General features: G+C 44.1%; 2 protein-coding genes, 1 long non-coding RNA gene and 1 pseudogene across 3 annotated transcripts; 3 read left to right on the top strand and 1 right to left on the bottom strand.

Annotated features, from left to right (window-relative positions):
- Nucleotides 1–23,540: 23,540 nt before the first annotated feature.
- Nucleotides 23,541–46,474, top strand: Dhrs9 (dehydrogenase/reductase 9). The gene is made up of 5 exons (XM_021635573.2): nt 23,541–23,728; nt 35,747–36,131; nt 37,282–37,540; nt 40,346–40,509; nt 43,877–46,474. Exons 2-5 carry the CDS (start codon nt 35,819–35,821, stop codon nt 44,098–44,100), a joined length of 960 nt encoding a protein of 319 aa, XP_021491248.1. The 5' UTR covers nt 23,541–23,728; nt 35,747–35,818; the 3' UTR covers nt 44,101–46,474.
- A 16,342-nt stretch (nt 46,475–62,816) lies between these two features.
- Nucleotides 62,817–218,578, bottom strand: Lrp2 (LDL receptor related protein 2). The gene is made up of 79 exons (XM_021635601.2): nt 218,274–218,578; nt 187,759–187,866; nt 186,076–186,198; nt 184,221–184,337; nt 175,494–175,604; nt 175,057–175,173; nt 173,844–173,960; nt 172,758–172,907; nt 171,438–171,557; nt 167,019–167,147; nt 164,807–164,976; nt 163,632–163,855; nt 162,863–163,069; nt 160,010–160,212; nt 158,025–158,165; nt 156,407–156,610; nt 154,239–154,431; nt 152,709–152,834; nt 151,891–152,021; nt 148,900–149,037; nt 148,298–148,579; nt 147,049–147,291; nt 145,861–145,980; nt 145,659–145,775; nt 144,218–144,595; nt 142,857–143,105; nt 141,387–141,598; nt 140,402–140,586; nt 139,537–139,765; nt 138,793–138,970; nt 137,354–137,482; nt 134,485–134,651; nt 133,852–133,995; nt 130,887–130,996; nt 130,257–130,434; nt 128,154–128,367; nt 126,274–126,513; nt 124,395–124,583; nt 121,687–122,607; nt 121,391–121,556; nt 120,921–121,079; nt 119,790–120,079; nt 119,082–119,285; nt 118,229–118,471; nt 117,678–117,803; nt 116,090–116,212; nt 114,472–114,603; nt 111,845–112,046; nt 108,786–109,081; nt 106,133–106,649; nt 105,625–105,777; nt 104,836–105,006; nt 103,877–104,100; nt 102,510–102,687; nt 100,532–100,728; nt 99,682–99,927; nt 98,744–98,872; nt 97,546–97,665; nt 96,012–96,128; nt 95,280–95,396; nt 93,805–93,942; nt 90,790–90,912; nt 87,714–87,842; nt 82,360–82,491; nt 81,475–81,606; nt 79,690–79,833; nt 78,176–78,341; nt 75,926–76,054; nt 74,886–75,106; nt 74,062–74,238; nt 72,865–72,984; nt 70,938–71,028; nt 70,079–70,146; nt 69,815–69,932; nt 69,130–69,259; nt 68,294–68,395; nt 66,607–66,735; nt 64,491–64,562; nt 62,817–64,335 (listed from the first exon to the last, which is right to left on the bottom strand). The coding sequence occupies exons 1-79, from the start codon at nt 218,353–218,355 to the stop codon at nt 64,177–64,179; spliced, it is 13,986 nt and encodes a 4,661-aa protein (XP_021491276.1). The 5' UTR covers nt 218,356–218,578; the 3' UTR covers nt 62,817–64,176.
- On the top strand, nt 204,576–207,137 carry LOC132656074 (uncharacterized). The gene is made up of 4 exons (XR_009594021.1): nt 204,576–204,674; nt 205,246–205,298; nt 205,962–206,091; nt 207,028–207,137. It is a non-coding gene; the product is annotated as an uncharacterized LOC132656074 (long non-coding RNA).
- Nucleotides 218,579–244,132: 25,554 nt separating the features above from the next.
- LOC110547797 (cofilin-1-like) lies at nt 244,133–244,624 on the top strand (annotated as a pseudogene).
- Nucleotides 244,625–268,668: the final 24,044 nt, after the last annotated feature.

The raw sequence follows: 268,668 nt of genomic DNA, 5'->3' as shown, positions 1-268,668 counted from the left end.
TCTGAGCACACGGATGACCCTTGAATCCTGGTCTGATCGGTCAATGACCTGAAGTTCTGCCCGACGGCTGCGGCGCTGTGTAAGTAGAAACGCGTGACTTTTCAAAATTAAGTGTTTTCATTTATTCACCTTACACATCGATCATAGCCCCCTCCCTGCTGCACCCTTCTGCCCTCATCCTTCTTCCCCTCAGAAAAGGGGACCCCCCCCACACACAAAGCCATCCCAGCCCATCAATTTGAATCAGGACTTAGTACCCCCTCTCCTGTTAAGGCCAGGAAAGGCAATGCAGCTAGGGGAGAGTGATCCAAATGCAGGCAACCGAGTCCATGTCAGATATGACCCATGCTCCCCTTGTTGCTAGGGGACTCGCATGAGGACCAAGCTGCCCATCAGTTACATATGTGTGTGGGCCTAGGCCCAGTCTATGCATGAATGCATGACTTTTAAAACACAGTCCCATAAAAAAAAAAAAAAAAAAAAAAAAAAAAAAAACCTGAAGGCAAATAAGTGCTTAGAGCTGTCCGAGCTTTCTCTTCTGCCTTCTTAGCGTTAATCTCTACTTCTTTTTTAAGTGATATTTTAAACCATTTTCCTCATTAATTTGGATTACATTGTTTTATAAAAAGTAATATAGCCATATGATTCAACATGCTAGTTTCGAATTTCGTTTTCGTGTTTGGCCCTCCAAAGGGGTGGTAGGATTACTGAAATGGGGTCTGTAAGGTGATCTAATGAGTTGTTAGAGCTGAGACAAGTTCTCGCTCAAGCTGTTCTTAAAAGCTTGCCCATCACATCAGCAGACGGCTATTGAGCAAAAAGCCTGGATGTTGCAATACAGCATCATGCGTGCTTACCTAAGGAGACAGCCAAGAATGGCTTTCCGAGGAAGGAAGAGGAGCTGCAGGCAGCCTGAGGCCGGAGTGTCAGCCGAGTGGCCCAGAATAAAGGAAAAAGCTTTGGGGGGAGTCTTGCACCGACTCTAAACTCTGCTGCTTGGTTTTTAGCCCCCCGCAGATCAATATGAATTGTGAAAACTCAGCACCAGCCATACTTCAGTAGCGGTGGGAGTCACGGAAAATTAACCGGAGTTTCCTTTGCTTTTCAAGCAAGTCATGGAAGGCTGTAGTTTCTGTGGCTTCGTTCATGAAGGGGGGAAGCAAGAAGAGCTGGCTTCCTATTTAGGTCCTACCATTTACTCCTCTGAAGTTGATATGGAGGAAAGTTCTCCATATCCATCCAGGACCTGGGATGACGAGCCTACCATACCAAAGACGCGGCTCTCAAGGGCTTCTTGGATATTGACATCTAACTACCACACCAGGATAAGATATGGAGTATCTTACCTGAACAGGTTCCATGGGCCAAACCTGGGGGTGGCATTCATTTATGTTCCCATTCCACTCACAGGGACTCTGCCATATGGCTACCCCTTGCTGAAAGAGAAGCTAGGAGGTAAGGCTGAAATATGTGCCCAGAAAGTCTGGCTGTCCTCTAGCCAACCTCAAGAAATGAGGTTTGAAATCATGAAGGTTTTAGTTTATGTTACACTGCTTGTGTGACGGTTACTCCCAACACTACCAAAGTACAACCAACCACGTTGTGGTAGATGATTGGTGCCGAGTTTTTACAATTCGTATTGATCCGTAGGGCAATAATAACCAAGCAAAAGGAGTTTACAGTTGGTACAAGACTTCCTCCCTGAAGATAATCTCAAAAAGTGTCAATTTCTCCATCTGTAAAAAGGAAGTGGGAACACCAGATTTCTGCTGGGACCTCACTGTGCTGTGCCTTCTGGGTAGAGATTCTGCAGCTGTGAAGTGTGTGACTGTGGAGGCAGAGCCGGCTCTCTCTAAGCATGGATGCTAAAAACCAGTTGGCCTGCCTCCCTGCCTCCCAGGGAGCATGCTCCAAGGTTAGCAAGGGGGTGGGGGTTGAGTCAGAGATTCACGAAGAAACAGGAGGGCAACTCAGTAGAAAGAACCCCCCCCAGCTCCCCGGAAAGGGGGCTATGGCAGAAATGTCAGCCAGGTGGCCAGACCGAGAAGATGCCGTAGACCTACCCACGGCTCTACAAGGCTTCAAGTCCAGTGGCAGTGAATGAAGAGGAATTCCCCTCTGTCGTTCTCTGTGACTCATGGATCTATGGCGAGGAGCTGTTTGCGAGAGGTCTTACTGCTTAAAACTAAGATGGTCTGAGAGGCTGGTAACGGGTTATAACACGGAGACCAGCTATAACTCCAAGGTAAGAGGTAGCCGAGGGAGGCAACCAAGATGGGGAGGTGAAGGCTGGGCATCTCCATGCTAAAAGTGAAGGCAGCAGGAGGCTCAGTACAGGCAGTGAAATGTGCAAAAAACAATAGCCCCACCCTTGGTGGCTCAGAATGAAAGATAACAATAATTGAGAGTAAACCTGGAGCTTGTTAGGCCTGACTCTAGGAGAGTGGGTAGTTTGCCCTGTGCTTTGTGGTTCACTGCTGTACAGACTGAGAAATCTGACCTCCGCAGCCTCTGCCTCCCAGCAGGTGGATTCAAGCTTAGAGGGTTTTGAAAGCGTGGAGACAAGATTTGTTTACAGAGTTCTCAGGGCTGCGTTTGTTTCTCCCTTCTCTTTACATGTGGAGACGCACCCAGCTAGAACAGTGGCCACCGAGCAGTTGTAGGAAAGTGAGAGAATCCGCCTTTAAAGGTAAGATGAGACCCCCAAAAAGCCAAACCAAGCTGTTGAAAGCTTCGTGAAGCTCCCGGGGCCTCATCAAAGGAGCTTCTTTGCACACTGCATGGTGGTTAGCACAGAAACTTGGGCCTGTTCAAAGCGCAGACAATAAGACTGTGGAGTGCTTAGCCACAAATGGGACATCTCCCCGAAGGCTTAGGGACCACGTTGGGAGAAGGGATGGGAGAATTGTAAGAGCCAGAGGTTGGGAAGGACCAGAGAGAAGCAGTGTTTTCTGGGAATGCAGAACCACATCAGCTGTGGTTGGCTGCATAGGGCTTGTACAAGGCCAACCAATCAACTTTCTCACCTGAAGGAAGAGCTCCCACACGTAACTGAGGAGCCACCGTCAGCTGATGGCCTCTGGGAAAGTCAGGGTTTCTTTCTAAGGGTTGACCCTGGCAGGTCAACCCTACTCCACTGGCTGGCGTTGATAGCCATGAGCATTTAAACAGCACAAATTGGATGCGGAGGCTTATGTTTTCTTTTTTAAATACAAGGACATGAATTTGGACGTGGGGGGAGATGGGAGTTCAAGAGGTTGAGTGGCAAGTGAATATGATCAAAACACATTGTATGAAAGTCAAGAAGAATTAATAGACTTTATTTATTTATTTATTTTAGTTTTCAAGAAAGGGCTTCTCTGTGTAGCCTTGGCTGTCCTGGATTTACTTTGTAGACCAGGCTGGCCTCGAACTCACAGAGATCCATCTGCCTTTGTCTCCCAGAGTGCAGGGAATACAGGTGTGGGCCACCATGCCTGGCAGAAGCATTTTTTTTTTGCTGTTTTGTTTTTATTTTTAATTTTTTTTTAATTTTTACTTTTTTTTTAAACTAAAAACAAAATTCATACAGAAGCACAAAGGACCCTGAATAGCCAAAGTCATACTAAAGACTAAGAACCATGTTAGAGGTAACTTGATTTTAAGTTACAGTATAAGTTATAGTAACAAGACCATCATGATACTGGCACAAAAACAGGCCCTAGCAATGGACTAGAATAGAGGACTCACACAACTGTAACCACTTAATTCTTGACCAAAAATGAGAAAAACACATTCTTTTCAGAGAAAAGACAGTTTCTTCAGTGAATAGTGCTGGAAAGGCAAGTCTTCACCTGTAAGAGAGTGAAGCCAGAACTATATTTCTTGTCCTGAACAAAGATCAACTTAAACTATATTGGCGAACTTAATGTGACCAGAATCTCTAATACAGTTGAAAGGAAATGGGGAAAACACTTTACTATGTAACAAAAGCTAGGACTTTCTGAAAAAGACCCCAGTAGCATGAGGAATACTCCCAAGAAGTGACAGGTGAGATTGCCTGAAATTAAAGAGCAATGCAGTAAAGGAAACAGCAGTGTGAAGAGACAGGCTACAGAAAATCTTTGCTGGCATCCATGAAAAACTCCAGATTTTAAACAGGAAAAAAAAAAAAAAAAAAAAAAAAAGACCAATCATCAAGTCAATAAATGTGTAAATGCATAAAACAGACAGTTCTCAAAGAAGAAAGACAAGTGGACAAAATGTGTTTGGAAAGTTACTCAACATCCTTGGCCATTGAGGAACTGTAAGATAAAACCGCATGGAGAATCTATCTCACTCCAGTCAGGATGTCTCCTGACAAAAAAAAAAAAAAAAGCAAAAGAAGTTGTCCAAGAGGTGGAGAATTGAGGGACCCTTATATGCTGCCGGTGACAATAGGGACTGCAGCCACCATAGCACTCAATATGGAGGTTTTCCATAAAGCTAAAAACGGAACAACTCTGAGATACACTTGGAAGAATCTAATCGACACGTCACTGAGTTACCTGCCTGCGTGTTCCTGTTTATTGCCGAGCTGTTCACAGTGGTCATGTGAACAGCTATCATCATATCAAATAAAACCAGATATCATCATATCAAATAAAACATGCCAGACTCAGAATACACACACACACACACACACACGTCTTATATGGAAATAAAAAGGTGGTTATTAGGGAAGAGAAGGAGTGGAAAGAGAGAGAAGTAGGGAGAGGGAAAGTATCACATATTTTTCTCACTTGTGGTATCTAGGTTTACTTGTATGGGAATATACATACATATTTGTAAAATGGAATAAAAAGAGGGCTATTTGGGAGGATGAAGAAGACCATCCTTATGTGGCAAAAGTGAGGAAAGTACAGAGATATGTAGGTACGAAAATGTCATAATAAAACCAATAACTTTGGAACCATTACTTAAAAAAAAAAATAAGTGAGCATACATGTGATACTGAAGGAAAACACCCATACATAGAAAACACTAAAATCAGAGTTCAAACTTTTAAAAATAAATTAAAAATTAATGAAACGAAAAAGTAGATGAGACGCAATCTACTTGTCGCCTTTAGAATGCAGCTCTTAGACAGAACTTCCATTTTCATTTCCCTCTCTAGTAAAGAAAAAAAAAAAGGCACAAGAATGTAGACTTGATTCATGAGCAGGTCTTTTCTCCTGGACGAATGAGGCGACCTGCCGCTGTGATTCCAGCACTAAAAAGTGGGAAATAGTAAGAGCTGGAGAGGACAGGGTCTCCACAAGGAGAGCAACAGAACAAGAAAATTTGAACACAGGGAACTTCCCAGAGACTCATACTCCAACCAAGGACTATTCATGGAGATAACCTAGAACCCTGACAATGCAGCCACTTCTGATGAGAACTGATAGACTAAGATCAGAAAGAAGGAGAGGAGGACCTCCCCTATCAGTGGACTTGGGGAGGGGCATGCAAGCAGAAAGGGGGGTGAGGATGGGACCAGGAGGGGAGAAGGGAGGGGCTTATGGGGGGATATAAAATGAATAAAGTGTAATTAATAAAAGTTAAATAAAAAAATTAAAAAAAAGAAGGCTGGGGCAGAAATTTATTATAAGTTTGAGGCTAGCCTAAACTACATAGTAAGACCCTGTCAGACAAACAACAGACAAAAATACTTGACTATAATAGGTCATGTTTTTACTTTTTCTCTTGTCATGAAGTGCCATCATTGAGATTTCAAGGTAACATCAGACATTTTACAAGAGCGAGGAATAAGTAAAATAAACGAGAAAATCGGGGGGAGTCTTCCTTAGGATAAGATAAGTCATCGGTAAGTTGAATCATTACCCCTGTCACAGGGATTCTTTTGTCCTTGGAGGGGGACCCAGCCTGCCTGATGCCCTGGCTGATGGGGTTTTCGTGTCTTCTCTAGAACACTTCCCTCTTAAAGTGATGCCTCCGTCCTGGAAATGATCCTTTGCTGGTGCTTGTTCACAGGGAAGCACAGGCCGCAGGGATCTGTGCAAAGCAGTTATAAATTTGGCATGGGCGGTGTCTGCTAACCATTAGCTTGGAGCAAGATGGGTCACACAATGCAGACGGTGTCACAGAGAACAGTTTCACCAAACACGTCCTTGAAAAGCAACCCAATAAACTCCTGAGCTCCATAGCTAGCTTTCTTTAAACTTACGTAGACATTGGTAAAAAAACAAACAAACAAACAAACAAAAAAAACACTTTAGCTCTTGAAAATGAAAATAAGACTGACACATTTTTGTTGTTGTTATTCACCCAAACGGCTGTCCAGTGCCTCTCAACCCCTTCTTTTAGTAATGCTCGGTGACACCTTAGAAACCAGGAACCTTGGCCTGGGAAGCAGTGCCCACCAGCACACATACCAGCCAGGGTTCTCTTGAGGAACTGAACTGATAGCATAGATACACATAATAAAAGAAGGAATTTATTAGACTGGCATAAGAATGGGGTCCAGGTAGTCCAACAAGGTCTGGCCCGTAAGGGAAAGGCCAAGAACCTGGGAGCTGTTGAGTCCACGAGGCTGGATGTCTTTGCAGTCCTAACGCTCAACCAGCCCTGGAACGTCGCTGGCCCCCTGCTGCCTAGTCTGTATTTCCTCCAACCGAAAGCAGCGTTAAATTCCTTCAGAAATTAGTGCCACGTAGAGAACTTGGAAGACGGGGTTCCGTCTGTACCTCCCTTTAGCTTTCCCGATTGGCCTGTGGAGAATGACAGTTAACCATCACAAACTTAATCAAAGAGTGACTCCAGCTGCAGCGGCTGTACCAGACCCGGTGTCCTTTCTTGAGCAGATTAACACATCTCCTGTCACATGAAATGCAAGCTATTGATCTAGCTAATGCCTTTTTCTTAGTGCCTGTCCATAAGGACCACCGGAAGTCATTTGTTTTCAGCCGGCAGGGCCAGCAGTACACGTTTACACTTCTACCTTCAGGATATATTAACTCTCTGGCTCTTGTTTATGGCTTAGTTTGAAGGGACTCTCGATCTCTGTATCTTTTACAAAATATCACACTGGCTCACTATATTATTGATGGCATCATGCTGATTGAGCTAAAAGAGCAGGAGGTGGCAAATGCTTTGGACATGTTGATAACACATAGGCACACCAGAGGACTGGAAATAAACATGATCAAAATTCGAGAGCCTTCTACCTTAGTGAAATATCTAGGAGTCCGGTAACGTGGGACAGGCAGAGATAGTCCTTCTAAGATGAAGGATGTGCCTGCCTCCTCCTACCAGAAGAAAAAAGTACATTTTGTAGGCCTGTTTGGATTCTGGAGGCAGTACATTCCTCACTTGGGTGTGTTATTTTGGCCCGTAAACCAAGCAATTCGGTAAAGCCCTAGCTTTGAGTGGGGCCCGGGACAGAAGGAGGCTTTTCAACAGGTCCAGGCTGCTGTGCAGAATGCTGGGCCACCTGGACCACGTGGCCCAGCAGACCTGATGGTGCTTACAGTGCCAGCAGTAGAGTAGAGAGGGCTGCCAGTTGGAGCTTTCAGCAGGCTCCTGCCGTAGTCTGCTTCCTATTGCTGTGATGAAGACCATGGCCACAGGAAACTTGGGAAAAAGAAGGGGGAAAGGAGCTATTTTACTGTATAACTCTCAGGTCACAGTTTGTCACTGAGGGAAGCCAGGGCAAGAACTTGGAGGCAGGAGCTGAGGCAGAGACCATGGAAGGGTGCTGCTTACTGGCTGGCTCCTCGTGACTTGCTCCACCTGCTTTCCACTGCTCACAGTGAGCAATGTCTTTCTGCAACAGTCATTAAACAAGAAAATGCCCTACGGGCTTGCCTGCGATCCAAGGTGATGGAGGCAATTCCCTAACTGAGATTCCTTTGTCCCAGATATCTCTTAGGTTTTCATCAAGTTGAAGACAAAACAGAACAAAAAACCAGACAACGAGCAGCGAGCCACTCAGACCCAATTTACCCATTCACTACTTCCCCTGACCCTTTATAGCCACATATTTGAGGAGTTCTAGTCGAAATAGTCACTGGAAGTCATTAGCCAGCAGCTGTAATGGTTTACTTCTATGATCTCAGCATTCCGGAAGCGAAAACATGAGGACCTTCAAGATCCTGTCCTGAAACAAAACAAAACAAAAAGCCAACAACAATAAAAACAAACAAACAAACAAAAAACGAGCTGTCTATGGAGATCCTGTCTTAAACATCAGTCCTCAAACTAAGACAGAAAAAATAAAATAAAAGATCTGAAGCCAAACCCAACTCTGAGAGAACTGGTGAGATGACTTCTGTAGCCTCAAGATGCCCTCTCTGAAGTTTCCTCAGACCCCACATGAGAGTCACATTTCCTCACAGGATTCCTGATGGGCTATGGAGGAACTGCTTTCCACACTTTCAGGAATTCACTTCAGTTTCGTCCATGTTTACTTCCTTAAGTAGCTTGTGCTAAAGACAGTCACCCACTACTGTCCCTTCCCCCCTTCCTTTCCTCCCCTCCTACTCTCCTTCTTTCTCTCACCTTCCCCATTCTTCATAACTATTGTATGTGATATAGAAATAAATATATATGTCAATCAGAAGCAAAACTCGTAATGCTTTCTATTCCATCACCCCCTCTCAACACAGATCTCAAGGAATTGTATTTTCTGATTCTGTGGCAAAGAACACTTAACACACAATATCCACCAGTGATAGGATCTATAAACTAACCTCAGAGACAACTCATGCATTCCAGGCTCTAAGCTAGTGCTATATTCATGTCACTTTATCTAAATTCTCCAAGCTAATGACTCACCTTTCCAATTCACGAGAAAACTAAGACTCATAGGGGTCAAATCACTGGCTTGTCCAAAGATAGCCACGTGGATGTTTGATTTAAGTCCGAGTCTATTGTATATGAAATTCACACCCTGTCCACAAAGCCAAACTGCTCCTTTGAGACCTTTACTGTTATTTTAATTCACCTTTTCTGAAAGCCAATATTTGATTATTAATATCTTTCTACTAAAAATCTTCCAAGTTTATGTAATTCTAAGGCAAACACATTCAGGGAAAGTTGGCTGCTCCAGGACAAGCCCCAGTTCCAGCTAAACCAGAAAGGATCATTACATCCCTCTTCTGCTTTTGATGGGATAGAGTCAGGCATGTGATCCAATTTTGTGCAGTGCAAAAGATGTTTACTGGTATCACTAAGAGTTATAGCTCTGGGGGAAAGGCTTCCCCAGTGGAAGTGTCACAGCTCTGAGGGAAGAGACCTCCCCAGTGGAGTTATTACAGCTCTGAGGAAAGGTATCCCAGCAGTCAGGAGCCAAGGAATACCACAAGGTCACACCACACAACAAACCTCACACAAGAGCCTTATTGGGAAAGGCACACAGGGTGGCTGCCTCTGCTCAGGCAAGAAGGAGCAAGAAGAAGGGCAGGGGGCAGCCTTTATATAGGATTTCTTGGGGGACAGAGTTTTCAAAGATGGCTATTTCCAGGGCAGGGATTGGTGGGTTTGGTAGGTGTTCAAACCCAGAATTGGGCCACAGACCTTTTACCCTACAATATTCCTTAAGAGTGTTTACAGGAGAAATTATCCGATACTTATGTTTTGTTGTTGTTGTTTTGTTTTGTCTTGTTTCCTGTTTTCCACGTGTATCAAGGGCTGCCATGGTAGCCATGGTGTGACACACTAATGATGAAGATCCGCATGCCGAGGATGGCGGGGGTGGAGGCGTAGAAACGCCCAGATCTTGATGATAGGATTAAATCACCAAACCAACCCTGAACCCCAATATGTTCAGGTTTCATGTCATGTGAAACAGTCACCTTTGTTACTTAAGCCATTATCATTAGGATGTACCTTCCTTGACGACTGGTATCGTCAAGCGTGTATGCTGACTGACAATGCTTACATTCCCAGAGGGCTTCAGAAGGCATGTTCGGTACTTTGTAGAGGTACAGGCACAGGCATATTCGTAAACATCCACCCCTCACATGTTGATTTTTCTCAGAGATAAAATATTCTCTGAAGGGAGGTTTATGAAGGCACAAGACATTATTAAGAAAGTTAAAACGTTTCATCCCACAGGGAATCTTGCTAATCTCAGGAAGCAAATAACTCAAAAGCCTCGGAAAGTCCCTGAAACTGACTAGATTCACCAGGCCCTTCCCTCCCCGAGCTTATATAAGTAGGGGGAAAAAGAAAGTGCAGCTTCCTGAGAGAGGCAGAGACCAGCCGAACTTCCTGGAAATGACAGTACAACCTGTTGAACTGCCTGCAAGTTATGCGTTGAGCTCCGGATTTCCAATGTTTGTGTCTCCAGCTTTTAGAATGTAGGATAGGCTTTTGATGATATAGCCATCCTTGAGTCATTTTTGCACCTATAGTTTCACTCATACTCCTGTAAGGAACCCCAATGAAACTCATTGATCCTCTAGGCTGATCTTCAGTTATACCCTTACTTTGGTCTGTAGTTAGCCTAATGTCTGATATGAGTAGACATTTTTTCGTGTCTGTTCAAGAATAGTGTTATACACCATACACACACACACACACACACACACACACACACACACTCGAGCGCGTGCACATTTATATATTTTGTAGAGATTTTATCACAGGGAATTTAGAAAATGGCACAAGAAAACAAAACAAGAACAGAAGGGCAAAGCAGTCCACCTAAGAGACTCCTCAATGATACATCTCAAATCCCTCTTCCAATGACTCATTACTTTATTGACCTTTGACTTCCTTCTTCTCCCTCATGTGAGTTCCTGGTGTGTCACTGTTCACAAGCACTGTCAGAGCAGCTTTTCTGTCCTGCTCATTCCTGCTTCCTGAATGTCTTTCTCATTTTCTATTTCAGTTACGCCGGCTCAGCCAGCCATTCAGGGGTGTTCATCATGCTGAAGACATGGTACGGCTTACTCAGCTTCACTGTGATGGTGAGCTTACATTTTGGCTAAAAGTAGTAGCTAACAATTAGGATCCCTGCAATTTCCTCAAGCCCAGAAAAAAACATCACGGCCCACCCAGGGGCTCCAAACAGTTGACAATGAGCGAAGCTCTTCTGAATGCTAGAGTGTAGGGATGTTTTTTGTTGTTTTTTCTCTGTAGGATCATGCCATCTTGAAGACTAATCTTTAACACTGATAGTTCATTATTTGTTGAAGCATGTGTGATCAGACTGTTACTGACATAAAATAAGATCATGTGGGGGGGAATGCTTATATCATGTTTATAGATGGTAAGTTTGCACAACTACCATATCATTTCCAATGTTGTTTCTCGGTTCTTACCTTTAAGTCTTTAAACCCCTAAACTCCTTATAACCTCTGCCTCTGAGGAAATACAGCCCCTTTTCTTGACACTCTTACTGAATTCACTTTTAAAAACTTTCCTCCTTTCGAACAAATACAGAGACCCACAACCAAATATGCAAAGAGAGAGAGAGAGAGACAGACAGACAGACAGACAGACAGATAGACAGACATTGGAACACTGAGCTCTAAGTGGGATCATCAATTTCCTCTTCTCAAAGCTCAGGAAACCCCACAGACAAGACAGCAGAGTGTAGTAGCCAGAGGGACACAAGGAAAACACGGCCCTCTGCATCAACTGAGCAGAGCTCGTAAGAACTCACAGAGACTGGACCTGCAAGCGCAGAGCCAACTCGGGCCAGCATCACGTCTTCTGCATATATATTATGGCTTCAAGTTTAGTGTTTTTATGGGATTCCTGCATATGTGAATGAGTGGGTCTCTAATTCTGGTGCCTTATCTTGGACTCTTTTCCTTCTGTTAGTTAGCCTTGACCTACTTTGAGGTGACTATTTTATTTTATTTTATTTTGTTATGTTTTGTGTGAGAGAGTGTGTATACATGCTCTCATGCTCTCTCTCTCTCTCTCTCTCTCTCTCTCTCTGCCCTCTGCTTTTCTGTCTCTCTCTCTCTGTGGTGACTTCACTGCTCCCCCCATGAGGTCAGTGAACCCACCTAAGAGCTTCCTGCAATAAGCCTGCATTTATGTACTCTAATTTGAATTGACTCATTTCATTGGTGATGATAACCTATAACAATGTACTGGCCATGTTTAGTCTACCGCTCTCTCTCCCAGCCCTGGACTCCCTGTCCAGATGCCTCTGGCTACATTCTCTCTCTGATATCTACAATTAAATCCTTCTCCTCAGCCACATCTTGGAGCAGCCATGTCCTCATTTTCATTCAGGCAGAAGGCTGATCATGCAGACTTGTGAACATGATTTTGATTCATATGAATGAATGAATGAATGGAAGGAGAAAGAAATAAAAAGGGAAAGGAAAGGACATGACTGCTCCTAGGTATGATGGGGAAGAACATTTATTATAGATGTGGTGGAGAGTATAGGCAGAGGAAGGCAGAGTGCTCATGACCACCCTAAGCCATGTGAGGACAGGAGGAGGGGAAGGAAGAGGGGAAAGAGGAGAACCAGGTGCAGCAGCCAAGAAGGCAAAAGTGGCAGGAAGGGCAGCCCCAACTCCTGGACTGGAGAGTTAAGGGGAGGGGTATTCCAGCCAGAAGGGTCCTACAACAGGTAGGGACTGAAGGATTACAGGGAGAACCCGGTGGCCAGTGTCCACTTCGATATGGACACCCCTGCCATTTGTCCCAGGTTTGAAAACCTAACAGCAAAGAGCATGTTGTCTGACTTGAACTGTCTCTGCTTGCAGGTTAGCTTGGGTTGAGCAAGCTAAAAGCAGAGAAATAGGCAGGTCATTTGAGAGATCCAAGTAAATGTGGTCTGGCAGCTTGTCTTGTTTGCCTGGTAGTAGACCTGGCAAGAAATGGACACTTGAAAGAAGCAACTGTTGGATTATCATTTATTGGCTTCTGAAGGCAATGGGACCACACCTTTCTCTGCCGGTCTCACACTGCACTTCAAATCCTGTTACCACACAGAAGTGCCATTTCTCCAAAATGTCCTCTTCCCATGGGAGACTTTCTCTGCTGAATCTGACCCTGCTGATGATTCTCCTTTTCATGGCTTCATCCCAATGTCTCCTCAGCCTTGTTCCTCTGCTCCTCTAACTGGCTCCTCTTTCCAGCCCCTGCAGCTTGGCTCCTCACACAGCAGGAGAAGAAAGGGCACTTCCCCTCTTCCTCTCAGACCCTCACTCCCTCTTCCTGGCCTCAGTGCCCTGGGGCCTTGAAGAAGGACCAGCTAGCTGAGGAGCAACTGCAACTTTTCTCTGCAGGCTATAACAGGCTACCTGCCTGATGGGTGTGAAGTTCCTTCCCTGCCCGGTTCCTAGCTTTGATAAGACACAGATCCAGCTTCAGAGGTTACACTCAGGCTCTCTTTTTCTGTCCCCTCTGGCCCAACTCTGATGCCCTTAAACTGGTGGTAGCTCCTTGCTCCCCTAAAGGCAAGGAGGTTCCCTTCAGCTTCTCTATAGAATATCCATGTTTCTCTCTTCTCCCATTCCATTTCCCCAAGCCTGGTGCTGACCAGTCATTTCCCATCTTCCTCTGAGTGTGCTTTCTACGGGCTTAGAAGAAAGACAGAAAAATGATAACGTACTTCTACAGCATCTCCATGGATACACAGCACCAGCCACAGTTTCTTGCTGTAGAGACATGCCATCGTATCTCAATCTTCAATTTCCCTTCCTAGGCACTGTTCTTTTTCAATATATATTTTTGAGATTATAATATTATACCATTTCCTTCTGCCCTTTCTTCCCCCACTCTCCTCTCACATGTGTTGTCTATACATGTGTGTTATATATGTGTATGTATTATAAATATATAAAGGTAGCCTGTTCACTGTTTTCCTAGATATAACTTGCACACTGTGTGTACTCATAAATATATAAATATGACCCAGTCCATAGAATGTTGCTTGTATGTATGTTTTCAAGGCCTGTTTGGCACTGGAAAAAAATTGTTGCTGTCATCCCCAGGGAAGATAATGTTTCCCGTTCGCGGCATTCCTTAGTCGCCTGTAGTTCTTTGTCGAGAGTTCAAGCCTGGGAGCCTTTGCCCTTCCATGTCGTCATGTCTGCTGGTGGTGCCCTTGTTCAGCTCATGTCTAGGCAGCCATGTTGGTGAGACTTTATGGGTGTGGCTTCTCTTGTGTTTCTAGGAGACACAGTCCTACATCCAATTTCCCGTTCCTCTGGCTCTTGCAATATTTCTGCCTCCTCTTCAGCAATGATACCTGAGCCTTAGGTGTAAGGGTTGTGTTGTAGGTGAGTCAGTTGGGACTGTACTCCACAATTCGGCTTTTTGATCACTCTCAGTTTTCTGTAATGATTCTCTTCTCGCTGAATAGCGTAAGTCCAATTAGAGAGCTAGCGTTTACCTCCACGGTACAGATGTCACTACTGTACTCTTAGGGGTAGCCTGCCATTCCGGCCATTGCCTAAGCATCACAGATTGGTAGAACTATTGGTTGCTTCCCTCCTTTGGAAGCCTGTGTGATACCGTCTAGCACCATGAAGGTCATCAAGAAGGAAAATTTCAAGTCAGATCCAACTCAAGTATTCTGAGTCCTGTGTGCAAAGTACACAGTGCCTTCAGCTACAGAGGCAAAACTTACTTCTTTGGGGGTGGCGCTGGGTCAACAAAGTGCAACAGCAATTGTCTCTAATGTTTTGGAAGTGTCTTGGACAACCCTGACCAACAATTTAAAAGAGGGCTTTTCTTCTTCCCAGAGACTCATACTCCAACCAAGTACCATGCATGGAGATAACCTAGAACCCCTGCACAGATGTAGCCCATGGCAGTTGAGTGTCCAAGTGGGTTCCATAGTAATGGGAAAGGGACTGTCTCTGACATGATCTGATTGTCCTGCTCTTTGATCACCTCCCCCTGAGGGGGGAGCAGCCTTACCAGGCCACAGAAGATGACAATGCAGCCATTCCTGATGAGATCTGATAGACTAAGATCAGAAAGAAGGAGAGGAGGACCTCCCCTATCAGTGGATTTGGGGAGGGGCATGAGTGAAGAAAGGGGTGGGAGGGTAGGATTGGGAGGGGAGGAGGGAGGGGCTTATGGGGGGGATACTAAGTGACTAAAGTGTAATTAATAAAAAAAGAAAAAAAAGGGTTTTTCATGCCTGTATATATATCTACATATATATAGATATATCTACATATATATCTATATATAGATATAGATATAGATATATACCTACATATATATGTAAATATATAAGTATATATGTATGTTTTATAGCTCTTGGGGTAGCATTGTCAGCCCAGATGAGAAAATTTTCATTTAAACTATACATAGATAAGCAGGTATAGATTTACATGTATTATAGGTAATTTTAGGTACTTAATAGCATGACTCATTGTGACATTTTTAGGCGTCCTTACTGTTACTTTACCTTCCTCTCCTTCTTCTGCATTTACCTCCCTCTCCCTGCTTAATTAAAGCCCCCCCCTCGAGTTTTCCCACTTCCCTTTTCAGATCACTTGTACCAGAATAGTCCCCTTTCTATTGCTCCCTACAATGTTCCTCTTTTGTTCTCCTGGTTTCTGACATTATTCCAGATTACATACTCTCATCAAAAATTTAGAGCTATCAACCTCAAATGAGAGTTAAGATTCAACATTTGCCTTTCTGGACCTGGGAAGCCTCACTCAGTATGATCTTTTCTACTTCCATCCATTTACCTGCAGATTTTACTAGACAATAGAAAGGCAGCCCATGCTTCTGAATTGGTAAACATAATATTACAAAAATGAGCATCCTACCAAAAGCCATTTGCAGATTCTGTGTAATCCCAGTCAAAATCCTCATCTCATTCTTCACAGAAAACAAAACAAAACAAAGCAAAGCAAAACAAAACAAGACATTGTCCTAACATTCATATGGAACCACAAAAGTTCTCAGATAGCCAAAACATTTAGGGAAATACCTATATTTTAAATCCAAGTTCTTCATGCCAAAAAAGGTAACTTTTTAGTATGAAGAAAAAAATGTAGCCCGCTCTATATATAGCGACTGTGCCCAAGCAATCAGATTACTATGTTTCTATTAATGCTAAAAATGTTAAGACACAAAACAATTAAACACTGTAACTCCCTTTGTTTAATAAACAAAGTAACTTTAACTCTCTGTACTGGAGCTGGAGATGCTCAAGGATTAGTGTTAATTCTTCCTAACCAAATTATACAATAGACATTAATCTTTAATAACAGCATTCATGGTGTTTCATACCTTGAGTGCTGTTTTTCTTGAATAAATGAGTATTGAGCTTTCCCTATAATGCAATTTTCAGTATTAAAGAACAGTTAATTAAACAATATTTGTATTCTGCTAATAAAAAAAGAAATGGACAATACTACAGTGACTCCTTCCAGAGTCCATTTCCATTTCTAACCATTAAAATAAAGAATGACATTTTTTTTTGAGACAAGGTTGTTATTTGTAGTCCTGGCTAGACTTGAATTCACTGTGTAGACCAGGCTGGCTTCAAACTCACAGAGATCCTTCTATCTCAGCCTCCTGAGTGTTAGGATTAAAGGTATACACTGCACTAGGCTTCCAAACTAAATCTTGGACAATATCAGCATAATAAAAAAGATCAAGTCAGTAACCCCAGGTAAGAATCATGAAAATTTAGATATTAAATACCAATTGTTCTTAAAATTTGGAGCTAGCTGCTCCACATGCTTAGAGCTATGGGATCAAGCTAGACAAAAGAGAAAAATTTAAAGATAAGAGATTTGCCATAGATAAGATCATTCACAAAATACAAAACAACTGCAAATACAAGTAGAAACATAGTCAACATAACTTTTTATTTCATTGTGTATAATTTGGTAGCTTGAAACCTGTGTTTTCTTGATCTGCTGCCTTCACCTCATTAGGCTGATGTTCTTGATTATTTCAATTTTTTTGAATATTGCTCTTAATGTATGTCAAATACAGAGGATTAAATACTAAAAAAATTTTGATCAAGATCATAAAGGCTGATAGATTTTAATGGCGGGATCCAGGAAGCTGTCCTTTAATGGCTTCACCAGCTATTCCTGTCTTCTGAAGATTATTCTCCTGCCTACTAAGCAGGATCCTCGAAGCATTTCCTAGCAATGTGAGATGTTAGTAACATTTAGTATATAATATGTGGCCCTTGGCCACACAGACTGTGCTGACAATTGGCCAAAAACAGGAAGTATGGACTAGAGCTCCTGGGGAAAAAAATGCTTCCGCTAAGCCTTCTGCAAGGCTGATTAACTGATAAGATTGTAGGGGCTGTGGAGTTTCTAATGTTGCAGGTGAAGAGAATAGAACCACTTATCTCGGACTGCATCTATCCCCCTTAATGGCCATTCATTGCCCACCTTTACATTTGATCTGTGACTCACAAGCTAAACTTTTTAAATTGCATTGACTTAACAGACCACTGGCTTCCATCAACTAAGAGTGTCGGCAGGTACCACCTGAGGCCTGTAGCGGTGATTTTCATCTTTAACACACTTGCCTAAAGTTTCCACCAATGTTTTTGAAAAGTGTCATAACTTCTTTTTTGGTTTGTAACAACAAAAACCTCATCAAACTATTACCACACTGGAACGAGGAATTTGAAGTAACTTAAATCAGTGTTGTGGTATAAAGACCCAAAGAGCACTCAGCACGACCAAAGTTTGTATAGAGAGTCTGCACTGAGCCAGACTGCCTGGAGAGAAATATTTCTCAAGAGCAGCTTTGAATGCATATTGCAGACAAGGAATACAGAAGAGCTACATCCTTGTTGGCAGCTGTAGGGGGAAGAAAGCAAGCTGTTTAACAAGAGCCAAGAATAGGCGGTTAGCTGGGGCATTTCGACCAAGTTTCTACAACAGTGCTGGGTGCTTTCCCATGGGACCTTTCAGGAAAGCGGGTGAACACCAAAATGGCTTCAGCTGAGACAAAATGGAGAAACCTTTGCCCTGTTGCAACTGTGTTCCTAGAGTGTGCTCACTGGTATTTGGTTCACGAGAAAACCATCTCTTAATCCTTTAGAGGCGAGAGCTGCATTTTCACATTGACAGTTTAGATCAATCAGTTTAGACAGCACCCAGGTGAAAAGCCAACACTAAGTACAACCCTGTAAGGCCAGCACTGAGGAGGCCGACACAGGAGGCTTCCTGGGGCTTGCTGGTCAGCCGGTGTCGTTGAATTTATAAACCTCACATTCAGTGCGAGAGCCAGACTCAAAAATAAGGGGCAGAATGATTAAAGAAGACAATTTCAACTTCCTTCCACAAGGATATGTATCTGGACACACACGCAGGCCCACACAGCACCAAAAGAAAGCAACTGATTGCCTGCAAGATTAACAGCTGGTTTCTCAGAAGATGTCGTGGAAGCCAGAATACACAGAGATGGCATTAAAAAAAAAAAAAAAGGGAAAAAAACCCAAAAGAAAAAGGTTGAGAAACAATAGGACCTATAAAAGGAGAATGCACGTACATAATGAAAATTGTGTCTGGCATGTATCTGGAGCCTCTGGGCACAAAACCATTGACTACTCACTTCTGGGCTGTTCCTGCAGCCTGAGGTCACGGGTATAGGTGCTCAAGCTGACATTCCAGTCTGCAGCTTCAGTCAGACCTAGGTCCTAATTCTGAAATGACTTTCTGATTCTAGTGTGAAGTTTTCCAAAACCGATTTCCCTTCTGCTTCCCTTTAATTTTTCACAAATGCATAAAACGCTGAGCAGAAAGTATTCCTAAGACAAATCTGCAAGCTTATCTAATCCACAAAGGTTCTTTCAAAACTTCCTACTTCAATTGGTGTGCAGATGAGGAAAATTACCCTCCACGGTTTGACCCACAAGGTGCTCAAGAGTGAGAAAGTACTCCCTGTGCAATCAAGGACTCTCCATAGTGACCATGTAAGAAATTAAACGTCTGCTCTCCGTGCTTGGGTCACCTGGCTCTCTATAGAACTACAACTCCAAAACTTGGTATCCTAATAGTACTGATGAGTTTGCTGATATATGGGAGAAAAGATGGCATTTTTTTCCCCTCTCACCTATCACAGGATGCCTGGCTAAAACCCTTACAGCAAAAGACAGATTATCTCAAGCAAAACACAGGACATAGGAAGCTTCAGAAACGAAGAACCAAGGACCTGGGGGAACTATCTTTATGGACTGTTATATGGAGGTATGAATGGAGAATAAAAAGGCATGAACTAAGGGATTGTTTGTTCAGATTCTTCTTGGCCTTTGGGCATATGACAGGAAATCCTCTGGAATGAGGATCTTGAGACCTAGAAAGCAGCTCAAAGAAATCTTTTTCCGGTCAGCTCCAGGGGGAGGTGGGGAGGGGAAACAGGCAGGAGAGGATCAGGCTGAGACCGTCTTACACCTGTGATATCCTAAGTTTCCTTCAGATTAAAACACTCATCCAGATTAAAACACCCTGTGTTGGCTCATACTGCATTCTGAGCCCTGCCATGGGACAATTCTGTGAGTTGGAACTGAGTTAGTTTCCATGGGACTGTCCGTGGCATGACACAGGTGGCTGTGGTTGTAGGGCATCCACCCGGAGGCTGGATGGTCTGAAATGCTCGATGCTATTGTGGGGCTGGCTCCTGGCTTTGCCACAGGTCACCAGCAACCCAACCGGGAGTGTGCTGACAGCATTCTCAGCAGGAAGACAGATGTGCTCTTTTCTAGGGCTGTGCTCGCTAAAGCCTCATTGTCCAGGGTGAACCCCACAGCCAAACCCACAGACTGTGTGGGAGGAGTCTGTGGGAAGACTCCATCCAAGAGTGTGGGCATATCCAGGCTTGTACAGTTCTCAGCAACGTAGCACATACTTCAGCCATGTCAACATGCTTAAGAAAATTCCCTTAGAAATTGTTATAAAGGAATAACTGGGTGTGTATAAGAACCTTCACTCAAGGGTGTTCTTCAAAGTATTATTCATAGTAAAGAAAAATCAGAAAGTATCCAAGGATTCAATTATGGGGTTTAGCAAAGCAAGCCTGTGTGATAATATAATACAACCATTTGTTGTTGCTGTTATTGTTTGGGGGGGTTGTGTCTGTGTGTGTGTGATAGGCCTTATGACATAGCCCAGGCTTGCCTTGAATCAGCTTCTACCAGGCCAGATCTCCTTCACAGAAGCTTTTTTTCCCCTTATCTGCAACCCACCAACAATGTTGCCTGTTTCTTGGTTTCACTAACAACATTAGTATTCCAAGAATTAATGATCGTAGCTAGGATTGTGTTTGATACTGTTGGCGTGCAGGCGATTCTGCTGGCCTGCCCTCAGGGACCTAGATATTGCTTATGTCATCACCAGCCACCACCTGGTACACCAGGTGTGTGCCTAAGGGAAGGACCTGCCGTCACCACAGCTCTCTCTGCTCCTGCATTTCCTCTCTCTGTCCTAGGTGGCCCCTTTCTCTCCTCTACCCTCCTCTCTCTCTGCCCTCATGACTAACTTATTGCCTCTACCTCTTCTCCAGGCTCTCCTCTCCCATCCCCCAGTAAACCTCCCTTATTCCAGATCCGTTAGATGGCATAATTTCTCAGGGGCACACCGGGCCTGGACCCACCATGAGAACCCCATCATAACAGATGTTCCTACTTTTAAAAATAGGTTAACAAGGTTAATGTAAGTTTTATATGACATAGAAACCTTCAGAAGTGTAGACGGCCAAGAAGGCAGGGGACCTTGTGAATTTTTATGCTGGGTTGGGTGAGAAGTGGTTGCCTCGCAGGACTGTGATAGGACAAAGACACGCTCTAGGGGCAATAAAGCAAGGGGAACTCAGGAAGGGCTGGTATGTCCCCGTGTTCTCTAAAATGAAGCCCTTCCTTCCCTCCAGGATAGGATGGACTCCTCTTGGGATCCTCTCAGGTCACTGGGTCTTTGGACACTTTCCAGGACACCTTCTTACTGCGGTGGTCATACTGAAAGGAGGGGCCTGGTCCTTCCCTCCTAGGAGTCACGGTTTTTCTTATTATGTGGCTTTTTACTCACATGTCTCCCTATCACCAGGAAGCCCTGCTCTTCCTGGTCAGCCGTTACTTCCGATCTCATACCTTCTTTTCCCTGAACAATGTTTGCCCCACTTGTTCAAGCCAGGACCTCTTGTGTGTAGCTAAAAGGATATGTGCTCCTTAAATATAAAGAAAACAAAAATCTTTCTTCAAAAATATTCACCAAATGTCGCAAGGACTCAGTCCCTTTCTGTTAGTATGACTGTCTTACTCTACAGGTGAACGAAGGATTAGCCCTGCTTTATCTTACAACTGGGAGAGTCGAAGAAAAAAACAAAACAAAGGTACAAGAAAGGTCCTAGTTTGGGTCCAGCTTTGGTACTCAGGTTTCTCATAAACAAAGGTAGTGTTGGTGGGGAGGAGGCAGGCTTCCTTTGTAGAGAAGCCGTCTGTTGACAAAGGGAGGAGGAAGAATAAAATGGAAGGTCTGCTCTTACATACTGGAAATCATAAAGCCACTCAGAGCCATTCAGAGGTCAGAGAGTGGCTGGGGCCAGTACTCCCCGATCCCACCAGGAAGGAGAAGGACGACAGGCACGTCACCAACCGGTGTCCCCTGCTGGCAGACCTTAGGTGAACACCAGACATACTCAAAATCGGACCATCACAGCCTGCTGTGGGGGTAAGTGCGTTTCTCTGCAGGCCTTCCTTCTCCAGCAGGTCAGCACGTACAAGAAGTCTGACAGATGCCTGCTGGGAGAGCTGGAGACCACCTTCCCTTTTGGGAAGAGGAGAGATAGGGAAGACACTCCTGGACAGCTATGTGGAGGACGTGCAGATTTAGAAGAAAAGGGAGAGTTGGGTGTTGAGTGTGCTGTCTACACGGGGACCTAAGCTCACTCCTATGTGGCTACAACCCAACCGGCATCATAAATTTAAATCTGAATAAATCCCACACTGTAGCCTTTTAAAAAGAAGAAATAGAACTAAAATCAGATGTCACTTTGGTGGGATACATGTAGGTCATCTTTGATGAGCAGAAGTCTGATATAGGAAGAATTCCATACAACGTGATATTCTCAAAGGTTACATTCTTCCAGTTGTGAAAGGGATGGGGCAGCGTCCTTCTTTCTATCTTTAGTGTGTGTGTGTGTGTGTGTGTCTGTCCAAATGCACACACATGACAATGCACATACAGTCCTGACTTTCAGGAGTCGGTTCTCCTTCCGTCTGGAGTTCCTGGAGAGCCAACTCAAGCTGTCACTACGTTTGACTTCATCTTTTACCCTCCCAGCCATCTCACTGGTCCTCACAACTTACGTTCTAAAAGGACAGAGTGCAAGCAAGGTAGAACTCAGCATGTGACTTCTAATGTGGCTGAGATTCCAGCCTGGAGACAGTGCTGCTAACAAATGATTCCGTTAAGGGACACCTTTGTAGACAGCCAGCTGACAAGGTGGGGCCGGGGGTGGTTTTAGCTCCTCCCCACCCCCACCCCACTCCACATGCCAGGGCACTGACACTGAACTTTTCAGTTTAATCCATCAGTACCAAGACCCACGCCAAGTAGATGGCAAGAATTCCCAACCACGGGACGCAAACCGATCTTGACATTTAATTTTGTTTTTAAGTCTATTTGGGGAGTTTTTAAAAACAGAGCTGCACTGAGGAGGATTATTGAGGAAAACTTACTAAGGTGTAACCTTTTGTTTGCCCTTTCTCTCCGGTCCTCCAGGACCACTCAGATGCTTAAGGGCCTCTCCACCTTTCGGATATAATAGCCTGCTTGTAAGGATTAATTATCTTAGCTTTCCTCGGATGGATTTCAGTCCTTGGTGTTTTCCTCTGAAGCTGGATGTGTGTGCCTTTACTCTGTCTTGTGCGTTATTAGAGGGGAAGAAGTTTATTGACATATTTGGACGCCCCAAATATTCATCTGGATAAATTTGTCTTTTGTCGTTTTGGAGGGAATATGAACCCTGCCCATTTAATTCAAAAGGCAAAAGCCTTATCTAGACTCCGTAAGAGGGTCTTTCATTCACTCACTCCAAGTGAACAGTAACTACTTTTCAAGAAGGAACAGAGCAGAGGAAGTCGGAGGAATACAGCATGAAATTAAAAGTAAAACTTCAGTGCCCTCTTGCCTGTCTGTACGACAGAGTGCAGGGAGGTTTGGCAAGCTGGAGGGAAGGTGGGCAGCATCTCATCCCCCACCCTTCGCAGCTTGGAGTGCCAGGTCTACTGGGAGCAGCTCTGGAAAAGGCCAGCTAGAGGGGGAAGGGGCGACCCTTTCCCGCTTTCACTGCCAGAGACCCTGTCAAAATGTTTTATTGTACCCTTAAGCCACAAATTAGGAACGCACAAATTATTGCCAAACCTTTCTAGCCTAACAGTTCCTCTGTTGATCTTCAAAAGTGAAATGAGGCATTCCACGCACCGGCCAGTTTACAAGATGTTCTCAAGTTGCCTGATTTGGTCAAGAAAGTGTGAGTTATTTCCCTAGCTAGCTGCATTTAGTTTATAAAAGACACCGCCGATTCCTGTGGAAACCTATGACCTACAATCTCCCCCGCCCTCCATCCACTGAGGAGAGACTTAGTCACCATTTGGTGTTGCAATGGGTGTGACTCACAGAGCGAGCAGAGAAGTCTCTGCACATGCAGGTCTCCGAGCTCCGCAGAAGCCCAGGCACCTTGAGAGGATCAGCTTGATCAGAGCGGCACTTCCTCCTCCTGGGCGCAGCACCAGGGTGACAATCAGCACAGCAAGTCACCTCCGGCTTCTGCATTGCCAGTCATCTTCAGAGAGGTAACTGATGGCTGCCTGGTCCTCTTTCCCTTCACTTACAGGCTCAGCCTAAACTGTCTTTGGTTTTCCATGCACTTCCAGAATGAATCAAGTTGTCTTTCAGCTGTAGTCAACTGTTTTTCTTTGATGTAGTATGAGAATGATGCCAGCAGAGTCCATCTCTTACAGAAATGACTTTGGTGTGACCCAAGAACCTGAATGAAACTCTCCCAGGACAAGACTTTGTAGCACCCTGTAGTCACAACTAAATACTCTCTCTGTCCTTCTCCCTTCCTTCCTTCGTCTTTCCATCCCTATTTGAAACCTTCTGTGACTCTTGGGACTTAGAAATATTCTTTCTTGGGGCTGGAAAGATGGCTTGGTGGTTAAGAACAATGGCTGCTCTTCCAGAACACCCAAGTTCAATTCCCAGCACCTACATGGCAGCAGCTCACAGCTGTCTCTAACTCCTGTTACACAGTCTTTGGAATGAGAAATTGGTGAGCACAGACATTTAAAAGTTGTGGGCATCTTAAGAGTGTCTCAGGAGTAGAACAATCAACTGCCAATGGCTGCCTGGGCTGTTTCTCTATCTGCTTTACCCAATATTGTCAGTTTCCACATGTACACGAACGCTAACTGGAAAAGAAAATAATGTCGGCAATGAAGAAAGGACACTTCCCTGTTTAAAAATTATTTGTTTTTATTTTATGTACATTTATGTTTTGCCTACATGTTCGAGGCAGTCAGATCTTCTGGAACAGGAGTTACAGACAGCTGTGAGCTGTCATGGGGTACTGGGAGTTGAACTTGGGTCCTCTGAAAGAGCAGCCATTGCTCTTAACCACTGAGCCACCTCTCCAACCTCCAAAAAAGTTATTTCTAAGGTGCACACTAGTTCCTTCAGTTCTGAGTTGTCAAAAAGAGAAAAGAAAGAAAGAAAAAAAAAAACCCTGCTCAGATAGTCACTCCACATTTTATGATAAGTGACTTGGTGTTTCATATACCAAGCCCATATACACTTGATTTTTTAGCAGATAGGGGCAATAGCTCTGCAAAGCCTCATGACACTCCCAGCCCAAAGCTAGGGACTGGGTTTTAGTTACCTTAGTGTCACTTGGCACATATTGGATGGTCTGAAATATCCTTGGCTAGAAGAGGCATGATGTGAGAATGAAAAGCTCTTAGGTCATTGTACTGTGTGTTTCCAATTTGAAAATGGTGCCCAACTTTTAGAATAAATCTCAATGTTTAAACCCATAGAAAATGTGTTGCTTCATGCATTTCAAGAGGCAAGACCCTTACAACAAATGTCATGTCCTCAGGGGACAGAAAACGCCACCGCTTTCTTCTGGAGTAAAGCTAACTGTGGTAGAAAGAAGTTTCCTGAGGATTTGAGTGTGCTCGCCGAATTGATGCACAGAAATACTCAATTCTGAACTTCCTTTGACGTTTTGTGACCCTAAGTTTTAATAACATACAACACACAGTTTCTCCACCTAACGGTTACTACCTGTGGCCACAATTAAAGAAACCGTGGTCTCAACAGTGATTCCTAATGTGCTATTACTGTCAGTAGCCACACAGGCAAAACAATAAACCTAAGAGGATTTGAGGTGATTGATATTCATTAGCGAAGATGCTCTGGTAAGTTCCTTTAAGTAAGTGTTTTCCTTAGACACGAGCGGGTTTGTACGTCTGGCGAGGCAGGGTGGCCACTGGCCTGACGCCGCAGAGGAAGACACACATGCACTTTTCCTGGCACATGCTGGGTGCGGAGCTGCGCCCACCTGCAGGGATTCTGGAAAATGTAACTAAGGAGGATTTGCTTCTTCTGCTTAGGAGAAAGAACTCGCCATTCCAGGATGCCAAATACCATCTCATCTCGGCTACGTCCTCATCAGGGTCACTCTGGTTTTCACCACGTTCTCAATGGAACAATTGCTGTTCACTGCAAGCATATTTTGTGTAGGGATCCTTGGCTCCATTTTTTTTTTTTAAGTTCATCTCAGGTTTTTCAAGTGCCCAACTTTACTCTTCCTCTTCAATCGAGGCTACTTCCTTAGCAGTCTGAACTCATTTGTATCATCAGGCTCTACTGTTCTGTTCTGCAGACCTCTGAAAGACCACCTAGATTTTTTTTGAAATTTATTTCAGTAAAAAGTAAAATAAATAAATAAATAAATAAATAATCTCTGAGTAATGACCCATATATGCAATATCTAGGTATAAGAAGCACACGTGTTCCAGGGTGGCCATTCTTAAGGACACTTGCATCCAATAAGAAACCTCAGGAAATAGCTCAGACAGCCATCATTAAATGCTTCCTATGTGATTCATCTTGGTAACAACAACGCAGTTGTTGAGCCAGGGGCCCCAACAAACTGAAGGTAAATAACAGTTTAATAAACTCCCAGTGCTTCCCGAAAGAAAAAGCTTCCGTGGAGTTACGTGAACACAAAACGAGCTGATCCGGAACCACTTAGAAAGAGCTTCACAGTCTAACAAGGACTTTGAACGTTAGTGTCCGTTTTTGCCCTGCCAACCGTTTTCTGTCAGTAGAGGAAGGCAGAAGATAGAGGCAAAATCAGAGGAGTTTATTTTTAAGTTTCTTGCTAAGAAACCTGGGGAGAGAACTCAGAAAGCAGAAGTGGGGGCTGCTGCGGGGCACAGCATTTTCTCACAGCTGCTGACAGGTGGTTCCTATTCTAACACTCTGCTTGTCAAACGCAGGCATTAATCAGCGTCCTTTCACGCTTCCTTCTGAATCTCTGTTGTACTTCCGATAAAAATGTTTTCATTTCTCCTGGTGACTGACAGCGTGTTCTTCTCCCCACAGCTCTGCTCTCTCCTCTTACACAGTTTAAGGTTCCAAGGGGAAAGGTCAGTTCTAAACGTCATTTTAACAAATGTCCTGATTTGTGGTATTCCACCCAACTCCCCAAATATCGGGATGATTAAGTGAGACACACATTATGAGATCTGTGAGTCGGGACCCTGAACTTATTCGTTATCTAAATTGGAAGTAGGAGCATTGCACTAGGGTCCTTGTCATTGTCGTCCTTTGTCCTAGAGTTCAGAGATCAGCCCAAGTACCCTCAGAATTGATGTGGTGACATAGTGGAAGTCAGCACCCCTCTCTTCCCTCTGTTCTGCCTAAGATCCAGCATCACACTCAGCCCTGAGGTGGCAGAGAAGTAGGCACGCAGCCTAGGGGCCAGCACCCAGTAGGAATGCAGACAGCCTGGGTGGGATCAGAAGGGTCTGTCCCAGAATCACAGCTTGCACCTTGAACCAATTAGCCTGTATTTCTGAATTCCCTTCTTCTATATAGAGGTTTATTTATTTATTTGAGATAAGATCTCACTATGTTGCCCAGGCTGACCTCTCCCTCCTAGCTTCACCCTCTGAGTACTGAGATTATAGACAAGAGTTACCACACCCAGCACAAAAGGAAATCATTTTGTCATGAAGTTTAAGATAAGTATTTATGGGTCCAGACAATTGCCTTAAACTTTTGGTCCCTTTGCACCCAAAAAGACAGATTTATATAGTCCCAAATATATAGATCTATAAAATGGGTATACAAAGCAAGTATTTACTGACAAATCAGGAAGAAGTTTATTTTGGAAACAATTCTCTTGGGTACATATAATTTTACCAATTATTGAAGGTGAAAGCAAATTTATATATTAATAAAATGTGCTGGGTTATTTAAATAAAAGAACTAAATATTAGGCAAATATTTGATACTGCAGGTCATGGCATCTTCAACATGTTTCAAAGTAGACTGGCATTAAGATTTTTGATTGTTAGTACTGGAAGTGTCATTTGGAATAAATATGTAGTGCAAAATTGCAAAAACTTGCTTAAGGCAATTTCGGAATTGTTGAAAATTTTGTCCTAATCCAAAGTCCAGATTCATTTAATGATTTTTTTTTTTTTAATGAAACTCAAGTCAACAACTCAAATGGTAATTTTTTTAAAAGGTTTGCTTATTTTGTTTTAACATCTTCGAGTGTTTTCCCTGAGTACATACACGAACACCCTCGGAAGCCAGAAGGTGCCAGATAATGAGGGAGTGGAGTGCCACTGTGTGGGTGCTGGGGACCAAAGCTATGTCCCCTACAAGAGCAGCAAGTGCTCTTAACTACTGAGCCGTCTCTCTGTCCCTTCAAACAGTAACTTTTATAATCAAGTGCTCTATCACAATATAATCCAAAGACTTACCGATGTGATACTCACCCGAGGAAGAAATGATCGTAAGAAAATACTAAGCCTTTGCCTTCTGCGATTAAACTGTTGCAGTCTAAAGAGCAGGAAAGCCTCCTCCAATGACTGAAAACGCTGCAAATCTTCACATTCGGCAGTCTCGAATCCCAGCCAAGGCGTTTTAGGAAGCGTTGGCGGGCACGGCATGCACAAGGCAACATGTGTGCTGTGTGCTCAGAACTGTGGCTGCAGTGAAGTCACTCTGCAAGAACAAGGCCCGCCGAGCCAAGCCATTATGTTTAGTTTTGAAATAATTTTTAGTCATTGCCCTTTCAAAAACCTCGTACGGGTGCTCTTTTTTCCTTTCTTTCTTTTTAAATCCCACATTCAGCTACATGACCATTCAAAATGCTGTGGCATTCAGTCAACCACAGCACGTATATTATTCACGTTTGTACCTGACCTTTTTTAAACCAGAAATCTGAAGACCGTGGATTCCCTAGGCACATTTGCCGAATTCAAGAGGGTCAGTTTGCAATCAAGTACAGGCTGTCATAGCCCCAACTCAAAAGACTCAGCCTGGATCAAAGCCTTACAAATGCTGTGAGTGCTAATGTGGTCATTTCTAAATCTACAGATGGTATTATTTATAGCCTGGTCTATTGGATACCTTCTAGCCTCATAATAGAAAAAAAAAAAAAAAAGCAGATATTTTTTTAAATTGAAAAAGTTAGTGCTTGCCAAAATAGCATATGAGCAATCTTATAAGCAACAAAGCCTCTCTGTCAAAGCCACAAAAAATATAAATGCTCATCAAGGAAAGATCACTAAGATGGTAATGACTGGGTTTCCAGATAGTGGTCCTGGGTACAGTGACACTCTGGACCCTCAAAAGAGGAGTCTCCGTACCAGAAGTTCTCAAGGTCAAGCAATTTTGTCTCCTAAGGGACATTTAGCAATGTCTGGAGGCGTCTTCATCAGAAGTGTTACTGACCATCTACTGAATAGAGGCCAAGGATGCTGCTAAGCATGCTGTAATACACTAGCCAGACGTCACAGTATCAGTGATGAAGCCCGAAGCATCAAAAGGACGGCAACTGGAAAGGCCATGCTTTCATCCAAGCAGCAGACAGAGCAGCCCTTGCAGGCAGGGACGGTGTAACAGGCACTAAGCCACGTTAGTTCACCAGGTTCTCTCTGACAAAAATATTCCAGCACCGTTCTACCAGGGGGAAAGGTTCAGAGAAGAGTAAATTGCTCCGAGTTCTCTGAGGTCTGAACTCCCGAACACTGCTCTAATGCCTGGAGCCAAGAGATCTGCACTCTTATTAAACAGTTTGTTGTGAGATAAATTGGAAGATAGCCGACAAACAACTAAAGCAACTGAGGCCAGTGCCCTCCTGCTAACTCGCTGGCATCAGGGAACTGCGGCTAAGCGACCAGAGTTCATGGAAGAATGGTTGAGGCCATCCCGTTAGTGGTGGTTATTCATTTATTTCTCAGGTGAGCTGACTGACTGACTGTCAAGTCCTTTCTGTATTCAGGTCATGGTCCATGAAATCCCTGACCTAGGACTGTTGTTCACAGATGTTTCTTGGCTAAAGTACTACTAGAGGTCAAAGGTACATGTTGGTTTGTATCTGACCTAGTCCAATGACCTAGACAAATGCAAAATGCAGAGACTAAAGAACTAACGTTTATAGACAATAACAAGGACAGGATTCACAAATCAGTGATCCTCAAGGACAGGGTTAGAAGGATTCAAGCAACTGGCTGGGACACCAACCTCTGTGATGACCATCAGTCAGAAGGGTGCATATACAATACACTGCACAATACAATACAATACACAATACAATACAATACAATACACAATACAATACAATACAATACACAATACAATACAATACAATACACAATACAATACAATACAATACAATACACAATACAATACAATACACAATACAATACACTACAATACACAATACAATACAATACAATACACAATACAATACAATACACAATACAATACAATACAATACACAATACAATACAATACACAATACAATACACTGCATTCTTAATGACTACACAGTTCCTCCCTGTGTCTTCACCAGAGAAAACCGTGTTTGTTTAGGGAGGAGGCTATGTAAGAAGTGGAAAAGATGAGGCAGAGAGAGAGCTGCTTAGGTTGAGTTTTTGTTTCCTCCAGAGGTTGTAAAGATAGACTTTGCAGATGACAGAAGTGGGGGAAACCCAGGATCCCAGGAGACTCCCAAATCCAGGCATTACGTTTTATACATAGAACCCAAAGCAGTTCAAAGAAATCTGTAGGGGGAGAGGGAGGAGCTTCATTTTTTTCACTCCCAGATTTTTATTTTGTTGTTCCTCAGTGTAGTCATTCATCAGTCATTCTTATGGGGAGCCTGACTCTGGGGCCTTCTCGCACATGGGCCTCCGAATCTGTGGGTTCTCAGTGTGCCTGCATAGGACCCGTGCGCCTTTGTGTAGTCATCAAATCACCTCCAGATCATTTGAAATACCTAATGTGAACACTGTGTAAATAGTTAAACTGTTGTTCAGGGGAGAAGATCAACAGAAACATCTGTGTGTGCTCAGAGGAGATTCAGTTTGTGAAACCACTCAGACCTGCAGTTGGTTGAATCTGTGGGTAGAATTTCACACAGAAAAGTTAAAAGAATGATACAATCTAGAGTCTCCAAACATTAGCATTTTTACTGTATTTTTATTCACATTCTTTTTATATAGACATATGAGTTTTTGTTTATTTATATATATATATTATTTTCTAAACTTTCTTTTTGTTTTGTGTTGGATTTTTGTTTGTTTTGTTTTGTTCTTGAGACCAGGTCTTACTCTGTAGCTCTAGATGGCCTAGAATTTACTATGTAAACAAGGCTGGCTTTAACCTCACAGAGATCTGCCTTTATCTGCCTCCTGAGCACTGGGATTAAAGACCTGTGCCCCCACACCCTGCCTGAACAATTTGAAAGCAGGTTGAAGACATCATGCACCTTAACCTTTGAATACTTCAATATAAATTATTAAAAAATTAAATAAAATATAATTTAAAATTATAAAATAAAATAAAATAAAAATTTAAAATATAATTTTTAAAGTAAAATTCATCAAATGTACAGACTTTTTTACTTTCAAATTTCACGAGGTGATGTAAAATGTTATTTCTGAGAAAAGGAAACATGTTTACCAGCTTTCATTTATTTGTCTTGTCTCTTTATCATCTTTGGTTTTTTTGTTGTTGTTGTTGTTGTTTGTTCATGACTGGTGTTTTTGAACAGCATGGGGCACACATTCTGTAGAACTGGAAGCTGTTTCTCCGTGCATGATTTGCTAGGATTTGATTAGCTAGGATTTGAGCAGAGGGTGCTGCTCTGTCCTTTCCGGTGTGTCTACTAAGAGGCACATGATGCTGGCTTGCTTCCTGACTAAGAATACCAACTTAGATCACTTTGTTAAAGTGACCTCTCAGATGTCTCACTGTGAAATCACTATTGTTTGCTTTTTAGTTAATAATCATTTGGGGGGACATCCTTTGAGAATCCATAGTGTCCTAGCATCTGTTGATAATTCTTGCCTGAAACAAGACTGCCATGACTTCCTTTTCCCTGTATAGTTGCTCATTGACGTTCAAAATGACTATGTTCATATCAGAGTCAATGACTTAAGGATCCATTATGATCATTACTTGCTTTTATGTTCAAATTGTGTCATACTGGGTGAGCGAAGACCCTTCCAATTGACTCTCACGTGTTTTTGATGGGTGCCCAACATTCTTTGAGACCCTTCTTTCTTTGTAGCATTGGATGCTCCAGGATTCTTTATATTTCCCCAGACTAATTTAATCCTCCATTTAGCTTCTCCAAAGGTTATAATACTGAGAAAATGGGCTCTGGGGCCTTGGTCTGTTCATTGTTCTTAGGTTTATACTTTATCGGGTAGATCTAAGTAGATAGCTGTTTATTTATTGACATATCTACTTACACATCTTCAAAACCATCAGTTGATGCTGTATCTTCTCTCTCATCCAGCTCCTCAGGGCCCATGCCCGCATCCCTTCCCTTTTGCAGCTCTTCTCTTTGACACTGTAAAACCTGACATCTGTCAGCCATATGTAGTTAACTCATTTCCTCAGTCAGGTAATTTAAGGTTTGAGGATTGTCTGTTGTCTAACTATGGTGAGGACATGTATTTTCGAGTAATTTTACTTGTTGCTGAAATATGTGTATTTGGGGAAAAACTATTCTAGGAAATTTGATTTATATGACTGTCATAACCATGGTCTATAAGAGTAAGTACTTTTCAATGCGTGAATTAAAATACGTAGACCTTTAAAGGAAGCCTGCCGTGATGAGATTCACCAAAGGTATTTAAAGCGTTGTCTTTCATCAACACATTAATAGTGCCATGGTAGCAAGAATGATAATCATGTCTTTAATTCTCCTCATTAGGGAGGCAAAGGTGGGCCTTTGTGAGTTCAAGGCCAGCCTGGCCTGTGTAGCAAGTTTCAGCATCCAGAGCTATATCATGGGACCCTGTAACTGCAAAAAGAGAGGAAGGGGAAACACACCATATTTTATAATAAATAACACGAACAATATAACATAAAAACACTGTGGCTGTAATTGATAACAAAGTCTCATATACTACAAATAGTGCTGAAGTGTGTTGCTAGTTTCATAACTGAAAGACGTGTTAAGTTTCAGTAACAGATTAGAAAAGATTCTCTAGATATCTAGATTCTCTTCCCTGTCTTAATGGATCTTTCCTTGACCATCTCCAAGCTCTATAGAAAGCTGGAAGGCCTTACACTGACATCCACCCTAATTCAAGCCTCTTGTGTCTGGTAACTCACATCATCACAGGAATAGCACCTCTTTTCTCATGTCCCTCCAACCTCCCAGTTCCCCTAGGGACCTACCAGTCTTTTATTTGAACAGAGGAGAGCATGAGGGAAGATGATGAAAGGAATAACTGCGTTGGATGTCAGAGGTTGTTTTGGTCCAAAAACTTCTAGCCTCACCTCTTAGCAGCCTTGGCAAAGTACCTGTGTTGACACTAATAGCTCAGCCTGGACACTGCTCAGCCCAGCCACCAGAGAGTTCAGGGTTTCCAGTTCTCGCACGAAGGCATAGTGCCCTAGGATGCAACGACCTTGGCAAAGCACCTTATATCTTTGAATCTGTTTCATTTTTCTAAAAGCTTTCCACAAGGCTAGAGAGAAAACCAAATGGGACTATGTGAAAATCTCCAGTGGAGAAGCCTTTGCCAAGGTAGGCAACAGTCTCACAATTTGCTCCTCTCAATTCTGCCCCTGGCAAAGCTGAAGACAGGAGAAGTTGCGTCCTCTGTTGTGGAGACATTAAAATCCACAGTTTTCCTTTCTTCAGATAATTTCTTTAGAAATTTTATTTATGATGAAATTAGACATTTCAGTATTAAATAACTATCAATGGCAGACTTAAACAAAGCGCTGTAACTAATTGGATTTACAAATATGAAATGTCATTAAAAGTTCTAAATATGTAATTTCATGAGTGCTTTTCTGCTTGTCCCCATAGTTACACGTTTTAAATTATTATGTATTTGAGAAGTAAAAGCCCTGCTACATGGACATTTATACGCCACAAATCAATTTCTACACAAAAAAAGGTTTGGGGAAGCTAAACCAAATTACTAAGTAATTTAGAAACCTGTTTTCAAATATACCTATAACTGTACCATAAGTCAGCTGCATCCTCATGCTTCCTGCATTTTCATATTTTCACTGGTTTAATATCTATTATTGGATTTTTTATTTATTTTTATAAGTCTTTTAGGAAAAAAAGAGATAAAAACAGGACTCATTTTTCCTTAAAAAATAAAGATACATTGAATTATTTTTATCTTAAGTATACTGTTGCTTTCACTGTTGCAGAAATTAAGTATGTGGACGTATTTGAAATACTATCCATGCCTTTGTTTATAGACATATCTATTTAACAAAACACTGGGTCAAATTTAATAAACATTACTTTAAGAGGGGGGTTAAAGACAAAAAAGAAAAGAAAAAAATGTCTTAGTATCCATGAATTGGCATGATTCTGGGACCATCCACATGTCTGCACCTCAGTCGCTGCCCATTGGCTTTCTTCTGTGAAGTGTTCCAGGCCTGTGGGATTCTACAAGAGAATGCCTCGAGGACAAAGATTCTGGAGGCTGGAGAGATGGCTCAGCTGTTAAGAGCATGTATTGCTCTTGCAGAGGACCTGAGTTCTGTTTCCAGCACCCACATTAGGCTGCTGGCAACCGCCTATAACTGCAGCTTCAGAGGATCCTATGATCGCTCCTGGCCTCTGAAGGCACCTTCACTCCAGCACTCCTGCATGCGTGCACACACACCTACATACACACCTATACATAACTTTTAAAAATAAAAAAAAAAAATCTTTAAAAAAGAAAAGGAACTGTACTGTGTGGATATGGCAGGGAACACTCTAGGCTTCAAGGCTGTGGGAAAGAAAGAGGGCTCTTTGCAAAGGTGATGCTCTCTCTGGCCCCCCTTTCCTCCACTGACTCATGAGCACATGCACTGTTCCTGTGTGGAGAGGGAGCTGACTTCTTCTCCACCTGCTTCCCCTCGCCAGAAGTTGGAAGGGCTGAGCCTCCCTGACCTAAGGCAGCCTAAGGACAGCAGCCTGCCCTCTGACTCTTGTTGACTTCCTCCGACTGGGTGGAGTGCCATTTACAGATGCCAATGCCCACAGCAAGCGTGGCATGCTGAGAGGACACAGGGGCAGGTCCCTGAGGACGAGTACAGGAAGCCCTCCTCCTGCTTATGTGAGGTCCCGGCCTATCCCCTACTCCCAGAAAAATTAATATTCCAGTTGTGTCTCCCTTGTAGGTGGTGTGGTCAAAGCCTCAACTTCAGTACAAATTTACTTCATTTTATCCTGTTTATATGTGACTTTTTTTTTTTTCTCGCAAGAGATTAGTGTTGAAGACAGAATTTAAAGATTTGAGATATTGGACGTTTATCTCCCCTCCTCCTAAACTTCCTGGGACATTTCACTTCATTCATGCCTGAAGAGAGCAGCAAGGGTAGCTCTAACTCATTTACAATAAGAAAATAGAAACCATATTGGGAATGTTTTCTTAGTGACGACAGCACTAATGCTCTCCTCTCCTGGATTCTGAAAATAACCAGGAGTCTGGCAGGGCCAGGAGACTGATCTCCTCTAGGACAGTGGCTTCCAGCTTGTGGGCTGTGACCCCTTTGGGATTGAATGACTCTATCACAGGGGTTGCCTGAGACCATCAGAAATCACGGATATTTATAATACAGCTTATGACGGTAGCAAAATTACAGATCTGAAGTAGCAACAAAAGGAAATGTTTGACTGGGGGGAGGGGTCGCCACAACCTGAGGAACTGCGTTAAAGGGGCGCAGCACTAGGGGGCTTGAGAACCACCGCTCTAGATTTTTGATGCTGTTTTGCTCTCAAATGTCACTGATAGGATGTAACATTTTACCGTGAGACTCTGTCTCTCGGAAGGATCACGTTGATGTCACTACGTGACTCTGGTGGCTCCTTTCACCCGGTGGCCTCCACTCTGCTCCTTTCCACGTGTATTTTTCTGAATTCTGCTTGGTCAGTTTGGGCATTGCCTTCAAGAAGCAGTGTGTGATTTCAATGACTTGTCGTTCCGACAAGCAATTCATTTTAAGAGCTGTTTGTCTACTGGAATTCCTTTAACTAGCTCACACCCCTCAACATGCGATTTTTCTGATTCTACTTTTCTTTCTAGTTTTGAGCATCCGGGACATCATCTTGTTCTCTGCACGAAGGAAGTGTCCCTGCGGCGTGCAGGAAGAAGAAGATGTTGTTGTGGGTGCTGGCCCTCCTACTCCTCTGTGCTTTTCTGTGGAAGTACAAAGGGCAACTGAAAATAGCAGACATCGCCGACAAGTACATTTTCATCACTGGCTGTGACACAGGCTTTGGAAACTTAGCAGCCAGAACTTTTGATAAGAAAGGCTTCCGCGTCATCGCTGCCTGCCTGACTGAGGCAGGAGCAACTGCTCTGAAGGCGAAAACCTCGGAGAGGCTTCACACGGTGCTGCTGGATGTCACCGACCCAGAGAATGTCAAGAAGACTGCCCAGTGGGTGAAGATCCATGTGGGAGAAAAAGGTAAGAGATGAGAGATGTGGGGGTAGGGAGGTTGGGAGACCGGGAATTGACTAAAGCAGTATAACACGTGTTCACATGTGTTCACATCTTAAATGGCTTCTCAAGAAAATGTCTTCTAAGTCCCGGCAGCACGTTTATTGCTCTGCAGAGCTTCTGAGTAATTCCAGTGTATGTGAGCTGTACCCCAGATAGACTGCCTCGAGTCCCAGCAGGCAAATCTAGAACAGACGCGAAGGTCCTAACTTTCTCTGACCTTCTTCAACATCACAGCAAAGAGAGTTGAGGTTCAAGTTTATCAAAGAACATGGAAACAGCCTCCGGATCACCACCTCATTACCTGGGACCTGCATCTCACCAGCTGGGTTCCAGAGTTCATACAACTTTAGTGGTCTACAGAGCAGGCCTTAGGGATGTGTGCATAAGGGTCCTTCAGGAGTACAAGTTGTCTATTGAGTATCACACGTTCCCTCTGCTGCGGATTGTGTTAGATAGGTGCACGCTGGACTGGGAATGTTTTGCTTTGAATATTGAAATACGCTGATAGAAGAAGTCAGGGTCCATAAAGAAAGCAAACGCCTGTGCTTCAATAACGCCGTTAGCACTAAGATTCTGAACCTCAAACGCCCTGAGTTAGTAAAGCCTCCAGACAAACTTTGGTACCTGAATTCTAACGCCTTTAGCAACATTATGTATTTCCAGTCAAGAAACAGCCAAGCGGATGACTTATTTTTCTAGAAAAATTCAGTATAAAGTAAATGCATATCACTTCTCTACCCGTTCAGAATACTTTATAAATATACTCTGGCTGCACCATCTTGCAAGGCAGGAAAGTGAACCAATTTGTTCTATATCTGAGTTGAGAAACCAGAAAGTCTGCCTCAAAAAACATAAAAAAAAAAAAAATACGATACTTGGAACCAGGAATAGACTAACAGTGAGACTGAATTCCAGCAACTAAACACCAACAATTTCAACTTAGCCTCCCACTCTGTGGGCTATCACTTCCCCAAAATGCAAAAACATTTCAAAGCAGGAATAACTACAAAGAGGAAATGGCCCCACTGTATAAAGAAAGAACTGCATTTCCATCAGAGGTGCCCATAGGAACAGCATTTTCTGCCATGCCTCCTTCTCTCCCTCTCTGCTCCAGGTCTCTGGGGTCTGATCAATAATGCTGGTGTCCTTGGGGTGCTGGCTCCCACCGACTGGCTGACTGTGGATGACTACAGAGAACCCATTGAAGTGAACCTGTTTGGACTCATCAACGTGACACTGAATATGCTTCCACTGCTCAAAAAAGCTCGAGGGCGTGTTATTAACGTCTCCAGCGTTGGAGGCCGGCTTGCTTTCGGTGGAGGGGGCTATACGCCATCCAAATACGCAGTGGAAGGTTTCAATGACAGCTTAAGGTAAGCTGAAGTAACTGACTTAGAGGATAATGGCTGCTAACACAGATACTTAGTATGTAGGAGGTACGCTTTTTAGCACTTTTAAATATTCCCGCTTGCCCAGGGTTACACCGCTGATAAGGGGTAGAGCTGAGATTTGAACCCAAGTCTATGTTGACTCTAACTCTATTTTGCTTTTGTGTTGGCATATGATACCTACCGCAGGGTGAATTTACAGTCGCCAGGTCAATGTGATGAATAGACTCATCAGATAGGGTTGGCTCTCTATGGTTATTCCCAGCAGTTGCTAACAGAACAGTGCCGATTAATTTAAGCCTCCAGCAGAAAAGCATCAGGTCTCAATGGCTGCCCCACACACGCCAGCTGGGTTTGGCAGTTGTAGCCATTAAGGGAGGCAGTGAGGGAATGGTTGATTCATCTCATCTGGAACCAGAATTTGTGACTCAAAGCCCATAAGTGCTTTTTCAGTCAAGGTTCTGAAAAGAAATGGCAAAACATTAAAATTGTATTAAGAGACTAGAGTTTACTTCAAGGGCCATTTTCTAATATGTGGGAGGTATGGAGAGAAATCCCAAAGGATGAGAACAAGGACTACCAGCAAAGGGCATTGCTATCCAAGCACCAAGGGATGAAGAGGCAGGGAAGTTTCTAGACCCCGGAGACGCAGAGGCCGACAGCTCCAACTAGAGCATGGAAGAACCAGTGTTGACACCACATGAGGAATGTCTAGTCCCACTTCCTGTACTCCTGCTCCTGATTCTAATAGACTGTGCCCGCCAGATACTGGGATACACTTAATGCAGGAGAGCCTTCTGGGATAGAGTGCAAGCAGAAAAGACTGCAGGAGTAAAAGGAAGTTATGAAGGTAGAGTCATGCCGAGACAAGCAAGAGAAAAAAACACGGTTGACATTGGCTTGCCTTTAATCCGCCCACTTATTTATTCAGTTACTATTTACTAAAGGCCTATGTTGGAGTTGACATCCGTACCACAGACCTAGAAGCAGCCTACCAATAAAAAGGACAGATGATCACACTAAGGTTAATAAAGGCTGATAGATAACTCCATTCTACCATGTGATCTAATTGCCAAGTTGTAGTCTCCTAAGAAATAAGCACAACAGAATCCTTCCAAAATGTTAAGGTGATGTTGAATAGCGGGTTGGACTTGATGAAGATGCATATTTGAATGGGCGTGGCTGTAGGATGTGACCCGAGAGCCTGCTTTTCTACAGAGTGAGCAGATGCTGCCAAAGGCTCGGGGATCATCACACTTGCAGTAGCGCTGTCCTGACATCTCCCTCAGCGTCAGCTGACCTTCCCTTCCATTTTCCAAGCAGCGGTATCACAATGAAATGCTAGTAGTTGAAAAGATATTTCGACCGGAGTTTTGCAGAATCCACTGGGCAGCTGTCTGAAAGGAATTCACAGAAAGTGTTTGTGTCTTTCTGGACAGCAGAACTTGTATTTGACATGGAATTATGCATTCAACCTAGCCCAGTGGCTTTTGCAAAATGTCTATGTATAGAGAAAAGGAATGAGGGACAGCAGTCCAACAGAGAAAGGATTGGGGCTCTAAAGCTGTATTAGCTCAGCACGTGTATTGGTTTTATGCTTCCCTCATAATCTTAGCTGCCTCCTGTCTCCTGTCCCTATGCCATTTTTGCTAGCACATAAGGAAAGAGGTCTTCTCAGATACCTCCTTGAAACTGCTCTCTCTCACACCCAACAGACATCAGTTAACAGATGAATAAAATACAATTAGGTTGAAAAATAACATTTAAGATTTTGATGTAATATTCCTTTCAAAATCTCTCAGGGTCAAGCTAATTTAGATTGTCACTAAAATATATTTCAAATTGTGTAATAGTGTTGTTGCTAGAAAGCAAAATCTAAAAATAATCGAACTACATTTTAAGATTACAACTAGAGCTTATTTTAAAAATACCATTTAGTGAGGACCAGGGTGTAGCTTAGTGGCAGAGTTCTCACCCAGCACTCCAACGTTCTGGCTTCAAGCCTCAGTATGGTTAAGATAGAATGAGAAATTTCCTCTTAATACATTCCGAGTAGAACTCTACCTTAAATTTAGGAAACGATTATTCGTGAGCTGCTGTGCAATACCTTGTTTGGTTGGTTGGCAGAAAGGAAGCACCAACATCTCAGACCTGCGGCTCAGTAAATATGTGGACTTGAGGTTGTCTGTAGTGATGTGAAGGGAAACTTGCTCAACACCTCAGGGGTCAGGGTGACCCACCAGGGATCGTGATGCTAGGCCCTTTAGCATCCCCAGTCATGCTACCATTCCACATTCCAACACTCAAGGTGGACTTGGTCACCCAGCCAGTCACCATCCACTTCACCGCCGGGTTCTCTGAACATGGAGAAGAAATGGCCGTAACCCAAATGCTCATTACTTTAACAAGAAGAATGTGGCTTAAGGAGACAAACACTGAATGAGTGCGGGGCTATTCAAAGGGTTGGTCCTCCTGCAGCCATTTCCTGTTCTACCATTCAGCCTCACTCGACCACCTTGAACTCCAGTTTCTTCATCTTCAAAGCAGCAGAGTAGAGCAACGTGTTTGTTGCCAGTGTGGCCACTCTGTGATTCTCTGAAAAGATTTATGAGAAACTAGTTAAAGAGTAGTAAATAAATTTGAGTGAAACAAAAATAGTAATAGAAATGTGAAAGACTGAGGAGGAGACTTCAGAATGCTTGTCTAGCACAAACGAAGCCCTAGACTGGACCCACAGCTCAATGAAAGCGTGATTTTTAATATAAAAGTATCCTCCAATTGTTCTCACAGGAGGGACATGAAAGCTTTTGGCGTGCACGTCTCATGCATTGAACCAGGGCTGTTCAAGACAGAACTGGCAGATCCAATAAAGACAACTGAAAAAAAGCGTGCTATTTGGAAACATCTGTCTCCAGACATCAAAGAACAATACGGAGAAGGCTACATTGAAAAAAGTGAGTTGGGTGCGGGGGGGGGGGGGGGGGGGAGGATGCAGTGTGTTCTGGGATTCACTGGCCTGGTCGGCATGAAGGGAATCTTTTATATAGGGACTAAATCCATAGCCACCTCTGGTTTCTCCGAGTGATTGTGAGCGCTTACTAAGAAACTAACACACACCAAGTTTGATGCCAAGCATTTCTGAATTGTGTCATTTGTACCTCAAAAGATTGTAAACAGAGCAGTGAACAGAGGCCTTGCAGGGTAAAATGCCCTTTCCAGGGTGGCCAGCATGGTCATGCCAGGGTCTGAAGCCACCAGCTGGAGGCTCTATATTCACTTCACCTTATTAGTAAACACAAGTCATGCATTCAGCATTGCTCAAGGATCAGTGGAGGCGACAAATGATGGGGACAACTCAGACCGTGACCCTTGTACTTTACTATAGCTGACAACGAAAGAGTAACCACGTAAGACTGTGAAACAATGAGACTATTCAGCATCAAGCAAACAGATCTTTAGGGCAGCCGGGAGAGCCCCGAAGTGATGTCGTGCGTCTCTGATTGCCTGGGGAACACAGAGCAGGCAAGGGGCCCAGCCCATACAGGTTTGATAAGGCTTTAAAATGCAGGAAAGGATTGTTTGGGTGGAGAAAACTACCAGGGGCAGGAACGCATGGAAAGGGAAGTGGAAGAAGAGGTAAAATGAGTCAGAAGACTGAGTCAAGGGGAGAGAATAACACTAAAGATTACGCAGAGATGACTAATTCCGAGAACATGTACAGCGTGCCTTTCGTTGTTCTGGGTGCCTCACACACCCGCTGTCATGTACAGTCCCCAAGCTCTAGGGAGCAGCTGCTATTATCTCCAACATTTTACAGAAACAGAGACATGAAACCGTACAGACAGCCGTGAACCCAGCACAGCCGTGACGTGCATTCTTGGGCACTCTGAAGAAGCAATGCCGTCAACACTTGGGTCAAAGTTCCTGTCAAGGGACTTCCCTCCCACCTACAGCTTTTCGAACCTGCAATGTTTACTTGATGTTACTCAAACACCCAGCCCTTGCCTTCAGAGGTGAACTATGATAAGGTCCAAGATCAGCAGTTAGGATTGAGACCCAAGACTCATATCAGAAACACTTGTGGAGGTTTTCAAAATGATAGAGATTCTCAACCACCACCACCACCTCAATACGAAGCATGCACAAGCGAAGGGCTCCTGAGGATTTTAACTAAAATGCCTGATGGACAAACTTTCCAATGAGTGTCTCGCTGTAAGCATAGAGTCATCACCATTAGAAGCTTATTTCTGACCCTAAAGGTTTTGTGTAGGTCAAGGGTAAAAGACTGACCTTAACCCTGTTAGACTTATTACTTCAGTGACAAAAGTCCTTCATGTAAAAGAGATTTCCATATTAGATAATGAAGTTGATGGTGATAGCACCTATGACTATATTACAAAATTCCATCCAAATTTTTTTTTCTGTTTTGGCACGTAACAATTGTGCATATTTATGACACATAGCGTGATGTGAACACTGACTGTAGCAAACAAATCAAAGCGGCTGGCATATTGATTGCTTCAAACACTCACCATTTCTTTGTGATGAGGACATTCAAAATTTTCATGAGCACTGATTCCAGTTTCATAGTGACTTATCATATTAAATATTAAATAAACATTTCCAAGTCAGAATTTAGGGATGAGCCAGACTTACAGTCCCAAAGCAGGCCATAAATTTAAGGTCGCCTTTCTTCATTTTCCAGGCTGAACAATAACTTAATCTAGTCATTAGCACTTACTACGTTCTTTGGACAGCCTGTGGCTACGTAACAAATACCACTATTGCTTATTAGGTTCCTTAAACAATTAGGAGCCTGAGATCTAACATGGCAGATTTTTGCCTGAGAAGACGCGGCTCAGGCATGTTTGAAAGCACTATCAGATGGTAGTTCTACTTTGCATTTTTCAAGGAAGCCTCATACCATTTTCTATAGTTGCCGTTTTGGTTTATGTTTTCGGCAACTGCCTGCACACGGTCTCTTTCCTCAGCATCCCAGTCAACACTTCTTATCCTTTGTCTCATCACTACTCTAATGGTCCAGTGTTATATTGTGCAGTGGTTAAATTAGAGCACTGTTTATTCACTATGACTAACACACCCACATACACACTCACTGGCCCTGTTCATGGCCCCTTGAGAAAAATCTGTCTGGGTCCTCTCTGTGTCTTAGAAATCAGATTGTTCATTCTTCTATCAAGTTGTTGATGCTCCCTTTATATTTCTTTGTGGATATTAACCCCTTACCAACGTATGGAAGGCAAATAATTTTTTCTGCTCTATAGGTTGTCTCTTTGCTCTTTTAACTGCTTCCTTTGATGTGCAGGAGATTGTTAGTCTGATGCAGTCCTATCCATCTATTCTGGCTTTTGTGGTCTATGCTGTATGGATCATCTTCAAAATTTATTGCTTGGTCCAATTTCATAAAGCTTTTACACTGTGTTTTATAGTGTTAGGTTCAGGCTGGAGAGACGGCTCAGCCATTAAAGGCTAGGCTCACAACCAGGAATATAGTGTCAGGTTCTACTTTCAAGTCTTTGATCTGTTCTGAGTTGACTTTTATATTCAGGATGAGATAAGGTTCCAATTTCATTCTCCTGCCTGTGGATGGCTAGTTTTTCCAACATTTTTTTATTATTATTATTAAAGAATCCAGGGCTTCACATTCTTTCTAATCCCATGTGAAATTTGCCTCTCTGATGGGATCTTAGGTTGTGACTCAAACACTTCACTTACCCAACAACTGGGAGATATTTAACTTCTGATTCAGGACAAAATCATAGAGATGTGAGGCATGCATGCACACTTCCACACGAGAAAACATACATAGTCATATTTCCTATAATGCAGTACTCTCCAGGGTAGATTAGGAACCAAACTCATGACTTCCTGGAAGCAAGGCACTCATGGGCTCTATACAATATCCTTTCCCTACTGCCTTTAAAGAAACAGTCCTCAAAATCCTCAGACCAGTGGCATCACTTGAAAACTTGTGATAAATAAAAATGCTAAGACTTCACATCATACCTACAGGCTCAGGAATTCTGTACATAGAACCCAGAAGTCTTTTAGTAGGTGCTGTGGGAGATTCTGATACCCACCCAAGTTTGAGATGAGGCCAACTGGCCTCATCAATGGCCTAAAGAAGGCATTGCAGCATCATTTTCTGGAGAATGGAAAACCTTTCCGGTGAGCCTCAATGATAATGGCAAATTCAAAATAAAGTGCTTGTCATGTGTCCTCCTGTTTACACCTTAGTCTCCCATTCTGCTTCTCCTTTTCTGCCCAAAGAGTAATGCGTAATTTTGTCTCTTTTTATAGGTCTACATAAACTGAAACACAGTACATCCTTTGTGAACTTGGACCTCTCTCTGGTGGTAGAGTGCATGGACCATGCCCTAACAAGTGTCTTCCCCAAAACTCGATATACTGCTGGAAAGGATGCCAAGACATTTTGGATACCTCTGTCTCACATGCCAGCAGCTCTACAAGACTTCCTGTTGCTGAAACAGAAAGTAGAGCTGGCAAATCCCAAAGCCGTGTGACTCAACTGACCGAAAATCCCTGCCCCAACCTTGAGGTTGGCTGATTTCAGAGACTTTATCATCTCAATCTTGTTCTTTACCAGAACCAACTTGGACTCAGTTAAACAGTGTTTCTGTTTCCAAAAGAGGGAACAGAGAAGGCCTATTACGTAAGCCAGTCTTGCCTGATACTGAAGCCTTGCCTGATTGGTAAGGTAAAAGAGAAAAGATGTGTGCTGCTACCTACCCCTGGCTGGATCAGGAATTCAGAACATTAGGCATTGTCTCTTATCAAAACATTAAGTGATAAGAAGGTCTTTCATAAGTGGCTCTGATGGCTCTGTTACCTCACTGAGAAGACTCAGGAGCTCACTAGGTTCCGATAAGCTTTGGTAGGAACAAGAAAGTGATAAAAACTTGCTGTTCCGCAGAGCACTGGCATGAACTGAGAGGCAGCAAGGAGTGAGGAATGCAAACAGGAGGGCAGAAAAAGACCAGGAATGAAAGGCAGGGAGACCCCCAACACAAGCCTCACACTCCAGAGGGACACAGAAGACACACTACCGTCGCTACTGTAAAGTCACCGCATCTGGTCCTAGCCCCAGAGGAATGTCACCTCTGGCTTCATCTAGTGCCACACCACAGCAGAAGCACACCAGTTCTGTTGGCTACAGCTGCTCCTCATTTCGAGGGCCAGGTTCTTGGCTCCGTTTCATGGCTCCAGACCCTGTGGCTTGCTACCCTTTGAGTCCCAAGGCTGCTCAGGTGTGCAGAATCCGAAGGCAATGTCTTCATTTGTCTTCCCACCAGCTGCACTTCTGTTAAGCTTTTGAGTACTTCCTTCTCAGCTCTATTCCTGCCATCAGCCTAACCTAAGAAATGGCTCGGTGGACCACAGCAGTTCCTCATCACCTGCTGGTCCAGAGATCCTGTGAAGGAGCTGCTGCCATAACAAGCCAGGGGTCACCAGACAAACCGAGTGTCAAGGACTAATTTCTGTGGCTGAAAGTGGGGCCTGTGTAAACCGTTCAGGCTCAACGTAAAATATCTCCCAAAACCCTAAGACATCTATGGGCTAGCTCAGCCTAGTATATAATGGGAAACATTCCCAGGAAGCTTCTAAGAAAAAAAAATGTTTGATAGTTCTCAGGGGTCATAAGACATCACAGACTCATTTACTGATATCAAGGAAATAGCTAAACATTCTCAAAAAGGAAAACTCTGCTATCTAAGTAATTTATATAAATTTTCATCCAAGTGACTGTCTCCTGAATTCTTGCATGGCAAACAAGACAATTCTTAAAGCTATACTTTTCCTTAACTCTGTGGTTCCTTCCTCCTTCTTTTTGTAACTGGGCTCAACTCCACAATCTCATGCATGACTCCATCATACTGTACCACTGAGCTACACCACACTGCAGTCTGGGATTTATTTATTAAAGGGAAAATGTTTATAGTTTCCATCTTAATTCACTAAGCATTGCACAAGGCAGAGCACTGCTACGATCTGTAGTTTGACAATGTTCAAGCTCTTCTGTCTGGGATACCTACCTGAGAAAGGTCCAGATCCTACTCGGTGCCTGGAAATATGCTCTAGCCTGCACTAGCTCAATCAAGGACAACACAACCTTCTGTCATTTTCTGCTCTACCCAATTCCTCTGCTAGAGAAGTTGGACACAGAAAGGATCCCACTATGGATATACAGCCAAAATGATGGACAACAGCTATCTAGTCAAACATGGCAAGAAGTTTACTCTCAGTCTTCAGCTTGGTTTTCCTCCTCTGTGTCAGCCATCACTTGAGTATATGTGAACCAAAATGGTGGGACCTGGCCTATGAGGCAGACAATGCAAAAGAGAGCTTTCCCACTGGGGTAATAGGGAAGGCCCAGCTGGTGGCTTAGTGGATGCTCTATGCATGTCGGGTCTGAGAACAGTTGCTGTGTGTTACATGAACAGTTTCATCCAACCCTCACCACATCTCAGCTGTGCTTTTTAGACATGGGAAAATGAAATCACAGCCAAGCGGGTAATTTTCTGTCATTTAGAGTACTAGTGATCTTGGGCCAGGATTCACCCAGGCAGCCTCATTCCAGAGCCCATGCTCAGAACACTGCTATATGATAACGAATCCAAGGCTTGCAGAATCTTCCTAAACACTGATTCTGGTTGTACAAAAGCAAAATAATCTTTAAGTCAGACATCAGTCTTGCCTACTCAGTAATGGTCGTAAGTACGAGTGATGAGTAATTTTGAAAAACGTGTAAAGATATTGTCATTTTTATTTCTGTAAATTCTACTTTTATTTCTACTCACTTATGATAAAATAATACCAGCATTTTTACACAATGTTTCAGATCTTGGAAGATATAAACTACGTTTCTGAATTTCCTTTCCCATTTTCTCTTTTCTTCTTTGTTGTTGTCGATTTTGTTTACTTATTGTTACTAGCTTGAGGAATTTGTTTGTGATTACTTTTTGCTAATTGCCTCTCCTCACTGAAGGCCAAGAGTTAAAATATTTTAGCTTTTAAGATCAAACATGGATGGATCTGGAAAAGAAAATCCTGAGTGAGGTAATCTAGACCCCAGAAAGACACATATAATATATACCCACTTATAAGTAGATATTAGCCATACAGTACAGGATGAACATACTATAATCCACAGACCTAAAAAAGCTAAGTAACAAGGAGGATCCTGGGAGGATGCTTAATTCTCATTCAGAAGGGCAAACAGGATAGACACTGGAAGCAGTTGAAAAGAGGGAACAGGACAGGAAACTTCCATAGATGTCCTCTGAAATGCTCTACCCAGCAAGGGATCAAAGTAGCTGCTGATACACACAGCCAAACTTTGGGCTAGGGAATTCATGGAAGAGTGAAGGGATAGGAGGATGTGGAGAGGATAGGTGCTCCACAAGAAGACCAACAGAGCCAACAAATCTGGGTCCAGGGTGGGGGAAGGGGAGGGCTGCAGAGACTGATGCACCAATCAATGACCATGTATGGAGAGGACCTATACCCCCTGCTCAGAAGTAGCTGATAGGCAGCCCAGGCTCCATGTGGGTCACCTAATAAGGGGACTAGGGGCTGTCTCTGACATGAACTCTTCTGCCTGCTCTTCAATCACTTCCCCCAGGAAGGGTGGACTTGCCACAGAGGAAGAGGATGCAGGCAGTCCTGAAGAGACCTGATAGTCTGGGGTCAGTTGGCAAGGGAGGAGGGCTCCCCCTTTCTGAGGAAGACAGGGATGGGGGGGAAGAGAAAGGAAGGGTGGGACAGGGAGGAGATGAGGAAGGGGGCTATGATCTGGATGTAAAATGAATAAATTATTATACATATATATATATATATTGAGCACTAAAATTAAAAAAAGAAAAAGATCAAACAAAAACATCAAAGAAAGATTAGGGTGATACAAATGCCAAGTCTCTTATTGTTGTTTTGTTTTGCTTTGATTTTGATTTTTGTTTTGAGTAATAAAACTTAGCAGGATGTTCTGGTCCCTTTGGCTAGGGCTAACCTAAAAACTCTAAGAACAGAAATATGCGGGATGAGTTCAGGGCCTCCAGCACTACAGCACTGTCATCTAAGAGACCTGCAGGAAGTTGCTGAACCTTATAATTTGTCAGGAAGAGATCAAATAACCCACAGTCTGTCTCAGGGACATTTCACAGAGAACAGCCATGATATCATGCGATTCTACTGAGGAATGGAAGGTCACTATTGATTTGCCTTGCCAAGTAGCTGCAGTTAGGGGGAGATTTTTTATTATTTTTGAGTCAAGTCTTTTGGGGGAGGGGGAAAAAAGGGCACCCACTCCTGCTTCCACCATCACCATGAGAGTCTCACTCATTGAACTTTCCAAACTTAGCCACCCTCCCTCCCCTCCACCCCCAGAGTGTCATCCATGCATTTGCTATGAAGCCTTCATGGCCTTTACACAGAATACACATTTACTGTTCTCTTTTACAAATAAAAAAAAATTAAAACCCCAATATCCAAATTCTTCCATCTGCTATAATCTGAGATTCCTAAATTCCCTATCCTTGAAGTCTAAGGAAAAAGGACGAAAAGGGGGGGGAGAGGAGAGAGAAGAGCTGCATACACACAATAAAGTTTAAGCACACAGGTGCTTCCTTTGAACTCTTTCTAGCGCACAGGAGTCAGCGTAGATTAGCAATTTGCAAACTCTGAGTACTGAAAATAATAGAAGACAAGATTCTTGGCTAGTGATTCCAAACACAGTTCCAGAGTCATTCCCTGGAACTCTTCTTTTTTTTTTTCACACTTAGAGTGTGTGTGTGTGTGTGTGTGTGTGTGTGTGTGTGTGTGTGTAGAGGGTTGAGTATACCACTGCATACATGTGGAGATCAGAAGACAACTTGTGGGAGTCAGTTTTCTCCTTCCACTATGTGAGTTCAAAAGTTCTATGTACTGTGTGGAAATCAGGTCCTGAAGCTTAGCAGGAGTTGCCGTTAGCCGCTGGGCCATCCGGCAGGCCCCGTGCCCTGGATCTCTAAGGGGATGGTAGAGAAAGGTAAGCAAGTGCTTCTCCCATTTCCTGATCTCCATCCCCTACTGCAAGAATCTGTCGGAGAAACTCTGCTTCTCTCTTCATGAGCATCAGTCCAAACTGGTCTTTTCATGGCTCACAAATTGCTTTCAGAACAAAATAACTAAAAGTTTTCTGGCTAGATCCTTGTCCTGCAAGCCCTCCACTCTTCTTCAGACCTTGCCTCTCCTCCCTTCAGGCTACTCCTTCATCTTCAAACTGGAAAGGGATAGGGTCTGAGGCAAACATTCCATCCATTGGTCCCATTAGAGACACAGAGATGGTATGTTGACACAGCAGGGGATATGAGGTGAGATCACCCAGGTGAAAATACTTCTGTATGGGGGCTGCAGAGATGGCTCAGAGGTTAAGATCTTTGGCTGCTCTTCCAAAGGTCCTGAGTTCAATTCCCAGAAACCACATGGTGGCTCACAACCATCTATGATGAGATCTGGTACCCTCTTCTGGCCTGCAGATACACATACAGGCAGAATGCTGTATAAATAATAACTAAATAAATCTTAAAAAAAAAATACTTCCATAAGTCCAAACCATGGGCTAACACAGTAAAGAAGCAGGGCTTGTTTGTGTCAGAGGCCCGTTGCAGACGGGCGTTTTGAGCAAGAGGCAGTTCAAAATGAGTCAATAGAGTGATGTAACAGTGTGGTGTAACCATCCCTCTACCGCCATAAAGAAACACACACACACACACACACACACTAACGAAAAATGCCCTGACCTTGGCCTTTGCTTACCATTCCATCTTGTATATTCATCCTATGTGGTACTATTTATATAAAGACAATTTCATGAAAGTATGTAGTGTGCACTGAGCATGCTCCCTCACACACTCTTTCTCATCCTCCCTGACTCCTGTTGTTCCCCTCTGTTCCCAGAGATAGTTTCAAGCCCCCTCTTGGGTCATTTATACAGATATACTTTTATGTAATTGTGCAAAATCCAGGACTCAAATGAAAAATAAAACAGATATTTGTCTTTTTTGAAACTGGCCTAATCAGATAAGTATAATTATCTCTAGTTACATTCACTTTCCTGAAAATCGTGTTCTTTTTTCTCCTTCACGGCTGAGAAGCAATTCCCTTGTTTACATATGCCATATATCCTTTATCTGTTTATCTTTGTTTGCTGGACACGTGGGTTGGTTCCATGACTGAGTTACTGTGTCCAGTGCCACGAGAGACAGTATCCCTGTGTATCTCTGTGACATGTTGACTTGAAGTCCTTTGGGGAAAAAAAATACCCACAAGGGATATCGTAAGGTCACATGGCAGATCCATTTTCAGTTTTTTTTGTTTTTTTTTTTTAAATAAAATGGACTAGTTTATAGCACCAGCATAGAAGATAAGAATTCGCTTGGTCCACATTTTCACCACATTTTCTCTTAACGTCTGCCTGGCCTAAACTAAATGAACAGCATACAGAAGGTTAATGAAGACTACATCCACTCTCATTTCTCATTGGATCAGAGTTATCGGGAGCCCTGCTCATAAATAACTGTATGCATTCTATGCAAGACAGCAAGGTTAGTTGAAGAAGAGCCGAAGAATCTGGGGTGGTTGCCTTGGGAGGAAAAGAGAGGGGAGGCAGAATAGCCCACTGGAAGGAGGATGGACAATAGAACAAGGGCTATGGGTGTAATTTCCACGTTGTTCGGGTTCAACCTTGTATATGGGGAAATTCTGTACCAGTGGGTTGACAGAGGTCAGCTACTGTGGGTGGGCATAGACTGGAAGGCTACCCTGTGGCACAAGGAAGCTGAAGAACATGCTCAAGAAATCTGGGTGGAGCTTTCCGTGTCTGTTGAAATTTGCAGATTCTTAACCCTCAGATTCTACCATCTCAGGAGGGGCTTTTCTCAGACATGGCACACGCCTAAAAAATTTAGAATTTCTAGATGCTACAGCCTAAGGGGACAACGATCCAGATATCTCTTCTTCCTGTTGTTACAAGATGTGAAATTTTATTTCCTCAAGCCTTGGCCTCCAATAGAAGAAAAGCATGTAGTGCTAAAAGGGGAGGGAACCAAAATCTACCAAAGGTTAAGCTAACTTGTGACCTACTCTAGGGGAAGCCCCAAGGTTAGCACAGGAAAAGAAAACTGGAAGTATGCTTGGAGCAGCTCACAGCCTGAGGGGCATGTTAGTTCAGTTGTGTGCATAATTTGATAAGGCAGCTCCTTTTTCTACCCATGGGACCTTCAACAAGGGAGCCAGCCACTCACAGGTTGACAAGAACTTTTGGAAAATGCATCTGTATTGTGTATGTACAGGATCTTTCTTGTTATTAATAGTGGAATCATCTATGCATTAGCAAATGGTATTCAGGGTAAGATGTACCTTGGTTTGAATCCAGTTAATTATTTTAGGCATCCATTTAGAAAATGCCACATTGCCCTGAAGGGCTGTCTAGTTTCTGAAGACTGATATACTGGGAAGCAGGTCCATGACAGAGGCAGTCATGGCTTCAAAATGTTAGATCCTGGAGCTAGTGAGGTGGCTCACCAGGAACTCACCTATTTGCCACCAAGCCTGGTGGCATGAGTTCGATCACCAGAATCCACGTGGTGGAAGGAGAGAAGTGACCCCTGAAAGTTGCCCTCTGACCTCGGACACTGAAACCCCTCTTGTAGTTTTCTCTTCTTAAGCCCATCCTTTCTGTTTTCTATGCAAATATGCAGAGGTCAGCTCATTTGACTCTGAGCTCAAAGCACCACCAAACAAAGCTGGTCTGCTATATGTTATCTGATTCTAAAAGCTCAACGTTTTAGCCAGTTGTTGAGATGCACCCTTTTAGTCTCAGAACTCAGGAGGTAGAGGCAGGTTGGTTTCTGAGTTCAGGGCCAGCCTGGTCTACAGAGCGAGTTGCAGGGCAAAACAGCCACGGCCTCACAAAGAAACCCTGTCTCAAAAAATCAGCAAAAAAAAAAAAAAAAAAAAAAAAAAAAAAAGTTCAGCTCATTTTTCAACAGTACTCTATTAACAAATCATTTCCCTACTGTGATGAAATGGAGCCATCATGCTGATTATTACCTGGAAATGACAGGTGGAAGCTGTATGGGTTGAAATATGTACCCACTAAACAATATGCTAGAGTTCTAAAACCCTAGTAGTTCAGAATCTGACCTTACCTGAATACAAGTCCTTGAAGGAATAATCAAGTTAAAATGAAGTCTTAGAGCTGGTCATGGTGACGCACACCTTTGATCCCAGCACCAGGGAGGCAAAGGCAGGCAGAGCTCTGTGAATTCCAGGCCAGACTGGTCTACATAGTGAGTAGGGGCAGACAAGGCTATGTAGACAGACTCTGTCCCAAACAAACAAAACCTAAAAATGAAGTCTTAGAGTAGGCTTTAATCCAATAGGACAGTGTGCTCCTAGGAAAGCGATATTTAGACATAAAGCATAAAGATTGGCATACTTAGAGGGAGGAAGAGACTATAAATTAACAGACACCAAGCAAGTGGTTATCTACCAGACACGGGGAAAGACCTGAACAAACATTTTCACACAGCCTCTTAGGAAACTATCCTGCCGCCATCTTGACTTTACATGCATGAATTCATGAGTCATGAGAAACTTGATTATAGGCTGGATGTCAGTTGGTAAGGGCTTATTGCTCACTTTGCTATGAATGTTAATGTGATTTTGTTTAAAACAGAAACTATCTATGTCCTTTGGAGGCACCTAATGAAGATGTAAATGAGGTGATGGATGGAATAAGTAAGGAGGAAGAAAAAAAAACATTAAGAAGAAAATAAAACATTAGGATTTATTTTGCTTCAAAAAAAATTCTTCAGAAGCATGACAATAAATTTCTTGTGTTTAACACACTAGTGAAATAAAGTATTCTTATCTTCTTGACTCCAAGGATCTCTCTCAACAGTTTCCTTAAAAATCCCTCAGAGGGTCTGGATAGATGGCACAGTGGTTAAGAGCACGCACTGCTCTTGGAAAGGACCTGAGTTCAGTTCCCGCATACATTGAGTGGCTCAAAACCACCTAGAACTCCGGTAACAGGGGATTAAATGCTCTTTCCTGGCCTCCATGGGTGCTTACACACCCACACACATACATGTAACTTCAAAATGTGGGTGCCCTAGCAATGGGAGTAGGGGCTGGCTCTGGCTCTGTTGCCTGCCTTTGGATCCCTTTCGCCTAGCTGGGCTGCCTCAGTGGGAGAGAGGAGGGGGGATATGTTTAGTCCCGCTTCAACTCGAGATGCCTGGGTAGGGTGAGCTGGTAGCCCGGGGTGGGGTGGGGGGGCTCTCCTTCTCTGAGAGGAAGGGTGGGAATGGGGCATGAGGGTGGGACTGGGAGGAGAGGAGGGAGGGGGCTTTGGGGATCAGGCTGTAAAGTGACTAAATAAATAAATAAATAAATAGTGGAAAAACAAAAAAATAATAAAAAATAATTCTTTATTTTTAAAAATTGAGGCCTCTGTGGGAGCACTTCACACGGGTCACGGTCGTAGGTGAAATACCCTTAGTGAGAGACCAGCTCTGCCTTCACACTGACTTGAACCTTGGCTGGAAAATGGGAACAAGAAAAGCAACTACCTCAGTCTTAAAAATTGAACAGTGACGTTTGCCAACTCTTAGCATACCGGTAAGGAATGTCAGGTGTTCTTTGTACTATTAAACTTAGGCTCATGTCAGAACTCATCTGTTGAATAGACTGGCCAAAGACAGTACAACAAGAGATGTATTTCTATGTTTGTCCCTCTCAATTTTGCAAGTGTGACACAACGGGCCAACAGAATGATGAAAAAAAGGGTCAAGATGTGTCAGCTAAAACATGGACATTTTCTCGGGTCTTCTCTGCAGAGAGCTACCTGTGAGACTGTGATGATAGGGAAGTAGAGTCAGAGGCTGGAAGACTGGCCTCAGAGGATGCTGTTGCAGAACTGTGAGGCCTTTGAATCCCTCACTCACCTCATGATTTCAAAGAAATTTGTACCAGGTAATTTCAAAGAAAAGGGAAGAGTGTACCGGAAAGGTAGGGAGACTAGAAACATATTCTTTGCTAGATTCAGGGCAGAGTCCGATTTGGGCAGGAAGAGATGGGTTTCTTCTGTCTGTGGAAAGACAGGAGGGTTCTATTGCATAGTAAGAAAACTGACCTCAGAGAGTGACCAGAACAGAGAAGTACGCCCAGCACCTCCTCCCCAAACACTTGTACAAACAAGATGATGATGGTACTGATAATGATGATGGCTGATACCCAATTTTGTTGAGCAACTGTTATGTAACAAGATTCTGGGTAGGATAATTGGTAATAATTAATTAAATTGTGTTAATTGCATGCATGGTTATCTCATTTCATCTTTGTACAACAACAATGGAGAAAAGCAGAGCCTGGATGGGTTTCACAATTTGCCCTACAGCTTAGGCCCGCAGTAGCGGGTTGGAACTATCAGTCTCTGCGTTCAACATTCTCCTAGAAGGAGCTCTAGTCTTTCCCACAGGGTGAGAAGTTTTGTCTTTTAACTTTGAGGTCAATTCAAAGAGGGTTTGAATTCTAAATAGCATCACTATCAAAAGTTAATAGCCATAACCATCTTGTTGAAGGAATGGGTTTTCATACAAAGTCTCCAGTGGCTTTTGGTCTCCCGTTGCTTGGCGCTGTAGTACTGTGAATCGTACTGCTTTCTTTCAGGTAATGATTCAGCAAAATTGTCCCCTTGCACTTTTCTAGCTTAGTGTAATGAAAGTGAAAACCACAAGAAATGGTGTGGGCAGAGTGGTGGGTTGGGGTTTGTTTGTGTACTTTTTCTTTTCTTTCTTTTTTTTTTTTTTTTTTTTTTAGACAAAGTCTTATGATGTAGCCCAGGCCAGCCTCAAACCCCAAACAAGATTTCTTCCATCTTAGTCTCCTGATTGCTGAGGTTATAAGTGTACCCCACCATATCCAGTTTAGGGCCAGCTCCTGAACTTAAGTTTTCACTCTCAACCTGAACATTGTGACAAAGGTACCATGATGAAGAAGAAGAAGAAGAAGAAGAAGAAGAAGAAGAAGAAGAAGAAGAAGAAGAAGAAGAAGAAGAAGAAGAAGAGAAAAAAAAAAAAAAGAAACAAACTGGGAAGAGCCTGTTAAGTAACAAAGTAGCCCAGTGACAAGAGAACCTTTATGAAAATGACTTCAAGTCAGATCTGGTAGCACACTCTTGTAATCTCAATTTTTGGGAAGTTGAGGCAGGAGGATAGCTGTAAGATCAAGGCTGTACAGTGAGTTCCAGAGCAACGTGGGCTACAAAATAGGGAGGAGAGATAGAGAGGTGGCTCAGTGGTTAAGAGTTTTTGTTGCCCTTAAGGAGAGCATGAATCCGTTCCCATCTCCCGCATCGGGCAGCTCAGAGCCTCCTATAACTCCAGCTCCAAGGGGATGTGATGCCTCTACCCGCCACCACGGACACTGGCACACACGTGCACATGCCCCCCTACACACATGTAACTTAAAATAAATCTTTTAAAAAGTTAGAGGGAAAGAAGGGAAAGAAAAACAAAACTGGCTGCAGAATCTGACTCAGGACATTTTGTTACGGCCACACCTTCACAGAAACCGGGACGAGAAGCAAGCAGAGATGGCTCCCTGCAGAACATAATGGTCTCTGCAGCACATCCCCATATGGTTAAAGGCACAGCTGCATTTCTGCTTCAGCAGGAAGTGAAGTAAGATCACCCGGGCTTCTGAAAAATGTCAAGGAAGCTTACACAAGCTGCCGTATGAACCCAAAATAAGTCAGAAAGGGTGAGCGGATAATAGAGAAAAGAGATCATCACTACACACATTTTATGTGGATATGTGTTACAAACATTACCTGACAGATTTTCTCAACAATTTTATGAATTAAGTGACACCTTGAAGCCTCATTTTACATGTAAGAAAGCTAGATTAGGAGAAGACTGAGCATTGTGCTCAAAGACACGCACACACACACACACACACACACTAATTAATAAAAATTGTTTAACCTTCAAAGTGTGGTGGTCCATTCCTGTAATCCTAGTTAGCACTTGGAAGACAGGAGGATAATAAGTTCAAGACCAGCCTGGGCTACACACCGAGATGCTGTCCCAGAAAACAAAACCAAAAATCAATCAAAACAGGAAACAACTGAAAAACTCTTTTACTAAATTTAGTGAATATAAAAATAGCCTATTCATAAATATAATCCACAGAAGGTGTTTCAAATTTAGATGAGGAAATCTAAGAGGGACGGGTGATTGGAACTGGCAAAGTGGTGCTTCACACGTCTCTCATTCTCCCTGGATGCTCCCAAGGACCCTGAAACACACTTATTCCGGTCACCATTTTGAACATTGCCCTCAGATTAAATGCTTCAAGGGCACGCTTCTGCCTGGTAGACATGGTGAGTGCTGAACTCTAGTCTCTGGCTCTCAAATCTAACTTCAATTGCTGGTGAGCCTGGTCTCCTAATGCCCCACAAGGAAATCCTGTCACCAACTTCGTTCCAAGGCATTGTGATTTGAGTGCAAGGCTGCAGTTTCCAAGATGGAAGCAACCTCGCTCTTAAGCCAGCCCATCACGCAGGAGCCCAGAGTCTGACTGGAAATCAAGTGACCCTACTCCCACATCTTGGTCCACCTCTTATATAGTACTATCAAGTGGATACTAGGAGGTGGCTGCCACTCATTTAAAAAAGAAAAAAGATTTCCTCAGCAAGAGCCCTTCATCTTCTGCCTCAGCTGAAACTCTGGGAAGCACCTGTTCCTTCTTCTGCCCCTAAGATTCACCCAGAAATGGAGTACAGATTCACCCGGAAATGGAGTAAAGCCAACGTAGCAGGCGCCCTGTTGAGTGCTGTGAGAACACAGCCAGTCAACAGCCCCCATGGTCTCAAGAAAAATCAGGGGCCAGAGCAGCTCTTGCCAGCCCTTGTGATAATCCAGAACAGTCCAGAAGACACACAATCAATGATAAATGTAATGTTTTAAGGAATCAGAAGGTATTAAAGAATGTCATCTCTGCCTGCCGAGGCCTGCCCACCTTGGGGTCCCCACAGCTTGAGGGAGCCAGGTGGCTACACGGAGAAGCTGTTGCTCCATGTGCAACATGAAATGTGGGCACAGTGGGGGTTTTTCTCGCTTTGCAAAGCTGCTGCATGTGGCCTGTCAAAGCTGAGCGCTTGGCAACAACCTTCAAAATAACTAGACGGGAGTTAGTCATATAGGCTTTGCATTAACAATCAAATAAGAATGCCTGAGTCCCCACCACTACACACAGACTTCATGCTTTGGGGTCTTCTTTTAAATCTAGTCATTAATCTTGAATGTTAAAGAGAAAGAAAAAAATGGAGGGACCTTTGCTTAGTTTTTCTCATTAACCCTCTATTCTAGAGCCAAGGCACTTTTGAGTGAAACCAGAGAGAGAGGGAGAGAGAGAAGGCTGAAACTCTTAAAGCTAAAGACATTTCACCTACTCGCTCATACAAAAACCTCGCCTTGCCTAAATAGCCACTCCTCCACTCTGTCAATCAAATGAAATAGCTCTATTTTCACTGCCGCCACCATGTATAAAAAGCTAAAGTTTGTTACAAAGACCCCCGCCATGTATTCAGGGAAATCACAGGGAGGCTGAACCCTGTCACGTCTGCAAACCTGCTAGTCTGCTAACTGTGAGAATCAACTCCTCACAGTGGCTCCCTCCTGCCTCTCAGGCCTGAATAATCTTGGGCTTCCATACCCCTGAATCCGTGGAGAGAGACCTTGTGGGGAGGGACCTCAGAGACAAGCACATCGTTATAAAACATGTGACAAAACGTTTGAGAAATTTGTTAACTGAACATAAGAATTTTGCATCATCAGCTGGGCCTCTCTGAGACAGGAGCATGAATGGAAGGCATTCTCGTTCCTGTAACTGTGAGGGCAAGGGAAAGAGCACCGAGCAGTTACTGACTGACCAGCCCAAAGGCAAATTCAACCTGCCTGAATTTCTTTCCTATGCTTCTTTCTTCAGCTTTCTTCCTCAGAAAGACAGTGGGTAGAAACAGCACTTTTAGGGTACTGCTTTAGAACATGACACTGAACTCGGCTAACTTGTGGATCTGTGCACACTCTCCTCAAGGTGCTCTCCTGCTGGGACACTGTCCGGAATGTTACAGAGAAAAGATATATTTGGCCTCCATTTTTCTCTCTCTGATATGTTGAAAAATTTTCAGCACCTACCCCAGACACGCCTAGAGGTATCCTTCCCTCTCCCTCAGGGGCCAGGAGGCTCTTGTTATGAAAACAGCACTCTCAAGATGCCATCTCCAGAAAGTGAAGTCTGACCTGATTTGTCTACGGATCACAGAACGGGCTTACTATGACACCTCCACCATTAATCACTGTTTCAAATTGGGAAAGGATTTCTAACGGTGCGTGTACTGGTGATTCAGGTCCAGCTCCAGCCAACAAGAACACACTGACTCCATACAGTGGCTAATCCCATCCATAACATCCATGTGGCATGGTTCTCCTTTGGCATTAGACGGTCCCATGATCAGGAGAATGCAGTAGAAGGAAAGAGAAATGGTCCTTCTCTTCCTGTCTGAGGCTAGTCCTGGGAAAGTTCCTGAAACAAACCAAGCCCTTTGCATGGGTCTTTGACTCCCTGCCAGCTCCCTCCCCCACCTGCCACACCCTCTCCCTCAACCCCAATGAACCCCTTCACCCTTCACCAGCACCCATCAGCCTCTAGGACTCTTGCCCTGTGAAGCCTCACAGGCTTCCCACTAATCAATCCCGGCCCACCCCCTCTGCAGTCTGCCGGAGCCACTAAGTCACTTCCTGAGCTGCCCAGAGCTTCGCAAAAGGGCTCCAGACAGGGCATCAGCTGAGGCAAGGCGTAAGGACACCACCATGGCCTAATCATACCAGAGGCCTGGCACTGAGACCCGGAGCCTGGCTGTGCTCCTCCCCTTGCTAAGTGTGTAGTTAAGTTATTTATTCGATAGTTATCTGGGTATCAAAAACAGTGGTGTAGTCAGCAGGGTTCCCACAGGAGCAAATGTCCCTGCCTTCTCAGTGCTTAATTCTGACCCACTAACTCATAATAACCCAGGCAGCTGCTGCTGTCATATCCCTGCTTCTCTCAGTAAATATCTCAGATACTTGCCCAGCACCAGCTAAATCATGAGATTGGGTCTCCGAACTGGGTTTTCAGTAGCTTAGGCAAAGGCCTCATCTTCTGAGGACCCCTGTGTCTTTCTTTTTTTTCTTTCTTTCCTGCTTTGTTTTAGTGTTTTCAAGATAGGGTTTCTCTGTGTAACCCTGGCTGTCCTGGAATAGCTTAGTAGACCAGGCTGGCCTCAAACTCAAAGAGATCTACTTGCTTCTGCCTCTGCTTCTGCCTCTGCCTCCCAAGTTCTGAGACTGAAGATATGTGACACCATGCCCAACTGGGAGCAGTGTTTCTTACCTCCCAGGCCCCACCCCAAATGGGGTCAAACTCATGGGCTCACTGGGCCCACGTTGTTCCTGGCTTTCTCAACTTCTTCTTTCCCTTGTTTTCTGGGTCTATGGATACTCCAGGAATGTTCCACACTCCATAAGATAGAAAGCAAGAAGACACAGACCAAGTATAAACCGGGGGGTGGGGAGTGCCTCTGTGACCAGCCCTGTAAATCTAAGTAAAGACTTGCATGACCTATACCAAAGCCTCAAGAAAGGGTTTTACAAAGAAGGGAGTCACTATACAGACAATGCTACGGTAAAATAAAAACGCTCAGAACAATACGCTTCTTCATTGGTTTTTACTTGTAGTCTAAGTGGCAGGCTTATTTTATATCCACAAAAGGCAATGCTCACAGGTCAATGCACTAAAGAAGCAAGTGATGCCCTTGCAAAAGAGGCCAAGCTCCCCAGAAGATCTGAAAAGCAAGCTCAGTAAAAAAAAAATTAAAAAAAAAAATGCAAAACAGGGACCGGAGAGATGGCCCAGGACTCTGGATGCTGCTCTTACAGAGGACCTTGGTTCAAATCCCAGAACCCACATGGTGGCTCACAAGCAACTCTGGGGACCTAACGATCTCTTCTGATTTCCACAGGCACCAGGCATGAAAGCAGAAAGATGTGAACAAGGTTTCCAGGGCTAGGTTGTAGCTCAGTTGGTAGAATGCATGCTTAATATGCATGAAGCCATGAGCTTGATCTTTAGCACTACATGAACTTGGACATGGTAATACACACCCATAATTCCAAGTAGAGGCAGAAAGAGCAGAAGTTTAAGACCATCCTCAGCTATATAATAGGTTCAAGTCCAATCTGGGCTACCTGAGACCCTTCCTGACTTTGAAGAGAAAAAAAAAAGAATTACTTTTTTCTAAGCATCATCTCAAAACTGACAATAATATCAGAGTCCGGTTAGCCCTACGCTGCATCGTCTTTCGTAATTTTCTCAGTGCCTGTCTCTTGGTGCTTCCAAGCTTACCTCCAGTGTAGTATGTCAAAGGAATGTGAGAGGTGATGAGGGATGGACCAAAAAGCTCGCTGGGATGACAGTAAAGAGGAGGCTGCAACATTTAATCCCGAAAATGACCAGTGGCGCTGGTCAGAACAGAGCTGGTGAGAACTGTGAAGAGGACCCCACTCTGGCATTTGAGATCAGGCTAGCCAGGAACCCAGAGATGGGCTGGGGGCATTTCTCAATGCTGTTGACATCTCTCTAAAACTCACCCAATGCTACGCCGCCTCCACACAAGGCTCACATTTACAATGAGGAACAACCCTGGGCAGGAACTAACAGCAGACTTTTCCCTAGGATGACACTGGACCAGGCACGTTACACTGCAATCTGAGGTCAACAGAGCCCCTCTCCGTGTCTCCTGGCTGTAGCATCATGAGGATAATACTTCCTTTGTTAAGTTTCCTTCCATTTAAATGGGACGCTTTACATGGAGTTCAGCAAGCTGCCTGCTGCTGTTTGATAAGTTTATTCAGCAAACGCCATCCTCCCTAGGGTGTGCTGTGTTTGTCTGTTTTGCTTATTTGTGTTTGTTTTGGATAAGGATGGTGCCATTGGTGCCAGGATCTTTATATATATATATCGACATATATATATGTCGATTAACTGAAAATAAGAAAGACTCAATAGCTTAACCAAAGTCAGGCAACAAGAGTTATTGCCCCCATTTCTCACCTCACCAATCCTGGGTGTGGCGGCCACGGCTTCAGTCACTGACATAAGTGGATCATACTCTGAACGCCATAACCATGGCCCACACAGGACACTGAAATTCTGCTGCACGAGGCTAGAGCTAACTTCCCGCTGTCCCTTCATGGGCCCTAATGCAGTCAGAATCTTAGAATACCACACCTGGGTGACTTTGCAAGCCTTTACAAGCAACCTTCCAAAAGCATCTTGAACAACAAATAAAAATAGATATGGATAAAGATTCAGTCTTAGCTTGGCAGTCTTACCAGAATCATGAGTTTGCAGCTAGCCTGGGCTGTGTGGCAGAGACTCAAAAATAAAAACAAAAAAACAGCATTGGAGAGATAGCTCAGCACCACATTTGCTGTGCAAACCAGACACCCTGAGTTCTATCACTGCATCTATGGTGGAAGGAGAGAACAGACCCCAACATTGTTCTCTGGTCCCATACGCACGCCATGGCACATGCCACACACACACACACACTTAAAAGTATAAAATTTCTTATCATGAATTTACCGTGACTAAAAGTAAAAAACAAAAATTAAGTTTAACTTCTAAAGAACGAAGCCTGTTTTCGTTTCTGTGACCTTTAATCTAAAACCCATTTAACAACTTGTCAACCCTCCAGAAGTCATTAGAATGCCACTGGCTCTGCCAGCCTTGCTTCCTGTTAGGGCTTTCTCTGCACCCTAGAAACCCCCATGTGGGAGGCCCACATTGCCTCCTGGGCTTTGGCTCTCTTAAGACATTTGCAGATTTGCAGACTCTTGCAAAGAGTGGCCAAATACTTAAAAAAAAAATCCCTGAAGCACAGCATATTGACAGCTCTTCCAGAGAGAGGCAACATTTGAAGATAAAGTCAACATAAATATCTTTCTTTGAAGTTCCTATAACAAACTTGGGACTAACTGCAACAGCCTCAGTGAATCTGAATGAACTAAGTTCCAGATGAAGATTAAAGATGAATTACTAAACCACTGCGCTCGAAAAACCTTCTGGACAGCACAGCCAACCCTTCCATCTGCTTGTGAAGTGGCAGATCTGTAGGGAGGTGAGACTTCAGTTAGCCAGAATTCACTGGCTACAGGAAGAATACTGCTTGCCCAGGACTGGAGCCTGTCTTCACCACTGAACAAGAACAGTCATGGATTTCCTTGTCCAAGCCTAGCAACTATCACCATAATCTACACAGCTACATGTATGCGGTTATAGTGGTGTGTGTTATTAAATTTTTATTTTTATATTAATTAGTTTACTCACTTTGTATCCCAGCTGTAGTCCCCTTCTTCTTCCCCTCCCAATCTCACCCTCCCTCCCTTATCTCCTCCTATGCCCCTCCCTAAGTCCACTGATGGGGGGGGTCCTCCTCTCCTTCCATCTGACCCTAGCTTATCCAGTCTCATCAGAACTGGCTGCATTGTCCTCCTCTGTGGCCTGGCAAGGCTGCTCCTCCCTCAGGGGGAGGTGATCAAAGAGCCAGCCACTGAGTTCATGTCAGAGACAGTCCCTGTTCCCCTTACTAGGGAACCCACTTGGATACTGAGCTGCCATGGGCTACATCAGTGCAGGAGTCCTAGCTTATATCCATGAATGGTCCTTGGTTGGAGCATCAGTCTCAGAAAAGACCCCTGTGCCCAGATATTTTGGTTCTGTTACTATCCAGAGGACAGGAGCTCCACAAGGATAGCAACAGAACCAAGAATGTTCTTAGAAGCATCTGAAAAAAATGTTTCATCCATGGTTCTGTTCTCCATGCTGTGACATTTCGAACACAAAGGACAATAAAACACAACCCTTTTCTCATGCCATTTCAGCTTCAGATGAGGTATGCACATCCTTCCAAGGGTCTGGCTAAAATCTGAAATCTGGATCATCTCCATAACAGTCACCATTCAAAAAGTGCACTGAGTGGTGGGAGAAGAAGCAAGAAAGTGACAGAGCAACCATGCACAGCTCAAGTGAATTCTCACCAAGGCCCAAGGAAGACACAGAGGCACGGAAGACGTCTGATAAAATACACATTTATTAGAAATTTTCAGCAGCATAATTTCCAGTTGCTTTTTTTTCTAATCAAAGTAATTATAAACAGTACTCAAAATATGAGCAACGAAATATTTTGAGAACTCGAGCATAAAATAATCAGTAGTACATTTCATTCATTCATTCTCCCACCCTTCCATTCACTCCTGTGCAATATTAGCACAGAGAACCAGGGCTGCTACTCACTATAGAAAATGGATATTCATGCCATGGTTCCTGTCATAGAGAATACACCAACCGCTCAGAAGAGCTGGGATGTACAGTACCTCCGGACGCAAAATGTACAGATTTAGGCAAAGACCTGAAAAAGGCTCAGTAAGAATGTTTTCCCTTTCTATTTGTTGTCAACTGAGGAAATAAATAGGCAATATAATAATATTTTGCACACAGGGGCAAAAAAAAAAATAAAATAAAACTCAGCTGAGGCTTCACTTAACTTGTATCTGTTTGGCACCCTGCTTTTTGGAGACATGGGTTTGGTGTTAGTAAGTCAGCTCCAGAATTCCAGCCACTAAGATAGGTGACACCTGAGATGCCAGCCAAGGGCGTAAGTTGATTTAAGGTCCGTCAAGCAAAAGAGCTCATTCAAATAAGATACAAACTCATTGTGGGACGGGACATGGCAGTACAACTGTTGACTTGGCAACTAGGGGCACAGAACATTCAGAACGCAGCTGGGGTCAGAAGACAGGCATGCAGAAGGGCCCCACTGAATTGTTTTGCTGTACCTTCCGTGTCGTCTGACGAATCTACAGTCTACAAAGCCAACGCTAGCCCCAATCAGTACACTTACTCATCAAGTCGACATGTAATGTTGAACAGTGATTACTAATTAGGTGCTGAGGAGTGAAAATGAGCCCACAAATAAAGCTAGGATGCCTGTCCTAGATTGTTTGAAAGAAAATCTGAGTGGTATCTCTCCTTTAGATGTCTCCACGGCCTTACTTAATAAGCCAACTCCTTTCCTCACCAGATCATTTATTCTTCAGCTCACCAACCCATCCAACAGGCACTTTCATCAGCAAATGCAGAGATGTGATAATCCTTCCCAAATTTACAGAAGTACAGTATATTCACAGCATCACCTCCAGACAACATCAGTGCAAGATATACACAGTACCTCGTGATAATTGTGTAAAAATATGAAATGGCATGAGTAAAAAAAAAAGAAAAGAAAAGACACACAACACACTTTCGACTATAGGCAAACAGAGAAAAATATATTTTTTATAAAGTATTGAATGTTAACTCTTTTTTTCATTTGTCTGTAAAAAATACATGTGCAAAAGTGAGTGTCAAAATCATTCCCTAGAGAGCTGGCCTGGCTATACATCAGAATCTTCTTTAACAAGATTTGCAGTGTCTTTAAAGGTATCTTCTGTGGCCGTGTAGCCTGGAGTCGTATTTCTTTTTGAAGTTTTAGCAGGGAGGGAAGGAGACGGAGGGGGGGCTGCGGCCACACCTTCCTTTTGCTCATTGTCCATCTACAACCACAACAAGACATGAGTCAGAAATGCTTCCCAGCATGACCAGAAACAGTTCTCTATGAGGAGTAACCTTTGTCAGCGTGCCCAGGGTAATCTCAGTGTGTGCCCAGTCTAGCCAAACAGTGAGTGTCTGAACAGGGATTAAAAGTTACCTCGGCATAGATTGGATTTTCAAAGTTCGTGGTCTGTTTGGGTTTTCGTTTGAAGATGCTCCATTTTGAACCCTAAATAAAAAGGGGAGATGGAAGGCTTTCAGTAATCAAATTTTCTGTTTTGTTTCCTCTGTAGGTGTCTTTTCCTAGGTTTTTAAATTCTTATGGAAAACAAATTAACTTGGGATGTGGCTTAAGTAGTATATTGTTCAATTCCTCTTTTGGTTCCTGAACAGTAACTAACCCTCTCTAAGGTGTCTTTATGTAACAATTTCAAAATTCTTCCTCAACGCGAATTGTACACCTCGAGAATCTGGACCCAGGTCATCGAGAAGATTTCCCAGGCAGCTAGTCAAGTACAGAGTACGTAAGACACTGAAACACACAGAGGTTTCTGGAGTAGACTAGAAGCTCAAGAAAAAACCAAATTGCATCTCTTATTTCCAAAACTATGCAGCCACTCTCACTTCATCACCATCATCACCACCACCAACTGACATTTCCTGAGTGCTGGCTGCGTATCAGGAATTGCTTTAAGAGTTTTTAGGAGGTTTACATCTCAGCAATCCTTTGAGGCAGGTTTTTCTGTTTCCCCTGTTTGACACATACTGAGTCACAGCAGGACAAATAAGCTAAGCAGTGGTAGACAAGCAGAGAGGCCTACGGTCCTAAAGAACCCAGAGAAACCCCAGTCACACACAACACTAGGTTGGCCCGGGCCTGCTGAGAAGATGGTTGTGGTACTGGCCACCTCTTAGACAGGCTCTCCCCACCTCCACAGGCAGCTCAAGCAACGCACGTGTTTTACAGGCAGAACCAATAGCATAGGGCCGTTCACTCAACCCACACATCCGCTCTGTGTGTCTTTAAACAAGGGAGGATGTGACAGTCAGAGCCCAGAAATGTGGGCCTGAGTGGAGAAAGCTAATATTCCGAACAGTCACTTGGGAGATCTCATGTGCGTCCATGCAACTTGTAGGAAATGAGGGGATTCCGCAATGGGGTCTGATTCTGAGCCTTTTCAGCATCTTTGCTAAGAGAGCGGAACCTGTGAGACCCCTTGGTGTGTCACATCCTCTGTGAACTAAGCAAGCGCCTGTTGAGCGTCCAGAGGTCAGAACTCCGGGATCTCTGGACAGATGGTAGTAAACTGAGCTTAGAGGGCCTCAGCGTGCACTGTCTTTACAAGGCAAGTGCAAGTGGGCTGCGCGGATGGTGATGTGGGGCCGTGCTGCCATTGGCAAAGGTTGGCGCTCATTCCCTGTAATCGCCCCAGATCCGTTCTGTTTCTGGGGCCTGGGGTGCAGGAGAAGGCACAGCTTCTTGCCACGTTACCTCCACTTACAGGCCGAACTAATCCTGACTAAAAAAGATCGCTGGGACTTGGAATGGGCTGGAAAGGAAATGTTAAGAATCAAAAAATAAACCCAGCCCTGCCTTGGAGTACAGCCAGGCCTAGGGACTGAACCTCTGACATTCAAGTATTCTGGTGGCTGTGGAAAACAAATCTTCAATGTCCACTTTTAAACGTAGCTTAAAGAGAAAAAAAGTTCCTTGGGAGGGGCACCGCTAAGGACTACAGTTCTGAGCTAAAAATGAGTGTCTAGAATCAAGCACGCTGATCTGGGGTAGCGGCATGCGTGTGCATTAAAGTTAGTAGCACACCATCCATTTAATACACTCCAACTATCTGATGAAATGCAAAAGAATAACATATACGGGGAAAATAAAGCACCACGCAGTGTTTTTGCCTCCTGCACTAGATAGTTTGCCCGGCACACCAAAGGCAGTAACGCTTGTGGCGTGATTGGGGTGGACAATCAGGCCCCGCTAGACGCAAAGAACGAGGTAAAGTAGTGCCCCCTGGTGGCCGATATTGGTAATAGTAGTAACGCCCTAAGAGCAGCTTGGAAACAATGCCTTCTCCAAGGGAAGGATCTTTCACGCATTCATCACTATGCATGCGGTGTCCAATCTAACGTCCCTTTTCTGAAAACAAACTAGAGCCAGAATTCTGTGTTCCGCTCTTTGTATACAGGGTCTTCTGTAGACTAATATCAGCCTAGAAATTTCTAAGCTCTTTGCAAATTGCTTTTCTGGGGTACACTATCATTACCTGACTTTCATCAGCTCTGGGGGAGGCTGGCTTTGGCTCTGGAGCTATCTCAGAAGGATCCACGGGACTTCCATAGTTCTGGTTTTCCACATTTTCTGATACAGTCACCTGTGAACATACTGACAGGCCCTGTGCAGTTTTGAAAGTTTTATTAATAAGTAAACAGATATTGGATTCTGCTCCCCACCTCATTTTCCACAGACTTGGCCAGGTACTTTTTTTTTTTTTTTTTAATCAGATAAGTGACACTGGCAGCTATAAACTAAATACCACTCCCCCTTCCCTCAAATAAGAGCAGCAAGCACTAAGTCACCTGAAATGTCAACCCCGGCAGGCCAAGTACGTCCCTCACTGCCGTGTTCTCATTTAACATAATTCCTGCTGCGCTGCTTAGAATCCCCATTCCCACTGTTGACTGTGACTTAGGAGAAAAGGTGTCCCGGTCGCTTACTGGCAACCAAGCATTAAGTAACAGCATTAACAGTCACACAAACACAGTGAACGGATTCCTCTTTGAATATTGAGAATAAAATGAGGATGGCCAGCTGTGGTAGGGTAAGCCATCAATCCCAGCAGAAGCAGGCAAATCTCTGCGGGTCTGAGGCCAGCCAGGGCTCCAGGGAGAGACTGTGTCTCAAAAGATAAATAGAAAATAAATAAAAGAATAAAATGGGTAAACTGGGGACTGCCTTAAAGAAGATGAATTTTTTTAAAACAATAAGCAAATGGGGTTAATAATACATTTCTATTTTTGTAAAATCTGCATAATTCCAGGACTATTCCCGTAAACCCCTATCACGCTAACTATATATATATCACAGGGAAGACAATTTGCTCCTTTTCTTATATTTTACAGTCACCATTTTGTTTCCTTTTAAACCTAGATTGTATTTGTATACACAGCCTCATTTTATTTCATGTGAAAACACCAGACGAGATGTCATCTCTATTCCATAATGCATCATCAAGGAGCAGGCAAAATCCTTTCAAGAGTCAAATATTTTTGCTCCTAAGAAAGCTATTTTTGAAAGAAACATTTCTAACACCTCATATTAAAATACACCATATGCTGAATCCAAGAGGAATCTGGTCCCTAGCAAACACTGTAGCTGCATAGATCAGGAAGGTACAGGTCAAAGGCTGACGGGTCTGGAGGTGGCACTGGGCCATTAGCCCAGACTAATGGGAAGCACTTTCCCAGACTAACGGGAAGCACTGTGTCTAAACACCTGTCTCTCCTCCCAGCTTCTCTTAAAGGTACAGAGTAATAAGCCTTCTATGCAAACCTTAATTTCAGATTTCTGTCCTTTTCAGAACAGTCACCCCTCTCCTTAGCCCCCAGTGACCCTTATCTCCCACTTACCCATTTCTGACACAACCCCCTATTTCTGTCATAGGGCCCGTATTCCCTGGATCTCTAATACACTCATACCCTTTGCTCTGGCTCAGAATGACTGAGAACAGTGAGTGTCCCCAGCATGGCCACTAAGCCTCACATCTCTACCACGACCCAGGGCTCTGGCTATTTGCTGGGCTGTATCCTGGGCAGGTTTGTGACTGTGGATGGCGGAGCTGAGATGCAGGCCACTTGTGCTTCCTCCCCTAGGAGGGCAGGCTAGCAGCCTCGTGGGACATTCTGCAACACAGAAAGTTCAACCACTGAAAGCCTTATCATGTGGCATCTCACCTGAGCTGCCGGGGTCACTTTAGAAGTACTGTCCTTGGCTGCGTACATGGGGTTTTCAAAGATCACAGGCTGCTTGCCCACCTCCATGACGAAGTGCTCGTTCTGGGTGGAGAGGAGAGAGAGAGAGAGAGAGAGAGAAAGAGAGAGGTCACGCCCACTGATTGGCTTCAGACAGAAAGGTGTCTCCCTCATACCTAGATGTACACCAGACACTTTCATAGTGCCACCCAAAACAGGAAGTCTTAGAGAAGGTAGGGGACAGAAAATGCTTCTAAGTGACAGATCATTATTTCAACTAATGAAAATGAACTCAGCCACCTGTTGCAGAAAGCACAAATGCTCCTCCTAAAGCTGGATTTTTTAAGGCACTTGGCTCACTTGGACTGTGACATTGGGTTAGAAGGTGGGTAGCAGAAGGAAATCAAGGAAAAGAAGGTGACATGAAGAACACTCTTCTTTCAGGAGGAGGAGGGGGTAGGAGGCCGGAGGTGGAGCCTAAACCCTGGAAGTGGGTGTCCAATGACAGAAAGCCCCCCCCCGGGCCAAGGCTGTGCTAGACTCATCTCGGGAGTGTGCTGCCTGGTTCTCACACAAGGCGGGCACAACTCTATTCTACACATGGGGCCAGAAAGAGTGAGAAAAGATTAGCTCCCTGCCTATCAGCGAATACTTAGAAGACGGTAGAGAGCCAGTTTCCATCAACTCCGTGGCCTACAGAGCACAGACGTGTTCGTTTAGTATCCCTCAAGATTAGTTTTATTCTTCATACGATGAGTTTCTCCCATCAATCGGTGTAAATGAAAACCTTCAAATAATCCCACGGAAGCCCCACTCACCATTGCCATGGATCTGTCAATAACTGTCTCGGGGCCAAAAGGAGACACACCAATGTCCATGTTAACATCAGCCCCCGATCTGAAAGTCACCCCATTTCCATTTTCAGAGGGTTTGGCCAGGCTGCTTAAGCTGGAATGAAGCAAAGCAATGTGTTGTGTTGTGGTTATTATTATTATTTTTTTAATTTTGTAATGACCACTTTCCTTCCATCTTACTGAATCTCCAGCGTACTATTCTCCCCCCAGTGCACATGTCAAATACAATAGCAAGGTCCCTCATCTAACTGAACACAGGAAAGCACCTTCCCAAACAGAAGACGGAACAAGAAATAGTAGTCACTAGCAGAAAGCCAAGCCAACACACAGCCAGCTCTGCTCTAGCCTGCCCTACATGATAAAATACAGTCTGTTACACGAGCTTCAGGAGGAAACGCCATGAAGAAGTTGTGATTGACAGCAACTGCTTTCAGTCCTCACAACTGGGGGACATGGTGGCTCATCCTTGTGGTCCTATAGCAAGGTGGAGGCCAACCTGAGCTTCACGGAAAGAAAAATTCTGCCTCATAAAACAAACAGATACTACCTGAGTTCACAGAAATAAGTGAACTATTGTTCTTTTAAAATATTAATTGAACACGTGGTCATGTTCAAACAAGTTTGTTACAAGCCTCCCAGTGGCACTGACCTTGGCAGCTTAGGCAGGGTGGGTAAAAGGGAGCCAGTTTTCCTGTAGTGGAAAAATCCAACGAGGACCAGAGCTCCAATGATGATGACCATCAGGAAAGTCAAGAGCACAGCCATTGCTGCACAGAGAGAAGAAGAAAGAGGGTCAGCATCAGGACCATGGCAAGGAAGGGCTGAAGGGTCTAGAGCCGCTGGCTCTTCTAAGACTGGGTTAAAAGGAAGATGGAGGGCTGGGGCTGCTGCAGGTCATAATCCCGTTACTTACTCGTCCCCGGAGGGATGCCTCTCGAGAGCCCAACCTCACAGTATTCTCCGTTGTAGCCACTAGAACACCTGGAAGCAAAAGAAGACTCAGTCGCCTTCTGAGGCTAGATACTGCGGGCACCGAGGCAGGGAGAGTTCTGGTCCAGCGAGGATGTAAGCAGTGCAGCCTACACCACAGCTGCTTACTCTGCCAGGCTAAGAGCACACTGATGCCAGAAGTTCACTAGTGGTGGAGGAGCACCCTAGCGGTCTCATGAGTTTTCTCTGCGTTTCTTCTTTAGAGAGGGCGTACAGACACTATGAGTTCCACACTCCAACAGCTTTCAAGAAAGACACAGTTGATCTTGCCCCGCAATCTAAGTTTCCAGCAGGCTTCTTCACTCCAGACTATGGCTAGTCTGCTTGTTATAACCCTTGTATTAAAGCATCTCCTCTGTAAGTTACTCTCCCATATCTGGAAGCCATCTTGCCAGGTGAGATGGGAGGTGGTGTGGGGAGACATTCTGTGGTCTACACAGCACAGACCATGTTCTTTTAGTATCCCTCAAGAGCCCTTCTCTCGCTCCTCGCTCTTCTTCACCGAGCCCGTGGCATTCCCAAGAGTCGTTAGAAAGGCAGTGTCCCCGGGAATGCACCTAGGCACCTGAGCCAGATCTTCAGGCGAGGCTTAGGCCAGTTATGGTTTGGGAGGTCCCACCTCACCTCCAGCAGCAGACCACCCCCCAGAAACGAAAAGCTGGTGAGGTGTGAAAATGGTAAATTGGGCACACTTCTTGGACTTGTCTTCCCAGCTATATTAGGAGCTCAGCTTCCCTACACGAGTCAAGGCCTGGAGCTGGGACCTCCAGAGTCAGACTTACTTGCATTTGGGGAGGTCATTCTCATCAAAATAGCAAGTTCCTCCGTGCATGCACCTGCATGGGGGGGGCATGGTGATGGGAAGTTCGCTGGCTGCAGAAAGGAAAAGCCATGCATGCGTTAGTCAGCCACGAGGCAGCAGAGCACAGCATCATGCAAAACCTTCCCGGGACTGAGGTGGGGGATGGGGAGGGTCAGGCCAGCTGACAAGTCTCCCTGCCAGGCTATCTAACCTGTCCCCTAAGGGCGAGTGAACTTCCTAAACAGTGCTAGGATCTTGGGGAATGATATACAGTTGTAGCACTTTCACCCTGTAAACAGGAGGAGATGCTAAATCCAGAGCATATACTATGTCACCTGAAATCCCCTGAGTTCTCTTCTGGGAACCATGAAAACCAAGAGTTTAATCTAGACACAGCTTTGAAACTGCAACACAAGACTCCGGAGCATCAGCATACGATAAGGCAAGAGTCAGACACACAGACACAGACAGACAGACAGACACACATGCGCCCGAGGGACAGCTAATGAGATGGGACTCCACCTCTGGCTACTGCTCCTGGCTCAGCCATAGTGTGCTCCCTGGATAAGCCTTTATCATGTGTGCATTTTGTTTGAGGAGTCTGTCTACTCTCTGGGCCCTGTAGGTCTCTAGTCAGTGTTCTCTTCATCAGTCAGAGAGAGTGGCCAAGCCAACCAGGCCGGCCCTGTGCCTCTCACCACCCTATTCCACTTTTCCCCATTATACTTTAGCCACCTGCTCTGTTGTTAGTTTTCATAGGTTCCTTGGTTTCTTGGCCTACTAGCAAGTAAGCTCAATGCAAGAAGAGATTCGTCTGCTTAACTCTCATCTAGTATCACTTTCAATCATACCTAATACAAGGGTGGACATTTAACAAAGACCACTGAACTAACTGATAAGTTAATTAACAATATCCACATCAAAGCCCTGTATACCGCATACTGTCATCTTTAATGAGCTTACTTCGGATACAGTTCTTTTAAGTGAGAATCCTACAAGGTGCTTGTGTTTGCCTGCATGTCTGTCTGTGTGCCACGTGGATGTAGGATCCTCCGAAGCCAGAAGTTGTCGGATCCCCTGGAACTGGAGTCACTGTGTGGGACCTGAGAACAAGCAGCCAGTTCCCTGAACCACTAAGCCAGCTCTCCAGCCTCAAAAGGTCAGAATTTTGTCAACCATTCCTCCAGAAGCTCTGGGATGAGTACATGGGGTAGAAGAAGGGAGGAAAAGAAGAGCAGAGCAGTATTTCCACCCTGGGCACTCTCTCCCCATGAGGTGAATCCTTGCTTGGTTGCTTCCCCAGTATTCAGAAACTGTCGGGGTAAACTACTGGGTGACTTTCTTATTGTTTACTAAACAGGATGTTAGTTAGGGACAGTAGTTATACCCATGCCTTAGAAGCTATTTAGGAGAATTACTGGAGAAAAGAAAAAAAAAAAAAGGTCTTTCAGAGAAGAGGTTGATCATAGCACTGCGAGAGAACCAAATCACCTCACCCTTATTCTGGACTTCAATTTTCAGCAACATGGCCAGCTTTCAAAATACAGCCCTTTGACAGTTAAAATTCTAAAATGGGCAGGTGAGAAGAAAAAAAAAAAAAAAACCCAGGAGGGTCCTCAAGCCCCTTCCTGCTCTATGCAAGCTCCTCCCTCGTCAGGAAATGGTTCTCCACCTTGAGTGAATTCTGGGTAAGGGGAAGGTAGGGAGGAGGAAGAGCCTTAGAGAAAACCCATTCTTCAAAATGTCTTGATAACATAAATGGCAATATGACTGGCCCCCCGAATCTCACCCGGCTCTTCTCATGTTTCCCTCATCCCTTTTTCTAGCTACTCCCAACAAAGGTCACAATATATAGGATCTTGAGAGTTACTGAAGGATGCGAGGCTTCCCGGACTTAGCCTCCTCACCTGCATCACACTGAACGGTGCTGCCAGTTAAGAAGCTGGAGCCCTGGGGGCAGGCACAGCTGTATCCTCCTGGCCTCAGCAGGCAGAGGTGGCTGCAGACCTGCTTGCAAGGGTTGGGCACTGAGAAATGGAGGAGAACAGAGTTAGGGCCTGACAGGAGACCGAGCACCCGAATCAAAGTGTGCCTACTTGCTGGTGTGGCTCTGCCCGGCATTGGCAAAGCCCAGGCAGCATCCAGTACCTCCAGGCCACATGCTCTCTGGAAACCCACATCCATCCACACTATCGTCTGTGCAACCCCACCAAAGTGTCCCAGCCATCTGATTCCGGTACTCTTCAGTCTCTGTTACCGCCACTATTCTCTGCCCTTGGAATGTGCGAATCTGCTTGGTTCACACGTAAGCTTTGTTGGCATTCAGGCATTTCTAGTAGTAGAGACCCAGCAACTGCTTCGGTCATGATCTGCAGCTGTCAGGACCTGAGCCACCTGTCACCCCAGCTCTCTCCCCCTCTCTGAATTTGCCACCTCTCTGCCCACCCACCCTCCAGCCCTCCTGGTTTTCTCGAAGCCTCTGTTCTTTCTCCATATCTCCACTCCTCTCCCCTCCCCCAATAAACCTCTTTTACGACAGATCTGTAGCATCTCAAGGGCCACCCCTTGCCTTGGGCTGCCAAAGGCAGTTCCCCCTTGCTGCACTATATTTCATAACAATCTTATCATCAGTTGGTGCTAAGCAATTTTAAATAGCTCAAAAGACCAATGGATCCCAAGTCTGGTCATTGCCCAAATCTGGGTAGGTCATTACATGCCGAGACAGGATCTAGAACACAGGTAACCTAGGAAGCAGGAATGAATGACATGGAAATAACATTTTACCCAGGGTTCACAAGATTAAGTATCTGTTTTTGCCATTTTAAGAATGGACACAATTACTGACATTCATGTCAACTTAGATTCTGTGGCCTAAAAGACTATCTCCCTAATGCCAAACAAAGACTGAAACATTTTTTTTTCTCTTCATGATTTATATAATTTCATTCGGCCTACAATGTTCTTATTCTACATTCAAGGTGTTCAAAGCGCCCACCCATATCCACTCCCCCATCATGGCCACTGTCATCCACTAACACTACCGCCATCGTTTCAAAGAGGGTGTCAGGTTCACAGGAGCATCTCACCCCGAGGTGGCTTCTTACCTGACTTATTGTATCTCAGTTGATGAAAGATGCGAACTTGAGTGAGCCATGGGTTCACCACCAGCACTTTCTCCTTGTTCTCTTTCCCAAACTTATTTTGTCTCCACACTTCTCCCTTTTCCTTAGCCACCCAGTAGAGCTGGTCTTCAAAGATGTCCAGACTGAACGGCTTCATTGCTGCGAGGCAACAGTGGAGAAACAAAACAGTGGTGATGAGACCCAACACGCACCACTACCGTGTCTGTTGTTGTTTGGCTCAAAGTAATAGCTGGCCTGTTTGGGTAGACCTTCTAAAAGTGCTATCCTGGATCAGTTTAAATGGTCTGACTTTAAAGTTGCTGACTTCGTTCCACGTTTTAAAACAATGTGCTGAAATAAGACCCTCCCTATCTCCCTCTTTGAATGTAAGACCGGACCAGATGGTTAGGATAAATGTGGTATACGCTGGATTGTTAGAGTTCTGTTTTAGATTTCTGGATAATGAAACAAAATACTCCCTTCCTTCTACGTGTTTGTGGTTGAACATAAGAACAGGCTGGCACACGGAAAATGGAAGTCTACAAGCAGTTAGATGTATCAGTAAGAACATGCATGACTTAACAAATGGAAGATACAGTCTCAGAGGGGCCGAACAGAAATCTCAGCTCTTTCATTGTCTGAATCTTAAAATACAAAAAGGATTATTGTTGTGAATTAGTCTGAATTTAATATAGCAGCTGGGCATTGATGGGAACAAATCTGAGGAATTACATAAACCATATCAGAAGGCACACTGAAAATACATTAGACAATTATTAATATATAAATTCTAACTCATTCCTAACCTTCATTTATGATGAGCCTCCTGTCAGTCCCATCATATTTTATGGTTTCAATAACATCTTCTTTGGAGTCACTCCAATAGATCCGGTCATCATTCAGATAATCTATGGAAAGACCGTTTGGCCAGCCAAGGTCCTCAGAAACCAGAACACTGCGATGTTCCCCGGTCATCCAGGCAGACTCGATTTTAGGCTGCCTTCCCTGGTCAGTCCAGAACATAAGCCTGTAACAGGAAATTTCCTGGTTGAAGCATCTCATCCAGTGGTGCTTCCCTGGTACTGTGGCACAGGAAACATCACCAATGGTGCAAACAACAATTCGCCTGAGTGTGAGAAGTACTCTTTCTATAAGGACGCCTCTTTACTTCCAACGTATGTTAAACAGAAGAAGCATAGTTTGATGCTAAGATCAAGTACACATTAGGAATCAGATCTTCACAGGGAATCATATTTTAAGCATCACTGCTGAGTGTCTAAGGGCCATGATTTCACATATGTAAGAGAGCAGAATGAAAGAATGGCAACTCATAGTGTTTCAAAAACAAACACTGACCAAGTAGAAAAAGCACTTGGGTCTACTCAAGATAAGGATGAATTTAGAAATCACTACACAAAAGCTAAATACCCCTACCTCAATGTCAAAATCAAGAGGAAAAGACCACATTAGTTCTCACAGTGGGGTCAACTACCAATTGCAGTATAAATATAAATGAGCAATGTATATGTATGAACATGCCTTTTATGTATTTTTCATACTTTGGAGATAATTTTTTAAAGATTTATTTATTTATTATGTATATAATATTCTGCCTGCATGTAATGCCTACAGGTCAGAAGAGGGCATCAGATCCCATTATAGATGATTGTGAGCCACCATGTGGTTGATGAGAATTGAACTCAGGACCTCTCTCTGGAAGAGCAACCATTGAGCCATCTCTCCAGCCCTGGATTCATGTAAACATATGGATTCTCATGTATATCCCAAAGTGGAATTTCTCCATTAGAGACTACATTTTGACTAGAGCACCCTTTCAAATACCTACCCTAGCTTAGGATTCACAACAATGGCAGCTGGCTGATCCAGCTCGGTGGTAATGAGCCACTTTCGGTACCTTCCATCAAGTGTCGCCAACTCAATCCGTTGGTTCTTGGCATCTGACCAGTAAATATGCCTGAATGTAGAGGGACATAGTTAAACAATAGAAAAGGCTGGAGCAATCATTTAAAAAGAAATGTGATTATAAGAAAATTTAGTTTGTAAGTTCTGGCCAGAGCACCAAAAACTCAGATGTCTCTAAAATACACAAATGCTCTATCTACACTTGCAATGAATACAGCAGGGGGAACGGCCTCATACCTCAAGTTTTTTTTGAGTCACATGTTTCCCCAGGCATATTAAGGCAGGTGGTATAGAGGAATGTTAATTCAGAACATGGCTGTTCTAGCAAGAGCGTACATCTAAGAGATCACCTTCTAGGTATGTGTGATCCAGCTGGAATACAAACATGCCTTAAATCCAGGAGTCAGAGACAAGCAGATCTCAGTTCAAGGCCAGCCTACTATAGAGCAGGTTTCAGGTCCAGGCTTAGGTCCAGGAGTGGTGGTACATGCCCTTAACCCCAAACACTGAAGATAAAGATAGTTTGAGAAGGAAACATCCATGTTTGAAAGTGATGTCTAACTGAGTGGGAGAAACAGTGACAGAAACAGTCAGAGAAAGACTTGACAGAATAGAATATGCTCAACAGTCATGAGAAGAGAGAGGAAAGGGAAGCTTCTTGAGGGGCAATGAAAGAAAGAGAGGAGGCACTGAGACAGTAATAGAGAGACGAATTGCAGAGAGAGAGAGAACTTAGGTGAAGACTGAATGAGCCAGAATGAGGAAGAACCAGATTAGAGCAGATTGCTGGATTTAGTTTGAGGCCAAACATAGCAATTCAGGAGCTAAGAGAAAAGCAAGACTGAATACGTGAGCTGGGAAAGGAGTTTGAGCCAGAACAAGCTGAGTTGAACCAGTCAGCCCAGAGCTCAGTAAGAACAAGAAAAGATGAGCTTATTCATCAGTAAATCTCAGAGGCTAAAAACATTCTAGGCCTAGGTTAGATTATATGGAGGTTAGAAGCTTCTAGGACTAGGCCTAGGCTAGCAGAAAGAGGCAGTTAGCTTCCAGAGTGACAACTGAAAAGTTTCTTTCACAATGTGGCTTTCCCCTTGAGTCTCTTCCTCCTTGGCAAAGAACCCAGCAGCAATCAAGAAGAAATGGGCATTAGCCCCAAAGGTAAGAGGAAATAGTAATTCAAAATAAAAACTCAGGGAGGCGAGGCTTTCCCTCTTTCCATGTCTAAGGCCGCAAACTCATGCTCTACCAAGCAGAAAGAACTCCTGCAGTTTCTTAGTTCCTTCATCCGTTAAGGTTCAGAAAGAGGTAAAGCTTCAGAAGAAGGGAAAGCTACCAACGCCTTGCAGAGGTGAGTTAACATCTAGGTTTCTGTAGTGATTCTCTAAGGCCCTGCTTCTCCACACAACATGCTGAGGTTGAGTCTCCTGTGGGCCTGCAAGTACACTGGGGACCCAGCTAACTTCTTCAGAGAAGCGCGAGTCTTCCATGACAGAACTGTTAGAGTCAAAAGACTCTCCGTTCTCCAGGTGGGTAGGAAGCCACTGAGGTCTCCCACTCTTACTTCATTTTCAAGGTCAAGACACTCTCTCACCAATGTCTAGCCAGTGAGTAACACTTGCATACCAGGCTGCATATCAGGCATATGTGTGAGCAAGATTCTACAGAGGGTTCTAAGCTAGAGCCAGGACACTATAGACAGTCTAACAGAAGAAAACAGGGATAAAAAGTTGGATAGACTTTCCAGTTGGTACCAACTAGCTTGGATACAAAAACAAACAAACAAACAAAAAACAACAACCAAAAAACTGTAAGTTGTTCTTTTTCCCAAGTAAATACCAGAGAGAGAGATGTTTAATCTCAAGTGATACAATTAGAGAACAACATTGACATACTTAGGCCTACTTAGTCTTGGGACACAGAACTCTTCTATCTAGCATGGAATCTTGACCTGGGTGCTTTCCCAAACCCTTTTGTGGCACACACTGAATACAGAAAGGGACAATGTTTATTTTGCACACAAAGGCAAGCAAGGGTGATTGCTTTGGCCAGAGCAGGCCTGGGCATGGTTGAACGGTGCTAGCAGCTGAGTTCACCAATATAATGCACGCAGCGTGGTGAAGCAGCACTCCTTCATGAAAATGAAATTGGCAAAAGAGGTGACTGACTCATTTACCTTCCAACCCAGTCCACTGCTAATCCATCCGGCTGCATTATGTATTTCAGGCCCAGGTCAACTTCACGTATGGGATTATTGCTACCAGATTCAAAGTCGGGAATGTAGGCACGCTTGATAGCACCAAATTCAGAGCCCTGTCCCAGCACAGTGTAATACACAACACCTACAGAGGAATGCACAGTAAGAATGGGTCTTGGGTTTAATAGAATCATTACTCATCTTACATCAAACCTCAATACACAGAATACTTGAACTAGAAAGGCTCAACTTAGTGATATTTTCTTAATCATCTCTACCAGAGGATAATTATTTAAGACAGCTTAGCTAAGAGTCTAGTTTCCAAAATAGAATATATAGAGAAATTAAAATCATACTCATTGTGGTCATTAAAAAGGTCACATGGGTGAAAAGTCCTCGTCTCTGATATATAAAAGTTATTCTGCACCTGACCTTAACCAAAAGGCTGAGAAGTTGTTCAGTGGGTACTTATCTAACATACAAAGATTGTGGCTCTTCTCCCCTCCAAGACTGGGTCCTGCTAGGTAGTAGTTCGGAGGCTTTTAACTTGTAATTCTCTTGCCCACACACACTGAGCACTGAGACTAAACTGATCACACAAATATTAAGACTGAACTTTAGACATATTGGGCACACATCTGTTTCCTAATCAGATATCATCCTTGAAATAAACTTATACCTGAGAAAAAATATTGCATAGTATAAATGTGAAAATACTGTAATAAATTACATATTAGCATCATTGTTAGTAGGTCATAAACATTTCACACATGTGTTGACACATTCACCCTTCAGAAAACCTCTCAGGTAGATAAAAACAAGATGATTACTAACACTTTACAGTTGGAAAATAAGATCTAAAGAATTTTAACAATTGCTTGACATCATAAATCTAGAAAATGGGGAAAAAGGATAGAAGATGAATGTGTAGGCACAGAAGACCATGCTCAATGATAGGCATTGTTCACTTTTTCCATCACTCAACTAAGATCCTTTAGTGTCCACCACATGTACTGTCTGTGGTGGACCTCAGGTCAGGAGCTGGGAACATGGAGATGAATTAGGTTCAACTCCAAGGGCACACAATTAGAAGGCAGAAAAAAAGTCATGTGAATGACTGGCTGTAAAAGGTAATGCAGCACGTTTCTAGAAGCACGTATAAAATGCTATTGCCTCATGGTGGGCATCTGTGGGACTCTGCCAGGGTGTCACAGAGGCGACACTGGTGCTTAGAAATTTGCCACAATTCTATGGTAGAAAGGAAGGGTAGCTGTGTGGGCAGATACAAGGAGATGTGAGGAGAAGTTTCAGTGGGAAGTCAGGAAAAGCCAGCAGGGACCCAAGTCTACAAGGAAAACCCAGGGACCTGCTGGATGGGAGAATCCACCCAGGCAACAAAAATCTGCTCAGCACAAAAAGGAAAGTTCCAAAACTTCACCATCCAAAACTCAAGAAAAGCCACGCAACGAGCACTGTGCGAGTTTTATACTCACTGAGGCCCAGGCCCTCGGGATCCCAGTCATAGTCAATAGTCTGGATATGCTCCTCCTCTTCCAGATACTCTGAGAACTTCTCAGAGGAGACATTGTACTTCCGGATTCGGACATTCTCAGGCAGGAGCAACAGCGGAGGGCTTCCTGTAAGCAAATAAAAGGCTGCTCTGTCTGTCCAGATTCCACTTGAATGTATAAGAGGTAAAGAAGGTACTAAATGAACTGCAGGAATTTCCCTTTGGGGCACAGAAGAGAGAAACAGAGAGAGACAGAGACAAAGAAGGAGGGAGGAGTTTGTTTTAGCATTTTCTGACCATCAAAGCTGAATACCCTGCAAGTCAAATCCATGGCTGTGAACATTGGTTCTGGTTTTTTTTAATTAATTAATTCATATATTTACTTATTTATTTGTCCTTAGTGGCAGTTTAGACAAGATTGAGATCACTACAAAGAGGGCCTATTTTTTTTCCTCATCCACTGACAAGAATGTAGACATCAAGTCTCACAGAAGAAACACACATTTTTACAGCCTTCGCTGAAAGCCTCCTAAGGAGCTATCAGCCCTCACTCTTGACTGACAGGTTTTGTGATTGCCTTAACAGATAATCACCTCCACAGCCCAATTTAACTGCTAGCTAATGAAAAGCAAGCCAGCTTGTTCTTGAATTTTTAGGGTTTTTTTTTAACCTAAAGTAGATCTTTTGATGGTGACTCATCCCAAAACACTTCCCTAGAATTTTAAAATTTTGATTTACTCACAAAATGTCAATCAAATGTAATTTAAGTGACTTTTAAAAGTTCATTTTCTTATTTCATCAGCCTTGACATTATGTTTTATATGAATATTCTAATTTATTTCAGCTACCCCCTTAGTTGAAAGATTTAAACGTTCTTAAATTTCCTGCTTAACTGCAGGACCAGCTGCTCAGATGCCTTCACTCTAGTTTCTACTCACTCTCAAACTGTTTGGAGGATAAAATACTTAGGTATGCTAGTCAAGCATGGACCTTAAACACTCGACCTATACTATGCATTGGACAGACCTTTTTGCACTCTGACATACTGTTCTCTCAGTAAGTTTCTTAAACCGATTTCAAATCCTAATTAAAGCCATATACCCCTTTACTAGGAAATGTTGGTTTACAGCAGATCTGAGATTTGCAACATTGTGCTTCTAATTTAAATTCTCTCTCTTTCTCTCTCTCTCTCTCATTTCCATCTAGTATCTACACTGCTTTTTATTTAGCTGGATTCTTAGATCTAGGCATTAGCCTAAAATGCAAAGCTAATGATTGATGTCCTGAAGGTACCAGCTTTTCCATCTCTGAAATTATGAAATTATTTCCATCTCTGAACCAGCAGTTCATAACAATTACATAGAAGTACTTCTGGATTTGCCCCAGTTATATGCATTTTGGCTCACCTTGCATTACATGGGTTCAAGCCTTGGGTCCCACTGGGCTGGGAGCTAAGGCCTCATCAATTTTTTATATCCTGCTATAAGCTATGTATGTCTGCTTATGTTTCCTAACATCTATCCCCTTTCAGAAGTCTTATCCAGGTACAGAAGGAGCTAAATTTGGATAATAACTAATATCTGGCTTTTAATTTTACACATTTGCTAGGTGGTTATAGCTACAGTTTTAAGCTGGCAGAGGAAAAGAAGAGTAGGCATTAAAGAAGTAGCTGAGGCTACAAAAAGTGGAAGATCATTTCCTGGTATATCATACTCTTCAGTATTTATGTCCCCAGAGGTGACTTATTCCAAATATGAACCCAACGTACCATCAGCTGCACAGCGTTCTCCGTAATGGGAACTCATAGACTTGAAGCCATCAGCACAGAAACATTCATAACTTCCTTTGCTGTTTCGACATCTCTGGGGGCAGATGCCAAACTGCTCACATTCATTGATGTCTGCAGGCAAAATAAAAACCAAGCGTGGAACACATAGTTTCACCCGTTTGGAATTAGAATTCACAAGCAGTGCGGACTAAGCAGAGCGCACATGAACACATTAGCAATGAGACCTAAATATGCTGAAGAGGTGTTCTGCAATAAAAAGAAAACGTTAGTGGACAATTACTGAACCTAAAAGCCCCCGTGCTGGTCAACAATGGACAGAGGGTTGCTAAAAACATCTGGTTGATTTTTGGCATTACTTCCCAGATAGGACGGAACAACCGATTTGCTGTAGTAACTGAAAGGATTCTTTAAACCATCTCTGAGGGGCTGGGGCTATAGCTTTGTGGTAGATTGTCCCTAGGTTCAGGCCTGAGTACTGCCAAAATATTTAGTAGAGCATGGCATATAAATTAGACAGTAATAAACATGATAAAAGGTACCTAAAATCACAGTCATCTCTGGTGGCCTTGACAAGCTACATCCTGAGCCCAAGCCACAGGACTCAGTTATGCCTTGCCTAATAAATATGTGGGTTTTGGCATTGTGGTTTCCGGTGGTTTTATTTCACAGACTGGTATAATAAGCAACCATTACCACCAAGACCTTCATTATTTGACCTTGTGTACCTGAGCGACAGCACCAGGAGGTCAACCCATCAAGGAAATGACACAGCGGTTTAATAAAAAGGCAATAGGTGGAGAACCTTAAAAAAAAAAAAAAAAAGGAATGTTCTCTAAATAACAACGGAAGGAAAAAATATTCTACCTTGACAGGAATTTTTATCCAAAGTACTAGGTTTGAACCCAGGTCTGCAAGAGCAGATAAATCCTCCATCGCTTAACTGGGTACAGTTCTGTTCACATAGGTTCTCAGCGCATGTTCTGTTCTCTCCCAGATCTGAAAACAAAATCTCAGCGTTATACATGAAGGGAACAAGCCACAAACACACAGACACATAACCAACACCGCACCCTCAGGTGCCCTTTTTCCAGAAGCCCTAAAATTATCTGGATGATATGTACACAAACGTCCTTGTGCAACGGTCCTTGAGGCCATTTCCCAACACAGATAGCAGCACCAGGCTCAAACTCAGAGTGTCCAACTCCAGACTCAGACTATGAACCTGGGGATCCACAGTTCCCACTGTATGTTCTTCCTCATTATCTTACATTAGTAGGTAGATAGATGGTAGGTGGATCACTCACACACACATACACACATACACTTGCGCACACGCACAGGCAAACACTGATACAGGTTAGAACAAAATTACAGTTATAAGACTCTATTCTCCCCAAGTATTAACCAGTTAATTGAAAGGGTGTTCATCAAGACATAGTAAGGCGCTCAGTCTTATTACACACTTTATACACACAAAATGCGTATAATAAAGACTGAATCTGAGCTTTCAACAACTACACATTTCTGAATACGTTGGTTCAGGTTTCTTTTTCTATTTTTTTTTTTTTTGCGACAGTGTTTGTGTCTGTCTAGGAATGTGTCTAGTTCATATATAGAGCTTTAGAATAGTATACATAATAGACATTTGTATGTATCTTAAACTACTTTAACAATATCCCTGCTTGGCTGCCATTGTAGCTTAGTGATAGAGAATGTTCCTAGTGTGCACAAGGCCCTGGGCTCCATTACCAGCAACACAGAAAATAATCAATAAAGATAACATCTTCATATCTTTTTACTCAGTTACTCTGTTAATGAATTTCCCCTGGGAAGGGATAAAAATATGCACTAAGATTTGTGTTTAAGGATTATAACACCGATAGGTTAAAACTTTTGAATATAATTATATATATTATATTTTCAGCAATAAGGAAGATATACTGTATTGTCTTAAATCTCTAGGTTGCCACTGACACACCATTAATGATATAGAAAATAATAACCTGTACTATGACATGTTATAATTTCTAAGATGCACTTCATTTTGAGACACATTAAAATACAAAGAGGAGCATATATCTCAGAAGTGATGAGTTTTGATTATTTACATTATGGGTTGTTATTAATATTCAAGGCTTTAGATGATACTTTGCTATGGGAAGTATCTAAAAATAAGTGGAGGAGAGATTGTAACATTGTTTAAAATATTTTATTAAATGTAGATATTAATGTACAAAAAAGAGTAAGCCTTTCTTGGTTATGAGATTCAGATAATTTCTTTTCTTCTGATGTTGGGGAGTGAACCTTGAGCCTTTGCACTTGCAAAACATGATTGCAACTCTACAACAAAAACACTGAGCTATAGCCCAGCCTCTACTTACTAATAAATCCCTAGATTTTATAGCTTTGAAATAAAGCAAAAGATGGCCAATTGTTTGTGTTGTGTCCAGCTAAATGGCTATTCTGTTTTCCTAATTTTCTAGGGTCTAGATTCTCCAGGATAGATCCACAACTTGGATTTTGTCCAACTACTTCTTTGTTCATCCTTGCCTGGCAATCTTGTCCCTGTCAATCTCTGAAAGCCACCTGGCTTTCATTCTCATCATTCTTCTCAGCTTGCTTCTTTCATCTACTCCCAGACTTGGGTCTTGAAGAGAAACTGAAAAGCTGAGGCTAGAAGAGGGAGTGCTGAGTGGTGTTTGTCTCGGGAGTCAAGCCTCATTTACCTTTCCAATGAAATGTGTTTTAGCCACCACAGGCTTCTAAGTATTTCAGCTAAAGAAACTGTGGAATCTCCTGGTTCAAATCAAAGTAGACTTCTTAGAAGACAGTCATGCTAGACTCCTGTCTGCAAGCATAGCAGATTGTCATTAAGAGTGTCGAGGGTTGGTTCGCTCCCATGGGGTGGGGTCTCAAGTTGGGCCAGGCATTGCTTGGACATTCCTTCAATCTCGGCTTCATCTTCATCCCTACACTTCTTGTAGACAAGACAAATTTGGGGTCGAAGGTTTTATGGGTGGGTTAGTGTCCCTGTCCCTTCACGGGGAGTCCCCCTGGCTACAGGAGGCGGTGACTTCAGGCTAGGAGTCTCAGCTAGGGTCATCCCCAGAGGTTCCCAGGAGCCTCATCCAGCAGCTGATGGAAACAGACGCAAAGACCCACAACCATGCACGAGCTATGTAGAAGAATGGAAGGGAACGATTGATGGAACCAGAGGGTCAGGGACACTACAGGAAAACCTAAAGAGTGAACTAGCCTGGGCCCATGGGGGCTCACAGAGACTGAACGACCAGCTAAAGAGCATGCATGGGCTGAACCTAGGCCCCCTACACATGTGTAACAGATGTGTAGTTTGGTCACCGTATGGGTCCCCTAACAATGGGAGTAGAGGCTCTCTGTTGCCTCACTTTGGACCTCTTTCCCCTCGCTGGGCTGCCTTGTCTGGCCTCAGTGAGAGCGGATGTGCTTAGCCCTGCTGTGACTTGGTGTGCCCAAGTGTGATGGTGCCCATGAGGGGCTTCCCCTTCTCTGAAAAGAGGGGAAGGAGGGAAGGAAGGAGGGGACGTGAGGGTGGGACTGGGAGGACAGGAGGGTGGGAGGGAAATTCGATCAGGCTGTAAAGTGATTACATAAATAAGTAAACAGGGGCAGAGGGAAGTAGTCTATTTTTTTCCTCCCTAACCACATCACAGGATCTCTTTTGGCATAATGAAGGTATTCATTTACATATTTAGGATAGACTAACACCATTGTGTTTTAAGAATAGAAGAATCAATAACTATATATTCCTAAATAAACCTTTCCAGGTTTTCTAGTTCTTGTTGAGATTGTTTCAGGGTTTCAGTATGCCCAGGAATGGGCATGCTCATAGTAATTCTCTCATCTCTCTAATGCCAGTCTCTCTACAAGGAACTGTCCTCATAACTGTGTCACTGGACTTGGTGATCCTCTCTCAGTCCATCTGTAATTAAGAGGTCCAGAATGCAGAAAGATCTCCCTTTATTGCATCATGTTCCTCAAAGTAAGCGACCTCAACAGGAGCAGAACTGTCACAGCATTTGGAATGGAAGGTGTTCATATAACATCTAGCCATCACCTTGATCCATGGAACAGTGGTACTGGGGCTGGGCCTTCAGCTGAGTGCCAGAGCAGTTGCCTAGCAACGAGCTTCTACAAACATAAGCATATGGATCTCTGTTTACAGTCTCTCTAGTTTCCAGTTTATAAAAATATCACAGAAATAGCAAGTCACTACATTTACAATCACAGAAATTTTATCTGCTGCGTGACATCGGCTTATTTCCTTTGTAATTGAATGAGGTTAGGGAAATGTCCAAGGCTTCCCCTGTCTACATTTTGGTTTTGGGTGCTCTGAATACACCCACACTCGGGTGACATGTGTGCTAAGCCATGACTCTGTGTTTCAAAGCGTCATGATATGCACATCCTAAGTTTTTAAAAATCGTACCTTGACTAAAACAATTCTACGGAATGTGAAGGAGGGAAGCGATGAGGAAATAGTGAGGGAACAATAGGAAAGAAGACAAAAGAGAAGATAAAACTAAAAGGTAATAGACCTGAAGGACCCGAGAACTGCCATTATAAATAATTCTGTACCTAGTGGCACATGCCTTTAATCCCAGCACTTAGGGAGTGGCACAGTAGGTTCAAAGACACTCTGGTCTACATAGGGCACCCAGGGCTACATAGTGAGGCCCTATTTTAGAATAAAGCCCAAAGAAGGAAGGAAGGAAGGAAGGAAGGAAGGAAGGAAGGAAGGAAGGAAGGAAGGAAGGAAGGAAGGAAGGAAGGAAGGAAGGGAGAGAGAGAGAAAAAGAAAGAAAGAAAGAAAGAAAGAAAGAAAGAAAGAAAGAAAGAAAGAAAGAAAGAAAGGAAGGAAGGAAGGAAGGAAGGAAGGAAGGAAGGAAGGAAGGAGAAAGAAAGAAGAAAAGAAAGGAAGGAAGGAAGGAGAAAGAAAGAAGAAAAGGAAGGAAGGAAGGAAGGAAGGAAGGAAGGAAGGAAGGAAGGAAGGAAGAGAAAGAAGGGAGGGAGGGAGAGAGAGAAAGAGAAAGAAAGAAAGAAAGAAAGAAAGAAAGAAAGAAAGAAAGAAAGAAAGAAAGAGAAAGAAAGACAGAAAAGGGGGGGTGGAAAGAACCCTATATCAGTGTCAAATGAATATCCATATTTGAATTCTGTATTACATCTACTCATCTAAAAAAGAAGTTGTTAAAAAAAAAAAGTACTGTCCTAAACACAGGCACAGGCAACGAGAGGAAGCCACGGCTAGCCCAAGTCAAACTTGGAAATTTGCTAGCTCCTGAAGCTGTTTACATATTAGTGTCAAGCCCAAATCTGCCACCTGGCTTCTCAAATTCTAGAACAATTTACTCAAGTCACTTCATTTCTGTCAAGCATTCCGAATCCCTCTGAAAGGGTATGTGAGGTAAATGGCAAGCCAACTCAGTGTAGCCAGCTAGTAATTATCAAAAAGCCTTCTGTATGCCTCGGGGAGGGGAAAACATCATGTTTTTCCTGTATGCCCAGGAAACTGAAAACACACGGCCCTACTAACATGCCGAGTCTCAGGCTCTCGGTGCTTACAGAGAGCTTCCTCAGAGGCTGCTGGCATGACCCAGAGGGCAAAGTGAAAGCCTAGTGGCCTGGAATCTGTGGAAAGGTGAAGGAAGTGAACCATACCACATAATTGCACTCTGACCTACACTTGACACACACACATACACACACACAATGGCTAGCTGACTGACAATTAATTAATTAGTTAATTAGGTAAGTAAAGACACCAAGGCTTAAAGAGTTCAGACTGTGTCAAAGTCTCACAGCAGGTGTCCGAGGGGACCAGAGGCCTCTCTCCTTGCCTGGCGTTTCATGGATGCTTAATTTCTGCTTCTGTTACTCTGTTTGCTCCTCAGCAAACGACTTAAACGTCTTGAGCATCAGTATGGAGGCAGACAGTGACCGCTGCCGAGTGAAGCAGTAACGAGCGTGTGTGTGTGTGTGTGTGTGTGTGTGTGTGTGTGTGTGTGTGTGAGCAAGAAAGGATGCTGACAGTATGAACTACTTATGGCCTCTCAACCATTCCAAACGGGCCACATCCACCCCTTGATTCCCTGACTACACAGTGTGTCTGATGCCCATCTAAGCCATTTGACAGTCTGTCTGGCTATTTTACTATAATGAAATACAAAATAGTTACTTACTGCATCCAGTTTCGTCAGAAAGGTCACCACAGTCATTAACATTGTCACACACATAGTGCTGCGAAATGCAGTTTCCGTTGCTACACTTATATTCAGTGTCCGTGCAGGGTTTATGGGTTGGTTTTATGCCTGCAATTTAAGAACAGGTTAAAGTCAAAACTTTATTTCATTGAAACAGAATGCTTCCCTGGCCCACCCACGTTTCCCTACTTTTCCCAGGCTCCCTTGCGGCTGGATTGAAACCAAAAGACTGGTTCTAGTCCATGGGCTGTGAACTGGAAGCAACATCTGTCGCCCTTGGACTAAAGCAGTTCCAAGCCCGTATGCCTTCACACTGTCCATGCTGGGGCTCTAACCTCAGCAGTCAAGTATGCCAAGCGGCTAGCTCCAAGATGGACGCTGTGCAAGCCGCACTGTCCTTTACACAAATGAGAAAGAAATCTTTGTTGTGTGGAGGCTCGGGGCTTTTGTTGGTTGCAGCAATATCAATTACTCTGAGTAATACAGAGTAATGAGTGAAGTGGAATCTTTCCCACCAAACCTGAAAATATTTGGTATCAGCTAAACAGTCAAGAGGTCCAGGTTATACAATGGTAAAGCAATTGGTGAAGCAAATGTAAAGCAGATCGTGTGCTTATGGGAGTTGATATTCTATTAAAAGAGGTTAGAGGAAAAGAAAAGTGTGTTAGTGTGCCCAGCCTGTCCTTACAGGTGTCTAAGAAAGAGAGAAGATCAGGTATATAAATATAAACACAAGAAAAAAAAGGCAAAAAAAATTTTTTTTTGCACTGTGGGAAAAGCTGACTGCATCTAAGCCTGAAATAGGAAGAATTTGTAGGTTAAAAGGCTCTAAGTTGCAAAGGCCAAGTGAAAGCCTGGTTGGACAAATGTCCTTTTTTCCTAATGGTGTAAGTGGCAGAGAGCTGTGTGAGAGAACAAGAAATAAGGCAGATAAAAGAGCTTTCTCAGAAGGAACATTCGATGAGGTGATTTACTTTAGAACTGGAAAGAAGCAAACAGTTCAAATGCCTGCCAGGGTCCTGAGAGAAATGAGTGGCCGAATATGCCAAAACACAGAAACTATGCATTTCATCATGGATTTTAAGTGTGATTCAGGAAGATTATAACCTATGTATGATTTTCTCTGTGTATTTTTATAGTGAGAAGAATAGATCCAGAACAACGTCATCAAATAGACCAGGAAAGAAATTCTAGAACTGACATCTTAACAATAATAATGATGTTTAGAGATAATCAGGTTGGTGAATGAAGGAAGCTAATTCATAATGCTTCAAAAAGAGGCTATCTTTATCAGTTCATCAATGTATAGCTAGGAATGTAAACATCTTTCCAAAGCACACTCATAAAAGTGGATATATTCTACCTGTAGAATTCCTTTAGCCCATTATAACTTTAGTATCAGCATAATACTAAAAAACTAGATTCATAAGCACAGTTCTCTTTAACGTAACGATCTCCATGCATTCGTGGTTCACAGCCGTTAAGATGTAATACATCACATCTTACTATGCATCACTAATCAAAAATCTTTTCTTTCTTGAAAAAAGTCTTGGGCTCCAACCGACTGCAAATGAGAGACATCAGACAGCTACACATCCCCTAAGGAGAGCACGGGCCACACACAGCACGTCTTAGGAAAAGGAAAACAGACAAGGAAACAACTGCCAAAGAGGAGGGCCAGATACTGGAAAGGAAACGAGGCACCGATGCACCTCTCAGAAAGGTATCTGGACCTAAGCAAAGCCCTTCTGATCCACATGGGACCTTCCCTACAGCTGCATGGCCTGAACATCCTGTTTATCATCTGGCATCTCCACGCCTTAGGGAGTGACGAGGTATGCTGTTAAGTACTGATTCCAGCAAAAATCAGGATTTTCTTATGTCAGCATATGTCATCCTAGCCCAGCAGTATTTCAGAGCTGTTACTGGTGATTGCAAACAGTGCAATTCATTCATTCCAAGTAGAATTAGATAAAATCTTTACTTCTATCATGCTTTTATTGAGAATGGGAAACAAATATAACTAGGCACTCGTTTTCGTTTTCAATTTTCTCAGTGGTTTCTTTTGAAGCAAACTAAATTTCCCAGGAAACTGATCAACTCTCTCTCAATAGATAGATTTTTTTTTTCAATGCAGTTTATTCAGGAACATTGAACAATCCTCGGACCCCGGGGAAAGCCAGCCCACAGCTTAAATAGCCTTTTTTTAAAAAAAAAAAAAAAAACAAAAGTACAACCACTTGCAATACAAAGTTTTGTATTTGTATAAAATATAAAATTCGCCCACTGTTATGTTTATCTTTAAACTAATCTGATGGGGATGAAGAGATTGCTCTCCTTGAGAACCTGGATTTGATTCTCAGCACCCATCAACTCAGCTCCCAACGATCTATAATGCCAGTACTAAGTGATCTCACAACAACATCTTCTGGCCTTCTTGAGTTAGGGACCAAGCGCACACAAGGTGCACACATACCTGCAGCCATGACACCCAAACACATAAAATAGTAAAACAGTACACTTTTAAAAGACAATCCATCAATTTTCGCCTCCGGAAAATGGATTTCCATATTCAGGAAAAATACTAGGTTTGCCTAGTGGTGCCTTATTTAACATGATCTTTTCAGCTGAGCGTGAGGAGGAATGCATATTCACATTCTAGATTAGCAAACTAACAACCATAGGCTGTGGAGTCCTCATCCTTGACAACAAATAATCTATTAACTTGTGGAGTGTGACTCGACCAGTATTTGGTCTTTTCTCTCATTTTCTTACCAAAAAAAAAAAAAACAAAAAAAAAACAAAACAAAAAAACAATGTGAAATCAGCTTATTTAAATGCTTAAACAAAGACTGGAGCTCAAGGGTCCTGTTCAGATGAGATAGGAAGGAGGTGGCAGGTTGGTTATCTGAGCCAAGTGAGCGTTTGTATTGTCTGCAGTATACCACCATGGGTACAAAGCAAGCCCCTACAGCCCAACTGAAGACCCCAGAGGGACGCCTTACAAACAGCTAAGAACCCGGTTTCTGCTTCCTCGTTTCCCCAGCTTGCTTACAGTGTTCTTCCTTCTCATCCGTCCCATCTCCGCAGTCATCCACACCATTGCACAGCTGGTGGCCATAAACACAGCGACTGTTGTCACACCGGAAACGGTGCGGTGATTCACACGGAATGTTGACTGGAGGGTGAAAAACGAGACTGCCAGTTAAAAGTAGAAGTGGCCGTGCCTAAAACCTCGGGCTATCCAGTGGCAGGCTCACGCCATTCATTCGCCAGCCATTCATTCATTCGCTTGCTCGTTTGGTTAATTAATCAACAAGCACATCTTGAGTCTCAGGCACATGCCACAACACTCCTGCAAGGTGCTGGATATGCCCTAGATATGAAAAGGGGCAAGAAAGACACAGTCTTTATTCTCCTGGAACTTGATTCTAACAAGAACAGACTTTATATACACAAGGAGCCCCTCATATAATTTATATATGCATATAATCTATATATAAATGATAGATAGATAGATAGATAGATAGATAGATAGATAGATAGATCATAGGGAGGCAGGCTAAAAAAGGATTACAAGAGGAATAGATGAACCAGGAAAGAACACGTATGTTTGAAACCTCTAGAAAGATCTCTGCAGCTAGGCATGGAACAAGGAGAACATGTGTCATAAAGCTGGAGAAGCCATCAGGATCATAGGTGGGTCCTTATACTAGCATTCAGGAGCTCACGCTTCTGATGATTGTGGTCACTGACTCTCTACAGCATTAAGTCCTGTGGTGCGTATTTCCTTGCTGGAACCCCCAGCCTCTTACATTTAAAGTTGATATCTCAAACTGTGAGACATCTAGCAGCTACTTATGTACCTGGGAGAACAGAAGGGTCACACACGGGCCCAGAAAAGCCACCTCTCCATGTGCAGGTGAACTCCATCGTGATGGTCAGTGTTAATGTATCAGCTAGACAGCAGATAAATCACTTGGGAGATGGGCCTCTAAGCATGACTGTAGAGGGTTATCTCGATTAGAATAATGGATATGGCGTGACCCATGACTGCAGGAAGAACCCTCGTGCAGGCAGGAAGGGTATGGCTTAAAAGTGCTATGCTGTACACGTGAGCCTGCCTTGTATGAAAGTGGCAAAGTGAGCCAGGCACTGACACGCACACATTCGTTGCTTTCTTCTTACGGCTCCCGGTGTAATGCAAGCAACTGCTTCAAGCTCTTGCTGCTGTGACCCCCTGCCACGACGGACTGGAACCTGAGACTTTCTCCTTAAGTTGCTTTTCATTCACAGCAACAAATAAAAAGGAACTAAGACACCCATACACATCACTCAGGGAACGCCATGTATATCTATCTGGATCGCTCTTCCAAGCGGAAGCCTTGCTCTATTCAATCTACTCTGACTTCACGCCGCAGATAGAGATCGAAGGATGACACCTGGAATGAGGCTCCTTTAGGGGAAGGGAGGAGTCAAACCCCAGGGCCCACTCTTGAAAGTAGTTAGTGGAACTACTACTTGAATTATCCGCCGTGAATGGCCTGAATGGCCAGCACAGACATTAGGAAAAGAATGTTGAAAGTTTGTATGAGCATGGGGAATGATGTGTATATGAGGAATGGCGTGTGTGTGTGTGTGTGTGTGTGTGTGTGTGTGTGTGTGTCCTCGCCTCTCCAAAAGGTAATTTTATTAGCTAGGACTATTTCGTCTTACAGAAAGAAACAACTTCCTAAGGGCTTCTCTGAAATTTCAAGTTAAAAACAAATAAGAAGCAGAACTAATTGCTAACAGCTAAGGTGATGCCAGTCAGTGCTGGGAAGGCCATTGTGAAAACACAACAATCCTTGAAGGAAATGCTTGGCTATCATTCCCAGCAACCAAATCTCTGCACTGAAAATGAGGAGGAAGGTGAACAAAAGAGAATGAGAGATGATGTAACTTTGGAGGCATTATTGACTTATAGCTATATTATTTCCTTCCTGTAAAGGAGCCTCATTACAATCAGAAGGTTTAGGGCAGCAATATTTCTGAAACTCGCCTCTGACTCACTTGGAAAATTTCTTCCTGACTAGATTCCTGGGCCTCCTGAACCTTGCAAAGCCCGTGACTGTGTGTTTCCCGGAGTGATACCACCATTCCCAGCCTTAGGGAGACGCTGTGAGGATTAATACACTAGCTTCTCACCACCAACCTGAAACAACTGTAATTGCATTCACTTTATGAAAATCAATAGTTCTCAACCAGGGACCAATCCAAAAAGCTCTGGGGCTTTTAAAAAGTAGTGGTGGTGACTGGAGAGGCGGCTCAGAGATTAAGAGCTCTGGCTGCTCTTCCAGAGGACTCAGGTTCCAATCCCAGCACCTATATGGAAGCTCACAACCATCTGTAACTCCACTTCCGGTTCTCCTGCCCTCTTCTGGCCTCAGTCAGCACTAGGGGGTGTGTTACACAGACATACTTGCAGACAAAACACACATACACACATTTTTTAAAAAAAAAATCTTTTAAAGTGGCCTGATCTTTACAGATCCGCCTCAGTAGGCTTAAACCAAGCCAGAACATATAGCGTAATTCTGGCCTGTCCACACACAAATGAATCCTCTCATTAAAAAAAAAAAAAAAAAAAGTACATATATGATGGCATTGAATTATTATATAAAGGAAAGTGGTTTCAAGGAGTGGGTCTTCAGGTTTTCTACAAATGCTCCAAGAGGACAAGGGGAAAGAGGTACTTCAAAGATGGAGCAGGTGAGCTACAATTTACCCTTCCTCCTCAGGCTCCAACCTCAAGGGACCTGTCCTGTACGTGTGTGTTTCCATCCGTATTCGCTATACCCTAAGTCTTTAAAATCTTGGATGTCAACCTACCTTCCTCAAGCTCTAGCTGGGGAACGGAAGCAAGAAGACCAAGTGAAATCCCCAGTAGTGACTGTGTACCCGTGTGGCCTAAGAATTACACAACTGCCCTCCAAGCCCACACACAAGCCACACACTGCCCACTCTAAGGAGCCCTGAGATGTTTCCAGACAGAGACAACGTCTGCTCAGCCCATCCCGGCCCCTCTTACAGCACAGGTGAATCTCCTCATCAGAACCGTCGACACAGTCATTTTCCCCATCACAGATCCAAAACGACTGGATACACACATGGTTTTTACACTCGAACAGGGCAGCTGGGCAGTAGGTACCATTGGGAAAGCGAGTAGCTGTTGATAAGAAGTGGACACAAACCAAAAAAAAAAAAAAATTATGAGATAAACATACCCTTCCCGGTAGGTCGCCCTCAACTCTTGCTGTTGTGTCTCTTTATTCTTTTTTTTTCTAACTCAATTTTTTTTATTATTATTAATTACACTTTATTCATTTTGTATCCCCCCATAAGCCCCTCCCTCCTCCCCTCCTGATCTCACCCTTCCTCCCCTTTCTGCATGCATGCCCCTCCCCAAGTCCACTGATAGGGGCATTCCTCTCCTTCTTTCTGATCTAAGACAATCAGTTCTCATCAGAAGTGGCTGCATTGTCATTTTCTGTGGCCTGGTAAGGCTGCTCCCCCCTCAGGGGGAGGTGATCAAAGAGCAGGCCAATCAGATTATGTCAGAGGCAGTCCCTCTTCCCATTACTATGTAACCCACTTGGACACTGAATTGCCATGGGCTATTACCCTGTTGCTGTGTCTTATCTAGAGATTAAATAAGGGATATGTCTTTGGCCAGGTGTGGTGGCACACACCTTTAATCCCAGCACTAGGAAGGCAGAGGTGGGCAGATCTCTGTGAGCTGAAGGCCAGTCTGGTCTAAGAGTTCCAGGACAGCCAGGGTTACAAAGAAAAACCCTGTCTTGAAACGAAACAAAAAAAGGCGGAGGAGGGGCTACGTCTTGAGGACAGTTTTCCGAGCCCAGTTTTCAGTGATGCAACTCATTTCAGAGGGAATACCATGCCCAGCCACTTCCCACCTGTCTTTCCCCATCACTTTTTAGTATCTTTTTGAACTTTAGGAAGTGGCAATTGTATCAGCAGTCTATTGTAAACAACTATTGACAGTTAAATATTTAAGTGATACAAAAGTCTAAAATGGGAGGGGTTTTATTTGTTTCACATTTCTGATGAGTCTTATACAACATCATGCAACTCAGAACAGTTTAATGCTGCAGAACAGTTTAATGCTGCAGACTTCCAATCCACGTTCTTTCTATGTGTTCGCTCATGGCTTGAGCTTTCGTCACCTGAAGCCCTTTTGTCCAATCAGTGACTTTCGTCACCTGAAGCCCTTTTGTCCAATCAGTGACTTGTATAATAGTGACTAACACATAGTTTGTTAGCACACTCTCTACTTAAAATATTGCTAAATAATTTGCATTTGAATGGCCACTGCAAACAACTAGGGATCCTGAGTCCATTGGGAAATAATGACTCAGGCAGACCAAAAAGTATCAGAAGGCCAAACAGAATATGCTTATGCTTTTAGACTAACAAGTGGCTCGTGCCTAAATGGACATTCCCGTTTACTCGGGCACACAGACCGGCCGGTGGGCAGACACTTACGACAAGTGGATTCATCCGAAGCATCCAGACAGTCTGCTCGGCCATCACACGCCAGTGCCTTGGGCACACAGTGTCCACTCGTACACTGAAAATGTTCAGGACTGCAGGTCTTCATCTCTGAAGAGAAAAGATCATGATTCCCAGAGGACCTCATGGTATTAGGAGCATGGAGGACGCAGAGGCTATCATTCTCTCTCTACCCACACCCTGTGCCTGACTCCTAGCAAACCCACACTACCATCAATAAAGCAGACAAACTCAGAATTGAGTTTCTCCATTCAGCATATAAAGATGAACACTCCTATCGGCCTGTTAGCTAATCTCAGCTCTGAATTTCTTCCTCACATACAAACAATAGTTCTTGAATTTTCAAAGCTACATGACCTCCCCCACACCTAGCCTTTAATCAATACTTAGAGTGTCTATTCCAATGCTCTGTCCTCTACCCCAGGGTCACCTTCTGTGGAAAACTAGGGAGACTAATGTATTGATCTGGAAGCACATGAAAATGAGAGTCTGCTTCAAGGTAACGTCCAGATTAAAATGAGATTTAAAGACATCACTCCTTGCTTATCCTGTCACTGTGATCAGAGCATCATAAGTTAAACATGGAGAACAGAAAACGCAGAAGATATCATGTTAGGTGGAACTTTAATACTATAAAATTTGCCTATGTCATCACACACTAAGGACCTTATAGACAATGTAAGATTCTGCATGCCCGATAGTTACCGCAATCCCGTTCGTCCGAGTTGTCTCCACAGTCATTTTCTTGGTCACAGACCCACCGAGAGGGGATACATTGATGATTGACACATCGAAACTCGCTCTCGGTGCACTCCCGAGGCACTGAAAGGGAAGGCACCTGGCCATCAATGTGCACTGAGAATCCCACTCAGGAGGCAGGCTAGGGAGCTGGCCTGGCTGGGATCCAGTCACCTTCTAAAACAAAATCCAATGCCTGGCTGATCGTGGTGACATAGCCTTTATTCCCAGAGGCCAGCCTGGTCTACATACTGAGGTCTAGGACAGCCAGAGCTATATAGTGAGACCTTGTCTCAAAAAAGAAAGAAGAAAGAGAGAGAGAGAGAAAGAGAGAGAAAAAGGAAGAAAAGAAAGAAAGAGAGAGAAAAGAAAAGAAAGAAAAAGAAAGAGAGAAAGAAGGAAAGAAAGAAAGAAAGAAAGAAAGAAAGAAAGAAAGAAAGAAAGAAAGAAAGAAAGAAAGAAAGAAAAACAAAAATAGAGCAAAGAAACCATCCTCTGCCTCAGTTTCAAGTCTATCAAGAATGGCCTTAAAGAGGCTCATTTAAATGTGCTTTAATTGTAAAACTCTAGCTAACCAATTACACTATTCAGCAGAAACTTTCCTTATTACCTTTTTGTTCATGTAAGAGTAGTAGAATCTAGGGCATCATCCATGAAGGACAAGTGTTTTGCCACTGAGCTACATATTATATATATGGTCTCACCAAGTTGCCCAGGCTGGCCTTGAACTAACTCCACAGTATCACCCAAGCAGATTTTGCACTTGTGGCCTTGTTCCTTCTGACTCCCACGGGCTGGGCAGGACCACCTGGACCACCATTTTGTATACTAAATCTTTGCCGGTGTAATCAATACCCTAATTCTCCCAGTTGCCTCTGGCCAAGGCTAAGGACTTCTTCTAAAAGGTAACTAAATCTGAAAAAGATATAATTGAACAATAACTTGAAATTAAAGCTATATCTTGAGCCAATGATAAACGCCCAGGTGGGGCTTATTCCCCAAACACAGCATCATTCAAAACTGAGTTTGGCATGTTCTGGGCTGATAGCTTCCTTCCTCAGGCTCAGGTCACGTGGCTAACAGTCATTACACCTTCCACTGAAAGAACCACCTACTCCAGGAAGGATAACCACGCAAAGGCAGAAATACTCCTTCTGCTATCGGACCATGTTGAAGAAAAAGCTTTCGATGCAGGTCCTTTGCATCAGCACCTTTCCTTACTTTATTTCTTTTGGCTTTATTCATCTTCTCTTAGTCATCCTTTGTCAGAAATCATCTCATTTGTTTTAGAAAATGAAAGAAAAAGGAAAACAAGTTGAGAAAATAAACACAACAGACCAAAAGTAGACTTGATCAAATACGCCTTCACAGATGCTTTCTCCCAAAGCTTGACTTACTAGCATTTCAGAAGGAAAATATATACTTCCATAGCCCCCAGGAAACGGCTCAAGGAACTGACATCCCAGTCCTGGCGGCTCTCGGGGTCATCCTAAACACTCACCACAGTTTTCCTCATCTGAGTTATCTCCACAGTCGTTATAGCCATCACACTTCCAGCGGAGAGGGATGCACTGGTGATTTCTACACCGGAAGTCCCCTGTAGGTTCACACGGCACGGCTTCTACAAAGCACAATCATTTTCAAGACTTTGTTAGCCAAGGTCCCGGCTTCCTTGTGACACAGTCTGAGAATTATGTTGCTGCGTTCTTGAAGCGGCCAGACACAGGGATGCCCTCTGTTAGCTAACTCTATCCCTATCTTGAAAATAAATCTATTACCTTTGGGAGGAGGGTTGACACAGGGTATCTCTGTGTAGCCTTGGCTGCCTCATTACCTTTTGTAGAAACTATTTTAAAAGTAAAAGATGCCATCAAGTTTGTAATTGGGAACAAGAGGCTAAAACGTTGTTTGTTAGAGGCTTAAAACAGAGCCAATAGAACATTCTATTACATTGTCCTTAGTGTTTTAGACCCAGCATTATTAAAATAACCCATTATAGCCATGGTGGTGCACACCTTTAATCCCATCCCTTGGGAGGAAGTGACAGGCAGATCGCTGTGAGCTAGAGGCCAGCATGGTCTACAGAGAGCTCCAGGACAGCCACGGCTCTTATACAGAGAAACCTTGTCTTGAAAAACCAAAAAGGAATGTGTGTGTGTGTGTGTGTGTGTGTCTGTGTGTGTGTGTATTCTCATTATCTTTTTTTCTTTTCTAAACATTCAGATACTTTGGTTTCAACAGACAGTATATACCTATTTCAACAATTTCAATTAACTTGTCTGGCCTTTTGTCCATAATTTTTTTTCATGTTGCCAAAGTGACTATTGCTGCCCAATAAATGATTGCAAAAGTCACAACGATGGACGTGAAATAATACATCCAGCTTTGAAAACATCTCTTGAGGCATATTGCGCCTTCTGCCATCTGTGAGGTCAGACAAGCTATTTAGACCTGCCGTGTGAACAAGGGTTGTACATCTGGGAGAAATGAAACATGTGCCTAAGATCAGAATGATATCTTCTTTAACAAATCACATGCTTTGGGACCAGATGTCACTTGAGGTAACATGAATTAAGCTCCCCCAATGACTCTAGACGCCTTTTTTAAGAGGTAAAAGACACGGGACACCCATCCGGATGAGAGCGGGGCCTGACGTGGACATTCTCTTGGCCTCCCCCTGCCTCCGGTGCCCTTCCTACCACAGCCTTGCTCATCACTGTTGTCCCTGCAGTCATCAAAGCCGTCGCACACCGCCCACTGTGGGATGCAGCGGTAGTTGGTCTTGCAGCTGAATTCCGTGTGGTTGTCGCAGTTGTAGGCAGCAGTCACTGGAGACGAAGACAGCAAGACGTGAGGACGGAAGTGCCAGTCTTGCCGGAAAAGGCGATCGACAATTACAGACCCTGGCAGTGGGCATCTTTGGTAGGTGTGATCTGTCCATTAGTGTTGCAGTGCAGCTTGGAGTGCGAGGGGTGTGTGGTGGTTTGAACAACAGTGCCTCCCTTAGGCCCATAAAGAGTGGCACTATAAGGAGGTGTGACCCTGTGGAAGTTGGCGTGGCCTTGTTGGAGGAAGTGTGTCATGGAGATGGGCTTTGAGGTGTCAGATGCTCAAGCCAGGCCCAGCATCACTCTCCCTGCTGCCTGAAGATCCAGATGTAAAACTCAAGCACCTGCATGCTACCATCTTCATGCCATGGTGATGATGGACTAAACCTCTGAGCTGTAGGTCAGCCCCTTCCCCCATTAAATGTTTTCCTTTATAAAAGTGGCTGTGGTCATAAACTCCTAACTAAGTCAGGGCATGCACCTGGTTTGAAGTAAGATCCCTGTGGCAATAGGACCATTCATTTAATGTGAGTCTCACTTTATTTACCTATAAAATGCCTCACCTGCCTAATCTCAGTGCTTCTCACACATGGCATGGCTGGACAACTCGATGCCACGCAGGGGAGGTACGGCTAGGGTCTGGTTTCAAATATCAGCCACTCAACTACGCTCATCTGGCATAAAGTCATGGAGTTCACAGGGCAAGCCAAGAAAGGGTATTCCCTTCTCTTGGGATGAAGCAGAGGGACGTGTCCCCGCCTGCCCGTCCACTTGCCTCGGTTTTGCACGGCCCGCCCCAGGGAACTCACTGCATTCATGGATGGGCTCATCCGAGTAATCTCCGCAGTCATTGTCTACGTCACACTTCCAGCTCTGCGGGATACAGCGACCGTTGTCACACCGGAACTGGCCGGGCTTGCAGGTCCTGCTGGCACAGTGGGAGCTGTCTTCATCCGAGCTGTCCAAGCAGTCGTCCACTGAGTCGCACTGCCAGGCCTCCGAGATGCACCGCTTGTTCGCACACTGCCATTCGTTGGCTTCACACCGGTGATGCTCTGCAAACAGGGCCACTTGGTTACCAGGCAAGAAGCTGCCAGGAATGGGAGCGGAGCACCCAAAGCGAGAGAATTCCAGCGCAACTTCCTCTCACCGGGTTTATATGCTAGCGTATTTCTTGCTAACAATGGTGACTACGTGGAGGGTTGTTCTCATTAGAATAACTAATGGGCTCTTATTAGACTCTGAGTTCTTACACATCTTTTTCTTCACACAGAATGGGGGAGCAGATGCTAAACACACCTTCCCCTGACTCTGCTCTTCTATCATTTACTGCTCTTCAAAGTTTCTGATTATTGCTCCTCTTGATGCTCTATTTTTGGTTTGTAGTTGGGGGACCTTTTTAATAAAAAGAAAAAGGCTATCCTCATTTAAAATGGCGAGAAGGATTCCTTATTTCTTTACAAACGTCTGCTCAAGGAGGATTCTGCACATGGTGGAAAACTGTCTAGACAACTTGCTATTGACCTTAGAAGTTCACATTCTAAACCTCTATTAGAGGGCCCTAACTTTTCTCCAAAATTTTCGAACCTGATTTGGGGTTGATTCTGTAGAATCCATTTACAGAAATGGGCAAAGATCACAGAAAGGAATCCAACGTACCACAGAGAGCCTGTTCTTCATCGGACCCATCGGCGCAATCCTGGCGAGCATTGCACAAAGTCTGGGGGCTTGTGCAGTTTCCATCCCGGCACTGGAACTGTCCCAGGCGGCAGAAGCGGTGTGGGCACAGGTCTGGTTCATCAGAACCATCAGCGCAGTCTTTCTGCCCATCACATTTCCACCATATGGGGATACACCTGCATGGAGAAAGTAAGGCCTGTAGAGACGCACTGAGTCTGTAGGCTGTCGTTTTGATAACAGTGTCCTTAGCTTTACAGAACTTTTCAGTTTCACGAGGTCCCATTTGTCAATTGTTGATCTTAGAGCCTGAGCTGTTGGTGTTCTGTTCAGGAAACTATCTCCTGTGCCTATGTGTTCACTGGTGATGTAGCCTTGCCAGGCCACAGAGGAAGAGGATCCAGGCAGTCCTGATGAGATCTAACAAGCTATGGGCAGATGGCAATAGTGGAGAATTCCTTCTTTCTATGGACTAGGGGAAGGAGATAGAGGAAAGAGGAAGGGAGGGTGGGACTGGGGGGTTGGAGGTGAGGGAGAGAGCTTCAATTGGGATACATTATGAACAAATTGTGAAGAAAAAAATAAAAACTTAAAAATAAAAGAAACACATCAAGAGCCATTGACTGAGCAATGAATTAGATACTGAACCCTAAGTGATGGTGAGGAGGGGAGGAATAGAATTTTGAGCTGTGCTTTCAGAAGCAAATGATTGTCTACCTAAATGAAGGGTGACATTTGAGTATTTCTTGGAAAGTTGGTAGGCTCTAAGGATTATTGGGTGCTTATGTCATGACAGATAAATGTTAAAGTCACATAGAGCCTTCTCCAAAATTTTTTACATTATGGACCACAAACCAAGCTTTAACAAATAGAAAAAAAATGGGACAATTTCTTCTTTAGACAGTCCACAGAATGAGAAAAGTCTGTATCCGCTTCACTTCGGATGTTGGTCTAATATCCACAATTTACAACAAACTGCAACACCCAAAGAGCAAAAATGACAATCAACAAGTGGGCTAAAAAAAGAAAAAATGAACAGACATTTCATATGGCTAATAAGCAACATCCCTTGGATTTGCTTGGGGGAATGCAAATTAAAACTACCTTGAGATACCATAAAACCCCAGTCAGAATGGCTAGCATTAAGAAACCAGTCAACAATACTGGCAAGGATGGAGATGAGAAGAGCGCCAATTCACTGCTGCTGGCCCAAGATGGTAGTTTCTAAAATTAAAAATAGAATTCATCTAGACCACTCCTCTCCTATACCCAGAAGCCTCCATATCCTGCCACAGAGATACTTGAACATCTATTTATTGCTGCTCTGTCTACAAAGGCAAGACAGTGAAACCAGTTATTGAGAACTAAAGATGGCACACGTAAACAGGGTTTATTCAGATCTAAAGAAAAATAAAATTTGTAGGAAGCAGATAGATCTAAAAGCATTAATACTACTTCCCACCCAACTCTGGATTGAATTCCCCCCGAGGCTGACACAACAGATGGACCCCTTGGCAATGGTAACTAAGGAGCAAAATGTTTAGAGGCACTCTGAGCCTAATCCTCAGGAAATTCATTAGAAATCAGAAATAGCTTTCGTCTTAGTAAGCACTGTCTCGTTTGTTATAGGCATTATCTCTTTGGTTAACACGGTCCTTTTTACTCAAAGATCTTATCTAGACAGAAAGTTTGGTGACACCACCAATGAGCCTAACAACTCCGTCAAAAGCTCAGTTGATGGAAACCTACACCCCCAGCACTCAGAAAGCTGAAAGGGAAGGACCCAGTGTGGGCCACATAATGAGTTCTAGGCCAGTATGAACTACGCAGCAAGAATCCATCTCAAAAATCAGAAAAGAACCACCCCCCAATCCTTCCCTGCTCTCTGGAGTCTCCAAGGTCAATGTGTGCCCACGGGGGGTGGGGCGAGGAGAGGCGAAATAGGGAACAGGTGCCTCACTTTTCATTGTTGCCACACAGGAACTGTGTGCTGGAGCACATTGGCATACAGAGCGTCCTGTCTCTCAGATGCACAGTCTGGAAGTCATCCGGGCATGCGCAGGTGAATCCTCCCCCTCCTGCTTTGATGAGGCACAGGTGAGAACACCCACCATTGTTGGTACCACAGGGATTGCTCACTACAGAAGGGAAAAAGAAACGTGGGCTCGTGGTCAGGTGCTTTGAGTGTCAAATACCAATTAGCTCCACACAGAGCTGGACATGGGATTTGCCAGCTCTTAACTAAAAGAAAGCTACAAGTTTTATCATTTTCCATATGCGTTTAAATAACATAGAGAGTGGTTTTGATGTTCCTCAAAGTCCTGGAAAAGTAAGCAAGAACACAGCTTGCATGCATGTGCCAAATTTCAACTATGAGTTGTAATTCCCAGCAGACACTGTCATATCCATTCTTCCTCATCTTAATGACTTAGGCAACTAAAGTCTGGATGCCAGGACTATGTGTGAAGAGCCCGTGTGGTGTCTTAAGTTTCTCAGTCTCCACTTAGAGGCAAAGATAAACTTAACTTCCAGTAAGACCATATAAAAAATATTAACATTCAGAGAGAAATATTGAATACCATTATGGTGATAATTCTCATTTTTCCTTACTTCTAAGTTTGAAAGGTGTTTTTAGCAAGACAACACAACAAAGAAGACCCAGAAAAGCCAATTTTCCCTCCCCAAAAAGTATACTCCAACTCTCTTCCACATTATTTCTAAAGGAGTAATTAACTTTACTTGCATGAAGCGGAATAAAAGTTCACAAAGAAAAAAAGAAGTGTGCTCTTCCAGCACCATTATTTTTTAGAAGATTAGAATAATAATGTTTTGTGACTCAAAAAAAAGCTGTCATATGCAGACATTTAATAAATATTTCATAATGACTACAGTCTTCTTCTAAATTTTATTTTGTTATTAAGGGGTAACTGTTAAAAGTGGCTACAATTGCATACTGGCAGAGATACAGAATGTCCTTATTTTTCAAATTATTTAGGGATGAAATTGGTTGCTGTTTAACTAGGGAAACACCTGCCATTGGCCTAGGATGCAGGGTCAGGTGAATTGCCAGTTTAAGGCCAGCCTGAGCTTGCAGTCCGAAAGCTACGAGCTTAAAATGTTAGCTCACGGTGGAGTGCTCATCTATCCTGTGCAAGGCCCTGGCTTCTATCCCAACACTGCAAAACGTAAATTTGATTCGTAAGCAGGGAAATGAACTCTTCATTATTAAAAAGGGGTTTCAAAGAAAACACGAGCAAGTATCGGTGAGATCCCCGAAAATCCTGTTCCCCAAAGCAATCGCACCCGAGTCCATCATCGCCTACTCACCCATCGGCTGCCTGTACGGATGGTACACGTGGATGTCAAAAGGCCTGTGCGTTGTGTTCGCCAACACTACCCTGTCTGACCCATCATACTTGTGTCCCTTCTCAACCGTCCTGGTATTCCAGTCTGTCCAAAACACAGTGTCCTCAAAAATGGTCATAGCGTAAGGGTGAGGCAGCGTTCCGTCATACACCGTGTGCCGGTGGCGACCCTCCAAATCAGAGAATCTGGGGGCAGGAAGAAGAGCGCGTAAGTAAGCCCTCTCCTCCAGTGTCCTCCAGCATCTGTGAGTGAACCCGTCAGCTAAGAACATTCTACCCCTCGGAGTCTCTAGTGAAAGAAACACCTAAACTTCAATGACAAGTGACATAAAAGCTTAAAGGCTGTACTTGAAAACTGGACTAGCCACAGATACTGACTGACTCACCACTTCCACCAGCTGTGGTATGGGTATTATGGGTTAATAGTGTGTGTGTGTGTGTGTGTGTGTGTGTGTGTGCGCACGCGCATGCACACAGATGTCTTCAGAGGCCAGAGGCATCCGATCCCTTGGAGATAGAGTTACAGGGTATTGTGAGCCATTCCACTTGGGCACTAGAAAGAAACAAACTGGGGTCCTCTACAGAAGAGAACACCCTCTTAATTGCTGAGTCAATTCACTAGCCTCCTGTTATCCTGTCTTCCCCATCTAGACAGACAATAGCCATAAACTCTCATCAGCCTCTTTTCTGCTCGTTTCTGTACAGCTCCATGCACTCATCTGTAGGTAATGTGAGTTCAGACTGAGGATTTAGTCATCCTTGGTGGCACAGAAAGCTTGAGGCTGATCTGGTATATGTGAAACCCCATCTTACAAAAGAGAAGAGATCTCAGAAGAGATCTCTGAGTGCTTGGACAAGTTGGACACAGCCCTGCTGCTTTATAATTAGTAACTTAGTTCAATTTTGTTTTGAGGTACATACTCAATGTAGCCCAGGTGAGCATCCGCCCAGTACAAGAGATCATTGGTGTAGTCGATGGTGATGGCATTCGGCCATTCGATCTTGGTGGAGATAATCACAGACTTATTGGTTCCATCCATGCCAACCCTCCCAATGAATGCTTGATAACCCCAATCTGCCCAGTAGACATGCCTGTGGGAGCAAACACAGAGGGTTCAGGCCCTGATGCCAAAAGATACAGCTGTCCTCCACTTAAAGAATGAAGAGCTCTCTCAGAAAGGAAAGGGAACTGGCAAAAAAAAAATAATAATAATAATAATTTTATATATATATATATATATCCAAAACAGTAAGGCTGGTGTACAAGTGGTCTTTAAAATGAACCATTGTGAATTTTAGTGGCTTTGCTATAGAGTCCGCTAAAGAAATCACAATCTTTCACGATGCATACAACTCAAACTATGACTCAAAAGGTGAATAGTCTGAACTGATAGACTAAGATCAGAAAGGAGAGGAGAACCTTCCCTATCAGTGGTCTTGGGAGTGGCATGCATGCAGAAAGGGGAGGAGGGAGGGCCTTATGGGGGGATACAAAATGAACAAAGTGTAATTAATAAAAAAATAAAAAATAAAAAGGTGAATAGTCAAAGTATCATTTGAATGAACTGTGCTACTCATTGCACTAACCCAAACTATTCATCACGCAGGAAAACAGAAGACACATTCCAGCAAGATATTGGTCCATAAATAACTACTGAATGGCTGGAAAAGGTGCACAGTTATGGGGGGAGAGGCAGCGGGGGGCCATACCCATTTTTAGGATGAAGGACAATCCCCCGGGGATTTGAAAAGCAAAAGGTATTGTTGGCATCCACACAGTGCTGAGCCAGCATTCTGCGGTGTCGGCCTTCAAGGTCAGAGACAAACAGGCAATCCAGGAAGGCATCCAACCAATAGAGTTTTCTGCAATGGAAAGACGGGGGTGGAGGTAGTGTTACCACTTCGTTTATACACCCAGTTTCCTGTCTGAGCCTCCCTGAGAGGCACACATACAGCTGTCACATGACACTTTCATCAAATAAAAGAGGGCACAGGGAAACAGAAAAGGCTGTTAAAATCTTTCCACATACCCAAGTTGGAAGGGCCAATTCCCTATTTCCATGAAAAAGAAAATCGGAATTTTTAACGTTTTCAGAAATCGCGTGGTTGGAGAGACATCTCGAGGCCAGACAGCCCGGCACGTGGTGGCCAACAACAAAGCAACCTTTCCCAAAACAGAACAGCAGGCAAGCACCTGAGCCTGAGGTGGTGCTCTTACCTGCTGACCCAGTCCACGGCCAGACTTTCCGCACCGTTCAGCCTGTGGTTTATGATCGTCTCCCGGTTTGTCTTATTCAGAAACATCCTCTCAATGATTTTCTTCTGTGCATCGATCCAGTACAGCCTCTTCTCCACTCTGTCAAAGTCCAGGGCCACGACATTCCCCAGTCCTTGCAAAATCAGGGAGTAGGACGCGCCGTCTGTAGTCAGGTTCCTTAGGTAGTACCGGTTGCCGAAGATGAGGTAGGGCTCGATGTTGCTGTTCTGCCGGCAGGACTTCCCATCCGGCTCTCGGATGTAGCCGGGGGCACACTTGCAAATGTAGGAGCCCACGGTGTTCTCGCACCTCTGGCTACAGAGCTGCGGTGACTCCTTGCATTCGTCCAGATCTACGCAGGTCCGTTTGTCAGACATGAGCTTGTACCCGGGGAGACAGGAACAGTAGAAGCTGGTGATGGTGTCTGTGCAGTTGTGGTCGCAGTGACTGATGGAGGGATCCTGGCACTCATTAATGCCTGCAGGCAAAAAGACAGTCACTGGAGAACCTAAACGGCACCCGTAGGCCCACAATTATACTCAAGGTCAATAGACTACTAGATAGTGCCAATCCTTAGCAAACCATAACAAAAGAACACAGGCTACTGGGATTTTCAAAGAGACCAAGTGACTTGTTCAAAGGTCAGTAACTTTTCAATGTCTTCCCCGGCTTAGTAATTTTTCTCCTCTTATTTAGAGAACGCCTTATTAGGTTTCTATAATCAAACCCCCTTAAAGAAGACATCAACATTTAAAACTGTATAAACATATTTCAAACTGGAGGAAAACTAAGTTTAAAGTTTCTCATCTCATAAGGCTGTGAATTTCTGTGCAACAGAGTAAATGCTCTTTTCAAAGTTTACAGCACAACTGACATTTTTAGGTATTCAAGTTGTGTATACACGTCTGTATATGTGAGTATTCACGGTGTGCTATGCATTAATGGCGACCACTCCGCGTTATTCAGTCATCTGCACAAAATTATACAGATATGCGAGCACTCTCTATGCAGCTTTGCCCTTCACCGCAGATTTTAATAATTAATACGTTAGTACTTTCCAGCTGACAGAGTTTTGAACCCTAAGCTAAAGTTCTCATCTTGCATTAGTCCCCCAAGTAGCTGAGACACTGGTCACACACCACTGTGCCCGTTTCTCAGGAAGCATGAAAACATAATGGCCAGAGAAGAACAGAAGACAAGAGAGGGCCCTGTGTGCTCACTTGTAACATCTTCCGTCTCAGGGGTGTGATACTCGTACCCTGCCGAATCTCAAGCTACCGGTGTGATATATACCTTTGCCTTATGGGGTGGGATGAGCTCACGGTTAGGTACATCATGGCACTGATACTGTAACAGGTGGCCAAGCCCACCCTGAAACCAGAAGGACACATACTTATTCACGAATGACAGATGCAAAACCCATGATCAGTCAAGCCTACTCCTATCACAAGTCAAGTTTACCACATAGCCAGAAAAATTTCGTTTTCTAGCCAGATGCTAGTTTTATTGTGTGCAAAAGGAATAATGGATACTCCGGAAGCCTGCTGGCTATGAGCCTGGATGTGTAGGAGGCTTGTAAGAGATAATTCCCTTTTCAAACTGAGCGCTACAATTGAGATATGCACCACAGAAGATTTGGTCCCTACAAAGCACCAGGCATGGCACTGTGAGCCTGTAATCCCAGCATTTCACAGCCTGAGGGAAGAGCATTACCTGAGCCACACAGTAAGATCCAGCCTCAGGAAAAACCAGCGCATGCTGATGTCTGTCCTAAATCCCAGCACTTGGGGCAGAGCATTCTCTGTGAATGCTAGGAGAGCCTGGTCTACATAGTGAGTTCTACGCCAGCCAGAGCTACAAAGTGAGGCCCAGTCTCAACATAACAAAATAAAACAAACAAATGAGATTAAAAAAAAAAAAAACAAAACAATATAATGCATGAAACTCAATGGAACTTTATCTCTGTTGAAATTAAATATTAGAAACTCATAATACTATATGCACGTGTGTTATCTAAGTAAAACATGCCATATTTAAATTTAATATATTTAAAATATTGACAACTTAAGAAAATTTTTGTATACTTCAGCAAATACCTATTATAAATGAATATTATAATTCCCCAAGTATTCATGGCATTTTCATTCTGGATCTCTCTGGGCATGCACACACATACACCCATTTGCTTTGAGTCAAGTTGGCAAATGTATTTAATGAGAATGGTCAATGAGCGATGGAGAAAGAAAAACAAAATCACACATTCTCTGCTTTTAAACCATTTAAATGTTTGCCACTGGAATGCCACCATGCAGAAAAGGACAACCAAGAATAAACACCACAAAAAGAGTATGAACCATGGGGAGTATGAAGCGCAAACACTCAAAATTCATTTAGCTGGCTTCCTTATATTTGGTTGTCCGCGTGAAAGGGATGAAAACGAAGAGAAAGCAAGAACTCACTCTGGGAACCGCCATGGTCTTTTCCTTCCGTATGCCTTACTGAGGAATCCTCTTAAAGGACAGCCTGAACGTTGTTCAACATCAGATACCAGGAGTCCTTAGAGACCTTAAAGGCATGAGAGGCGACACAGTCCCCCTCTCCTGCCTGCACTCACCACAGCCTTTCTCGTCGCTGTTGTCCGAGCAGTCATCCACGTGGTTACAGACTTTCCCCAGGTCGATGCAGTGCCCGTTGTCACACCGGAACTGGTGAGGGGGGCACGTGGGCTCCGGGGTGTTGCACAGATGCTCCTGCTCATCTGACCCGTCTCCGCAGTCATTGTCCTCATCGCAGACGAACAGCCTGGAGATGCATCGCCCGTTCTGACAGGTAAACTGATCCGCACGGCAGGGTGGGTACGAGCAGCCCCTCTCGTCGCTGTAGTCCCCACAGTCATTGCGCCGGTCACACCTGCGTTAGGACGAGAGGGACCACGCTGACCACCTTAACAATGCCTCTGCCCTCTATCATCAAAGCATCCACCAACCCCACCAATCTCCAACACCGGAACAATCCATGACTTAGCAGTCTACACCGCTTCCCCTGGTGCTGGTGGCTACATAACAAATGTGGCTACAGATTTGTTCAACCACTCTTCCATAGGGCAAATGGACAAGATTCATATATTTGTAACCCTGGGATAACTATACAGACACTGGAACCATCCCAGATGGACACATTGTATCAGAAGTCCTTAGCATGAGTTCTGGGTCCTATAGAATTGTTGCTGGATGTGTCTTTTCAGAACACCTGTCTTCCCACTGGGGTAATGTTTACGTTGGCAGACCCCTTCATAGAATTCCACTGGTGACTTTCATGTTGTGTGAGTTAGTTGTGGTACTGGGAAGGAGATTAAAAGTGGTAGATTAGCAAGACATATTGGCAAAGGAAGTGTGCATTCTGTAGTCCTAGTTCCAGTACCTAACATTCCCAGCTTGCTAAGGATGACACAGTTACCTGAGCTACTACGGGTCACACCAGCGTGTATTCTCTAGATAGTCTAAGATCCCATAAAAGGCCACACTTACGCAACAGGGTCATGGTAACAGTTCATCATATGTATAACGGGATTTAGGATATAGACATTGCTAATATTTGATAATTCATTAAACAGTAGAAGGAGAGCCAGGAGCTAGGGGCAGAGTGTCATGAGATATTAAGGCACCGAAGACGAACTCAGTCGATTTTACAACTGTGCACTGACCACGTCTGTGAACTAGAGCTGCCATCCACACGCCCAGGGTAGCGACAATACACTTTGAACCTAAAACATATGCCTACATGTATGAAGAAAGCCTTGGTCAAAGCAAAATGGCTTAGCCCACTTGACTCTCCAGAAATTCGGTTAATTCTCAAATGATCACTAATGTTTTCCCTTATCTAGCTTACTTCGTACTCAGGAGGGACATGGAACAGAGGCAAATCCAGGCACATTTGCATTATTCCAGCAAGTATTCCTGCCACAACTCAGTCTCACTGAGCACCACTGCAATGTACCAAGAAGAAAACTATCCCATGTTCCACAGTGCCAGATGGGGACCACACACTCTGCCAAGCAAGGGGATGCACGCTCGCTTCTGATGTCATGTAGATAGACAGGATTTGGGCTCTATATCCCAGGTTTCCAGAGAACAGTCATTTATTTTGTTTTCGCCTTATCTTCTTATCTGGCCATAGTACTGCCAAAACTAATTCAGAAAGAAAAATAAATAAATCCTAGAGAGAAAGGAATAAGAAAATGCAAGGATAACAGGGGGGGAAAGGGAGGAAAGAAAAGAAAAAGAGGAAAGATGATCAACGTCAGTGAGAAACCTGGACAGCCAGGGGTACAGGGACAGTGAGATGCTAGAAAGGGAGGCAGAGGCAACCCAGGGTGTAGTCAGAACAAAGTCTTCAGAGCGTATTCTCACCTAAGAGTGGCAGTATGGACCCCTTCCTGAATACTAGAACAGAATTCTTAACCGGACAAGGAGATGCCTCACTTTCACTGCCCAATGACCCACAGATACCTGTTCTTCATGACTGTCACTCACTGGTCAGTACGCTAAGACCCCACTGGTAATTTTTTCAACCTTCGTAGCATATGAGTTAATCATTTTTTTCCTCTTCAAGATACCATCATATATAAATCTTGGCCACCCTGTATTCCAGACATTTCACAGGATCTATTAACAGGCATCTGCCACTGACACAAATAGCCCCAGGCCTCTGCTACTCTGACCTTCCAATCTCCTTCCTAGCCATGGTAGTCTGATGGTTCCTGGTATTCTCAGTGGCCCCTTGTGCTTTTTAATCCTTGACTGGGTCCAATATCTCTGTTTCTGTTTCACGTATCCAAATGCCTAATACCAACATTCATCCAGGAAAGTTCTACAACATCACATACCTTCCCCCATCAGCAAACACTTTTCAAGGATGCTTTATTTTGACTGAGGCTTCTATTGGTCTCTTTATCCCTCTATAGCCAAAGACTTACTACATAGGGTAGTAAGAGGCTGGGCACTATAAGAACAAAAGTCATTTCTAAGAGACCCATTTAGAGAAAGTGTTAAGAAACCACATCACTGGAAATTACAGAATTCTCCAAAGCAGCGAACTGTGGGCTGAATCTATTTGAGACACACAGTATTTAGAATTTTAAATGTCCTACATGAGAATCTGTATTTCCAGCTTAACAAAGAAAACAAAAGGTTCCCAGAAGCTTTGGCTTTCCCACCTGACATCCAACAACATTCGCTGCCTTGACCTCCAGCACACTTGCTGGAGCTGTTGTTTTTCTTACAGCAAAGAGCAAAGAGAGAAGCAGTTCTCATGGCCATGCCTGCCCCCGAGTGGAAAAGGAGGTGGTGCACCAACTAATGTCAAGTTACCTCCATTCATTTCTCTGTCCCTCCATGGAATGCAACATGTGGCTTTCATGAATTCTAGGTCCAATATTTTTGGACCGTGACATCCATAAAAACATAAATAACCACATCGATAAAAGACGTGCATTAATATGTTACATATTAAAACAGCTTTCTGACCTGGGTTTCAAAGGAATCCGAACATTTCCTTGGATAGCCAAGAGCATCGTGGGTGCTAGGTCCTGTGACTACTGTGCTAATGTGTAAGTCAGCCCTGCCCCCCATGAATATTCAGGGTGCAGACGGACGTGTCTGAATCACAATTCACCTGAAGGACTGCATGATACACCGTCCGTTTGCACAGCTGAATTCTCCTGCAGCGCAGGTCCTCGTGGGGCAGTTCTGCAGCTCGTCCAGGGCATCTTCACAGTCCGCGTCGCCATCACAGATCCAGCTTTGTGGAATACACCTCCTGCTCGGAGGTCTGTTATTTACACAGGTAAACTGAGAGCTGGAGCAGTTCTTGAGCTCTGAAAGCAAAGCAGACAAGACTCTCTGAGGGCTCGGAAATGCTCTTGTTTTATGATCTTGAGCACTCTGACAAATCATATGGGCAAGGCAATGTTATAAATACCTCCTAAAAGTTCTATCTAAATTGTTTTAGTCTGGGTTTTTCAAAAGCAAAAACATAAACATTAAAAAAAAAAAAACACCACTTAATTTTACCATAAGATTTACATAAAAACATATTTTTCCATAAGGCTACGGAAAAAGACTTCCAGTTTAAAAATGTGAACAAATATATATTTTTTAAATTTATTCTCTCATGTATCATATTCCGGCCACAGTTTCCCCTCCCTCCTCTCTTCCCAGTCTTCCTTTTCCTCTCCTCTCCTCCCTCCCCTCTCCCCCCTCTCAGTCTGCTCCACCTCCGTTTCCCTTCAGAAAAGGGCAGGCCTCCCAGGAACATCAACCAAACATGGCATGTCAAGTGGCAGTAAAACTAGGCACCTTCCTCATATTAAGTCTGGACAAGGCAACCCACTGGGAGAAAAAGAATCTCAAAAGCAGGTAAAAGAGTCAGAAACAGCCTCTGCTTCCACCGTTAGGAATCCCACAAGAACAAGCTACACAGCTGTAACAAATGAGCAGAGGGCCTAGGTTAGAACCACGCAGGCTCCTTGGTTGTCAGTTCATTCTCAATGAGCCTATGGGTACAGGTTTGTTGGTTCTGCGGGCTTTCTGGTGGCGTCCTTGACCCTTCTTGCTTCCCCAGTCCTTCCTTCCCCTCCTTCAGCAGGATTCACCTGAGTTGAATATCTTATATTTTTAACCACATGCTTCATTTTCCATGTGTACCCATGCAAGCACAAAAGGAGATTTCTCTTTTGGTGCCAGTCTGATGGTGTGAGAAAACTGAAGTTCAAAATGGTCAATCAGGCATCTGAAAGTCAGACAGCCAGAGGGATGAAGAGAACCCTTTCTGCTCTCAAGTTGAGGCTTTTGAATACGTATAAGCCAGCGCTCTCCCCCAAAACAAAGAGGAGAGTTAAGAAAGGTCAGAGTTGTCAGAAAGTATGGCACTGAGAGAAAGAGGTGAGACGCTGATTCAGAATCATTTAAGTCTCATTCAATCCCATCACAAGTTTATGTTTTCTCTTTCTCACAAACAAAATGACAAGAAACAAAATTATAAAGAGTCAAAAAATAGACAAAAGACCAAGACCAAAAAAAAAAAAATTTCCAACAAAGCAAAAATGAAACAAAAGCCCGCAAAGATTCCACTGAGTTTATTTGTGTTGGCCAACTATTCCTGGCCATGTAGCCTGCCAGGAGGAGTGTGGATATACCCACTCACAAACCAGTAGAGCATTGGTGGCAGGTAGCATCTTGGTTAAGGGGGGGTAGGAATGGGAAAAATCTGGGAGGGGCTGGAGGGGAAAGGATATGAATCTGTATACCTGAAACTGTCTATGAAGCCAAGAACCTAAGACTAGATAAGTCATGGGCCCTGGAGAAAAAAACCACAATTAATATTCTGCTGAATAAATAAATAAATAGAGCAATAGAAGACTCCTAATGGCATACTGCTACACCCTTGGATCATCACAGTCTTCAACCCCTAAACCTTATAAAGAAGCTTCTTCTTGCAGAATTAACAGAGACCTGTCACTGAGAAATGCGCAGCGAGTGGGAGACGGCAGCACTCAGCCCCGAGGAGGATGTCTAAATCAAGAATCTGTGTGGAAGAGGAGGCAGAAGAGAGCCAGGCGGTGAATGACTTAAAGAAAGCAGCATTTTCTACACACACAGCCATGAGGCAGACATAAGCTCTTCCCGATGAAAGGGGAAGAATCAGCTCTCTGCAATGGAGCGACTCTGGGTGTGTCAGCCACATTCCAGGGCCGTCCTCACACCAACACAAAATGGACAATATGGTTGGGGGGGGGTGTTGTGTGTTTTGGCTTGGTTTGGCTTTTAAGAGAGAGACAGAAGATGAAGTTGGAGTGGAAGAAGGAGGATCTGAGAGAAATTGGTGGAAGGGAAAGAATATGATCAAAATACATTGTATAAATTAAAAAAAAAAAAAAAAGAAAACAATACTTGGTAATCCACTGATAACTACAACAATGTCCCAAATCCCATAGCTCATAGGGTGATTAGCTGTCACACCGTTATGGGGAATGTCCAACTGATTCCCCTTCGCCTACTCTAGAAAGGTAAAACAGAATTTCCATTAGACAGATGTGAATGAAAATGAACACCAAGTCACTTTGCCCCACTGTGAAACGTGGAAGTGGTGTGCAATGAACGGCAGAAAGTAAAGCTCGCCTTCTGTCCGTGTGCGTTCCGTTACAAAGGAAGCTTCTGACAACCGGGCCCTCCAGTCATGAAAACCAGCTCTGAGCTTCCTCGGAAAGTGAAGCCATAGAGGAATTAACTGCCTTCACTTACCACAGTGGTGTCGCTGGTCCTCATCACTCATGTCCCCGCAGTCATTATCAGCGTCACAGATCCAGCTACTGGAGATGCACCTGCCATTGTCACACTGGAACTCGCTAGCTGAACAGGTGCTCACTTGAGGCCCTGAAAAGGGAGAAACTCTGAATGAAAAGATGGGGATGCCTACATGGGGGCCTCTATCAAGGTCATTCACACGCCGTTGGCGTTGCTGAGAAGCTCCCTCATGTGTACGTCAGGAATACATGAAATGCTACAGGTGTCAGAACCCTTGAAACAATTCTACAAATGATTTCATAAACAGTGGGAAAACACGAGAGGTTTACAGGGCAGCAATATACTGTGGAGGTCAACACTGTCAGAGACACAGAGAAAGTTCCCAGTGAGAGGCGTATCACAACCCAAAGATTCGGGGGAAACTGCGAAGCAGAACACATATGGGCCCTCTTCTTTGGGTAACTACAGTGCGGAGACGCAGTACACAACTTCTACACTCAGTATTAATTCCCACCGCTGTGACCGGTGTGAAAATACATATTTATATATTTAAACAGTAAGCATGCATTAGAATTAACTTCAAATGTATATACTCACCTAACAGTTATTATTTCCTCTCTCTACAGACCCTCAAAATTTGATCTGCCTTTTACTTTTTTCAGTGTTGAGGTGAGGACACAAAAGCAAAAGACAAAAAAAAAACAAAACAAACAAACAAACAAAAAACCTGGCAGAGAACTGCTAGCAATCAGCCATAGATTAAAACTTCCCAGCACTCAATGGAAACCAGCATGAATTTAAAACTATGTTAATGATACCACAGACAAAGGGCTTTACGTATGATAGTGCAATGATAGAAGAAGAAAAAATAAATAAGTTAAATGCTTAACAATATACCGCTGGAATACTATATATCACTAAAGAGGAGTATGAAAATTATTCATAAGGGTAACGAGACTTGTTTCCCAACTCGACAGTAAATATTGAGGTGGCTCTGGGGCTCTGGGCTCTGTCACACCCACTTGGGATTGGCATTACAGCAGGAAGCAGGAAAGTAGCCAGAGATGGGAAACGAGAAAGTAGCCATAGTCACTGGTCTGCGGCCATACTTTCCTAGCTCCTACATAGCAATGATTTTTTCTGACACATTAAAGAAGCAATACAGGAATTAGATCCTTGAATGCTTACAGTGACTTATAATGAATATGTTTGGATGTGTACTAGATTCTGTGACAGTTAACAGCAGGCTCTGAATACACATAACAACACCCCATGTAGAGGACCAGTCCACCTCACTCCCCAAACTGACATAGGAAGGGGGGAAAAAAAGTGTGCCTGCTTTGAGCCCTTCCCCCGGTGTATGTGAAGAACCCAGTCACTTTTAGACCCTCCTACAGTCTTAAATTCAAAAACTCCAACTAAAACTGAACTCTGCAAGCCGGACAACATCCTGGCTGCCTCAATGGGCAGCTATCATATTCCCAGCAGCTCCCCACTCCCCACAGTGCCCACACTAGCCGCTCTACCAAATAGTTCTGGCATCCCTTCTGGGAGCCAGGAGCAGGGAGAGCGAGCCAGCACCACCACCAACGGAAGCATGACTCCTGACTCTTACCACAAGTGGCAGGTTCGTCAGAGCTATCGGAGCAGTCGGCTTCACCGTCACAGTACCAGTAGTCGGGGATACAGCGCTGGGGGGAAACGCACTGGAACTCATTGCTGCGGCATGTGTGTGAGGCTGGAGGACAGGCGCAAGATTAAAACCCAAGCAGGCTCCCATCTGCTGCCCATCTGCCCGAATCTCTGGACTGGTTAACTGCTGCCGGAAAAGGAAGGCTGGGGCTTGGGGAAGGGTCTTTTCTATGAGCTTCTATGGGAGTGGAGGAGCATAAGATACAAGAGGAAAATCATTCCCAGGTTCCCTGAATTTTTGTTCAAGACTCCATAAAACAAGATAGAAATCCTCTTTGCTAGAAAATACCAAAGAGGACCCAGCTCAGCTATTCACAAGACAGAGGAGGATCCCTGAACACTGAGTTCAAGGACAACCTAAGCAAAAGAGTGAGATCCTGTCCCAATAATATATTGAGTGTGATTAGATAATAAAATATTTTAAATACCAAAGAATTGTCGTTGTAATGTAAAACACTGTAAAATAAGTCTTGATTCTTTTCTTGTTTTTTTTTGGTTTATTTATCATTTATTATTTGTTTGTTTGTTTCTTTGTGTAGCCCTAGCTATCCTGGAACTTGCTCTGTAGCCCGGGCTGGCCTCGAACTCTGAGATCTTCCTGCCTCTGCCTCCCACGGGCTGGGATTAAAGGCTTGTTCCCCCATGCCCAGCTTGATTTTTTTGATTAAGTGAATTAAATATTATACCATTACTCTCAAGTCTGTCCCTCACCACATTTTAATCATAATTCTCAAAAGTTAGCAAAATTCTCACCTACTCACTCTAACTCAGAATTCTTAGGGTGGATGAGAGAGTCTTCGACCTTTGAACCTTACATAGTTGTGACCATGTTGGCATCTAATGTGTGGGTACAAATACTAGAGTGAAATTTTTATCATGAATAAAGTCTTTTCCTTCTACTCTACAAGGTTCCCCCTTGCCTGGGCCACAATAGCTGATGGATTGGCCAGTGAACAGTTGTTAGGAAAGCAGCAACTCCAATCTGCCCAACCCTTTGAGATGCTACAGGCTGAATTATTTCTTTCTGCTGCTGTTGTACATGATTACTGCTCTGGCAAATTTTTGTGATGGCCTGTGGTTTCCTCACAGTGAGATCAGAAATTCAACTACAAGGAATTGATAAATTCTTAAAAGATACTTCTGGTCAGTCACACTATTGTTCTCCAAGTTACTAAGCTTAAGAAAGACCTTTTCACCTCCACTGTTTATTAGAGGAAATTGTTAAACTACAAAGTAAATTCCTCGAGATCACTACCACAATATTCAGAAGTAATAACTTCTGTCAGCACAGATATAAGTTCTGTGTATAAGTTTTGCAGATAAAGGGCCTTGAGTAATAACAGGTTTCCAGAAAAATATGAGACATGAGGCGTCTCACATGGCTCCACTAATATCTTAAAGCCACTGCCTTCCACACCTACTTCCAAACACAGCTTTCACAATTAAAGGACGTTCTTACGATGCCTGGTCGCCCCTCTGGACTCACAGAGAGGCAGTTTTATCATACTCACCACAGTAAATGGGGTTTTCATCACTCATATCTCCACAGTCATTGTCTCCATCACACAAGAAAGCTCGGAGAACACAAATATTTGTGGTCTGGCATTTTGTGAATCCAGGCTGGCAGGTGCGGGGAGCTTTAAAAAAATAAATAAATAAAATAAAAAACAGATACACATTTGGAACAGGTCTGCCAAATATATCATGAATAACATTGCTGTTGACAGACCCAGAGCCGGGTTCAAACCCCAGGGAGGCACATTCAAAGAAAGCAGAAAGGTTACAGCTCATCTTAATAGTGGCAAAGAGAGGCCCAAGTTGGTTGTGTGGCAGTAGAGAGACCTGTTCATAAGGTGAGTTTTTAATCTAGCAGCTATATACAGATCCATAAGTTAAGCCAACAATTCAAGATTAGGTAGTTGTATTTTAAAAATCATTTGGTTGACTATAACAACTAAATGACTTTCTTTTCAGAAGGCGACAGTTTTGATGGGAAAACTTCACCTCCTGCATCCTAAAGCGGGACCGCAGACCCCGAAGGCCCGAGTTAAGCTATGCTTACGGCAGTTTCTCTCATCCGAGGTGTCGTTATCACGGCAGTTGTTTATGCCGTTGCAGACGTAACTGAGGGGTATGCACCGCCCGTTGCTGCAGCTGAACTCCGTGGTGCTGTTGCAGTTCCTGAAGAGGCAGCCTGCCTCGTCGCTGTTGTCGCCACAGTCGTCATAGTGATCGCAGCGGTAGCGATACGGGACACACCGCCCGTTGGCACAGGTGAAGGCGGTTGACCGGCACGTGTGAAAGGCTGGTGGGGGTTGGGGGGAGACAAGGCAGTGAAAGGAGGCATCTACACCTTGTCTCCCTTCTGAGACAGGGATGCCTGAAGATCAGACCGGGTGCAAAGTACTTTCAGATTTGAAAAGCGAAAAGCGAGAAATGAAAAAGTCACTCCGTTCGCACATCATCTCACTTCTAAAGTTTATCTCAGAAACTGGAAGAGCAAGCAAAAGGACACTGCTGAGGAAGGTACCCAACTTCAAAACCCATGGAAAACCCACTGTGTCTTGCTCCAGTGACATGAAGACTGAGGATGGGCAGTGAGGAACAATGGGGCTGGCGGGGGCCACAGCTTCTTATAAGATCTCTGGCAACTACTCGCTTTTATAGGTTTCATACTACCTGCATCTAGGAAATATTTCCAGCCTGCCCAGAGACTATAAATGTTCACACCAGGATTTCAATCTAATGACTTTACTCACATACGCAGAGGTGGCTAAAGAGAAATGCAGCCTGGGCTATCAGAGTGGATGTTTTTGGCCCTACTGGAAAAACCATCCATACACATCAGGATTCTGTGCCAAACAGCCAGACAGTGACAAAACAAACAAACAAACAAACCACCGAGTCCAGCTTACCACAGATGGTGGGGAGCTCATCACTGCCATCACCGCAGTCATTGTCATTGTCACATTTCCAGTCCTCCGTGATGCAGCGCCCGTTGAGGCAGGTGAACTGGAGCTGACTACACCGGGTACCTGTGTCCGCAACGCAGTACTTGTTATCATTGGCCAGGTACCAGTTACCCTCATGTGGACACTGACACTCAGCTCCATTCGGACCTGGGGCGGAGAGAAACAAAGCGTGAGCACAGGGACCTTCCTTAGACTCCTCCAGAACAGCGCTTACAACGTCTTAGAGATAGATGAACTACATCTACCCTCCAGCTGCCTTCTGAGCTTCTTCCACTAAAACAACTACTGCCCATCGACAGCACAACGACTCGCGGAAAAATCCACAAAGACACAACTATCAGGAAGTACACGTTCCTATGAAACTGTCCTCAAGGGGACTTGTATTTCACCCTACAAGATCAAACTAGAAACGACAGCTCCTGAACAGAAAGACTGCGTTAACACAACTCCTCTTTCAGTCGGAAAGCCAAACCCTCTGTCTCGCTCTCTCCCTCCAGCAAGCTTCCGCTTACACTGCCTTCGCAAAACCAGTCCGTGTACAACGGAACAGAAGCCCACACTACAGCTCTCTCAAAACATAACCCTCGGGCTCCATTTGATACATAAGCCGAAATCAAGAAATTCTTGTTTTCCTCCTGCTCAACCCCTCACCTGGTGCACAGATGTGGCTGCATCCTCCGTTAAACTGATCACAAGGATTGCTACAGTGCTGCTGCTGGTTTTTCAGAACCGTGGAAATGCCCCTAGGCTGGACGGGCAAGCGAGTGGTCATCGCGATGAGGTCTGACCCGTCGTACTTGTTAGCACGGTAGATTTTTTTGGTGAAGACGTCTGTCCAGTAAATGTACTGGCCGTAGACAGTCAAGCCAAAGGAATGAAAGGCAGTGCTGACCACGACTTCTCGGTTCGTGCCCGTGAGAGCACAGCGCTCTATTTTCTGCCTGAAACGAAGAGAAGAAAAAGCAGTTTGTTAAACTGGAGAAAGAAGCGTAATGGCTAGACCTGCCTCCAAGGGTTACTCATACGCGGTGCAAGACATGTGTTTCTTGGTGATGGTTAAGTCTTAGCTGCTAACCCAGTGACAGCCTACATAAATCATTATTAAGAGCCAGGCTAACATTAGAAGCAGGAGCAATCCACAAAAAAACTCATGTGACACATGGGGCCTGGTATGAAACCCAGCAATGAAATAGAAAGAATTTATTTCCTTTACTGATATTGATTACTCTGAGGAATTTACTTAGGATGACACACAAGACATCGCTGCTGTGGTTCAAATGAGAGAATGAAGGGAAAAAAACTCAGAACTGTCTCATCCCAAGACCAAACTCTGCAAGGAAATAAGCATGTGTAGACAAACAACTGTAATGAGCAAAATCATTCTGTCCCCTGAACTCTTCCTTCGGGATGACTATAATGTGCCTACTTGGAGATATCCCATAATTATGTTACAAGCACTTGAAAGGAAGTTTTTGAGTAACATTTTCTGAGAAGCATATCAGAGAAAAAGGACTGATTTGAAAAGGGGGCCAAAACCCTTATTCAAATCTGAGGCCTGTAGTCAGAAACTGAGTGGTTCCGTTATAATTATAGGTACATGTAGTAATGCAGATTTAGATGTCTTAGGATGCAGACAAATTTCCAGCCACCAAGCTAGAACATAAAATAGTCCCGAAAACTTTAATTCTACATTGAGACAACATCTCTCTGGCTTATCAAATTTTCATCACATTAAGCAAGTCCCTCTATGTTTCAACGTCCACATAATTCAGAGACACCTACAGGCTAGCATCTGCCCAGTAGAGAAGGTCGGTCTCGAGGTCCAAAGTGAGCCCATTGGGCCAGACCAGGCTGGTGTTCACAATGGGTACCCGGAAGTTTCCTCCCAGTGTGGCTCTCTCGATTTTGGCATTGGTGCCCCAGTCAGTCCAATACATGTACCTAGTTATCAAACAGAAGTCATAATTAAGTCACAACAAGGAAGCTTCTAAAGACCTTTCCACTTTTCACAGTGGAAACAACCTCTAATTGCAAATAACCATCAACATATAGGTAAGCAAAGAAGAGCTCCATTCCTTTCCATGCTCCATTGCCAAAATGGATGTACTAAGTCGGACCAGGTAAAAGTCACCGAAAGCTCGGCTTTTGTGCAAGTTCATAACATTACTACTATTCTCGATGCACATAGAGTAATTTCTAGCCCCCACTCCCATCCTCAAATAAGCAGACGAATCAAGAAGACCTTGGCATACCCTCGGCAAGGATCTAACACAATCGCTCTCGGTTTGGACACACGGGCTAGCACAGCTCGCTTAGATCCATCTTCGGCCACGGAATTTATCGTCTGATTTGAAAAGTCACTGTAATAAATTCTTCTATTTATCCAGTCAAAGGCAATGCCATCAGTAATCCCTATATCTAGATACACAGAAGTAGAGAGACACATGCTCATGTGAGGGTGTTAGAATCGCAAGGTGCAAGAAGAATATTCAGTATGCCGCCCTCCAGCGTTTACTGCCAAGGTAATCTCCACCTGGCGCGCACTTACTTGAAAGCAGGACAGCTGGGGAGGTGGATCCTGAATACAGGCTGACATGGGAAATCTGGCCATGGGTAGAGTTTAACTTTTGGGTGAAGAAGATTCTATTGTTTCTGTGGTCATAATCCAGGGCGACAGCAGTTCCTTCCACATTTATTTCTTGGAAAGGCAGGCTATGGTCCGCAGGGTCGAAGTGTAAACTTCTCAAGGAACTATTCAAGGCATAGATGAGGAAATCTTCTCTCGAGGTAGCGCAGCTCTTGCCATCATTTTCCAGTGCCCCAAAGGCACACCCGCATTTGGGGGTAGGCAGGTCAGGTAGAGCAAAGCAGAAGTGGGAACACCCACCATTACTTTGCAAACAAGGGTTGTTGTTAAGCTCTGCTGGTGAGAGGGGCTGGGCTTGCTCATCAAAGATGGTCACATCACGTAGGAGGTTGATATTGTCCCTTATCACTGTTGGCCGATCTGTGTTCCCCGGTTCTTTGCTAGCCTGGAAGACCTTTTTCAAATTCCTATCCACCCATATGATAGACTCTCCAAACACAGTGATGCCGTAAGGCGTTGGATAACGACTACCATAACGAACCACTTGAGACTCTCCCCCATCGAGATGAACCCTGGCGATTATGTCTAGGGAGTCATCGACCCAATAAATATAGCCAGTGTTGCGGTCCACTGCCAAGCCCCGAGGTGTGACGATCCCTTCAGAAACCAGTACAGTCCGGTTGGTACAGTCGAGAAAAGAGCGTTCGATCTTCGGTCTCTGCCCATAGTCGGCCCAGAAGAGATATCTGTTCTTGGGGTCCACAACAATATGCCGAGGCATATCCACCGAGACTTTGAGGAGAACACGTCGGTACGTGGTATTGATCCGTACCACTTCTATCAGTGTCTCATAAACAAAGGCATTGGTAAAATAAAGATTTCCTACAGGGAAAAAGAGGGAGAGAGAGAGAGAGAGAATGCTGGTAAATAGGGGAGAAAGGGAGGGTGGGGCATACCATTTCAAAATAAAACATGTAAGGTTGAGGTGGGATCAGTATAGGTTGTCTTTCCAAGACAATAAATCTCAATGTAAGCTTATAAAAAAATTATGCTTGGGAATATTTATTTTCATTTTCTCAAAAAACTTCAGCTTCCTTTTAACTCATATTAGATTCACAGCCAGTATCACAGCATTCCAACTCACTTCTTACTAAGAGGTGCATTTCTTTCTTCTACTTAAAGCGTGAATCTTTACCATTCATAGCAAATAGTCTAAATACACTTTACCATGGCATAAAGTGTACTCCAGCCTGAAAAAGGCAGAAAGGACACCCATAAGCACCTCAGATTGCTATACATGTCATCAAATGTTCTTTGTATGTAAGATTAACATGGTCTTTTCTAAATCTTCCTAACTAGTGTAGATGTTTTAGCCATTGACTTTCTAAAACCCACCAAACCCAAAATCCACTTCCCTTTTGTGTTAAAGTAAAATGTAAATGTTAAAACCACATACTAATCATGTGAAATCAGTATGAAATGAATGCAGGTTGCTGAGCAGAGAACGCTGGACTCTGAATGACAGATTCCATGTAAAGTCAGTTACTGAACCCTCAATACTATGTACATATTCTTTCCCGATCTGCCTCCACACATCCAGAGAAATTAGTCCAATACGTAACTGATACTGTTTTTTGTGTGTTATTTCTCTTCCTGAGACGGGGTGTTGCCGGTGATATATCCTGTACTCATCTCCTTTAATCCAAGGTTGTCAAATAGTGCCAGGCAGTATTTTAGGCTCGTGGGGTATATAGGTTGGTTGGTTGGTTGGTTGGTTGGTTGGTTGGTTGGTGAAATGGGGTTTCCTGTATGCCAGGCTTGCCTGGAGCTCACTACATAAGTGAGGATGCCTTTAATTCTTTCTTAATACTCCTGCCTTCTCTCCCCGGTACTGGGACTACAGGCATAGGCCAACATACCCAGCCAAATTATATGATTTCTCTCACCAGTATTCAACTCTGCCATTGTGACATGACAGCAGCCACTGACAACCCCAAATGAATGGCCATGGTATGTACAAAAGCAGAAAATGAGCTACATTTGTTTTACTGGCTGTACTTTGCTAGCCCCATTGATCCACACCACCAAAACCAGTACTCTTTAATGGGGAACTGGAATTAAGAAGCCATTTAGAGCTTGGTTAGCAAGGCTACTTACTATATTTACTAAGCAATGTCTCCTTACCAAGCTCAGTAATATACAATGATATCCATTTTATTAAAAATATCTTCCCAAAATTTGTAGTGAAATATTTCTCAGAGGACTGTTAAGAATGAAGATATTTCAAACCTGAGTAAGTCAATGAAACATTGAGCTAGGCACATCAATAAGAGAAACACACCTGATGATGTTTTATCCACTAACAAGGAAGCAATTAAGAATCTGCAACTAAAATTGCCTTTCCTCTTCATAATTTTAGATCTTTCTAATCTAGAAATTTGCTGTCAACCTTAGGACAAAAACTACAAATCCACAGTTTAATATTTTTCCTGCTTGACTGAATAAAAATAGAAGAAAATGAAATGATTCTTCATAATTAATCTGTCAACTAAAACCCTTCATCTTTTTATTTAGTAAGTGCATCGCCTAGTCTTAAATGATCTTATAGATTGTCTAGAAAAACCAGTTCCGACTACCGCGATGAAAGCATCAAGCTTCAGATCACGCACCTGCTACCCAATCCACTGCCACTCCCCGGATTCCATTCGCTCCTATGCCATAGGTGACGATGTTGGTGAAATTAGAGCCATCGGGTTTGATTCTACGAATTCCGTTAGAGGAGCTCACGGAGCTGCTAAAGTCACACCAGTAAATGAAGCCGGAGGCAACATCCACATCCGTGTGCAGAACATTTCGCCCTAGAACATTTGAGAGAAATCAGCCAACCTGAGCTGTCACTTTCAAAATCTCCTTTCCCCCATTTTTTTGAACATTCGTTAATTATACAAACTAAAACTTTTAATCCCCTGTTTTCATATCCAGCTCCTCTCTACTGTTCCCTTCCCTCTGCTTCTTAATCCTCGTTCTACTCATCTATTCATCTATTCCTCTGAATCATTTTTATTATTATTACTATATGTATACAAACATGTAAATATGTAACTTTGAGCTGCTGAGTCTGTTGGGTGTTGCTCATATGCACTGACCACATAGTGTTATTCAGTGGCCAGTTGGGGGAGGCTCATCCCTGGGAAGACTGATTCTCACCACTCACCTGCTCTCCCTCTGAAATCCAACTCCCTGGCCCACAGCCCCACCCATTATAAGTTCCAGGTTCATCCATAGATGCTGCCTCAATAAATACAGGGTACAGTGATCAAAGTCACTCTCTGTACTCCACATGCATGAGCATACACACACTTGTACACACACACACACACACACACACACACACACACACACACAAACCAAACAACCTGAGTCCAAGTGTTGGAGCTTCCTGTTAGGGAAGGATATTGCCAACAAATGTGAAAGAATGACAGAACCAGAACATCACCATGGAAGAGCATTGCAGTCGGGATCACCAGCGGCTGCTGAAGCCAACGGTAAAAGCTGCTCAGGGAACAAGCAAGTTCTTGATGGAGCCCAGGTCAAACATAATAGATAATCAAGGGGGTAGAGAATTGCCTCTTTACAAAGCAATGGCTCAGGGTAAACACCTTAGCTCAATTATTGACAATGCACTCTGAGAAGATGCCAGGTCGAGGACACAACACCACCTTGTAAAGTGTTATGCCCTCTGAGTTTGGTTCCTTTCTGTGGTTGGTTTGGTTTGTTTTGGCAATGCTGGGGAGCAAATTCATGGCCCTTAACGCTACCACTGAGCAAGGAAGCACTATTCCACTGAGCAAAACCACCAACCCTTGGCTTTCTGAAACAAGCACCCTTGCAAGAATATTCTTGCATACTCCTTATGGTGCTAGAAAACCCTTGGTTCTTCATGTTCTCATTAACTGCCACACACCTGGCTTAATCCAAAAGGTACTGTTTATATATTCACAGTACAAAACCATAAAGTGCAGTTAAAAATATGATTATTAAGAGCCAGGTGTGGCGACACATACCTCTAATTCCAGCACTTGGGAGGCAGAGACAGGTAGAACTCTGAGTTCAAGGCTAACCTGGTCTACATAATGGGTTTCAGGCCAACCAGGGCTACATAATGAGACTTTAACCTCAAAAAAAAAATATTGTGGATTCTGACATTATTATGTTAAACAATAGGTTACCTTCAGCCTATACCCCGTTAACAGGAGTACAGAACAGTTTTCCTAAACAACCATTCTGTACCACTTCATGAAAACCTTGCTATGCTTTAATATCCCTTTAATCCTGTGATTCTCATGAAGCAGCAAAATCTGGCCCCATTAGAATGCAGATTCTCTAGCCACAACCCAGAATTCTAAGTGAGCAAACTCCAGGGATAGGACTGGGCTCATCTCTTAGCTTGATAGCCCTCCAGAAGATTCTGATGAACTGAGGTTTCTCAGCCACACTGAAGCTATCACCAGATGGAAGCAAGCTTTACTAATTTAGGAGTTCCCATACCTTGGCCAGTCACTGGCACCATGGCCTCGGAGTGATCAGACAACACCAAGCTGAAGCCTCTGATTGCAGGCAGCAGGGAAACGACGATGAAAGAGCTATATGCAGAACAGGAGCGACCATCGGGGTTGAGCTTAAACCCACTGGCACAGGCACAAGAGAACATTCCGCCTGGTACGGGCAGGCAGATCTGTTGGCAAGCATTTGGGTTGTTGCTACAGCCATTGGGGGAGTCAGCAGCATCTAAAAAAATAATCCAAAATCAGTCTGTGACCTTATGTGCTTGGCCATCCAGCTCATTTTTTTTTAAATTGAGTCAATCAATTTATTATAAAAACAATAAATACATAATAACTAGATAAGCAGGTTAAAACCAATGCTGAAAGATAGGAATTTATTTAAGCCCCTAAATAGCACTGGAAGGAAGGACTACAGAGCAGATAGAAAATGGAGCATTGCTGCTTTTTATTTTGTTTCCTTCGCTAAAAAGCATGCAAAGATTAAAGATGAAAGAAATATACATAGTGGCTTTTTGGCCCCTTGCCTTTCAACCTATGAGATAACAATACTTAAAAGACGTTTTTAACCAAATGCAAGCAATTAAGAAACAGAATAGTTGGTTCCCTTTGGTTAGATATTAAAAACTATAAACTGTCGAAAGTGAAAAAGAAACTCAGTTTTATCAAGCTAATAAAATCCTGGAAGTCAGAGTTCAAAGTCTTACTCATAGTAAGACCCTGTATCTTACTATGATATCTTACTGTCTTACAGGTGGACTAAAAATTAAGACTAAAAATTCTGTGATAAAACTCAGCAACAACTACTTTTCTTTTTCTTAGGCATAGAGCAATAAACAAAACAAAAGAAGCAATTGCCCTTCACAGAGGCTCTATTACAAAAAAGAAACATGGACAATGAAAAAACAGATGAATATGCTGATGAATGCTAAAAAGTAAAAGCAGACTCAGTATGAAACCTTAGAAGAGCTGGGCTGTGGTGGCACACGCCTTTAATCCAAGCACTGGGAAGGCAGAGACAGGCGGGATCTCACAGGCTAGCCTGATCTACATATTGTGTTCCAGGACAACCAGGGCTACACAGAGAAACCAAGTCTCAGAAGAAAAATAAAAATTAAAAAAAAAAATCTCATGTGTTCAAATAGATGGGAGCCTACTATAGAGGGTTCTCTGAAAGGCTCCACCCAACAGGGGATTGAAGCAGAGGCTGAGACTCACAGCTAAACTGGGTAGAGTGCAGAGAGTCTTACAGAAGAAGGGTGGATAGAAGGACACGGAGGGGACAAGAGACCAACAAAACTAAAAAATCTGAGCCCAAGAGGTCCTGCAGAGACTGATGCATCAACCAATGACCATGCTTGGACAGGACCTAGACCCTCTGCTCAGATGTAGCCAATTGGTAGCTCAGTCTCCATGTAGGTCACCTAATAAGGGGAGCAGAGGCTGTCACTGACATGAACTCAGTTGTCTGCTCTTTGATTACTTGCCCCTGGTGATGTGGCCTTGCAAGGCCACACAGGAAGAGGATCCAGGCAGTCCTGATAAGACATGAGATGGCAGAGGAGGAGAATTCCCCCATTCAGTGGACTAGGGGAAGGGGACAGCATGGGGGGGGGGACTGGGAGAGTTGAAGGAGGGGCTTCAACTGGGATATATAATGAATAAATTGTGTAAAAAAAAATAAAATAAAATAAAAGTACGAGAAAAGAATGGAAATTCTGGCCTTTGAGATGCCAGGTTAGTCACTGACACTTAACTGTCAAATACTCCAAGTAATTCTGCATACTTGTGTATGTACCAGGAAAGGGGCTTCTGAATGTGAGTGTGCAGGCGTGTAAACACACATCACACAGGACAAGCACTCACTTCGTCGGTGGTAAACCCGAAGGCCCCTCAGTTTCGGGATGTTGTCTCTCAAGACGACTTTGTTGCCCCCGGAGGACTTGTCGACTCTTTCAATGACCTCATACTGCTCATCAGAGTAGTAAAGGAAGGAGCCGTGGACCGCAAGACCCCACGGGTGGGCGAGGTGGTGGACCAGGATCGTCCGCTCTGTGCCGTCCACATTTCCTCTTTCGATCTGCAAGACCAGAACGCTCATTGTTTCACCGAGCCACAGGGAATGAAGTAAGAACATGTTTAAATGAACGTTCTCTTGCCCGTCTGTGCACTCGACCCTTCCTTCAGATTTCTCACGCCTGTTATGGAACTGGGCGGAGTACGCTTGCCTTTGACTGACTTGCTCACCAATCCACAGCACGCTTAAGGATGTAGAGACACGTCTGAGCACACACCACCATGCAGCAGCTGACAGACATTGGCTGTAACATCTTTACCCACAATTTCTTTAATCAGGATTAGGAGTTGTGTCCCCCCAGAATTACAGGACAGCCCTACTGGCTGGGAGCCAAGCATGGCACTATGGTGTGAAGCCAAAATGGCATTTGTCCGCCGAGAAACAATCAAGTAGATTGCTTGGCAGGGAGAGAGGGTACAGGGGGGTCGTAAGGTTTAACCTGGGTCCAAAGCCTGTCACTTTGCACTTTCTTTGCACTAGCAGCCCAGCTGGGCACTGCTGACGGAGAGGTCTGGGTAATTCACTGCCTCACAGACAAGGGAACGCAGAAGGTTATATGCCAGAAATGACAGAAATTCTAAAAGTCTAGAATAAAGAAAAAAAAAATCATGAACCTCCAGGCTGCCAGTGACTAGAGCAGAGAAGCGCTGAGGCAGCTTCTCCAGGCCAGCTGCTCTCAACTGGACGAAAATCAAACCTGGTAACTGTGGTTTCACAAAGACAGTCGTTTTAGAAAAACATGAAGAACTCATGTTTCTAGTGGGATGATAGCCAACAACTCCACTCACAGCCAGAGGGCTCAGAATCGTGGCGGCGGCAGCAGAAGTGTGGACTTCGGGCAGATTAATGATGAAAAAGCATGGACCTTTGATGATTAAATAAGGAGAAGTATTTTTTTAAGAGGGAGGGTATAAAGCTCACAGGTTCAGGAGGACAGAGTGGGCACAGTCCAGGGAGGGGAGGGAGCTGATGAGTCCTGTCTGACCATACTAACTTGTATGCAGAGACTACACCATGGGACAAGACCTTTGCTTACATACGTGTTGCTAGCTTTACATGTTTTTATTGTGTTTGGGTAGGGGTATATGTACCACCCATATGCATATATGAAGGTCAGAGCACCCAATACTCTCTTTTTAGCCAGTGGGTCTCAGGGATCAAACTTGGGTCATTAGATTTGGCCAAGTACCTTTACCCCCTGAGCCATCTCACTGGCCCAACTCCTTCTTTTAAATCTTCTAAGTGTATCATCACTGTAAGTAATAGGAGAGCAAAAGTGTTAGGTAGAGTTGGCAAGTGCCCTAGGTTTGATACCCAGAACTCATGATATTATTACTAAAAACAGTAACAATAATGCCTTCTGGAAAATGAAGCTGGTATCTGGTGATATTGCATGATCGTTAGGGTTAAATCAGTGTCAGTGATCTAAAGTCCAGTGTCAGTGATCTAAAGTCCAGAATATGTTTAACATATAGTCTGGTCCATCACTATTACTGAGCACTTCCTTTGCCAAGATTACTGACATAGCGGCAAAGGCCAAGTCTCAAGTGGAACCTTACAGTGCACTTATGGCAGAATAAAGGCGCTCCCTCTTGGAGTTTAAGATCATCAGTAGAGGAAATCTCACGTGTGTATTGACCATGTCTTTAGCTGCTGAGCTAGGACAAGTAAGAAATGACAAGCGGTGACAACTTATCCCAAATGAAACCGAAGGGTTTCACAGGAGAAACATAAACATCATTCTGTATGGAGTGCTGAACATGCTGGAAACAAATGCAGGCCAAGACTCAAGCAAGCAGAGGAAGGGCAGTAATAAGACCCTGGCTCGAGCCACACGTCCATAAACACACAGCGGTTCACACTTCCAGTAGTGAAGAGCTAGAGCCACATACCACGCCTGTGCTGGTGACTGCCCAGTAGAGCTTCTGCTCCTGAATGTCCAAGGTGACCACCTCCAGGTGCTGCATGTTCCCAGTGAAGAGAATTTTCAAAGATGTTCCGTCCATGTTCGCACTCGCAATCTTGGCAGGAACCCCGCCGTTTGTCCCTTGGTCTGACCAATACAGTTTCCTAGAACCATGAAAAAAAAAAAGATCAAAAACGTGAGGGCTTCCTGAAACAGGAAACATAGGAGGGCCATGCCACGGAGAAGAGCGTTTAACCAGTGCTCTGCCGGTGTCTCTACAATTCTGTTATCTGGGGGCTACATGTCATGGATACTGAAGACGGGATGGTAACGTTGCCCATCTACTCAGGCTTTAAGGACTGTTAAGTCAGAATGTACTGTTCCATCTTGTATTGTTTAAATCCTGAAATTCCTGCCTGTGGAGCATTACACGTCCTTTGCTTGAACTTGAAGATACAGATTGCTTCCTTCACATTCAACACAATCCAGAGTTACTGCTCTTCCTCACGGGGGCCTACACCGTTCAAATGTCACATACCCTATGGTTTGAAATGTTAACAGGGCACTTCCATCAGACTGGGTCATGACACATACTGCCACTGGGTTTATCACTCACCCACGTGCAGGATCAACAGCTATGCCAATCGGGAAACCAGCGCCAAGAGGGGTGCCATCATCGGTAATGAGCGTTTTTCCATACCTCACATCTCCCTGGAGTGTCAACACCTACGGTCCAAAATCACGTATTAGAGCTTATATTTCTTTCATGGAAGCAAAGACAGATGAGCCACAGAACTAAAGCTAAGGCATGGCCAGGAATGATGCCCCTAATCTCTAGTTGTGCTTCTGTCTGTTCCCACTTCCTCTTTCCTGTCTGGCGCTGGGAGGAACAACCTCAGCAGAAATCAGGGCTGGAGAGATGGCTTAGTGTTAAGAGCACTGGCTGCTCTTCCAGGGGACCCTGGTCTAAATTCTCAACACCCACATTCTGGCTCACAACTGCCTGTAACTCCAGTTCCAGGGGATCTGACGTTCCCTTACTGCCTCTATGACACTTCTCAACCAATGAATAAACATACAAAAAACATATAAAGCACTACCTGCTGCTTTACATTTAATGTCTTTTTCTGTAAAATTGCTATTGGGTGCAAATAGATTACTTATGTCTGAGTTTTACCTTTCTCTTTCCCTCTATCAATAACAAACATACACACATATACACGCACACATGCACACGCACACACGCACCTGCTATCTTTCTCTCTTACTCTGCCCCCTGTCTGGCATCTCTAATTCCTGCTTGAACTACAATAATTTTTCTCATTTCAAGTTGCCTCTTTCTGTTACCATCTCCTACCTTTTCTGGGCCTAGCAATCTTCTTGGGTCACATTAAGTCTCTTCTCCTTGACTTCTATTCTACCTCAAGATCTCTCACACAGCCACTCATAGGCTGCATTTTTAAGCTGCACATTTTTTCAATGACTAGGCATGCAGCTACCCCTAGTGGAAAGCAGGCTCTTCCGCAGCCACTCCTACTTTCAACATGGAATAAAGTGTGATCCACCCATGCTGGAACACCACAGATGAGCAAGCATCATACCTCCTTTCTTCACATTCATCAGGAAGAACTGTAAATTACTTAAGAAACTAACCAATACAAACCCTTGGTTGACTAACCTCCCATTTTTTAATACAGTGCTAATTTGTACCCTGTTGCATAAGGTAACTCGGTACCGTGAAACATTTTTACTTAATGAACGATGGGGTTTAACAAGGTCAAGCCATTTGTCCAAGGTCAAACAGGTCATGTGTTTTGTTTAGTTTTGCTTTGGTTTATATTTCAGGGTTTTTGTCCCTCTGCCTTTTCCATACTTCCTTTTCCATACTTTTTTTTCTACAAATAGCTATTGGTCATCCTTCCAGGTGAGTTCAAATAACCACTGACAAGCTTTGCACTGACTGACCCTCCCACCCCCCAAACAGCACTTTGTATTTGTCATGATGGAGCAAAATTATTGATTTGAGTGTGGACTACTTAAAAGGAAAAACAACGTTTTGCTCATCTTTGGATTTCCAGGACCAACCAGGCTACTGATCGATACATTTAAAAACAAAAAAAATTTTACTAATATCTGTTGAATGAAAAAAATACACAAGTAAAGTAGCCCCAAGGCCAGGCTGAATTGGATGCTGAACTGGACCCTTCCCACTTTATCACCCTGCACTGGAGGCTCAATTACAAACCAGGTTTCTGCAGTTCAAGTGGCCTTGACACTTGATACACACACAGGCCCGCTCAATGGTTCCCCAACCGGCTGTTCGTTTTACCTGTTGCTGCTGGGGACCTACTCGAAGCCTTTGGACAACTGAAAGCAATCAACCAAGTCACAGGAAGAGAGTGTGCTCAATCACCGCTTTCCCCTGAGGGCCTCGGGCTTGGCAGGGAGATTCTCAGCAGCACACCATGTTTTGATGAACTCCAGATTATAAGAAGTGCCTCCTGACACTGTCAAAGGCCTAGGTTTCTGCACTCATTCCTGGCACTGAAGCCAACCGCTTCTGCCATTTCCTGATTTCTGTGGTTGCTTGCATAAAAAGGCTTCACCAGATGGGTCCTCGGGATCCCGTCATACTATTTGCCTTGAGACATTCCACTGACTGGCATTTGCGCACATTGCAAAATTCTCACTCACCGTGAATCCCTAGACGTCAGATCATTGCGAACTTGTAAACCATAAAGAACTGTCCCACTGTGGCCTCTAGCAAGCTTCTGTCCACCTTTCTCATCACCAATGTGACTCTCACCAAACAAACCAAAGAGCCATCGACTGACCAGCTATGTGTCAACTCTCAGGTCTGCTGACTAATCCTCTCATAAGCCCTTCTTTCCCCCTAGGAACTCACTTTCAAAACTAGCATGAATTCATATTCCTCCACATGCTTATAGTTGTCCCAAAGTGGAGAAAGCCAAAACCGGAGACATGGGCTTACTTCATGTGATTTCAATCCTACCCTTCGTCTAGAATGTCTTGTGGGAACTGAGATACAAAGAGCACTTATCTCAAAGAAGAGAGGCATTAGAATTGAGTTTCTGTTTTGTCTTTCACTGTTATAAAAACTACCCTGAAGCCATAGTGTGATTTTTATCTGAGAACAGAGGTAGCTATAAAGTTGGCTGATAACTGATACAGTATTTCTTCTATGGTTTTAATTGGCATATGATATAAATTAACCAATATCCTTTATAGGAGCACAGGAGAATTGAAAATTTGTAGGAAAAACACAGAATAATAGAATGTTCTATTAATTTCTTTTTGTAAGGTGGTTTTTCTTTCCCTTGGAGTTGCTGGTATATTTGTTGTTGTTATTTGTTGTTGTAGGTGGTTTTGGTTTTGCTATTTGGGGGAGGGGCTTGCAATAAGATCTCATTCTGACATCCAAGCCAGCCTTGAAATCATTGCAGTCCTCCTGCCTAAGCCTCCCAGCACTGGAATTAGAGGTGTGAGCCACCTTCCCTAAGAATATATTCTACATGAATCTAAAAGCAATGTTTGCACCTGCGTAATAATGGAAGCCTTACCTCGATGGACCTGCTTCCAGGAGTGGTATAATAAATGTTTCTTGATACCCAGTCTACGGCCAGGCCCAAAGAAGACCCCAGCAGAGACAGAGAAGCAAATACTGTCCTGTTGCTGCCGTCAGTTTTCACTCTGTGAATTTCACCCTGGGAAGAAAGACAAAGGAGGTGAGCTGGGCTGGACAGGCCCTGTACAGACGCCCTCTTCTCTCACTACAGCCGTTCCCAGCTGCCAGTGTTTCCTCGATACTCCTCACTCGCTGGAAAAAGCAAAGCTGAGTACCTGACCTTTCAGGAGACAAGTTCACTGTACAAAGCCTTAACAAATAAAGATTAAAAGCACATTTTAAAGTGTCTCACAAGTCACCACACAAGGCAGACAGCATCAAACACAAAGATGGTTTCCTTGCTTCTCTCTTTCTCCTGGCTCTCTTTCCATTCTGACAGATCGCTTCCATGAAAACAAGAAAAAGAAGAGTCTCAAGCAGAAGGGTGCTGGAGAAAGATTTGCACCAGAAGCAAGGGATTCTAACCCAAGGCCCCAGGAGCTCCACCAAGGGCCTTTCTGGAATTGCCTGAAAGAATGAATGCTGCCTTAAGTAATGACCATATACGCTGAATGTATCCAAAACTTACCGGATTCTCAACCCAATAGATGAACTGCTCTGAGTCATCAAACTCAACATCATAACCATAATGCACCCCTGGTATGGGAATCATGGCGTCGTTGCTCTTCTCCTCGGGATCAAGGGAGATTCCAAAGATGATACTGTCCCTCACAGAGAGCAAGAAAGGCTGGTCTCCTGCAACGACAACAGTCTCGTTACGTCCTTACCCACGGCGACAAACTACCAGGGTTTGAGTCAGAGAGCGCTTCTCTCTCCGCAGACAACCTTAGCAACAAACAACTCTGGGTCCATCCTCAGGGAAGGTGGAGGGGTGAACCATAACGGGGTGAGAGGCACCTTGTCTCCTGCCTCTCCGGTAGCATTTAGTTAATATATCATCCAGTTAACCCTTACTGGATTCTAATTCACAAAGGAGCACAATTACTATTGTGCTCAGTTTTATCACTGTTGCATATCTAGAACTTGACAGAAACCTTGGAATAAAAGAGCTGCCCCAAAAAATACCTGCGGTTCTGAGGATGGAGAAGTAGCTAGGTCGGAGAGTGCTTGCCTTGCATGCAGAAGACCATGGGTTCAATCCGTGTGTGTGTGTGTGTGTGTGTCTGTGTATTTGTATGTGTGTCAATGTGTGCCTGTATGTGTATGTGTCTCTGTGTGTCTGTGTGTCTGTGTGTCTGTGTGCATCTATGTATGTGTGTGAAGTCAATAATAACCACATAATTGAATGGATAGAATTCACACAATGGAATATAAAGTATCTTCAAAGGTTCCCCAAATATCTAGTGATGACATAAAGACCCAGATTGCATTTACCATTCCTGAGTGAGTATTTGGGTGTGTAGCTACACTTTATCTACTTGGTTAGGTCATCATGGGAAGTATATTTCTTACATAAGTGTAAGAAAGTTCTCATTCTAATTTTTAAAAAATAAAATTAGGAAAAGTGAGTACAGAGAGATGGCTCAGTGGGTGAAAGTGCTTGTCACACAAGCCTGACTACCTGAGTTAGAACTCTAAAACCCACAGTGAAAGAGACAACTCACCCTTTTAGGTGGGGCCCTGACATCCACACACAATGGCATGTGCATGCTCCCGTGTGCACAGGCACACAGTCACATATACACACAAACAGACAATAATAATAATTAATAATAAAAGTAAATATATATATATATATAATTGCAGAAAAGAACCAGGAAATCCCATAATTCCCTCTATCAATAACTGCTATTGGTTTACAGATGCTTGCTTTGTGTTTTTTTCCAGATTTTTTTTAAATTGTTGGTTTGGTTCTCTAGACCCATTTCCAGCACTTGAAACAGCTATCCCAAGGTTTGTGTTGGACAATCAAGGTGTTTTCTTTCATGTCCAGTGTTAGGCAAGCACTGCTGTTCCAGTAGTTTAGCAAACACCACTGAAGGCAAAGGAGCAACTAACCAAGTGAAATGTTTATCTACCTGTTAGTAATTCGTTTAAACTTATTGAGGAAAATATGCAACTTTTCTTAATAAACATATATTGGTAGTCAAGCCAATTAGGGAAACCAGCTAGGGAATACTAAAGACCACATCCAAAGGCAACACTGAGAAAATCACAAGTAGAATGACAAGTGATGCTATTTAGAATCACTGTAAGAGCCTGGTAGTGATGGTGCATGCCTTTAATCCCCACATTTGGTAGGCAAAGGCAGGTAGATCTCTGTGAGTTGGAGTTCAAGGACAGCCTGGTCTAGAGAGTGAGTTCCAAGCCAGAGAACCACCCCCCAAAAAAGTAGAATCACCCTCAGATAGTACTGTGGATAATACCAACGGTACCAGCCCCCAGTGAATAGCTGACAATCTTTGGTGAAAGAATTCTTTGTATTTAAAATATGTTTGCCCAGATGAATCTCCTCTGAAAGACTCAAGGACACACTAAATTAAGCAATGTCAACGAGGATTAGTAATGTAATAAATCTCTGAAGAAAAGCAGCCAATGTCCATCGTCATTTGTTGTAAACATTACCAATAATTAAAACCTTTCATCACAAAAGTATGATGGCACAATGTCACATATGTGGATGTGGACATGGCTTCATCTTCGGGAACCTCGACTGTATAACCTAGAAACACTATACATGTCCTGAATCCATTATCTGCTTTCTATGCGAAAAACTTACTTTCCCCGTAGATTTGGAGATGTTATAATTAACCATTTAGTTTCAACTTATCTCTAGCAACTAAAACAGTTTCAAAATACATTCACTCCTCCTCCACGAGAAAGAGGCTGAGTAACTTTTTAAATTTCTAATCAATAAAGGATAAATATACATTCTTGAAGAAATCATTTCTCTTTCTCTTTGTAATCTCCACAGCACTTGACATAATACTCCACATACCCTTCAATCAACCCGCTAAGATAACTAAGATTAAGTTGCTCAAATAGCCACTTGTAATAATTCTCACAGAGACAGCACTTACTACTAAGGTATCAGATAATAATAATAGTAACAATACTGAAGTTGGAGTCATAAGATCCAGGACAGATCACGTCACTGACTGTTTATTATAAGAATTTTTAAAAATGAAGCAATGGACCTGAAAAAAACAATGGCTGGGCACAACAGTCAAGAATGTTTACCTTCTAAATGCAGAATTTGAAAGTCACTCATCAGAAAAGTTAGCTATGAGAAAATACAAGGTTAAAAATTGTTTAACCACATGTAACATTAGCTCCACAGAACCTACTTCACAACTGAGACGTTCAACTGAATCACCCCACAGAAGGTACCCACAGAGCATAATGGGAAATGCCATGCTCAGTTTCACCTACACGTGGGTTGAGGGTTTCCACAGCCTCGCACCAACTATAACAGGTGATCGAGAGAACACGCTTACCTCTCACACAGTTGACAGAATCGTCAGAGAGGTTCCATCCTGAAGGACAAGCACAAGAGTAATGTCTAGGCGGCTGTGCAGAAAGCAGGCAGAGATGGCTGCAGGAGGCAGAGGCGCATGGATTTGGGGCTGTGGGAGAAAGAAAGGAATGCATGCTTCAATGCAAAATTGCCTACACAACAGAGCACAGGGTCATGGTCCTACCCAGAGCTCCCAGCGTTGCAAAGGGGAATGCTTGCAGTCACCTTTGTTAAGAGGCACAAGGGAGAAGGATGACTGTCGCCCAGTCTATAACCAGATTATAACGTCACTGAATTATCTAGAACTCATGCCATAAATACAATGTCTCCCTGTTGGACCTAAAAGCTATCTTGTTGCATGAAATGAAAGCAGGTTCTATGTCTGCTGTGTGACCTTGATGTCTACCCGGTGATATTCTTGCTTTGCTTAGAGAGCAATCTTCCATTTTCCCACATCTTTGCACGTGCCAGGCCTTAAAAAGAGGAGTCTGTGTACCATCTATGCTCACAGGATGTTTCTAGATCCTGTTTCATCTACATATGGCATACTAGATAATCCATTCTTTTTCTCTCTCTCAGACATACACGAATATATATATATACATATATATATATATATATATATATCATATATATGATGTATATATAATCTTCCAGGTACCAAACAACATTCTAAACAGTGAAGATAACACATAGAGTACGCACTGTAGAAAGGAAATAGAACCAAATTCATGTTGGAGATGGCAATTTCAGAATGTGAGGGACAGTGTGAGAGGAGCGCGATCTCAGGTAGGGTGATGAGAAGTAGCTTCTCTGAGAAAGTGGCATTTGAGCAGAACTCCAACTGACACAAGGCAGCGATTCTGACGGAGACGGAAGACAGATGCTCAGGACAGGGCGAAGAAAGTAAAAGGTCAAAGCTGAGGACTCGACTGGTGTGTCACTGGACCCTGATGTAGTCCAGCGTGGTGAATGTAAGCCACAGAAGAGACAGGGCCAGACTCTGAGTGTGAGACACGACTGGAGAGATTCGAGGAGAGAAGATTATAGGAAGGTTAAGTGTTCTCCCTCCCGACAAACAGGAAGATCGCCACCACGACCAAACCTTTACATCACCTGTCCACCCACACCCCATGCATAAAGGCAACAAGGCAGTGGGAGCATCATGAGTCGCAACAATTAGCAGCTTAAAAAGGTCATAGAGGTAATAGCTAATTGCTGAAAGAAATGATGTGATGAGGACATGCTATCACCACCTACAAGGGACTACTTCCCTTGTCATAAATAAGAGCAACAGCAATGCAGGGGCCGGGAGGAGCGTGTAGCACTGTGCTTGGTGAAAAGAAAATGTATGCCCTTAGCATGTCCAGAAGAAGCAGTGACCATGCTCTTCCCAGGAAGGCTGTTTCTATCACTTACAAGATGGTTGCCTTGAAGGATGGATGGCAACAATCCCGAGAGGCTGGCGAACGCTGTACATGACAACAGACTGGTTTCCCCCATGCCACTTGTTGGCCTGCATAACCTGCCAAGTGCCACGGTCAGTCCAGTACACAGAGTCTTCAAACAGAGTCAGAGCGTATGGGTGGTGGAGAACCTGGGGAGGAGAATCAGGCAGTGAGACCTCACCCAGAAATGGAGGAGATTTTTCTCAGCACTTAAATACTCAAGATGCTGGGAAGCAGCTAATGCAAGTGTCTACTTTGGGAATGACACTGAGTGGCAATTTTTTAAATGAAAACTGTTTCAGGGCTATTTTTGCCATGTGATCTGTTATATTGAAGGCATATGTTACCCAAAGACAGGAAGCCTCCTCTTGGGACTCCTTCCAGTCACAGGAACTAAGCTGTGAGAGCTCTTTGGTAAACTCCATATTTTTCTGCATTGGCCAATTTGTAAAACTTAAACAGAATTCATTGAATTAAACAATATCAAACATAATACGCTCCAGTTTCCTTGAGAAATATGAGTCTAGTTTATTCACTTTTTAAGCCCTAATTTTAAAGCTATACAAGCATCCACAGATCACGTAAGGCACATTGGCTATTAAAGGACATGGTACAATTTGACTATGACTGAAATAAACATGCTAGCTTTCTTGTTAGTAACGGAAGGTGGATAATACCCCGCTGTTGTTAAATCTGAACTTGACTGCAGACTTACCAAATCACTGGCAATGACCTGCCTTCGATTGTGTCCATCATAATCACAGAATTCAAGGTAGTCGAGATAGGCATCCATGAAGTAGATGAGTCGGTTGGGGTAGTCAATACTTAGGCCGCAGGGCCAGTAGATCTTGTCCTGGACAATGACTGTGCGCATGGTACCATCCATGCTGGCTCGCTCGATGCGTGGGTGATGGCCCCAGTCAGACCAGAACATTAGATTGTCACTGTGAAAAGAGGGAACATATATAGGAAAGGTAACTCCCGCTTAACACAATTCAACACACGGTCATTCCTTTCTCTGTGATCAGAGTGCAACCACAAGCCATCTGGATGTCTTTAAAATTTTCATAAAATAGGCATTGCATTATGACGTGGAAATGCCCCAATGCCAACAATCCACAGATAAATTTTTGCCCTTGCCTGTTTACCCTACAAGTTTTAAGTAGTGAATTGCTTTCTCTGTCTTCAGGGATTCGTTATAAATATCACTGGTGTGTAATAACTCACTCTCTGGAGATTTAGCACCGTGTTGAATGTGAACTGTCTAATTCACGATTCAGTAGAAAACAATGTAACTTAAAGAATCTACATAAAATCTAGGAAAGATTTTTCAAAGGTTCTGAAGTACACGAAAGAATTTCTTTCTTCCCCTTACACCTTTCAGGCAAAGGTCTCCTCCTTATAAGGCTTAAAAGAAATCTCTAGGAAATAACATGAACTGAAACAGAAACAGCCATTTGGTTGTCTCAAAATCACAGCTAAGAGGCCCACCTATGGGACGGTATTATTACATGCCTTACTTAGGAACCTAGCACCCATTCAATACTTCAATGGCTAAAGTAGTAAATGTCTTTTCTTACCCCATTCTGGGATCCAATGCTAGTCCCCTAGGTTTTGTGACATTTTTGCTAATTAGCACTGTCCTGTGGCTTCCATCAATTTTAGAAACTTCAATTGTTTCAAGAGCATAGTCCGTCCAGTAAAGGTTGCGACCTATCCAATCTACTGCAATCATTTCCGTCACAGAGAGACCACTGTCATGTACCTACAAACGAAAAGATAAGAGGTAAATAATTAGAAAGAATAAATGGGAGTAAACATGGAAATTAAATGCAAGTCTAGAATAAGAAATCTAATATGCTGGGTTTGGAACAATTTGTCTCCCAATGTAGGTAACCAGTTAGCCAATTTAGGGGTAAAAATAGAATGGTATATTTAATATACCATTAAATGATATGAGATAGCTGTATTCACGGGCGGTTTCATTTTGATTTTAAAGCATCTGTACTTGCTAATGGCTCTACCCATTCGTAACAACTTACAGTGTTCACTAAAGAAATTGTGACTACTAGGGATTAAGAAACCAACTCAGGGGGCTGGAGAGATGAGATGGCTTAGTGATTAGAGGCACTTGTTGCTCTCGCAGAGAACATAAGTTTGTTTCCCAGCACCCACACGGCAGCTCATGACTGGGGATCAGAGAGCATCTTCTGGCCTCTACTGGAAACCACACACACGTGTGACTTACACTTGGACACATAAAATGGTTAATCAAACGAACTCAGGGAGATGGGCTGAAAAGCGTAAGTCAATGAAAGCTCAGTGAAGCAACTCCTTGACTCTCTAGCACTTTCCTCTGCTCTGATCTGTGAAAGATTCACAAAGTATCTGCGTCACATGGCATGGACTTCAGCCACATGGAGAGCCCTGGAGAGCACATCCACAGGACTGAAGTCAGGAGTATCCAGACTTCTTGAATATGATGCGAAACCCCGCACGAAGAAGGGCAGGACCTTCTCTTGGTGAGGAACAATAAATATAGAAGGGCTATAAAAGAGCACCTACCACTCTCTTGTCTGTTCCATTTTGAAAAACACTCCAGGTTTTCCCCTGCCGTATGTCAGACCAAAAGATGCGACCGGTGACCGAATCAAAATCAAGAGCAACCACGAAAGAAACATCCTGGACCAATGAATAGATGTTGTGCACATGGGCAGTGATATTGTCTACGATGATTTTGTCCTGACTTGCTACAACTAACAACTGACTTTCAGATGCTGGAAATCAGGGAGGAAAAAAGAAAAAGAAGCTGTCAATGAATCTGAAAGAAAGAAGAAGAAGAAAAACATTTAAAGGGTCTCTTCAACATGTGTGTGATACCAAACTAAAGAAATAGGGGGGTGGGAAGGGTAGGACCACAAGAATCAATCACTTCATCCTTAACCCTGTCGGTTGTCTAAGCCCTTCCATCCTGACACCCCTCAGCTCATCAGAAGCTAAGCAGGGTCGGGGGACCCTTATTCATTGATGTTCATTGGCATGTAAAATAGTTGTTTTCTGAGAAAAAAAAAAAAGCCTTCTTTCTTGGATTATTGCAGCGAGCAGCTAAGTACCAGCCTGGAATGAGCTATCCTTACATCCATCCTTGTGCTGTTTTCATCATAATTTGCTATCTACCTTAGCAGACTGTAGGCTTAATTCTTGGCAGGATTCAAGTATTTTTTTTCCCCTAAAAGCATTAGTTGTAGCAGAGAGTTCTGTCTGCTAATATTCCTTTCCCTCTTTTCTTTTTAGTAATAAGTCACATTTAGGTTGGCCTCAGGCTACTCAGATAGAGTCATGTGTCTGCCTCCACTGCAGCTGCAGTAACCAAATGACTAATAGTGTATCGGTAACAAGGATATATCCACTTCCAGATTACATCCTTAAAAGGATGTTTCTTTTCCTAGCCTGCTTTCTAAGAGAAAGAAAAGACTGCAGAAAACTTGATGGATCTTGGCTGGAAACCTCATGATAATATGAATCAGTCTGTCCCTTAGACTGCTGTCATCCAACCTACTTGAAAAGGAAGGAGCTGGGTAATCGTGGTACACACCTTAATCCCAGCACTCAGGAGGCAGAGGTAAGTGGATCTTTGTGAGTTTGAGGCCACCGTGGTCTACACAGTGAGCTCCAGGACAGCTAAGGCTACGCAGAGAAACCCTATCTTGAAAAAAAAAAGAAAAGAAAGTCTTCTTTTTTTACATTGGTATTTTTGAAGCAAAGCCTTATGTAGCCCAAAGCCCAGGATGACCTAATCCTACCTCCCAACTGCTGGGCATTTGCCTTTGTCCTACAATAAAGGAACTTTTAAATCCTCCTCTGTTGAATCACTTTGAAAACAGCTGGATCAATATTCTAACATCTTATATATTCACTTTCATATAAGTCAAAAGGCATTGAATAACCTGACTGGGGGACGAGTCAGGCTTCCACCCTGAAGAGGCTATATATTACATGTCCTGGTGTTAGTTCCCTCGTAAGCGTAATAATTACCTGCGGCTTTGCAAGTCCGCCCATCACTTTCCAGTAAGTATTCTGCATCACAAGCACACCGGAAGGAGCCTCTCATGTTGATACAGTGCTGGCTGCAGAAGCCTGGAAGTTCACACTCGTTTATATCTTCACAGGTCTTAGTATCGTTGGCAAGTTGGTACCCTGGCGGACATATGCACGTGGCTCCAAAGGGCCCCTGGACACACTGGTGGGTGCAACCACCATTAAAATGTAAACAGCTGTCCTGGTCTAGAAGAGAGTCATAGGGCGAGAAGTCAGACGTGCCTGCTTTTTTTTTTTTTTTTTTTTAACTCACTCCAGCATAGTGGAGTTAACCTGAGTTAACTGAGAGCCACAAGCTCTCTGATGATCTGTTTAGTATCTTCTCTGAATTGCCTGCAGATATAGCATCCATTGGAGCACCACCACCCCCACCCCCCCAAGTCTAACTCCATTTACTACAGTGAAAGGACCCTGACAGAATACTTCTGGTATCACGAAACCGAGCTGCCATTGATGAAGCAGAGAAATCTAACTTGCTCCTTCTGGAATTCTCCAACCTAACTAGAACCAGAACTATAGGTCTTAAATGTTTCACAGGAAATAAGCTGGAAGTGATCTAGTGGGGAGGACTCAGACTTCCTGACACACCGTCATCACCATGCCTTACTCGTAGGGCCCATGGGGCAGCGGCTGCTGCAGCTCAAAGCCAGGTCGCATGCCAGGGTATGGAAACGCCCCCTACTGCCATGAGCACCAGGACTTACGGGTAAAGAGTCAGAACACGGGACATGCACTAGGAGGAGAGGTCACAGGGATTAGTACGAAGTCAGCATACACATGGCACGCGTGAGCTCAGAAAAATCTAGAACAGTTCACAGTCATACCTTGCTGGGGTTCATCTGAGAGTGAGCGTTAATCAAAGAGGGAGGCGACAAGGGACAGTAATTAGGATCACATGCCAATCAGAGCATTTTAATCACCGCAAAAACAAAACAACCCCCTCCCCAGATTTAGTTTGTTTGATGACAAGTTCAGATTAAAATTAGAAAAATCTTTAAGTTAGAGAAGTTTATGAACACATTACTAAGAGAGCTACATTTAATTTGATGATGTGATGTCCTAGACAATGACATACGAAGAAGGGAAAACACAGACACCAGTGCAAAGGAACGAATGAGAAGTTATTATGCAGTCATGGTTTATTAGAATTTATCTTTGTTCCTATGGGGATATATAAACTCACAAAGGAACTACACTCCCCTCCCAAAACACTAGACGGGACTGAGACAGTGCTGGGGTTCAGCAATCTGCCGTTCAGAACGAATGTGTGGCCAGTGAACCATGATCATAGAACTTACTGCAAAGTGGGGACTCATCAGTCCCATTCGGGCAGTCAAAGTTGCCATCGCAGAGGGCACTCAGGTTGATACAGGTGCTGTAGCCGGGGCACTGCCACTGCCAACTGGGACACTGAAAAGGCTGGGTGGGGCAGTCCTTCTCATCACTCATATCCCTGCAGTCATTGTCCCCGTCACAGATCCATGATTTGTAGACGCAATTCCCATTGTCACAGAGAAAATAGATCGAAGCGCAGGTCTTAGGGACACAGCCGTTGTGCTCATCAGATCCGTCGATGCAGTCTGGGTGTCTGTCACACTCCCAGGTGTTAGGGATGCAGGTACCATCTCCTTGGCACTGAAACTCGTCTGGATGGCACATGCCAGGAGGCCTGGTTGCTAGAGAGAGCAAAGGCATATGCGTATTGCTCTTGTAATTGCCAGTTCTGATCCCTTTCGCGATACAGATTCAGAGGAGGTTGTTCTGGACTAACAGTGGGTTTATAATAACGATGAAGACAGAACCAATACGAAAGGTCAAACGCTCTTGCACATTGCGGTACATGGAAATATTTATGTGTGGCAGATTAGTGGATCCAGTAACAAACTATGCACAGGGTATACTCTTCCATCAAAGTACAAATCAGAAAAAACTTCCTGGGTTTTTTTGTTTTCCTTCTATTGATGAATTTATATACTTCCTTTCTGATTCCCTGGGATTGTCTAAATGGCAAGTGTTTAAGCAAATGTTCAGATTTTTTTTTTTTTACAGATAAAATAAATGCATCTCACACAGACAATAGACAAAAAGAAAAATCATGCTATCATGGGTCCCTAATCTGTGAATATAACAGAATGGGGTCACATCAGACTTACACGGAGTCGCCCTTAAATCCTGAAGGATTTTAGAAGGAGTTTACCTGCTTTCTAACTAAGCCATTTCTAAGGCCATCTGCAAGGGTAATTACCTTGCCCCTTTCTTATGGACAAGCAACAAGTTGCATGAATGAGGCAATCCCACTCAAGGCATATAGCATTTTCTATTCCATAGCTTCACTTCCTAATTGAGATGTCAATGGAACTGCATTCAGAGGGGGCTAGCAGAACAGCTAAAGCCTAAAGAGTCACATAGTAACAAAGGAGTCCTGGAGCCCGCAGACTGTCCTCTGACATCCCCTATATACTTGGCATGTGTATGCAACCATGTCTGTGTACATGTCCTTGGAATGTGAAAACTAAGAAAAATGTTGAAGGAATTAAAATTTGAAATGTTCATTTATATAACATGTAAGTCATTATGTGGTAATATCACAGCATGTCAATATCTCATTCTCTTAAGAACATGTTGAGTTATGTCTTTCCCCAGCTTGTCCGAATTTGAAAATAAAAGAACTATACAGTAATACCCAATCGTAACGTAAGGATGCTTCTGTCTGAAATACACTGTCTATGCGGTACTTACGACAGCCTGCCTCGTCAGAGTTGTCCTTGCAGTCATAAACCCCGTCACAGCGGTATCTGACGTTAATGCAAGAACTCCCATCAGCGCATCTGAACTGCGAACTCGTGCAGTTTAACACTGAAAACGGAAGAGAAAAGCATTTGAAATTAAATCCAAGGTAAACGGAGCACACGGCGAGGAGAAGGTGAAGCCGTCCACTCACCACAGCCTGCCTCATCAGACCCATCAACACAGTCCTTGTCCCCATCGCAGACATACAACGGGCTGATACATCGGTGGTCAGGGCAACGGAACTGTGTAGGTTGGCAGGTCGCCGAAGCTTCTGGTGACATACAAAAGCAAAGCCAAGTTTATATTCTGTTCAAAAACTTATCTCAGTTCTGTGTGGTCAGACTCCTTCAGACCAGCAGCAATATTAAAGCTAAGAATTTTCAAGTTTAAAAAACTCGAATAAAAAGACTCCAGGCAGAGTCAATCTTGGGAAACAGAAGACATTCATCAAGGAATAGCCTGGTGCCGTTTCTCATGAGTCCGTGACTCTCCCAAATCTGAGTAGCAGGGTCAGCTCCCCACGAGAAGCAACAGTGCTGGAGCAAGGTACGCATGCCGCCCACCCACCCCACCAAGTGAATGAAAAACATGCGCTCCTGGAATGCAAAAATTATAAGGGCACAACTCTTCCGGGAGGAAAGTGAATTTCCTAGTTCTGTAACTGGTACAAGAATTTAGTCCTGACAACCCAGCTCCATCTTAAACTATTGTTTAACAACAAATGGACAGCTAAAGAATGAGTTAAATGACAGTTAAAGAATGAGAACCAGTGAAATGAGGGAGGAAGAGAGAGAGAGAGACTGACTGTATCTTTATTCTGTATTAATTAAAAAGAAAAACAGCCACTTGCATGGATGCTTACAAGGTGCTGGGTAAACTGATTTTTGTTAAAAATATACGTGTGTGATGTGGGATGTGTGTGTGCATGATCATATATACATGTTAGAAGGCATGCGCACTTGTGTATGTGCGCGTCTGCTCATGCGTGTGTACTCATGCTTGCGATGGCCAAAGGTTCGTGTCATCCTCCATCGAGTGTCAGACCTCTTTGCTCCACCATTTACTGATTGCAGCAGTTAGCTGAGTCTATGGATGTGCACCACCACATCCAGGTCTCTTGTTTGTTTGTTTGTTTATAGTTTCTATCTGGATGCCTCGCATCTGTGTTCTGCTTTGATAAGGCTCAGTACATCCAACATGGATGAGGCTACTGATATCTAGAGATTGACAAGAAGAAGACAACGGTAGGAGTCTCAGAGGCAAGAACTCAAAGCCTGTAGATTTTTCGGGTCTACATTTGGGGTGACCAACCCAGGGACCTCATCAGCTCAAAACTCACGGCAGTTCTTTTCATCTGATCCATCCGAACAATCATTGTCTGTGTCACAGAGCCATTCTCTTGGGATACACATGTAATTGTCGCAGGTGAAGGAGGTGGATGGGCAGGTTGAAATCATACTAGTGGGGCAGTTTTCCTCGTCACTGCCATCTAAACAGTCATTCTGTTTGTCACAGCGCCACTGGCCAGGGATGCACTGCCCGCCGCGGACACAGGTGAAAGCCGAAGACGAACAGGAATTATCTAGAAACAGTCACAGAGTGCTCATGAAAAGGTTTGCTTAGTCACACTCTCATGAGGTTGCTCCTGGAGAGACCAAGTTCTTCTCACTTTTCAATACAGCTTCACACAAAATAGGGAGCAATGGGAGAGTGGTTTAGGTTTGATAAATACAAAGCATGATAGAGGCACATACCATGTAATGCATACATACACATATGTACTCTCTCAGCCATCAAATATCTATAAATATCTATCTCCCTACCTACCTATCAATCTATCCATCTTAAACTGGACTTTGAGAAATATAGGAATCTTCCCGACACTACAGCTTGAGTTGGTACAATCCTTGTCTCATCTCTACCTTCCTCCTGCAACAATTTCAGGAAAATGTACAACTTTTCAAACAACCCTTCATTCTCTCTACAGGCACGGGTTATCACTGCTGCTGGCCTCATTTTTAAATAGATGTTTCTAAGGATCTCAATTGTCTTCAATTTTTTTTTTTTTAAGTGGGATCCTTGGGCCTTCTGCAGTGGTAACTGTTAGAACTGAAACCGCATGGGTGAGAATACCATCAAAAGAGTGGAGAGATAGAGACCCATTCCACTCCAGGTCATTGCCCTCCAGAGGGGGATTAAAACATACTCAGGACATGATGTTTTCAAAGGCTACAGCTACAAGTACCTATTCTGTGATACGGCTCCCTACGCTGTAGAGCAGTATCTCTACGAGTGAGCCCCATCCTAAGCCCTGATTTGACTTTTTGAAGAGCTTACCCAAATGAACAGAACTGCATGGGGTAATGTCACAAGAATTTTATTGATAACAGTCTAATCTAGGACATTACTAATGAATCATGTAATGCTTTACTTTTAATGTACTTTGAAGTACATGTTAACGAATCTTATATTCTGAGTAATACCTCGGTGATATTTTCCCATGCACATAGCCCGTGCTTTTACCATTGCTTACGACCACTCCTCTGTCCCGGTCACCTCCGCAAACGCTCCAGCACGAAGATACTCACTGAAGGCGCCACAGTGAAGCTCGTCGCTGTTGTCATGACAATCATCCACTCCGTCGCAGCGGAATACACTGGGCACACACTTGCCATTGTTGCAGGCAAACGAGAGGGAGCCGCACTGCGGCGTGGGCGGCTCGCGGGCTGGGTCGCCCTCACACGTCATCTGATCCCTCTGAAGCCTCATGCCGTAGGGGCAGCCACACACCCGCTGGAAGTTTGGTACTGGGAAGCAGAAGTGGCTGCAGTCGCCGTTGGGATGGGTGGGCTGACTGCAGTAGTTGGACCCTGGAAACGCAAAAACAACCGGGTCCAAACTTTGATTTGTGCAGGAAAACAAATAAAGAAAAGAAAGAAAGAAAGAAACCATTCCAGACCCAACAGTAGTACAAATTTGGGAACCAGCCCACCAAAGGCAATATTCCGTTTAAACACAGAAAAGTGCTAAGATATGTATTTCCAAGAAACCCAAGTCTTGCCATGTCAACTATGTGGCTGACAGAAATACAGCACTGTTGGGAATTATGCTGAAGAAATAGTTAAAGAGAAAAGAGCCGCCGCGTCAGATAATTATGTCCAAATAGAGACGATGTGGCAGTGCGTCTCACCCGTCTGGAGGTCAGCGTCGTAGGTTTTCACATGCATTATGCTGCTGATGCCACTCCGGATAACTGTCCTATCACCACCATCAGATTTCCTGACGCGAAGGATTGCCCCCAGTCTCCAGTCTGTCAAAAACACGTTATCTACGGAGGAAAAAAGAGTAGCAATTAGCATTTCAGATACATAATGGTATCTGGTAGTAATGAGGTTTAAATATCCACAGATAAAAATAAACATAAAAAAGAATCTTAAAGTTGAGTTCCTATCCCCAGGCAAAACGCTTAACTGTGAAAAGGAAAGAAAGAACATCATCTCTAGGCTGATTCCAAGTGCAAAGTCCTGTACCCTACTGTAAGAATGCCCACTGTTTTTCAGGCTCAATCTTAATAAGAAGCTTTACCAAGTGGTGGTGGCACACACCTTTAATCCTAGCACTCAGGAGGCAGAGGCAGACAGATCTCTGAGTTTGAGGCCAGCCTGTTCTACAGAATGACTTCCAGGACAGGCAGTGCTACACACAGAAACCTGTCTCAAAAAAAGGAGGAGGAGGAGGAAGAAGAAGAAAAAAAGGAGTAAAAGTACAGATCTCCTTCCTGCAGGAGGAAAAGTACAGATCTCGTCCCCAAAAAAGTGTGTTTGAGTAAAAATACCAACAATTGTGTAAGCATCTACATACAATCTTTAATAGTTTAGATTTCAGCGGTGAATTCTGTGTAACACAAGACCATAACTAACTTAGAATGTCACACGTTATAAAATTAATTTTCCTCATCTGTGGTCCATACTCGTAGGTCATTGAAGCCACTAAATCTTATCTCCCTTTAATGCCATTTTCAGTTCCACCATTCAGAGGAGTATCTCATGACATTTAAAGAGATGAGAAGTTCAATCAAACTCCTAGTCCTATTCAGTGTACAGTCAAGAAAATCTAACCAGTCTTTGAGCAAAAAGTAATGGTTTGCATAGGTTTGTGAACTAAGAGACCATACCATACCGATATAATGAAGCCAGGCATGGTGGCATTCACATATTTCTGAGACTGAGGAAGAAAGATCAAGGGTTTGAGTGAGCCTGGGCTATATAGGGAGACCCTGTCTTCAAAGAAAAAGAAGGGAAAAAGAAGAAATTCATAACTAAAGTCAGAATTGACTGAAACTAACTAATACTATTTGGGGGACATAGCATTGTTCTCATGGGTATTCACTCAATATTTTTCACACTGATAAAACCAAAAGAAATTCAAACATCTCAGCATAGACCAGAGAAAAGTAAACATTTAAAAAATGTTCCTATGTACTAGCAAATAGCATGTGTCTGACAATATTTAAAAGAGGGAGTAAATACGGGAGAGGTGACTGTTTATAACTGACTCATCTCATCAAAAATCTCAGAGCATTTTTAAAATATTTTTTAAATACCACACACTCCACAGATAGATAGAAAGATGGAATATTCAGTATGACTAGCCACTCTAGTTGCTTACAGCACTATGCCAAGTATTCAAGTAGGGGTTTCTTTCAAAAGAAGTTATACACTGTTTCAACTAGTTTATACACGGGGCTTTTGATAGCTCTATTCAAAGCGTCACCCCTCAAACTGGACAAATATCAGTTGTCACGAATAGCCAGGATGAACTGCAGTCTCTCCTCATTCACTTGGCCTCACACTTTGTTTGTTCATTTGTTTGAACAGGGTCTCACTATTTAATTTATTCACTTGACGTTGGTTGTGAACTTGCTTTGCAGCCCAGGCTGGCCTCGTGATTCTCCTGCCTCAGCCTTCTAAGAGCTGGGATGACAGAAACACACCACCAAAAGCTTTACGTGAGCACTGTGTGCAATGCACGAGCTACACAGAGCCCTGTTTCAGGAAGCCACCTGTTTTACTCTGCACAGTCTTGCTATGCAGGCAAGCCATGGCTTGACTATGTGGCCCAGGCCAATATCATGGTGATTTTCTTGCTTCAGCTTCCAAAGTGAGTATGTACCACCAAGACTGGATCACCAGATTATATTCTTATTCTCAGTGACTCAAGTCACAGAATCAAGTCTCCACTGAAGAAGGCAGTTGAGAGTAGGAGGCCAAAGTCTGGCTACCATCATGGCCTCTATTGTCCCCCACAATTCCATGATGCTCAGAAATCTTTGTTAGCAACATGAAAATATCAATGGAAAAACGATCATGTCTTTCTGTTCTTCATGAGTCATATTTTGGGATGGAGATAGAGTTTTGTGGCAAAACATTTTCCTAGCATGTATGAGACTTGGATTCAGCCCCCAGGTCTGGGGAGAAATAAAGCTATGCTTTACCGTTTCTGTGAAACAAAGAGGACGTTACCTATTTTCTGACAAAACGCCTCCAAGACATTCAATGAATGTACAGTGATGAATACATCTACTTGCCCTTCCACAAGGACTCTGATGAGGCTTTAGCCAGAGCACAGTGGCTACTGTATACACAGCTCTTGCCATTTTATTCTCAAAAATGATAAAGGGAGTAATTTAACTGTTCCCTCACGTGATACTATCTAAGCACATACTCAGGAATTATACAGCAAGTACTACAAACTGTTAATATTATGAAGATGTGTCCAGAACACTCTAAAGATGAAAATTTTCTGTTAGGCCACAGAGGAGGGCTTTGCAGCCAGTCCTGAAGATACCTGATAAAACAGGATCAGATGAATGGGGAGGAGGTCCCCCCTATCAGTGGACTTGGAAAGGGGCATGGTGGAGATGAGGGAGGGAGGGAGGGAGGGACTGGGAGGGAATGAGGGATCGGGACACGGCTGGGATACAGAGTTAATAAAATGTAACTGATAAAAAAAAATAAAAAAATAAAAAAAAATAAAGAGAACCACTCTTAGATTAACAATGGTAAAAAAAAAAGATGAAAATTTCCACCACCAAGCCAAATTTTTTCTACATATAAATAATAGCCTAATTTTAAACTTAATTTACAATACAGCACACACTTGTTATCGCATTAAAACACACCTTTAAAAATGGTGAGTCCAAAAGGATGCGTCATCTGGTCGATTCGGCCCAATCTTTTTCTATCTAAACCGTCAAAGGTACTGTGCTCAATTTTATCAAAAAAGGCATCTACCCAGTACAGTCGTGAAGCACTGAAAAAAAGAGGGGGGGAAAGTTATCTAATACCAAGAAATGAGTGTCTTGAGCCCTGAGGACATTTAGCAGTTATCTTTCCTACAAGAGTCAAATGTCTCTATTAAAAATGTTGTATGCCTCTCACAAATACAGGAAAGTTGAAACTTGAAACCTGTTTCCTTGAGAAATAAACAAAAATATTGATGATGTTAATGTTTAAAAGACTTAACACCCTTCTGCCATTTTCTCCACAATCTACATTAATAAACATATTTAATAAATACTGAATTTAATAATATATTTAATAAATAAATACACTATAAGCTCATTGGTCTTATTCCTAGATAAAATCAACTCTTGGAAACCCCAAAAGCATGTCAACACTAGTTTATTGATTCAATATGCATTAATTCACTTAAGATGTCTCTACAAGAAATTAAACACAAGCTTAACTCTCTATCCAGCTTCTAAGATGGGACTCATCTGCCATGTCCCCATCATTCCGCTGTTTCTAGAAAGAGTAGTGTCTGAATTTTGTATCATTCGGCATCCATCGCTCATCACCTGGTAGTGATCAAAAGGTCTCAGAAGGGCACGCAGTACTCCTTGTCTTACTCCACAATGTGTCCAGGATACTGGATCCAGTGTCCAGCATGCCTCCACCACGCTCTACAGTGATGAAACTTCAGATGGCATCTACTCACCTCCAGTCGATGGCCAAGCCATTGGGCCACCCCAGAGTAGTGTTGACTATAGTCGTTAGGTGAGACCCATCGCTCCACGCTCTCATAATTTTAGCAGGACGGAACCAGTCACTCATGAATATATACCTAGAAAAAGTGAGAACAGATCAAGGAGGACAACACTACAACAAACTGATAACTTAAAAAGAGTTACAGTTGAGTTTCCTCTGCATACACGCTCTCAAGTTTGGCATATTTAATTCTAAGCTACCGTTTAAGTTATAAATATATAACCGCAGTCACAGTTATAAATGATATTAAAATGGGCATCCAGGACAGAGAATGACCAGACTATAGGTCGTAAAACTTCAGTCATCCAACACATTGGCGCCTTTAATCCCTTTAATCCCAACACTCAGGAGACAGAGGTCAGCCCGGTGTACATAGTGAATTCCAAGACAGCCAGAGCTACTGGGAGTTCAAGGCAAGTCTGGTGTACATAGTGAGTTCTACAACAGCCAGAGCTACACAGTGAGAGACCCTGTTGTGTTTTTTGTCCTTAAACCACCTACATACCCAGGCAGTTAGCCAACTTGTGATCCCTTTCCCTCTGCCAACACCACCATACCAGGAATGCTAGAATAATAGTTATGTGACATCTTTCACATATAACCCTTCTTCAGATTATATAGTAAAGGCTTCATGAGTGAGAAATCAAATTCTATTTTCTTTTTATTTTGGGATTAAAAACATTCAGAACCCATCAGATCATTCTCTATTCATTCTTCTGTAAGGAATTTATAAATTTGCAAAACATTTCTCTCTAAGGTAGCAGAGAGATGGTTCAGGGATTTAAAAACACTTGCTCCTAAGATCAGTAGTTCAAATCCCAGACACCCTCTTCTGGCCTCTGACTCATTCACAGGCATTCTCAACCTGCACATTCCTGTGCGCATACACTTAAAACAGACACATACAACATAAAAACACACACAGTACTCTAACTCCATACATGTATGTGTGTATGCGTGTGCCCCCCAGGTGAGGAAACCCAGCTGGATGAGTCACAAGCTTTGTCCTTATCATTCCAATCAGACACACCCGAGTGTCTCAGGCTCGTTCTGAAAAAGCTACTGAACATATTCAAGTAAGAACAGAACAGAAAGAGAACCCTGTAGGCTAGTCGGTCTCCTCCTGTCTGACCCAGTGCTAATGGCAGCACATGAAATAGGGATTAGAAAGTTCTCAGCCACCCCCAACCCAAGCTTCATATCAATAAACTGAAGCCAAGGCAAGAATTGGATCCTTTCTTGATAGCTCTGTTACATTTTTCCTCCCTGCGGTAACTTTAGAAAAACCAGACTTCAGAGAAAAGGTAAAACTTAAAAGAAAGAGTTTTGTTTTGTTTGTTTGTTTGTTTACACTTTTGAAGGTGATATCTGATGATCACCTAAGTTTATGGCAAAGAGATGAGATTGCAGGGTCCTTACGCAGTCCGGGCCCCAGGGCAGTGCACTGAAAGGCATTCAGCAGCGGCAAGCACTCACATACCCAGCAGCAGGGTGGACCACAATGGAGCGGGGGTGGTTTAAGTTGCTGATTATCTGCCGTCGGGACTTATCAGCCAGCTTCATGACGCTGACACTCTTTAGCCCTCCATCTGTCCAGTAGAGATTCCTTGAAATCCAGTCAAAAGTCAGACACTCCACACTTTGCAACCTGTTTGCTGTGAGGACTTCTTTTCCTAGAAGTGAAAGTGTGGTTATGCTATTTAAAACAAATTTCCCAACTGCTGCACAGTTAAAGGTTGGATGAAAGGACATATTTTAAAAACACGTGCAGAATTCTTCAAAGAAAAAAAAAAAAGAAGAAGAAGATTCTGCAAACTGCTGAGCAACAATGAGATAAACCTAAAATCTATCCCATGCCCACAGTTTGGATCTCAAAGAGGAGATACGGTAGTGATAAGCAGACCTGGGTCTGGATTCACTCCCTTGTGTAACCTTCCAGAACATGTGAGGAAGAGATACCTGAACTCACCTACCACCCAGAGACGGCGCTGAGCTGACACTGCCAGGTACAGTCCGGGGCAGCCCACAAACACCACGGCCCAGCCCTCCCGAGACTCTCAGCAGGCCACAGGGGGCCAAGATTGCAAAGGAACCAGAAGAGCCGGTTACAAGAGAAAAAGACCACAATTCCTCTGCACATCCTTTCCTGTGAAAACCTTGTGGCTTCCTTCTCTCCAGCTCATTGAGAATAAGCAACCACATTGCTCCATTTTGCAGTGTGTTTTAATAAAAAGAAAAAGCAGCCACGCATGGCTGCTTTAATCCCAGAGGCAGGTGGATTTGTCGGAGTTCCAAGGCCAGCATGGTCTACAAAGAGTTCTAGGAGAGCCAGGGCTGCCTGGAGAAAAGAAAGAAAAAGAGAGAGAGAGAGAGAGAGAGAGAAAGAAAGAAAGAAAGAAAGAAAGAAAGAAAGAAAAGAAGGAGGAGGAGGGAGGGAGGGAGGGAGGAAGGAAAGAAGGAAGGAAGGAAGGAAGGAAGGAAGGAAGGAAGGAAGGAGAAAGAAAGAAGGAAGGAAGGAGAAAGAAAGAAGGAAGGAGGAAGGAAGGAAGAAGGAAGCAAGAAGGAAGGAAGGAAGGAAGAAAAAAGGAAGAAACGAAGAAAGAAAGAAAGAAAGAAAGAAAGAAAGAAAGAAAGAAAAAAGAAAGAAAAGGATAAATAAAGAAAAACAAAAGGCTGTCTTCTGTGTTTATAATAAAAATGTATGCCAGGTGCTTTAAATGAATCCATGACTGAATATCATATGAGTAGGGATTTTGCCTCTTTTATGGATGAAGAAGCTGGGAGAGATGGGAAATGAAGCATTGCATATAAGAAACATAAAAGAGGAGCTGGGAACAGTGGTGCATGCCTGTAATCCCAGCACTTTGGGAGGCATAAGCTGGAGGATCTCTGTGAGTTCAAGGTGAGCCTGGTCTACAAAGCAAGTCCAGGACAGCCAGGACTACACAGAGAAAAAAAAACCTGTCTCAAAAAAACAAAAATAAAAAAAGAAGCAGAGAGACAGGAGGAAGCAATGGGAGTCTCCTATGCATACAAGATTGATAGTGCCTGCAGGTTCCCAATAGAAGCAGAAGGGGGAGAAAATTTCCCATGTTCTTGAAGCTTAGCTAGGGACTAGTGAGTTAGTGACAGAGACTGAAGGATGAAGAAGTCAAAGGACCACCAGATTTTGGCTCCAAGAACTTTAAGTCTCATTTGTCAATATTGAAATGCATGTCCTTAAATAAACAGCCTGAGCCGAGGTGGTGGCCCAGAGCCTACAGCCCCAGACTAGGCTACATAACTCAGGTTAAGACCAACTGGTGCTTCATAGTAAGACCCTGACTCCAACACACTTACAAGTAAATAAATACAATCTTGATTATAACTTGTTTTGAAAATAAAGGAGAGGTGTCAGGGAACAGAGGTGGCTTGTATCTAGTAACACAGAACTCTAGAATGCTGAGACAGGGGGATTCCTGCAAGTTCCAAGCCAGTGTGGGCTACAGCAAAGGAGAGGGGCGAAAAAGGGCAGTGAGTGTGTGTGCGCTTGTGTGTGTGTGTGCGTGTGTGCGTGTGTGTGTGTGTGTGTGTGTGTGTGTGTGTGTGTGTGCAATTGGTAGTATCAGAGAAAGCAAGTGAAATATGTCAACATACACATTTTCTCACCTGTGCCATCGATTTTTTGTTTATAAATTATGTCTTTTGATAAATCTGAGAAGAAGATGGTGCTGTGTTGGGCATCAAAATCAATTCCAACAAAGTAGGAAGAACCTCCTGTGACAGGAACCATGACATCTTCCTGGGTAGAAAGCGTGAATGGGATCCCACGCACGGCCATTTTCGATGAGAAGAGCAAGAAGCTCTTAACGGCTGTAGAAGAGGAAAGAAACAGGGGTCAGCCGACAGTGCAGACCCTGCCCCATTTCTGAGACACTGCTTCTTAGTTCACCAAGTACACTAGATAGTCACAAAATGTAATTCTGAGAGGAACAGCTAAGTATAGTAAGTATAACTGGAAACCATAGTCTAGAAGAAAAGCCTTGTCCTTGGGCTGTTGCATTTTTATACACAAGTATCACATATGTTCACACCATTTCCCTTTGTGTTTGAGGGGTGTGGGTGTCCTCCTGAGAGGGCAAAGGCCAGAGGAAGGTGCTCTAACCGCTATCCCAGAGATGGTGTCTCTCACTGAACCTGCAGCTAACTTGGTTACAGAGGGGGGGGGAAGAGAGAGAGAGAGAGAGAGAGAGAGAGAGAGCACAACAATGAGATAGATTATCCAAAAAGAAATACGGAAGTGAAAAAAAAAAGAAAAGAAATACGGGAGTGAAAGAAGAAAGACTGAAGAAATGAAAGAAAGAAAGGAAGAAAGAAAGAAAGGAAGGAAGAAAGAAAGAAAGAAAGAAAGAAAGAAAGAAAGAAAGAAAGAAAGAAAGAAAGAAAGAAAGATGCTGTCTAAAAGCAAAGAAAACCATGGCAGCATGTTAGAAAATTCAAAGAGGTACATCCAAAATATAAAGGCAAGAACTAAAGAAATTTAAAATCAAATCATTAGACAAGGTTCTATTTTTTAAAAAATAGATTGTTAAGTTAACAAATTTGTCTGAACTAAAATAAGAGATCACATATACTACACAGAGGCAGAGATATCCAGAGAGCAAGAATATTTCAAGAGGATGGAAAGAGTCATGATCAGCCTGAATAGATGTGCTGATAACCCAAGAAAAAGGGCAGCCTCCAAGAGAGGCAGCAAGAAGAGAGGAAGGAAAGAAACAAGGCCAGGTGATCCAGAAGTCATCCACCGGAATGGGCAACTTCGCATCCCATCAAAATCAGGGCTGGCACCTAAAGTGGAAACAGCAAGGCCACACGCAGGGCACAAGACCCTGGCATTCCAAGCCCAGCACTGGGAAGAAGTGTGTAGAACACTGAATGGTGGCCAACACACCTATGACCCACGAGTTCTAGGCCAGCATGAACTACAAGGTGGAAAAAAAAAAAAAAAAAAAAAAAAACGAAAAACAAAGAAGTAGAAACAGAAAATAACTCAAACCCAATCGCACAGAACTTAAAGGCTATAACTAGAAAAATGATAATAAAAAGAGAACAACGGTTTCTTTGGTTTCGGTTTCAAATGGTTCTGTGTACAGAGAAGAAAGAAAGGTTCTTCTTACAGGGAAGACTTCAGACAGCGGAGCTAGCCTGTGCAGAGCTGAGGCTACCCGGGCAAAGCACGCGAACCGTGTGACGCCTGCCGGGAAGACAGTTAAGGCAGGTTTCTTACCAACACAGTGGCGCTCATCAGTGTCCAGTTCAAAGCCAAATTCACACTTGCAGCGGTAGCCCAGGCCACTGTTATCCGTCCTGTGACTGAGGACACAGACCTGTTCACAGCCCCCGTTGTTACTGCCACACGGATTGCTGGCTGCAGGAAGCACGTGGATTAAGATGTGTTGAGAAAAAGCAGTAACACGGAACATACGGGCGCCTCCAGTGGCTACAACTTCAGGGCCATTACTCCTCCTTCCCACTGGTCTCCAGTCTGGTCTCCCTCAACCTTCCACTCTTAAACTCGTAGTGGCAAAACCAGGGCTCCTCAGAATCTTCTGTGAGATTCTTTTTTTTCTGAAATAATTATGTCACCGTGTGCTAGCCTTAGCCTGTATTACATAACTGAAGATACCCAAATGATTTATTCCTTTGATATAAATTTTCCTATATATGTGTATTTTTTTCTACTATTTAGTGAGTATATATTTTTCAAGTAACTTAGTGTACCACTAATAGCTCTGAAAAGTTGCCAAGACCTGAGTGCTTGGCTAAAATAGATCTGGTTCCAAACCCTACACATCTGTCACCCAAGCTAGTTTGTCTTCACATAGCTCACTGTGGCCTGTGCTCAAGGCTGTCAACACTGAGTTACTCTGTCTGCTTTACAAAGATTTTGCTTGCTTGTTTGCTTGCTTGCTTTGCGCATATGAGTGTTTGCCTGCATTAATGTCTGTGCACCATGAGTGCAGTGCCCAAGGAGGCCAGAAGAGGGAATCAGGTCCCCTAGGATGGCATTCAACTCCCATGAGTCAGCGCGTGGGAGTTAGTGTGAGTCTCTTCCTGGCTGAGCCCCTCATCTGCTTTTCAAATTGTCTTCAGAACCTTTGATTTATACATGTAAAACTCCTCCCTCTGCAAATGTGTTGATATGAGGAAATAATAAACAGACATCGTTCAGAGCCAAATAATGGAATGAATATGGACGGCTAAATAGAATGCAGTAGCTTTGAACTCAGGAGCTCATCAATAGAGTCTGAAAAACCGTTCCAACTATTTCCAGAATATTTTCAGACCAAGCATGTGTTTTTTTTTTTCAAGTGTGTCACATTAAATGCTATCCATCTAAATATATCTAGTGTGTGATTTTGTTCTGGTATTTTTTTTTAACTTTATAGCTTTTCTTCACAGTCAACATGAGAATTCTAAAACAAGTATCTTTCTCTAAGTTGTGATTTATCAAATCTTTCTACCAACATTGCTTTCAGTATTTATTTTCTTCAATCCAAAATACAGGAAATAGCCATACAACTCTGCAGATATGTCAAAGTTAAATTTAAAACCCTCAAACACGCGTAAACCCTACTCTAAAATAGCAGTATCTGAATCGAGATTCCTTCTTGCAGTTTTGTGTTGTTTTTTTAACCAGTACTATCCAGTTTCTGTTACTATGGCTTTATAGGATAATTCAAATTCAAAGAACTACCTGCCTGTGCTGGGATTGAAGGCATTGGCAACCAAAGATTTAAATTAGGGACCAGGCAAACATACTAAACATGTTTGTTCCGTGACAGCTGTAATGCAAACCAAAGAACTTGTTTGGCGCATCCACCAAACAAGTAGAAAAAAACTTGACACAGGACCCCAGTGTCCTCAAAAGTAGTCATAGGTTTGCAATAGATTTCTCCCAGTAGAAATCAAGTGGTTACAATAGTTCATTTGCTGCTAGAACCCAAGCACCTGGGCAGGTTTCGGGATACACTACAGGAGCCAAGAAACTTCCGTTCAAGGAATCTCCTCTACATCCATGATTGTAGCTCTAAAATGAGTGGCATCGATTTCTCCAAATGCTCAAGATCTTGAGACGGTTTAGCGCTCTAGACGACCTTAAATATCTTCGAACAGCACCCAAACCTCCACACAGTACATCAGCATGAGTTCCCATAATTACAAGAAACTGTTTCCTGTACCAAGTAAGGTGATCATTGTCCAGAGACTTACCATGGGGCTGCCTGAGGGCATGGTAAACTGCCACCCCATTAGGCCTCAGGGAAGACTGGTGATACACCTGAGGGTGGGTTTCTGTGAACTTGTTTGCTTTCATCACGGCCAGCTTCGTCCAATCAGTAAAGAACACATGTTCCTCAAACAAGCTTATTCCAAAGGGATGAGGGATAAGGGAGCCTCCGTGAACTACTGTCTTCCTGTTACAAAAGACACATGCATGTGTCATAACACTGTGGTGCTTGTTTTTATTTTAGTGAAGGGGTAGTTTGTTCCAAGGAATGTCTAAAAGCCTGTAACAGGACAAACTGAGACAAGACGCATTCTGGGACGCTTTTGAAATCCCTCCTGTTGTGGAAGTTTGGGTTTATGATAAGTGAAAAGCCGACAAGTGGCACCCAACATGGGGCTTGGCATAGTGGGTTTCAAATGCCGTAGAGGAGACAGCAGGGTACAGAGAAAGGCATATACTGTTTCAGAAGATGAGCAAAAGGTTTACTGCGGCTCTTGCCTCTGGGTCCTCTCATGCTCTGCTCCCAGAAAAGGCTGTATTCTGTTTCAGAAAAGGTTGGGAGAATTATTGAACAAGTAGAAAAGTTGCCAGTAGATATGGAGGAATATGAGAACCGAAAAATGGGTGAAATAAGAAAATCACAAGTGTCACTCAGATTGAAGAGTTGACTGTACAACTAGAGAGTTTGTGGTTAGAGATGGAACCATGGGAAGCAAATACCTGGAAAATGGTTCAGACCTGGTAACCAAGAGTTTCCCCAAATTGCCACCTTGCTCTGCTACATGCGCTTTTGGTCTCAAGTCCTCAAAGGCCCTGGGAAGGCTGAGGACCCAGAAGGAACAGAAGGACATACAGGCCTTGAGCAAACTGAGCTGCCAGAGGAGGAGCCTCGGGTTATAAGCACCATTCATTAACTTTCCCAGTAGCCACCAGAGTTTTGGATATGAAAATGCTATGAGCTTCAAATGCAGTGAATTGGGTCATTTGAAAAGAAATTGTGACCAAGCCACCAAACACAGAGCTCAAAATGGCCAGTGCATTAAATCTGAGAAATACGGTACGTTCCACCAGAGAAGGTAGCACTCAGTTCTCAGCAAGAGCCAGAGTTTGTAGATGCTGTGATAAAGGGGTCATCTGACTATTGAATGCATGTGCAAGAGAGACATAGAAGGTAACTTCTTGCCATTAGGAAACAGCTTTGGAGGCCTAGCTCGAGGCTCTCAACAGCAAAAAGTTTGAGCCTTTCCATGCAAGAGCAGTTACCAGGTTATAGAAGAAACTATTGATTCAAAAAGCATTTGGTTCCTCCATCATCATTTTTTAAGAATGCAACCGGAGGTCTCATTCATATTAAAATAAAAGCCATTTTTTAAACAGAAAAGGGGGAAATGTTGTGGAAGTTTTGGTTTATGACCTGTAAACATGGTTCTACTTTAATCCCAGGTGTGGGACATGGAACTGATTCAAACTGTCCACAACAGTAAACTCTCTGCCTAGTGAGGGTTTGGGGAGAAGCTCTTTGCCAGCTGCAGATAGTTTAAATCTGAGGACTCTGGAGAGGGAATAAATGGCAGAGCCCAGAGAGTGCTGGGGTTGGGGGAGGGGGGCTCCAGGAAAGGGGAATGCTGCTGGTGCTTCCCCCGTTGCTGCTCCTGGTCGATGTTGATGCAGTATGGTGAGAAGTTAGAGATGCGCTGAAATGGAAGATTGGACTTGTCCTAAGGACCACCATAAACAAGGGGAGGCAGCTAAGAAAAACTAAGCCCCTTCTCCTGACTAACTTTCCTTCTCTCCTACCTGGTGTTGGGGTGATGAAAGGGATTGGGGTGGAGAAGGGAAAAAGATATAAGAAACCAAAATAAAACAGATTTTAAAAGTATGCCAACACCCTCTCATTACATAGATTTCTCTCCCCCCACCCCCCTTTAGGGAAGACTGCTGAGACTTAACTCTGAGGCTAGGGTTGTAGCTGATAGGTAGCATGCTTCCCGCCAAAGCAAAGGAAAGAGGAGGGGGGAAAAAGGATGAGGATGACAGCAAAATAGAAATCAACCCTCCGGCTTGCTCTACATTTGAGGGAGAAATTACTGCTTCTCACTTGTCCTTCACACTTTTAAGGCTGCCTCACATATAAAAGGCCAAGGTGTGAGATACATGAATGCAGTCAGGATCAGTAATCTGCTGAGCAGTTCTCCAACAATCATTTCCCACCACACCACAGACCATTCTAGGAGAGCGAACACCCGGCAAACACCCAGTGCTACCACTCCTAGGCACTAGATAAAACCATCCGAGGACCAGAATTGTGCAAGGGCACAGTGAGCAAAACTGCTTCAGTCGGAAGAAAACAAGACAGGAGGTCCTGAGGAAAGGAAAGGAAGAGACGGCGAGCACCACAACAACCACCTGATCAGACACAAGAGAGGAGGGAAGTGGAGCGTGATTCTGAAGGAGAAACTATTATCCAGGCCCTAAGAAGAGTACAACAAAAAAATGAAAACACACACAATACAAATATAATAATAATAATAATAATAATGAAGAGAAGAAGAAGTAGGTAATTTTTTTTTTTTTTTTTGTAGTTTTGTTTGTTTTAAGACAGGTTTATCTGTCACCGGCTGTACAGGAATTCGCTCTGTAGACCAGCCTGGTCTCTAACTCACAGAGATCCACCTGCCTCTGCCTCCTGAGTGCTGGTCACTGGGAACACAAGTCAACACGAAGATCAAACAAGCTCTCATTTCACAGAGGAGTTCTTTCATTCTGGCCCTTCGCATTTATACAATTTCCCCCAACTTCATAAAGCCATTTAAAAAACAGAAACCAAAACGCCTCACCTTTGAATCCCATCGTATGTCACAGTTTCGATATAGTCATAACGAGAGTCCACCCAGTACACTCGCTTGGTCACCAGATCCAGAGTGATGCCAGCGGGCCAGCCCACTTTCGTCTTGACCAGGTCTTTCCGATTGCTGCCGTCCATGAAGGCTCTCTCCAGCTTGGGCTCCCCAGAGAGGCTTCCCCAGTCTGAGAAAAACAAATAGCTACAAAAGAAGAGCAGAAAGTGAAAGAGTCCATATTGTAAGTGTAACTTAGCCTGCTAAAGCTCAGATGAGGAGGGCTACAGCATCTGTACCTAACCCTTACAGGGAGTGGGCATTTGGTGTGTTGTGTTGGTTCTCACTACGATCGGCTTGAGACCTACACCCTGAGCAGAACAAGTACTAAACAGAGTACTTACATGAAAGACCCCGTCGGCCAGGTCACACTCAAGTGAATCCCCTTCATGTGGGTGGAGCATGCTAAACGCTGTATTATAATAATTAAGCTGAAACAGAGCCCACAGCCATGCCAATGTGGCTACATGAGAAGACAGGTCACACCAACTGATCAGGTGTTTCCAGGGCACCAATAGGTGAGCTTGGATTGCAAATCCTCATCTGGACCTGTATTTAGTGAACTCTGTTAAAGCCTCCATACCTAGGAACCTACTAAACACAGTTTCTAGGGTACAAAACTTAAAAAGAGCTCAGAATTAACTGCCTCTGAATCCGCGGGCGTTAGAGCTCTGTGGCGAGGAATGGCTATTCTCTTGAGACCACTTACCCCACAGTTGGGTCTAGGGCAATTCCTCTAGGATGCCCCAAGTTTTCGGTTATGAGAGTAATACGCTGACTTCCATCCAAGTTGACCACATCAATGCGGTTGACCTTTGTCTCTACCAGATAAAGCTTATCATTAATCCAGTCCACAGCCACATTCTCTGGAGCATCCACAGAAACGTTAAGAATTTCTTGGGTATTTAAGCCGTTAATGTCGGTGGAAAAAACCTGAAAGAAATACCACAATCAGTTACCTCAACCTTACAAACAGCTTGCTGTTATATTTTACATTGTGGGTTACCAGGAGAAAAGGTATTTTGTTCAGAGTACATATAGGGTAAATACATGGTTGGATTTTTATAGGGTTTTTGTTTTGTTTTGTTTTTAAACCTACATTTCTCATCCCTGGTGTAGTTTGGTTTTATTTTTGGGTAAAGATGATGGTAGTTTGCTTTGATTTTTAATTTATGCGAATCAGAATTGCTATTGATCAAAATTCAACTTTTTATTCTAATTATCCCTTAATTAGAATCTTACAAAGGCATATTTGGTTTCATATTAAAAGAAATGCAACAAGAATAAATGAAATTCTATAACTCTTTAGGAGTTTCTGAAATATATGTTTTAAGAACCTGTATTATATTCAAAATTCTAACAAAAGAAATCAATCTTACTCTCTAAGTAAAACAATGTATTGAAATTTTGGCCATAACATTAAAAACTGCCAGCATTTTTTTTTTTTTTTTTTTTTTTGCCCAACCCTCAGTTACAACTCCATGTACAGATGACGGTTAAAAATATATATATCTGATGTTTATCATGCAAGTAAGCAGAGTATTTTTATATTTTAAATGATTGAGTTTCAGAAATGTCCACTAAATATCTATCTGGTTTCGAAAGGTCTATGATTTCTTTTAATTAGGCTTTTGGACTCCTTTACGAATAAAATTAAAAGTTGCTCAAGGCTAATCGAAATAATAGCTGTCTTTGTCTCACGGGTCACATGTAACAGTATAGCGTGGAAAAGACGCTGACTAACATAAAATATCTCAAGGGCTGTTTTTGTCAGAAAACAAAGGAACTTTCCCCTCTGCTCCCCCCCAAAACGAAAAGCTATCAACACTTTGTGCTTTAGGCTCCATCCAGCTCGCAAGCTATGCCCTTGAATTTCCTACTTACCTTGTCTTGCATGGGGTCTGTCCAGAAGACTCTGCGCTTCTGATAGTGGAAATCCACGCCCATAGCCACTCCGCGGTTTCTAGACTCCACGAGAACCCGGAAGATGCTCCCGTGAAGATTCCCAACTAGCAAATCCCGACCATTGGAGAAGATGATGGAGGCTGCACCGACTGCAAGCGAGAAGGAAGAGAGCAAAACCGGTGAAGAGCGAACGGTGTCGGACGCGGACACGTCTTCCCGCGAGGCAAGCAGACGGCAGCCATTCTGCCGATCCTGCAGGAGGTTATGCTTAACAAGGAAGTCCACAGTCACTGAGGTGTGTTCTCGCTGCTGGTCCAATGCAGTTAGGGAAAGAATACAGCAAGTCCCCTGACTTGGACACCTTTTACTCACCTGTACATTCACGTCATTTAAAGACTCCAGGAATGTCTGGGTCTAGTGTAGCCAAATCTACACTACAGATTCCCAGCTATGCAAAAATAACATGATGAAATCGCTCGCTGAGTCTTAGTAGTAGTGGCTGAGAAATATGGTTGACTGGTTTTAAAAATCATGTGTGGGGCTGGAGGGACGGCTCAGTGGTTAAAAGCCACAGGACCCCTCATAACCTTCTATAACTCCAGGTCCATAACTATAACTTTAACTATAACTCGTCCTCAGGTACCAGATGCACAACTGTTGCGTAGACACGTGCAGGCAGAACACCCAGACACATAAAGAAAATAATAATTCTTTTTAACAGGTATGTGTATTCAAAGCTGGCGTGCTATGCCATAATATAAAATAAGAACTGAACGGGGGCGGGGGGAGGGTTTGCATTCCTGTAACTGCACTCAGGAAGCTGCTGAGGCAGGGGGACTGTCCAGAGTTTGAAGCCAGCATAAGCTACACAGTGAGTCCCGGGACAGTATGAGCTACAATGTGAGAAACTGTCTCTTAAATTTCCATTAAAAAAATAATAATAAACAAGCAAAGGTTGACATAGAACACTCTTAAAAATACACGACATTAGCGGATATTCGTATTTACTGGTGCATGTCAAAATGGAATTAAACACAATTGTTGTACTTTTGTTTTTACATTTTTTTTTAATTTCCTAAAATTGAAATGAAGCAAGGACGGTTACTTGTGGGAAAGGAAATATAAAATTTGGGAGAAGAAATCAAGGACAGAAGAACATATTTATATATGCACTAAACATGAATATACTTAAAAATTTTTAACGTGGAACTACTTTTATTTTGTTGTCTGAGACAGAACCCCACGTAGTCCAGGTTGGCTCAGACTTACTAAGGAGCTGAGGATGACCTTGAACTCCCAGCACCCACATGCTAGGATTATGACCACGCACCATCACTCCAGGCTGATTGTGAGCAGACTGCACACTCAGAAGTGAATAAAAGTAGCTGCCAAAACATCTAAAAGATTGGCACATTAATAAAAAAAATGTGCAAAAATTAGAAGAAAAATGCCTCTCATCTGGGCCACAGGAACATTACAGTTTCAGAAGGCACCAGAGGCATTAAATAGCCAAGTGTGAAGTGATAATTGAGACCAAAAAGAGCTAAGAGCTAGCCCTGTACCTTACTGGGAGTAACGAAGGAAAGAGTAAGGGGGGAAAGGAGTTAAAATCAACCCCCAGAAATCCCTCATTTTTCACAAAATACCTAGAATTCAATGTTCAAAAAAAATTAGCATGTCCCTTTTGAAACTTTGTAAAATATTTCTAGAGATAATTTTCACACATTTGTAATAGGTAACAGCCATAAATCTTAATCACAATAAAATCAATTGAGTGATACAACAGCCTAGGCGAGTAAAGAAGCCACTAAAAATAACTGAAACTCGGGCTAAGCAGTGGTGTCCCACGCCTTTACTCCCAGCGCTCCGGAGGTGGCGGCAGGTGGAACTTTGAAGTCCAGCCTGGTCTACAGAGTGAATTCCAAGACAGCCAGGGCTACAAAGAAAAGCCCTGTCTCAAAACAAACAAAAGACAGAAGAGTACATGCTTAAGGCCTTAGGTTCAATACCTAGTACTGAAGAGGGAAATACAGGAGAAAAGAGGAAAATATTAGGGATGTTCACCATTAACTCAAAAATTGGTCCTTAATAATGACATACAATTATCTTTGCTCCCAGGCCACAGGGCTCCCTCTGCTCTGTGCTTCGCCACAGAGGACAGCTGCTCAGAGAGCAAGAGCCAGGTACTCACAGGAATCGTTGGATTTGCAATGCTGCCCGCGCTCCAAGATATAGCCTTCCTCACAGAGGCACTGGTGACGGCCTTGTTGGTTTTCACACTTCTGGTCACAAATTCCCCATATCTGGCAGTCATCAAAATCTGCCATGTGAGAGAAACACATGCATAATCATGTCCATCAGCATTTCTTGGGGATTCCCAGAAGGAAATTCTGGATTCTCTACGTCCAGGAATATTGTTACATCTTGGTCCGGAGAAGTACACAAAACCAAAAGGAGAAACTTAAAACCGGCATTTTTCATCCAGAGGAGAATCCACATTGTCTACAGGAAGGCTCACAGAGGGCTGACGGCACTGTACCCAGAGTTATATTGTTATGTCTCATTGTTGGTATTAATTAATATTGGCTTACAAGATTCATGCGGTTTGGCAAAAATGCTTGCTTTTCCAACAATAGCCATTTGTCCCCTAGCTACCTAAACAGTAAGTTGTCTGCCACATTTGAAGTCCTCAAAGGCTACATATAACACTGATTACAAGAAGAGGGAAGATACAGGAATAGTTACAGTTGCCAGAAAGTTGTGTTGGACAAAAACATTATTTTTGAATGTGTAAGGCGACCCCTCATAAAAAATGCTCTGTGGCAGTGTATTTGAAACCTTCTGTTTACCCAAATGCCTTTGCTTTGACCTCGAAGTCATAAGCAACCTAAAATTATCCTGTTTATTCCTTAGCTATTCGTACATTTTAAAAAGTGTTTGTTGAATGCCCCTCACATAAAAAAGATACAGATGTCTCACACACACAAAGAACAAAGACTTCTGATGTAAATGACATATATAACAGCATTATCGGAGACTTTCTTCAAGACTGTGAGGATTGAGGGATGCACCAATTGTTCTATTCTTGACAGACTGGTACATTTAAATACCCATCACAACTATGACCACTCCCTGTCTGTGAGCAGCTTCCTCATGTCCTCTGGCATTGCAAAAGCATAATAATTATAGTTACTTATTTGATTGCTTATTTAATTTGTTTGGGGTTTTTTTGTTTTGTTTTGTTTTGTTTTTTTAGACAAAATCTCTATGTAGCCCTGGCTGTCCTGGTCTTGCACTGCCTCTGCTGGCGTTAAAGGATGTCACTATGGCCCAGCTGCCACCTAATTTTTTTAAATTAGGGGTGTGTGTGTGTGTGTGTGTGTGTGTGTGTGTACATGCATTCCCTCGGATGTATATGAAAGCCAAGTGTAGATTGGTTCTTTCATTCCACCGTGTAAGTCCTTGGGCTCGAACTCAGGTCATCACCCCCGAAGCGATCACCTTTACCCACTGAGCTGTCTCACAGGCCCACCATCTAATTTTGATTGCAAAAGTAACACTCAGAGAACAGCAAGAGTATGGATGCCAAAAGAAGGAAACTAGAACTGGACATGAGGCCCAAATACCCTTCCTGTCACCTTGCTCTGAGTGCATTTCAGAGTTGAATAATTGTGTCAGATTACTACCATTTTCAATAACTGGAGAGCATATCCTTTTCCATGCACCAGTGCCAGCCAAGATAGGACGACATGGTAAGACCATGATTCAAAAGAAACTACAACAAAAAAAGATTGTACTGTTTAGACCCCTATTGTGAAAAATGAAGGCTAATTAAACATCTATCATCAGTCAAGTAAGATAAGAAAATGAAAGTAGAATGGAGGACCTGGAAACTACCTGAAATGAAACACGGCCTATGCATGTACCCTTCACATTTATCTATTTCTCTTCCTTTCTTATTCTTGACCCCTCCCCCACCCCCCACTTCTACCAACAAATTCTGCTTTGGCAAAATTCAAAAACTGCTTTTGGGCTTAGAGCGCCTCTTAGATACTTCTGTCTGGCTGTGTGAAATCCCCGCATGCAGAATGACCTCCGTGCCCTGACCCTGCAGCACAATGTCATTCTGTCAACAAACAGCGTGTCTTGTCAATCAGAAACAATGAGCCCAGTAAACTGTTCCTGCATGCCACAGAAACTCCACTGCAGGGTCAAGACTAGCAGAGGCCAATGAGTGGTAGAAAGACAGCAGATTGCATGTCAAGATTACTCCATTTTATTCTTGATTTACCCCCGAGGCATTCAATGGAGAGACATGTTGAAGAAGAAGGCACCCAACTCCTGAAGTCTCTGCGGTGTAATGAATCAGCCACGCAAAGGGTGAAAAACGCCATGCAGAGGATTTACAGACTAAAACAATTCCCCCGAAATCTCAACTCAGCTTAAACAAGCAGATATCTGGTTTCATAATGCCCAGTATTTAAACCAGAGTTCTCTTCACAAAGAAAAAAAAAAAAAAAAACACAGTCATCTTGGAAACGAATATGAAAGAGTTTAGCCAGCCTCAAGACTCAGGGGTAACTCATGCATTCTTGAATTCTCGACAGGGAAGGTCACAGAAAAGGCCTCTGCAGGTGGCCGGGGGTCTTCCAGTCACAAAGGGCCCTAAATGTAGACTTTTGAGCTTATCTTTAAATGAGGTTGTCTGTATGAATGTCCCAGAAAGAGAGTGAGGGGAGGGAGGGGAGGGATGGGGACTGAAGGATGTCCGCTGGAATTTAAAACTGGTCCGTCACTGTTCAACCATGCTGCTTCTATTGTGCCGAAGGCTGAATGTGTTTGGTAAACCCTAAAAACAACTGCCAGCACAAGGGGGCTGTTTTTCTGCATCCCCTTGTCAGCAGGCTCTGTGGAAAACTGTGTAACTCAAAAAGACTTCTCCGCCCATAATAAAAATGAGACTCTCTAACAGCTACAAGCCCTTGTCCAGAGCTGCATTCTGGGGGAGAATGTGCTGTGTGGGAGAAGGAGGGGAAAAAGCCCAAAAACAGGTTGCGGGCAGCACGGGACAGGGCACACTGTAAAAGCAAGTCACTCTTGCTGAAAAGACTTCATGCCTTATCAAGTTTCCACAGCAAGGCAGGTGACACAGCGCCCTCACACCCCACCCCCACCCCCACCGCTCGCTTTGGGGTTTCTGAAAGGGAAGAAAAAAAAAAGGAAGGCTGATGTAATAGTGAGAATGCGGCTTCTGGTATTTCTCTTGGAATTCCTTTTCTACTGAGAGAAAGGGGAAATGCCTGGAGAAGGAAAAAGCCTGGAAATGGGATTGGCAGCATGCTGGCAGCCAATGGAACAGAGCTGCCGGGCACTTGCCAAAGACAAAGGGGCAGTCTCACCCCACAAGTGAACACTGCCACAGGGAAACGGAATGCCACTCGCAGAGGGATGCCAGCAGGGAATGGGCAAGGCTTCCAGAGTTAGGTGGAGCAGTTTGCCGCCAGATGAGGATGGCCCTGTTTAATCCTTGACTGCATCCCAGTGCAATGAAAATAAACACGGGAGAACATGTCCGTTTCAGGGAGCATGTTATCTACAAAATGGCTTGAAATTATTAGAAACCTGGATGGATGTTTACAATAATCTAGACTTTTCTCAGTCTCACCGAGACAGACATGAGCCACAGGGTCTCCTGCAGTCCAGGCGGGCCTCAAATTTACTACGCAGCCAAGGACGACTTTTAACTCCTGATTTTCCAGCCTCATTTTCTCAGTTTCTGAGTACGACAGTTACTAAGGTCAACTATGTTCAAAAATGTATAGTTATGTTCGAGCCCAACGATGATAGTAAAATCTGAATAGCTTCATGAGGTTTATCCAAATTCAGTACTTATTGAACAAATTAGAATTTAAAAATTTGGAAATTTTTTCAGAAGAAATATTTTCCTGAAATATTTATTTATTTGTGTGGTGTGTGTGTGTGTGTGTGTGTGTGTGTATGTGTATGAAACTCTGTGAATTCAAGGCCAGCCTTGTCTACAAAGTGAGTCCAGGATAGCCAAGGCTACACAGAGAAACCCTGTCTCAAAGGGGGCAGGGGAGAAAGAAAAGAAGAAAGGAACAAAGGAAGGAAGGAAGGAAGGAAGGAAGGAAGGAAGGAAGGAAGGAAGGAAGGAAGGAAGGGAGAGAGAGAGAGAGAAAGAAAAGAAAGAGAGAGAGAGAAAGAAAGAAAGAAAGAAAGAAAGAAAGAAGGTTATGAAAAGGAGACACAGGCATAAGACATGTGACAAAGGGGGGGAAAGCAGGTTATTGGGGTGTGGAAAAATGCAATAGGTGGTCAGGAAGATGAATGAAAGGAGGTAAGAAGGCGAATCAAACCCCATACTGTTTGTGCTAACTTAAAATTTAAAAAGAAAGCCAGCACTGGCACCTCTAAATATTCCAAAAGGGAGCAAATCAGGTAGTGAACAGGCCCAAGTCACTAGCCAACTCCACTCTCTAGCTTGTCACCTCATAAAAGCCTCGGGGCTGAAATGGCCCAGGTTTCAGAGTTTGTAGCACCTTTAGTCTACACTCTGATGAAATACATGGCGCGCCTCGCTGACACTTACCAATGCAAGTACGGCTATCATTGGCGTTGATGATATGAGTTGGGGGGCAGAAGCATTCTCCTCCAAACGGGGTCTGGTGGCATTGGTACTCACAGTTTAAGACAGAGCAGATGTCCGTGCCTAGACCGAGAAGAAGAGAAACTGCTAAGTGCATAGACCCAGGAAGAGACTAGTTTACCTAATAATTTCCAAATGGAGAAGCCAAATGAGCATGCAGTAGAGCAAGGAAACCCGCCTGCAAATACTATGTAAGGAAACCTCCTGCGATACTATGTAGCAAATGCTTCATCTGTGTTTCTTAAACCCATTTTTTATTTTAATGTTAGAACTTCTGTTACCTGTGGGTATAAAAGACTATTAGTGCCATTCAGGAAAAATCAGGTCATAAGCTTTGGTATTTCTAACTGTGGCCAGCTTCAAATAATAGGGTTTCAAGAGATTAGTGGTTTGGTTTTTTTTTCCTTCTTCTTCCTGTTAATGTCTCTTTTCTAAGCTTTGAGCAATGATTACATATCATTTGTTTATTCTTAAGCTCTTATAATAAATCTTCCAAATTAAATGGAAGGACATTTAGATATGACAAGTGTGGTCAGCTGTGGGGCGGGGGAGCATTCTTGGAGTTAGAATTACATGTACTCATCTGCAAAATCACCAATTGACTTAGTGTCCATATAAGGAGGTCAAGTTCAAAACTGTATTCCCCTTTGAGATGTGAGCTGTTCTCAGAATTGATGAGCTGGCTGGGGAGAGGGAGATAAAAGGGTGCTTATACACTGGAAAATAGTTCACAGGACATATATACCCTAGGAACCAGAAGCTTCTTTTTAAGACCAGTATAGAACAAGACATCAGATGTATGTAACAAGACAGAAGGCAAAGATCAGTGGGTGGAGCTTTTGCATAACAATCCTAAATCCTTAGGTCAAAGCCCAGGTACCACACAAAATAGAAACCTCCCGTGTTAGAGTCACCGACATTGATACTAAAACAATTTTCCCTGTTGGCATGTACTTTCATTCCATCCTGGCCTCACCCAAATGGCATGCTGTAGTCAATGCATTAGCAAACGTGACACGCGCAGAGACTTTAAAGTGTTTGAATAATAGGTTCTGCTCTTTCCACCATCATGAAACCGATTACGGGCGATCGTGACATGACAGTGGGCAAGAACTACCACAAGAAACAGTGACTGTTTGTCACTGAAGCAATTCAGTTGAGGTATTTGGTTGCTCAAATGCCAACTGATATCCTCTGCATTTGAGAATCTGTTCTAGACACGTTCTTCTCAGGAAGAAACCCGCATGCCTTTCCCACACTCACCACACTGTCTTCCGCTGGTGGCGTTGTTTTCATCTTCTCCTCCTGGACAGTCTGGAACTCCATTACAAACTGAATCAATTGAGATGCATCGCCCAGACCCTGGACAAGCCCATTCTCTTGGGTAACATGAATGATAACGTTGGCTACTTTCTGAAAGGGGAAAAAAGAAATAGTTACAGACACTCTTAATAAAAAAAGAAGACATGACATGGTCCAGGTGAGAGACAAGAATCCAAATAACTTATCTGTTGCAATCAAGTCTAGCACCAGCCTTTTTATTGATCAAATGTGACCAAATGTCATTACTTAAATGCCACATTTTCTGAATGTGGCAGCCAACAGACATTGATAATCAAAGGAAAACTATAAATCAAAAATGGTGTTCTTCTGGAACACCAAAAATACAACCAATGATTCTTCCAGAATAAGAGTCCCCCTTCTTTCTGGGACTGGAACAGTGAGAGAAAACTGCTGGGTAGGTTTCCTCCAAGAACCATTGGAGGAGCTGTTGGTGGCAGCAGCATAATGAGTGCCAAGGCAATGTTCTTCTTAAATGACAAGTTGACACCCTGAATTCCATCCCAGTGCTCGGAGCAGGGCCCATCCTTCAGTGACTCAAAGCCGAAATGCCCGTTTTACCACAGGCCTAAGACATTCTTACAGGCTCTGCAGTCTAAAACAAGCTGCATTTTCCCTCTTTCCCTGGTTTATCACTTTTACATCAGTAAAACACGTAGTCTTGAAGGAAAAAGCAACCAGGGCTGGAGGGATGGCTCTAGCACTGGTTAAGAGCACTGGTCGCCCTTCCAGAGGTCCCGAGTTCAATTTCAAGAAACCACATGGCGGCTCATGACTATCTGATGCCCTCTTCTGACATGCAGGTGTATAGAAAGACAGAGCACTCATATACATAAACAAATAAATCTTTACCAAAAAAAAAGAGAGAAGGGAATGTCCTTAATAATAACGTGGGGAGGGAGAGGATTAATTAATTATACTGTTGTATCTGGGTTCCAGTGGGGTCACCATCTTTTAACTTCTAAGGGAGGAAAACGACTCTCGATAGGAATCTGGCCTAGTCCTTACCGCATCCCTCTTCATCACCAGCATCCTGGCAGTCATCGTCTCCATCACACACCCAGTTCTGGCTAATGCACTGGCCATTGGAGCAAGTGAACTGGTGGCCTCCGCAGGTGTCATACTCTGGAAAAGAGCAACAGAGCACTACAAAGGCGCCATCCCTGGGGAAAATCAAAGCGTTCATTCACTGCCCACCCTGAGCTCCTACAAACCGAAGATTTTATATTGGTCTGAGCCTTGGTATCTTGACAAACAGAAGAAAAAGGAGGAAGAGGAGGAGGAAGATGATTATGATGATAGCAGCTTTGACTCTAGGAAATGAACATGGGTGTCAGAGATCAGAAAATGTGCAGTAATCAAGACTATAGAAATGCCAACACTCAGCATTTATTTTCACCACAAGCATTGCAACTCTCATCTACACCAAAACCCACTCCATCCTAATTCTCTTTATTTTATTCGCTCAAATAACGCCCAGGTTCCAAGACCTAACTCCCAGAAAAACAGGGAGATGGGGCACCAGCCCATCAAAGCAGATGAGAGATCACCCAGAGAGCTGGTGACTCATGGGAGCTGATTTTCTAACTTTATAATACCCCAAGAGCTAAGACACAGACATGCTTCTAGGGTAAGGAAAGACACAGGGAATGAAGGGCATCTATGGCCACTGTAGGAAAATTCCCAGCCTTCTACATTTAACGCAGTAAGAATTTCAAAATCTGAGCTGCAGTTATTGTTAGGAGGAAGCTCCTTTCCCTCAAGCTCTACAGTCAAGATCAGAGTCTTCGCCAGGCGGTGGTGGTGCACGCCTTTGATCCCAGCACTCGGGAGGCAGAGACAGGCAGATCTCTAAGTCTGAAGGCCAGCTTGGTCTACAATTTGAGATCCAGGACAATGGGGGAAAACTCTGTCTCAAAAAAAACAAAAATAAAATTAATAAGAAGATTAGAGTCCTGGGACATATTGTGACTTGCAACCCTGTCGTCACAAAGAACGTAGGAAAGGAAGCGAGCTGTCTATCAGCAACTGTTCATTCTACTAAGATCCAAGGAGGATAAAGGAACACAGGTCAAGCAATGATAATAAAGCTGGAGCAATAGCCCTTCCATTAACACGTGGCTTCCTCTGCCAAATGGAGACTCTTCTTCGAATGTGATGTGATAGGAGAGAGAAAGAACTACCCCTTCACATTGGACCCAGCCTAAGGAAATCACCGTACTGCAATTGTGTTCATCACTATTATCTTGACAGTCGTTGTCGTGGTCACAGACGTAGGCGCGAAGGATACACTCTCCACTGCCACATTCAAATTCTTTGTTCGAGCACATGGCGGCCGCTGGGACACAAGATTAAAGAGAAAAAGAAAATGAAATCCTTTCATTTGGGTGGTCACCGTCTAATTTCATCGCAAGATGCTACCTCACATTTTAAAAGTGACCCGTGGCAATGGAGTGCTGATGTAACCAGCCCTTGGGGAATGGCCATTTTGTAGCTTCTGCCAAACTCCATGGTGTAAATAACTCCCCATGGTGGATGATTTCAAATAAAGAATATGGATTCAGTGGGAAGAAATGTACGTATCTGTGTATATTTGCCCCTCAAGTCGTTACAAGCCAGCCTCTGCTTGCCACCACACCTCTAACGGGCATGACTTACTGCAGTTGGCTTCATCAGAGGAGTCCCTGCAATCAATCCGCTGGTCACACTTCTGGCTCGTGTTGTAACAGGCTCCATTGTCACAGGTCAGTTGATCGCATGTTGGGTAATCTGTTTAAGAAAAAAAAACAGATAGCTAAGAAACCTTAAAGGAAGGCTTCCTCTTAATGGACATGACCTGAGTGACTGCCATACGTTAGGCGCTCAATGTGAGATGGTCCCTGAGCTCCTGCAGACGGGATGAGGGAAAGGTGCACTCATTAAATAGTGACCCACAGTAAATGACATACAAATGTAGAAATCACCAAGACGTCACCGCAGGAAGTTATGGGAGCCAAGAGATACCTCCCTAAAGAAGCAGCTTTTGAGATGCACGTTGTAGACTTGGAAAATATATAGGGCTTCAAAATGGAACTTCCTCCTCTATAATACAAATCACATCCTAGAAAACTCAGGTACTGCTATATACATTCTGAGAAGTGAAGGGACATTTCTCTCATTGAAGGGGATGAGGACAAGCCTAAAGGTCAACAGACTTCTTTGGCCAAAGGCAGAGAAAATAGCAAGTGGCTATTTGCTCAACATACTTACTCCCCTCGTCATCATAGATTAATAACACACAGAGTAGAAGAGCCAAAGAAAGCAATGTGTAGTAAACAGCTTTGAAAGGCGTAACTGTTCCCCAAGCACAAATGACTGTCATCCCTCAGTATCCATGGATACTGATCCAGGACCACACTGTGAGTTCCCAAACCTCCGATGTTTCTCCGTATTTGTGTGTCACAAAGGACACACGTTGTGTTTTGTCTCTTTTGCTCTTCACATAATGACACCCTTTAGCTCGTGGATCACACCTTACTTGAGAATCAGAAATTGGAAGAACACTCAGCGTACTGAAAAATAAATTGTTCACTATTAGCCAAGGATGGCAGCTCAAAACTATAACTCCAAGGAGCAGAGGCAACGGTATTATAAGTTGGAGGAAAGAAAGCTTGGGCTACATAGTGAGTTCCAGGCTAGCCTGGCACACGGAGTGAAACTCTGCTCAAAAAGCTGGGGTGAGTGGGAAGGGGGCTAGGGAGGTGGCTCAGCATTTAGGAGCAATGGCTGCTCTTCCAGAGGTCCTGAGTTCAGTTTCCAACAACCACACAGTGACTCATGACCATGTCTGTAACACCAGTTCCAAGGGCTCTGACACCCTCACACAGGTGTACATGCAGGCCAAATACCAATGCACAGAAAATACAAACAAATCTTTAAAAAGTTAAAGAACACCCTCTTTGTCTATGAGAATGAAGAACTAAGAAAAACAGTGGGGTCAGGCCGTCAGGTGACATCATGAGTTTGCTCTCTGGGTGCGTCTACTTCTGAAAATTAACAGTTTACGATAGCCCGAAACTGAGTTCGTACTTAGACCTCTGCTTTCCTTTCGTTATGGAGCTGCTACTCTGCCAAAGTGCCTCTAATGGGCCACACAACTCTGTTTATTAATTCTGCCTTCTAGAGATGCAAAAAGCCAGGTGAGGGCCTCACTCAATTCCCTCCCCCCTCCCCCTCTCCCAACACCATGTGCCAGATAGTTCCAGGAGTCAACGTGTTATCTAGCCCTCTAAGAGCAGCATCAAGCCAAGAAAGCCAGCCCTCTGCCACAGATAAGCCACCTGTCAGGGGGAAAGTTTATTTGGGTTTGGACTGTGGCTACCACATTTAAGGTAACTGTTATGGCTAGGAAGGATCTGGAATCAATGTGCTGGGCAGGGCTGTTGTTTTCTCCAACCATAAAACTTAAAGGAGAGTTAAATCAGCACCCAGTGAAAAGGCTCTTTCCCAGCAGCTAACAGCCAGCTTGATGTCATCAGGGTGATATTAGGATGGCCAGAGGTCAGCTCTCCCAATGAGGAGCAAACAGCTATTTTGTCTCCATCTACACTGATAATGAATCTCTCTCAAACAAAAGAGGACAACTCCCAACCCCAAAGCCTGCACACCTTCTGGTCTTTTCTATGTGTAGATAATTTGAGGTTCATCTCCCTTTGGATATCCACCCAAATTTCCCTTGCTAAAACTGTTGAGGTGTTTCAAGCTAAGCTAGAGAGCAAAAAGTCATAATTGGGTGAGTTTCCCAACTGGGCAATAACTAACTCCCTTCTTTGTGAGTTTATGTATTTAGCAAGCCTATACCTAACCTCATTTTTTTTAACCATGGAGCAAAGCCATCCATTGACCACCGTGTCTTGAAGAATTGTGAAGCAGAGAAAGTGAACTGTGAGAAAACAATGCCAGACAGCACCAGCTTCTTTCTGAGCCTTGTTCAAGGGCCAATTAACTAAGACAAAAATGTCACACTTCTTCAGAACACACCCTGCTCCTTCCTTTTCCTCCTGTCCCAATGGGGTCATTTGTTGTGACATCTGCCACAAAATAGGCGTACAACATTGTTCTCCCTTTAAATGATTTGGTTTTGTGCAAGAAGCTTTCCTGCTATAGTTCTATTTACATAGCTAAGAGGACCAGGCATGATGGAACCCGAAGAGGCAGGCAGAGCTGCTCAGTGAGATCCACGAAAGCCAGGACTAACATCTCAAAACAAAGCCAGAATCAAGGAGGAAGCCAGGTCCTGAACCTAGGTCCTGGAAGCATGTAAATTGTTCAATATATATGGGATTTTTTTTTTCTATCCACATGAGGTGAACACTGATTAATTTCTGTTTACAGTATTTTCCATATACAGTAGAGTACCTAAATCTCTAAGAATGGCATCATTTACCCCAGAGAAAAAAACAGCTCTAAGGCACTATTCTTCATTATCTGAATACTGTTTTAAAAGAAAGAAAGACAGAAAAGAAAAGAATGCATGGGCCTTTAGTCCCAGGATCTGGGAGGCAGAGGCAGGTGGGGGAGTTGAGAGGCCAGCCTGATCCACATAGTGAGTTCCAGGTCAGCCAGGGCACATAGAGATCCTGTGGGAAAAGGAAAGGGAGGGAGGGAGCAAGGGAGGGATAGAGGGAGGGTAAACTCATTATAAAGAGAAGGCATCTTCAACGCATATTAAGAAAACTAAAGCTCGCTGGGCAATGGTGGCCCATGCCTTTAATTCCAACACTTGGGCAGCAGAGTTCTATAAGCCTTGGTATACAAAGTTCCAGGGCTACACAGAAGAGAAAAAAAAAAAAAAACCTGTCAGGAAAAGAGCGAGAGAGAGAGGCCCAAGATCCCAAGGTGAACAAGAAGTTACTGACCCGTGAATGCAGCCAAATACCTGGACTCTTCAAAGATCCTAGAGTCCTTCTTTCACTCAGTATTTTGTACTCTGCTCCCAAACAAGCTAATCCAGGGGATATAATGATTTGCTAGAAAAAGTTTACTAGTTTGACTAGTAAAACCAACACTCAGTAAGGACTACAACCCATAAGGTTTAATAAGGAAATATTATTATCAACAACATATCAGAAACTAGGTCCTGGAAACATGTGAAGTGTTCAACATACATGGGATTTTTTTTCTATCCACATGAGGTGAACACTGATTATTTTCTGTTTTATAGATGAGGAGCCTGAAGCACCCAAGAGGTAAGCTGGAGAACCAGAATTCAAAGTCAAGAAATCTGGTTCCACAAGGCATCAGAGTAAATAATAGGAAACTGATCATGAGTGGAAATAGCAACAGGGAAAAAAAAATCAAGCCCAATACTCTGCAGGCTGCAAATTTAAGGCCAATCTGGGTTACAAAGTAAATTCTAGACTAACCTGGGCTACAGAGTGAGACAGACAGAAAGAAGAAAGGAAGGGAAAAAGCAGGAAGGGGGAGGGGAACAAAGTAGCTGAAAGCATTGGGTTTCTTTCTGACAACTTCCCAGAAAGTTGAGGCCAGCTCCACAGCCTTTTACCACCTAGCCTATTCTACAAAGATGCCAGTTTGGTTTAAAGCCCCAAGTTCCCTCCTAGCGTCTGTACGCAGTGGCCTGAGATTAGCCAAGAGATGCAGCCCTCCTTCTGCCTACACACAGACTTCAAACATACGCTCTAACACAAGAGTAAACGGCTCAGAGTGCGAAGGTGCACTATGCTAGCTTGGGCTACATAGCAAACTGGTGTCTGTATGTGTACACATTTATGACATATACCATATTAGTGGCACTGCTCCAACACAGAAGGTACTATGTGTTGTCACAGTTACCCAACACCTTGGCCTTATGTCTACCTTCTCCTCCTGCTTAGTCGCAGTGGCCAGCTTCACCTCAGAATTCCAATCACCAGACACAGTGTCACTCAATCCAGCTGCCAGGAGAAAGTCAGTATGTGCGAGCAGATATTCAAGAACGCTGCCTTCATCTCAGCCCTGCATTCTATTCCATTCTGTCCCATTCAACATTTAAATACTGAAATCTACCTGAGTTTGAACAAAAACCACCTGCAATGGCATGCATCTGTAACCCCAGCCCTCAGGAGGCTCAGGCAGGAGGACCTTGAGTCTGAGGACAGCTCAGACTACTTAGCAAGACCCTGTTGAGAGGCAGAGGCAGAAAAGGAGGAGGGGGGTGGAGAGAGAATGGTTAGATCAAATTTTCACAGCCTTTAAATTGCCTCAGCTATTATGTATAATTAATATGCATAATGTGAAGATACAAAATAATCAGCCGGCCATGGTGGCACACACCTGCAAACCCAGCACTCTGGAGGAAGAGGTCCATACGTGTTTCAGGCTAGCTTGGGCTACATGGAAAACTGGTGTCTCAAAAATCCAAATTAATATAATAAATATGAAAAGTTCTTTCATACCGCAAATATCAAGGCACTTTGGGTGGAGCTATGGAATTTGAGGAGGTGGAGTAACAGACCTCAACGTAAATGCTCCCCAGAATATTACAAAAATAGAGCAGTGTATATACAAAAATTCACCAAATAAAAAAAGAACGGGGTAAAATAATAGTAATAACAACTCCTGAATAAGGTAAGATTTGAACAAGAACTGCTAGCTATAACAAAATGTTGGTGATTGGGAACCCCTGTAAGTTGGATTGGCTGCAGGCCAAGTAGCTATATATACATATATAGCTATATGATTATATATACCATATCTCAAGTTATGAGAGAGAGAAAGCAAATGGAGTCCTTAAGATGAGCTGTGTGTGGCTTTGTGGTGACAGGGTACAGAGAAACTGGCTAACAGCTAACTGTAATCTTAGAATTTTTTTTATGAAGATGGGAGATATTTATAAAGTTCTTGTTTGAAGGGAGACTAAATTTTTTAAAAAAATATTTTTTTCCCTCTGCCTTTTTCCTCAAATTTCAGGACCCAGAACCCTGGCTCAGCATGAGAATGTTAAGCAGGTGCAACTGTACTGTGATATGCGCGCCAGGGTCACTTGAGCAAGGCTCACTGGGCAGCCGGTTGTGAGCTGACGTTAAGAAACAGTGCGTTCTTCACGAAAGCCCTCACAGTCCAGGGTGACCCTGTCTTCATCACTCCCGTCCAACTGCCACCCCAGCTGGAGTTTCCGCCGTTAGACGTAGAAAGAAAAATGTTTAAATTCTGGACAGAAAGTCAATAGAAATGAAACGCCGGGGACAAAGCAGCCCCGGTGGCAGGCAGACCAAATACCTCCGCTTACCAGCAAGAAAGCCTCCATTGTAACAGGGATTTTACCCATTCTTTAGCATTCCTAAGTAACAAAAGAGAGGGCTGCAAACCCACGATAATTAACGATAGCTTTACTCACACCAAAACCGTTCCTATCTGGTGCTCACTCAATAAAACAAAATGATCTTTTTCACGCAGCCTGAAAACGGCTACTATTTTTTTTTTGAGCAACCAAAAGTCACTTCAGTATATGAAATGAATGGCCCATAATTGGTACATTGTTCTAATGTTTATCTAAGACTCTGCATGAGTGGTTTTGCTTGATGCTAATCCCATTACGAGTAAAATGGACTGCGGTTTTGAATATTTCTTTTCCTTTAAAAAAAAAAAAGAAAAGAAAAAAAGAAAGAAATGGACAAGTTGTTTAATATCAGATGTCACTTTACAGATGAGCAGGTTAAGTAATAAAATAACCGGAGAGGTGGGGTTGGGGGTGGACCTATACCTATTTTTCAAAGGCAGTAATACTTTAACATAGGTAGTAATGTTCTTCAATGTGTAGAATAATCAAAATTACCTAAAGCATATGAAAATGTAGTAGGAAAAGAGGTCAGCTGCATTATGCATCTCTTATGTCACAGAGATTTCATAAGTTGGGGGGGGTGACAGGAGCTCTGGCTTCAAACTCAAGATCCTCCTGAATCAGCCTCCCTCTAGGATCGCAAACAGGTCTCACCAATGCCTACGTCCTGACTTTACAGACAATCCATTTATCTCGCTTTGCTCCCATCCATTCTCTAACCTCCCCCACGCCCGCCCGACCCCCTCCGACCCCCTCTCCACCTTCCTTGTACTGGAAAGGAATTCCGGGAATGGACACAAGGTGCTCTGTCTCGGAGGGCAATGTCTTGGCTTAAGGAACTTGAAAGGGTAGAGATCCTAACAGAGAGGTCTGGTCTCACGGGCAGAACTGCAAATAACAGTCAAGCTTCCCGGTCTTCAGATATTGGGGAAATAAATTTGCTGGAGCTTTTCCCCCACTCATTCCTATCTGCGAATGATTTCTGGGTATCTGACAGATCAAGGCCCATCTTCTTATTTCTAAGGAAAGGGGAACAAAGTCATAACCACAAGTTTGTTTTAGGTTAGTCCACAAGCAATGACTCCTGGACAAAATAATTGCAAAAACGAGAGAGAAAACATGTCTGGCTTCTGGTTTCTCACTTAACCCTTGATCACATATGAACATTAAAGCAACGCACAGCTGCTATATGTCCAAATTAATGTTTAAAAAAGCAAAGTACCACTGATGAAGGAGAGCTCAGCAATGCTTTTCCCCGCCCCTCATTCCCTTAACTTTTTAACCAAGCCGGGCACAGTGGCACACACCTGCAATCCCAGCACTCGGGGAGGCAGAGGCAGGGGATCTCCATGAGTTCGAGGCCAGCCTGGTCTACAAAGTGAGTCTAGGACAGCTAAGGCTACACCGAGAAACCCTGTCTCAAAACAAACAAACAAAAAAGAGTAACTTTTTAGGGGCTGGAGAGATGGCTCAATGGCATTGGCTGCTCTTCCAGAGGTCCTGAGTTCAACTCCCAGCAACCCCATGGTGGCTCACGACCATGTAGAATGTGATCTGATGCCCTCTTCTGGTGTGCAGGTGTACATTGCAGATAGAGTACTCCTATACATAATAAATAAATCTTTAAAAAAAAATAACTTTTTAAAATACAAACTATCAGCCAGGTGTGGTAGCTCACGGCTTTAGTCCCAGGACTCAGGAGGCACAGGCAGACAGCTTTCTACAAATGCAGGACAGCCAGAGCTACACAGCGAGACCCTGTCTCAGAGGAAGAAAAATAGTTACATAAACTTTCATTCCTATTGCAAAGTAGAAATTGGGCGTAGTGATTACTATGTGTCTAACCCTAGCACTTAGAAGGACTAGGGGTTCAAGTTCACAGTAAGATTGGGGCCCGTCTGGGATGCACAAGACCCGCTGAGATGTGGATTAGAATCCGGACTCCTCCTTTACAATCCCCATGGAATGGGAGTGTTTATCACACCAATTTACAGTGGTTACAGGGCAGCTGGTGAGTGCCCTTCCTTCCCCGCAAGAGATTCAAACACTCGTGGTCCCCCTACACACCCGTACTGGCGCTTTTCTGAAAGGATTTCTAATTATGTGTGTTCGTGTGTGTCTGCCCGGAGTGTGTCCTCAGGTGTGCCCAGTCGCCCATTAGGTCAGAGGCACCGCCTCGCCAGTACTGGAGTTACAAGCCAGGTGACTCGGGGGCTGGGCCCAGAGAGGACCATCATTCCAGCCGCACAACAGGAAGTATGGAGGTTCCTAATTTCCTGCTTTGTGAGAACTCAATACACTAAAGCAAATACGATTTAACAAAGGAGCACTTGCTCTGTATTCTAAAGGTTGATTGATTAAGGGCTGCTGAGACTGCTCAGCAAGTAAAGACTCCTGTGTCCTTATACAGGGTCTCACTGTGTAACCCTGGCCAGCCTAGAACTTGCTACGTAGATATGAAGACATGGTGGCAGGTCTAGAAATCATTGCCTCTGCCTCCCATCACGCCCAGCGCCTAGCAGGTTTCTATAAACCTCTGCTTTTTACCAAGTATGTAGTGCAGCAGTATTTATTTTGACTGTTATTATTTAAACATTAGGCAGAGAATACATATAGGAATTTATATGCCTAACTTTGTGGCAATCAGTTCTAAACCGATCTAAATATTATTATTACACAGAAATACATTTTCAAAATGTAACTGTTTTCCAAAGTAATATGGAAAATACAGAGTGTGCAAAAGGAGAAAAACTGAGAAACTTGATCAGAGCATTTCAACAATACTATAGGTTTTGATAAAAATAGATTTTGTGCTCCATTATTCAAGGAGCCTTGTAATGCTAAAAGTTTCTTACTTCAAAACCTTGACGTGCAGGACAAACAGAATGTCTTGTTAAAAATACACTGCTATCAGACCGTCACCCCTAATCCACAAAAGAATCTGCCAAGAGATTTCAGCAACAAGAGATGCATTGTAGGCATTTCTGTCCATCAACAAACCTAACAAGTTGATTAAAATGCCAAGGGTGAAAGCAAGCGCTGTGCAAAGAGCGAGGCAGACTCACGGCAGTTCCTCTCGTCCGAGCCGTCGGAACAGTCGCTGACGCGGTCACACTTGTATTCCATGGGAACACACTGACCGTCGGAGCATGTCAGCTGCTGGCTTGAGCATGTGGTCCCACCTGGGGAGAGAAAAGGAAGGAGAACTCTGTTTACAGTTATTGCCAAATAGAGACTAGCCATTGATCACGACCAAATAGGGATCATGATACCGGAGAGCAAAAACAAGCAGAGAGCAGAGCATATCCTGGACAGACATTTCACAGTGACACATGTAAAATCAAAGGCGTTGCACTATGAAGTACAGACCTTAGCTGTTAACATGTGTCGAGTAAAACAAATTTAAAAGGTGTGTGACAGACAATGAGGAAGATGTGGGCATTACAAAGATTGGTAGGTACAAGCGGAGAAAGATACACTTGCTGCCCTTATGCAAGACCCAAAAACCAAGTCCCAGCACCCACATGATGGCTCCCAACCCCCCACCTCTCCTGTTCCACAGGATCCAGTGCCCTCTTCTGCCATTCTCGGGCTCCTGCATGCCCACAGAGCAAAAGTATACACATTAAACACGTAAGTAAATAAGTATGTTTAAAAAAAAGAAAATGACCGGAGTGGCTCAGACACATAGGAATCACAGCATTGGTGTTAAAGGAATGAGTTGATGGCCAGGACTTGGAAGGGCAAGGTAGAGGCAAGAGGATCAGTGTTCCAGACCGGCCTCAGCTACTCTGCTGGGAGAGGGAGGTGATGGAGTGTGGGGAGGAGAAGAATAGCAAAGGCAACTTCCCCTGATATAAGAGGAGAATAGACAGGGACAGTTTCCATACTCGGCTGGGGGCAGGAAGTTAGCTGACCCAAATGGACAAAAGGACTGTCACAGTGAGCATCCAGACCGTGCGCACAAAGACATAAGGCTGGGACAAGCTTTCTGCCCCAAAAAACATTTTAAGAAAGGACCAGAAAAGAAGACATGCAAGCATTAAGCATCAGAACCTTCCAGGAGACCACTGGAATCCCCGCCACGGCTTTTAATCAAGGATTTTAATAGGATATTTCATTTTGTTATTGTTGTTTTGTTTAGTTTTGATTTCTTAGGCAGGAACTCACTATGTCCAGGTTGGCCTGTAAGTCACTATGTTGCCCCAAAATGGCCTCAGACTCACGGCAATTCTCCTGCCTCTGCTTAGTGGGCGTGAGCAGGCACCCAGTCTAACTGTATCCTTGCAACAGTGTCCAGCAGCGCCTGCTACTCAGGCCACTCGGATGGCAAGATACTCCACGGGTGGAGGTGTGGATGGAAAAGTATTGCCGAGCCCTAGGAAGGTTCTGAGGCCAATCAGCCGGGAGCTGGTAAGTGAGCGTGGGCAGTGAGGGAGAACAGAAGCAAGAGCAAGTTTCGTGCTCCCAGCACCGGTTCGGGAGGGACTGAGATTTCCTTTCACGCCTGTCGACGACACCCTCCCTGCTCATCCCAGAAATCTACATTAACGAAGAATACAGAATAATATCTGGGACCTAAACATAGACCTGAGTTCCCATCAGCCCGCAGAGCAGAGAATGGCAGGGCCATCCTGAGCAGGGAGCCTCACTCACTGCTACTAGTTTATATTTACACTTCAGATTAAAGACTGGCAAGCCTAACAGCTCCCAGCCTCGGGGGGGGGGGTCTAAGTCTGTTGTGTAGCCTCGCTTGATAGGACCCTCCCTCTGAATGAGATTACCAGCCTCTGACCAGACAGCTTCGGGTCTGGCCCAGTGTTGATGAAGAATCAGCTCACTCTGTATCACCAATCTGCAGCGGGCTAGACCTGAGGCATCAAAGAATCAGAGGAAAATGCCGCCACTCTAAACACTTACGGCAATTTTGATGTTCATCTGCTCCATCCGAACAGTCCATGTCCTGGTCACACACCCAAGCCTGGGGGATGCAGGTCCCCTCAGTCGGACACAGGAAATAGCCCGATCCGCAAGAACGGGGAGCTGAAATGAAACAAAAATAAATAAAAAATTTTTTTACAAAAAAGGGTTTATGCTGGGAGACATGTCCCAGAAAGCAACAGCAGTGACTGAAGAGATCCTCCATCAGCTCTCGCTTGACACCGCTGTCGGATCACTTCAGCAATGGCAGCCACATAATGTATAAACAGAGAATGAAGCCAACATACACACACACACAAATCTGAGACAAAATTATCTCATTTAGGCAAAAATATATATATATATATTCTTTTTGGTAGGTTTTTAACATCTAATAGTAAAGTATCATGACGGATAGAAAATATGTGAGATGGTAGGAGGAAATCGAGAATGAAATCATTATTTCCACATTTTCTTGTTTTAGGAATGTTGGTGGGTTCTGAGCCTTAATGTTTGCATCCTAAAAATGAAGTAAATAATGTGTGTAAAAGAGCCATGTAATGCTAGCTGTCACAGGCACTGCTGATGTCACTGTCAGTCATAGGGCACTGACAGGTCTGAGCACCTGGAGACCGTCCAGTATGCGGGCATCCTACGATACCGTTTGTGCACTCTGCCCCTGTTGCTTAAACTGTAGGAGCCAGGAGTCAAAGCATGTTATTACAAGATCATACAACCACATCCCACAACATCATGCCAAAAGCAGAGCTCTGCTCATTCAACGATGACTCGGAAAATAAAAGAACCAGCATCAACAACAGACTAGTTAGTAGGAACGCAAAACTGTCAGGCTCTATCCCAAACACAGAGTAAAAATTTGATGTTTTGCAAGATGTATTTGGGAAGTGTGAGAGCCGCCCCGCCCCCTTGCTCTTTCCTTTCCTTCCATTTTCTCGTGTGACTGCTCAGCTGTGCCACAGAGTGGCCAGTTCAGAACACTCAGGTTGTCACCTGTCTTCCTGACCGTTGACCTGTCAGAATGAAGGACTTTGTAGTCTAGCAACTACAGGGCAAAGATAGCCAAGGACTTGAGGTCAGTGACTTGAGAGCAGTGACCACAGTACCCATAATAAGTGGCTCAACAACCCCGAGACTGTTTCCTAATCTGAGACCCACTCAGAATAATGCTGAAAGCTGAAAAAAAAAAATGCTGAAAAAAAAAAAACTGTGTGAAATGCTTTAAAAGTAGGTAATTACAACAAATTTCAGGTTTAAAGTATTGTGTTGTTTTACCTAGATTTTTAATAACATAGCACCAAGCTAGCTTCTGTTATGTTCTTTGTGGTAATTCACAAGTTACTCTACAGCTTTTCGTATATGGAAAAAGAAGCTCTCCCTGATTTATAAACCAGAGTACTTCACATATCATCACTTGATTTAAAAAAAAATTCCCAGGTGAATAACCAACAACAGTAATTTTCAAGCTCCAGAAAATCAAGTATAAATTCGTTCTCAGTAAAGGCCACAGTCGCAGGCTCACAGCAAGGAACTGGTATTAAACTGAGCCCCTCCCTCCAAAGCTTCAGCAGAGCCCTGAACCTACCACGAAAGCACAGCTGAGAGCAGACAACACTTATTCATGTCACTCAAAACCCCAGCCAAGCCTGGCCCCGCCTCACTTACGACAGCCAATTTCATCTGTGTCATCCAGACAGTCTTTGGTCCCATCACACCTCCAGGCTGCAGGAATGCAGTATCCATTGTTACAGCGAAAATTCCCACTGCCGCAGTCTGCAGTAACGGAGAAACAGACATTGTTTTCAAACTTAGGATGCTGAGAGACTGTGTCTCAAAAAAAAAAAAAAAAAACAACAACAACAAGAAAAAAAACCTTTAAGATGTGTCATGATGGGAGACAAGGTGAGGAGGTGAGAAAAATATTCTCAATAAAAGAAAAATAAGGTACTTCACGAAAGAAATACAAGTGAGGGATGAAATCAAAAAATATTCAACTACTTGGTAGCAAAAGAATGCAAATTATGTGTAAAATTAGGAAAGCAATTTCACACTGATAACATAAAAGACATTTATTTGGATGTCTGCAAGATTATTTTCATACACAGTTGATTGGAGGACACCTTGACACGTCCTGTCCAGGAAGCAATTTGATAGCAGGCACCTTGCTGTCTAAAAATGGTTGCTCTACCAGGCATGGTGGTACATGCCTTTAATCCTAGCACTCGGAAGAGAGACTTGGGGCTTCTACATCTCCTTTTCCTAAAGAACCAATCAAAGAACAAATACTGATCAAGATTTAAAATATTTTCATCACATTATTTATAATAAATTCTAATATTCCTATCCAATAATAACAAAATCAGTTCGTTCTTATATCTATGTTTTGGTATATTAGCAATCTGTAAAAATGGTCAGGTAGAATTTAACAAAGACACAAAGAGGCAACCCGTAACCAGAAGGTTAACATAACTATCTCATCGTTTGCTTAGCTCTGATGTTTTAATCCCCCTCCTTATGACTCTTAACTGGCTAGTCATTATTAAACTATATATACAAAGTTTTAAACAGACCAGCTTTGGCTGCTTTCTCAAAAACTCATGTAGACGTGGTCAAATCTCCCTAACAAAGTTTCTGCAACAGCCGCAAAGATGAGCACAACCCAAGTGGCGGGGACCTGGAGAAGGGAGGACTTCAAGCTCGTGTCGTTTAACGAATACCCTGCCATGGCCTCTAGGATCTCCAGGGGACTAATCTTGACAGTTGAAAATCCTGCAATCTTCCCCAGGATCTAGCCAAGGACTGTCCCAAGAATTCTGCGCCAAATAGGGAAATAAAATTTTTCAAAGAGGACAGCTGATACAAGCCCAGCTTGGAGAAAACTCAAATTTTAGGTCACACACCCAATGACTAGGAATACTTTTCAAAGTTGGAAAAAAAAATTATTTTGTTTTCATTCTGTATTTAAGCAATCGTGCTAAATGAGAAAACTCAGGTTCCTGGCTGTAATTAATCCCACCTCTGCTAAATATACAGATCAATTACCTACTCCTAGAATAAATAAACAAGATGTTATCCTGACTTGTGGAAATGCAGGCGTGTCAACAGCAAGACATAAACAGAGTTAAGTGATCTGTTCCTACTTTGTTTCACGGAAGGTTCAAATCTGATTGTCTGGTAGTGACACCCTGATTTATAATGTACGCTGCAAGTGGTCAGAACTTCCCTTGGCTAAATGGTGGTACCGAGTGGTACAGGCGTCCGTGCACCCAAATACCTTCTATAGCCTAATGCATGGTGGTGGTTGGTGGTGCGGGTCTCTTATCAACTACCTTTAAAACACAACAACCTCCCTTGCAAAAATGCCCCTAAGGAATGTACAAACTCACTCTGGAATCCCAGAACTTCTCATCGGATTTTGTTCTACGGAGCAGTATTTCCCTGGGAGATTAGGGGCTTCGGAGGTTCATCTATTAACACAACATATATTAAACCGCTTTTATCAATCAGGCCTATTGTTAGTAATCCAACCTAATACATTCGTGAGTTTAATGCTTTTTTTTTTTTTTTTTTTTTTTTTTTGTCTCTTAATAGTTACTCACTCCTGATAGAAAAACCATAGCCACTGTAAAGGACAATCTCCTTAGTTTTGGATTGTTGCAGAAAGAAAATTCTTCGGACAGTATATTGCCTGTTTTGAAAATCCACACAGTTGATACTATTTCTTAAGCAGGTTTTGATGCCGAGACAACCAAGATTTGTTTTTGTTTATTCTAATTTGGTTAAAATACCAAGGTAAAAGACATTACAAGATAGACATTAAAAATTATTTTGAAATACTTCAAAGCCAATTATTTAAAATCACACATAAAAAATTGAAACTGATAGGAAATCTTGCATTTGAACTATAGGCCATGCTTTTAAGTTTATCTTCCAATTGTTACGTTATCTAAAGCAAAACCCAATTTTCTCAACTTATCAGCATCACCACAATAATTCATTTGTCAAATTCGTCTTTTCAGTGGGAACTTCCATGCCTGTTATAACTCTCAAATGAGCATTGTTTGACAACATCTCTCAAAGAAAAAAAAAAGGAAAAAAAAAGAGCAAACACTTTCTCATTGCTGTGTGGTCTCTCAGCCCAAATTCTCCATTTGGTGTCAGAAGTCTGTCATTTAAAAGCAAGCTGCTCGTGGAAAGGTCTAGATTAGGTCTTGATTACAATTGCAGGTGCGTGTCCCCAATCTCAATTGGTTCCTGTGTCTTTTTATGTGTCTGTATTAATGAAGCAGCCTTAACTCACAAGCCCTGCAAAGCCTATTAATCCTGATGGCAACTTTGAGATACACACCACTCTGCAACCTCCGGTACAGAGCGCTTCAACAACTTGCTTAGCATTCAGCAGCAAATAATGCAGAGAGACCACCGAGGGCTCCTTGCTGGTAAACAAGGCGCCGCTCTGCGTCCCTTTCATGCACACTCAAAAATGAAGGCGGGCTTTTCATTTATGTTCTCCGCCAACAGACCTCGTGCGTTGTTGGGAAGGGACCTGTGCTCTATGTTGAAACCAGTATCGCACTAAGATCTGGGGAAGCTTTGAAAATTTTTGCAGCACGCAGAACAAGGAGAAATCCAGAAAGAATTCTGATACATTCCGGAAATCGAAATCATAAGTGGGGATGGATTTTACAACTTTAGAGGCCAAAGGTATTGGCATAAGAAAAGAGAAGCTTTCTTTATAAGTAGTCGAATTCCCGGCTTCCAGGCCTAAGCCTTAGCCTACGAAAATGTTAAGATAAGAACTGGAGTAGCAGATAGTATCCAGAGGAAGTAAAAAGTCATTGTTTGTTTTCCAGGGCAGGTGACAGCCACTGGATTGAGAAGGTCACTCGACAGTCGTTTATAGTCTCTGTCAGGGCACTGAGCGCTGTAGAATAATGAAGGCATACCTGTCAGGAAATGAATTTATGATCTTAAATCTTCAGAAACATGAAGCCAGGTATGGCGATGCATGCCTGCAATCCCAGCCCTCAGGAGACTGCAGCAGGAGGACCACTTGGGTGAAAAAGCTACACCACGCCTCATGAAATCTATGCTTTCGAGGCTGGCCTAGATTAACATACACAGTGAGTGTAAGACTAGCCTGGGCTACTTAGCAAAACTCTAAAGAAAGTGAAAAGCAGAAAACAAATGCAATAATTTGAAATAAAGACTAAGAAGTTATTTTTTGTTTTTTTAAGGATTATTTATGTGTGTCTGCTTACGTGAGTGTGTGTGAATTTTGTGTGCCTGTAGGAATACACAAATGTGCAGATCTCCGAAGCTTGAACAACAAGCAATGGTGAGCCACCTCATGTGAGTGCTGGAACTCAAGTCCTCTCAAGAGCGGACATCCTGAACAGCTAAGCCATTTCTCTAGCCCCTGTGCAGAAAATTTTTAAAAGAGAAAACAATGTACCATTATACTAACCTTTCATTCTTTTTTCCTAATTTAATGATTTTATGGTGTGTGTGTGTGTGTGTGTGTGTGTGTGTGTGTGTGTGTGTGTGTGTGCAGGTGCCTGGAGGCCGGTGAGCTGGAGTTACAGGTAGTTTGTGGGTCCGAGGAAGCAATGCACAAGGGCTGAACCATCTGTCTAGTCCCCAATCCTAATTTTTTTTCTTTTTTTTTTTTTTTTTAGGTTGCACTAGAATGCATGAATTGCTTTTGTGGGCTTCGGTCCCACCTATCTGACATCTGCAAATGTCCTCTTCCCATATCGGGACTCTGGAAAAAGGAAGCCCAATAGCTTCTAAACCAGATTAAGGACACAAAAGAATTTCAGGCCCAATTTAGTGTTCTGTGATGAGAACCGAGCAGCCAAAAGGCACCACAGGAAACAAGGCCGTGGTCTTGCTTCAGTTTCATTAGTGAGCTCATTATGGTCCACCAGCCGCCATGAGGCCGGGCAGGATCGTCTGTAGGATTTGCTGCCTAGGCTGTCATTGACCCAGCGTAAAGTTATAAACAGATAACCCTAAATCTCCAAAGGAGACTGACCTTTTATGTAGGTCGGAGATGGAAATTATACCGAACCATCACTCATCGTAAACATCAGTGTCAAGGGATTTGAGATGAAGACGTGAAGCAAAAATTATGAACTTTTAAGGAATTGCTCTACATTTGTTCTGCGTTCAGTGAAAGCAGAATGGTCCCTGTGATTTATTTAGTTGCACAGATTTTGAAAACAGACACATGAACTTCTCCAGGGGGACCAAGAGTTTGGGAGGAAAAGCATGAGTTAAGAGGATCTAGGGGGAAAGGAAGGATTTGGGACAGAAATTACTCCACTGAGCTGACTTCAGACAATGTTCCATTGACTGTCATTTACCTCTTTTCTAAGAAGAGAATTCATAGAAGATATAAGGTTGAAAGAATGGCTGGGGGGGGGGGTGTTAATGATGAGATGGCTGATGGGCTCAGCCAGTAAAAGAATTTGACCTGAGTTTGATCATAACCCCATGGCAGCAGAGAACAGATTCCTAGAAGTTGTCTTCTGACGCTCATGCGTGTGCATGCGTGTGACACACAGAGAGAGAGATTTAAAATAAAAAGAAATCTTTCTTTAATAAAACAGTAAGAGATTGGGGATATGGATCAGCGGTTAAGAGCACTTATTGTTCCTGAAAAATAAAACTGAGGTTCAGTTCCCAGCACCCACATAGCGGCTTAAAACCAGGAGTAACTCTGGCTCCAAAGGATCCAATGCCTTCTTCTGACCTCCACAGGCACCAGGCACTCACATAATACACAGACATACATGCAGCCAAAATCCTCCCACATACAAAATAAAAATAAATCTAGAAACAAAACTTAAAAATAGGGCCATAGAGTATGATGTCAAATTCACCAAAGCCACAAAAATAAAGTCAAATGATTTATTCCTACCTGTAAACACTGTTTTAGTGTTTGTGGAAGAAATGAGGATGGGGTCCTTCTTCATAGACATTACAAACCATTCAGAACATGTTATTCAATACTTGCAGAGCAACTACTTTTTATTGGGGACATATACGTATCCATTGGACCTACTGTATGAATGATATTATCCTTATTTAATAGGTACCTCTATGATACTAACCAACCAGCCCAGAGCCACAAAGGGAAAACTGTCTGCCCAGTTCACACTCTCTCGACCCGTGTGAGACCTGCGTTCGTTTCATCCCCTCGTTTCACACAACACAAACGACAGTTCCCATTCCCCAGGACTTGCCTGCATGTTTCATGTGGTTCCCAGGGGGAGCTTGTTTATGGTCACAACAGCCCCCGTGAGGGAGTATTCACAGCCCCATTTCATAGCTCAGGGGTTCACACCAAAGCAGGCTGACTCCAAGGTTACACTGGAGTAGTGTAGACGATTTAGGTCTCCACATGCAGTAAAGACAACACGACAGGTAAGCTGGGAGAGGTGATGCACGCTTGTAACCCCAGCGCATGAGAGACAGAGATAGAAAGATCAAGAGTTCAGCCCACTCGGGGGTATAAGATCACGCCAAGGAAGAGAGAGAACTGAAGTGACCTGTGGGGTGGCTGTGGTGAGTACTACAAGTGACTGAATGCTAGAGTGACCAGGAGCCCTTTGTAAAGCAGAACAGCACTTTCTGCTCTTTATGGATGGTTGATAGATGATGAAGAAAGCCCAACTTTATGTACGATTGAAACAATGAAAGGGAAAATGCTGGCATGGGTGAGGGCGGAGTGTTAAGGCCCTCATCAGAAGTACCCTCTCACAGAGTGGTGGACAGAGGAAAAAGAAGAATGTCGGATGTAATGATGCACACCCGCAGAAGGCCAGCCTGGGCTATATGGTGAGATACCGTCTCAAGAAAACAGATACCCTAGAGACCTTGCCCATCACCCTCTCCAAGGTGAATGTGTGAGAGCATACAGCCCACAGAACTCAGCCATGAAGTCAGTTCAACTCCAAAGTCCTTCACATTTGCCTTCCTGTCAGGCTCTTTTCCATGAAAAATGCTAGCAGAATGTAGCCTTTCTATGCTGAGCAATGAGGAAATGGAGCCACTATCTTTTACAACATATTTCTTTTCCCCTTTTTCATCTAACCAGTAGTCAGTCACCAGCCTTGCTCCCCCTCTGGGGGGTCTCTCATACGCTGCTGGGTTTTCATTAAGCAACTCCCACCCTGCAATCAGCCCGTCTGTCAGCACTACAGCACATTACGGGTGAAGCCACACCTCTCAAGGCTTCAGGAAAGGACACGATTGGCATTTGAGAAGGGACAGTTATTCATCTTCCAGAACAGTCCTGAGCAACGCAGAAGCCAAGGCACCACAGCACCCCAATTCAGACCTGGGCAATGTCAAGGGTACCCACCCCAGTGTCTGCATCAAAACCAGTAGCTAGCAGTTACCACCCCCAGTGGCCACCAGCTTGAACACTCAGAGTTCAAAACGTCTTAACATGAAAGATCGTCTGAGAAAGCCCCTGGAATAAATGTTTCCCCTCCCAAAAGATAGTAAAATTTCTTCAACAGCAATTGCACTCCTTCTCACCCATCAATAAGATCTGAGGTTGGGAAATAGCACACCGCAGCTGCTGGTACCAGTAACGTGAAATGAACTCCCCTGAGAATGCGATAAAGAATCTTAAGTTGCAGGGAGGCCTGTCTCACCCTGGAATGCTCCAAGAGCATCGCAGGCTTCTTCCCGTTCTAGGTGAGGGAGAGGTCAGGCCAGGAAAGCAAAGGGCAGACATCAAAAACCCTAAGGGACTTCTTCAGTCACGTAAAGGGTCACTGCTGGGAAAGGCGCTCCTTCCTCAGGGTGAAGTTATCAGACCCAGATAACTTCCCCCATTATCCTCTTCTCGCTCTCACAAAAATATATCCTCGTTGGAAATCCATTATGGGTCTAAGACACCCCTCCCAGAAGAAGAGGGACTGGGTCCCTCTGTCTCTCTGTTGCTCTTAAAGCTCTGGCAGCGCTTGCCCTAGCAGCTCAGGGCCTGTAGAGGGACTTTGCCCACACATGGAAGAGCAGTAACCTCAAACCTTCCTCTCTCCTGGAGGATGCTGAAAAGAACTCTCTCCAACAGAGGAAAATTTAAGATGGTCTGCTGGCCCCCGTAAATAAGGAGCCAATGAATCAATCTGCCCTTCAATACTTAATGATTTGAAATACTCTGAAAAAAAAAAAAAAAAAAAACTATAAATCACCCTTTCACACACAGAACCAAGCTGTTTTCTACCCCAAATCATCCAAAGGATTTCTATCGGCTTCCTAAATATAGTAATATTATAATAAAATATTTGGATGGACTTAAACATCAAAAGAAAAAAAATTAGTTATTCATGAGGAACAAAAGCACACTTCTCCAAGCAAGCACTTTCCTGCTTAAGGATTTTAAACGGTACAATCGGCTCAAAGCACCACAGAATCCATAGTGTCGAACCAGAGTTTTTCTGGTTCACTGTGCCAAGTACTGAACCGCCAATGAGGATGATGTGAGTGTGTGTATTAAACTGCAGGCAGGACTTTGGTCATCATAACAGGCAGGTAAAATTAGCAGGCCTCCACATTAAAAAATAAAATAAAAACAGTTTGGTGTGACTGAAAATTCCGACAATAATAAGAGCAGAAAAGGCTGATGCCTTGTTGGAACTTCCCAGCTCCAACAAGGTAAAAGTTCTTGCCCTGAAAGCCTGGCAATGAGCTCAGTGTCCAGTTGAAGAGCGGGTGCAGAGGTGCACATCTGTAATGCCAGCACTCGTGGGGCATGATGGGAAGCAGAGGCAGGAGAACTGGCCAAAGGCTCAATGGTACACACAAACACCCACACACTAAACAAACTGTTGTATTTCCTCTTCCTGCCTCCGTCTCACTTGAATTAGCTACCACAATATTACAATAAACTCTAAAAGAAAGAAAATGAAGAGGTAATAGAGACGAGTAAGAGAAGACAAGAGTTCAGAAAGAAGGAAATCATTCCTAGATACTGAACTCAATGACAGGGAGCATCTCAAGCAACTAGCCTTGCTTTAAATTACATCTGGTATCTTGTACCTTGAGTTCAAGAAGGAAGAATAGCACTTCAGCCTTATTTACTATGGCCCAAATCCAGCATGCCACTGCTGTGTGCCTTTATAAGTCACAAATTTCGCAGGAGGAACTAAGTTACTTACTTCTCACTCCCAGTGTATTTTCAGACAATATTCATACACACATTTGTGTATATGTGTTTTTTATATTTAGTATTTTACTATCCATTTATTAAGAGACACTAATAAAATAAATAAATGTAATTGTAATTTTAATTAAAGAGAAATTTTAAAACATCAGGTTATCCATTGCAACCCCAAGCAAGTCATTTGGCCCTGGCTTGTTATGCCTGGGCTCAAATAACATTTATAGGGCTCCAAATCACTCCCAGGCACTATAAATGTCATCACGTCATGTTATGTGATTATGATGACACAATTCAAAGGCTTGTTGACACAAAATCACGGCATTATATTTCACCAACTGATACCCAGGCACAATAAAACGCTACTCAGGTTTCTGCCTGTATATGGGGACCTTAGGCCGTTCCGATACTAGTAACCGCCTCAGTAGGTTTATCTGTGTTGACTACCACAGACAGGAAGAGGAAGGAAAAGGTGGAATGGTATTTCCTAATATGTGTTTTAAGTGTCATTATAATTAAAGAATGTGTTGCCATTATTATAAAGCTTTTGAATTTTGTTATTACATTTATTTATTTACAAGGAGGAGGAGCACACCCGTGCCTCATTGTGTGTGTGGAGGTCAGAGGATAACTTGTGCGAGTCAGCTCTCTCCTCTCATTGTCTGGATGTTCAGTATCAAACTCAAGTGTCAAGGTTAGCAGCAGCACCTTTACCCAATGGCACAGACGCACACACACACATACACACACACACACACACACACACACAATGAGTGTAAAGTTTTCTTAAAAGCATTAAAGATATACATGAGCTACATTATCAGAGTCCTCAACTTAACATGTCAGAAAAACACAATAATTGCAAAAAATTCTCTCACTGAAAGAATATATATCAATGCCTTTACAATAGACTGAGAGGAAAATTTAATCACTCTAAGATATCGTTCTATTTCTAGTTGAACATGAAAAATTATAGCCATCCAACTCCTCTTCCAAAAGGAAACGTGAACCCATCGCCACACCCCCATCGCTGCTACTGAGACAAAGACCTTAAGGTGTGTTAACTCATGCCTGTAATCCCAGAACTTGATAGGTTGGGGCAAGAGAATTGTCTGGGCTCTCTACTAAGTACCAGGACAGCACAAGTGAGTGAGACTCTGCCTCAAAGATAGTCAGATAGAAAGACAGACAGACAGACAGATAGATAGATAGACAGACAGACAGACAGACAGGTGATAGGTAGATAAATATAACTAAAAGCCCTAAGTATTCTTCATACAGTGAACATGTTTAACACAGTCCAAGCCAACCAATATGTATTGACAAGCAGGAAAACCACTGCTCAACATTCTGAGATGGAGGGACAATTGTCAGCAAAATGCACCCTCTTTACGATTCATTCTCCTCCAGAGAACCAAGTCAGCTAGCCAAGCTCCATCTAGAAACTAGGGAATAAGGGCAAGCCAGTCTTTCCTGACAAGGTTTATCCTCAATGCTTCCTGTCTCCTCAGCACTTCCTAAATCTCCTAGGTAAACTTAGAAAGGAGAAGAAGTACCCTAAACTTAAAGGTTCTTCTAGTGGTCCAAGAATTAGAGCCTTATCTGGTCCACTGACCCCACCCTCACTCCCCTATCTGAAAAATCCCTTCTCTCTCCCTTGACTTGCTAGGATTTCTTGGCCTCCAAAATCTGCCCCCAAATAAGCTTATTCATAGAACATTTAAAAATAACGTTTCTCATGGGCATTTGCACCGGCTGAAACAGGAAGCCCATGAGGGAATTCACACTGTAATTGTGCCCTTGTGGTCATTTTCCAATGCCCAAATACCTTCCCCGCAGCTCGATGAAGCAGAGTGGAGGGAAACGGGGTCTCTTTAACAGGTGCCTAGTGCCCTGTGTTGTGACAAAGTTTTGTTGAAGCCAAAGTCTCGTCAGCTGGAGCATTTGTCTATGAGAGCACAGAGCAGTGAAAATATAGTCAGAAGACTTCAAGGGAATCTGGGCACCTCTCTAAAGTAGTTTAATAAATCTTAGATTATAATCAAGAAAGAGGCTGTGGAGAATATCGAGCAGGCAACAGACAAATAAATGCATTTCTTGCAACGCTGATTTGAAACCTTACCGTTCTAGTTATGGGTCAAGCAGCCCCTTTCACTGGAAACACGAGATTCACCCAATTCCACCTAAATGGAACTCAGGGGTGCAGGCACATGTCCCCACACCGCAGCCCTACAGCACGGGCTTCCAAAATAAAGAGAGGTACTTGTATTTGTGAAGCCGCTCTGTGTTCGTTCTGAATCGCCCGCTGGAGAGTACTTCAGGGTGTGTGGCTGAGTTTCCCGCCCTACTGGTTCAACTACGGCTACACAGGAAATCATTATTTCTTCGTGTGTGAGTTTCCTTGACCCTTTTCCCACTCAGCCCCTCATGTCTGAAAGCCACCAGAGTGTTGAGGCTGAGTGTGAATTACCTGATGGCTGCGCCGCACTGATAAAGCCCTGTAAAATTACAGTAGGGTGAGGGAGGGACAGGAGAGAAGCCGAGTCACTGGGCAGGGTTAAGTCCCTGACATCAGAGACCCCAGACTCAGACCCCAGCTCCACCTTTCTCTCTTAAAGTCATGTTACTGTGGGTGTCTGGTTTTCCTCAAAGCACAATGATGATAAAAGCTCTTGTCCCTGGTGTTAAAAGTGGAGTAAGTCATAAGGGCCTGGAGCAGGGGTAACGGGAGACAGCATTACTGCTATATTCCAGACAAGTGTTTCCTGATCCTTTATATTCTATATAATTGTGTCCCTGTGATTTGGGGAGGGGGAGGTGGAGTTCCCTATTAAACATATTTACTTATCTCTGGCTCTTCTATGTTCACAATCTGCAGCCAGTTTGAAAACCTTTTAAAGTCAAGTAATTATGATATCCGAATCTCAAATACTACCTTGGAAACTTAAATATTTAAGTTATTTTCATTTTAAATTACAGTCTTAACTAAACATTTCTTACTGATGAAGGTCACAGTTATATTCATAACAAAGCTGAACTAGAAAAACAGAAATAAATCCACGTGGAAAGCTAGATGTCAGATATGCACTGATTCCAAACACTTTCAAAAACATTGAAAGCACAACAAGTTAACTTTAATGTTTTAAAAACAGAGCATCAGTTGGATTCTAGATGGTCAGCAGTTCTGCCTTGATGTCATCTTTTAGAAGGCTAAACACAGAACTTCTAACTCAAAAAGTCCTGATTTGTTCCCAGGGCAGGCTGCTTGTTAAGCGTGGTGGCTCTCCAACATGGAGACAGAGGTTGAGTTCAAGGCTAGACCGGTCTATGACGTTCTAGGCCAGCCAGAGCTATATAGTGAGACCCTGATTCAAAAAGCCAAACAACAACAAAGCTCCGGGCCATAATGGTGTCACTGACATTGTTTCAAACCAGAGAATGAACACGTTAGTTGAGACAACCGTCTCATGTAGTCTGTACGAGATGGCTAGGTCGGTAAAGTTCCTGCCACACAATCAGAAGGACTTGAGTTTGATCTCCTGCACCCACATAAAAAGAAAGCCAAGCCTGAAATCCCAAAGCAAAGGACATGGGAACCAGAAAATCTTGGGAGCCTGCTGACCTGCCAATCTAGCCAAATCAGTAAGCTCCGGGCTTAACAAGAGACCCCATCTTGGAAGAAAAGGTGGATATCGGCTGATATCGCATTCCCCTACACATGCACAAATACATGTGTGCACAAAGCAGCACATACACACACTAAAAAAAGAAGGAAACAAAATCTGATAACTAGACTTCCAGGCTACTTCTTCTTCAAAGCCACCCAAACTCCCAGCTCGTGGGATGACATCTTCTCCAGTGCAGTTCTCTCCGCCTCATCACCTTTGACACACCCTCCTTTCAGACTCAGTCAAGGGGGCTGGAGAGACAGCTCAGAGATTAAGAGCACTGACTGTTCTTCCAAAGTGCTGAGTTCAGTTCCCAGCAAACACATGGCTCACAACCATCTGTAATTAAGATGTGGTGCCCCTCTTCTGGCCTGCTGGTATATATGCACGTCGAGTAATGTATAAATGATAAATAAATAAATCTTTATTTAAAAAAAAAACTAGAGAACTTCTCAGTGACCTTCCTGTCGTCTCATTAAATAAGAAAGGATCGGGTTTTGTCCTGTTCCTGAGATGGGTTCTTGTATATAGTTTCTGTTAGTCACAAAGGCAGTCCTCCTGCCTCCCAAATCCTGGAATTACAGGCTTGGGCCAGCAAATGTGGTTGAAGGAGGGGATTTGCTCGTCACTTGCTGGGGTCCTACCTAAAGGCTCTCACAGAACCCAGTGTCCGTCCTCAGGTACTCTCCTCTCTGCAAACCCATCTGACCAGAGCGCGTGTTTACCGCATACTACCCTGATTAGACCTGAGTGCCAACCAGTCTCGTCCTCAGGGTTAGAGACTGGGCAACAGACTCTACAGAATGGCAAATTAAATTGACGAGACACACGTCCAAGACACCTGAGATAAAGAAAGCACCAAGTCTGTTGAGAAACTGGAACCTTTCCATAACTTGGCATCGGGTTTTCACCTCTAAAATCTGGACTGTGACGGACCGCAGGGGACAAGGCTCTGTCTTCTTACAGTGCTGTCGGGCAGTTTCAGCTCCTTTAAAAGGCTGCATGTTTTCCCCCTCAGCAGTTCCTATGGAGAGAGAATCTGACAGGTGGTTTCTATATTTCAAAAGCCTGCAGCACGGAGGCTCCTCAGCAGCGCTGACCCAACCAGGAACTGGTCAAATGTGAATAATTTGGCACCAGGTTCCCTGTGGGGGCCAAATGTTGCCTGAATGCTCACCAGGAGCTGGTAGCCAGCCCGTTCACAGTGACCTTTAAATATCTCCAAGAGGAGGCAGAAATTAGAATTGACATTGTACAGTTGAGGAAAGTGGGGTTCGGAGGTCAAGTGATTCATGGGAATGCGTCTGGAAAGAAGCTCTGAGCGAAGTCCCCAAATCACAGCCTGCGTCCCCAAATGGGAGAAAAAGCCCCTTTTACTCAGTCCATAATAGAGCCTGGGATTAGGAATCTTTGAGCAGGTGAGGAAGGGCTGGGAGTGCCATGGCCAGGGAGCTTCTAAAATCATAGAAAAACCCAAAGCTTTGAACACTGGCTTCATCCCATTCCCAGACAGGCCAGGCGTGCACACGCGTTTTCGCATGTGTGGATGCCAGTCTGTGCGAAGGGTGTGCGGACAGTCAGAGACCCGCATCAGGCATCTTCTTCAATTGCTCTCTACCACAGTTTTTGAGACAGGAGCTCACTGAAGGACTAGACTGGCTGACAGCAAGCCCCAGGGAGCCTCCTATCTCTGCCACAGAGCCATGGCCAAACCTGAGGCAAGCTCCCACCATAGCTTGGAGGAGACCGTGGGAAGTCTCTTTTTGATAAAATGGAAGTGGTTTCAGCGTAGAATTATTGCAAATGTATAATAAATATTTGCAACTCAAATATTTCTTCCTGACACAGCCCTAAACAACTCATATTATCTGTCCGAGGCTGCCAATTGCCCACGTGTTCCAGCCTTTCAGGCAATGCGATGGTGTTCTCAAGGGCACACTATATACTTTTGTAATATTCTGGCTCACACTTAATTGAAGACTGGGATGTCTGTCATTTACTATCTGGCTCAGTGACGTAGCCCCGTGGTTCTATCACTATGGAGGCTGAAACAAGAACTTACTTCTCATTTATTATTATTCTGTGTCATTCGTACATTTCCGAAACATAACTGAACTTTACAAATGAATGTGGTCAATATAGCCCAATGGGCTGGGGTGCCCCCAATAGGCTGGGGGGGGCGAGCGAGTATCCTTTCAATTGTATGGCAACTTACCTACCATGTTCTTGGCCTTGCATTCATTTTTTTTTTTTTTAATTATATATTGTCCCTTCTAGGGATGGTGGCACATGCCTGTAACCCAATAATCCCAGAACCTGCAATATAGAAGCAGAAGAACCAGGAACTCAAGGCCATTCTCTTGTAAGAGTGGGTGAGCTTGAGGCCAACTTAGCCTCCATGAGATCCTGTCTAAATATATAAATATGGCTCACCAAAGGTGTCCTCCAAAGTTTACTCTTAGGGCGGACAAGATGGCTCAGTGAATGAAGACACCCGCCACCGAGTTGAGTCTTTAGAATTCACGTGGTGAGAGGATAAATCCAACTCCCGCAAAACTGTCCTCTGCCCTCCATAGTCACATGCTGTAGCAAGCACACATGTAGAGAAAGGACAGATCTTCTGCTGCCTGTGTCTCCCTAGTGTTACCACGAAGGCACTGACTTGAGTTTCTCCTAAATCAGTCTTCTTGAAATATGCTAGGATAAAGGAGCAAGGCCCCTCAAGCCTGACTTTTCTTCTATGCCATGTAGTAAAAGTTACCCTGATGAACTAAAACCAGCTTGAGTGTTCCCACTGTTAAGGTAAGTGAGTGAGACAGAAAAAGAGACCATCTCTAACATGCCATTAATGAGGTAACTCCCAGAAGAACCTTTCATCTGAAGTGTACCATTTACTGATTCGGTAACTTATTTACAAAACTGATGGAAATTGTTAACAGGGAGTTAATTGATTTAAGTCACCTGATTACCACAGTTAATTAACCACACTAGTTTAATCTTCCTTGAAAACTTCAACTAATCATTTCCCAGGTGTCGGGGAGTCATTCCTCAAATGAAAACGCCCTCCCCCTTCTCCAAGGGAGGCTCTCGAGTGCTTTCTTTTCAAATTTTAGGCTAACAACGAGCAAGATCTTTTTCTTATATGGCTACATTGAAAGGGCTTCCATCTCTCCACAGCTTCCCTCCCCCACCCTTCCATTATAATAAAGGAAATCCAGCCGGGCGACTTTACCAACCATGTCATTTTGAATTACTTCAAAAACCAGCAGAGAACACTTCTTGAATAAAAATGAACAAATGAAAGGCAATTGAGACTTTCATCTAGGAAAGTGAATTTCCAGAAAAAAAAAAAGACTTAAAAATATTTCATTTGCTGGGACTGGTTATAAAGGATTAGCACAAAGGAATGGGGTTGTTACACTGATACACGCATGTATTAATATTTATAGAAATAGGGGTTGGCTATAGCTCAGTGGCAGAGCACTGCATGAGGGGCTTTTTCTAGTAGATTCCCGAAAGATTACAGTGATATATGCACACGCAAACAATTTAGCCCATGTTAACATAGTCAAAGCCTATTGCTATAAAACCTGTAAAATTGTATTCATTTTTACAGAAATAAAAAATTAAGGTCAGTGGGATATGGTGGTGCACGGCTTTAATTCTAGCACAGAGACAGGCAGCTCTCTGAGTCTGAGGACAGCCTGGTCAACAGGCATGGCTACACAGTGAGACCCTGTCTCAAGAGATCAACAACAATCTCTCACCCCTGCCACAAGAGGCAGTGGCCTTGGGGCTGGTGGTGGTGGTGGTGGTGGCCGCTTGTGCCTTTAATCCCAGCACTTGGGAGGCAGAGATCTGTGAGTTCGAGGCCAGCCTGGTCTACAGAGTGAGTTCCAGGACAGCCATGGCCACACGAAGAAAATCTGTCTCAAACATCAACAACAACAACAAAAAGGTTGTAGGCTAAGAAGACACGCAATGTTACAAGGGCAATCCGAGCTGTAGCCCATGCGGTTCCCTATCTATTTGGTTCTCAGTTAGCAGCCTATCATTTCTCTTGTAAAGAAAGAGAGCCAACTGTCTTTGATCTACTCATAACCATGTGAAGCAGAGAGCCTCTGGAGGAGGTCACGATGATAAGTCACACTTAGACCCCCTACAGAGTCCCAGGGCTTGAATCTCTCTTATCTTTCTCGTTCCCTTAATCACATCAAAATAATTTAATCACATCAAAATAATTGTAGATTACAAAAGGATTTTGCTGCCCGCATCTCTCACTCCCCCCCCCCATAACTGCTATATCCCTTCTTTGATTCTTCCAGGGAAGTGGCAGACACTGTTCCTCTTAACAGCTCAAGTCCCTCGTGGTGCCGCGTTCCCTTGTCTGCGCTGCTGAGTTTAATCATTTACAGTGAGAAGCATCAAACCTTCAATTTTTAAGCCACACATTTTGTTTTTCACCAGAACCTCAGCTTCCACTGATTGCTTTGCAAATTCCTTCAACACTTCACTGCACCAAATATTAGGGAAGAAGTAAATTTTTATGTCAAACGTGTACTAGAAAAAAAAAAAAGTCAGAATTCTGGTACATAAAAATTAACCTTTTAGCAACGGACTTAAAGCCAGACTTAGGGGTACAGTACACACATTCAAGCTGACACAGGAGGAATTCAAGGCCAGCTTGCATAATAAGACCCTACCGAAAAATGCAGCCAACCAACTTGTGAAGAGTATGTCCTGACTGTGTACTGAGTGTGTTTGTTTGTTCGTTTGTTTGTTTTCTAAGACACGGTTTCTCTGTGTAGCCTTGGCTGTCCTGGACTCACTTTGTAGACCAGGCTGGTCTTGAACTCACATCGATCTGCCTGCCTCTGCTTCCCAGAGTGCTCTGATTGTACTGTCTTTTATTTATTTTTTTTAAGAAAAAAAAATGCTTTATTTTATTCTATTCATCTGTTTGTTGAGTGGGTGGGTGGGTGGGGGTAAGGCACGTGTGGGTGCAACTGTGACCATAATTGGCATGCGGATGTCCAGGACAACTTGGATCTGTCCTTCTACCATGGGTGTAGGTTCCCAGGGATCAAACTCAAGCGAAGCCGGCAAGCCTGGAAGTTGTCTTTACCCCATGAGTCTTGCCTGGGCAGATGAGTTTTCCAGTAGCAGCACTCATTATGGTCTAGAGAAACACCTGCGTCTACATCCCAATCCAAGAGCCTCTTCTCAGGCTTACGACGACTGATGGATCCTAACAATTTTTTTCTGTTTGTTTGTTTGTTTGTTTGTTTGTTTGTTTGTTTTAAGAAAGGATCTTACTGACGTCCAAGCAGCCCAGACTGTCCTGAAACTCAAAGCAGGTATGAACTGCCACATCCAACTACAGGTTTTTCTAAGAATCCTATTTTGATTGAGCTAAGTATGGGAGGAAAGCCATGCTGCAACATAAAATGTTCTACTTTAGAGTCTGCTGAACTGTTCAAACTTGTGCTCTTTTTAAAGACACCCTAAGAGTATATAATAACAGAGAGAGAGAGAAAGAGAGAGAGTTAATAGACTTCCTTTTAGACTCCCTCTCACCTTCCTGGTATCTTCCGCTACCCTTCTCTCTATACATCACACCCTGAAGAACTGGCTCTAGTAATGACGGAGCAGACATCTTTAGACACAGTAAGAAAGGTTTCAGGACCAAAACCCTTTACACATACCCATAGCATCTATCTGCCCTGTCCCAAAGAGCAGCCTCCTCCTGGATGTAGAGAGACTCACCCCTCATTTGGTCATTCATCTCTTCTAGAACTTCCAAGGAAGAAAACTTGGAGCTTTCCCACCAATATGATGTGATCTGATTAAGTCAAAGCGCTATGAATTGAAGAGCACATAGTGATGGGGAAAACAGCAGCTAAAAGAAACTCAGCAGACAGAAATACCTACACAGCATGGGAGAGAGATGGGGTCAGAGGAGAAATGTACTTTTTTTCAATATCAAAGATGTATGTCAAAGGGATCCATATGTCTTACAGCTCCTGGTTCCATCACCCCTGAATATGGCAAAGTCACCATCAACACGTGCGATATGCATGAAGGAACTGCCAAAAGCACAACAAGCATGTCCAAAGGTTGAGCTGCTCAGACGACAGTCTCTGAAATGAGGTCACCTAATCACAGTATAAGTGAGGGTTTGTTTGCCCAGGCACAGGAGAACTATCTTCCCCTTTGCTTCTCCTTTCTCTTACTTACCCACTAGGAACACGCCAAGGGCGCAGAAGACGCTTGAAAAACCAGTCATTTTAACTAAGCTCATTTCCCCAGCTTCCTCACCTGCATGTGCATGTGACTCCAACTGTCTCATCCCCTGTCCCAATCCCCCTGTCTCCAACCTATTTTTATGTAGACAGAAGCCAGAGGTCAGCCTGGGGAGCCATTCACCCTGGGTCTCGCTGCCCACCAGTTAGCTGGCTGGTCTCTCTGCTTCTCCAAGTCCAGCTTTTTTCATGGGTGCCAGGGATTAAACTCATGCTTGCAAGACAAGCACTTTTACCAACAGAACCATTTCCCCACACTTGACTAGAAAGTCTGTGACAAATGGCCCCGGCCTTCAGCAGCAGCCTGAGACCCTATTTCTCCTTCGTCCATCAGAAATAAGACTCATGGGAGTTGGCTGGGCGCTGTGAGGGTCTTCCCACCTCAGCCAGCTGCCTCCCGGAGTTGGGAAACCACTCTCCTCTCCAGACCGCCTTTTGTCTCAGCTGCTGTTTTCACTGTACCATGGTCCCAGACAGCTTTCCTTTGTGTTCTGTTTAAATACAGAATGACAGTCCACTAACAGAACATGCAAAGGCTTTGGCTTATCTTTTTGTAAGAGCTACTGTATCAAATGTGTAGTAAAAATGGCAGAATGACCCATTGTGGACATACAGAGGAATTCTCACAGGATGACTATGGATCTGGGTGAAAGTTTAAAAAGGAATGAAGAAACCGTTACTCCCAAATGCACTGGGGGTCACCGGTGGGGTTCGGACGGAGAGAAACACAGTTGCTAAGCCACTTGCTCTGATTAAGACAACAATTTTCTTTTTCTTCCTGCAGGATCTAAAAAGAGACCCTAAGATATTATGGGCTGGCAAAACCAGTTTTGGATGCCCCGCCCCTTTTCGGTACTTGAGGTTGAATCCAAAGTCTTTGTGCACGCTAGACAGGCAAGTGCTCCTTCACTGAGCTACAAGATGGAACTTGGAAATTTTCTTATTTTTGTTTGTTCACTTACTTCCTGATTTTGAAACAGACTCTTATGTAGCCCATAGATAGATAGATGGATAGACAGACAGATGTGTGTGTATGTATATATATGTATGTATGTATGTATACATCATTCAAGGATGACCTTGAAGGTCTGATTTTTCCTGCATCTAACTAGCAAGTTCTTGGATTACAGGGATACTGCCACATCCGGTTTATATGGTGCTGGGGGTGAAAGCCAAAGATCCGTGTGTACTAGCCAAGCACTCTGAGTAACACCCTTAGCCCTACTTTGAGTTTTTAAAAACAGGATCTCACTACAGTGAGACAGGGGAGAGCGGCCTGGAATACACGGCAGTCCTCCTGCCCCCATCTCCCAAATGCTGGGATTACAGGCATGAGTCATATCTGGTTAAAATGACTTTGAGACTTTCTTTTATAAATGGTCCACACTGACTTCAGTTTCGCAACCCTCCTGCCGCAGACTCCAGAGTAGCTGGGATCACTGACATGCGCCACCAGGCTCAGCTGTTGTGGGAACCCACTCTCAATATCCGAGGACATCCATCCACCTGTCCATTTGACTCTATTTGCCCTGTTCTGGAGCCTAAGGATAAAACAATAAACAGGAAAAAAAATGAAAAAAAAAAAAGCCACTGCCTCATGGAATTTATATCTGAGAGAAGATATAAACAAGCAAATAAATAAGTATTAAGTTATGTAATTTGGTACTTGAGATGCTGGGTGATATAAGAGAAAGTGAATGGATCAGGACTCAGTGGATATTCAGTTTGAGCTGAGGTCAGCCTGGGCTACTGTGGAAAGGAGCAGTTAGAAAACAGAAGGCAGGGAAAGAGAGGGGAGGGGGAAACAATGGTGGTCTCAGGCAATTGTCGGGGTGAAAAGAATGATCTAGAACTTGACTTGCCTGGATAGGACTTTCTTCTAGAACACAGACAGGCTACGCAGGCTAAAAGGGCAGTTGGCAGTGGCTGCCATACAAATGTGTGGCATTCTCTCTCTAGTCCCACGTTTTGTTTTTTTTTTAGAAGCAGAGTCAGGGCGTGCACAAGGCCAAGACACACAAACATGAAGTTAAAAGCACCATCTAAGCAGGTGATGTCTGGGGTTTGAGGGCAGGGGAGAACATGTTAGGAAATGGGTCCTACACTTGAGATTCGCATCATGACTATAGTTTTGGATTGTGCTGTTTGCTATTCTCCTGCCAAGTGTGGACACGGAGAAGCAGGTGTGGAGAACTTGTTTAACCAGGATTGGGGTTTTGCAGAGCAGGGTAAAAGCAGGCCACACTGCTGAGTGTGTAAAGGAAGTGACTTGAACAATGATTCTGAAATAAGCCGAGGAAGTGGGTGAGTGAGGGGTCCGAAGGACAGGGAGGAGGTGGTGAGAGCAGCAATCTCAGGGTATAAAGGAACTGGGCTGCCACTGCAACCGCAGAGCAGAGGGCTGCTCTCGAAGCCAACGGGCTCCTTCGGTATTCTGACATAAACCTTGACTTCAGTGGGTTCTGCTGGGCATGCTGAAGTAAAATCCTTGCTGTGGTGGATTGGAACAGAAAACCTTTCAAGGCTGTTTACGTTTTAAAGTGGCAAGGGCTTCTAGGGTGACCAGGGAAAAGAAATCACGAATTTAGACACACAAACAGTGACCAAGGTTTGGGATCTAGCTTGGGTAGGGACACTCAGGGATGAGGGCGAAGGCAGTACTTCACACACCTTGGAGGCAAAAGAGTGCTTCTGCTTGTAGCTCGTTCAAATGGAAAACTGGAGTTCGTGGAGTGGAGTGATTTGCCGTGGGAAGAGATTTACAGGTCATCTCTATGCCTCAGTTCAAAAACTGAGAGGGCTTCCCCATAACAGCTGTTCATAAATTGTCTGAGCGCCAGAGCCACCTGGAAACTTCAAAATACAGATCCCCGTGCTCCTGGTTCAGTGACTGTGGGCTGGGCCTAGGAGTTTATATGCTTTATAAAGCTCCCCAGGTGATCTGCGTGACATGCCAGGTTTGAAGAGCTGGCCGACATCTACCCAGGCTCCTTAGAAATTCTAGCAGTCTAAGTTATGGAAGTGAAGCAGCTATATTTTTAAGAACATAACAGAAGCCTGGCATGGTGCCTCGTGCCTATTACTCCAGACTTGGGAGGTAGAGGCAGGAGTTTCAGGGGTTCGGGGCCATCCTGGACATTGTCTCCAAAAGCAATAGGAAAAATGAAGGTTTGACTGGAGCAAAGCCTTGGTGCCTCACACCTTTAAACCCAGCACTGAGGATCAAGAAGTTCAAGACTAGGCTGAGCTACAAAGCAAGAGCTAAGAGGGGGAAAGAGAGAGAGAGAGAGAGAGAGAGAGAGAGAGAGAAAATTAAAGAAGAAAAGAGAGCAAGGAAAAGTTCAGAGAGAAGAGGGAGGGAGGGAGGGTAACAAGGGAGGAAGGAAGGAAGGAAGGAAGGAAGGAAGGAAGGAAGGAAGGAAGGAAGGAAGGAAGGAAGGAAGGAAGGAAGGAAAGAAGGGGCATCCAGGTTGCATTTCCCCAGACAAGATCAAAATTACATGTAACCCTGTTTGCTCTGGCAGCCATATTGCAACCATAGGAAAACTGACTGAAAACAAACCTGACGCTAGAAAAGAACAGAATGAAGAAAAACACAAAGAAAAGGAGTGGAAGCCTTGCTGAACCTCAGCCAAATTCCACTCCAGCTCAGGGTTGTCTGCATCCAGGAGCCAGGAAATGCGCTATTGTTTTAGCCAGTGTGGGTTGAGTTTCTATTTCTTGTTTCTTTAAACAAAAGGTATTCTCCACACCCCACATCAGAATCAAAACAATGCACAAGTCCACACTAGCTGCTTTTCTTCTCTCCCTTAGTAAGGTTTAAATGCAGCCAATATGAATGTATTCCAGATAAAATGTATCCATTCCTAAATTCAAAGGTATTATCAGGCCTCCTAGTTCACTCCTGCACTCCCTGGACTCCGCAGACGAGGCAGGAGCGCCAAGAATTCACCTGAGTGGGCTGCACAGTGGGTTCCAGGCCAGCCTGGGCTACAGAATGAAAGCCTGTCCCACAAAGACCCAAAAGGCAGGTGGGTGTAGCAGTCTACACCTATAATCCCAGCACTTGGCGAGAAAAGGCAAAAAGGATCAGGAGTTCAAGGCTAGCCTGTGCTAACATCAGACCCTTACAAAGAGAGAGAGAGAAAAAGACTGTTGATCACGGTAGTGTACACCCTTAATATCAGCACCCAGGAGGTACCTGGTCTACATGGTACATGGTGACAGCCAGCCCTTCATAGAGAGACCCTGTCTCAAAACAAATCCGCTGTATTTAAGGACATGAATTTTTTCTTCAGCTTTTACTCATCCTCCTTAACGACATAAAAATCACAGAATTAGGCTCAACGTATATGCAAATGCTTGATGCTAATAAGATGTTATATGAGTATTCAAGACACTCAAGCCTAACAAGATTGTAATTACCCTCCATCTTTTTCAGGTTTGAGCACCCATTAGACCCTCAAAAAGAAGTACATGCATTGCCACTTAGTACTCATCAGGAGTTAGTGGTAAAATAAAGGCTTTATTTTCAAAGTTAAGAGGAATCATGGAGCCACTGGCTGACAGTACATTGCTTGAAAGTTATTGCTAACAAACTGGAATCCCAGAGATCTGTAGATGATAAACAAGCCATCATCTCCATGGTAACCGTGGCTCCACTCTTCAATGCACAGAATGGCAAGTACATTTCCTCCTCTCATTCATTTCTCACTGTTTCTTACAACCTGGGGGTCCAGTATGATCTGAGCACTAATGACCAAACACATTGAGATTCCAAAGTTAAAAGTACATAGTCTTACTGTTTCTGGGAAAGACAAGTGTTTTATGGCTGTCCTTGTAAATCCCAGGTGACAACTGAACTTTAGAAACGATAATTTCTCCATTTCTTTTAGCTTCTACTACAGGAATAAAATTTAAGCACACACCATTAGTCCCAGCATTCAGGACAGAGGCAGGTGGATCTCTGTGAGTTCGAGGCCAGCCTGATCTATGAAACTAGTCCAGGACAGCCAAGACTACACAGAGAAACTGTCTCAAAAATGGAAAAAAAAAATTCTTTTAAAGATTTAAAATAAAGACTAGCAAAGTAAGCATCAACCAATGAATAGAGTGGATTTACCTGGCAAGAAAAAAAAAATCCATTTATGGAACAAGCTCCTGGAACTTAAGCCCCTGGCATTTTATATACACCAAGATGTGTTCTGTCTCCACAGAGATTTTTTTTCAATAATTTATTTAATTTTATGTGCATTAGTATGAGGGCATCAGATCCCTTGGAAGTGAAGTTACAGAGAGTTGTGAGCTGCCATGTGGGTGCTGGGAGTCGAACCCAGGTCCTCTGAAAGCACAGAGAGTGCTCTTAACCACTGAGTCATCTCTCCAAGCCCCTCCACAGAGATCTTAACCTGTCTCCAGATGCTTCTCTTTTCTAGGTCATTCCCATAGTCCTGGTCTATTGGTTAGAAAAGGGACCAAGTCCTAGAATCATAAACAAATGAATGAGGTAGACTAGAAAAGAAACCACAGCAGAATGAAGCCCTACAATGAACTGAAGAATCCCATGCTCTAATCTCATCACTCATTTTCCCAAACTTTCCCCTCTGCTTCATCATTCTCCAAATTAAGGAAACTTTACTTGGGGCTGGGATATGGTGGCACATGCCTTTAATCCTTTAACACTTGGGAACCAGGGTGAGTTCCAGAACAGCCAGAGCTGTTAGATACAGAAAGCCTGTCAAAAAAAGGAGAAAAAAAAAAAAGGAAGAAAGAAAACTTTACTTGGCAAATAAACTTTCTAGAAGTTCTTCCTTTCCTCCTTCTAAACTTGTAGGGTGGAGCTGGGGTTGTGGCTCTGTGTTAAAATACTTGTCTGGCACCTATGAGCCTATGCTATAGATCCATGGTTGTAATGATGATAACATTGCTAAGTGAATCCAGGAACATAGCATGTTTCTAATACTTTTCTCCTTTGAACTCATTGAGTTAGCTTGGGACTGCAAGCTCTTGAGAAGTTTCCATATGCCTTTCAAATCTGTCTTCACATGCAAAATGAAAATAACATCATTAACCGATTTTGTCTGATAAGGCATTATATCTGATTTGCAGCTCAGCTTGTGTTCACTGTTCCCTTCACAGCCTTCCCCTGAACCTGAGGCCCATACTTTGTCTGCAAAGTCTGAGAGCAAGTATGTGTCTGATCCCAACCTGTGGGAATACTTCTACCCCTGAGGAAGGTGATCAATTTGTCTAATAAGCTTACGATCGAGCCAAGCCACTGAAATGCAACTGAGACTTTTGTTAACAATGAGGTTTTCAGAAGCAGAGGCATGAAGATCGCTGTGAGGACAGACAGCCTGAGTCCAGAACAGCCAAGGCTACACAGAGAAACCCTGTCTCCAAAAACAAAAACCAACCAAAAAAAATATTTTTTTCCTACTATCTCCCTGTGGATATGACATGACAAGATGTAGCTCCAAAGCCAGTGAGTCATTTTACGCGGAGAGAACATGTGTGAAAATGGAGCCACCTCAGGATCAGAAGAGAAAAACAAAAGCTGGTCTCACAGAATGAGTTATTATACGGTGGGTTGAACTAAATGAAATTGCCAATGTTTGGTCATCCCTGCCAAGATAAATGGAAATCTCATATAAACTAGACAAATGTCTGTATATTTTTTCACTTAAGGATTTCAACACATTTCCTTAGCTTCCGTCGGTTTAACATGGTGTTGATCCTCAATACAATTTCTGAATAATATGCAAAGCCACTCTTGCCAGCCAGTCTTAGAGGTTTTATTGATTTGTTTTGGTAGTGGATCAAACCCAAGGCTTTGGACCTGCTACGCCAATGTCCTACCATTTAGCTGCAAAAGTCATAAATTCCATTTCTAAAAACAATGCTGATGGATACAGTCTGTAAGCTATTTCCCACTCATTGCCTAATTTACTCTATACAATTATTGTCAATCTGGAGGCCAGGCTGGCCTCGAACTCACAGAGATCTGCTGCCTCTGCACCCTGAGTGCTGAGATTAAAAGCTTGCGCCATCACCACCCAGCTCTAGACAACCATTCTATGAAATAGATGTGAGCTCATTTTACAGACAAGAAAAGTGTCCCAGGGCAGCTCAAGCAGTTATACTGGATCTCCTGAGAGAAGAAGGAAGAGGAGGAGGATTCAAAGTAAGAGTCTCAATCCAAAACTCTCCAGCACGGCCCACTTCTCTGCATGGACCTCTCTAGAACATAAGTCACAAAAGCAAACTTGGCATTTCAGGACAAACCACTACTAACCATTTTCAAATAGAAACCCAAATCTGACCCTGAAGCATGTCAAATCTTCCTTAAACCAGAGAGGTCCTGGGAAGGGTAATCAGAAACCACAGAATGACTATCTCAAAGCCTTGCAGTGGAGTCAAAGTATTTTAATTGTGAAACCCAGACTCCTCTCCTGGCTACCAACTCACCAGCACACTATGGGCTCGTAAGGGAAGTAGCAATTCCTTTTATTTCTTTAAGATCACCCGTCTCAGGTAGCCCCGGCTGACTTGGAATTCCCATGTAGCTGAACTTCTGATTCACTGCCGCCACCTTTAATCCAGTACTTGGGCGGCAGGTAGATCTCTGAGTTTGAGGCAAGCCTGATCTACAAAGTGAATCCCGGGTGAGGCAAGGCTAGACGGTCTTTTGAAAAACCGTCTTTCAAAGGCAGGCAGTGAGGAGAGACATACTCTAAATAGCTGTCTTTAATCCCAGTACAGAGAGTCAGGTGTGTGCTCCAGGCCAGCCAAGGCTACATAGTGAGACCCTGTCTCAAGAGATTACATGAAAAAACAGTTCACCACACATGGCTCCATTTGTTTTGAACTCAGTTCTTTGTGAGCTGAGGGTACATATAGCTCAGAGGTAGGACAGTGCCTCCTACCCAAGGAGTGATCCCTAGAACCAGAATAAATGAAGAAGTGAACATTTTCTCAGTACCCTATAATTTCTTGTTACCCTATTCTAACTAATAAGACTTAATAGACAAAGCCAATATGACAATGTTTTTGTAATACTGAGAATTAACTAGATTCTTAGTATAAATATTTTTAAGCATAATAATTTTTTTATTAAATCTTTTTGGTGTTTTTTTTTTCTTTTGAGACAGGGTTTCTCTGTGTAGCCTTGGCTCCCCTGGACTCACTTTGTAGACCAGGCTGGCCTCAAATTCACAGAGATCCACCTGCCTCTGCCTCCCAGGGTGCTGAGATTACAGGCATGAGCCACTGTACCCAGATTTATTAATTTTTTTTTTAAAGTCCAGAGTTAGGGTGCTTGTCTAGAGACAATGATTAACCAGAACCTAATGATTACCTTGTTATTTTTAAGACCTAAAAATTACTTTGTCTAAATCTAAAACCTCAGTTCTATAGCAGTCTACACTACAAAACCCAGAACTTCAGGAATGTGCATTAAGGGCACAAGAAATTAAAAAAAAAAAAAAAAAAAAAACTGGATCTGAAGATGTGACATCAGTTCTAGACCAAACCCAAGTCCTGAGGCTGTTTTAACCTATGAGGCTGTCTTAACCTTATCCCTCTTGGCCCTGACATTCCTCCTCCAAGGCAGCGGTTCTCAACTTGTAGGTTTCAAACCCTTTGGGGGATCAAATGACCCTTTCACAGATCACATCAGATATTTACACTGTAACGCATGACAGTAGTAAAGTTACCGTTATAAAGTAGCAACGACAGCAGTTTATGGTTGCGGGTCAGCACAACAGGAGAAACTGCTTTAGAGCTGAGCACTAGGAAGGCTGAGAACCATTGCTCTATGGCCTCTTTGGCACTTCCATTCTTGTTAAAGTTTGCCAAGGTCATCTACTTGCTATTCTTTCCCTCATCTGATAAGTGTGGATCACCCGAAAAGAATCTAAAAGTCTCAACCAAAGAGGGTGGGGCCATCTCAAAAAGCAGATAAGCAAAGAGAGACTGACTCCATCTGGGCTCTGTCACTGACTACCTGCCCTCAGGCCAGGAACTCAACCCCATTCTTTCAAGCCTTTTCAGGGCCTCCCTCCACCCTGCTGGGTTAACCACCCATCAGTATACAAACACAGCACAGACTTAAGATACCTAAGGTTCCCTCCGGCTACAAACCTCTCATCAAGTCGAGATGACTGAAGAGTTGAGGCAGAACCCCATTAGAACCAGAAGAAAAAAAAAATTCAAGCAGAGAAAGAGAAGGCCACCCTGAAGTAAAGGCAACAGAAAATAAGGCTCCAAAGACCGGTGTTGGAACAAAAGTGTCGCCTCATTATTATGTGTCCGCTCAAAGTACAATCATCACAAAAGTTCTAGTTGTTAAAAGACATAACCAGATTGTATTGAATTAAAGAATATAAGTTTAAGGTGGGTAGTAGATTCTTTAAGAAAAAAAAATCACTTCAAAATACATTCTAAGATCTAGGAATGCCTCAAAGAATTGAAAGACTGTATGAGACTGAGCCCAACAAATGCCTTCCCAGGTAAAAGTGCCACCACCAAGCCTGACACTTGAGCTGAATCCTGGGACCCACATTACCCTCCATAAGCATTACCGCACGGGTGCTCTTACACATATGAATAACTGTTTTAAAAATAGATCTTTCTTTGTATAGTTGAAAAAGCATTAATGAATATAATTAGGAATAGTCACTAGTTTATTCTCACTGTCATATAGTTTATGCTAGGCTAAGCATTTTGCATAATTTACCTTTATATGGTCATAATTCTGAGAAGTTCTCTTAGTGTATCAGCTTTGTAGTTAAAAACCTGGGTGCAGCTGGGCATGGTGGCACACCCCGTTAGTCCCCCTGCACTCAAGAGGCAGAAGCAGGTGGATCTCTGTGAGTTGAGGACAGCCTGGTCTACAGAGTGAGTCCAGTACAGCCAGGACTCTTGTCACATAGAGAAACCCTGTTTGAAAAAATGAAACAAAAACAAACAAAAAACCTGGGTGCTTTGCCAGGTACAGCAGGGCACTCTTAATTCCTGACTCTAGGAGCCGAGCCAAGAAGATAACAGCAGCCTGAACTGAAATATCAGGCCAGCCTGGGCTACACATGCAGACACTGACCCATTAAAAAAAAATTAAAATAGTCAACTGTGAAGTCTAAGAATGGAGAGACCTGGGTTCTAGTTTAGAAACCTGAAGAACACCAGGGTGGTGGCTCAGGCATTTAATCCCAACTCTTGGGGAGGTGGGGGATGGGGGCAGAGGCAGGCAGATCTAAACTCCAGGCCCACCTAATCTACAGAGCAAGTTCCAGGACAGTCAGGGCTTCAGAGAAAGCCTGTCTCAAAAACATGATCAAATAAGACAGCATAAAAACACATTCACATATCGTATGTATGCATGTATGTGTGTGCATGCAGGTGTGTGTCCTCGGCCATGTAATGTTAGGTACTGCCTTATCTGCTAAAAACTCTCGGAATGCTTCCCAGCTTTTTCATATTACACATGGAAAGGGACCTAGGGAAATCTAGGCACATGGCATTTGGTGACTTAAGCCACCAACCCGGGGAAAAGAATGCACGTTCCGGTGAGTGGTTAAAGGGCCATCAGCACAAGAATCGAAGCAAACTTTCCTTCCAGGTAGGGACAAAAACCTGCACCAAAGCCAGGGGCCAGCTATATTTAGCGCGTGATATATAACCCTAAGCGCTGCTACCTACCTCACACACACAATAACAGCAAATCCCTTTTCTGTGCATCCAGCACTTTAGAAAGATGTTCAAAGGGGGAGCTTGTGAGACGTCTTCTCTTACCACCACCCCCCTCCTTCTGGAAAGATCTTCCAAACCTGGTGGTTTTGTTGGCGCTTCCAAACTTCCCAGGAAGTCTGAGATGGGTGCTGCTCGGAGTGGCTGTATAATTACTTACTTGATTCTCTCTAAGGAGCTTACGTTAAGAATTGAGGAAAGAAAGCAGATTAACCATTTGAATACATGCCACTGCCCATCCACAAGCCCTCCCCCTCCCTCCCCTATAAACGGGGGGGGCTTCCACAGCCCTCGCCCATCAACCCCAATATGTGATCTGGGGGGATCAATTTATTGCTTCGACTAATCCTGCGACAATAGGGGTTTCATTTTTATTGTAGGGCAATTAAGTTGTCCGACGGGAAAGAGCGGGAGGGGAAAGGGGGCCTGGCCCATCCCCACAGACAGATTAGTCCCCGCGGTGGCAGCAGCGTCCGCTGTCTGTCTGGTGGTCGGTCACACGCAGCTCCAGGCTGCTACCTAGCAACGAAAGCCAGGGAGAGAGCTCGCGGGTTCTCCTCGCCATTCCCATTCTCTCTCTCTCTCTCTCTCTCTCTCTCTCTCTCTCTCTCTCACACACACACACACACACACACACACACACTTCTATTCTGAACTCTAAATAATTTTCCCCCTTCCCTCTCCCGTTTCCCCCCAACTCTCGGGACAACCTGGGAAAAGTCTGTAGGCACCCTGGAAACTTTCTGCATTCCAGCCCCCAAGACTCAGCCGCAGCAAACCGGCCCCATTCATCAACACAAAAGCACCCGCTCCGGGCAGGCAAGGGAAAGTCCTCTAGTGTATCAGCCGCTCTCTCCGCCAACCCCACCTCCCGGCCTTATCTGGACTCGTAAACGATCGGTATCATGAGGTGCGGTCTCATGGGGGTCACGGAGGGACGGGGTTTTCGCCAAGGCTGGCAGGAGGAGGCTGGGGCCGGCGGCCCCGGGCGCGCGCTGGAATTGGATCTCCCGCGCCCGCGGGACGCGGCAGGTGGAAGGCTGCGCCGGGAGCCGGCGGCGTGGGGGAGCGCCCCGCCCCGGCCGGGAAAGCGCCGGGGGTCCGGGCCAACTCCCGCGGGGACAAAGGCGCGACCGCCGCGGGGCGAGCTGTCACCGAAGCCGGCGCCGCGGCCGTCACCCCGGGGGGCTCCCGAGCGCTCCTCCGGCGCAGCTCCGCGGGCGCCCACGCTGGCCCCGCGCCCCGTCCGCCTGCGCGCCCGGCGGGGGGCGGCCGGCCGCTTACCTTGGCCGCTGACCGCCGCCGGGCAGGCGGCGATGATGGCCAGCAGCAGCATCCACGCCGCGGCCGCGGCCCCGCGCTCCATCCCGGAGGCCGCCCCGGGCCTCGCCGTTCCTTCCCCGGGAGGTGGGCGCGCGTCGCAGCCGGCTCGGGCGGTCAGCTCGGCTCGGGGACGCGCCTCTCTCTCGGCACCTCCGCTGGCCCCTAGAGGCAGAAAGCCGGCCCCGGTCCCCGAGGCATCCCGTTTTCTACCCGCGCCAGTCCCCACCCTCCAGACACTGCATAAAGCCCTTGAGACCAGACCGCCCCGGAACTAGCATGCGGGAATCCAGCGGGCCGGGCCCCCTGCTGCCCGGCCCGCCCTCTGCACTTTGCGGCTCCGGGAGGAGTGGGCACTCGAACGCTGGCCCGACGGCGCAAGCACGCTCCACGCGCGCGCGCGCCTCTCCGCGCTCTCCTCCCGGAGCGCAGGACCCCGGGCGCACACGCTGGCCGCCGGCCCCGCGCGCTGCAGGGCGCACACCCCTCCCTGGCGCGCTCGGCGGTCACAGTCGATCACGGGCGATCGCGGCCGCTCGCACGCCGGCGAGCGCTTGCCCTCGCCGCTCGGACGGCTGGCCAGAGCCGCGAGGGAGGACTCGGCCACCTGCACGAACTCTAGAACTCCGCCAGCCGTGGAAAGGAATGGAGAAGGGGGAAAGTCACGAGTAGCTACTAGAAAACAAACAAACGAACAAACAAATAAATAAATAAATAAATAAATAAATAAATAAATAAATGATGGAAGGGGGAGGGAAAGCTAGAGACGAAGGAAAGAAAAGGGGGGAGGGGAAGAGAGAAAAAAAGAGCTGAGGGTGTGTTGCGCACGCTTTTCATCCCAACTGTCAGGAGGCAGAGGCAAGTGGATCTCTGTGAGTTCAAGACCAACCTGTTGCACAGAGTGAGTTCCAGGACAGCTAGGGCTATTTAGAGAAAACATGTCTCAAAAAGGAGAAGGAGGGAGGAAGGGAAGAAGGAAAGAGTGAGAGAGGGAGGGAGGAAGGAAGAGAAAGGAAGGAAAGAAGGAAGGAGGAAGGAAGGAAGGAAGAAGGAGAAGGAAGGAAGGAGGGAAGGAAGGAAGGAAGGAGGAGAAGGAAGGAAGCAGGGAAGGAAGGAAGGAAGGAGGGAGGGAGGGAGGGAGGGAGGAAGGGAGGGAGGAAGGGAGGAAGGAAGGAGGAGAAGGAAGGCAGGAGGAAAGGAAGGAAGGAAGGAAGGAAGGAAGGAAGGAAGGAAGGAAGGAAGGAAGGAAGGAAGGAAGGGCGATCCAGGGAAAGGCTGGACAGAGGAACAGAACGGGCTGGAAAGACGCCTGACCCCTCAGCGCCCCCGCCCCTCCGGCCTGGACTGGCTAAGCTCCCTCGGGGCCTCGTCCCTGACAGGGTGCAGGCTGTTCGGATGGGATTGTGTTTTTAGAGACGCGATTCCGTCGTGCTGTGGAAGCCCCATCTATCTAGCTCCTCGAGCGCCAGGTGCCACCCAGAAAGCGTCTCTTACACTTCTGCTCATCTTGAAACAAAACTTGGGGGGAGGGGTTGTCTTCTCCGTAATGCCTGGAAATCGGGGGACCCCACGGGTCCCCTCTTGGGGCCACACTGAACGTGCTGAGACACGGTCCTCTTAAGAAGATGGATCTTACGGAGTGCCTGAGACCGTGGTCCTCGGCTCGGCAGCGCTGAAGCAACCGATGGCGCTGGGGTCCCACCGGAGGATGGGGCTGTTTCCCGGCCTCAGATCGGCCCAGAATCTCCACCCCACCCGACCCCCCGCAGCTGCAGCAGGTCCGAAGCCCTCAGGCAAAAGGCTGTGACTTGGGGAGGCGACTATCCACGCGGGGACAGAGCAGGGTCCCTCCCCCCCACCCCCAGCAGCAGGCTGGCAGTCACTGCTTCCTCTTCTCCCCCCCCCCCACCCCATCCCCGACCTCTGCTGAACACAACAGTCCCTGTAGCGTGACTTGGGTTGGCAAAGAATGGAAAAGGGGGACAAATTAGGTGTTGCTTTTGGAAGACAAATCCAAGCACAGAAAACTTAAGACAAACCCAGCAGGTTTGTGAAAACAGTGATGTCTGGCCTGGGAAACGTAAAGTTCTATGCTCTGGCCCAAGTCTCTTGCTGTGGGACACCCAAAAGGAGCTGCGGGGGGATTGGGGACCCCCAGGGAGGAGGGTTGATGTGTAAAGAAAATAACCCGAGTGGGGGCTGGTGAGGGGGCGCGATGTTGCTCTTCAAACTCAACGGGTGATTTATGCCGCTTCCAGAATGATAGTTCCAAGACCCGCGCTGAGGTCACGAAGGTTCGAAGCCTCCCAGGGCCAGGCTGCACGGTCACCCGCGCCCCTGCACCCCCAAGTTGCAAAGAGCCCCAATCCGTGCCCGGGAGCGTGGTGTGTGTGTGTGTGTGTGTGTGTGTGTGTGCGTGCGTGCGTGTCCTTTCACTGTGGCAGTCCGGGGATCCAAACATTCCTTTCTGCCCTGAAGGGTTTCCCTCATTGTTACTGCTTTTGTGCTCCAGTGTTGCCAACTTACCGGAATTCCAGACGTGGTTGCACAGCAGGCCTCCGGCTGACCACACCAGCCAGCGCCGTTTGTGTAGGGGACCACGCAGCGTTAATCCCAGAATAACGCAGAAAGGGGAGGGGGACGTAAGGCGGTGAGGATGGGGGGGGGAGTAAGAGAGCACGATCCATCCTTCTTCACACTTTTCCAGTGAAGGAGAAGAAGAAGAAAAGAAAACACTCTCTCAAGGCAATCCCAAATTGGTGGCCCGAGTAAGAGGCCCTGTGCTACACACGTAGTTCTCTGGTATTTATGCCTAAGGATGCTTGCGGCTGGGTTTGGAGAATTAAGCCTATGGTTCAGTTTTGGGGAAGGCTCAACATAAGTCAGCTGTGGCTTCCTTCTCGTACGTAATTTGTTTCCCATTTGGACATATATGGAGATAGATGTACATAGACTGTTCAGAGCACTCTTCCTGGTAAAGATGAGACTGGATGGGACAGGAGGGGATGCGGAAAGTGCTCAAATGTGAGCTTTGCTCAGTACATTTATGCCAACTGGCTTCCTTGATTTGCTCCTTTGTTATCTATATTATTCTACTCATTTATCTCAGTATCAAATTATTAGAAATATCACCAAGTATGAACCAATTTCATGCTTCCTGTGGTGGGCAAGAGGTTGTACAGTTTCCTTGGGTAAAACCCAACTTCCATTGCTAATAATCCAATCCAGAATTTCCCCCTGAGGGCCACTCACCCAACTCCCCACTGGACAGCTCCAGTTTAAACTCCGCAGGACACAGCCTGAGCCATAAGCTCCGGGACCTCAGCCAGGAGCATCCCCATCTGCTGGAGGCCAAGCCAAAACCCCAAGCCTCCTGCTTCTCACACCCAAAGGCAACAGATCATGAAGTTCCATTCACTCGCTCAACCCCCCCCCACTTCCTCAAAGTCAAGAAAGAGCTGCTTGTTTAAGAACTACATCTGTCTTAGAAATATTTATTTGCTTGTTGGGGGAGGGACGCACACACATGTCACAGACCACATGTGTCCATCAGAGGACAATTTTTGAAGCAGGTTCTCCCCTGCCATGCGGGTTCCTTGGATAAAACTAAGATTCATCATGAGGTCTGTCTGGCCTCATTTTTTTTTTTGGTGGGGGGGAATTACTCTGTTTTGTTTTGAAACAGAGCCTCATGTAGCCATGTCATCCTCACTATGTAACTGTGTCACTCACTTAACAGTCCAGCCATACAGGCTATGGAAGAGGGGGTGGAAAGGCTTGTCAGTCAGAAAGCCAAGAAATCCACTGTGAGAGCCTGTCTTCTAGGAATGACAGGGAAGCACCGTGATACCTTAACAATATGCATACCTAAACAGAGGCTGAACAATGACCAACAGATACGCAGCCATGGAAGGCAGCAATGTCACAGGCCCTTAGCCCTAGACAAAGAATTACAGGCAACTGAGGACTCTGAGAGAAGGAAAATTAGTCACCCCTGGGGACCAGCCCCCTAAATGGTTATCCAGTTCCAAATGGGTGACCAGCCCTGAAAGCACATACGTAAAGGCAACAATAAAGAGACTCCGGGGTTGCATTCATGTGTTTCTGCATTAATAGATATGTGTAATGATAGCAATGAGAGAAAAAGGAGACATGAATTTGAAAGGGAGCCAGGGAGGGATACATGAAAGGGGTTGGAGAGAGGAAAGTGAAGGAAGAAATTATGTAATTATATTTTAGTTTTTATAAATTTAAACACATATAGATACATATATATATACATACCTATATACATACATATATATGTGTATGTATGTATCTATAATATTTATATGCTTCCACAATTTTGTAGGCAAAATTAAGAGACCTCACACAGAGCCAAAGGTTTTCAGAGTTGACAAACTTCCTGGCAAGTCTCCAGATTCTATTTTCTAACGTGGGGTTTTCTTACCACAGAGTGAGAAGTTAAAAAGCTTAACTAGAAATATATCCCTTACAAAAAGAAGAAGAAGCCAGACAGAATCCATCAAAATCAACCCTGGGGATGAGAGTGTGGCTCCTTGGTAAAAAGAACGCTTAGCGCTCAAAACCTTGCCTTCAATCCCTGTTGCCAGAAAAGAAAATTAAAGTCCAAAAAGATCTCAGAGGAGACCAAATACGGTGCAATAGGCCTGAGATCCCAGCTCCTGGAAACAGATGCAGAAGGCTTACTAGGAGTTTGAGCCCAGCCTGGTCTACATAGTAAGTGCCAGGCCAGCACAAGCCAAGATCAGCTCTTAAATAATAAAATAAGAAAAATCAGAGATATTTTACCGTTGAAGCTCAAAAATTTATGGCACTTTTTGGTTTTAGAGGTGTTTGTTTGTTTGTTTGTTTGTTTGTTTGTTTGTTTTTCCTAATAACTCTAGGCTTGGCACAGTCAGGATCAGGTCTAAAGCCATGTTAGCTGCCTGATCACAGTGGGTAGCCAGGGCTGAGGAACCTACGGCAAGACGTTAAGGGACAATTTGTGCAGTAGCTGTGTTTTCTGCACCAAGGACGCAAAGACCTTAGGTCTACTATAACAGTACCAATGACAGTTACAACCAGACCTACTGGCATAAAATAACAGCAGGGTCCTCCTGATTTGTGAATACAGTCATAAGGAAAGACTTGGCCGGCTGAGCATGGCTTCAATTAGATTTAATTAAAGGCACACACTTTTAATCCCAGCACTTGGGAGGCAGAGACAGATCTTTGTGAGTTCAAAGCCATTCTGGTATATGGAGTGAGTTCCAGGACAGCCAGAGGTATTACATAGAGAAAACTTGTCTCAAAAAAGAGAAAGAAAGAAAGAAAGAATGAAAGAAAGAAGGAAGGAAGGAAGGAAGGAAAGAAGGAAAGAAAGAAAGAAAGAAAGAAAGAAAGAAAGAAAGAAAGAAAGAAGAAAAAAAGAAGATCAACAGGCTAACAAATCTCATCACCAGAAAAAAAAAAAAAAATTAAGGAAAACTAGGATGGCCCCAAAAGTGCAATTTAATGACAGGGTCGCAGGAGCCCCTGGAGGACTCTGGAGCCAAGATGGGCACATGTGTTCTGATCCAGCCAGAGTGACTAGGAAGACTTCACAATGCAGGTGAAGGAAAGAAATACAGCAGTGAGGTCAAATGTTCAACCCCCTAGCTTTTAAATTCCTCTCCTGAAAGCAGCCTGCAGGTAAGAGTCGGGGAAAATATCAAACTAGATAATGAATGTGGAGGGAGAGTAGACCAGCAATCTTCCAACTGTCCCGGTCCTTCTCCTGTCTCAGAAACTATGGTTATACCAAGCTCTGTAATAAAGACTATCTAGACAAAGAAAAGAACCTACTTAAGGTCGGGATTCATACATGATCCTTGGTACAATTACCTCAGAGTCATACAAAAATGCAGCCTTCCATGTTCACAGATTTGAAAACATGCAACAGAATTTAGTCAAGGCCCTCAAAAACAAAAAAAAACACAACAACCTAGGTCTCTTTTCTTCATCTTCCCTAAAACCTGGGATAAGATGTGATACATAGCAGTCCTTCAATAAATCTATGAAGAATGAATGAATGATATTAAGCAGGAAATACCCTGCATTTGGCTTCTGGCATTTCACCCAAGTCCGAGTCTAAACACTGGACTGGCCTTACAGGCTACACAGTGTGCTGAAAGGATCCAAAGTGCCAGGAGAAGCATTATCCAAGTGTTTCAGTGTTGTTTCTCCTAGCAACCAGCACTTGCCTTCAGGGCCCATTAACTTCTCAGTGTGCACTAAAGCTCAGCAGTTCTTCTCCGCTGTCCCTGGGGACATTTTTGGTTGTCGCAGTTAGGGGATTCTACAGTCTTCTGGTAGGTGGAGGCCAAGAGTGCTGATAAACATTTTACAATACACTGGACAGTGTATCACAAGAAATAATTATCTGTCCTTAAATGGCACAAGATCAAGAAACTCTGAAATAGATCATCTCTTTAAGAATTTTGTTTGCTTGTTTGTTTTGCTTTTTAGAGACAGGGTTTCTCTGTGTAGCCCTGGCTGTCCTGGAACTAGCTTTGTAGACCAGGCTGGCCTTGAACCCACAGAGATCCAATTGCCTCTGCCTCCCAAGTGCTGGGATTAAAGGTGTGAGCCACCACACCTAGCAACTATTTAAGAATCTGACAATAGCTGGGTGGTGGCGGTGGCTTTCGGGGGTACGCAAGTTTTCTAAGAACTGGAAAAAGAAACTGGGCAAAGGATTGCGATTCTGCAGCCCAAAGTCAAAGCACTGTCACCTGTCAGTTTTCCCAGCACTCACTGTGGGTAAGGCAGTAAGATTGTTGCCAATGAGCCAGCTTGGGCTGGATAGTGACTTTCAGACGCAAAACAAAACAAACACAAATGCTACAAAAAAAAAAAAAAATTAAAGCCCATTTAAAAGATAAACCAGACTGCTTCCAGTCCCCACAACTCAAGAGTCTGAGGCCTCCCCTATGAACTCATGAGTTCCAGACCAGCAAGACACGCAGAATCCTGAAGTAATCCAAGATGGCTACTTTGATCTTTGTTGATAAGGACAAGGAAGACTCAGGCACCCATGTGGCTTCTAAGATGGGTGGGAGCTGGGGCCCACTGCCAAATGGGGAACCACAGATTTCAACATGAGTTGGCAAAATGTTCAAGGAGCCACCAGCCTTACCGAAAGCTGACAGGAGACTCCGGACTCTGCCAAAAGAGCTACAGGAGGTCGCCTGCCCAGAAGTGAAAAAGTCCCTTCCCTTCAATCCACTTGTTTTGAGAGTTTGACCTGCCTGAAGAGCGGCGGATTGCACACACCCCTCCCCTTGAATGAAGTGCCTCTCCACGTCCTCAGTGCTGGAGAGAAGGCTTGAGACTGCTGGCTGCACTTGTGTGTACCCCCCCCCTTCAGCTGGGAAGACGCCATTTCCACCACGGGACTCTAATCTGCTGCAATCTCCTTCCAGCATCTTCTAGATAGGTGCGGTGACACAGGCCTGTGTAATATCGGCTCAAAGAAATAAATGACAACTGTGGATGGGCCTTAACCACAGTGAGTGCTGGGATAACTGACGGGTGACACCGTGACTGGCTTGACTTTGGGCTGCAGAACCACAATCCTTTGCCCAGTCCTTTCCCCAGATATTAGAAAGGTGAGGGCTGGGATGGCTGAGCAAGGTGTGCGTAATAAGAGGCCCCAAGTTCAAAAAGCATTTCAAAATGGAAATGACAAACTTGCCCTCACATATTAATGTTATTTAGACAAACGCTAACCAAGAAAAGAAGTTCTTTCTGTCTCTTCTCCTCTCTGGCCAACTCCCTGCTATTTTTCCCCCTCAAACCCTGGTGCCAGTGTTTCCTCCTTTGTCATGGAAACTCCACCTGTTCTAGAAAAGTCTCTTATTCTATGCCCTATCACAGCAAACACCACCACCAAGATTCTCCTTCACAATAGAAGGCCTTTGGCTATATTCCTACTTAACTTTATGCTCCTCGGGATTTTATTGAGGCAGGGTCTCATGTGCCCGAGGATGGCCTTGAACTTCTACAGCCAAAGATGACCGAACTTCTGATCTTCCTTTCTCCAGATCCATGTTCTGGAATCACAGGTGTGCACCATTTAAGTGGGTTAAGTAAACTTTTAAAATACAGAATCAGCCGGGAGCAGTGGGGCACGCCCGTAGTCTCAGCACTCAGGAGGCAGAGGCGGGTGGAGCTCTGTGAGTTCGAGACAAGCCTGATCTACAAAGCCAGTCCAGGACAGCCAGAACTACACACAGAGAGAAACCCTGTCTCAAAAAACAATAAATAAATAAAATACAGAATCAATTTATTGAAAAAAAAATACAGACAACATCCTGTTATCCTGTACCCATTTTAGCCTAATATTAACATCTTATGTTCATCAGAGTTCATATTAATTATTACTAACTACAATCCATACTTTGAGCAAACTTGCTTGGTTTCTTTTTTTTTTTTTCCCAAAGGTCTGCTAAGAGGCTAAGTCACCTCTAGCCATGTTTGCTTAGGCCCCTCTTGTTTTGACAGTCTCTCAGACATTCCTTGTTTTTGATGATCAGTACAGTTCTGAGGTCTACAGGTCACGTATTTTGTATAATGTCCCTGGACTGGGATTAGGCTGTTTTTCTCCTGATTACACTGGGGTCCTGTGGAGGGCAAAGTCACACAGGTAAAATGCCTTTCTTTTCCTGTGAACCAAGAATACACTGTGTCAGCATGACCTACGCTCAGCCAAGGTGTTGCTACCGTCGGTCACTTGGCCAAAGTAGGGTTTGTCTGGCTTCTCTGTTGGGTTATTTCTTTCCCTCTCTTTATATTCTCCACATTGTCTGTCTGTCTGTCTGTTTTTCTGGTACAGGGTTTCTCTGTGTAGCCAGCTACCAAGTGTTCAACCAATAAATCTTGTTGGTAATACCGTGGTGGTTTGAATACACTGGTGTGTCTGAGTGCTTGGCCCGTATGGACTGTCGTTACTAGGAAGTGTGGCCTTGTTAGGGGAGGTGTGGCCTTGTTGGAAGAAGTGTGTCACTGTGGGGGCAGGCTTAGAGGTCTCATATCCTCAAGCTACACCCAGTGTGGTACAGTCTCCTTCTCCCGGCTACAAATCAAAGTGTAGAACTCTTGGCTCCTCCAACACCATGTCTGTCTGCATTCCGCCATGTTTTCTGTCATGATGATAATGGACTGAACCTCTGAAACTGTAAGCCAGCCCCAATTAAATGTTTTTCTTTATAAGAGTTGCCTTGGTCATGGTGTCTATTCACAGCAATAGAACCCAAACTGAAACAAATGTATTACCTAAGAAAATGTTTTATTATCTTAGGCTGGGAGAGCCTGCCTGATGGAAGTATGACAGTCTCATCCAGAATGGAAAGGACTACTGGACTTATTTATATAAAAATCAAAGGCCAGGCACACCTGGGGCACTGCCTTTAACCCCAGCAGGCAGAGGCAGGCAGATCTCCTAGTTTGAGACCAGCGTGGTCTACAGAGTGAGTTCCATGACAGCCAGCACTGCACAGTTGAAATCATGTCTCAAATACCAAAACAAAACAAAAATCAATTGGGAAGTGGGACATGGTGGCATTTGGGAGGTAGAGGCAAGAAGATCAGAAATTCCATCTTGGCTACACAACAATTTTGTAACCACCCTAAACTATACAAGACTCTCTAAATTAGAAGAAGGAGGGGGGAGAAAGAATTTTTAATTTTTAATTTTGACGCTGGACGTGGTGGTATAGGCCTGATCCCAGCATGTGGAGGATGGTGGCTCACAGGACAGTGGTGGCACATGCCTTTTCTCCCAGCACTTGAGATGCAGAGACAAGCAGGTCTCTAAATTCAGGGTCGGCCTGGTCCATCAAGCCAGTGCCAGGACAGCCAGGGCAACACAGAGAGAGCCTGTCTCAAAAAGCAAACAGACCTGAAAAAAAGATGAAGACTTTAAAGTCATTCTCAGCTGGATAGCAAGTTTGGGGCCAGCCTGGATTATATACATTGAGTACCTCACTAGGAAAAAAAAAAACCTGTAAACACAGTACTAGTTCCCATTTATGGAGCGCTACTACCATGAGGTTGCACAGTAGCAAATCAAACTTACTCTTTACAGCAATGCTACCTACGAAGTAGGTATCATGATTACTCCTACTTTACAGATAAGGAAACTAAGCTCAGAGAGTTTAGATGATTTTCTCCTGAGATTATACATTTAGATAGTTGCAGACCTGGAACTTAAACCCAATAAAGAACAGCTACAAAGTATCTGAACTTCTACTTTCTCTGAAAACAGATCTGTGATCAAAAGACAGGGGTATGCAATTAATATCAGAAATAATTTCCAGGCGTGAGGGATGAGATCACAGCAGATAAAGGAGGAGGAGCGCTCTGTCAGTAGCACTTCGTTCTAAGGGCGATGGAAAACGCCTTCAGATTCCCCCATCCGCCGGGAAGAGCACCTACCAAACAGCTCCGGTCCTGGATTAGTTGAGAGCTTTCCTCAGGACATCAGCGTGAGGTAAGCTGCTGTGTTTGCCCAGCTCACCCTGTCTACAGCCATGGAGAAGCTCTGGGGCAGAAGGTCCCACGAGCGCGATGCATCCACTATGGGGAAAGGAAGGTCCTAGAGAAACCACGTGAGCAGGCAGCTCTCTTACCCTTGCATTACTCGCTTCTTTTAAATGTTAATTTATTTCCTATACGGTAGTTTTAAAGACCTTGCTTGTTAATATTACCACCAAAATAAGCATTTAAGTATTGTATGGTTGTCAGAATCCAAATTACAGATACAAGTATTTCAAAGTCTTAATTTTCCCATTGAAAACATATAAAATCTTGTTTAGGCTGTGGTGGTGCACGCCTTTGATCCCAGCACTCAGCACTTGGAAGGCAGAGGCAGGTGGATCTTTGTGACTTCGAGGCCAGCCTGGTCTACAGAGTGAGTTCCAGGACAGCCAGGGCTACACAGAGAAAAAAAAAACCTGTCTCAGAAAACCAAAAAAGAAAAGAAAACATAAAATCTTTATCAATTAATTACAATGTACTCTATTATTATTATAGAAAATCTTTGGTAGCATATACATTTTTAAATACCCTATTGTGTTTGGATGTATTGCAAGACAGTATTTATATGACATATCATAAAAGATATAAATATTAATTTGCCTATAAACTTCAGTGGTGGTGCACATCTTTAATCTCAGAACTTGGAGACAGAGGCAGGTGGATCTCTGAGTTTGAGGTCAACCTGCTTTACAGAGTGAGTTCCAGGACAGCCAAGGCTACTAAAAAAAAAAAGAAAAGAAAAGAAAAACAGTCTCAAAAAACAAAGAAGGAAAAAAAGAAAAAAAAAAAGAAATTACACATCCTGTCCACATGAAGTTGATTACAAGTTAATAGTTAGCCTTAAAAATACTTCAAGTAAGTTAGTCGAAATAGAAAATTTTTTTATTACAGTAAAAATAAAATATTGTGTACCTTTAGCAGTAAAGAAAAGCCAGAACTACATGTAATAAAATCTCCAAGTGTTCCAGAAGCTAGGTAGCAGAGGGACAAAGACATAGCATCACCTTCCACTGGACCCCACTGACAGTGGCAAGTATGGACAAAGTGATGGAAAACTTTTTTAACTAAGTAGCTTTAGAAGTGCTTTGCTATAACTAATTTGCTACTTGCATAGGATAAGGCTTACTTAGCAGAGTGCAAGTCCCAAGGCACTGACTTTGATCCCTATCACTAGTAAACAAATGAATGAGTAAATAAATGCTCCACTTTAGCTTAAATAACTAGAGTCTACACCCGTAGAGTTTTTCAGATGGGAAAGCTGGAGGGCCTTTAGAACACAGGCCCGAGAAACGAGCCCTGCAAATTCTTTCCTTCCAGCACAGCCCTTTGAGTAGGTAGAGGATAAGCTTCCTTCCCACCTACACGCCTTTCCCTCCTGCCTGGGAGCTGGGAATTCTCATCTGCACTTCTGTCTTCCATGTCCAGTCACAAACTTGCTTCTTGTTGTCCCTTCTTGCTCATATAGCTCTTTCAGTCAGCAATCAAACAGCTGCCCCAATACCAAGACTAGACACTACAAATTCAATCTTAAAACAACTTCTTAGTTGCATTTTTTTTTTAATTAGCACACAAAGCAGCAGGTGGCCTTATAGCATTTTCATACATCTTGGTTTTGATAGATTCTTACCACCACCACCACGACTCATGCAGTTTTTTAAAGTTTTTATTTCGTTTATTCACTTACTTGTATGGGGGTCGGGGGACAGAGCATGGCCACAGCATGTGTGTGAAGAGAGGACAATCTGCGGGAGTAAATTCTCCCCCTCCATCTGCGGGTCCTGGGGATCAACTTTAGTACATCAGTCTCGGAAGCCTTAACCACTAAGCCATCTCACTACCCCCCTTTCTCCTTCTTCCTCTTCCTTCCCTTCCTCTTCCCCCTCCTCCTCTTTGTTTTCTTTTTTTTTTTTTTCTTCCTCTTTTTCTTCTTCTTTTCTTCCTTTCTCTCTTTTGGAAACAGGGTCTTAAAAGAAGCTCAGTTTTCTCTCTGTAATACTGCCTAAGAAAATCATCTTGCAAAGAAATCGTAATCTGAACCAACCTGTGCATGTGTGTCTAGGTGTGCATGTGTGTTTGTGTGTGTGTGTGTGTGTGTGTGTTAGAGAGAGAAAGGTCCATGAAATCAAAGCCAAGTCAGGCTCTATTTTCAATGAATGCTCCCTGAAGCAGTAAAAGTTTAGCCAGAAATGGGGTGGTGTAATTGAGGCTAGGTAGGAAGGTTGTACCTGAGGCCCTGCACTGAAATAACAACAGCAGATATTTTCACACTGAATAATGGTAACAGATTGGTACTAGCTTCAGCAAGGGAGGCATTATCATCAGTTAAAAAAAAAAGAAAAAGAAAGAAAAGAATGAAAAAGAAAGAAAATAAAAGGAAGGAAGGAAGGAAGGAAGGAAGGAAGGAAGGAAGGAAGGAAGGAAGGAAGAGATCAAAACCTCACAAGAGGATGGCAATATGGCTGAGCAGGTAAAAAGGCACTTGGCCATATTAGCCTGATGCTCTGAATTCAATCCCCAGAACCAACATAAAGGTGGAAGAATGGAAGGAGAGAATCAACTACAAAATTGTCTTCTAACCTCTACCTGCCTCCCCACACACACAGCATGCTTACTTACACTAATCATAACAATAACACTAGACACGCTATGAGGGAAAGCCTACACAAAGAACTACAGAAAACAAAGAAATGCTGGGAGTGGGAGAAAGAATTTTCCTCAGGGAAGAGCACATCAAGTGGTTAGCCAATACCAAGCGGCTAGCCCTGAAAATGGACATACATGTAACATTGTATGGATGGAGAAGGCTATATTTAGAAATATATACATATATATTGTGTGTATGTATCTATATATGAATGTGGAAACAATCAATGAAAATAAAGACCATGAATTTGGAGCACAGCGGGCATATGAAAGAGTTTGGAGGGAAGGGAAGAAGGAAATGGAGAATTATAAATTATAATCTCAAAAAAAAAAAAAGAAACTTTAAAGGTGGGCAAAGCCTTTTTTAAAAAAAAGTAGTAGCATATGCCTTTAATCCCAACACTTGGGAGACTTGGGCAGGCAGATCTCTGTGAGTTTGAGGCCAGCCTGGTCTACAGAGTGAGTTCCAGGACAGCCAAGGCTATGCAGAGAAATCCTGACTGGAAAAAAAGCAAAAATCTTTTTTTTTAAAGTGGGCAAGATGAACCACACCTATAATCCCAACACCCAGGAGGGTGAGACAGGTAGAATGTCGCACGTTCAAAGCTAGCACCGGCTACCAAGTAAATTCCAGTGACACCCTTTCTCACAACCAAATCAAAACAAACAAAGTTTACATGAAATAGAGATAGTGTTTCACAGAGTACACAAATCTGGAAGGACTGCAGGTGTGAAAAGTCTCACGCTCTGCATTTAGCCGAAGTGCCCTCTCTTCCTTGTTGTAAGTGCATGCGGAGAGCGAGATTTATAGCTTACTAAAGTAACGAAGACTGACAAATATTATTCACACCAGTTGCTCTCGAAGTCCAGAGAAGAAACATTGTATCCTTTACGGGGGGAAATCTTGAAGAATATGTTCAGCTGAATATAAGTAATATTGTTATATTATAATAAATAAGTATATGTCTCACAAGAGAGGAATATAATAATCATTTATCTAGTCGTGTTAGTTCTCAACAGCCTACATAGCAAAGTATTTTGAGGAAGTGGGGATGGTTTGGTTGTTTTTTGAGACAGGTCTCTACAGCTTAGGCCGTTCTTCACCTCTCCATATAGCTGAGAATGAGCTTAACTTTCTAAACCTTCTGCCTCTGTCTTCCCATTGCTAGGCTTACAGGCATGCATGACCACACCCAACTGTAACCCTTATTTTTTTTTTTTTATTTACTCTGAATATCCTTGGCCTGTATTATTTATATCCAACTTCTTATCTGGAAGAGATTTTGGAGAGTAATGGCATAAATGACCCTGAAGTAGTTCATTGATAAAATTACTTAGGAGGTACCTGGGTATGGTGATACATTCCTATGATTCCTCCAGTCTGGAGGCTGAAGCAGGAAAAGGAAAAGTTGGAAGCCAGCCAGGCCTTGTGGTTCTGGGTGTTAAGAGACTGCAGAAAAGAACAGAGTGCTGAAGGAAGGAGCCCTCAGACTGTCCCTTGATGGGGTAGCAAAATTTCAGTGAGTAATAATTCAGCAAAGATGCTACAGCCAGGGGAGAGGCTGCACAGAGAAGGGAACTGTAAGCCAGACAATTAAAAAGCATCGGTGAGCCAGCCTCGGCTACACAGCTCATACCAGGCTAGCCAGAACTATTTGGCAAGTTCTTGCCTGAAAAGAAAATGAATTATTGGGGAGCTGGGGTTTGGCTAAGTGTACAGTATATACGTCATATACCCAAGACCCTGAACTCAATTCCTACCGCCACTACCATCACCAAAAATAAAGGAATGATTGTGGCCTTCTTGGCTCTCTTTGTTGTGAGCTACAAATCATTAGTAACCACAGATGCTGAATTTTAATAGTAGCACTTGAGTTCTCTTCCCAACACTATCTTCTGCAGTTTGGTGCATTCTATGAACCAGTAGACCAAAGCACATTTAAAAAATTATACGGTTCGGGCAGGCTTGATGACATAGTCCTGTAATCTCAGCTACTTGGAAGAGTCCCAAATTCAAGCCCTGTCAGGGTTACAGGGTGAGTTTCAAGCCAGCCTGGACAACTTGGTGACAAAAATGGCTGTAGACATGGTCAGTAATAGGACCCTTACCTACAAGGCCCTGGTTTCAAAGGCCCAACACTAGCATTCTCTTCCCATCCCCCACCCCCAAGAGAAAAATAAATATGATACAAGTGTAGGCTGGCAGAGCGAGCACATGTTATTTGCAAGGTTTTGGGTTGATACTCAGAACTGCAACGACTAAATGACCAGAACTTCAGCAGGGCGCAGTGGCATAGGCTTACAGTCTGAACTCTTAGAAGGCGGAGACAGAAGAAATACCAAGCTGGAAGCCAGCTTGGGCTAAAGCGTGACTCTGTACCAAAAAGAAAACACAACTTTTAAAGAGGATACATCTGGGTTTGGATTGACCAACAGCCACGCTATTGGTGGCTTAAATCAAATTATTTTACTAAATCATTTTACTAAAATATGCCTCTCTACCCTCTGCCAGCCGTCTTCATGACTGTATATGAGTACCTTCAGTTAATAAGAATGTGCTGGTCTCCAGAAATCCTATATGACCGCCAAAGTATGTGACCTGTGTCTGTGGTCCAAAGGTTGTGAGCCTCCCAGCTTGATGGTCACTGAATAGTCAACTTTTTACCCATTGCCAAGGTGTTTTCTTAGAAATCTTTCCAGAAAACCATCTCTTAGGAAAGAGTAAAGCCCCAACCCTTGGACCCTGAGATGATTAAGGTAACTGTTTTACCTGATGATAAACCATGGAGGAAGTTAGAGAAGAAAATGTTTAGCTCCTATTGCTGCCTTTGTACACATTGCAAGTTTGCAGGGCTTTAAGGCCCTGGGGACAATCGTGGCTACACGGCTCCTGTGTCAAGCTGGGCAGTGCTTCACGTGGGAGCCTTGCAAAGAAAAGGTGTTAATCCTGCAGCCAGCGCCCCGACACCCTCCCACTGTTAGAGCCCATAACTTATGAACTCACGTCAGGCAACTGTCTAACCCAGTTCTAGCTGGGTCACCCTGGCAACACAGCCCAGGCTGCCTCCTTGTGATTCAGACTATTGATCTGCAGATTGGGGTGGATTCAGTTACCTACCACAGGGGGTTTGTGAAAATTAGTTAATATCCATTAGCTACTAGTAACCATGACTAGAACATGAGTCTCAAAAACAGACAAAAATACCCTCCTTTCTCATTCTATCCTCAGAGTCCTTCAGAACCCAGGTTTATTAATGACTCCACATTCCATCATAGAGTATAAACTTGTATTTTTGTGGATGTTCTTTGCTGACCACCATTCACTGGGCCCCATGTAGTTCTTTGTGAGCTATGAAAACCTCAGGTGATAGCCTCAAAAAGCCAGATATCTCTCTCTCTCTCTCTCTTTCTCTCTCTCTCTCTCTCTGGAAAGCTCAGCACAGCCAAAAAAATACATATATGTGAAGGTTTCTATTCTTCCAAGGAAAGGATTCACCTGGACTCACAAGAATTCTCAAAGATCTCTGGGCCGTGGTGGTGCAAGCCTTTAATCCCAGCACTCGGGAGGCAGAGACTGGCCGATCTCTGAGTTCGAGGTCAGCCTGGCTACATAGTGAGTTCCAGGACAGCCAGGGCTACACAGAGAAATCCTGTCTCAAAAACAACAACAACAAAAAAAAAATTATCAAGATTCCTTCAAGACTTGGAAGAAGCGTGGATGGGGAATTGCAGACAGCGTGGATGACCATGGTGAAGAACAAAACCTCTGTGGTCTCCCTGAAGCTGAACAATGAAGACCCGTGTGTGACAGGAGCCTCCATGGGCACTGCTTGCGTGTAGTGTGTATAGACATACACATACACATAAATCTTTTTTTCAAAACTGTCTAGAGATCTGTCTCAATGGTAGAGCACTGGTCTAGCACATGCAAAGGCCTGGGGTTCAGCTTTCATTATTTAATTGAAAGACCACGAAGCAGAAAGTCAAACTGACACCCAGGCCCTATGTCAGCCCAGTTCAGGCAGGGTCTCTGGAACTGAAACAAAGGACAAAGTGACTTTAAAACCTCCCAGGGGCAGCCAGATGGAGAAACTGAGGCTGGAGATGACGTGGAAGTGACTTCATAGAACCATACAGACAAGACAATTAAAGGAAGGACTTGAAAACAACTGCATTTGTAGCCATTTATTATTAGCTTCCTGTTGGCTTTAATATCAGTTTCACTCATAAGATAAGGGTTCCTGGGTCAAGTCGATTTTTCCACTCCAGAAATTTTGATTTAACTCTGTTATTTCCCACATGTTAATTTTTTTAAAAGGTATTCCTTTTTGTTGTTTGGTTGTGTTTTTGTTATTGTTTTCTTTTCTTTTCTTTTTTCCAAGGCAGGGTTTCTCTGTGCAGTCCTGCCTGTCCTGGACTCACTTTGTAGACCAGGCTGGCCTGGAACTCACAGGAGATCCCTCTGCCTCTGCCTTCCTGAATGCTGGGATTACAGGTGTGAGCCACCACTACCTGGATCCGTTTGTTTTATTTTTCGAGGCAGGGTTTCTTGGTGTAGCCTGCCTGTCCTGGAATTTGTTCTGTAGACCAGGCTGGCCTGAAACTCAGAGATCTGTCGTCTCTGCCTCCACACCTAGCTGGGGTTAAAGGCACTTGCCACCACACCTAGCTCCTCTTGGAAGATTTTGCTGAAGACAAAATGACTTGAGGTTCTGAAGGGCTGGGAACATAGCTCAAAGGTAAAGCACTTGTGTAGCATGCACAAGAGAACAATCTTGAACTCCTGAATTGGTTATAGCAAGCTGATGGGATAACTAACATACTGGAATTTTAGTAAATGCCTCATTCACTAAAAAGTATCTGGGTGGGGGTGAAAAGTACCTAGGAGATTTCTTAGTTAGAGAAACTTCATTCTGAGACCAAGCACTCTGCTGCTCACATCAGCTCTCTCCGGGACCTCACTGCCCTAGCGAAAGGAGCTCAAGACCATTTGCGCAATGTCCCCTACATTCCCAGATGACCGTAAACAGCAAAACAAGATTGCAGCCAGATCTGGGTGATCCAAAGTCTCCGTCTCTCCCCATGCAGTTCGAGGGTCATTCCACCTCCCTGACAACAGCACCAAATATTTGGCTGCATTCACAGGCCTGTCTCACGCAACCAAATCCCATCCCCAGACAGGACTGTCCAAGTGTAAGGCCTCAGCTGACGGCATGAGTTAGCTAACGTGGGTTGTATTTAAGGAAAAAAACAAAACAACATTGTTCTTCTGTAAAGTCTGGCTACTACTCCGCTTCAACCCGTCCTTGTCCGGGAAACAGTAACCTTCAAGTTGCTAGTTTCTCTAATATTTTTTGTCTTCGCTCCTCTGGGAGCTGTTTGTCCATTGTTTGAGCCAACTCTCACATTTCCCAGGCTAGCGTAACATTATGTAACTGAGGTGAGGGCTGGAGAGATGGCTCAGCAGTCCAGAGATCTAGGTTCAATTCCCAGCACCTACATGGCAGCTCCCAACTGTCTGTAACTCCAGATCCTGAGGACCCCACACCCTCACACGGACACACATACAAGCAAAACACGGGTGCACATAAATACTTTTTCTAAAAATATGTAACTGAGACGACCTTGAACTCAGAGCCTCCTCTTCTACTTCCAGGCTTCTGCTGTGCTGAGGATCTCACCAGGGCTTCCTGGGTGCTAGACCAGCACTTAACCTACTGACCCCCTGGCTGGGGATGCCTAACTGTGTATTAAAACATAGAAATCTGTGTCTGGGACAGAAGCAACCTTATTTGCAAACGCCGATGGTAAGTTCACTTGTTTTTCAGTACATTACCTGAGATAGCAGTGAGCAGCCAAACTGCATAATCTATAATTTGGAAGAAAGGGGGTGTTCTTTCAATATTCTTATCTTTTGCTTCCCGATAGACATCATAAGACTGAGGTCTGGGTAAGTGAACTTCTAGAGAACACCGGAAGAGAAGGGCAATGTCCACAGGTCCCCAGTAAAGAAAGAGTCAGCTCCGTTATTAATCAGTAAATACTGTGAAAGATAGCCTGTAATGATCTTAAGACATCACAGATATTATAGGCACTATAGGAAGCAACTCGACTGGGTTGAAAATTTTAAATTAGAAATTTTCTTAATTATAAAATAAAATATTTTTATTTTAAAAATAGAAAATTCCAGCAATTTTGACCAGAAAAAATTTAAAAGGCAGAAAGATCACGAGTTTAAAACCAGCCTGGCCCTCAATCCCAGACTGTCTCAGAACAAAAGGCAAACATCAAAAGCAAACCTAAATTAAAACCAAGTCATAGCTGCCGGTGGGATGGCTCAGCTATTAAAGGCAAGCTTCCCACTCAGCCTGAGGACCTGGGTCGATTCCTCCAGCCCACAAGGTAGAAAGAGAGATGACACCCACAAGTTATCCTCTAATCTAATAAATAATTTAATAATTAAATTAATAATTTAATTTTCTTTTCTTTTTTAGCTAAGGTCTCACTGTGTAGCCCTGGCTGGCCTCAAACTCACAGAGCTCCACCTGCCTCTGTTTCCCCTGTGCTGGGTTTGGTTGGTTGGTTTTGCTTTTAGAGGCAGGGTTTCTCTGTGTAGCCCTGGGTGTCCTAAAACTCAATCTGTAGACCAGAGTAGCCTTGAACCCACAGAAATCCACCTGCCTCTGCCTCCCAAATGCTGGGATCAAAGGCGTGCGTCACCACCACGCCCACCAGTGTTAGCATTAAAAGCATGCCTGGCCCAAAGATTTCACTAAATAGAATTTTTTTTTTTTAATGAGGCAAAAGCTCTCTTATCTGTAAAAAGCAGGGAAGTATCATCTGGATTGAAGACAGCTTTTTGTTTACTCCGAAGAACGACAATTCAGATGAAAAGCCCTTGGGTTGAACTAGAGCAAAAAGAAAAAAAATTGCTGTGTACTAAGCTCCCTCCTCAACGCTGGTTCTCAGATCTCCACGCTGTTGATAGGACTGGAATGTGGCTGCTGCAGGCTGGAAATCCACTCAGCGCTGTGCCGCCGAGTACAGCGTTTGTAAGAGCAGCTCCTACGGCCCGTCAGCGGAAACTCGGTCTATCATTTAACCTCTGGCCTCAGTCAGTAGTTCTAAGCACCACTTGGTTTGATGGGTGGCGTCTAATTCCCATGAGGAACTATACAATTCTCCATGCGATGCTGTTTTCTCCTCCCAGCTCTGCACGACTTTTAAGACCACAGCATCCGCGCCTTAAAGTGCTGTAGGTGCCTCCTCCTCTCTGCAAAGTCGTGGCTTTCAAACACGTGTGCTGAAAGACCAAAGGAGTGGAAATGAAGAATGAATACGTTTGAGACGTCAGTTTTTCTCTGAGTTGATGCCTAAACAGTAACTTCTTCTCAAGCGAAGGGAGAAACTCACTCCTGCCTGCCGAAGCAGCCTGAGGGGTCCTTACCCTGTAAGGCCCACGTGACGCCCGATCGGTCAAGGGTAGATCACTGCGTGAAAGGAGCCGAGCTGCACGTACGGCAAAGTCTCTGTAAAACCTCAACTTTAAACAGTGTCGAGTCCAAAAGAATGTTCTTTAGGTAACTGCCTGATTTCAGCTGCTCAGAGCGGCTGTTCTGTCTTGAGATGCACGGACCTCCGAGTCTTAACACACCTTAGACAAAGGAGCAAAGGGCAGAACATGATCATCTGCGCCAAATCATCACGGCCAGAAATTCCAAACTTATTGTGGACTCCAGTTCTTGCTCGGGCCTCTTTTCCTTCCTCAACTACCTGGAAACCGTAACATCAGTTATATTCCTGGGATGGAGAGGCTTATGCACGCCTCAGGAGTGACCAGCAGGACTCACAGCTCAGCTCCTGGGCCTCAGCCAGATTTCTGCCACTTGTCCTATAAAAAGCCCCCAAGCCAGAAGGTGAATGGTACCCCCTCTCTGGGCCCCGCTCCTACCATGCAAGACCTCTGCTCACTTTCTCTTGAGCTCACACACCTAGGAACTGGTCACAAATTACTGCTTCCTAAAAACTCATCCTTGCTGTGCTTTGCGGCATGTACTCAAGTTCACAAGAACCCAGCCACCGACTCACTGGAAGTTTCTTGTGGCTGTGAGCTTCTGGCACCCCAACTCTTGCGTTCAGCCTGTCTAAGGCTGGAGAGGCCTCATCGTGCTCAAGGACCTCACTTTTCCCTGTTTCCGTATTCCCTGGAAGCCCCCACAATAAGACTAAAATTTTACAATAAAAACATCTTAACTTAGCAAGTTGCGGTGGCACACACCTGTAATCTCAGCACTCTGGGAGACAGAGGCAGGTGGATCTCTGTGAGTTTGAGGCCAGCCTGGTCTACAAAGTGAGTCCGGGACAGCCAGGGCTACACAGAGAAACCCTGTCTCAAGGAAAAAAAAAATTTAACTTCTCCCACAATCCTGCAGAGGTCAAAAGACAACTTTCAGGGGTCAGTTCTCTCTTTCCATCATGTGGGTTCTGGAGATGGCACTCAGGTTCCCAGGCCAACAGCAAGCACCTTTAACTGCTGAGCTGTCTTGTCAGATTGCTGTAGAAGTGCTCAAAGAAGCCTTCTTCGAGACCCACATACCCACACTCCTAGATGTACTGCCCTGAGTCTCTCGGTCTCTGTCTCTCCCTCTCCAGCTCCCTCTGTGTGTGTGTGTGTGTGTGTGTGTGTGTGTGTGTGTGTGTACATCTGTGAGAGCCCAGAGGGCAATCTTGAGCATCCTTTTCTACTGCTCTCTACATTTTTTCTTTTGAGGCAGTGTCTTTCACTGAACCTAAAGTTCACCAGTTTATCTAGACTGGCTGGCAAGCCAGCTCAGGGGATCCATCCTTGCCTCCTAGCTCTGAGGCTAAAGGTGAGCTCCTGTGCCCGGCTTCCATATGGTGTCAGGGACCCGAACTCAATGCCTCAGGCTTTGGCAGCAAATACTCCACCACTGAGATATTGGCCCCACCCTCCTGAGTGCCTTTTTTCACTTTTAATAAACCTCAACTATGTTCCATACTGGCTCATCCTGAAATTTTTTTTTTTCTGTGTTAAAGCCAAAGATCTAACTTTGTTGTGAGGTGAGGCCCCTAAAAGATTGAGTGAACTCCTTGGGCTACGGTAGGCAGCAGCATGGAGCTGAACTTCTGAGCCTGCCACTGCATGCCCAAAATAAATCCTTCCTCTGTCAGTTGCTTTTCTTTTTTTTAATTTTTTTTTAATTTATTACAATTTATTCACTTTGTATCTCAACTGCAGCCCCCTCCCTCATCTCTTCCCATGCCCCTTCCCCAGTCCACTAATAGGGGAGGTCTTCCTCCCCTTCCATCTGACCCTAGCTTATCAGATCTCATCAGGACTGGCTGCATTGTCTTCCTCTGTGGCCTGGTAAGACTGCTCCCCTCTCAGGGGGAGGGGATCAGAGAGCAGGCCAATCAGTTCATGTCAGAGACACTCCCTGTTCCCATTACTAGGGAACCCACTTGGAGACTGAACTGCCATGGGCTACATCTGTGCAGGGGTTCTAGGTTACCTCCATGTATGGTCCTTGGTTGGATTATCAGCCTCAGAAAAGACCCCTGTACCCAGACTTTTTGGTTCTTTTGCTCTCCTTGTGGAGCTCCTGTCCCCTCCAGGTCTTTTTATCTCCCCCTTCTTTCATAAGATTCCTTGCACTCTGCTCAAAGTTTGGCTATGAGTCTCAGCATCTGTTTTAATACCCTGCTGGGTAGAGTCTTTCAGAGGCCCTCTGTGGTATGCTCCTGTCCTGTTCCCTGTTTTCTTCATCTTCCAAGGTCTATCCCGTTTACCTTTCTAAGGATTGATCATCTTACCCAGGGTCCTCCTTCTTGCTTAGCTTCTTTAGGTGTACAGATTTTATTACTGTTGTTTAATGTACTTACTATATTTTTAAATGTGTATGTGTGCATGTGATATAACTTTATATAATAATTTGTCATGTTTTATAAAATGCATATATAATATAACACATTTGGGTATTTGCATGTGAATACAGGTGCTCATGGAGCAGATGACTGGACATCAGATCTGGAGCTGGACTTACAGGCAGTTGTAAGCTTCCTGATACTGGTGCTGGGAATCAAGTTCGGGTCTTTGCAAGGGCAGCGCGCACTTTCTTGCTGAGGCGTCTCGCCAGCCCCTGTTGTTCTGAGGCAGAGTCTGGTGAAAGGCAGAGGGAGTCAGTTCTCTTCTTCCAGCACACGGCTTCCTGGGACCCGACTGCAGTCATCAGGCTCGGCGGCAAACATCTTTGCCCGCTGGACCACCTCTCCAGCCCCACTAGCTATTTGAAATGTAAAATGAGCCAGATTGTCTACAGTTAATTGAGATTGTATAAAATCTGGAAACCTGCCTCTGAGGATGCAATATCTCCCATGACATACGTAGGTCTAATCGAAACTTTAAAAGGTGGAGATCATGGCAGAAGATCAAAGGAGGAGAAATTGGTGGTAGGCCGAGGTCAGTTCCACATCAATAGCATATAGCCGCTGCCTCCTCCTATTTCTCGATAAAAACCCATTAATTCCAACTCCCCCCTGTGCTAACATTCACTTCAAGGAAAATCTGCTCCGGCCTGCTCGCACCTACGTGCCTTTCACAGAGAGCAGGAGTGTAGCAACAGGCTGAGTGGCTGGAGTAGCTCTGCTGACTTCAGCATGTATCTGGCACCTCTGCCCCTCCTCCACCCACCTAGGCGATCCCTTCACAGCCCTGCAGAGGACTTATCTTCCCTTTACTGCCTGGGGTGGAAGAAAGATCAGATAAGGGCGCATAAAAGGTCATACAGTGACCAAACAGGGCCCAAGCATCTACCCTGGGACAGTGGCGAGAAACAGAAAGCTGTAGGGCCTCTGTTTTTCCACATGCCTTGAGCAAAAGAGTCCAGAGGGTTAGATTTTTATCTGTTTTGTATCTTCAGTAAATTCCCTAACTTAGAGGACCTGGATTTACAAGCAGAGTGCAAGGACAGAGGCCCAGGACTGAAGTGGCCATTCTAAGCTGTGAGCCTCTGATCCACTGCCACTTCCCCTTCCCTTCAGTGTGGGTAAACAGGCAGGTAAAAGGCTTCCCATAGAGCCTTTTCCATCAGCCTGGATACTTGAACCCAGGGACTCTCAAATGCTAAACAAGAAACCTTCCACCACTGAGCACCAGCCTCAGTCCTCCAATATATATGCTCTTTTTTTGGGGGGGTGGGGGTTGCAGGAGGAGAAGGGTTGAGTCAAGACAGGGTTTCTCTGTGTAGCCCTGGCTGTCCTGAAACTCACTCTGTAGACCAGGCTGGCCTCGAACTCAGCGATCCACCTGCCTCTGCCTCCCGAGTGCCGAGATGGAAGGTGCGCCATCACATCGAGCTGTTTGTTTTGTTTTTTGAAACAGAGCCCGGCTCTAAGCCATTTGCCTCAGCTTCCCCAGTGCCGAGACTGCAAATGGGGGCCACCACCCCCAGCCAACAGACATACTTTGAAGCAACAATAATTTCTTAAAGCTTTATTTCTAGTGTATGCATGTGAGTATTTTGTTTGCATGTATGTGTGTGCACCACATGTGTGTCTGGTGCCCTTGGAGGCCAGAGAGGGTGTCGGAGGCTCCCCTGGAGCCGGAGTTACATTTGGTTATGAGTAGCCACATGAGTACCGGGAATCAAACTCAGGTCGTCTGCAGGAGCAGCCAGTGGACTTAACTGCGGAGCCATCACTCCTGCTCAGCAATTTTATTAAACGAACATTTCATTTTTAATCTAAAGAAAAAATACAGCTGATGATAGCAAGTATAGGTGATCGTGTATCTGACCATTTTGTCGGTGGGAGTACTCTATAATAATGATCAAGCATAGCCTAGTAGATACAAAAACCAGTAACACAGTCACTTACTATCAAGTATCATGTGCTGTACTGTAGCTGTGTGGACTATACTTCCCCTCCCCCAACTCCACCCCCAACTAAAGGGAGTATCACTGGCTAGCTCCGAAGTTTGCTGGGAAGACTAGACTGGTCTCAAATTCACAGAGCTCCACTTGTCTCCACTGGGATTAAAGGTATGAAGCACCTTGGGAGGCAGAGGCAGGCCGATCGATGAGTTTGAGGCCAGCCTGATGTACAGAGCGAGTTCCAGGACAGCCAGAGCTATATAGAAAAAACTTGAAAAACTAAAACAAAAAACAAAGGCACGAACCACCACATCTGACCTCCTTTCTTTCTCTTGAGACACTGCCTTAGAGCCTTAAGTAGCCCAGGCTGACCATGGAACCTAATATGACCTTGAACCCCTGGTCTCCCTATTTCTACCTCCTGAGTGCTGGGATTACAAATGTGCAGCACCACATCCCGGTGGTGATGGGGATGGGATTCAGGAACTCAGGCACTCTAAACAACTGAGGTACAGCTCCAGCCCCTAAGGAAGATGCTTAGCAATGCATCACCTATCAATGCTTCCACCCCCCTTGCAGCGTCCACACTTACCCTATCCGACTTAAGCAAAGAAATTAACATCAGTCAGGTCCCAACAGCTGCCCCCCCACCGGCTCAGCTCTTCAGTTCTTCCATGACTCTCCATGGCTCCCTTTCCTTGCAGAAACATGGCCTCGGGTGTGACTTTCTTTGACGGTGTCATCAAGGTGTTTTCATGAATGGAAGCTACACAGGTCCTGAAATTCCCAGAGGAAGTGAGGCAACACAAGAAGGCAGTGCTCTTCTGCTCGAGGACAAGAAGATCATCATCCTGGAGGAAGGCATGAGGATCCTAAGAAGGGATGTAGGGCAGGCCGTGGTGCCCATACGCTACCTTTGTCAGATGCTGGCAGACAGGACTGCCTCTGTGCTCTCTATGATGCAACCTACGAGACCAAGGAGAGCAAGAAGAAGGACCTGTTGTTCATATCCTGGGCCCTTCAAGGGCAAAACAGTCTGTGCCAGCTCTGGGGACACCATTAGGAAACTGAGAGGCATCAGGCATGAAGCATGAGCAAGCTGCTAAGAGGAGGTCAGGAATCTCTGCACCCTGGCAGAAAAACTGTGCAGCAGGCAGCACTGTAATCTCCCTGGAGGGCAGGTCTATGAGCCCCCTCTAGGCTCCTCCTGAAGCAGCATGCAACTCCAGGCTTGCTCTTATGTGCTACAGGCTACCCCTTTCCCCAGAAGGCAGAGGGCAATGCCTTTACCCCAGTTTCCAAACATCTCCCCCAGACTCTCCCCCTCCCTCCATCCCTGATGGTTCTGGCTTTCACAAACTGCATTTGGTCTTCTGATTCCTCTTCGTCTGAAACAAGTCATGTTCCCTCAGGCACCCAGGTTTGGAGAGCCTGTGTTTTTTTTAAATGACACCCCCTACTCCTCCTCCCATGCTGCCAACTTCCAGCTGCAATGGTGATGGTGGCATGTGTGTCTGTTTAGCTCTGTACGTAAATTGAGCACTATTGAAATGACTCTCTTCTATGCCAGCTGGTAGCCTTTTCTTTTTCCTTGGTGTTGACCATTCATGGAAGCAGGATAGTAAGGGACCACCCATATATACTAAAAAGGCTAACAAGAAAAAAAAATGAAGTTCTCTACTGTCTCCCTGTGGACAGCCAGAGAACCCTTATCTCAAACAAAACAACAACCTAAACAAACAAACAAATAAATAAATAAAGGAGCCTGGCAATGGTGGTGCACACCTTTAATACCAGCATTTGGGAGGCAGAGGCAGGTGGAGCTCTGAGCTCAAGGCCAGCCTGGTCTACAGAGGGAGTTCCAGAACAGCCAGGGCTACACAGAGAAACCCTTGTCTTGAACCACCCACCCCACCCCCCCAAAAAGGAAAAAGTTCCAAAGAAATAGTGGCATTGGTATTCACCGATTCCCGCCTTACACGGCAGCCCACCTAGGCAGGAAGACCAAAGTACAGAAAGTTTGTCCCAGTCCTTCATGAGACTCAGTGAGGCCTCTTTCTCTTCCCAAAGTTCTCCGAGTCCTTATCAGGCCCAAATCAAAATCTGTTACTAAATATGTCATTCTCATTAATATGTAAAAGGCCACCAAGCCTGAATGTTCTCTTTCCTATAAAATGCTCGCACTTGCCACAACATTTTGCTTTCAGTCTCTAGGAACAGCGTGTCACGTGTGAGAGTCAGGACAGCAGATCTTTTAGACAAGGAGCGGTAGAAATTGTCCCATCGGGAAATCATGACAACAACCCCCCTTTCCCACGACATTTGTGGCTCCATCTGTTGAGCACTTTCCACAGGCCAGTGTCATGCCACGCCCTGCAGAGATGTCTTATTTTCACGCCACAGGAGGGAAGTGAGCATCTAATTGTGAATAGCCTGTTTACTTGTGCCCACCATCGACTAGAAGTTCCTAGCCAAATCCAGGGTCCACAGCTTCTCAGGACAAGCCCAGGAGGACCCACTTTCAGTATCACTGATGGGGGAGGGCTGAGAGGCAAGGCTACCCCACCTCCATCCCTCCTCTTCGCTGCTGGACCCTGTTGGGTTTCTCACTCGTGTTCTCAAGGCCTGGGGAACTTAACAGCAGCCGGCTCTAAATGCAACGAAAGCTCCTGTGGAAGTTCTACGGTGGCCACGGTCACTCCTGACCAAGATGTTACAGAAGTTTCTGAGGCCAGTGAGGATTTCATCTGGAAACCAAGGGCAACCTGAAAACACGCCACCAAGTATAAGGAACAATACGGTCCTGAAGACACTGCTCACCACATTTCCCAGTGCTCCAAAATCTGTGCTCTAGGTGATCCCAAGAGACTCATACCAGGGTGAGTGTGCACGCATGTGCACGTGTGTGAGTGTGGTCAGCTGGGAGTTCACTATTCACAACAGCCAGGCCAACCTCAAACTTTTAGGGATCCTCCTGCCTCTTCTCCCAAGTGCTGGGATTACAGGCATGCGCCATCACGCTTCTCTAGATCAATATTCTGAAACTGCTCAGAACCAAACGAATTCCAAACCTAGGCATAACCCCCTACAGTGAATGGGTAAGGAGAGGACATTAAAGGAAAAAAAAAAAAAAAAGGAGTCAGAGAGGTGGCTCGGTGCTTAGAAGCACCTGTTGCTCTTTAGAGGACTCGTGTTTGATTCCCAGCTCCCCACAGAGTGGTTTACAACTGTCTGTAGCTCCAGTTTCAAGGGATCAGGGATCCCACACTCTCTTCTGACTTCCAGGGTCCTGTATGCGTGTGATTCGAGACACACATGAAGTACTCATACACACAGATGAGAGAGAGAGAGAGAGAAAGAAAGAGAGAGATAAGGAAGGGGGAAGGAGAAAAGAAGGAGGGAAGGAAGGCAGCGGCAAGCCAGACACAGAAACACACTCCAGCACTCCAGAAGCCAAGGCAGGGGGATTGCCAGGAATTCAAGGCCAGCCTGGGCTATATATTATAATTGACATGCCAGCCAATTAATGTTACTCAGCAAGACCTTATCTCAAAACACACATGGCTGTGATGCAAGCACTCTGAAGGTAGATAGGGAAAAGAAAAAAAAAAAAGAAACCCAAGAAAACAGTTCAGTATCTCCAGCCAGTCAGGCCTCCTGGGCTGCCAGCTGAGGCTGCCTCTCAGCACATGGTGATTACATTGGCTTTGGAAAGATTACTGGCATTTTGTCTAGAACAGTCTCTATGTCAGTCAACATCACCAAAGGGTCAATTTAGAACCTCAGCAATCCAGGATGAATATAGACTCTCATCTAAGGTCTCTCTGTGGGAGGAGAGATGGTTTAAATCTTCACTAAGTTGCAAAAAAATGAAAATATGAAATGAAATACCTGGTTAAGTAGGCTTAGAAATGAGTGAAACCAAATTGCATTATTTCAAGCAGAGAAAAAAGTCTTTCAGATTTGCCTGGAAAAATCCAGCCTTATCTAGTTTTAGGTGACGTTTCCTTCTGGGTCTGTAACAATTCTATAGTGTGTCTTAGGAGCCGTGATACAGCTGTGACTTGGCACATCTTACAAGATTTGTCAGCACATTTTAGATAAACAGAAGTCAGACGCATGTCTGGATTTGGGTTGGGGGTGGGGTGGCGTGGAAATATAAGGAGGAGAAGAAAGGGCATCTAAGACCCTCGAGAAAAGAGAGGGGGGCATCATGGAGTGAACCTGGGTTCTCAACTTCCGTGCAGTGGGAGCTGAGGCAGAAAAATTTCTTGAGCCAGTAATTTTGAAGCCTGCCTTGGCACCATAGACCCCCATGCCAAAACAAGAGCAGACAATGGGGTAGAGGATCAAGCTGGTTGAGAGCTGGAGAGCATCAATGCTGGCAGGTGTAGAGTTTACTTACAAGCTGGAAGCGTATGCTCACGGTGGCTCACGCTTTTCATCCCAGCACCTGAGAGGCAGAGACAGCTGAATCTCTGTGATTTCGCGGCCAGCCTGGTCTACAGAGCGAGTGAGCTCCGGGACGGCCAGGGCTGTTACACAGAGAAACCCTGTCTTGAAAAACCATAATAAATAAATAAATGTTAGAGGGGTATGCTCAGAAGAAATTGTGATAGGGCCACTAAGATGCTGATGTCCCCAGTGTTATGTTATACACCATTTTTTCCCCCAGGTTGAAAGGGTAATCATAAACCACAAGGTATCATAGTACCCCAAGAGCTAATATTTGACCTGAGGGACTTTGAAATATGACCTAGTTGGATGACTGCACAGGTGGAAAGTGACCCACTAGTGTCTAACATGGTTGACAGAGCTTCACGGGAGAAGATTTTTGCTTTTGAGACAGGATCTCACTTTGTAGCCTAGGCTACCCCAAAACACAAACTGTAGGACACCAGGCTTCTCTCAAACTTCTAATAATCCTCCTGCCTCGGCCTCCAAAGCCTGGGATTATAGGCTTGAGCCACCATGCCTGGCTTCTGCCTAAGGAGATGTTATTTGATTTGATTTTTTGAAACAGGGTCTCACATAACACCAGGCTAGCCTTGAAGTCACTATGTAGGAGGAAACAATCTTGAACTTCTGATCCTACTGTCTCCACTTCCTAAGTGCTAGGATTACCTATATACAGTGCAGGCTCACTTGGTGTTAGGAACTGAAGGCTCCATTCACTCTTATGAACCCAGTCGCATTCCCAGCCCTGTTTCGTTATTGATATTTTAATTTTTTTCTATGACAATCTCAAGCAGCTGACATTGGCTTCAAACTCAGTCTGATCTCCTGTCTCTACCTCCCAAGTGCTGAGATTACAGGAGCAGCGGCAGCTTCCTCCTTAGATTTCTGATGAATGAAATCTTCATAGCAGTGAAAGAAAAATCACAAAGGCTGTACAAGAGAAAGGCCCACTCGTGATCACTAAAATCCCTCCCCAGCCCTCAAGAGTGACAGTTATGAAGAAAGCAGAAAAGTTGCACCTCAGCACCATGACTGTGGATCAAGATTGACACCCAGTGGCCAAATTTAGTCTCTTTCACTGAAATTCTTTTTCTGTGTGTTATATCTTTTGATTTTTTTTTTTTTTTTTTTCCTTTGAGTGTTTGAGACAGGATCTCACCCAGCAGCCCAGGCTGGTCTAGAAATCACTGGGCAACCGGGGCTAGTTTCAAGGTCTCCATCTGCTTGACTCTTTCTACATCCCAACTTCTGGAATTGCAGGCATGACCACCACAGCCAGTTAATTACCCACTTTTTTTTTCTTCTTTTTAGAATATACCTAAACCTGTTCTTGCTTTTGCTCTTATTTGTTGTTGTTGTTATTTAATATTTGTTTATTTTTAACCTATACCTATACCTTTATAACCCAGGCCTATACCTTTAGTCACAGCACTGGGGAAGCAGAGGCAGGTGGATCTCTGTGAGCTCAAGGCCATCCTGGTCTACATACTGAGTTCTGGGACAGCCTGCGCTACCTAGTAAGACTCTCAAAAAAAAATATTTTATGTGCATAGCTGTTTTGCTTGCATGTATACCTGTGCACATGTGTGCCCGGTGCCCAGAAGAGAGTGGTGAGTCCCTTGGATTAGTAACTACAGACAGTCGTGAATCCCCCGTATGGGTGTTGGAAATGGAACTCAGGAACCATTGTTTTCAGTGTCCCCCAACAGTGAAATGATAAGAAACACACTCATCTAAGAAGTCAATATCCTCCAGCTCAAAAGACCTGGCTCCTGTAAAGACAAAGGATCATTCTTCTTAGCCGCAGGTAATGTCACCCACTTGACAGTTTCCATTCACACACACACACACACACACACACACACACTCACTCTAACAGGGCCTGGTCTCAGAACTACTCCTTATCAGCAGCCCCAGGGCTTCTGGCCTGCACCAGGCTGGAATGGGCTGCTTAAAGGAGTCTTGGAATTCCAGGTAGCCAGGTCACAACAGCTCCTATTCAAACCCTCCCAGAGCAAATCATTTCAGTCCCCAAGGAAGCCACTCTCCCAGCTAAAAACAAACCTCAAAACAGAAAAAAAGAAAACAAAAGCAAAAATAGGTAATAATAACAGGGTGTGGTGGCACACACCTGGATCCTAGCATTTGGGAAGCCGAAACAGAAACAGACCAGCCTCTGGATGCTCAAGGCCAGCCTGGGCTGCGTATCTAGACCCTTCTCAAAAGGAAGTGGGGCTCCGGAGGTGGCTTATTGGCAAAGTGGCGAAATGTGTGTCATGCTGGCATGCAGATCTGAATTCAGATACCCAGAACCCATATAAAAAGGCAAGTGTGGCCACACATGCCAATGCCCTACAGTGATGGGGAAGCTGAAAAAGGGGTTCCCTGGGGCTTGCAGGCCAGCTAGCATAGCTTTAGGCCTCCATGTAAGTACACACACACACACACACACACACAGAGGGAGGAGGGAGGGCGGGAGGGAGGGAGGGAGGGAGGGAGGGAGGGAGGGAGGGAGGGAGGGAGAAAACAAGCATCCAAGCCTGGCTCGGCTATTTGGGGGCTCTGGTCCTCTAGCTGCACAAATTCTTCATCACTGAGATTCCTCACATTGCATCTAGGCATCTCACTATGTGGTGTCACCCCCACTCCTGACCATTACACCTGTTTTACAGGTGTAGAAACAAAGCCCACGATTAAAACACTGGCTCTTGGGGTTGGAGAGGTGGCTCAGCGGTTAAGAGCACTCACTGGCTGCTCTTCCAGAGGTCCTGAGTTCAATTCCCAGCAACCACATGGTGGCTCACAACCATCTATAATGTGATCTGATGCATGCCTTCTGGCATGCAGATTCATATATATAAATAAAATAAATCTTTAAAAAAAAAAAAAAAAACACTGGCTCTTTCCAAAGCAGGTCTTCCTCCTGATCCGTCTTCGCCCCGCTCCTGCCTGGCCTTCCTTTGGATCTTTATCCTTTACCCATGCAGGGGTCTGCCAGGCAACAGACTCAGCGTCGGTCACCATCTCCTTGGTGGTCTTGGAGACAAGCTCCTGCGGTTCCACAGGCTTTAGGCCTGGGCAGCGTGTGGCGTGTCCTTCCCATCCGCACACGCTCCCTCCATCCACTCCCAGTCTCTCCTGTGCCAGGCTTGCCATGGCTCCTGGGGGTCCAGCATTCATGGTTAAGCTGGCCTCAGTTGCCCTAAGTATTACCTTATTATCTCCTTAGAACAGGAGCTTAATGGATCAATTGGCAGGTTGTTTGCCGCCCTGAAGAATGCTGTATTTCCTTAGGATAGGTAACTTATATTCACCATTAAAGGATGGTAAGGAGTTATTTAGAGCTCATCTTTTTCGGCCTGTTTAGGAGCAGAAAATACAGTTCAGTAGCAGAGTACTACCTAGCCTGCCTGAGGTCCTAGATTCAATCCCTGGAGTTAGTTGATGGACCAACACAACCTTTAAAAAATTAATATAGCAAAATGAAAGCCTACATTCACAAGGAGTAGCAAAGGCCCTTCGCCAAGAACATCCTCCAGGGTGGAACTCAGGATTAGGTGCAGTGGCATAGTGAAACAGCTAGAATCCACTCAAAACTTCAGACACTGAAGAAGACAAGGTTGCTTCCTTCGAGAGTGAGTTCCTGTCAACTCTGACTGGGTCCTGGCCATCTTGATCATCCTGCCTCAGCCTCTTAAGGAGCTAGGATCATAGGCTTGGGACAACAAGCCAGCCTGAATTATTCTTAGATGATTGATTCTGCTTTCATTTAATGTCTTTCCCCTTCTTGGAAACTCACCCAGCACATGTCCCTTAATCAGAATTAATCTTTGTACTTTCTTACATTTTCCTTTTCAGCCTCCCCGACTCCCTTGCCCTGCCCCCCTTTTCTGGGAAGACCCTGTGAAACTTGCCTTTCTCTCTCTCTCTCTCTCTCTCTCTCTCTCTCTCTCTCTCTCTCTCTCTCTTTTATTGTGGTGTTGTTTATTTGTTCTCGTGTTTACGTTTTGAGAATCTGAATCTGAATCTGAATCTTGGTATGCCTGGTACAGGCTGAATCTGAATCTGAATCTTGGTATGCCTGGTACAGGCTGAATCTGAATCTGAATCTTGGTATGCCTGGTACAGGCTGGATCCAACGTCAAGGTTCAGGACACACACACACACACACACACACCTCACTCACCTCAGCCTCCAGTGTGTGAATGGGTGTGCTTGTGTCGCTTCACCTGGCTGAATGCACAAATTCTAATTTTCTTACACCTAGGGTATCGGTTTCTCCAGGGTTGCCTGGCTACCCTTTGTAAGTGCCGGGACTAAAGGCATGCACCGCCACACCTGGCAGTAAATTTTCTTCCTGTTTGGTTCTCCTCCTCCTTGTCCTTCAACACTTTTTTTTTTCAGATTTTTCTTTTCCTTATTTCTTTCCCCAGTGTTTGATGACTTGAGTGTCTCTCTCTCTCTCTCTCTCCCAGGTCTTCGTAAGTATCTGATAAATCTTGAGATTTGTGTTCAGTGAGTTGACTCAGTGGATAAGCGGACTTGCTGTCCAAGCCTGGAAAACCTGAATACAAGCCCTAGGTCCCATGTAAAGGTAGATGGAGAGACCAACTCCTCAAACTTATCTTCTGCTCTCATATGTGTGCTGTGACACACACACACACACACAACACACACACTATAAAAAATTCTAAGGTTCATTTTTGCTTAAGGGTGCAACCCTTAGCAACTGGTTTTAAAGACTGATTTCTTAATTGATGATTGATTGATTATGTATAGTGTTCTGTCTGCATGTACACCTGCACACCAGAGGAGGGCACCAGATGGTTGTGAGACACCATGTGGTTGCTGGGAATTGAACTCAGGACCTTTGGAAGGGCAGCCAGCACAGTCAACCTCTGAGCCACCTCTCCAGCCCAGCAATTCTGTGCATAGTTACTACTGGGAGATCTTTCTTTCCTTCTTTTCAATGAATGATACACTTTATTAACCCAGCATCCTTTGTTCTAATGCTTCTTGCTGGCAGCTGCCACCTGTCCAGCGATCCTGTCCAGACCACTCTGTCAAGGTATTGTTAAACTGTTTACTCTAGCCTTTAACTTACTTATTAGGTAACTTATTAATTATTTTATTTTTATTTTTTTTTATATTTTTTTAAATTTATTTAACTTTATTCTATGTGCATTAGTGTGAAGGTGTCAGATCCTTTGGAATGGGCATTACAGACAGTTGTGAACTGCCATGTGGGTGCTGGGAATTGAACCCAGGTCTATTTGGAAGAGCAGACAGTGCTCTTAACCACTGAGCCATCTTTCCAGCCCCTTATTTTTATTTTTTTATTAAAAATAGGTCCTTTTCTCAAACACTATATGATTATGGTTTCCCCTTCCTCTACTCCTCCCAGTTTCTCCATACCTTCCCACCCCTCTGATCCACTCCTTTTATGTCTCTCATTAGAAAAAACAGGCTTCTAAGAGATGACAACCAAATACGACAAATATAATAAACGAAGCAGAAAACTACCACACTTGTCAGTCGGTAGTGTTGCATGCCTTTAATCCCAGAATTTGGGAGGCAGAGGCAGGCAGAGCTCTGTGAGTTCAAGGCCAGCCTGGTATATAAAATGAGTCCAGAACAGCCAAGGCTATACAGAGAAACCCTGTCTCAAAAAACCAAAACCAAAACCAAACAAACAAACAAACCTATCTTATCGAAGTTGGACATGGCAACCCAACAGGAAGAAAAGAGTCCCAAGAGCAGTTACGAGAGTCGGAGACCCACTCGTTCTCACAGTCAGGAGTCCCATAAAAATGCTGAGCTAGTAGCTGAAATATGTTCGCTGGAGACCCAGCGCTGACTCACATGGAGACTGTGCTTGCAGCTTCAGTCTCTGGGGGCTCTGCTAGCTCATATGCACCTTGCTTAGTTACCCAGAGGGCCGTGTTCTCCTGGTGTCCTCCATCCCCTCTGACTCTTACGATCTTTCCGCCTCCTTTTCCCTGGGATTCCCTGAGCTCTGAAGGGGAGGATTTGATGGAGACCTCCAATTTAGACTCTCTCTCTCTCCTTAGACTATCTGGCTGTGGGTCTCTGTATCTGTTCCCATCTGCTGCTGCAGGAAGCCTCTCCAGGTAAGGAACCAATCTATGAGCATAGCAGAATACCATTAGGAATCATTTTATCAGTTTTTTTTTTAAAGATTAATTTTTTTATGTATATGAGTGCTCTATCTGAATGTACACCTGCATGCCAGAAGAGAGCATCAGATCCCAGTATAGATGATTGTGGTTTCTGGGAATTGAATTGTAGTTTCAGGACCTCTAGAAGAGCAGACAGTGCTCTTAATTGCTGAGCCATCTCTCCAGTCCTTGATTTTATTTTTTTTAAAGATCAATCATGTTTGGTTTTACTCTAGGTCTCTGGGCTATCTAGTCTCTGGCTCATGGTCACACACACAGTGCTGGGTATGGGTTCCTTCTCCTGGAATGGGCCTTTAGACAAATCAGACATTGGTTGGCTATGCCTACAACTTCTGTGCTACAAACCCAGTGATTTACCTGCTTTTGGCTCCCAAACACTGAGATTAAAGGCATGCACCCTTATGACAGGCACTATTTTTTGTTTTTGAGGCAGTTCTTGAGTAGCTCAGGATGGCCCTGAACTCCTGATATTTCTCCCTCCCCCTTAACAACCATGGAGCAATCTATGTGTCCTTCATCTAACTGTCAGCACTGTTAACTAGAAGCCCGGTTGAAATTCCTGGTCTATCCTTGCATGGTCTGCTAAAAAAAAAAACACAACCACATAATATGTGGTTGAATTCACTTAATAAGAGCTACAGGTCTCTTCTTCCTGCCCTTCTCCTTGGTTTCTGAGCAGGTCATTGGCCTCCATACTGTTCACCTTCTTCCTCTGTTACAAAAAGATAACTCTATGCACACACATGTGCAAAGTACTCCAGAGGCAGAGGGCCAAGCTCAAGGACTGTCTGGGCTACATAGTAAATTCCATGTTCACCTGAGTCACTCATGACCCTGGAGAGTCTGTGAAGGGTGGTGGTACTGAGGGACCACCCGGGAACGAGAAAAACAACTGTGATTATTTGAATTGAAGCCAGGTGCAGATAGCTCTTGACGGGCAGGGTGAACTGTTCTGAGAAAAACCATAAGCAACCAGCTGGAAACTATCTACAACCAGCTGTAAACCATCTTCATGCTATTCTTGCTGACCAGTCAACGTATAGAGCAAAAGTGGTCTGATTTTCAGGTGTAAAAACCCTGTGCTTTGCATGTTCGGGGTCATATCCTGTCTTTGGAGGGGCGGCCCTATCGCGATTGGAATAAACCTCTTGCTTTTGCATCGAGTTGTGGTCTGTGAGTGTTCCTGGGAAGGGCGCGATCCTGAGCTCCTGAGCAGTGAGACTCCAGGTCTTACAGAACCTGCCTGTAAACCACCAAATCTGGGAGGCTGTGTGTGTAGAATTGCCTAGACTACATGGGAAGGCCCTGTCTGTGGAAGAGGAAGGAAAAAAGAGGAAGGAGAGAGGAGGGAAGAAAGTAGAGAAGAGAGCAAGAGAGAACTATGGCCTTCCTGTTCGAGCTCAGCTGGCTTCTGGTTCAATAACCAATAGAAAGTAGCAGAAGTGGTGCTGTTGGCTTCTGAGGCTGAGTCAGCTCGGAGGCAAACCTCGATGTGACCATCTCTCAGTGCCCTGAGGCTCCCTCTGAAAATTCCATTTTTGTGGCTGTTACTTTCACAGACCACACACACACACACTCACACACACACACACAAAGCAAAGACTGTTCTGTAGCTGTCCATGAGTTCTTCCCGTTTCCATCGACCATGGCTGGTGACGGAGTTCTCCGTTCTCCTTCCCTGCACTCCCGATGACATCACAACGGGCCTCTAAAACTGGCCAACACTTGTGAACTTGTGGTAGAAACGAGCAGAGCCGTGCCGCACAGTCCCGGATCAGCTTCCCGCGGCACTCTCTAAGCTGTCCCCCCTGCTTATCTCGTCAAATGCTGTCTCCTGAGATGCCAACAAGCAGCACATCCTGTAAGTCAGAGCTTTCAAGCTCATGGCTGCTCCCGATTATGCTCCCTTGCTTCTTTTTTTTAATGTTGTTCGTTTATTTATATTTTGACGCGTGTCTGCCTGCCTGCATGTATGTATACCACGTTCCTGCAGTGCTGATAGACGCCAGAAGGGAGCACCAGATCCCTTGGAGCTATGCGTGTGCGCAAGGTCCTCTGGGAAAAGCAATGAGCACTCCTAACCTACGAGCCATCTCTCCAATTCTTGCTCTGCTTTGTCTATTGCTACAAATACGTTTACCTCTTACTTTGACTGAAAATGCAACCTAGCAGTGATTATCAACTGACCAAACTACTCTATCTTTGATGGCAGAGATACAGGTACACAAAGTTTCTGATGTTGACAAAGGAAAGGAATGACCCTCCCTCTCCTTTTTATTTGTTTTGTATTATCTTATGTTTGTTTTCGTTTTGGACAAAACAAAAGTTTATACAGCCCTGGCTGTCCTGAAACTCACTATGTAAACCAGGCTGGCCTTGAACTCACAGAGATCTGCCTGCCTCTGTCTCCCAGAGTGCTGTGATCACAGCGTGGGCCACCGCGCCCAGGGTTTGTTCATTTATTGAGCCAGAATTGGAAGTAGTCCAAATTGACTTGAAACCCCGCTATGTAGCCACAAAGACTTTGTGCTGATTACCCTGCCTCCACCTCTGGAATTCTGGGATTGCAGATACACCTGAACCATCACGCCCAGTTTATGTGGGTTAGACGGTGCTGGGGATCATGCATGCTAGGGATCATGCATGCTACCACACACACCATACACCCATGAAAGTACACTCACACACAGGCACAACCTGAGGTGTCCCTTTTCTCTTGTTTTGTTTTTGAGACAGGGTCTTTCTACATAGTACTGGCTGTCCTGGAACTCACTAGCCTCAAACTCACCTGCCTCCACTACTTGGGTTTAACCGTGTGTGCTACTATGCCCAGCCCTTTTAAGATTTATTTATTTATTATGTATACAGTGTTCTGACTGTATGTACACCTGCTCGCCAGAAAAGGGCACCAGATCTCAGCTGGTCATGAGCCACCATGTGGTTGCTGGGATTTTGAACTTAGGACCTTTGGAAGAGCAGCTAGTGCTCTTAGCCTCTAAACCATCTCTCCAGCCCAAGATGTCTCATTTTAATATGGAATTTGTACGTTACAGTCCCTCCCAGAGCTCATAATGAATCTGAGATGACAATCAAAATTAAATAAAAAAAAAATGATGTGTGTCTGGCAATGGGACGGTGCATGACCAAGAGGCATCCGTTCGGGCCTCTCCCATTCTCAAGCGACACTTGACCGTGGGCTTCCATTGTTGGAGTAAACACAACCTTTCTTACACCGGCAGACTGTGGTTCTGATCCACTGAAAGCCCTCCGTGGACAGTGAGGGATCAGCAGACAGGGTAAGGGGCGAGCAGTAGATAAGCCAGTGCGTTAGCACCAGTCAGTTCGTAAGAAAAGCGCTGAAGCCGAGCGGACATGGGGCTTCACAGAGGCAGCTGACCCGCTCCGTGTCTGAGAGATGGATTCACGGCTAATTAACCGGCCAGAACTATTCTAACTCCTGTACCTAGGAAAACACGAGCCGAGACAAAGAGTGATTGATTTTACCGGGAAAGTCCTGTTTGTGAAATGGGAGGAGGGAAGGCTGGCGGGGGCAACCGCTTGCAAGCTCGGGGCTGGCGCAGCTCGGCCGAGGAAATCGGGATTTCGCGGGAGACTGGCTCTGGTTACTGCTGCTACTGTCCGGATTGCTTTTATTGTGTGCTCTAAACGGTCTTGGAGTAAGGGGATAGTTAAATCTGCGGGAGGGTAGCTGGACCACAAGATTTACTGGAAGCCTTTGAAGTTGCTGTCACTGGAATCCCAAGGGAGATGATAACACTCCGCTGCCACTGTGCAGGCAGATTATTATCAGGCTGCTATTAGGAGACAGGGGCGGAGCTCTGTCCTTTAACACAAATTACCTGTCTGCACAAGGAGGCTGTAAACAGTCCGTGATAAGATTTTTTTTTTTTATATAATTCCGCTTCGATTTTTTTTTTCTGCCCTAACATAAATCCTCTCTACCAATAGCTACAGATGTGTCTGCTTTCACAGATTTGAAACCCAGAAATGCCCGTAACCAAAGCTCTTGGGAGGCTGAGGCAGAAGGACTGGGTTCTAGCTTCAGAAGGTCAGCCTGGTCTGTATGGAGAGGGCCAGACCGGCAACGGTTCCATGGCAACATCCTATCTCCAAAACAGACCAAAACAATGGCTTAGAGGTCAAGGGCTGCCGTCCTCTTCCAGAGAACCTGTGTACAATTCCTACGACCCATAGTGGTTAGCAACTGCCTGGAACTCCCCTTCCAGGAGACCTGACTCCTTCTGGACTCTGTCAGCCCTGAATACGTGTGGTGCACATACTTACATGCAGGCAAAACATACACACACACATAAAACCAAGATCAAACAAATCTTTAAAAAAAAAAGAGAAGAACAAGGAAAGGAAAAGAAACACAATCAAACCAAGAATGTACTGCTCATACAGCTGGACATGGTGGCACCTGTGTCATCTAGCCCCGGGAAGGTAGAGTCAGGGGGATCAGAAGTTCAAGGCCAGCCTGAGCTTCGTGTATGCATCACACACACACACACACACACACACACACACATTATACATACATGTGTATATGTACTTACGTGAGGATTCCCCCCACACTCTTTTATTTTGTTTAGCTTTACCTCATCTTTCTCCCTCTCTCTGTCCTGCAGTAACTGGTTTCCTTCTAGAGCAGTGGGTGGAGACCCCTTTGGGGGTCATGTATCAGCTTTCCTGTATATCACGTAACAGTAGCAAAATCACAGTTACAAAGTAGCAATAAAACTAATTTTATGGTTGGGGTCAGCACAACATGAGGAACTGTATTAAAGTGTCCCAACGCTGGGGAGGCTGAGGACCACTGCCATAGAGGCTCTTCTAAAAGGGGGGAGGAAAACACAGCTCAAGGAAAAGGAAGCTCAAGTCTAAAACACAGAGAGGACACGGACAATAGAAGACAGAGGCTCTGCAAACAGGTGGAACCGGTTGAATGGAGTTTAAGTCGGTAGTGAGTAAAGATTAAAAAGTAAACAAATAACTTGAGTTTCTGAAAGCAGAAAAACTGGAATCTAGATTCTGTCACCTCATGGACATTAAGCCCTGAAAACATTTATACTGCCTGGCCAGACACAGTGACACATGCCAGTGATCCCAGCACTTGGGAAGCAGAGGCAGAAGGATTTTCAAAAGTCAGGGGCCTGCCTGGTCTACACAGACAGTTCCGGGCCACTCAGGGTTACATAGGAAGGTCCTACAAGAGTTGGACTCAAACATTTGGATATCTGGTCCGAGGCTGGTAGGATTGTTTGGGAAGGGTCAGGGTGTGTGGCCTTGTTGGAGGAGGCATGTCACTGGTGGCAGGATTTGAGGGTTCAAAAGCTTTGTACCATCCCTCCTTGTTCAATCTGCCTGCGAGCAGGTCAAGGTGTGAGCTCTCTGCCATCATGGGCTCTAATCCTCTGGAACCGTAAGCCCAATCAAATGCTTTCTTTTTTAGTCTGTTTGGTTTGTTGTTGTTTTGGTTTGGTTTCCAAGACAGGGTTTCTCTGTGTAGCCCTGGCTGTCCTGGACTTGCTTTGTAGACTAGGCTGGCCTCAAACCCACAAGAGACCCATCTGCCTCCCAGGTGCTAGGATTAAAGACATGCATCGCCACCACCCTGACAAAGGCTTCTTTTGTAAGTTGTTTTGCTTATAGTATTGTGCCACAACAATAGAAAAGTAACCTTAAAAAAGACCCCATCTCAAAAACATAAATAAATAAATAAATAATAAACAAAACTATAGACTGCTTTAAACAGAGCTAATAAGTTTTGTGAGATTTTGGTTTGTTTTAGGGTTTATTTCATTTTATTCTGAGTATATGAGTGTCTTGCCTGCATGTATGTTGGGATATAGTATGTCTACATGCATGTTTTGCCTGTAATGCCATGGAGACCAGACGAGGGCTTTGCATCCCCTGGAGCTGGAGTTACAGGCAGCTGTGACAAGCGGCCATGTAGGTGCTGGGGACTGAACCAGGATCCTCTGGAAGAGCAGCCAGTGATCTTCACTACTGAGCCAGCTCTCCAGCCTCAACAGGTGCCTGAGCTTCATCACTCACCCCACAAAGGCAGCCTGGGCTAGAGTGAGAGCTCGTTTATGAATGATTGAATGAGTGAGTGAGTGAGTAAGATGAATGAATGAATGAATGAATGAATGAATGATGCAAGGACCAATTTCCCCAGAATATGCTAATATACGTTTGCTTACAACTGCAGGGTTGCTTTACAATATAAACACAGCAGAATTAATTTAGTCCCTGGTCATCTGAGAAAAATAGAGAACAACACAATAAAAGACATCCATGAAAGAAACGGCACAGCCCCCATGCATGGCAGGTCTCCGTAAATGCTCTGGATTCAGATTGACGCAGTTAACGGTGGTTTTTGCGTTCAGGTGGATAAGCAAAACCCAGCCGGCTCTGTAGCTGCTGTTCTAAAGGCTGGCCACACGGCGTCGCTGTTGCCCGAGGGAAGAGCTTGAACAGCGCTCCTCCCTTCCGCTCTTCCCCGTTCACAGCGTCTTTTTTTTTTTTTTTTTTTTTTTTCTTTTAAATTAGTATTTGTGGAGGCAAGGGGAGGAGGGGAGGGGCGAGGCTGGAGAAATGGCGGGGAGGTTAGGAACGCTTGGTCCTATTGCGGGTTCGAGTCTCAGCACCTACACATTGGCTCACAATCATCCATAACGCCATACCTGTTCTACATACACACACGCCAGGGAAAAAAACATTCGCGTACACTATAAATAAATCTGCGTGCGTGCTCTTGTCAGTATTTTTCCCCAGGCTAGACTTGAAGCCTTAGCTCCGTTGATCCTCCGACTACAAGTGTCTTGACTACGAATTATGTCAATATTACATTTATTTAAAAACCCACACAACTCAAAGGATAAAAAATTATTGCTCTTTGGTGGGTGAAAAGGCTTATTGGGAGCCGGCAGTGATCCACGCCTTTAATCCCAGCAATCAGGAGGCAGAGGTAGGTGGATCTTTGAGTTTGAACCTAGCTTGTCTACAGAGTGAGTTCCAGGACATTCAGAGTCACACAGAGAAACCCTGTTTAGAAACAAACAAACCCAAGCAAACAGGCTTATTGGGAAACGCACTTGCTGCCAAGACTGACGATCTAAGTTTGACATAGACCGCCCAAATGGCGGAAGGACAGACAACTACTGAAAACTGTCCCTTGACCTCTGTCTGCATGGCAGCCAGAACAGCATGTGCCTATATCTCTCCTCTCCTCCCTTACATGTATTTACATGTAAAGAAAAAAAAAAAAAGTTGAGGGGACGACTAGAAGGATGTCTCAGTGCTGAAGATCACTGGCTGCTCTTCCGGAGGGCCAGGGTGCTCACCAACTGTCTGTGACTCCAGTTTTAGGGGAACCGACTCCCTCTTCTGACCTCTTCTGGCACTGCACAAACATTGTGCGCGCCCGTACGTGCAAGATACCCATAACACATAGAGCAAAAATAAATTTAAAAATAGATCAGTTTAAAACTTTAGGGAGAAACTCTTTCTGACACCCCCCCCCCTTTCACCTGGAGGGCACATAGCCCCTTTAAAAGGACTGTGAGGAATGGCAAAATAGCTAACTGGGTAGAAAGTGTTCGCCTTGGAGTTGGGGGAAACTCAAGAAAAAAATGCCAACCTCTCGAAGTTGTCCTCTGACCCAGGGGCAACGCACACAGACACGCGTGCGAACGAGAGCACGCGCGCACAGATTTCTTTATAGTGTACGCGAATGTTTTTTTCCCTAGCATGTGTGTATGTAAAACAGGTATGGCGTTATGGATGATTGTGAGCCAGTGTGTAGGTGCTGGGACTCGAACCCAGGTCCTCTAGAAAAGGAGCCAGTGCCCTTATATGTTAATTCACTGATTGAGCCCAACCTTCTGGAGTTTGCTCCTTTGGGGTCAGGGAAGAATTTTGTTTCTGACTTTTGGGTTTTGGTTGTTTTGATTTTTTGAGATAGGGTTTCTCTGTGTAGCCCTGGCTGTCTTGGACTTGATTTATAGACCAGGCTGGCCTTGAATTCACAAGAGGTCTGCCTGCCTCTGCCTCCCGAATGCTGGGACTAAAATTGCACATCAGCTCTGCTCAGCTAGACTCATTCTTTAATACCTCTCTGCCTAACACTGTGGCTCGGAGGTCAAGAGCACTGGCTGCTCTTCCAAGCACTGGCTGCTCTTCCAGAGGTCCTGAGTTCAATATGGGTATATAATATACACATACATTCACACACAAAAGCAGAAGAGCAACTATTTGGAGGAAGAAAGGGAACCAACAGAGAGGGAAGAGAGATAAGAGAGGGTAGTACAAAGCTGACAATGAGGGTGATTCATGCTATTTGTGAACGAAATTGTCCTACTAAACTCATCATTTTTGTACAATGATGTACACATACCTTATGTTTTTTTTCTACCTAGGTAGACCAGGTTGGCCTTGAACTCACAGAGAACCAACTCCTCTGCTGGGTTTAAAGAATGCACTGCCTGGCTAATATATATATATTCAGAGCAGTTCCTGAGGGGGCGCTGGAGAGATGATTCAGTGATAAAGAGTGCTGGCTGTCTCACTACCAGGACTGGTGTTTGGCTCTCCATGCCCACAACACGTACCAAGTCGGGCATCTCACAAATGCCTGTGCCTCCAAGCCTGGGGAGTCCAGTGCCTTCTTCTGAGCACAGATATGTGCATACACACAAACACTCATACAGACAGACACAATCAATCTTTTGAAAGAAAAGAGAATAGTGTCAAGCATAGGGAGAACAGCGGGGGTGCTACCTAATTAAGTCACCAAGCGTGTCCACTGCACGCCACTTCCCCTACCCCCATGTGTGTGTGTTTGCACGTGCATGCACGCCAAGCGTGACAAGCTCCCCACAGCCTTGAAGGAGACCTGGGAGCATCGCCTTCCAGCAAGAGCTTTGGCCCATCCCTGCAGAGACGGAGTGATGAGGTGACACTGGGCCAAGGAAGTGATGAGTAGAACTAATGAGCAGGCAGGCGTTTCCCTGCCTCGTCTCCAGGCTCTAAGGCAATCGGGCTGATTGACGGCTGGATGAGGAAGCAGCCATTTTTGACTACTTCTCAGTCCAGGCGTGGTCAGCGGTGCCTTTGGGAGTGCTAGTTCCAGTAGGTCCCACAAGCCTGCCTAAGTTTTTAAGAGGGGGAGATACTCCAAGAGAAGAAAAAAAAATTGTTCCTTAAAACAGAAGGCAAACAGACTTTTTAAAAAACTTTTTTTTTAAGTAAAATATATTATGTCTACATTCATGTAATTTCCTGCTTGCCTCTCTGGAGCTGTTTTGGGGAAGAAGTGATTATCAGTGAGTAAATGGATCTCTGCTGCCCACGTCCTTAGGGCTGCTGGACAGCACCTACCACTGTGCCCCAGCGCTTGGACTCTCTGTGGCTTCTTAAAGTACCTAGGGCATCTCTGTTTTTAGTCCAGAAGCTCTCGGCTCTGGTTATGTGGGCTTTGAGAACCAATGGCTCCAAGTCTGTGTCCAGAGAGAGCTCCAAAAACAGTCTGAGGTCTACATCGTTCGAATGACTTTTTTGGCTTTTCGAGGCAGGGTTTCTCTGTGCAGTCCTGGCTGTCCTGGACTCTGTAGACCAGGCTGGCATCAAACTCACAGAGATCCACCTGCCTCTGCCTCCCTGAGTGCTGGGATCACAGGCGTGCACCACCGCTGCCTCAAATGACTTTTTACTCCAGCATCTCCCAAGGCTTTTTGGCCCACCTGTACCCTAGTTTCCTCTTCCCCTCTTGACAGCACAGTATCCTTAGGCTTTTTAGAAAAACATTTTTTTCCTTCTCTCTGCAGCCTCCTTAATTATAAAACTTAACCTGGTTAGTGTACTGTAACTAGCTCTAGCATCATCAGACTGTTTTCGAGTTTTGGATGTGTGTGGAAAGATAATAGCGACCAAACTCATTCCATTCAAGGTGTTTCCACTTAATGCTACTTTTATCAGCCCATTGAGCACTAAGCCTCAATGTGAGCACACAAGCCATGTTGTAAGACAAAATGGCATCCGTTGCTAGGCACTATGAATGGACTGTTACCAAGGTCACTGGGCACCATAACAGCGTATCTTCTCTTTGACACATGAATTGAAAGTGCTTATAAAATGTTCTATAGAAATGATTAAGAATGAGATACAAATAACGCATTTTTTTCTTGTGTGTTTTTGTTTTTTTGGCTTGGGTGGCCACCCCTGAAACACTTGTCACTTTGCCAGTGAAGGTCAGCATAGAAGGCCTGCCCATTTTCTTTGTTTCTTTGTTTTGTTTTTATTTTTCCTTTTTGTTTGCTTGCTTGTTTGTTTTCAAGACAGGGTTTCTCTGGGTAGCCCTGGCTATCTTGGACTCACTCTGTAGACCAGGCTGGCCTCGAACTCACTGAGATTCACCTGCCTCTGCCTCCCAGAGGGCTGGGATTACAGGTGTGCACCACCAACACCCAGCTGCCTGCCCATTTTCTAGGTGGCAGTTGTCATAACAGTATAAGTATGCATTTAGGAATATAACTTGGCAATCTGATAGGTTCAGATTGAGAAAGAAAAGAGCAGGAAAAAAAAAAAAGAGACACAGGGCATTGCTAGGGGTAATGGCTTTGTGCAAAGCTACAGATGAATAGGGAGAAGTGAAGCTAGATAGTCTGGCTTGACAAGTCCGTGATAAAGATAAATACAGAGAGGTCAGACCTTTAAAGGGACGGAGGTGACACAGGGCTGTAATCCCAGCACTTGAGGGCAGAGGCAGGTAGACCTCTATGAGTTTAGGCCAGCATGGTCCACACAGTAAGCTCCAGGCTAGCCAAAGCTTCATGAAGAGACCCATCTTAAAACAAACAAATTTGAGGGAAGTACACACAGGTAATCCCAGAGTTCGGGAGCCTGGAGAAAACGAGTTCTGTGCCAGCCTTACAAGGCAAAGAACACGGTTCATCAAAAAATAAAAAGCAAACAAGCAAGCAAGCTAGGGAAGAGACTTGCAAGTATGAAAAACAGAACTAGACCCATCGGTTTGCTCCTAATTGGACCAAACTGGAAGCCAACCGAGCTGCTGCCCTGAGTTAGAGAAGGGCTCTGATTTCCTTCTCAGCCGCCCAGCACAGCGGTTCCAGCCAACACGGCCTTCCCCCCTCTCCACCTCATCCTTCGCTGTCTACCTCTCGTCACCACTCACCCTTAGACTAAATATCGACTCGATTCACCCTGGCCAGGGCACGCTCATGAACACGATATCACACTCTTCTTAGCAATGTGTATCAATCACTGGTGAGTTTCATCAGAGGTTGAGAATCTTTGTTTCATCCAGCAGCACATTCTTTTCGCTTTTAAAAAAAATTATTATTATTTATTGTGTAGGAGTGTGTTTTGCCTGGATGTGTGTCTATGTACCATATCTGTGCAAAAAAAAAAAAAAAAAAGACAAGGGGGGGTCACTGTTCCTTAATCCTGCTCCCATGATATTGGGAAACACATCCCACAGAACTTCTTACATGTAAACTATAATGTTTAGGTTTTATCTCGGGTAAGCTTTAGGTTTTTATATGGGAACCACTGTGTGTGTGAGCGCACTGGTGTGACGCTACATGCTGAGCTCCACTGTTGTGGGTATTCACCAGAGAAGGCTGGTAGGACATATGTTTAAACGGAAAGAAAGTCTTTCTTAGCCAGCCACTGGGTTGCTCGGAATCCCAGTGCAGCCCTGAGCCTTTCTCAGGGTGAGCTCTGAAGCACAAACAGCCATGTTCTGGGTTGACATACTTCAGTTAACAAGAACAGTAGAAGTGGAACCACAGATGCTGAAAGCTTTGAGACTTTCCCAGAACTATGGACTTTGATGGATTAGGCCTTTGTTTTAGTTTTGGCAGGTGGTGCTGTCTACATGCTGAGTGTTATAGCCTGAACGGCACTTCCATCATGGAGTCAGTTGTGCCAAGGTCTTAGGGCCTACTAAGATCTGGGTCCCTGTTACAATATCTCCAGCCTTCCATATTTTAAAGCAATTTGCACTAAGGCATTATTCACATATCTGTGATGTATTAGTATTTATTAGTTGTTTTCACACAGATGTTAGTGAATATATCGTAGCTAAGATACACATCAAAGACTTCTGCCAGTCAAGTATGTTCCAGAGAGTTGCTATGCAACACATCATCTCTGCAAAACAACAGAATATTGTGCACTCAGAAGACATGGATTAGGAGTATAGCACAATGGGAGAATGCTTGCTTGCCTGGCATGTAGAAGGCCTTGGGCTCAGTGCCAGCAGGACAAAAGTTTGCTATTGTTGATGGTGCAATTCATACTCAGTGTTCTTACCATCAAACAAACTAAACCCACAAAGAAAAACAAGGAAAGATAATGGATTTAAAGATAATAGCTAGGGCTGGAGATATGGCTCAGAGGTTAAGAGCACTGGCTGCTCTTCCAGTAGGTCTTGAGTTCAATTCCCAGCAAACACATTGTGCCTCACAACCATCTATAATGAGATCTGGTGCCCTCTTTTGGCCTGAAGGTGTACAGGCAGGCAGAATAATATATACGTAATAAATAAATAAATCTTTTTTAAAAAGATAATGGCTTTTTTATTATCTTGATTGTGGTGATAACACACATGTATTCATAAGTTGCAACTCACCAAATTATATACATTAATTATTTTTACTATGCTTTTTATACTTCAATAAAACTAGAAGAAATATATTTCAATCAATACTGACTCACATTATTAAACAGAATAACAGAAACAAATTTTCTGAGATAGAGTCTTACTTATAACACTGCCTATTATAGAACTCACTATGTAGATCAGGTTAGCTTTGAACTCACAGAGATCTGCCTGCCTCTGCCCCCGAAATACTGTCCTAAAGATGTGTGCCACTACTTCCAGCAGTATAGATAACTTTTTAAATATTTATATTCTCTAAAATATTTGTGAGACTAACATTGATTTACATTCTTGCAAAACTTTAAAAAAAATAGGTTATTTTATTTTATGTGTATGTGTTTTGCTTGCATGGATGTCTGTGTACCATGGGTGGTGTCCCTGGTGCCTGTGGAGTTCATAAGAGGGCATCGGATCCCCTGGAACTGGAGTTACAGACAGCTGTAGCCACCATGTGGGTGCTGGGAACCAAATCTTCTTTCTCTGAGAGAGCAGCTAATGCTCTAAACCACTGAGCTGTGTAACCAGCCCCTGTTACAAAACTGTCTCATGCCTAGCTCAGTAATAGGCTGCCAGCATGGTGGCACAAGGCTGTACGTCCAGGACTCTGAGGACAGAATCACAAGGACTGTGAGAACTGCCTGGCCTACAAAGCAAGATCCTGTCTTTTTGTTTGGTTTGGTTTTTTTCAAGATAGGGTTTCTCTGTGTAGCCTTGGCTGTTCTGGACTCACTCTGTAGACCAGGCTGGCCTCAAACTCACAGAGATCCACCTGCCTCTCTGCCTCTCTGCCTCTCTCTCTGCCTCTCTGCCTCTCTGCCTCTCTCTCTGCCTCTCTGCCTCTCTGCCTCTCTGCCTCTCTGCCTCTCTGCCTCTCTGCCTCTGCCTCTGCCTCCCTGCATGCTGGGATTACAAGGTGTGCACCACCACACCCAGCTCTTTTTTTTAAAGATGAGTGATGTGGTTCACACTGAAATCCCAGTACTCAGGATAATGATCAGGAATAGTAACAATGTTGACATGATTTCAATGCTATAGTAACTCCTAAAACCCAAATGCCACAGTACATTAAACAAATAGCTGGGCAGAGTGGCTCACATATCTAATTTCAGCATTCTGGAGTCGAGGTAGGAAGGCTGATGTGAGCTCAGCACTCTGATCTACATGGTAAGTTTCAGGCCAATTTGGCCTACACTGTGAAACCCTGTCTGGAAGAAAACAGTAACTAGAGTGTTCCATCTCCTTCCATAGGCGATTATGGACAATGTGCATCCATGACCCAGTTAGAGTTTAAAAGCCAAACGTTTTCATGCCATTATACTTACAAGACCATGAAAGGCTCTTGAGTATGCCCAGGAGAGCCCAGATCACTCTGTGTGAATCAGCAATTCAGTTGAGGTTTTATTTGCTTGTTGATAATTGCCATGTGCTAAGAGAAAGCACTTTGATTCGTTTAGAAAGAATTTATAAAGTAGGCAAGATACATGCGTTTAATCCCAGTAATAGGGAAGCTGACGTGGTTTGATTTCGAGGTCAAACTGGACCACAAAGTGAGACCATATCTCGGAAGAAAGAAAGAGAGGGACAGAGGAGGAGGAGGAAGAGGAGAAAGAGAGAGGAAGGAAGGAAGAGAGCGAGAAAGAAAGGAAGGAAGGAAGAGAAAGAAAGAAAGAAAGAAAGAAAGAAAGAAAAGAAAGAAAGAAAGAAGAGAAAAAAGAAAAGAGAAGAAAGAAGAAAGGCAGGGAGAAAGAAAGAAAGGAAAGGGACAAAAAAGAAGTGTTTATCCCGTGTTCAGTCTATGCTGTACATTGTTCAAAGCGGTGAACTTAGAAGGATCAGGAGCGCGTCTTTTGTTTGCTCACAATAGAGGAACCCCAGAG

The sequence above is a fragment of the Meriones unguiculatus genome, chromosome 8, assembly GCF_030254825.1.
Source record: "Meriones unguiculatus strain TT.TT164.6M chromosome 8, Bangor_MerUng_6.1, whole genome shotgun sequence".
Classification (NCBI taxonomy): domain Eukaryota; kingdom Metazoa; phylum Chordata; class Mammalia; order Rodentia; family Muridae; genus Meriones; species Meriones unguiculatus.
This window is presented reverse-complemented; position numbering and strand designations above follow the sequence as displayed.

Bases quoted from the DNA above. Each gene is read 5' to 3' on its own strand.
- Dhrs9 (XM_021635573.2), top strand. From the start codon at position 35,819: ATGTTGTTGTGGGTGCTGGCCCTCCTACTCCTCTGTGCTTTTCTGTGG. The intron at 36,132-37,281 runs GTAAGAGATGAG...TCTCTGCTCCAG, and splicing joins GATCCATGTGGGAGAAAAAG to GTCTCTGGGGTCTGATCAAT. The intron at 40,510-43,876 runs GTGAGTTGGGTG...CTCTTTTTATAG, and splicing joins AGAAGGCTACATTGAAAAAA to GTCTACATAAACTGAAACAC.
- Lrp2 (XM_021635601.2), bottom strand. From the start codon at position 218,355: ATGGAGCGCGGGGCCGCGGCCGCGGCGTGGATGCTGCTGCTGGCCATC. The intron at 152,835-154,238 runs GTATGTGAGTGC...CACTTTTTCTAG, and splicing joins GTGGTCCACCCTGCTGCTGG to GTATATATTCATGAGTGACT. The intron at 76,055-78,175 runs GTAAATGAGTCA...CTCTACATTCAG, and splicing joins GCAGTGGACTGGGTTGGAAG to GCATATTTACTGGTCAGATG.